This window comes from Oncorhynchus clarkii, chromosome 4, assembly GCF_045791955.1.
Source record: "Oncorhynchus clarkii lewisi isolate Uvic-CL-2024 chromosome 4, UVic_Ocla_1.0, whole genome shotgun sequence".
NCBI lineage: Eukaryota > Metazoa > Chordata > Actinopteri > Salmoniformes > Salmonidae > Oncorhynchus > Oncorhynchus clarkii.
This window is the reverse complement of record NC_092150.1, coordinates 66,528,903-66,813,401: the sequence shown is the minus strand read 5'-3', so window position 1 is coordinate 66,813,401 and position 284,499 is coordinate 66,528,903. Positions and strand designations below refer to the sequence as shown.

At 43.1% G+C, this 284,499-nt stretch overlaps 5 protein-coding genes and 1 long non-coding RNA gene across 7 annotated transcripts; 4 read left to right on the top strand and 2 right to left on the bottom strand.

The window, feature by feature from the left end:
* Positions 1-3,177: 3,177 nt before the first annotated feature.
* LOC139407791 (basic leucine zipper transcriptional factor ATF-like 3) lies at positions 3,178-4,523 on the top strand. The gene is made up of 3 exons (XM_071151657.1): positions 3,178-3,430; positions 3,650-3,760; positions 3,953-4,523. The coding sequence occupies exons 1-3, from the start codon at positions 3,356-3,358 to the stop codon at positions 4,136-4,138; spliced, it is 372 nt and encodes a 123-aa protein (XP_071007758.1). The 5' UTR covers positions 3,178-3,355; the 3' UTR covers positions 4,139-4,523.
* A 7,811-nt stretch (positions 4,524-12,334) lies between these two features.
* Positions 12,335-16,188, bottom strand: LOC139407131 (cyclic AMP-dependent transcription factor ATF-3-like). The gene is made up of 4 exons (XM_071150558.1): positions 16,051-16,188; positions 15,100-15,354; positions 14,714-14,821; positions 12,335-14,325 (listed from the first exon to the last, which is right to left on the bottom strand). The coding sequence occupies exons 2-4, from the start codon at positions 15,343-15,345 to the stop codon at positions 14,077-14,079; spliced, it is 603 nt and encodes a 200-aa protein (XP_071006659.1). The 5' UTR covers positions 15,346-15,354; positions 16,051-16,188; the 3' UTR covers positions 12,335-14,076.
* Positions 16,189-42,042: 25,854 nt separating this feature from the next.
* On the top strand, positions 42,043-44,304 carry LOC139407130 (uncharacterized). Its single transcript, XR_011634066.1, has 3 exons — positions 42,043-42,204; positions 42,594-42,674; positions 43,106-44,304. It is a non-coding gene; the product is annotated as an uncharacterized lncRNA (long non-coding RNA).
* Positions 44,305-51,516: 7,212 nt separating this feature from the next.
* LOC139407129 (androgen-induced gene 1 protein-like) lies at positions 51,517-114,392 on the bottom strand. Its single transcript, XM_071150557.1, has 6 exons — positions 114,165-114,392; positions 100,122-100,277; positions 77,425-77,526; positions 56,600-56,715; positions 53,289-53,452; positions 51,517-52,284 (listed from the first exon to the last, which is right to left on the bottom strand). Exons 1-6 carry the CDS (start codon positions 114,303-114,305, stop codon positions 52,250-52,252), a joined length of 714 nt encoding a protein of 237 aa, XP_071006658.1. The 5' UTR covers positions 114,306-114,392; the 3' UTR covers positions 51,517-52,249.
* A 16,897-nt stretch (positions 114,393-131,289) lies between these two features.
* Positions 131,290-230,497, top strand: LOC139407128 (transcription factor HIVEP2-like). 2 transcript variants are annotated; one of them, XM_071150554.1, is made up of 10 exons: positions 131,290-131,552; positions 140,771-140,836; positions 198,247-198,430; positions 211,492-211,561; positions 211,665-216,782; positions 218,622-218,773; positions 221,189-221,364; positions 221,639-221,740; positions 222,189-223,120; positions 228,960-230,497. In XM_071150554.1, the coding sequence occupies exons 5-10, from the start codon at positions 211,905-211,907 to the stop codon at positions 229,785-229,787; spliced, it is 7,068 nt and encodes a 2,355-aa protein (XP_071006655.1). In that variant the 5' UTR covers positions 131,290-131,552; positions 140,771-140,836; positions 198,247-198,430; positions 211,492-211,561; positions 211,665-211,904; the 3' UTR covers positions 229,788-230,497. The 2 variants fall into 2 exon arrangements, with proteins under 2 accessions (XP_071006655.1, XP_071006657.1); XM_071150556.1 differs by lacking the exon at positions 140,771-140,836.
* A 34,441-nt stretch (positions 230,498-264,938) lies between these two features.
* On the top strand, positions 264,939-277,240 carry LOC139407790 (endothelin-1-like). Its single transcript, XM_071151656.1, has 4 exons — positions 264,939-264,999; positions 274,476-274,644; positions 276,780-276,908; positions 277,017-277,240. Exons 1-4 carry the CDS (start codon positions 264,939-264,941, stop codon positions 277,123-277,125), a joined length of 468 nt encoding a protein of 155 aa, XP_071007757.1. The 3' UTR covers positions 277,126-277,240.
* Positions 277,241-284,499: the final 7,259 nt, after the last annotated feature.

Sequence of the window (284,499 nt, the reverse complement as noted above, 5' to 3'; positions counted from 1 at the left end):
AAAGTAGGGTGAATACGGAGGGTATGGGGTAACAAAAGACACACAACAGTGAGGCTAATGACTCTAGAGATGGGGGACGGGCCGATTAAATGGGGGGAAAGTATATGGGACTCCACCCAGAGGGGCAGGTCCCGGGTGGAAAGCCATGCTCTCTGCCTGAGCCGATAGCATGGAGCAGGGGTCCGGTGGCAATCCGCTTGTTGCCTATACCTGGAAGTGGTCTTCAACAGAGCGGCCCGGGCTCTCTTCCAGGTACGGCGGATGAACATCTGGGCAGAGGGATTGCTGACTTCCTCCTTTTGTTTGGGGAAGAGCGGAGGCTGATATCCCAAGGAACACCCAAAGGGCGAGAGACCAGTGGCAGAGCAAGGAAGGGTGTTGCAGGAGTACTCAACCCATACCAGTTGCTGACCCTAGGAAGTAGGGTTGGCGGCGACTAGGCAGCGAAGTCCTGGTTGGCTTGTTCCGACTGCCCTTGTTCCGACTGGCCGTTGGACTGGGGGTAGAATCCGGAGGACAGGCTGACCGACGACCAAATGAGCATGCAGAACACCTTCCAGAACTGGGACGAGAGACCATGTCCACCAGGAGACCGGTGCACCTTCCGGACCTGTTTCGCTATACCCCAGCTGAGTGCCGTCGCCAGGCACGAGGTGAGAAAGATGGTCTCGGGCTTTGGGTTGGTAGCCGTGGGGTTATAGCGGCGAGAAATAGCATCCGGCTTGACGTTCTTGGACCCCGGCCGGTCTGAGAGGGAAGAGTTGAACTGGGTAAAAAGTATGGCCCATCTCGCTTGCCTGGAGTTGAGGCGTTTGGCGGGGCGAAGATACTCCAGGTTTTTGTAGTTGTCCACAAAATGAAAGGATGTTCTGCCCCTTCTTGCCAGTGCCTCCATTCCTCCAACACCATCTTCACCTCGAGAAGCTCCCGATTCCCCACATCGTTGTTCCTCTCCATGGCATTGAGGCAGTGGGAGAAGAAGGCGCAGGGATGCAGCTTAAGGTCCAGGGCAGAACGTTGGGACCGGACAGCCCCCACTCCGACATCCGAAGCATTGGATGAGCTCATTGACAGGGCAGGAGCAACATCCAAGCCCCCAGGAAGACGTCTCGGGGCAGGTTGCGCCGACTTCAGACAATGGGCGTGGCAGATCAGACTCCAGCCCATGATTGCACCGTACACCAGTTGATGAGGGGATTGTGTCACTGGAGCCAGGAGTGGTGTTATGGGTAACCCAACCTATAGCTCGAAAGCCAGTGTGGCGTCCAAAAAGCTCTCATCGGCCCCAGAGTCAATGAGGACAGGAAGAGATTTGGACTGGTCTCCCCGCAGCAGAATGACATGAAAAGGGGTGCGAGTAAGAGAAGCAGAAAAGTTCTCCATACGGCCCGCCAGAGTACTCGCTCCTACCGGTGAGCCTGGTCTTTTACCGGGCAAGAGGACACAAAATGACCAAAAGTCCCGTAATACAGACAGCTCCTTGTGTTGGTCCTGTGTTGCCGTTCCGCTGGCGACAGCCCAGCTCTGCCTAGTTGCATAGGCTTGGAAACAGCATGATGAGGTAGGCTTTCTTGGAGCAATGTGAGGGGAAAGAGGAGGTCTGAAACTCGAAAATGAGGGCACACTGAGCTAAAACGCCCAACAGTTGCTCGGCTCTCCATTAAAGCGCTCCGGGTGAGGTAAACGGGGCTCCCAGGAAGGTGGAGAGGCTGGTGGGTTGGCACTGCTAACCCCCGAGTTACAGAGGGGCGGTAGGGTTACCAACCTGGCAGGCTGCCCCCTAGAGAACCCGCAGAACTGCTCCAGTAGCATGTCCAACGCCCGGTCATGGCGCTCAGCCAACATTGGGACCACCTCCATAAGACCCCGAAGCAATTCCTCGTGCCTACCAATTGAGGCTCCTTGGGAGGAGAGGCAGGTGGGCTCAGAGTCAGAAGAGGCAAGTGTCAAACCCAGAAGGGTGAGAAAAAGAGACTATGAAAAGCTGGAGCTGAGACAAAAACGCTGGTTGACATGACAAACAAGACAAACTGGCAACAGGGGGAGAGGCAATGCAAATAGTCTGGGTACCCATTTGATTAGCTGTTCAGGAGTCTTATGGCTTGAGGGTAGAAGCTATTTAGGAGCCTCTTGGACCTAGACTTGGCGCTCCGGTACCGCTTGTCGTGCGGTAGCAGAGAGAACAGTCTGTGACTAGGGTGGCTGGAGTCTTTGACAATTTTTAGGGCCATCCTCTGACACCGCCTGGTATAGAGGTCCTGGATGGCAGGAAGCTTGGCCCCGGAGATGTACTGGGCCATACGCACTACCCTCTGTAGTGCCTTGCGGTCGGAGGCCGCAGCTATGCTCCCATTACACCCTCTTCTATCCAACATAAGTGTATGTTTCATATATGACCACGGTTGAGAGTGACTGGTGACAGATGTGTCTGCTGTAAAGACTCTCCAGGTGGTGCATCAGAGGGCTAAGGGCCTGAGACAGGTGCTGAACATGCGTCCCACAGCCAAGTCCCTGGAGGTGTTTGGGGAGGTGTTCAGCAGCAGGCCCAACAGAGAGGACAAGACAGCTAGGAGGATCAGACCACCCATCAAGAGAGCCATAGAGCAGGCAGAGCTCAGGAACAACTATGCTCCTATTTGTGCAGGAACAACTATGTTCCTATTGTGATTGGAAGGATGCAATACTGTAGTATTTATCAACAGTGATGGGGTTTATGTTCGCAGAAGTCTGTGATACAATATCGCCCTCACGTGGTGGATAACGGGAACTGCATATGGTATGTACAATGCATACACCTCCATAGAATCACTTTTTAAAACAGTCCCCTTTTTTGCTAGGTTTATTATTTTTTTACAACATTTGTCACGGCGTTGAGGTCATCCTCAGTTGTAGGCTTATGAGAATATAAGAATACAGACAGATTGAACATATCATTTAAAAATGTTAAACTTTCTGAAACATTGTGGGAACGAGCATCTAGTCCTAAAATGTAAAGAAAATGTATAAAGCATGTTGATTTGAATAAAAAACCTAAATCTATTTCAAACATTTTAACAAGCACTTTTAAAAACAAATAAAGTATGTGCTGCTTTGCTCTTGTCCCAACGCTCAAAGGGCGTCACACACTATTTAGCACGTGATTTAAAATAAATATTGGCGCCTTCAATGAAGCGGCAAGTGCACTTTGAACAAGTGAAACTCTTTGTCACTTGCATGCAAATCCGTATCACTTTTGTAGACTCTATATCTTGGAACTTGCTATCTGAAATAAAACGTTCAAAGGCGACTTGTTTTTTTAAAATACATTTCATATTTTAAATAATCGATATAGGCTAAACTTATTATTGCGTCTGGGATGTCTGACTGCGATATTTCTAGCAGCTTTTTGCAAATCAATGATCAAAGCAGTTTTATGCTTCAAAGATGCGAGGTAAGTGTCAAATACACAAAAATTGTAGGCTTAAGTTGAATGGTTTATACAATTATTCCTTTGTTGATTTTTTTTGTCACTCTATCACTGTTGACAAATGGAATAGTAATCCGCGTCATTGTGTTGGATGACCACACAAAGATTAATCAGGGAGGGAGTAGCAGCGTTGTGTGATATTCTGACTGACATGCAATGTGGCATTCTGTACCTCTGCTGCAGAGCTCTGGTGATGAAGATGATGACTGGAGACATAAAAGAAGGGAAAATAACAGGGTGGCAGCACAGAAGAGCCGAAACAGACAGACACAGAGAGCAGATGAGCTGCATGAGGTGGGTCTGTACGTGCGTAACAGACTCCTTATCGTCACACAACTATCTTGGCATAGTCTAACCTTTTCTCTTATATGACAGGAATAACACAGCTATCAATGTCACACGTATTCTCTGAATCAAGTGGATTCAACTTGTATTCTACTCTACTAGTAAGATTATAAAGTAACTGAGCCCAGTTGTCCCGTACAGGCATATGAGTGTCTGGATCAGAAGAACAGGCTGCTGAAGAAGGAGGTACAGTTTCTGTCTGAGGAGCAAATGCGTCTGACTGAGGCCCTCAAGGCACATGAGCCTCTCTGTCTAATCAGGCACTGTGTTCCCACCCTGGGGTCAGGGCCCAGGGATGTAGGGGTCCTCTCCAGTCTGCCCAGATAGCCACCATACCATGCAAAGGTCACAGAGACAAACCAACATGGGAGACTTGTAAACAGAGTTAACAGGTCAGATCACGCATGTCCTCCTCTGTCCTTTGTACTCTCTGTGTCAATTAGATTTGTATAGCTTGAATCAAGTTGTAATCAAATAATTATAGGTTGAAGTAATGAGCTTTGTTTCAGATGTTCAAATTGCTTGTCCTGTTTAATTAAAATGTGTTGTATAATAAATTGCAAATACATTGCATATCCCTCTCCCATGAGACCATCTCCCTTTCAGTCTGATAAATGTGGTTACCACACCTTTAATCACTTGTGTTTTTGAACTTGTGTTCCGGTATCTGGGTTTGGCCATGTGGGAACTTCTCCTTTACTAGAAACAATAAACCATAAAACATTTTTTTTGGGGGGGGTTTCCTTATTCCCTACTCTAAAACAGGTTATACACTGGCTATTACTAATGTATTTATGAATTTCAACACTTAATTGATCAATTAGATAATCAAATCACTTAATCCAAATATCAGATGTAGAGTAATATTACACTATTTTGGTTAACTCATGTTATTACATTGTTGAGGTTACCCACTCTCTCTTCCCTATAATGTGGGTAAACACTCACTAACCTCACGTCTTCTCAAACACTTAAAAAAATGTGTGATGTTGAATAATGTTGCATTCTGGTCAACGTCAATGATCTACAGTACGTTATGGTCTATCTTGATCACATGACTGCAGGCTTCTCTCCAACGCTATTATGGATGGATGTACACATTCCCAGTAGTCTAGTATTTGGCAAGGCTGTTTCTAAGAAATGCAGGCTGACCAATGAGAGAAGCGAAAGTCTCTCCAGCCACACAGGCAGTGCTTTTCATGCCAGAGGAATCTATTGACTTCAGTGTACTGTATTTGAGGGAGATTGTGGTGATTATCACAAAGCCTTTTGTGTGGATCGCTCTTTTCAAAAATGGTTTATTTCCCACATTTACCCGAACCCGGGTCTGTAGTGACACCTGAAGCACTGCGATGCAGTGCCTCACCCATTAATTTCTACACCTTGTTACACACACTTCTTAGTCATTTTCTCTTCTAACTTTCAAATGAGCATAAACAACACTACTTTCAGTTCCATCCAGGAGATATTGGGGCATCATGTGGTATTTCACATAACATGCTCTTCTGTACGAATATTAGTTTACACATTCAGGTTAACATGACTTCACTTTCAGTATAAGTCAGCCTTACTGGAAAATCACATCCTTCACTTCCTTCTCCTTCATTTTTTTATTTAACTAGTTAAGAACAAATTCTTATTTTCAATGACGGCCTAGGAACAGTGGGTTCAGGGACAGAACGACAGATGACCTTGTCAGCTCGGGGGTTTGAACTTGCAACCTTCCGGTTATTAGTCCAACTCTCTAACCACTAGGCTACCCTGCCGCCCCATTGGCAGGTATACAATAGATACCCTACATTCATACTTTTAAAAAAAAATGATCGTCATTGTCTGTGTGTGGCTGTCAGATTTGGTTAACTAGTCATTTTACTGCACTCTATTGACTGAACTATGAGAGACAAATATTTAACATTTACATTATGATGCATTCCCTGTCCCTTGTTGTTCTTGTGTAAATGTATGGGGCATGAACTTTCAGAGGAACTGAAACATGTTTTTGTGGAATATACTGTGTACAATTTCCTGTACCTTCCCACTCAAGTTGAGAAGTTGTGGTGGAGGAAGACATTTTGTTTGCCAATGAATATTTTAGATGCGTAGCTCTGGCATATGGAATGCCCAGTGTGACATATCCTCAATCTTTATCCCAGTCTTGTCCCATCGCTGCAACTCAGGAGAGTACAGACTCGGGAGACACGAAGGTCGAGAGCCATGCGTCCTCCGACCCTGCCAAGCCGCATTGCTTCTTGACTGACACACTGCTCGCTTAACCCGGAAGCTAGCCTCACCAATGTGTTGGAGGAAACACTGTACAACCGGTGACCAAGTCAGCGTGCATACGCCCAGCAGGCCACAGGGGTTGCTAGAGCGCGATGGGACAAGGACATCCTGGCCAGCCAAACCATCCCCTAACCCGGATGACACTGGGCAAATGGGTCTCCCGGTCCCGGCCGGCTGCAACACAGCGTGGGATCGAACCCGGGTCTGTAGTGACACCTGAAGCACTGCGATGCAGTGCCTCACCCATTAATTTCTACACCTTGTTGCTTCTAAAAGAACAGAGGCACATATCCAGACTTTGCTGAAGCTGAACATCCATACAAAACCAAGCATGACATTGTCAAAAGCACCAACAGTGGTTGGCAGGCCTAGCTTTTTGGGGGCCTGAAGCAAAATTATATTGGGGAGCCCATCCACCTCAGGGGAAAAACATTTGAGTGGCCCCCCCTCTTGATGATGGAGAGAAAAAAAATAACATTTTAGAGTTTAATTCTGCCATGGAGCGCAGAGAAAATGTTGCACATTTATAGCAAGTTTGTTGCAATTCTACATGTTTGGCCATGGGGGTTTTGTTACTAATTTTATTACTAATGTAATGGATTTCTATTCATTTTGCCATGGGGCAGAGATAAAAATGATAATTTTTACAGCTAATTTCATGCAATTCTACACATTTTGCCATAGGGTGGAGAGAATTGTTTTTGCGGTCTACACATTTTGCCATGACTTATGCCATGCTAATATGTTATCTGAGTGAGAGTGACTAACAAAATCAATGGGACCCCTTGGAAGTACCCTTCATGCCTGGTCAATAATTCAGCCATGATTACAAGTTTAGATAGCTGACTAGACTAATTTAGCAATATGAAGCTGGCATGGGCTAATTGAGTGACCGTCAGTAGCTAGGTTTCCATCCAATTGGCGACAGATTTTAATGTGAATATTCAAACATCTGTATAAAAACACTATACACATTTTCCCACTAGAGATGTTTCCATCAAATTGACTTGTTTCAGGTAAAAGGCTGTGCGTGATGACAATAGTGCACATTAAAAAACAATTTGCGGTCAAATTCCCATGTACCGAATAAGTTAAATGAGTTTCCATTGCATTTTCAACTCTACTGAGTTGTTTGTGTTATATAGCGAGTTTTCCCACTTTGGTATTGGCACGTGTGCTCTAGCCAAGCATTGAAAATCATGTCACCAGAATAAGACCCTCAATATTTATTGGAAAGGAGTGTCAAGTTCATCAACCTTGAACTTTCACCATCTTGTGAAGTTCACAATTGATTTAATCTGAAGCCTAAGAAACTGCATGCTTTCCGGACAAGTCATAGTGGGGGTACCATACAACATGTCAAGATAATTTACATCCGACATGCACTTTACAGGCATAAAAAGGTGGAATGTAAACCTTAGTTAGTTACTGACATAACTGCTGAAGCACATTTTTAAATTGCACCTTGTGTATTCTACTATTCTAACGTTCAACAGTAAATTGAGACACTGACTGATTCCTAAAACTAAATGGGAGCGACCACTTATGCCTGGGGCTGACCCTGGTGGTTGGCATTAAGCTGGAATTAAAACACAATGACACAACTCTGCAGCAGTAGAACTAACATTTTACAAGGGACCTACAATTGCTGTTGAGTGCATGCTGTTCTCATATGAATTTATTGCATCAATTTTCCACATGAACTGAACATCATGATACTGTATGTCTGAGAAGCTTGCCTCATAGTACATTTCCTGTAAGGGCACAGCATGGTTTCTTGTCTTGCATCACCCAGAGCTTCATGACTCTCACCTGACCCTGACAGAGAGAGGTCAGTTTATCAACAAACTGACACAGCTCAGAGGAGAATGGATATCTGGATGGGGATTTATGATATAGATATTGATTTACAGCATCCATCAGTTCATGTGTGGATGCTTGTGGTTGTCCTGTACTACATAAGGAATACCAGAAAACTTTGGAGATGAATTCAAATGTCACGCCCATTTCATTATCTTGGAAGCAGGTCAGGATGTCAAGTAGGGCTCCCTATCATTGCATGAATTGCAATGTTGAGACAATTCACATTTCTGTAAGGGTTGCATAATTCCTGTTCTATATTTTGTAGAGCAACCCTGAGAGGCATTGCAAATGGTACTTGATGTAAATGTTTGATCATGTTTTATTATCTGTGGCATGAGAATGAGTTGAGTGCTGCAAGGCTGAAGGAACAGATATCATGATGGGATACAGTGCCTTCAGAAGGTATTCACACCCCTTGACTTTTCCACATTTTGTTGTATTACAGCCATCATTTTTAGTTTTTTTTTGTCACTGGGCTACACACAATACCACAATGTCAAAATGGAATTACTGTTTGTAGAAATATTTACAAATTAATTAAAAATGAAAAGCTGAAATGTCTTGAATCAATAAATATTCAAACCTTTTGTTATGGCAAGCCCTAAATAAGTTCAGAAGTACACATAGTAAGTTGATTGGACTCACTCTGTGTAATATTAGAGATTAACATGTTTTTACCTCATCTCTGTACCCCACGCATACAAAATCTGTAAGGAAGGTGACTTTAAAACTGACTTTAAAACAATTACAGAGTTTAATGGCTGTGATAGGAAGAAAACTGAGGATGGATCAACAACATTGTAGTTACTCCACAATACTAACCTAATTGACTGAATAAAAATAAGGAAGCATGTACAGAATAAAAATATTCCAAAACATGGATTCTGTTTGCAGCAATTTTCAAGCATAGTGGTGGCTGCATCATGTTATGGGTATGGTTGTAATCATTAAGGATTGGGGAGTTTTTCAGGATAAAAAATAAATGGAATGGAGCTAAGCACAGGCACAATCCTAGAGGAAAACCTGATTCAGTCTACTTTCCACCAGCCACTGGGAGATTAATTCACCTTTCAGCAGGACAATAACCTAAAGGCCAAATCTACACTGGAGTTGCTTACCAAGACGACAGTGAATGGTTGGCCAAGTTACAGTTTTGACTTAAATCTACTTGAAAGTTTATGGCAAGACCTGAACCAGTAGGCATATTCAATGATCAACAAACATTTTGACAGAGCTTGAAGAATTTTGAAATGAATACTGGGCAAATGTTTCACAATGCAGGTGTGGAAAGGTTTTAGAGACTTACTGTCACGTTCGTTATAAGGATCAGACCAAGGCGCAGCGTGGTATGCGTACATTCTTATTTATTTAAAGGATGAACACTGAACAAACTAACAAAATAACAAAACGTGAAGCTATACAAACAAGTGCTGACAGGCAACTACACATAGACAAGATTCCAACAAACACCAAAGGGAAATGGCTACCTAAATATGATCCCCAATCAGAGACAACAATCCACAGCTGTCTCTGATTGGGAACCATATCAGGCCAACATAGAATTACAAAAACCCCTAGACCTACAAAACCCTAGACATACAAAAACCCTAGACAATACAAAACTAGCGTACCCAACCTAGTCACACCCTGACCTAACCAAAATATAAAGAAAACAGATATCTCAGGTCAGGGCGTGACAGTAGCAAACCTGAACCTATAATGGAGGGTCCGGGTGGGCATCTACCCTCGGTGGCGGCTCCGGTTCCGGACGCAGCCCCCCCCTCTTTATGCTGATCCCTCCGCCTTTGTAGAACCGGACCATGGATCATCGCCGGAGGCTTTGGACTGCGGATCATCGCCAGATGCCCCGGACTGGGGACCATCGCCGGGGACTGTCGCCGGAGGTTCCGGACTGTGGACCGTCGGTGGAGGTTCCGGACTGTGGACCGTCAGTGGAGGTTCCGGACTGTGGACCGTCGGTGGAGGTTCCGGACTGTGGACCGTCGGTGGAGGTTCCGGACTGTGGACCGTCGTTGGAGGTTCCGGACTGTGGACCGTCGTTGGAGGTTCCGGACTGTGAAACATTGTTGGAGGTTCCGGACTGTGAAACTGTCGCCGGAAGCTCTGGACTGGGAACTGTCGCCGGAAGCTCTGGACTGTGGAGGCGCACTGGAGACCTGATGCGTGGGACCGGCACTGGTGGTACCGGGTTGAAGATACGCACCTCAGGGCGAGTGCGAGGAGCAGGCACAGGACGTACTGGACTGTGGAGGCGCACTGGAGGTCTGGTGCATGGGACCGGTACAGGTGGCACCGGGCTGAAGACACGCACCTTAGGGCGAGTGCGGGGAGCAGGCACACGACGTACTGGGCTGTGCAGAAGCACCGGAGACACAGTACGCAGAGACGGCGCAGGATATCCTGGTTCAAGGAGGTGTACTGGAGACCAGGAGCGCTGAGCCGGCACCATCCGTCCTGGCTGGATGCCCATTATAGCCAGGCAAATGCGAGGAGCTAGAATAGAGCGCACCTTGCTATGAATGCAAACTGGAGACACCATGCGCATCACTGCGTAACACAGTGTCTGATCAGTCACACGCTCCCCACGGTAAGCACAAGGAGTTGGCTCAGGTCTCCAACCTGACTCAGCCAATCTCCCCGTGTTCCCCCCAATTTATTTTATGGGGCTGCCTCTCGTGCTTGTCTCGTTGGTACAACTCCTCATAATATCGCCGTTCCGCTTTCGCTGCCTCCGATCTCCTCCTTAGGATGGATGATACTCCCCAGCCTGCGTCCAGGGTCCTGCTCCATCCAGGATCTCCTCCCAGGTCCATTCCTCCTGACCATGCTGCTTGGTCCATTTGTGGTGGGATCTTCTGTCACGTTCGTTATAAGGATCGAACCAGGGCGCAGCGTGGTATGCGTACATTCTTATTTATTTAAAGAACAAACACTGAACAAACTAACAAAATAACAAAACGAAACGCTATACAAACGAGTGCTGACAGGCAACTACACATAGACAAGATTCCAACAAACACCAAAGGGAAATGGCTACCTAAATATGATCCCCAATCAGAGACAACAATCAACAGCTGTCTCTGATTGGGAACCATATCAGGCCAACATAGAATTACATAAACCCCTAGACCTACAAAACCCTAGACATACAAAAACCCTAGACAATACAAAAACCTTTGACAATACAAAACTAGCGTACCCACCCTAGTCACACCCTGACCTAACCAAAATATAAAGAAAAGGTCAGGGTGGGCGTGACACTTACCCAGAAAAACTCACAACTGTCCTCACCGCCACAGGTGATTCTAACATATATTGTCTCAGGGGTTTGAATACTTATGTAAGAGATATATTAGTGTTTTATTTTTCATATAGTATTTTAACAAATTACAATGGAACATTACAGAGCATTTTGTGTAGATCGTTGACAAAAATGACAATTAAATTCCACTTTATAACACACTTTTTTTCTGAAGGCACTATACAGGATAATAACATACCTCAGCCTCTGCAAGAGAGAATGAAAACATCCTGTGTGGTGCTACACATATGAGAACATTACAGCACACAGACCTTTTCACCTCCCAACTTTCCCCAAATTCGAACTCTGGTGCCAAATAATGATCCAGTGCCTTTAATATGGTTAATCATTTGTTTAGATCATGATCCACTGTTCAGATTATGGAGATTTTCATCTCAGAGTGTGTTAAACTTCCTGTGTTTAGGGAAATGTGTCAGAGTAATCAGTTATCTAAGTATTATCCATGTTTCACAATCATGTTCTAGAGAAACACTGAAGAAGATTCTGTAGAAACACTACAGGAAAACCGCTGGACGGTCAGTAATTTGATCTACCGTAGCAGTCTGTGATAAGAATAAAGACGTCCCACAGTCTGGCTGCATTCTGGCTGTTATGAGTATTGAGTTACTCATGTGTAGTTATCAAAAACCACCATCAGAAAAATGGGATATTACTTTTTATGGAATATGGACCACAACGATGGGGTGGAGTGAGGGATACTTGTGTTCTGAGTGAAAGATTATGTCACAGCCTATCTCATCAGATAACACCCACTGAACTATACTGAGCAGGCCAGGCACAGGAGAACACACTCTTCCAGTCTCTCCCCTGCCTGGCCTGCCCTCAATAATATGAGTCTTCTGCAGGGAGACATGTCCTGGCTTGTCCTCAGATGAACGCCAACACAAATAATGTGCTGAGATGCTAAACATGTTCATGAATATTTGTTTTGCATCACAACTATGCAATGTCAATATACCAATGCCATTGAATACCATGCCATTGAAAAAGAAATGTTGTGAATCCTTCCCGAGAAACAATAGAAAACAAAAACATTTGAAGTATATATATATTTATTAACAAAGTATCAAAAACAGAAAAATCAAAAGACAGAATAGAATTGAGTACTTAATTGGTTTCATCTTGTGGTTTTACCGGACTTGATACAATGTGATATTTCTCATTACACGAATACTTTTAGTGAACAATGTTTAAGTGAGAGAAGAAAATGGAAGGTGAAACAGAAAAACAAGACAGGTATTGAAGAACATAAAACAGGCGTGTCATCCTTCAAATGAAGTATTTCAGTAGTAAGCCCCCAGCCATGACTAGCATGCCTGTTTGAACACGAAACACTGAACTACACAAAAACAAATAAAACACATGGACGCCTGCGTCTCTCACCGTCTTCCTCTCAACCGTTTACTCACAAACACACACAGATAAACAGTACCTTACCATAAACCACACATGTTATTTTGAGACATTACAGAATATAGAGACAAAAGCTACTATTGATCATAAAAATGTGTTGTTTGCGCAATGAGCCTACCAAGAGGAAGTGGCAGCACAACCAATGGGCTGAGGGGAGAGGGAAGGGGGTTGTTTGGCAGTGACTTGGTAATTGCAGCCAAACACTGAGGCAATTCATGTCATCTTCCAAGACTTCAAAGTGAAAACCTCAGACAAGCAGAGTGCTAAATAATTCCACTTAGATATCTAGCTACTTATACCTAGTGGTTCTATTTGATAAGTCCAGCTTCAATAACACAAACAAACACCTTTTTGAAGACAATAGGGAGGTGTAAATTGGTTTACATATATGTTATACAGTAAATACACACTTGTTTACATGTGAACAAAATGTAATAGGAAACACACAAGCATAACTTCAACATTTCAGAGAAAATACGACAGATCACTACAAAATCAGGGTCTAGTCAGAATACACCAGTTTACAGAAATGTAATGACTGATTTTCAAGAAAAGAGTTCCGGGTCTAACAGTGCCATTGTCTGTCAGTAAGTTAAATTAAATGCTATCTAAGTGAATCAACATTACATGCACTCCCTATATTGTCCTCTTATTAGAGGGTTCCTGTGATATGAACTACACCTGTATCGTCTGAGTTAGTGGTAGTAGTAGCAGCTTCAGAGGTTTTTGTTAGGCTAGTCAAGGGGGAAGAAAGTGAGCTATAGCCAGAGCTAATACAGAATATATTCAATAACAGCAAACACTTCATACCTACGTATGCGAAAAACGTTCAATATGACAGTAATAACACAGCTATCAATGTCGCACACAGTACACAGCCATTAATATCTCTCCACGTGTATTGTGTGCCATAAAGATAGCTTATACAAGTAGTATTTTTCCTCAACAAGCATATATCTCAACTGACCAGTGAAATCATGTGCCTTTACCACTTTGACATCATGCTTTAGTACAAAAATAGAGAATCAGTAATTTACCTCAAATAAAATTGTAAAAGATTTAAGGAAACAATAAATACATTAGATGTATTTCTATGTTTTAGTGCTTTAACATTCGCCCTATGTGCCGGAACAGCCCAAGCCACCCTAGGTGGAACACGGGGTGTCCGTCCTTGTGCTGTCCAGTCCTTCCTCTTATCACCAACCCAGCTGCAGTCACTATGTTGAGGAGCGGAACATGTAAAGCTCCTTTGCTTTGATGGCCTGAAAGAGCCTTCACTTGATGCAGGTACAGAGTGCAGTAGCCAGGGGAAGGTGAGTGCTTGAGTGTGTAAGTAGTACCCTACTACCCCAGAGTGGGTGGATCAGAGATGGCCACAAGCGGTTGACACTGAGGTGTGGTGGTGATCAAGCTGACCCATCTGCAGGGTTCCCTCTTTGATCTGCTGGATGAATAGGTTTCTCTCGTCCTCAGGGGTCTGGCCGTTCTGGGCCCGTACGATGCAGGTGGGCCGGTGGAGGTTCAACATGTAGACCAACTGCTGCTTCTGATTCTTCAGCTCCTCAATCTGGGCCTTCAACTCACTGTTCACCAACTCTAGTTTCTCAGACTCCTGGAATAGTAGTTTGGTCAGATCCTGTTAACCATATTGGTACATCTTTTGAATACTCAATTATGTTTAGTGTAATTGAGTTTGTATGCAAATAATTACATTGAGCCCTTACATAAAAAAGGGGAACCTCTACAGTTCACTTAAATCATAAAAAAATTATGGGAGATTAAATAGAAAGTATCACTGAGGCACATTCATGAGGCTCTAACTTTATTTTAAAAACCTTTTGAATAAATAAAGATATTGCATAATATAACAAACACTGTGTCTACTTAATAAATCACAAAAGACCACTTGACAGTCAGTCTGGCAGCCTCTGGGTAAAATGTATAATCTCTCTCCATCCTAATAAGGCTGTACTGCCCTTTAAAATACATATTGAACGTACCTTTAGCAGACAATCCGTTTTTTCCTTCTTCTTATTCCTACATTTGGCAGCAGCTACTTTGTTTCTTTCTCGTCTTCTTTTCCTCCTCTCGCTTTCCTCCGGGGTCGCCTGATAAACACGCATTGGGAAAATGAACAACCTCGAATAACAGCACCAAACTAGTGTGGGCTAAAATGTGTCGGTAGACATGTAATTACAGTGTTCTGTATAGCTACGAATTAATTTACCACCGTCTCACACAATTCGGTGAAAACATAGGCCTATACAAAAAAAGGCCCCTATAAGAGTTATTACTATGTAGGAATTACTATTGGCTTTATGCGGGCCAACAAATAACCTTAAAAGGAGTAGATATTACAGTACGCGGCTAATGTCGACATCCTTACCAGTCTCTTGACACTTGTGGCTTCTGACGGTCTGTCTGAACTTGAGCTTGCACAGTCGCTCATGATATCCGTACTCAGTCCGTTGGACAGCCGCCTGTGCTGGATAGCGTAGCGCAACTCCTCCTTTACCAGGGGAGTGAAGTTGGTGAAGTCCTCGAGCGTGAGTGTTCCAGGTGGGGACAGGCAGGGCACAAAGGCTGACGCGCTGATCTCGGACAGGCTGAATCCCTGATGCTGAAGCATCATTATGAACAACTGAAACAAAAAGTGGTGCTCTGTCACATAACGCGTACTAAAATCGAAACAAAAGCAAGACAACAACCCTTGGACACTGGACTGAATAGAACGTCAGATAAGCAGCAACATCTTGACAAGTGAGCAAGACGATTAATAAAAGCTTATAGAAAAGGTGTATTCACGTCAAAAAATATAGTTTCTTGCTAATGTATACCATTGGAATATTTTATAGGCCTACAAAAGAACGCTAGCGTGTTCTCTGTTATGGGTGTGATACCTAAGAGGCTACGTCGCTACAAATCCACCAGACACAGCAGTTAAAGTTTTCTACATTGTAGCCCAACATGCCAACAATGTAACCCAACAATGTAACAATACCGGCAAATACATCCCTGTTAAACAATGTAACAATGCGTGTCACTTTTAAGGACAGTAAATGTAACATCTACCCAGTCGTCGGGTAAGTACAGTTAATTTATAATTCAAGTTTCAAAATAACTAATAAGACACATTTAAATAAACTCTAGTTTAATTCACAAAAACAAAAGTTACGTGTAGCCTAAGAATTGTGCATTTAAACCCGTTTTCTTTATGAATGGACATCGGTCCGTCTTAAACTATGCAACATTTCGGCTGTTGTGGGCACCCTAGGCGGATCTTCTGACACTTCGATCCAACACCGGAAGAAACTTCTTATTAAGAAAATAGACCTACCTGATTATGTTTTCAGTGAAGAAATTGTGTTAGACGTTGAAAGGCATTTATTCGGCTCCTGGGTGTGAGACTCTTCTGTTCTGTTAAGAAAGTTACAGTTGTCGACTGAGCGTTGCATCACCCCTTTTTATAGTGGACTCTTCGGCATTTACTAGTTGGTGGGCCGGTCGTGGTGACGTCATCCTATTTATAGCACTGTGGAAGCTTAGTTGCGATGATGCAATCCAGCAACCCTTTGTAGCACACCATAAAAGGGCAGGCTCAACCCCCTTTACTCACAAGGAATTTAAGTCGTAACATTTCATACTAATGAGCAAATACAGACGTAATAGTTGAATGATCCGAGGTGTTTTTTTGTCAAGTCTATGTAAAAAAAAAATGTTGTTAAAGGTATACCTTCAGCGAGGGGCTTGCCCATCTGAGATCCCTGTTAACATATCAGTCATATCATCTCTAGCATTCAGTGCAAGGGTATGTCTCGGCTACTAGCAAAAATAATAATAACAGTAATAATAATAATAAAACCTAGTTTATCAGGGAGCTTCCATGAAGTAGCATATTGCTTCTGAATTTAGCTTCTGAATGAAGTAAATGTACATTGAACTACAGTAATATTTTCAAAATAAGGATTTGCCTTTCAAGGTACTGTAATTTTTAAAATATTTGTTTGTGTGCTGTGTGTTGCTTTTGGATGTTATGTATTACTTATACCTAAATTACTTAGATCATTGAAATATTATAATTGTAGAGAGGTCATATCTGATGTTAATTACACGTTTATTACATAGTTATTAATTTAAGTGAATTACAAATCTTGAATGCTATGGGTGGCCAGGTGTCAGGACTTTATATATATATCATGCATGAGCTATGGTCTCAATCTTACAGAGGACAGTTAATTTAGGTCTCATGGAAAAACTGATATTTGGAGGACTTGATAACAGGCATAAAATCCCCACTATTCCATGGTATCTTTGTTTGATTCCAAAACAAGATTAAACTGATAGGAAACTGTGGCAAACCATGCTAGTGAGACTGAAGTAATATAGGGTTCACTGCTTTAATTTCATAGTTGGAAAATCTTTCAGTTGTGGGTACACATAGATCAGTTTTAGTTTCTCGGGCTAGTTAAACGTTTTACTTTATATATTTATATATAAGATATAAACTTCTAAGTCATACTTGCATTTCAAGAGGTTTCAATATTTTTGCGAGGGGGCAAGGTAAGTTTTAGTTTTATTGTGTTTTGTATGTCATAAACATAAAGTGAGGATGGATGAAGAGATTTTCAAAATTATATTTTAAAATATGAAATAGCTTTTGAAATCTTGATAATTGTTCATAGGTGGCTCACTTGAAAGTGTTTCACTATAGTTTTGCCTCTGTTCAAGCTGTGCTGGCCTCTGGGAGAATGGTGGTTGGGAGTGTGGAGTAAGCGAGTACTGCATTCCTCTAGTTGATGTGAAGTGCGGCTTTCTGATGATAGTCAGGTCAGCCAGTCTCTCCCCCCCTCCCCCCTTGCCTGATCCCAGCTATTACCTTTGTGTTCTGGAAACTTTAAATCCTATCCCCAATCGTTCCACCATTAATCATTGCTGACCCTTCTGCTGGCTGCTGGTTTCATTTGTTTCTGTACAGACACATTGTTACCAGGGAGCCATATCATAGTAAGTAGTGGAAAAAGTACCCAATTGTCATACATGAGTAAAAGTAAAGATACCTTAAGAGATAATTACTCAAGTATAAGTGAAAGTCACCCAGTAAATGACTAAAATGTCTAAAAGTATTTGTTTTTAAATATACTTAAGTATCAAAAGTAAATGTAATTGCTAAAATATACTCAAGTATTAAAAGTAAAAGTATAAATAATTTCATATTCCTTATATTAAGCAAACCAGATGGCACAATTGTCTTATGTTTTATTTAAGGATAGCCAGCTGCACTCTCCAACACTCAGACATAATTTACAAACGAAGCATTTGTGTTTAGTAAGTCTGCCAGATCAGAGGCAACAGGGATGACCAGGGATGTTCTCTTGATAAGTGTGTGAATTTGACAATTTTCCTCTCCTACTAGCCATTCAAAATGTAACGAGTACTTTTGGGTGTCAGGGAAAATGTATGGAGTAAAAAGTACATTATTGTATTTAGGAATGTAGTGGAGTAAAAGTAAAAGTTGTCAAAAATATAAATAGTAAAGTACAGATACCCCCAAAAACTCCTTAAGTAGTACTTTAAAGTATTTTTACATAAGTAATTTACACCACTGATCATAGTATTGGAAACATCCCTTTGTTGATTTTCCATATTGGAAGCTTTGTAGACATCATACAGTCATATAACCATGACTCCGAGGCATACCGTACTTGTAAAAGTTCATGTTAACTAGATGGCTTCCCCAAACGTGGATATTTACCTTAGGCTTAACATGTTTTGAATGTTAATTGTAGGCTAATTAAGCAATACATGTAAGGGTGTATACAAAAATAGTCAAAGTGTTCTAAGCACTGCAAGTGTCCTAAAAAAAAGCCATAAAGAGGATTTACAATTATTGCATAAAGTTGAGTGAAAATAAAAGAAAACATGAAAGGCAGCATGTTTAGGTTTAACCAACACCTCAAAGTACATTTGAAGAGTGATTCTTCATACCAAAATGTATTGATTTGATTTACTTTATCTGGTGATGAGATCATTGGGACCTTTATGTGTCATGGTTATTTGAGTGTTGTTGATATATGTTTTATACCCTCTCAGAAAGTTCAAGGCATATAAACAGTTACGCTGAGCCAAAGACCATGAGCAGTTTTCCAAACATACAACATCACCCAATGCATCTAGACAGCCTGGACTCCCAAGATATAATCACGTCATAGTATTTTACGTCTCACCATACGTATGCAGACAGGTGTTTCAAAGGTCTAGGGTCATGCCCGACCCTCAAAAAGATGTTGGGTCTGTGATACATCACATACTAACCCCACTTGCTATTTATACTGTATGATAAAATCTGGCTTGCTATATCATTTAATGACTCTCAATTGAATATGACAATAGAAAATATTGAATTAATGTTTTGTTCCTCATGGTTTATGAAGACATTTTACTTCCTTAAGTTATGTCCTCTTATTCATCAATTTAGAAGTTTCTGGAAAAGGCAGGATGTTTTGTCATTTTGCCACACTTTAGCCTCTTCTTGTTATGAGCTGTGACCACAGTTTGTGGACCGTATGAAAAGCAAGCAGGACTAGTCGGTCACAAAGTTTCATTAAGTGTGAAACACACAGGCATCTCTCCGGGCTGTTTCTGATTCCCTAAATCTCTTTAGCAAATGATGGAGAGAGGCTAAACATTAACTCACGTTGTGCAACTATAAATGTCCATCCATCATGACAAAGCAAATTGATTTACTAAACTTGTGTCCGTACAAGTTTATGGCTTGCTGGTTTACTTCCACAAAACGTTGATGTTTGTTACTTATTTAATTTAACTAGTCAAGTCAGTTAAGAACAAATTATTATTTACAATTGATGGCCTACCCCGGCCAAACCCTAACCGGGACGAAGCTGGGCCAATTGTGCGCAGTCCTACGGGACTCCCAATCATGGCCAGTTGTGATACAGCCTGGAATCAAACCAGGGTCTGTAGTGATGCCTCTAGCACTGAGGTGCAGTGCCTTAGACTGCTGTGCCACTAGGGAGCCTTGGGCAGATACATTGGGATACCAATCATTATGCTGTTGTGTCAAGCCACATTTTACAGGAGAGTTTGGAAAGTTTAGGTTGAGTAAGTTGATAAGTTGTTTTGCAAGATAACAAATCAATTACATACAGACTGTCATGATTTTGAAGAATTTTCATGTATTTTATTATAAATGTATATTCTATTCTGTTTGTTTATTCAATAGGGGTAATATGTAGACTATTTTGGCTATACATTTACATGTTTTGCCCTTAATTTTGTTTCATTATAGGATACTTTCACTATTTATTTTGTTGTGGCATCACTTTAACTTGTATTTCGTCATGTGACAGCTACAATAGACGTTTCAATGTTTATACTCCATAGTGATATACCCTACATAACATAACATGGCTCTCCCTACTTGAAAAAACGTCGATACTTGTTGATTCTGACAAGGAGCAGAATACGTAATCGTTTCCGGGAAGTGAAGTGGCCGACTCACCCTGCCTTTAGCATTATAGGCAACCAGCTGGAATGTGGGAAAACGAATCAGAGAAAAGGTAGAAATAATTTGAACTAGGTTCGAGGGGTAGGCAGTCAGGCTATACAAGAAGCACTTTCGATCTGAGTGAATCACCACCACATTCCCGTAAGCTGCAGAACATTAGTCATGAACTGCAATCCACCTGCACCGAGAAACGCTCCAATCTAAAAAAGTATGTAATATTACGGTTCGGCTATTCAGCATTAACATCGAAATACAAACATTTAACACAAATTGTAGGATCTCGTTTTTCGTGGATGTGTAGTTTATAGACATCTCCCACCATCATTAGTAGCCAGAATTCACTGATGCAGTCAGCCATGATTGTTTGGAACCTGTTTTGTGAACATTTGCTGAAGAAATAGGCAAACATAATCAACAACATAAAGATAAATTAATGAATTAGGAGCAATAGTAGTAGTACTAATATAAATAACAATAATACATGTATTACATAATAATATTTAAACAACCATTGAATATTATATTAATTATTATTAATGTTATTAGTCAACAATATTAAACCATAGCATTGTTGTAGGGCTAATGCCACCATATTTATTAAGAGGGGCTTCAGAAGTGTCTTCATTTAGTTTTTCTCCTTTATAGAATGTGTTGACATGCCTCATGGTCCCATCATGGCTGGTTAGTTGATAGTTATCTAGTGTTGCTGAGGCCATAACCCATGAGGTGTCTAAATGAGTATAGTGAACAGTGAGTGTCAGAGAATTCCCCAGATAATTTGATACATATAGTATGAGATCTAGGGAAACCCTAGCGGATATTCAGAGACATTGTTCAAGGCCTCAGTATTACGAGGCCCTAATTTAGGATGGCCTATAATATAAATATTAAAGGATGGTTAGCAGTAACTTCCCTCTGTTACAAAGGTCACTGAAATCAGGAACTAACATGTACTGCCCTTCATCGCAACCACTATTACAGCTAAAAGGATCCTGTGAGCAATGGCTGACAAAGGTGAGGGCAAAAATTAGTCTAGATGTAAATAGGCTCAGTGACACTCGGTGACGATGCACTTTCACAAAGCCAAAGTTGGCGAGATGAGCTCACAACGTTCAAGACGTTGACTGACACGGTAGCCTTTAAATAATCGTTTGTAGCTTTCTCAACACTGTACATTGGCATCGTGCATGGACAGCAGAAGTCATAGTTATTAATAAAGCAAGCCCCAGTTAAATCAGTACTACATCCTCTAGTGCGCTCACCCTTGAACGCAGCCCAGATCCCAGCCCTGTGTTTGTGTTTACCCGGCTGCAGCCATAGCAACACCCTCCCACTCAATGGACTTTCATCCTAGGCATGCAGACAGGCAGGGCAGGCAGCAGAGGGCAAGCCGCGACTAGGATTCCCAAGCCCTTCACAGGCCCTGACCTCATTTCCTTTTGCAGCTAGGCTCCCTGCATTGTATTATTTCAGTGTAATTTGTAGACTGGTTAACATGAACTTGGCAACACTTTCTTCACACGCAGCGCCAGTACTGTAGCTTGTTTACCTGGAAGCAGTGGATAAGTTGCAGAATCAGGGGTGAGAGCTAATGTCAGCTAAAAAGGCTGCACACCACCGTTTGGGGTGTCTTAGAAATGTCCTTGTGTTTGAAAGAAAAGCTAATTATTTGTCCATTAAAATAACATCAAATTGATCAGAAATACAGTGTAGACATTGTTAATGTTGTAAATGACTATTGTAGCTGGAAATGGCTGTTTTAATGGAATATCTACATAGGCGTACAGAAGCCCATTTTTAGCAACCATCCCTCCTATGTTCCAATGGCACGTTGTGTTAGCTAATCCAAGTTTATACTTTTAAAAGGCTAGACGCCTCACAAGTCCTCAACTGGTAGCTTCATTAAATAGTACCCGCAAAACATCAGTCTCCACGTCAACAGTGAACAGGCGACTCCGGGAAGCTGGCCTTCTAGGCAGAGTTCCTCTGTCCAGTGTCTGTGTCCTTTTGCCCATTTTCTTTTTATTGGCCAGTCTGAGATATGGCTTGTTCTTTGCAACTTTGCCTAGAAGGCCAGCATGCCAGAGTAGCCTCATCACTGTTGACGTTGTGACTGGTGTTTTGCAGGTACTATTTAACCTTGAGTGTAGGGGGCAGTATTTTGATGTTTGGATGAAAAACGTACCCAAATGAAACTGCCTATTTCTCGGGCCCAGAATCTAGAATATGCATATAATTGTCAGATTAGGATAGAAAACACTCTACAGTTTCCAAAACTGTCAAAATATTGTCTGTGAGTATAACAGAACTGATATTGCAGGCGAAAACCTGAGGAAAATCCAATCAGGAAGTGCTGTTTTTCCTGAAACCTCTCGGTTCTATTGCATGCCTTCAACCAGATTCCTTTTCCTATGGCTTCCACATGGTGTGAACAGTCTTTAGACAGTTTCAGGCTTTTATTCTGAGAAATGAGCGAGAAAGATCACACCGCGTCATTGGCTGAGTGCCAGCAGAGTGCCAGCAGAGTTTTGCATGCGTGAGCAGCTTGGAGCAGACATTTTCTCTCTCGCTCCTATTGATAAAGCTACGGTCCGGTTGAAATATTATCGATTATTTATTGTAAAAACAACCTGAGGATTGATTATAAAAAACATTTGACATGTTTCTACGAACTTTACGGATACTATTTGGAATTTGTCTGCCCCATCGTGACCGCTCGAGCCTGTGGATTTCTCAACATAACTCGCCAACCAAAATGGAGGTTTTTGGATTTAAAAATAATCTTTATGGAACAAAAGCAACATTTATTGTGTAACTGGGAGTCTCGTGAGTGCAAACATCCGAAGAACAAAGGTAGGCGATTAATTTTATTGCTTTTCTGACTTTCGTGACCAATCTACTTTGCTGCTAGCTGTTTGTAATGTTTTGTCTACTGAGAGCTATCCTCACATAAACGCTTGGATAGCTTTCGACAGAAAAGCTGAAAAGCTTTTTTGAAATCTGACAAGCCAGGTGGATTAACAAGCTAAGCTGTGTTTTTTTAAATTGCACTTGTGATTTCATGAAAATGAAATATTTTTAGTAATTAAATTTTAATTTGGCGCTCTGCAATTCAGCGGATGTTGACGAAAATGATCCCGCTAATGGGATGGGTGCGCCAAGAAGTTAATGAAGCTGCCAGTTGAGGCGTCTGTTTCTCAAACTAGACTCTCTAATGTACTTGTCCTCTTGCTCAGTTGTGCACCGGGGCCTCCCATTCCTCTTTCTATTGTGGTTAGAGCCAGTTTGCGCTGTTCTGTAAAGGGAGTAGTAGACAGCGTTGTATGAGATCTTCAGTTTCTTGGAAATTTCTCGCATGGAATTGCCATTATTTCTCTGAACAAGAATAGACTGACACGTTTCAGAAGAAGGTTCTTTGTTTCTGACCATTTTGAGCCTGTAATCGAACCCACAAATGCTGATGCTCCAGATACTCAACTAGTCCAAAGAAGGCCAGTTGTATTGCTTCTTTAATGAGAACAACAGTTTTCAGCTGTTCTAACATACTTCCAAAAGGGTTTTCTAATGATCAATTAGCCTTTTTAAATGATAAACTTGGGATTAGCTAACACAACGTGCCATTGGAACACAGGAGTGATGGTTGCTGATAATGGGCCTCTGTACGCCTATGTAGATATTCCATTTTTTTTTAAATCAGCCGTTTCCAGCTACAACAGTTATTTACAACATTAACAATGTCTACACTGTATTTCTTATCAATTTGATGTTATTTTAATGGGCAAAAAAAATGTATTTTTGTAAATTCTTTCAAAAACAAGGACATTTCTAAGTGACCCCAAACTTTTGAACGGTAGTGTACATGTATATGATGGTTTATGGACAGTATATGAATAGAAAAGGTGTGTACAGCAGTAGTTATATAGGATGAGCCTTGACTAGAATTCAGTATATACAGTTGAAGTTGGAAGTTTACATACACCTTAGCCAAATACGTTTAAACTCAGTTTTCAGTTAATCCTAGTAAAAATTCCCTGTCTTAGGTCAGTTAGGATCACCACTTTATTTTAAGAATGTGAAATGTCAGAATAATAGTAGAGAGAATTATTTATTTAAGCTTTTATTTCTTTCATCACATTCCCAGTAGGTCAGAAGTTTACATACACTCAATTAGTATTTGGTAACATTGCCTTTAAATTGTTTAACTTGGGTCAAACGTTTTGGGAAGCCTTCCACAAGCTTCCCACAATAAGTTGTGTGAATTTTAGCCATTCCTCCTGACAGAGCTGGTGTAACTGAGTCAGGTTTGTAGGCCTTCTTGCTTGCACACGCTTTTTCAGTTCTGCTCACAAATTTTCTATGGGATTGAGGTCAGGGCTTTGTGATGGCCACTCCAGTACCTTGACTTTGATGTCCTTAAGCAATTTTGCCACAACTTTGGAAGTATGGTTGTGGTCATTGTCCATCTGGAAGACCCATTTGCGACCAAGCTTTAACTTCCTGACTGATGTCTTGAGATGTTACTTCAATATATCCACATAATTTTTCTTCCTCATGAAGCCATCTATTTTGTGAAGTGCACCAGTCCCTCCTGCAGCAAAGCACTACCACAACATGATGCTGCCACCCCCGTGCTTCACGGTTGGGATGGTGTTCTTCGACTTGTAAGCTTCCCCCTTTTTCCTCCAAACATAACGATGGCTAAACAGTTCTATTTTTGTTTCATCAGAACAGAGGACATTTCTCCAAAAAGTACGATCTTTGTCCCCATGTCCAGTTGCAAACTGTAGTCTGGCTTATTTATGGCGGTTTTGGAGCAGTGGCTTCTTCCTTGCTGAGCGACCTTTCAGGTTATCTCGATATAGGACTCATTTTTACTGTGGATATAGATACTTTTGTACCTGTTTCCTCCAGCATCTTTACAAGGTCCTTTGCTGTTGTTCTGGGATTGATTTGCACTTTCCACACCAAGGTACTCTAGGAGACAGAACGTGTGTCTCCCTCCTGAGCGGTATGACGGCTGTGTGGTCCCATGGTGTTTATACTTGTATACTATTGTTTGTACAGATGAGCGTGGTACCTTCAGGCGTTTGGAAATTGCTCCCAAGATAGAACCAGACTTGTGGAGGTCTACAATTGTTTTTCTGAGGTCTTGGCTGATTTCCGCATGATGTCAAGCAAAGAGGCACCGAGTTTGAAGGTAGGCCTTGACATACATCCACAGGTACACCTTCAATTGACTCAAATTATGTCAATTAGCCTATCGGAAGCTTCTAAAGCCATGATATCATTTTCTGGAATTTTCCAAGCTGTTTAAAGGCACAGTCAAGTTAGTGTATGTAAAGTTCTGACCCACTGGCGTTGTGATACAGTGAATTATTAGTGAAGTAATCTGTCTGTAAACCAAGTAGATGTCCTAATCGACTTGTAAAAAACTATAGTTTGTTAACAAGAAATGTGTGGAGTGGTTGAAAAATTAGTTTTAATGACTCCAACCTATGTGTATTAAAACTTCCAACTTCAACTGTATATATACAGTGGGGCAAAAAAGTATTTAGTCATTCACTAATTGTGCAAGTTCTCCCACTTAAAAAGATGAGAGAGGCCTGTAATTTTCATCATAGGTACACTTCAACTATGACAGACAAAATGAGAAAAAAAATCCAGAAAATCATATTGTAGGATTTTTAATGAATTTATTTGCAAATTATGGTGGAAAATAAGTATTTGGTCAATAACAAAAGTTTATCTCAATACTTTGTTATATATCCTTTGTTGGCAATGACAGAGGTCAAACGTTTTCTGTAAGTCTTCACAAGGTTTTCACACACTGTTGCTGGTATTTTGGCCCATTCCTCCATGCAGATCCCCTCTCGAGCAGTGATGTTTTGGGGCTGTTGCTGGGCAACACGGACTTTCAACTCCCTCCAAAGATTTCCTATGGGGTTGAGATCTGGAGACTGGCTAGGCCACTCCAGGACCTTGAAATGCTTCTTACGCAGCAACTCCTTCGTTGCCCTTCGTGTGTTTGGGATCATTGTCATGCTGAAAGACCCAGCCACATTTCATCTTCAATGCCCTTGCTGATGGAAAGAGGTTTTCACTCAAAATCTCACGATACATGGCCCCATTCATTCTTTCCTTTACACGGATCAGTCGTCCTGGTCCCTTTGCAGAAAAGCAGCCCCAAAGCATGATGTTTCCACCCCCATGCTTCACAGTAGGTATGGTGTTCTTTGGATGCAACTCAGCATTCTTTGTCCTCTAAACATGACGATTTGAGTTTTTACCAAAAAGTTATATTTTGGTGTCATCTGACCATATGACATTCTCCCAATCTTCTTCTGGATCATCCAAATGCTCTCTAGCAAACTTCAGACGGGCCTGGACATGTACTGGCTTAAGCAGGGGGACACGTCTGGTACTGCAGGATTTGAGTCCCTGGCGGCGTAGTGTGTTACTGATGGTAGGCTTTGTTACTTTGGTCCCAGCTCTCTGTAGGTCATTCACTAGGTCCCCCCGTGTGGTTCTGGGATTTTTGCTCACCGTTTTTGTGATCATTTTGACCGCACGGGGTGAGATCTTGCGTGGAGCCCCAGATCGAGGGAGATTATCAGTGGTCTTGTATGTCTTCCATTTCCTAATAATTGCTCCCACAGTTGATTTCTTCAAACCAAGCTGTTTCTGGTGTCCTTTGACAGCTCTTTGGTCTTGGCCATAGTGGAGTTTGGAGTGTGACTGTTTGAGGTTGTGGACAGGTGTCTTTTATACTGATAAGTTCAAACAGGTGCCATTAATACAGGTAACGAGTGGAGGACAGAGGGGCCTCTTAAAGAAGAAGTTACAGGTCTGTGAGAGCCAGAAATCTTGCTTGTTTGTAGGTGACCAAATACTTATTTTCCACCATAATTTGCAAATAAATTCATTAAAAATCCTACAATGTGATTTTCAGGATTTTTTTTCTCATTTTGTCTGTCATAATTGAAGTGTACCTATGATGAAAATTACAGGCCTCTCTCATATTTTTAAGTGGGAGAACTTGCACAATTGGTGGGTGATTTGGGGTCACTTAGAAATGTCCTTGTTTAAAAAATATATATGTTTTGTCCATTAAAATAACATTAAATTGATCAGAAATACAGTATAATCATTGCTAATGTTGTAAATGACTATTGTAGCTGGAAACAGATGCTTTTTTAAGTGGAATGTCCACATAGGCGTACAGAGGCCCATTATCAGGAACCATCATTTCTGTGTTCCAAAGGCATGTTGTGTTAGCTAATCCAAGTTTATCATTTTAAGAGGCTAATTGATCATTAGAAAACCAGAAAACTGTTGTTTTGATTGAAGAAGCAATAAAATGGTCCTTCTTTGGACTAGTTGAGTATCTGGAGCATCAGCATTTGTGGGTTCGATTACAGGCTCAAATGGCAAACTGTCCCTAACCAGAATAGAGAGAGGAGTGGGAGGCCCCGGTGCACATAATGACAAGCATGAGGACAAGTATATTAGAGTGTCTAGTTTGAGAAACAGACGGCTCACAAGTCCTCAATTGGCAGCTTCATTAATTAGTACCTGAAAAACACCAGTCTCAACTTCAACAGTGAAGAGGCGACTCCGGCATGCTGACCTTCTAGGCAGAGTTGTAAAGAAAAAGCCATATCTCAGACTGGCCCAAAAGAAAGAAAAGATTAAGATGGGCAAAAGAACAGACACTGGACAGAGGAACTCTGCCTAGAAGGCCAGCATCCCGGAGTTGCCTCTTCACTGTTGACGTTGAGACTGGTGTTTTGCGGGTACCATTTAATGAAGCTGCCAGTGCTGACAATTTCATTGATGGAAGTTACAATCTATCTGCAATATTAAAGCTGATCTACCCCCTTAAAAAAATTATTTAAAAAAAGACCAGTGTAGTTCATTGTAGGAGAATATGCACTGCCGTGACGATAACCAGAGTCTGCATTTGATAGTGAGGTATTCCCGATCGGGAAACAAAAGGACTGTACTTCCTGTTCTTTACGACAATCACATTATGAATAGTTAATCATGAAACATACACCTCCGTCGTTCTATTTTCCGGAGAGTTCTTTCTTCCTGTCCGCATGATATACGGAGAATACCGATGGCTGTATGGACGGGGACAGTATATCCAGAGAGATACATATATCTAGAGTGTATCACTGATTTACTGGCATTAATTTCTAATGAATTGTTACAATAACTCATACTCTTTACAACTTGCCGAAGCGGCGTCATATGAGAACAGCCATGTGATTTTTTTTTGTAACTTCACTGTTTTGAAGTAGGGATCAAATGAATGCTCATTGTTCGAGCCTGCCATTATGGGGTCTTTAGCCAACAGGATTCCTCAGGTGAGGTGACATCAGCTTTCTAATCTGTAGTGTGACTGCAGCGTGCATCATCACAGCACTCTGTGAATAGTTAATGAGAACACTGGCCCGGGACCAATCAGGACTTAGGTCAGAGATTACTCCAGGGACTGGTTTAAGAAATCAATCACACACACACACACACAAAACACAGGGCCTGAGCAAATGGACTCTGCTTTGAACAGGCTGCTCCGTTAGCACGCTTACAGCCAACCCTCTGATAAGGGCTGCCAAAGACACATGGCTTGTAAACAAGTCTAGCACATGGTTTAGATTACATTGCTTTTAGATTAGTTTGAAATACTTCTCATTATTATTTATAAAGCTACGGTAGCCTACAGTTGAAGTTGGGAACCATTTCTCTCCCATCATGCTGTATGCCTATGTGATAAAGAGATAATAAATAGCCTATTTCACTTGAAACCACAGCCTCAGTAGAGGCTTGTGATACTGTGATAAGGGTTGTTATTGTTATGGGTTTGATAGGAAGAAAGGTGAGCCAAGTCTTTTGACAGGGAAGGTTCTGGTGATTCATTGCCAGTTGTGATGACTCGCCCTTAATTGCTGGAGAAGCAGACATTTAAGATTGAAGGATTAAGTTAAGTAGAACAGATATTCAAATGTAACCCACTAGTGACAAAACGCTAGAGATTGTGTTATAAACAATCTATTTTATTATTGGTTTGAATTGGGTCATAAAACATTCACATTTTTACTTATGTACTACACTAATTTCATTGCAGCATACACATCAATATCTACCAGTGGAGGCTCCTCAGAGGAGAAAGGGGAGGACCATCCTACTTAGTGAATTTCATAAAAAATATAAAACTGAACTAATTATTTTCACGTCACCAAATAACTGATTAAAACACTGTTTTGCAATGAAGGTACACTGCAGTGCATAAAGTGTGGTGAGTAGTTGACGCAGAGACAGAAAGACAATAGTTGAACAGTTAAAAAAAAAAGATATATATTTTCAAAAAAATGAAGGAGAAGCAGCAGAGAGAGAAAGAGATATCGGTGTATTTTTTCTTCTTCTTAGTTTACTTTTCACTTACTTAGGTAACGCAGCTAATTTTTCCTACTCAACAACCTGACTCAAACAGAGAGAAATGCTATTTATGTTACCAAGCTGGCTAAGGCTATCCAACACTAAAACTCTTCCAAGTCAAGGTAAGCTTTCCGTTTAATTAATGTATTGTCACCGGGGCCCGCCGGTGTAACTGCTAAACTGCTTGCTGTACATTGTACTGCGTGATTGTACAAATGGATTGGTTTGTGGGTTTACTAACATGTTAGTTCTAGTTTGTTGACTATATCGTTAATGTGGTGATAACGATGTAGGCTGTGTAGCTGTTAGGGTTTATGGTGTAAAGGTTTGGCTTGAAGAGGTTTTTGCGCCTGGACACAGTTGTGTTGTGCACTGAAGTCCACAAGCTTAGGGAAAATGTGATAGGAGGAGAGTGTGTAGATGCGAGAATGAATTATACAACTAGCAAAGTGATGATGCTGTATGTGGCTGCTATGAAAGTGAACTGTGTGTGCGGATGATCAAGGTTGTATTCATTTCACCGATTCTGTTGCAAAACGTATCTTAAACTGAACCAAACAGAATGAAACTGAAACTAATGATTACATTTCAGATAAGCAAGGTGCAGGCAAGCGAGTGCAATGCGATATTGAATGAGTCCCTGTCTGTCACCTTGATTACTCCAATTTGGCTCTTGATCTGTTATCCTATGTTGTAAACTGTCATTTGTTGGCTAAGTTGTAGCAACCTCATGATCGGTATAAGGCAAATTTGGGTATCATGTAGTAAGTAGTTGGCCTAAACCTATCGATGTTATATTGAGCTGGATGAATGGAAAATGAACAGTCATCCAATATGCTGTAATAGAAAAGGCGTTCCTAAAAAAACATTGTCCTCCCTAATTTTAAACGGAACAGACCGTCACTGATATCTACAATACAATACCAGAATGTATTAGTTTGTGTTATCTGTTAATAGCTACTGTTGTCCAGCCGTACTGTGTGTCAATGAATACAAGGTTTGAGTTCTTAACAAAGCCATACATTTTTTTTCTGAAAAAAACTAAAGGGACATGACTGACCAGCGAACCCATGTTAAACCGCAATCTTTCTAGAATATGCTCTGTAACAACATGCTATTGCAATAAGTTATGCAAACTAGTACTGTTACATTCTAATATATAAACCTGCTTAGTCATTCTCAGAGTAGGAAAGAGCAGGGAAAATGCCTGATGCAACATCTCTGAAATGTTTACCAGAAGTATCTCCCATAATGTTCCAGGATGTCTGCCTTCATGCCTTCAGCTTCTTGACCACACTCATGTGATAGGGGAATTTCCTGTTAGCTGGCAAGCACACAAGAAAGGGCACACTCACAACAAGTCACGTGATTGGAGGTGAGCTGTTTGTGAATGTGCTTTGTGGAAAACACCCTAACAATTACTCAGCACATGTAATTGCTTTATGTAACAAAGCATCCATTATGGACGTTTACACTACCCCTCTATTTGGGCACCAAAACTGCGTCCGTCAGTATGACTAAACCAGTTTCTCCCCATGCCACACAATTGGCAAAGGATTGCCATCACTTTTAGCATCACTTAGCCCATATTAACCATGGACTTGAGTACACACTGTCCTTTATTTAGCCTTGCGCCAGATCTCTGACTGGAAAGCTTTGTTCTGAAACTCTGGGAACCTTGACTAGGGCCATTAGAAAAGTGCCATAATGGCACCACCAGATCAGTCACAATCTTACACTCTTTTGTTCTTTAGGAATTCATTTTCTTTCATGTCTATGTTTCATAAACCGCCGGCTGTGTTGAGGACATAAATAGCACAATGTAAAACCACAGTCTAGTAGCAGTCTACTCTTCCAAATCACTAGACGCACTGATGAGTGGGTGTGTGACGAACATGCCTTCTTTCATTGCAACAGAAATAAAAGTCTTTGTTCATATTTTGTATTTAGTATCCCCATTAGCTGTTGCAGAAGCAGCAGTTACTCTTCCTGGGGTCCACACAAAACATGAAACATGACAAAATGCATAATACTAATAGACAAGAACAGTCACAGAATTTAAAATAAGAACAATACAGCTAAAAAAAGTCCTGTACTGCATACACCATATTCATAAACAGCATATACAGGTAACTGACAAAATAAAGGAAACACCAACATAGTGTCTTAATAGGGCATTTGGCCACCATGAACATGAACAGATTCAATGCCCCTTGGCATAGATTCTACAAGTGTCTGGAACTCTGTCGCAGGGAGGCCACATCATTTGACCTTGAGAAATGTTATCATTTGGTGTTTTGTTGATGGTGGTGGAAAACGCTGTCTTGGCGCCGCTCCAGAATCTCCCATAAGTGTTCAATTGGGTTGAGATCTGGTGACTGAGATGGCCATGGCATATGGTTTTCATGCTCAACAAACCATTCAGTGACCACTCGTGTGGATGGGGGCATTGTCATCCTATGGGGGCATAGCCATGGTAGCCAATATAATGGCCTGCCCAGCATTTTTATACATGAACCTAAGCATGATGGGCTGTTAATTGCTTAATCAACTCAGGAACCACACCTGTGTAGAAGCACCTGCTTTCAATATACTTTGTATGCCTCATTCACTCAAGTGTTTACATTATTTTGGCAGTTACCTGTACATACAGGTTTTTAGGTCATACAAGGTCAGTGGCGTTGTGCCGGGAGGCTTTGCCTCACTTGTTTTTTTAAGATAAATTTGCTACTTGCCTGAGTGATCCGAGTTGGAATTGAGTTCCATGCAACCATCGATTGATACAACACGGTGTGTTGATTTGGGTACGTTCTGGATTTGGGGACTGTGAAGAGTCCCCTGGTGGCAAGTCTGGTGGGGTAAGTGTTGGTTTTTAGAGCTGTATGTAAGTTGAATATACAAACAATTTGGAATTTTCAACACATTGATGTTACTTACAAGAAATAATGCAGTCAATCTCTCCTCTACTTTGAGTCAGGTGGGACTGACATGCCTTAGCCCTCTGTGTACAGTGAAGGGAAAGACATGCTGTTCTGGGCTTTCTTAGGTCCTTCTTTGCAGCTCCTGGCCATATAACCAGGCAATAGTCAAGATGTGACAAAAGCAGAGTCTGCAGGACTTGTTTGGTTGAATGTTATGTTAAAAATGCAGAGCACCTCTATCACAGACATACTTCTCCCCATCTTTACAACAATATCATCAATACACCTTGACTATGACAGTTTACAATCGAAGGTATCACCAAGAAGTTTAGTCTCCTCTACTTGCTCAACAGCCACATTATTCATTACCATATTCAGCTGAGGTCCAGTACTTAGGGAATAAGTTGTACCAAATACAATGCTTTTGGTTTTTAGTTATGACCAGGACTTGTTTATTCCTAGCAACCCATTCTACCTGACTGCAATGTTTTGTTTAGGGCTTCAGAGATTGTACTAGCTTGGGACGCTGACATGTACAGTGCCTTCAGAAAGCTGAAATGTCTTGAGTCAAAAAAAATTCAGCCCCTTTGTTATGGCTAGCCTAAATAAGTGCAGGAGTAAAAATGGGCTTAACAAATCACATAAGTTGCATGGACTCATTTTGTGTTCAATAATAGTGGTTGACATGATTTTTGAATGACTACCCCATCTCTATACATACAGATAATTGTAAGGTCCGTTATTTCAAGGGGGGGGGGGGGGTGAATACTTATCTAATCAAGATATAGTGTTTTATTTTTTCACAAATGTTTAACGTTATAATTTCTTCCACTTTGACAGAGTATTTTGTGTAGATCGTTAACGAAAAATTACAATTAAATCCATTGTATTCCCACTTTGTAACACAACAAAATGTGGAAAAAGTAAAGGGGTGTGAATACATCCAGAAGGCACTCTGTAGTGTTGAAACATCTGCATACATAGACACACAGGCTTTGTTTAAGGCCAGTGGTAGATCATTAACGAGGAAACATTAAAAAGGGCCAAGATAGCTCCCCTTTGGAATACCACGCTTGACATGTTTTACGTCAGAGAAGCTCCCATTAAAAGAAAACCCTCTGTGTTCTAATAGATAGATATCTGCCATATCTTGGATAGAGAGCTGTTGTAAAGCCATAACATGAGTTTTTCCAATAACAAATGACCGTCAATAATATCAACGGCTGCACTGAAATCTACACTACAGCTCACACAGTCTTATTATTACCAATGTCTTTCAGCCAGTCATCAGTCATTGGTGTGACATGTTTCACCTGATATGAACATAGTAGTAAGTAAAGAAATAGTATTTTATGATCTCTTAATTGTTTTTAGTATATCGTGGCAACTTAACATATTCTAAATACAACAAATACTTTACATCTAATAACACTTTACAATTTTGGGAAACAAAGGTAACAAGGTTGTGTTTACCATCAGTATTTTCTAGAACTCGTAAGAAATGGTGATGTTTCAAAAACAAGTACACAAAATATTGAATGTTATAGGTCACTTTTGAGCTTTAACTTTATAAATCATGGTGGGAGATACTTTACAAATGTAAAGAAATAAGACCAAGAAAGTTAATCAAATGTGTTTGTCCCAAAAGCATTTGATAGAGATGTAGCCTACTTGATCCATCATACATGTTAATTGGCAGGGGCAGTATTGACGCAATGGGAGTCCAGTATAGTGTTAGTCCTTATCTTATGTGCTGCCCTCTGCTGCTGAGCAGAGAAACTTCTAAAGAGACGACAGTATGACCCTGAAGTAAAGTGGTCCATAAAATAGTTACCTACATTTATATTAGGAAACACAAATCAAAAGACACTGGATATATTAAATCGTGGTATTTTATAATTTTTAATGTCAATGCTACAGTACTTACATTTTCTGTTGTTATTCAGAATGTTATGTTACAAAGAGGAAATAGACAGGCCTACATTCTCACTTCAAGTTCCCAAACAAACCTCAAGGTTAACATTAAGGCCCACCCCCATTCCCTGACAGAAATATGAGAACATTTCCAATTTCCATGATTTAATAAGAAAAAACATTGACATTTCAAAGACAAAGACAAAGTAGACGAAGTCAATAGTGCAGTGAAGTACTGAACATTGTTGAACAGAAAGTAAACCTAGAGGTTGAATGGGGAATTGCAGTCGATGGCACAGCACTGGATATTTTAAAAATCCTTCTTTAACCCGTCTCGTCCAATTCATCTACACTAATTGAAGTGGATTTAACTAGTGACATCAATATGGGATCATAGATTTCACCTGGATTCACCTGGTCAGTCTTATGGAAAGACAAGGTGTTTCTAATATTTTGTACACTGATTCCTCAACAACAGTGATAGAATGGAAAAACTAAGACTAATCTGTTTAGACTCAAACTGACACTTGATTCACTTTATGCTTAAAGTTGCAATCCATAGCAGTGAAAATGCCGAGTTCATTTGCGATATTGGTCTATGGATAGAAGTGCCCTTTAATATTTTAAGTAGAAATTGTGCATAAATATTGCATTTTAAAAATAATAGGCGTGCCAAAATTCAGCATTGTAACATCTCCCTTTGTCTCAGGTCAGTGCGACAGCCATCTGCACTGATCTGACGTGAGACAATGATGGACATGTCAAAATGCTGATATATAGAATTAAGTTATTTGTAATTTGAAAAAAAAAATATAAAAAAAAAAATAAAACCTGATGTTTTGTGGTGGAAAACAGCAAGGGTCAAGCATAACATGTCAACCCTGTTAGCCATAGATACAGGCTAGAAATATTTTACGCTTGAATTCAATTGCCCTTTCCTGCTGCACACAAGCTTCCATTACCCCGCCACAAGGGGATTTATGGCTGATTTAAGATGAAGTCACTTTATTTGGCACTTGCTATGGTTTTTATTTTTATCTGTTGATGTTGTAAAATAATTAAGAATGTGTGCCCTTTATTGAAGAATGTTAAAATTAGGTGAAATACTGTAAAACTGGGGCTTTTTTTCTCTAAAAGTTTCTCGTAACTTTTACACTACTCAAAAAGGTACCTAATTGGTGGAACACATATTACAACAAAGACTTCAAACACCAACAAAAATCCCTCGGACATCATTGCACGAGCGATAGAACAGCAGAGTATGTACGTAGATTTTTTTTTTACACAACAATGCTGGGTGCTCATTTCCTCAAAACAAAAACAACAAATGCTCCTGGGGCAGTCCGTGGCTCCTTTGGCAGATTTCAGCTTTAATGTACCAAACCAACAGCTATGTAAAGTGGGATAAGGCTTTCAGGATTTTCTTCATAATGACACAGGAAAATGACCTGATTCATGGTGGGTTGTCTGGCTGACTTTTTAAGCCTTGGGAGAACAGATCAGTAAAGGACAAAAACTCAGGTTCTTAAGATTTAACCTTTATTTAACTAGGCAAGTCAGTTAAGAACAAATTCTTATTTACAATGACGGCTGAGCAAGGTAGTTAATAGTGGGTTAAGGGCAGAACAACAGAAGATGCAGTGGGTCTTTGACCTTGAAGTGTCCAGGTAAAGAAGGCAGCAGTTTAGAACCCTACAGTCCACAATGGAACACAGTTCTCCCACCAAGGACAGGGAACAGTAACTTTCCAAGGACCCGATCCTCTTGAGTTTTGTGACTTGGTACAGAGAATAAGTGCATTTCTTCCTCCATCTGTGATGTCCAGTGTCATGCAGACATACAGAGAAGGCCAAGAAGTCCAGGTCTACCAGTAAAATGTCCACTCCTTCATTTCTGCAGTTCATGGGAGGTGCTGAATGTAGGCTTAATATGTAACTAGGAATTGAAGCTGCCCCATAGGGTACAAGACATTAAAGCTTAAAGGCGTACCATTCAATTCTTGCTGACAGAATTGTCCATGTATAAGTAGCCACAAATGATATTGAGCTGAACATGGTGTAAAACAATCAACATACCAACACACTGTACACAGCCACGACACTTCGGGTGAAACCTGGGGGTGATTACCATATGACAGATTAAATCACTTTAGTTATTGATTCAAATGAATTCATGTTGAAGAATAATAACACTGATAATCTTCAGGTCCTCCCATATTTAAAGTTTATTTGCTGGTCTAAAAGAGAAACAGATGATGTCATTAATAAACTAATAATTTTGCTGAGCTATCAAGTCATGACCGCGTGCGTACATGCTCTTCAGCAGTGCTGTGAGGTTCTGAGTTCAGATTATGTAAAATGGCTTCTCTTAATTAAGGTAGGGAGCATTGACAACACTATACATTTTAAAAAATCAACAGGGTTTCAAAATGCACAAATATGAATCAACACAGCAGTATCGCAATCATTTGACATGATTGTTGCAGGAGATTTCAGGGCCTGTTACTGTTAATAGACTGAAGGTGAGATGACTATCTGTAGCCTACCTGTCATGTTGCACGTTCTCTGGTTACTCTCGAAGTGGAACTGACGTCAGGCTTGAGCGATATACTCTGATGCCTCACGCTCCTGTATATCTCAGATTTTCTTTTGGGCATATTTACCAAGAAAGTACACACCTGGAACAGATAGGCAGGATGTAGCTAGCTAGAACGACTGCACCAACATTTGCTAACGTTACGGCCATCAGTTAGTTAGATTTATGCTGATTATATTTCATGCAAATTATTTTTTAACTATTTAGATACAACTTAGCTTCATAAATGCATAATAGTCATAGTTGACATAAAATACATCTGATCAAACCCAGACAGGTAAACATTCCTGGCTAGCAGTTAACGTTAAATCCGACAAAAGTCCCTGAGAAAATACATTTCATTTTGTGGCGTTTCAGGAAATTCCAAGTAGATGAAAACATTGAGACGATTGCATATTTATAAAATACAATAAATAAAGCACCCAAGTGTGTTATTTTCCACAGCGCACATGACACGAAATTGATGGAGGTGTGGAGAGGCATACTGTATTGTCTATGTGGACACGCCTGGTGCCCAAATTGGTGACGCGTTTCACTCAGCGAGTCTAGTGGAGACGAACGGATCCGTCAGTTGTCTTGATGAGCCTCTCAGATAGCTACTGTACTTACATGTATTTTTTTAGCTAGTGTAATTTGTGTTTGTTCCTAGAAAATTCAACTACAATTTGAAACTTGTCTGCCAAAGTTGGAACTTGGGAGATTGTTCAGAATCATTCAGTTGTCCATATGTTTTGTACAAAAATAAACGTACGTGAATGCAGCAGTAGTAGGCCTACATTTTAAACTGAATAATAAATAAATAAAAATGACTGGTCAATTGTGTCAGAAAATAAATGATAAAAATGATCCACCCACAGGAGCCCGCTCTCAATGTTCAAAATACACCATAGAGCATAATTTAGCCATAGAGGATCAACAGCTTATAAAAAATAAATGTGGATTACGTTATCAGAAGCACATACAGGAAAGGCTATCTGGTAAAATTAAGGAAACACCGACATAGTGTTTTAGGGTGTTGCGCCACCACGAGCAGCCAGAACAGATTCAATGCGCCTTGGCATAGATTCTACAAGTGGATTTAAACCATTCCATCGAAATGCACCCCACACCATAACATATACTTTGTATCACTTGTTTACTCAAGTGTTTCCTTTATTTTGGCAGTTATCGGTATGCCTACAGTCGGGAAGGCCGCAGTACAGTTTGTTGCTTTGTGGCCATAGATATAATCGGATTATAAACTATATTGATTATATATATGGTTGGTTACGCTGTCGATTTGCCTTTTTCAGATTTCAAAATACAATCGCTGGAAGAATGCACTGTTTGGAAAGAGAAGACTAATCGGTCTGTAGAACCAGTATATAAAAACAATCCTCAATCCCAATTTGTAGCTAACAGAAGCACTGTTTATTTACCTTGCCACGACTAGTGCATCGACCATCACCGTGAGTAGCCTATGGCTTCATCGTTTGGTGAGTCAGTGTGCCAATGGAAATTGTATTTAGTAGCCTACAATATACTCTTTATATATTTCGTCCTTATATTGTACAATCTATGTGTCGCTTCATTGGCATGGTTTGTTTGTTTGAATTCATTACCAGATTGATCTACATTTGTTAGTAGCCACTCATTTTGGTCATTTGTGTGCCATTAAAAAATAAATCAGCTAATGTCTTCTGTCATACAAATGACGTAGAATTGAATTAAATGCGTGTTTAAAAGGCTGGGTGCCTATGGTTTCTTAATCTGGTCCCTGCCAACATTACAAAGAAATAATAACACGAGGAATAAATACACAATGAGTAACTATAATTTGGCAATATACACGGGGTACCAGTACCGAGGCAAAGTGCAGGGGTACTGGGTAATTGAGGTAGATATGTACAAGTAAGTGGTGACCAATTACAATTTACTTTTCCCTCACCCATCAAAATAAACATCACTTTATTTTACAAGTTGTTGCCGACTGAACAGATTTGTCTCCTCACTACTCTTTAAAACATAACAATGTTGTAATTGTATTATTATTAACAACAAATCAACACAAAAAGTACATGGGGGAACAAAAGTGTATGTATATATATATACACACATACAAAGGACAATTGGGCTAGGGGGTACAATATCACATTACACAAGGTCCTTATGGGACATACACACATAGTTCTAACAGCTGTTTTGTTGGTAGAGTATTTAATTGTCTTAAAATAGTTCAATTTATTTTTGCAAGGTAAGAAAATGTGTTTTGTTTGTACATTTACATTTGTGTATTTGAAATTTGGCCAAAAGAATAATGAAATTAATCTAATAAAATTATTTAAACTTATATCTATCATAAGAAAAGAATCCAAGCAGCACATCTCCCCATAATAGCGTAAAATAATCATAAATGTGTTCAATTATAAATCTACTGATGTCTTGCCACAAATTCCTTACATGAATACAATGACAAAAAAATTGCAAATGCTTCTGCTTGGTCATTACAGAAGCTACAATATTGAATTTTGATTTTTTTTTTTTTTTTTTACTTCTTCATATAGTGGTTGGCAGGATAATATTTATTTATAATTTAAGAAGAAACTTCCTTAATTGTGTTAAGTAGGTATGTGGCAACATCCAAACTTTTTCTACAACAGATATTATCAATAAAACCATTCCAGTAAGTTTCCTGTTGAAACAAGGCTCGTATAGCTCTATTTTAAATGGACTAAAACAAAAACAAGTCTTTCCTACTGATGAGTCAACAGGGTTAATTGTAGGTACGTTCTGAGGGTCAGGGCCCTGTTTCAGAAAGCGGGTTTTGTGAAAACTCAAGAGTTATTTGACTCAGAGTTGAAGGAAAGTCTGGGTTTTCGGTTTCACAAAGCCAGTTCAGTTTAACTCTGAGTCAGTTACTATGGCAACATACTCCGTGGAGCTAACCTGCTCGCTGGCAGGTTTTCAACTAGCCCCGAGTTTCTCCTCCTCTTTAGCTGAAGCCTGCAGACTTAAGGTGTCAGACATGGCGTGTCCTTTTCTTGAAGAGCCAGTTGAAATTGAAGCACAAATACTCCACAGAATTCTCAGTTGGGAGAGGGTGATCATGCCCCGCTTGGATGTTTTATCATTCACCGATTATGTTTGTGCAGAAAAACAGAAACGTTCAATCGATCATTTATCTGAACAATATTCTCAGCCCTCATATGACACATTGTGGACATGCTCTCAGTTCGGAATAAATTAATTTGTTGCACTTTGTTTTTTTGCCAACGGGAGTTCTATATAACATTGGTGACGCTGAGCATATTTCCAAGGCAACCGTCTGTTGGGCCGTCAGAAATGTGACTCTTGCACTGAAACGTTTACTGTACACTTTTGTGGCGTTCCCAAGTCACAGACTCACAAGACTCAAAGAAGAATACCACAGAATTACAGGTATCAGTCTAAGCAATAATTCATGTATTTTGTATGAAGCACTAAATCAGTTAATGAGCTTCCTCCAAAGATACCTTCATCAATAGGTCACCCACTGTTTTGACTGAGGGCCATCTCTTCAGCCTCTGTGAGTGGTGGTGGACCCCCACCCGTTTTTCAGCCCTCAGACTTTTTCTATTGGTTATAATTGAGGTCAAATTTGTCCAGTATTCACAAATTCAGAGACATGTATGTACAAAGGAATTTAGGTGTTACTTTCAAATACTGGCAGTGTTGGGATGGCTGAAAAACATACATTTTTTGCTTAGAAAATGTCACTAACTACTTAAATATATTATAGGTTTAATGTAGCCACTGAATGCTGTTAGGTAGGTAGGGTAGGCTTAACAACATCACAATTTCTTGTAATGAAATTATACTTTACCTGTTTCAAGTATATTTGTATATTTCATCTTCAGTGGCTGCCAAGTAAGTTGTGCCTGTTGGGTTGGACATGCAATAATACTGTACACGCACACATAAAATGTTGAATAAGTGGAACACGAGATAAAACTTCTTAAAATGAATACTCACGCATTGACTTGGTCAGCAATTTTCTGCTACGCCAACTCGCGTTCTTTTGCTGCTGCTACGGCATTTATTTATTTTTCTTAAATATATGCACATATTCTGCATACGCCTTCGTTAACATCTCAAACTCCACTGGGGAGAAGTAGGAGGTTCGAGACGTTTTCTCCTGTTGCCATGATGAATCATGTTATCTGCGTTCCATTGATGATGGCTCTTTATCTCCTCATGCACAAGTTAACCAAGCTTTGATTTAACTAATTGTTATCACCTGCTCTGTAACCGAAAACTCTGAGTTTGACAGCTCAGAGTTAGTCAACCCAGAGTTCAGGTTTAAACTCAGAGTTTGTTAAACTTGCTTTCTGAAACAGGGCCCGGGTCTTGACACGTTCCTCAATGATCAAGCAGCATCTAAAAGAATTGCAAAATTCCACAACTCACTCTCAGCTGCGCGATATACTTACATACGTCATCAATTTGGGCACCAGATGTGTCCGTATAGCCAAAGATAGGATCTTACTTATTCATTAATTTTCTCGAAATCTAAAGGAACATTTTAGATTCGAGCCAATGTCTTATGTAGTTGAACTTGTTATGACTCCAACCCTGTGAGAGTCACAAACTGACACGTTTTCATTTTCGTCAAAAACAACTTTATATAGAAAGAGTGCCTCTGAGTTGACGACCTGCATATGCGCAGTTCGACGCGAGACGACCCGATAACGTGTTTCTACGTATGAGTTTTGCTAGCCGAGGTCGCCTACAAGTGTGTCCAGGGATCTTCATAATGCACTGTCTTTGGTATAGCCTCTCCCTGGCTAGGTGGCTGGCTAGCTGCTAACTGTCAAACATGCATGTGTGAAGCAGAACACTAAGCAAAGCGACAACGATTCATCGGTGTTTCTGCGATCATCTGTAAATTACTGAGTGGTCCGTCCAATATTATCTTCCCCCTCAATGCACCCAAGCGCCATGAAATTGTTCCAGGCAGCGATGGTGTTATAAGGCTGTCGCTTGAGCATTCTGATAGTTCGTGTGTGTTTGTGGCATCTTCTAATTGATGTAGTTTCTCAGACTGTACATCTAACATGGGGATAGAGAATGTGGAAAAGTATGTCGTTTCTAGAAAATACTTTCAGCCATGTGTCTTCGACTTACAGAGATGGATGGCTAATGTCTTTGACATGCTAAGTTTGACATAGGCATATTGGCAGGACATTGCGCCGTTTGTGGTAGCTGTTTCGTTCCTCATATTTAGCGTTAACTTTTAGAGAAACAAAAAAAAAACATTTTCTTTTGCGTTTTCACTATGAAGAAGTAACACAAAAGGAACGAAACAGTGACGACTAAAGGCAGGACAGTCCCACCAGTAAATTATTACAACAACAAACTACTTGTAATGGTCTGCTAATAATAATCTCCACCTCCTTTACAGGTAAAATAAGCTTTGGATAATGGTTTGTTTAACTTTGCAATCATTGTTTTTTTGTCTTGACATAGATGCGAGTTTGGGAAACTCTGCTCTATGTGACTGGAGCCACGCATCAGGTGCCAGGTGTGCAGGAGCTCTTCGCCTGATCAGTATCCTTGACCTCATCAACCAGTAAACTTGAGTTTACCCATTGCGGTTTACCATAGCATAAATGATGCCAGGATGAGTTTGTTTGACAGATAGAAGGGTTATTACCTTGAGAATTCCTCTATAGTACATGTCTGAGAATAGGTCATTATCTGTTTTACTTTAACAGTGAGACAGATGGTGTATGGGTGTTTATAATGGCAGGTTTGGTGACTGTGGATCTGTTCTAGACATAATTCTGCTGATCTACCCCACACTGGGTCATCATTAAAAGTACAGTCTATAGTGTTTACAGCATTTTGGTAGAAATGCATCCCGTGTTCAAATACATCCTCATTAATGCAGCAGCCTTGATTTGAATAGTTGAATAGGATCATTCATATACTTTATTCATATATATACTCCTTAATTTTCAGTGTTTCTCATGTTTCAGAGCAGAAGAATCAGTGGAAATGCTGAAGACCTTTTTATAAACAGGAGAACCCAAATGGTAAGATCTGCTACTGTTATCTTGTAACATGTGTATCTTAAGTATTTCCACCTATAGTAGGCCTGCAACTTGGATTTTTCCCATTCGCTTTCAGCCCCCAAGCCCAAAACAAGGAAGGAGTGAGATACTGTTGCTATCCAGCAGGGGGCAATATTCGTTAAGTAATGAGGTGAGGAGCAGAGAACGAACATGAGGCAAAGGGAGTAGCTAACAAAGGGTTCTCCTGAAACAGACTTGGAACACAACCATGGGTCCTATGGATTTGTTTGTCTGACAAAGAAATCAAATGTACTTTTTCATCTTTTCACTTATTCGCTCAGCCTTTTGCATCAGCACTCATTTTTATTTTCATATTATTGACAGTGTTTTATACCCTTAGAGCATAGTTTGAATGGACAGTGGACACTATCCATGGCCTGTAAAGTGCCTTGCTGCTATAACAGCCTCTACTCTTCTGGGAAGGCTAGATGTTGGAACATTTCTGTGGGGACTTCCATTCAGACACAAGAGCATTAGTGAGTTCGCCTACTGATGTTGGGCGATTAGGCCTGGCTCGCAGTCAGCGTTCCAATTCACCCAAAGGTGTTCGATGGTGGTGAGGTCAGGGCTCTGTGCAGGCCAGTCAAGTTCCTCCACACCGATTTCGACAAACCATTTGTGTATGGACCTCGCTTTGTGCACAGGTTCATTGTTATGCTGTTAACAGGACAGGGCCTTCCTCAAACTGTTACCACAAAGTTGGAAGCACAGAATCGTCTAGAATGTCATTGTATGCTGTAGCGTTTCCCGCCACTGGAACTAGGGCCTAGCCCCAGACCATTATTCCTCCTCCACCAAACTTTATAGTTGGCACTATGCATTGGGGCACGAGGTGTTCACCTGGCATTCGCCAAACCCAGATTCATCCCTATATGCTGTCTTATCATTGTTGGTGATCAGGCCTGCCACTGTTGTGTCATTGGCAAAGGTAATGATGGTGTTGTGCCTGGCCGTGCAGTCATGAGTGAACAGGGAGTACAGGAGGGGACTAAGCACGCACCTCTGAGGGGCCCACGTGTTGAGGATCAGGGTGGCGGATGTGTTGTTACCTACCCTTACCACCTGGGGATGGCCCGTCAGGAAGTCCAGCTTTAAAAAAAAAAGATATATATATATATATATATATATATATATAAATATACTCTGATTTTATTGTAGGAACACAAAGAAAGTACAAATAATGTAAAATAAAAGAACAACAAAAAAGATCTGGCAGTTACAGTGCACGTCATATCTTCATCATCATATTAGTTACATTGACATCTTTGAATTAGACCTTTATCAAGTACGAAACCAATTTTTCCCAATATTGACCTCTCTCCTGTTGAGTTCTTAAAGCAAAGGTCATATGGTATGTGGTATATTTATTTTACAATATCTATCCATTGTGTCACTGTGGGAGGGTCTTTTTGTAGCCATTTCCTAGTGAAAGCCTTTTTACTGGCTGCCAGTAGGACCTTCAAGAGGTACTTTTCTCTATTGTGTAAGTCATCAGGTATTTCACCCAAGTACAAAGAAATGAATGTTTGTTCGATGTCAAATCCCATTATTTTTCCAATGTTTAGTTTGTAGAATGTTTCTTTGGTGATTGAATACCCAAGTAGAGATTTGTAAATGTTTTTTTGTTACTCCCCAAGTTGTATGCGTTACTGAATACTTGGATTAATTTGAGGTGCTCGAGGGTCAGTCACTTTTATCTCCCTTAAGAAATAGTGTCGGACTTGTAGGTATCTGTAAAAATCCTGTTTATCCAAGCCATGTTCTTTACTTTGGTCCTGGAAGTTATCTAGGTCCCCATTCCTTATAATTGTACTGAATGATGTGATGCCGTTCTGCGTCCATTGTTTAAATCTGCTGTCCGGGATGAAGCTGAGGTTGTATGCGGGCCAACTCAGCAGTTTGATCTCTCTGTCTAAATTATTTTGCTTAACTACCCTAAATCATGTCTTCAGAGAGAAATTTATCCACTGATTTTGTATATTGTATATTTCTATTACCATGTCCTTATTACCCATACAGTCAGTTTTGGGAATATCTGTCAAAGTAGTTTCTATGTCTTTCCATTTGGATTCATATTCTGAATTGCACCAACACACCAGAGGTCTCAATTGGGCTGACACATAATAATCTTGTAGGTTTGGTAAGGCCATACCCCCACTGTTGTTTGGTAATTGTAATGTTGTATATCTAATTCTTGGTCTCTTACTGTTCCAGATAAACCTTGATATCCGTTTATCCCATTCCCTAAACTGTTTAGGTGGGATTTGTATGGGCAGTGATTGGAACAAATACAGTAACCTTGGCAGGATGTTTATTTTGATTGTTTCAATTCTACTACTAAGATCTAAGGGAAGTGAATTCCACCTATAGGTCATCATATATGTTCTTGTTGATGTTATCGTAATTCATGCAATAAAGTTTGCGTGTATCTTTGGTAGATATGCTCCAATATATTTAATGGATGAAGAGGTCTAGTGGAAGTTATACCTGCTCTTCCTGTGGGGTATAATTATATACTAGGTTTTGGGTCTTGTGTATGTCAAGCACATACCCTGAATATGTTCCAAATGTTTGTAAAACATCCATCAGTCTAGGTACACTTGAGCCTGGGTCTTTAAGGAATAACAGAACGTCATCAGCATACATGCATATCTTGTGTTCACTGCCTCTTATTGTTATTCCCTCTAAGGTTGGGTCTTGTCTTATTGCCTGTGCTAATGGTTCGAGGTACAAGGAGAAGAGCGTGGGTGAAAGATTACAGCCTTGTCTTGCTCCTTGCTCTAATTTGATCGTTCGTGTCAAATGTCCATTTATCTTTATTATAGCAGTCGGACATGAATACAGTGTTTTGATGCACTGTATCACTTCTTTGTTGAAACCAAATCTTTCCATAACTTGGAATAGGTAATCCCATCCCACTGAATCAAATGCTTTTTCTGCATCTGGACTGATTAATATTGCACTTGTCTTATTCTGAGTAATGTGGTCCATGACATGTAGTGTTCTCCTTATATTGTCCTGTGTCTGCCTATTTTGTATGAAACCAGTTTGATCTCTGTCAATACATTCTGGGATTATGTTCTCCGTTCTGTTGGCTATTATTGATGCATATAGTTTATAATCTGTGTTAAGAATTGCGATAGGTCTATATGAACTGCATTCTTATCTTTACCCTCTTTTGGGATTACAGATATGATGGCCTCTCTCCATGACGGTGGGAGACCCCCCTCCCTCAGAGTCCAGTTAAAACAGGCCTTAAGTAGAGGTGTTAGTTATTCTCTGAATGTCTTGAACCATTCTGAAGGGAAGCCATCAGTGCCTGGAGACTTGTTGACTTTTTGTTGAGATGTTGCTTTCTTCATTTCTTCAGTAGTTATTTCTAGTCTATCATTTTGCTCTGTCCCAAATGGGGGGAGATCAATTGAGTTAAAAAAAATCTCTATTGTCTGTGCATCTGCCTTCTCTGGTTGCTTGTACAGATTTGTGTAATATGATACAAAAGCATTCTGTATTTCATCTAATTTGCATGTGATCTTCTTTGTTTTGGGATCTTTTATTTTGAAAATGATATTCTGTGCTTGTTGTTTCCTGAGTCTCCATGCTAGTCATTTGGTTGCCTTTGAGTCTGCTTCATAATATCGTTGTTTCAGGAACCTAAGCTTTTTCTCTACTTCTTCTCTATAAATCTGGTCAATTTCCTGTTTTACCTTTTGAATCTCTTGTAATATAAGAGGGACTTTGTATTGACTATGAGATCGTTTCCTGTAATTTCAGCAGTTTCTGTGCTTTAATCTTTTTCTTGAGAGATGTGACTATGATCTTTCCTCTAATAACTGCCTTAGCTGCATCCCACAATGTAGCAGGAGATACTTCCCCGTTATCATTATTCTCCAGATAATGTTCAATTCTGTCTTTATTGATTCCTTGAATGCTGGATCATTCAGCATGTTTGTATTAAGTCTACATATAGTATTTCTTGGTTTGCTATCAAGGTGTAGAGTAAGGTAAACTCCATTATGATCTGATAAGTCGCTCTGCCCGATCCTACAATCCTTAAGCCTGTGTCTATCTGCACTGTACATGAAAAAGTAGTCTAACCTGGAGTATTCAGTGTGGCGGGCTGAGTAAAAAGTATATTTCTTATCGGTCTTGTGGGTGTCACGCCATACATTGAGCAGTCCTAGATCCTGCAGTATCCTATTGATCTTTTTAGCAACTAGACTCATTTTCCTATTTTGATTTGTGCTGTCCAAGTTTGAGTTTAGAACTGTGTTAAAATCCCCTCCACAGATAAGAGTGCCAGAGGTTTCTGTGGCAATTAAACCAAACACCTTCCTGTAGAAGATCATGTCACTCCCCGGGGGCACGTATACATTAAATAAATGTAACTTCCTTGTTATCCAGTATAAATCTACCCTCCTTGTCTTTTATTTCTGACATAAACTCAAAATTAACTGAATTTGGGATCAAGATTGCAGCTCCCCTTCTACCCATTTTGTAAGAAGAAAAAAAAAGTGTTCCTATATCCCATTTTCTTGAGTTTCTCGTGTTCAGGTGTGGATAAGTGAGTTTCCTGACAGAATAGTATGTCACCGCCCTCCCGTTTCATCTTTGCTATTACCTTACTTCTCTTGATGTCACTCCCCAGTCCGTTTACATTGAGACTTATGACCTTAAATTACCGATGGTGCATCGATATAAATAAAAAAGACCTGTAGTCACAAACAAGACCTGGTGGAACCGAAAATAATAAGGGCGCCTATTTCGTCGCTTATACACATCGGTTAATTACAAGTGAAACTATATCGGTCATGCTTGCATATCATGAATCCTCCCCCTGATATGCCCTTCTGTCGCCCCGTCAATGTGTCATTAATCCTTAGCTAATATATACGTTATTAATGTGACACTACTTAGTGTGTTCATAAAGAGTACATGCCCTTTGGCTACTCACCTTTGTTCAGCATTAGGGTTAAATAGGGGAGATATTTTACCTATTGCAATGTCAACCATAACAACCCAGTCTTAACAGCTCGTGGTAACTATTAATTCTGTTACATCTGATTCAGTCTCTTCCATCTTCCCGTTGGAAATGCCTGAGTCTCTCTCGGATGTAAACGTCCTCTCGCCGAGATGGTTTCCCTCTTTCTCCATGACCCTGCTTATCGACAACGATCCATGGGAGAGCCTGCTCGAGTCTTTCCACTGGTGATGTCACCTTTCTCCTGGCGGTATACTCCACTGGGAAGCCCCTTGTCTTCAGGTCCTCAGCCGCCTCGGCTGCATGCTCGTATGTAACCGGGCCGTTTTCCAGAAATACCCGCATTTTTGCCGGGAATGGTGTTTGGAAGCGAATACCCTTCTCTTTAAGTGCTTTCTTAATGGGGGTGTATTCTTTCCTTCTTTGCAGTATCTCTCCCGCGTAGTCATGATCAAAGAACACTCGTTGGCCTTGGAAGTTAACAGGCTTTTTCCAGGTTGCATGTAAGACTTTCTCTTCGCCTGAGAATTTTAGGAACCGTACTACTATGGATCTTGGTGGGGCGCCGCTGGGGGGTTTTGAGGCCAGAGCTCGGTGTGCTCTCTCGAATCCCAGGTCAGGGTCGTCTTCAAGTATGTCCTTGAATAGACCCTCCACGAATTGGGCATAGTCTTTTTCTGCGCCCTCTACTACTTTATAAAGTCTAATGTTGTTTCGACGTGAGAAACCTTCGAGTTTTGTCACTTTTGCCTGTAGTACCTGTTGGCTTTTCAGTGACTGTTCAACTTTTTTTATGACTGCAAAGTTCCATGTGTCCGTTTCCCCAATGCGCTGTTCTGAGTCCCCCATTCTTGTAGATATGCTGTGAAGTTCTAATTTGTTTTCTTCATGTTTCTGGTTAATGTCCTTCTTGAACTCATTTAGTTATTTTCTTACATCTTCTCGAAGTTCCTCTCGTAAGCCTGTGAGCGCCTCGCCCAATTCCTCCTTCATCACCTCACGAAACTAGGGTTATTTTGCTGCTGCTATCTTATTTGCGCTAGCGTTAGCCATCTCGGGTTCATCGACGATTATATCTTCTTCTGTCTTGTTATGGGTAGCTCCGCTACCTTTTCCTATTTTTCCATTTTGTGTAAGTTATTATAATGCTCAGAGTAAATACTTGAATTTAGGTGGGGAAATACCCAACTGATGTGCAGTACGAAAAACTCGGCAGCCATTTCCTAAGTTGCGTCACCGGAAGCCCCCAGCCACGCCGCTTAGTGATGAGCTTTGAGGGCACTATGGTGTTGAATGCTGAGCTGTAGTCAAGGAATAGCATTCTAGCATTCGGATGTTGCCTGTAATCCATGGCTTCTGGTTTGGGTATGTACGTACAGTCACTGTAGGGACGATGTCATCAATGCACTTATTGATGAAGCCAGTGACTGATGTGGTGTACTCCTCAATGCTTTTGGATGAATCCCGGAACATATTCCAGTCTGTACTAGCAAAACAGTCCTGTAGCTTAGCATCTGCTTCATATGACCACTTTTTTTATTGACCGAGTCACTGTGTATGAATTTTAGAGTGCTTTCTTTTCTCCAGCTCCATCCCTCAGGTTTTTAGATAGTTTTTTTCTACAAACAGTGATTAGGCCCTTACATGCTGTCATGTTATTGATCTTAATCACGTAATAATAACCTCTCTCCAGTTCCCTCTGGTTTTGTGTGTTATGGTTCATTTCTACATAAAGGTTTTAAATGTTTGATGCTTGCAGTAGTGGCGTGTTAGATGAGAGATGTCATGCCCTTCGCTACATTCTGACCATACAACCCCCCCTGAAGGTCACTCATGTAGAGCTCTGCTGCTACGGCCAAAGAACCACTCAGGATCCCTGCCTAAGACTGGCTCAGTACACATGCTCAGCCGCCTGCCCCCACACATCCGGCAGAGAAACACAAACACACACACACACACACCTTGCCAAAGGATTTGTACTCCATATTTTCTGTGCTTGGAGGGTGAAGGGGTTGAGTGCCACCACAGTGAGTACTTGGAGCCACTATGCAGGGCTATATTTGGGCCTCCATCTTGTGCCCGCTGAATGAGCTGCTTGGTGTCACTCTATGATTTTCCACCCACTGGGGCCTGGAGAACAGAAAGGCTGCATTTAAACTGCTTTTACTTCCACTAATGTCAGTACGCGTTGAGCGGTGATGTTATTTGTGCTCAGACTCTGGCATTTCCGCCTGCAAGTTTGTAGTTATCATACTTTTGATTGGCTGTGACTAAGCCTTGCAATGTTGCTCAAGCTTCTCCTGCTTACCAAACACCGTTTACTTCCCAATTACTATGCTAATGTATGCCAGCAAAAAATCCTTCAAAATGCATTCAATTTGTCACCTCCACATGGGGGACCGGCAGTGTTAATGAGAAGACTATGAAGTGTCGTTCTCTCGTTATCAAGCTGACAGAGAGCCTGCGACGGTGCACACACTCCACCATGACAAAAATGTATACAAACAACTTACCCGGCAAAGATGTCATTATCTATCAGGATGAAAAACCACAGTTGTCAAGAGCACCTATTTCTGTTTCACTACAAACGACTGTGTTTGCAGAGGAATGGATGAGAAGGGTTTAATTTTTCCATATAATTGAGCTGACGGCTACTATTACGGGAGCTGGCTGGTTGCAAACTTTTAGAGGTTTTGTTTTCTAAGAAGTGGGGATAGCTAGAGAGGAGATGCAGTATAGTACACGGTTGTGTTTTGCAGTTTTGGCTCTACGTTTAAAACATTTTATAGGGTTGTAATACAATGACAGCCTGTTTAAAAATGATAAATAGCAGCTGAGATCATATCACTGTCAAAACAAACTTACAGCCACTCATAAAGAATTTATCCCATTTATCTATTATGCTACTGTGGTATACTTTCATTTATAGGCTAACATATTATTTCATGAGACCTTCTGAGGTCTGTCTCCCAGAGTTACTAGCGCCTTGGAATAGCTGTGATGTGAATGAAAAGGCATATTATGGGTACATTTCTTTTGTATTGAGCTTCTGGTTATTTAGTCTGTCGAGCTAACCCATTTTCTTATGGGCTGGAATGTGTGTTTCTCGTTAAGAGCTTGTCCAGCACTGCACAAAGGAATTGTTATGTTAGGGCAGAGTCTGTGTCTAAAGAAGACAGACAGAAATGCCAGAGAAAATATAGGCCAAACATTAAATCACAAGTGTGGTGATTTTTTCTTTTTAATTGAAGAGAAGAGCTGTAGTGAGACTCTGACTGACACACACACACACACACACACACACACACACGACACATCTGACTCGCTCTAAATAACTTAACACCTTTTTATTGAAAGACCATACACACTTCAAGAGTCAAACGCTGTCATCCCTTTTTTACAAAAACATAAAAACAAGAAAGGGGTACTTTTGATGTTATTTTCTGGCTGTCCTAGAAAATAACATTCTATGGTACAGCTGTTAGACACTACACAACCAGGAAAAGGCTGTCATTCATGCCACTCTGTAGGAGAGATGCCCTCGCTAGAAAGCTCTCCAGTGAAAAGGGAGAAAAAGAAGAGAAAGCTAATCCTGATACATGGCTTTTGCTAACTCTGCCGGAGTGCCTAAGCATCTTAAGATTAATATCACACCCATAGCAATAAGTTCATTCCATTTAATGCAGTATACTCGGTGTTCAGATAATACTTGAGTCATAGAGATGGATAAACAGGATGATTAAATAGTAAATACTAATACGTGAGTAAATGTAATGTCATCGTAATACCTCCTAGTCCATAGCAAAGTGGTGAATTCATATCCCACCTTGTCATTGACGGGAAACAGGCATCTCAGGTCTTAGCTACAGTCCAACAACTTCAAGAGGAGAACTCAGCACTTTAAAAGCCCAAAAGGTTATTTTCAAAAGAGAAAAAAATCTGATCATATTCTCACATATTTTTTAAATAATTGATTTACATAGAGGTTGTTATTATGCTGTCCGGGTTGGGATTGGGCCTGTCTTTGCAGCGACCCACAACGCAGTGTTCCTACTCCGCAATGGCCTTCAGTCAGCTTTAGCCTTGTCTGTGTCTATAACACCTGGAAGACAGATATGAATATCAATGCAAGGTTTTCTCTTGTTAATCATGCATAACTTGAATCAGTGGTGTTGAGGGGGAATATGAAGTTGTGTAAGACAAAGAACAGGAATACTAAAGAGTTTGTACGTTTTCAGAGACCATCATTTCTAATACGGCTCTGTAGTCACTCCATCCAAAATGAAATGCCAAATTGAACATTCATAGCAGACCAATTGGCCTCATATACTGTAGCTATCATTAAATGTCCCATTTGGGTATATTGAGGTTATGTTGGAGCGGTGAGATGGGAATATGAGCTCTGAGGGAAGGAGCTGTGGGAGAGAGAAATGAATTAAATCACAGCAGGACTAGACCAGGGAGAGGAGGGAGGGGATTGGAAAGAAAGGAGGGAGAAAGAGGAAGAAGGGACTGACAAACAAAAGGGAGAGAGGAGAGAACGGGCGGAGGAGAAGGAACGAAAGGAGAAGAGGAAACGGGAGGGGTGAAGATGAATTAGAAAGGAAAGAGAGATGTGGGAGGAGTGAGCAGATTGTAGGACGTGGAAGGGTGTGAGAGGAAACAGAAGGGTAGTGTTGATTTGTGGGTCAGTGTTAAACAGGTGGGAGGAGGAGGGATGGAGGGATTTGTCTGCTAGCTGCAGTCAGTCTGCTTTTCGACTCTTCTCTCCTATCCCATCTGTAGCGCTGCAGATAGCTCTCCTCCCACGGACCTCCCAGCCCGCACTTTAAATGCAAATAGGTACAGGAATGTGTGTGTGTGTGTGTGTGTGTGTAAGCTCAACGGTGTACTTGTGTTTGCGTGTGTGTGTGTTAGTGTGTGTACACATTTTTGAACTCGTTTGCACTCGTGGGTGAGTGCTGGTGTGTGATTGAGAGCACCACTAGAGGCTCTGAAACCACAAGGATTCATGCTAGTAGAGGCCCTTAGCATGTTATCCCGCTCCACACTGTGGAACACACACACACACAGAGGGAGCAGCTGCCAGACGTGCTGAGGGCTTACATTTGGAGCCGTCCCAGATGTAGCTGTTGAGGACCTCTCCCAGGACGTAGTAGATGTTAATCAGGACAGTGAGGCAGGAGAAGAAGGCCACCTTCGCCAGGGGACTGATCTGCTCCAACAGGGGGTAAACCCACACGCCGGTCACATGATGCACCCAGCACATCCTGACAGAGGGAGGGAGGTAAGGGGTGAGATGATAGAGGACAGAGATATATATATATATATAAGGAAAGAGAGTAGAGAGTTTGTTTATATTATAAACCGGGTGGTTTGAGACTTGAATGCTGGTTGTGTTGAAAGCCGTGGTATATCAGACAGTATACCACGGGTATGACCAAAAATGGCTTGTTTAGTGTTCTAATTATGTTGGTAACCAGTTTATAATAGCAATAAGGCACCTCAGGGGTTTGTGGGATATGGCCAATATACCACGGCTAATGGCTGTATCCAGGCACTCCGTGTTGCGTTGTGCATAAGAACAGCCCTTAGCCACACCTTATTGCTCAATTATACCCACTTGTCTGTATTTGTATTTACTATGGATCCCCATTAGCTGCTGTCTTCTTGGGGTCCAGCAAAATGAAGGCAGTTATACAATTTTAAAAATATTACAATACATTCACAATTTTCACAACAAACTGTGTGCCCTCAGGCCCCTACTCCACCACTACCGCATATCTACACTACAAAATCCATGTGTATAGTGTGTATGTTATCGTGTGTATGCAATAGAGGCTCAAAGATGGCCAAAGTGGAGATCCTTTGTAGCTGTAGTACATCCACTCTCCGTGTCCCTTTGTCTGTCTGCCTACTATAGTATCCAGCCACTTCCTTTTCATAAAGTTAGGAGTCTGGTCATTTGAGTGTGAGACAGACCGCTGTCTTACTGTAGGAATCCAGAGACTCATTTTTTTTATAGTGAGATGATTCTAAAAACATACCGGCCCTAAATTATGCTGAACCACTGAAATGAATGTAACATACACTGAGTATACAAAACATTAAGGACATCTGCTCTTTCCATGACAGACTGACCAGGTGAATCCAGGTGGTCGTGGTGCAACTCAATATTAGGAAGGTGTTCCTAATGTTTGGTATACTCATTGTACACTTTTGAACATAAAGTGCTACTGATACATAACAGTAGCAGAGGACATTGGAAGTACCATCTGTGGAGAGAGAGAGACTGCCAGCCAGGGGATGTCTCAGGGAGAGAGTGTAATATTTACTGTACATTTTTTGTTTTTCACTTTTGTTTATTATCTATTTCACTTTGAATAAAGTCACTTAAATTGACATTTAATTGAGAGAGCGAGAGAGAGAGAGATTGCCATGGGAGGTCTCGGGGGGAGAGAGAGAGACTGCCAGGGGAGATCTCAGGGAGGGAGAGAGGGAGTCTGACTGACTGACTTCCAGGGGAGATCTCAGGGAGAGAGAGAGACTTCCAGGGGAGATCTCGGGGAGAGAGAGACTGCCAGGGGAGATCTCAGGGAGAGAGAGAGAGACTGCCAGGGGAGATCTCAGGGAGAGAGAGAGACTTCCAGGGGAGATCTCAGGGAGAGAGAGTCACTGCCACGGGAGGTCTCAGGGAGAGCGAAAGAGTGTAATGTTTACTGTATATTTTTTGTTCATTTCACTTTTGTTTATCATCTATTTCACTTGCAATAAAGCTACTTAAATCGACATTTAATTGAGAGAGAGAGACAGTGAGAGAGAAACTGCCAGGGGAGGTCTCAGAGAGAGAGCATACAGTACTGGACAAGGGCACATTAGTGACAGGTGACAGTAGTGTGTCAGCTGGTCCACTCACAGCCTCTCCTTAGCTCACTGATTCCAAAGCTATCACTCAGGGTGAGACTGGACTGGCCCTTACCCTGGCCCTAGGCTGCTCCACAATACAGGTGATCTCACTAATATCAAGTGATTAGACTACTTTAGACCCCATGGAGAAGCTGTGAGTATGGTCAATTATGTAAATGCTTCAATTAGCTGAATTCAACAATTGGGCAATTAATTGAATGGGAATATTAGGTCTTCCGTTTGCACATGTGGGGGCAAACAAGGTTGTTCATCTAACAGTTACATCCGTTGTTACATCCGTTGACCTCTCCCCTCATTTATGATGTACTGTATGCTTCTTTCGTAAGCCACAATATATATATTTTTCCGACTGACTCCATGGATTCAGGGGAAAATCCCAATGTTCCTTTTAGTAACATAGCATTTCCTCAGTTTCCTGATTTTAGAAAATCCTAATTATTGAGCCTACCTGTGTCTGTATTATTGATGGTGTCTGACAGACTAACAAAACAGTACACAGATCAGATCGTCTGCCACTGAAGCATAACTCGTCCTACTTTAGGCTTGACATCTTTCTCTATCTCTCTTTCACTCCCTCCCCCTCTCTCTCCCTCCCCCTCTCTCTCCCTCCCCTCTCTCTCTCTGTAACTCCATAGCTGGGTAATCCCCGTGTAAGGCAGACTATGGATTTACCCAGCTCCAGCACTTTCCCTCTCCTGCTGAGGGAAGCGAGACAGATTCTCTGACCCTGTGAGACGTGTGGGGATATAATCCTCTTCATTTTAGCCAGGGATTAATACAGAGAGAGGTGGGGGCCTTGACACTTCTAGTGGGACTCCTACATTTCAGGTGATTCTGGAAACCCTTTCTCCATGCTGTCGGCCCTGGTTAGCTGCAGTAGAGGGCTCCTCCAGCTCCCAGCCTCTCCTGTTCTCCCCTCTTCCGTGAGCATTAAATCTGCCGTGCCGTGTCAGGATTAGGGTCTGGTTCTCTGGTTCAGTAGAATGTTTTGTCACAAGGCAGGCCTCTCTCCCAGACCAGAGACAGATCTCTCTCTCTCTCTCTCTCTCTCTCTCTCTCTCTCTCTCTCTCTCTCTCTCTCTCTCTCTCTCGACTGATAGAGGAAGGTTAGAGGCTGTTTTATCTGCAGGAGATTTGCGAGAGACTGTGTGTCATCATGCTGGGAGAGGGCCATCCATCATGAGGGTGTGGAGGGACAGAGCCATGAGAAACAGGTGTTGAAGTGGAGCTAGCTGCCAGAGCCATGGGCCTGGAGAGGAAAGGTAGCCAGCTAGCCTGATAACATGCTCACTGGGGAGGGGCGGGCCTGCTGGTCTTCACTATGCAGTGTTTATAAAGTGATGTTTCTCTGTTCTGTACAGTATGTTCTTGTATTTAAAAACCAAAGTTAAGTGGAAACGGACAATAACATCTTATGGTCTCTTATCAATTAGCAACAACAACAAAAAAGAGTCCAGCCTACCATTGTGGGATGAAATGGGGGCTCTTACCATAGAACATATCCCACAGCGAAGCTGCACACAGCTATCAGTCCACAAGGCCTGCTGGGATACTGGTGGTGCGTGGTCCTCATCTCAATGATGATGAAGGGGAGGACGGTGGTGTGCTGGAGCAGAGAACACAGAGAGAAAGAACTCTCGTTAGCCACGTACAGACAGCTAGCTACTATAAGCGACACGCCGCCTGTCTCACCTCAGGCTCAGTGACAACGATAGAGACATGACACATTAGTAACACACATAATGGCTTTGAGAGAGAGAGAGAGAGAGAGAGAGAGAGAGAGAGTGATGTTATGATGAGGTACTCAGGCAGACATACTGTAGATGGGCTCATGTAAACAGTGGGAGTCTAGAAGCTCTGTCAGTCTGGGACACGGAGTGCAGGGTCATAAGAGGGTAATGAAGTTTTTTTCTAGAGCCATGTGTGGGAGACATTAAACAGATGACGTGCTCTGCTCTCCAGAGTGAGTGTCTTATGATTAAAATCCCCACTGCTCCCCTCTTGTGTTCTCTCGCTGACACACCTCACTTTTGTCAAGAGTTCAGTAATCTTGCTTGCTTTGGCTCGCGATGTGGCACCTGTTTTCCAACGTGCTGAAAGGATCCAATCTTTTTTTAGAGTCTGCCTGCGTCTCCAGCGTGGCACAGATGTGTTTGCAGAGGAGTGGGGGCCCCGGGGCCTACAGCAGACAACATGAACTATTAACACCCTTTAATATTTATTGTGCGGGTCGTGCTGCTATTTCTCACCATGTTATTTCACCTAGCTGAACCAGCAGACCACTTGGGCCCGGTAGAACCCACCCTGTCCCGCCTACCACACACAGAGCAGCGGAACGCGACAGCTCCCTGGCGAACGGCTCAAATTAATCAACGTGCTCACGACTCACCTGCTGTTCTTATAGACCACCTGCGCTCTGTCAGGAATAGAACCGTTACCATACACCCCTGTGTGTGTCCGCGTCCGTGTCTAGGTGTCTGCGCACAGCTGAGTAGAAATAGGAGTGCTGGGTTTGAAAGCACATCGTAACAGGATCAGGCTCGGTAACAGGCTAATATCTACAGGGCAGTATACTAAAGTTAACCTTGTTTCTAGTCTGTTTCTGCTTCAGCCAATTATTCAATCATTGTCGTACCAAATAAGTTGGTATCAAGCAGAAACAGACTGAAAACCACACTGGCATTGACAAAGGCACAGGTTGGGTGGCCGTGAAGGAAATGTTCTATGTGACTAATTGCAAATGGCAGCTAATGACAGTCTCTCTAGAGCTGTGGTAACCATCTGGTGGAGATGTGGAGGGTCACAGTGCGGAGACCTCCCTCTTGCGCTAATTGAAATATGAATCAGCTCCCTGAACATACACTTCCACTGAGTGGGCTAGAAGTGGCCTGGGTTCATAATACAGTATTACCATGTGGTTCATCCAAAAATGAAATAGTTTTATGTTAATGTAAATGGTAATGGCTCGGCCCATATAACCATGTGGTGAGAATGTAATTCACTGTGCTTTGGTCAGCGGCATGTGGGCAGCCTTTATGCTGGGACGTTAAAACAAAGCTTACAGTGCTCCAATGGTACTTATCTCATAAAAAGATAATTGGAGGACCCTGTCTGGCCTCTCCATGTATGTATTACTTACACCCGTCACTAGATGGCAGCCTTCTTACATTCAGACCAACAGAAAAGTCTCCTCCCACACCTGTCTAGCCTCAGTTGACCCAATGTACACCACATCACATCAGTGGCTATAAATGAGCCATGTTCCAATCTAACCTGTTATTTAAATACCTGACATGTTGGCTTGACGCATCTCTGCCGAGAAACAGTGGTTTTTACCCTCAACTCCTCATTAATGTGCTAGTAAGTGTTATTCAGTGGTATTTATTACACATCTTACTGGCCTCTCACCACACTACAGCAGAACAGAACCTATTCTACCATGTCATGGTCACACAAATGAAGCTTTCTAATCACTCTATTGAATTGCACTCACGACACACACACACACACACACACACACACACACACACACACACAGTCCCAGTGAGTATCCCCATGCCATAATGGTTGTAATGCTGTAATCGTGTGTTCCTTATTACGACCTCAGTCACAATGACAAGTATTTCCTCACAGCTGGCCTCTCTCTGTCTCTGTGTCTCTCTGTGTCTCTCTCTGTCTCTGTCTGCCTCTCTCTGTCTCTTTCTGTCTCTCTCTGTCTCTATCTGCCTCTCTGCCTCTGTCTGCCTCTCTCTCCCTGTCTGCCTCTCTCTGTCTCTGTCTGCCTCTCTCAGTTTCTGTCTGCATCTCTCTGTCTCTGTCTGTCTCTCTCTGTCTGTCTCTGTCTCTCTCTGTCTGTCTCTCTGTCTCTGTCTGCCTCTCTCTGTCTCTGTCTGCCTCTGTCTGTCTGCCTCTCTCTGTCTGTCTCTCTGCCTCTCTCTGTCTGCCTCTCTCTGTCTGTCTCTCTGTCTCTGTCTGTCTGTCTCTCTGTCTCTGTCTGCCTCTCTCTGTCTCTGTCTGTCTCTCTCTATCTGCCTCTCTGCCTCTGTCTGCCTCTCTCTCCCTGTCTGCCTCTCTCTGTCTTTGTCTGCCTCTCTCTGTCTGTCTGTCTCTCTGTCTCTGTCTGTCTCTCTGTCTCTGTCTGTCTCTCTGTCTCTGTCTGTCTCTCTCTGTCTGTCTCTGTCTGCCTCTCTCTGTCTCTGCCTGCCTCTCTCTGTCTCTGTCTGCCTCTCTCTGTCTCTGTCTGCCTCTGTCTGTCTGCCTCTCTCTGTCTGTCTCTCTGCCTCCCTCTGTCTCTGTCTGCCTCTCTCTGTCTCTGTCTGCCTCTCTCTGTCTCTGTCTGCCTCTCTCTGTCTCTGTCTGCCTCTCTCTGTCTCTGTCTGCCTCTCTCTGTCTGTCTCTCTGTCTCTGTCTGTCTGTCTCTCTGTCTCAGTCTGTCTTCTCTGTCTCTGTCTGCCTCCCTCTGTCTCTGTCTGCCTCTCTCTGTCTCTGTCTGCCTCTCTCTGTCTGTCTCTCTGTCTCTGTCTGTCTTCTCTGTCTCACTCCTGTTCACTCTTTGACCATAATGACATAATCTATCTACAGTGCCTTGCGAAAGTATTCGGCCCCCTTGAACTTTGCGACCTTTTGCCACATTTCAGGCTTTAAACATAAAGATATAAAACTGTATTTTTTTGTGAAGAATCAACAACAAGTGGGACACAATCATGAAGTGGAACGACATTTATTGGATATTTCAAACTTTTTTAACAAATCAAAAACTGAAAACTTGGGCGTGCAAAATTATTCAGCCCCTTTACTTTCAGTGCAGCAAACTCTCTCCAGAAGTTCAGTGAGGATCTCTGAATGATCCAATGTTGACCTAAATGACTAATGATGATAAATACAATCCACCTGTGTGTAATCAAGTCTCCGTATAAATGCACCTGCACTGTGATAGTCTCAGAGGTCCGTCAAAAGCGCAGAGAGCATAATGAAGAACAAGGAACACACCAGGCAGGTCCGAGATACTGTTGTGAAGAAGTTTAAAGCCGGATTTGGATACAAAAAGATTTCCCAAGCTTTAAACATCCCAAGGAGCACTGTGCAAGCGATAATATTGAAATGGAAGGAGTATCAGACCACTGCAAATCTACCAAGACCTGGCCGTCCCTCTAAACTTTCAGCTCATACAAGGAGAAGACTGATCAGAGATGCAGCCAAGAGGCCCATGATCACTCTGGATGAACTGCAGAGATCTACAGCTGAGGTGGGAGACTCTGTCCATAGGACAACAATCAGTCGTATATTGCACAAATCTGGCCTTTATGGAAGAGTGGCAAGAAGAAAGCCATTTCTTAAAGATATCCATAAAAAGTGTTGTTTAAAGTTTGCCACAAGCCACCTGGGAGACACACCAAACATGTGGAAGAAGGTGCTCTGGTCAGATGAAACCAAAATTGAACTTTTTGGCAACAATGCAAGACGTTATGTTTGGCGTAAAAGCAACACAGCTCATCACCCTGAACACACCATCCCCACTGTCAAACATGGTGGTGGCAGCATCATGGTTTGGGCCTGCTTTTCTTCAGCAGGGACAGGGAAGATGGTTAAAATTGATGGGAAGATGGATGGAGCCAAATACAGGACCATTCTGGAAGAAAACCTGATGGAGTCTGCAAAAGACCTGAGACTGGGACGGAGATTTGTCTTCCAACAAGACAATGATCCAAAACATAAAGCAAAATCTACAATGGAATGGTTCAAAAATAAACATATCCAGGTGTTAGAATGGCCAAGTAAACGTCCAGACCTGAATCCAATCGAGAATCTGTGGAAAGAACTGAAAACTGCTGTTCACAAATGCTCTCCATCCAACCTCACTGAGCTCGAGCTGTTTTGCAAGGAGGAATGGGAAAAAATGTCAGTCTCTCGATGTGCAAAACTGATAAAGACATACCCCAAGTGACTTACAGCTGTAATCGCAGCAAAAGGTGGCGCTACAAAGTATTAACTTAAGGGGGCTGAATAATTTTGCACGCCCAATTTTTCAGTTTTTGATTTGTTAAAAAAGTTTGAAATATCCAATAAATGTCGTTCCACTTCATGATTGTGTCCCACTTGTTGTTGATTCTTCACAAAAAAATACAGTTTTATATCTTTATGTTTGAAGCCTGAAATGTGGCAAAAGGTCGCAAAGTTCAAGGGGGCCGAATACTTTCGCAAGGCACTGTATATATCCGTGTCAGACCATCGGACACATGCTGTATTTGTCACATTTCAAAGTTAATCTATGTTACACTTACCTTTCTAGATTACCTCCATTTTCTTAGTGAGACAACTGGGGACATCTGTATTCATTTACATAAACTACAATCTGTTTGTAATTTGTTGTTGGTACGATAACAAGATTAAGACAAACTGACTGTTGATCTTGGAGATGAACAATAGAATTTCATACGCCTTAAATCTTTCAACCAGCCACATTTCTGGGAAGAGTGTTAGGCAAGCAACGTTCCAGTGACCTAAACCGCCAACCGTTGACTGTTAGGAAGAAACTAGAGATTGAGAGTTGAAGGCACCTCGTTAGCCCACCTAAAGCTAACGTGTCGCTGTTAAAGCCTGGGAGTGAGCCATGACACTCGGCAGATCTATGCAGCTGCCTCAGGTGCAAATAATAATGGTAAGAAGTCCCTCATCTCCTCAGAGACATTACGTCCTCCCTGTCAGGAGACAGAGAAGAGCTCTTCCACTGATCTACTCTACTCTCCTGGATCTGAAAGTGCTCTTGCCTGCTGTTTTATCTATCTGTCTTTCCCTCACTTGTTTTCAATCTCTCAATCTCCTCTTTCTCTAATAGAAAAAAAACGTAGATATTGACACTCTTTTTCAGACAAAAAAAAAAGTTGAGGCAAGAATAACCTCTAGATTTACAGTATGGGTTTACTTGAGCACTAATGGCTATCACCTACGGGCCAATCAGGATTAGGTGGAGTGATCCAGGGGAAAGAGTTTGGTTAGCACTGCTGAGAAGAGTTCTCCCACAACAGACTCAGGCCAGTGAAGGAACCGGGCTTTGACACAAGATCCAAGAACAACCCTCCCTGCCAGTGCTCACACGTAATCTCCTTTGACTTGCCACATGAAAACCTTGTCCATGATGAGCTTTGCTCTCATGCTCCCTGACAATGCTTCTTCATTCATGCAATGGAGAGGTCTATGATTTCCATTGAACATGTTGCTTGGCAGATGCCCTGGTCCACAGCGAAGATACCCTGGAAGCTACTCAGGCTCTCCGTTTCCCCACAGAGCAATTAGGGTCAAATTCACAGCTGTAGCCTGGTTGGGATTTGAACCCGACACCCTGCGGTCAGGAGTGCGAGACCTCAGCTACTGGTGCTTCTATTTTCATTGTTGTCTGCTACTGCTATCCAAGTGCTGGGGGAGTATTTTGAAGACCTCTGAGTGTATGTTATGCAAAGCATCGTAATTACCATAACCACACACAATGGACAGCCAGAGAACAAATAAATAGACAATAAGAGAGAGCATTTCTAAACCCACAACGTCTCTGGCCTTTCCATTTGTGTCAGACTGATTTAGTTACATAACAGACTGTCCATGCACAAATGAACTGGTTCCAGTGGTCTTTGTGGCAATGACTGTAAGTGACAAAGGGGACATACGTAGGCGTACATACGTATGCACAAACACTGGGGATTCGGTGGCTTTTCTTAACCCCCCCCCCCCCCCCATGTTGAGTTACCCTGCAGTAGGTTACTAACACTGTGAGGTGAGAGCGACCCTCTCCTCCACCTCCTCTGTCACATATGGAGCATATGGAGCATGAATTATTGGCTGGGCTCTCAGTTCCCTTTCTAATCAGGGCCAATAAAGACGCCGGACATGCTTAAGTAATTTCTCCCTGTGCACATAGTGTCATGAGCTATCCCCCTTGTCCCCTCCCTCCCAGGCCAGGCCACATGTGTGTGTGTGCTGCCATCAGGGCATTGTGGGATTGTTTACGACAGTTATTTTGCAGTGGCAGGATGGGATGCCTGCTGGACTGGTGGAGGGCTCCCAGAGGGTATAGGGTGACAGAAAGAGTACTCCCTCACAAGGAGTCCCTCACAAGAGCTGCTCCACGCCACACTCTGAGCAGCTCCCAGTCAACAGAGGGCTCACATGTCCCCATAGCCCCTATTTCCCTGTCAGCAAGCAACCCCCCCATCATGTTTTATTTTAGACTTGTTTTTTCGCCCCCCTCCCACATTAATCTAACGTGGCAGTCTCTCTCTCTCTCTCTCTCTGACCACCAGATTGAGGAGCTCTCAGATGCTTGTGGTTAAGACTGGATGCCAGCACTGTCTGTGGAAAATCCCCTCTTACAAAACAAGCGCAATTCACTCAAGCGGTCCAGGGCTAAAACAGGATAGGCCATGTCAAAAAACAAACAAATAGAAAGAGCAGAGAGGAGCGGGTTCACGTTGCTCCGAAAATGGCAAGTAGTAGATGAGAAATTCATGTTTTAGTGAGTCTCATTATGCGTTGAGGAGCCAGTGTTCAGTATCACACCTCACCTGCTGCCACATGATCACAGATGTTTGGAAATTTACTCTGCAAAAGCAGAGACACACTCAAGGAGTTTGTAATTTGAACAAAATAACAAATTGTGTTTTTCTAACCAACTTACTCACGCAGTAAGCTTTACACCGGCTTTGGGAACAATGGGCAAAAAAAGCAAGCTGTGAAACGGCCATCGTTCACTGGGTCGAGATTAGTAAATATTTCCCAGTTGTCAAGGATGAGCTAGTGAGCCAGCTATGCACCCGTTTTAATGACAGGGTTTGGACGGGGGAACTTAACCTAGTAACTTTTCCAGGCTCAATGTGGCCGGCGACTCAATCATGATATTGTACACCCCTGCGCCTCCGACTGCCCTGAAATATTAGCGTCCAGAAAAATGGACCTGCAATTATCGATATTTTTTAAGTAATCCCCCAGCAGTCTGCAAACCAGAAGGAAATAGCAGAGCAGAGAACACTTCAAACGGGAAAGGATTGTTTTCCTGGCAGAGAATCAATACCATTGAACACTCATTTTTTTTTCTCTCTCTCACTCTTTCTTTCTGTTTTTCTCTCACTCACTCACTCACTCACTCACTCACTCACTCACTCACTCACTCACTCACTCACTCACTCACTCACTCACTCACTCCCTCCCCCTCTGGCTTGTTGGAGAAGCTGGGTTTGTTCTCTCCGGCTAACGGAATCTGTCTCTCTCAGACACCGTGCACATCTGTTCTCCCACTTCACACACAACTGGCCCAGGCAGCAAGGTAGAATCAGATTCTTTTCAGCTAAATCTCCCGTCAAAATGTTCCCCCACGGTAAGCATCTGCACGGCAGGGAGGGCTCTGAGAGCACTACATTAAAATGTTTAACAATGAGTTGCCTCTCTGTTTTCACTTAAATAAGGTCAGTCAGGAGCGAGTCAGAGCTGCGGCTTTAAGAAAGGCCTTCATTTCTGCTGAGTCTGCAGATGTCCATAGCCCTCATCATCTTGTTAGAAAGTAAAAAAAACAAACATCAAACGCAGACTCAAATATCAATGATCTTTTCTGCAGTGCTGTTCTTTAACCCTCCGACACTGGAAGAGGTGTCTCTGATGACGGGGAGCAGCTTCGTGCCCCTACAGGCCCCTTCAGCTCACCACCACTGTGTGTATGTGTCTGTGGCTCCAGAGGCAGTAGCCAGGCCAGCGGGTGATGAGAGCTGGGTTAGAGCGGGCCCACGGCCCTCCCGGAGAGGAGCTGTCAGCTGGACACCTGTCGACCATGGATACCTGCCACCTCCCTGCCTCAGCACTCTAACATGCAGCCTGGGATAGTGCTGGCATTCACAGGGCCTCTTCCAAAAATACCCAGCACGGCTAAACACAAACCCCAATGTTATCTTATCTTGTGTATGAGAATGCTAAGAGTGGACCTCGTTCATTATAATGGCCCCTCTGTGATATCAAATGTTATGTCACATGCGCAGAATACAACTGGTGTGAAATAAATGCAACTTTACCGTGAAATGCTTGGTTACGAGCCCTTCCCAACAATGCAGAAGATAAAGATACAAATATAATAGTAACACAAGAGCAATTACAGTGCCTTGCGAAAGTATTCGGCCCCCTTGAACTTTGCAACCGTTTTCCATATTTCAGGCTTCAAACATAAAGATATAAAACTGTATTTTTTTTGTGAAGAATCAACAACAAGTGGGACACAATCATGAAGTGGAACGACATTTATTGGATATTTCAAACTTTTTTAACAAATCAAAACCTGAAAAATTGGGCGTGCTAAATTATTCAGCCCCCTTAAGTTAATACTTTGTAGCGCCACCTTTTGCTGCGATTACAGCTGTAAGTCGCTTGGGGTATGTCTCTATCAGTTTTGCACATCGAGAGACTGACATTTTTTCCCATTCCTCCTTGCAAAACAGCTCGAGCTCAGTGAGGTTGGATGGAGAGCATTTGTGAACAGCAGTTTTCAGTTCTTTCCACAGATTTTCGATTGGATTCAGGTCTGGACTTTGACTTGGCCATTCTAACACCTGGATATGTTTATTTTTGAACCATTCCATTGTAGATTTTGCTTTATGTTTTGGATCATTGTCTTGTTGGAAGACAAATCTCCGTCCCAGTCTCAGGTCTTTTGCAGACTCCATCAGGTTTTCTTCCAGAATGGTCCTGTATTTGGCTCCATCCATCTTCCCATCAATTTCAACCATCTTCCCTGTCCCTGCTGAAGAAAAGCAGGCCCAAACCATGATGCTGCCACCACCATGTTTGACAGTGGGGATGGTGTGTTCAGTGTGATGAGCTGTGTTGCTTTTACGCCAAACATAACGTTTTGCATTGTTGACAAAAAGTTCAATTTTGGTTTCATCTGACCAGAGCACCTTCTTCCACATGTTTGGTGTGTCTCCTAGGTGGCTTGTGGCAAACTTTAAACAACACTTTTTATGGATATCTTTAAGAAATGGCTTTCTTCTTGCCACTCTTCCATAAAGGCCAGATTTGTGCAATATACGACTGATTGTTGTCCTATGGACAGAGTCTCCCACCTCAGCTGTACATCTCTGCAGTTCATCCAGAGTGATCATGGGCCTCTTGGCTGCATCTCTGATCAGTCATCTCCTTGTATGAGCTGAAAGTTTAGAGGGACGGCCAGGTCTTGGTAGATTTGCAGTGGTCTGATACTCCTTCCATTTCAATATTATCGCTTGCACAGTGCTCCTTGGGATGTTTAAAGCTTGAGAAATATTTTTGTATCCAAATCCGGCTTTAAACTTCTTCACAACAGTATCTCGGACCTGCCTGGTGTGTTCCTTGTTCTTCATGATGCTCTCTGCGCTTTTAACGGACCTCTGAGACTATCACAGTGCAGGTGCATTTATACGGAGACTTGATTACACACAGGTGGATTGTATTTATCATCATTAGTAATTTAGGTCAACATTGGATCATTCAGAGATCCTCACTGAACTTCTGGAGAGAGTTTGCTGCACTGAAAGTAAAAGGGCTGAATAATTTTGCACGGCCAATTTTTCAGTTTTTGATTTGTTAAAAAAGTTTGAAATATCCAATAAATGTCGTTCCACTTCATGATTGTGTCCCACTTGTTGTTGATTCTTCACAAAAAAATACAGTTTTATATCTTTATGTTTGAAGCCTGAAATGTGGCAAAAGGTCGCAAAGTTCAAGGGGGCCGAATACTTTCGCAAGGCACTGTATATACACAAGAATGGAGCTATATTCAGGGAGTACTATTACCAGATAAATGTGCAGGGGTACGAGGTATTTGAGGTAGATATGTACATGCAGGCAAGGCAAATTGACTAAATAATAAGAGTAAAATAAAGAACAGGGTAGCAGCAGCATATGATGAGTGTAAAAGTGTGTGAGTGTGCATGTGTGTATGTGTGTTTCTGTTGTGTAGGTCTGTGTGTGTGTGTGTGTGCATACAGTTGAAGCCGGAAGCCGTCTTGTTAACAAACTATAGTTTTGGCAAGTCAGTTAGGACATCTACTTTGTGCGTGACACAAGTAATTTTTTCCAACAATTGTTTACAGATCAATTATTTAACTTAATAATTCACTGTATCACAATTCCAGTGGGTCAGAAGTTGACATACACTAAGTTGACTGTGCCATTAAACAGCTTGAAAAATTCCAGAAAATTATGGTTTAGAAGCATCTGATAGACTAATTGACATCATTTGAGTCAATTGGAGGTGTACCTGTGGATGTATTTGAAGGCCTACCTTCAATCTCAGTGCCTCTTTACTTGACATCATTGGAAAATCAAAAGAAATCAGCCAAGACCTCAGAAAAAAAATTGTAGACTTCCACATGCCTGGTTCATCCTTGGGAGCAATTTCCAAACGCCTGAAGGTACCATGTTCATCTGTACAAACAATAGTATGCAAGTATAAACACTATGGGACCACGCAGCCGTTATACCGCTCAGGAAGGAGACGCGTTCTGTCTCCTAGAGATGAACGTAATTTGGTGCGAAAAGTGCAAATCAATCCCAGAACAGCAGCAAAGGACCTTGTGAAGATGCTGGAGGAAACAGGTACAACAGTATCTATATCCACAGTAAAACGAGTCCTATATCGACACAACCTGAAAGGCCGATCATCAAGGAAGAGGCCACTGCTCCAAAACCGCCATAAAAAAAAACAGACTATGGATTGCAACTGCTCATGGGGACAAAGATCGTACTTTTTGGAGGAATGTCCTCTGGTCTGATGAAACAAAAATAGAACTGTTTGGCCATAATGACCATCGTTATGTTTGGAGGAAAAAGGGGGATGCTTGCAAGCCGAAGAACACCATCCCAACCTTGAAGCACGGAGGTGGCAACATCATGTTGTGGGGGTGCTTTGCTGCAGGAGGGACTGGTGCACTTCACAAAATAGATGGTACCATGAGGAAGGAAAATTATGTGGATATATTGAAGCAACATCTCAAGACATCAGTCAGGAAGTTAAAGCTTGGTCACAAATGGGTCTTCCAAATGGACAATGACCCCAAGCATACTTCCAAAGTTGTGGCAAAATAGCTTAAGGACAACAAAGTCAAGGTATTGGAGTGGCCATCACAAAGCCCTGACCTCAACCCTATAGAACATTTGTCGGAAGAACTGAAAAAGTATGTGCGAGCAAGGAGGCCTACAAACCTGACTCAGTTACACCAGCTCTGTCAGGAGAAATGGGCCAAAATTCACCCAACTTATTGTGGGAAGCTTGTGGAAGGCTACCTGAAATGTTTGACCCAAGTTAAACAATTTAAAGGCAATGCTACCAAATACTAATTGAGTGTATGTAAACTTCTGACCCACTGGGAATGTGATGAAAGAAATAAAAGCTGAAATAAATAATTCTCTCTACTATTATTCTGACATTTCACATTCTTAAAATAAAGTGGTGATCCTAACTGACCTAAGACAGGGAATTTTTTACTAGGAATAAATGTCAGGAATTGTGAAAAACTGAGTTTAAATGTATTTGGCTAAGGTGTATGTAAACTTCTGACTTCAACTGTATGTAGTGAATGTGTGTGGGTTTTGTGTGGGAGTGTCAATGTAGTGTGTGTGAGTGAGTGTGTGTGTATATGGTTTGTATATATATCCTAGGGAAATGTCAGTGCAGGTAGTTCGGGTAACATTATTTGACTTTTTAGCAGTCTTAGAGGGGTAGAAGCTGTCTCTGAGCCTCTTGGTCCGAAAGCCCCATGCTCTGGTACCATTTGCCGGATGATAGCAGAGTGAACAGTCTATGGCTTGGGTAGCTGGAGTCTTTGGCAATTTTTCGGGACATCTTCTGACATCGCCTGATATAGAGGTCCTGGAGGGCAGGGAGTCGGCCCCAGTGATGTACTGGGATGTCTGCACCACCCCCTGTAGCGCTTTGCGGTCAAGGGTGGTACATTTGCCATACCAAGCAGTGACGCAGCCAGTCAAGATGCTCTCGATGGTGCAGCTGTAGAACTTTCTGAGGATCCGAGGGCCCATGCAATACAAATATTCCGCCTCCTGAAGGGGAAGAGGCACTGCTGTGCCCTCTTCACGACTGTGCGGGTGTGTGTGGATCTTGTAATTTCCTTGATGTGGACGCCAAGGAATTAGAAGCTCTCGACCCACTCCACAGCAGCCCCGTCAATGTGGATGGGGGGGGGGGGGGGGGGGGGGGGGCGTGCTCTCCCCTCTTTCTCCTGAAGTCCACGATCAGCTCATTTGTCTTACTGACGATGAGGGAGAGGTTGTTGTCCTATCACATTACATATGGAATGACTGTCATACTTTCAAATCAGCTTATTAGCTACATTTGAATGATTGTAGTATCAGATGGACCTCTAATTGTGACATCACACTGTTGTCTGATGGGCTATATTAAAAATCTGCTCCATGCATCGAACAACAACACATGCTCGTCTGTGTGACTGACTACTATCCTGACACGTGCTGTGCGGATTTGCGGTTCACCTGCTATTTTTACAAGTCTGTTGTGATGCGCAACTCTTTTAGCGTAACGTAACTATAGCAGACAGAGAACGCTCTCAAAACCGCCTGACGCCCGGTGAATTTGGCCGCTCCCTGGTTCGCTCATCTGCGCTCAGAAACCCGTTTCTGGAATCCTGAACCGAACAAATTTCAGCAGATGTGAAAACCTTTGAGCGACGGCCAACATCTCCTAAACCAAATAAGCAAGTCTAAGTTGACGGGGAGAGGCTCACTGCTGAGTAGCTAATGATGCCAGGTTATTTTGTTCTTCTGCACTCCTCCACAACACTCCCACCATCCCCTCCCTCTGTTTTCCCTCCAACGTCTGTGTGTGATATAAAGAACAGTTCATGGCAGGCCCACAAGGTTTCCGTGAAAAATGTTACACCGTGTTTTAATACGCTCCTCTTGGTTTTACGGGTCTTCCCAGGACGAAGCTCTAAACAGGAAGATTTTCTCGAGAGGCATTGTTTTCCTCCAGCTTGAGAAGTCGGGCTTAACCTAATGTACATTTCAGGCGGGGTGTGTGTCTGTGTGAAGGGGTGGGAGTTTAGGGGTGGAGGGAGGAGATAGGCAGGAAGCATTAGCTGGCGTTTTTATGACACAGAGGTACAAAAATGCACCTCTTGGGAGAATCTTGACAGATATTGTCAGAGGCATGAGAAACAGTACGCAGAGACTTTTGATATGATGACTACAGAGCAGAGGTTAAAGATGTCCTGTGTCATACAAATTAAACAAGCAACAATATCTCCTTCCTTATCCACTGAAAATGATGGCATTTGACTTCCCCTCAACATCTAATTACATTGAAGCATAATCAGTGTGGAGAAATGAAAGCTAGGGCCGTTTGGTTATCCCACTGGGGATTGGATTGCTGTGTAATGTCTCCCATTAGGAAGGAGAGAAGAGGATGATTGCATTGTACGACAGATAGGAGCCAGATGTCTCACAGGATGTATAAATCTGAAGCATCCGTTTAGAACATCTTCTCACCACCAAATATGGTGATGAGAGGAAGTCCAGTGGCGGGAAGTGGGAGGAGATGGAGCTAGATGAAACTTGGCTGACTCTCTGCTTATTCTCTCATCAATTAAATATTAAATCTCAATGCAGTTTTCTGTTCCCAAAACCTAAAATATGTTACGAACAGAGCTCCGTTTTTTAGACTTCACTTGACCCTTTGTACAAGTTTTAAAAATTGTATTGTTTAGGAGTGCAAGGGCGTTTTGAGTTATTGCACACGTGGCATTTAGAGTAGGCATTCCCTAACGGAAATATGCAAATACATGTTAGAATGCCCCAATGGAATCTCGCTAGCTGGTGCTTGGCTCTGCCCACCTGCTTGCTTGTCATGCCCAGTATGCTTCATTTGTTCCCATTGGAAACAATGCAATGATATATCTTGAGTTAGTTACCAGTATCTTTGATTGTACTATTTATGGGAGCAGAACACTGGGCTCTGCTGGCAGTCTTGATGTGATTATCTCATGTTATGACAGGTTGTCCTGGATGAAAATGCCTGGCACCAGTGTTAGGGCTTCCCTGGGCTAGAGTGGGCACGCTGTGTAGTGATGATGTGCCTAACTCTTGATGCCAGCTGAGGCCATGAACTTTGACCTAACCCTGAGGACAGGACAGGCCAGTTGGGAGAGGCCTGTACTGGGATGGAGGGATTAAATAGGAAGGGAAAAGGGGTGAAGGAAGGCCACCCTCTAGAATAGTAGAGTTATCGATCACAGGCTAGATAGCACCTCTGGCCTTGTGTTGTCAACGATGCCTCTTACCATTCTCAATGATTTGTTGTGACCTGACTGTCTTTACTGGGCGTTAATCACAATGAAACTGGCCCATTCTGCTCTCTGGAAGAACCTGGGGGAGCTGATTCCTAAAATAACGTATGCCTGCCTTTCTCTTATTCTTCACTCGTCTTCTCCTCCCTCTGCCATCCCAGCCCCGACTGAGCATGTCTTACGTAAGACTGGGTTACACTATGTCCTTCGTGAGATACTGAACACCTGCCAGTAATAACATACAGATCCCATCTGTCACTTTCCAGATTTTCTAAAAGGCTGCAGGTAGTAAGCGTGTAAAAGTGAACACTTACATGACTGTATAATGGCAGACAGAGAAATCATGAACAAGCAGTGGAAAATGAAGCAAGGTACAGCGAGTGTGGTTTTGGGTTTGGTTGTTACATACATGCTCAGTCAGGTTATGGGACAGTGTTATGCACTCTCAAGTACCCTGGTATGTCTAATGAAGCGCAATGATTATACCCAGCTACCTTTAATACCTCTACGGTTCCTACTACTAGACTGCAATCCAGAGACATACACCGCTGTGCTGCTATCTCGTCACACCTAACATCTTATATTACAACGCCCCACAAAATAGTTATCTACATTATGACACTACATGGAGAATTCTGTGGGACTGCCCTGAGTGATGGGCCTAGTCATCAGATAACGCAAGGAACACTAGGCCCTATAACAAGTCGAAATGATATATGTCAAGGTACAAATGTCGGAGGACCCACAATTGCCTTTATACCTGCAATAAAAAAATGTGTCATATCAGCTAATAAACTTTGATTCATGTGCCAGGCAGCTATGGACAATGCCCACCAGAGGGCAATCTTATTTCAGCTGCCTCTGTCTTACCTGGACTGTAACAGTGAGGTGTTTTATCAGTCCAAGACAGAGGAAGCACCACAGAGTTCCGAACATGACTGAATGATTTAGGTGGGAGGTGCAGTACTGTAACAATGGGGGAAGTCTGGTTAACAGTGGGCTACGCCTAGCTACGTCTTTCTCATTATGAATGGGGTGTTCGCCTCATCTGTGTTTGCGTTCTTGAGGTTGCACCTAAAACAGCTTGGGATCCAAGTGTGCATACGGTACGTAATGTGAAGTCTACAAGAGTTCTGAAAAACAGTCGACTTAACACAAACACTTCTGTTTCTCGTAGTAAAAGTGTCTTCTCTTTGGTCTGGGTAATAGCATTGGTTGAAGTTACACTACATAAACTACTGCAGTTTAAAGATCATTCATAGGACTTCCTACACTCCTGCCCAAATCCATGTAACGCACCCAGAAAGGTCACATCTCTGTTAGAGATGCAAAAAGCACAAAGGATGTTGTGGTCCTGTGATAAACTGACACCGTTCTGGGATTATGTGCTGTATGTGCTGTCATTTCATTGTGTCTAGGAATTTATATCCATCCATCTCCACAATTATGTCTGTTGGGAAATGTAAATATTGGTGAACAATATCAGAGTAAGTTTTGTGATCTAAGTCTAATTGCTGCAAAAATAACAAAGTGGAGGACTGAACTATCTAGTGATGCCGCTGGGTTTTGTCAGTTATGAAGTTAAACAAAAACCAGAGGTATTTGACAAAATGTGGAAACCGTATGTTGATCACCTTGGGGAATGTGTTGTATAGTGGCCATTTTGTTTGTGTGTTGTGTTGTTTGTGGGGCGCCGTGGAAAAACAATAAAAAACACATTGTCAAAAAAATGTAAATAAAACTAAAAAGAAAAGAACTTGAAAGCTGTCTGGGACTGTATGTAGCTCCTTAGGTGTTGGTAAACCAAACATGTCATTATCAACAATGTGGACACCATTAGAGTGCATTGGAAGCCTGAATCATCCTAGCACTATATTGGAAGGGATGTTGATCGGTCGTAGCCCTACTAAGAGAGACCTCTACTTTCACAAGAGTTACAGTAGGGACTGTTAAGTCTTACTTTAAATGGATATCTCCTCTGTCCCAGTCTTAAATTCCAAAGTCACAGCAGGGGCTTACAGTTAGAGACAATCTTCTCCTCTGCGAAAGGCCTATTCCACATTTGTCTGTGGGCACTGCTATTTTCCACTCTTAACGACTGCCTGCAAATCCAGCACAAGGAATTGGACTGAAACGCCGCAAATAGTTCAGAGACAGTTTAAGAGGCAGTCTACAGAGTTTACAGCCTCTTCAGTCCAATCACTGTACTAACTTCGAAACTAATGAGAGACAGTCAGGGAGAAAAATCGCATTAGATAGATAAACAGACGGGAATGAGGAGGGGATATTGAAAATGCACGTATAACTACATTGTTGGTACAACCATGTGTGACAAACTCTTTCAAATAATCCAAATGCATTTCCACTGGCACATGACAAAGGAACATAGAGAGGGAACACACGCAGAGTTAAAGAGGAGGGACATGAATAGTTGATGTTGGGCGAATCAGAGAGCTGCTCTTATGAAAAGGGTGCTGTGGTGTATCACATTGTCTCTCCGGCTTTACACTTGGCAGCGCAACTAAAGGCCTGGCCAACATAGGGGGTGTTTACCAGGGATAATCATTCATAAAGGCCCCAGTGCACAATGAGGTCCATCTCAAGGCACAGTGTCATTTAAATGTCCCCTGAAGCGACCTGCTGAATTAAATATAAGGTGGCCCAGACAGAGCGAGAGATGGATAAAGGCTTCCTTCTAATTCCACAGGGGCCGAACAAGAATACCTTCAAACTTGCAACTTGTCGGTTTCTCTCTCAATCTTATCTATTGTTTAGTCAGTTTCTGTCTCTCTCATTGTTGTTTTTGAGAACCGGGACATTGGTATCGAGTTCCATCCCTACACGTATCCCTCTGGGGAAATGTGAGATGTTTACTTCCGTGTTGACGCGCGTTGAGCTGCTTTGAACCTGGGCTGTGGGAGATGGCTGGCATTAACATTACAGTAGAGACAGAGAGGCCCTCTGTGACAGCCCTCTTTCGGCAGCCCACTAATTACATAGTGGAGATGTGGATTATTGTCAAAGTGAGTTTGACGCAGGTAAACTGCCTCCTGATGGTTCGGTGGAACTCTCGCAGTGAACGCGCGACACCGAACTCTTCAAGTGGCGATGAAATGACTCTGCCCTAATTGTCACAGCCACATTAAGGGAGTCCTGTTAAGCTTGTCAAACATGCAGCACCGGGTTTGACAACATCAAAACGTGTGCTGAGGAAAACTGTCCCATCTATTCCCACTTTGGTTGCAAATGCTCCGGAATTCACACTGGTTTATTTTCTCTGCCTTTGTGTAAATTCTTGAAGGCAAATCTCTTGACGGCAGATCTGCACTTTCCATGGCACACTTTTCAAGTCACGTCTCGCTTTACTTTGTGAACTTGAAATGAATATTCAGGGAGGGATATTCTGCATAAATGAACAGAACGTTACTAGGTTATTCAGTGGGATATCATTTTGACAGTACTACACGCTGTACCAACAGCATCGTAATCAGACCACTCCTTACAGAGTCTATAAAACATTTCTGTCTTCTCTTTGTGCATTCCCTGAATAAACGTTATCTCTACGGCTGTGTGCAGCAGTGCACTGTGTCAGGGACTGTGTCCGGATGGTCTGTCGTATCTCCCACCCAGAGAGAAAGGTGAGACCGGGTTTCTATCAACACCTCGCTCCCTGTGTGCACCAAGGCTTCATTGTGTGGTAGACAGGGTGCAAAATACCTCCCGACCGCCTTCCTTTGCTATGTTAGATCCCACCGCCTGCCGGTGTATTTGAATCTTCAAAACAGCCGCCACGTGATAAGCAGTGTGAGGAGGAGATATATATATACATATACCGTTCAAAAGTTTGGGGTCACTTAGAAATGTCCTTGTTTTTGAAAGAAAAGCAAAAAAAATTGTCCATTTAAAATAACATCAAATTCATCAGAAATACAGTGTAGACATTGTTAATGTTGTAAACGACTATGTTCCGACTATGTCCCTCAACGTCAACAGTGAAGAGGTGACTCCGGGATGCTGGCCTTCTAGGCAGAGTTGCAAGGAAAAAGCCATATCTCAGACTGGCCAATAAAAATAAAAGATTAAGATGGGCAAAAGAACACAGACACTGGACAGAGGAACTCTGCCTAGAAGGCCAGCATCCCGGAGTCGCCTCTTCACTGTTGACGTTGAGACTGGTGTGAAGATGGTGTGGTGTGAAGAGATATATATATATATATATATATATATATATATATATATATATATATACACACACACACAGTGTATATACAGGGCTGAACCAGGCCACACTCTCTTGCTCTGTAGTGAACTGTAATAGCACTCACAGGCCAGGCTGCCAAACAGTAACAGGGTTCGGTCACTCTCTCCTCATACCGAGGGGAGCTGGAGACAGTTGCCGTGGCAGCGGGGGTAAACAAACAAATGCGGTACCATGAAATGCAGGAAAATAGTTACTGTGGAGTAATAACTCTGCTGCTGCAGTCGTCACCCGTCCGGTGCTCAGCACTCACATACTGTATCTGGAGGCTTTGCATATCATTAATTGTTTTCAGCTGTTGGACCCGTTGTGGGTTTTCCCTGGGGTCAGCCTTTAGTAAAATAGTTAGCAGGACTGGAGGCCAGATCACCTTCTGTGAGTGTCTGTTCTGGGTTAAACTCATGTTGGTCCACATGATTGTTGAGGCGCGGGGTAACATCTCGTCCTGACTTAAAGAGTCTGTATTTAATCGGAGCATTTGGGACTTGAATTGACCGTAGCAACACAGACTCCAACACACACAACAAACAACACTCCCGGCACGCGCTGAAGTGGATATGGGTCGGGGTAATACGCTTGAGGAAATTAGACCGGCATTTTTGCATAGCGCCGCTGGAAAATGATCGGATTTATCTCTCACGTGAATGGAAAGATCGCATATCCATAGTTACAATCAAAACAAGGCTTTATTCCACGGTTTGACTGCCAAATCTATGCTGATATTCTGTAGTATGGCCCATTAAACACCAATTAATATCATCATACATAATGCCTTGGACATTTACATACACCCAAATTGCTTACACATAATTTCCCACAGTCTTTGTGAACAGTTATTGTTATGTAGCAACCAGTCTGTGTACTATTATTGGTTGCTAGCAGTGACAGACTACTACAGTATGTCACATCCGTCAAGATATCCATTGAGGCTTCTTTATACACTGTCTATGGACACAGCTGGAGCTCGACTCTTGATGCAGGATTGGGATGTGATTGTGGAGCCAAAAGACATGCAGCACGGGCGCAGGGACGCACGAATGCACACACACACACACACACACACACACACACACACACACACACACACACACACACACACACACACACACCGAACGAACACATCCATCAATCACCAGTGTAACCAGCTAGAATAACAAGCCTTTCATCTAATTGTGGCAGCCGGAGGGCTTCGGTTCCACCTGATAGATATCACTAGTTACACAACCTCTTCCCATTGTTTTGACTGCTGACGTCAACATGACCATAGAGAAGATTATTGGGGGGAACAAGATGTGCCTCACTACTGTGTCTGCTATTATGGGAAGCGTTTAGGCACCATTAGCTGCCCATTGTCCACTGTGACTGATGTGTTTGGGGCTCCAGATATGCTTTCAAATGTCTATTTATTTACTGAGTGGGCTCTTAAATAGAGTGGGGAAAATGGAAAAAAGCTCTATGGTCTATAATACATACCTCTACTTGATAACATGTTTGTAAATTATAATGATAAATAACAAATATTACCACAGAGAAGTGTGATGGGTGAAATAACATTTATCTTTGGGACTAAATAACATTTGTCTTTTGGACCCAAATGTTGAGCAAAAATGAAGGATTTTTAAAAATCGTATTCTAGCTACCTAAACACCCTGTACTAACCACGCTAAATAATCAACAGTGTAACGCTATGACAGGTCTCGGAACAGTATAGTAAACAGACAGTACTCACCATGCCATGGTTGAGCCACTGGGGTATGAAGTTGTCCAGAAGTCTGGGGTACACCAGGTCTCTGTCATACAAGTATAGGGCCCAGAACATGGTCACCACAAACTGCAGAGAGACAAGGACACAGAGACATAGTGAGGACATAGTGAGGACATAGGAGACATAGCGAGGACATAGGAGACATAGTGAGGACATGGGAGACCTAGTGAGGACATAGGAAACATAGCGAAGACATAGGAGACATAGCGAGGACATAGTGAGTATATAGGATTCATAGTGAGGATATAGGATTCAAGGTGAGGATATAAGAGACTGTGAGGATATAGGCTATATAGTGAGGACATTGGAGACATAGTGAGGACATAGAGACAGTGAGGACATAGAGAGACATAGTAAGGACATAGAGAGACATAGTAAGGACATAGAGAGACGTAGTAAGGACATAGAGTGACATAGTGAGGACAAAGAGAGTAGAGACAGTGATGACATCAGTTACATGAAAAGAAGATTAACTATCAAACAATCATGAATCACAAAGATAAACAATCAAACAGATAATCCACATAGAGAAGATAAAATGTTTATGTAAGACAGCAATAGAGCTTACATTTCTCAGAAAACCCATTCATCAAAAAGTCATGTTTAGGATTAATTCAAAGTTAGATTTCACTGCACTTCACATAAGCATATTGGTTGACGTGGAAATACTATGATTGAATATTGAAACAATGCGTGGCGAGTCTATAAATATGTGACACACATACCATTACACACCTAAATGTACAGCACCCTGAGCCATGTCATGGCTCACACCATCCAGCTAGGCACTGTCATACAGTATATCACCCTATATCCCAGTGGGCAAAACCTGGTTGAAAAGATGTCAAAATTATTATATTTTAAGAAATCTTATTTTGGTCGCAAACTGGTTGAAAAAAAAAACTGTAATTTTTACTGACCACCATATGACAAGTGGATCATAATTGTGACCACTATATGATGGGCTATATTACAGTGCCTTCAGGAAGTATTCACACTCCTTGACTTTTTTTGTTGTGTTACAGCCTGAATTTTTATGTTGTGTCAATGACTTACACACAATACCCCATAATGTCAAAGTGGAATTATGGTAAATACAAATTTTAAAAAGGAAAGCTGAAATGTATTGAGTCAATAATTATTCAACCCCTTTGTTATGGCAAGCCTAAATAAGTTCAGGAGTACACAGCTTCTTAACAAGTCACATAATACCTCATCTCTGTAGCCCACACATACAATTATCTATAAATTCAGCCGAGCAGTGAATTTCAAACACAGATTCTACCACAAAGACCAGGGAGGTTTTCCAATGCTTCGCAAAGAAGGGCACCGGTTGGTAGATGGATAAAAAAAGCATGGTGGTTATTAATTACACTTTGGATGGTGTATCAATACACCCAGTAACTACAAAGATATGGCGTCCTTCCTAACTCAGAGGAAGGAGAGGAAGGAAACTGCTCAGGGATTTCACCATGAGGCCAATGGTGACATTAAAACAGTCAGTTTTATACTATCACAGCCATTCAACTCTGAGTATGAATCAACAACATTGTAAGTTACTCCACAATACTAACCTAAATGACAGAGTGAACAGAAGGAAGCCTGTACAGAATGAACATATTCATTATGTTTGTAATATTCAATGTTTGTAATAAGGCACTGAAGTAAAGCTGCAAAGAATGTGGCAAAGAAATACATTTTATGTCCTGAATACAAAGCGTTACGTTTGTGGAAAATCACATCACTGAGTACCACTCTTCATATTTTCAAGCCTGGTGGTGACTGCATCATGTTATGAGTATACTTGTCATCGGCAAAGACGAGACGGAATAGTACAGGCAAAATCCTAGAGGAAAACCTGGTTCAGTCTGCTTTCCAACAGACACGGAGAGACAAATTCACCTTTCAGCAGGACAATAACCTAAAACACGAAGCCAAATATACACTGGAGTTGCTTACCAAGATGACATTGAGTGTTCCTGAGTGGCCTAGTAGCAGTTTTGACATAAATTGTTTTGAAAATCTATGGCAACTTGACAGAGCTTGAAGAAAATAATGTGCAAACATTGTACAATCCAGATGTGCAAAGCTCTTAGCCTTACCCAGGGGTGTGAATACTTATGTAAATGAGGTATTTTTGTATTTAATTTTCAATCAATTTGCGAACATTTCTATCAACATGTTTTCACTTTGTCATTAACAGGGTATTGTGCGTAGATATGTGAGGATTTGAACAAAAATGTGGAAAAGTCAAGAGGTATGAATACTTTCTGAAGGCACTGTATATACTGGTCATAGTTAAGACATCATAACCTGAATGACCACCTGATTACCTACTGTAACACGTATTGCAGAGGATGAAGTTTGATATTGAATACATGGTTCATTACATTTCTATTTGTTTCTATAGGCACCAATTAATGTTTCAATATGCAACATATTCTTACATTTAAAATATATCAAGCAATGGCAAAAACGAATATACATCAAAACATTTTGCACATCTTAGTTTAGTTTAGTTTATTTTTTATTTTTACAGGGACAGTGCACATTAATCAACGTTTCAGTAAAAGTGCCGGTTTTAGCCAGCCGGCTAATTTTCAACCGCAGTCCCTGGGCAGGTTATTAAAAACAATTACAATATGGACAATAGCAGCATAGAACAAGCAAGACATAGCAACATAGGACAAGCAAGACATAGCATACAGACAGAGCAACATAGGACAAGCAAGACGTAGCATACAGACAGAGCAACATAAAACAAAAAGCAGCAAGACAAAATTCATAAAAGCAACAAAGCTTACTGCTTATCTGCATACAATAATTGTTTCATAATTCACCCACAGACATTACATGCATAGAAAGACTGGGACACAGTGTATAAAGGCTCATTGTTTTTATTTTATTCATGATTAATAAGAGTGGTGTGATGGGGTAGATCCTCATGAAGGACCTCTGAGCACAGAAGACGATCTGGAGCGTAGTGGCCGCCTTGAAGAGTCGTGTGATGTGTCAGATCTGCAATGAACAGAATCAGTGCTATCAGAAAACTAGAAAATAACATTCCTGAAGAAACTTTGTACTCAGCTGACTAAATGTATTTCCATGGTACGAGTTAAAGACATTTGTGGCAGTTATAGATTAGAGGTGTCTTCAAAAAAGAGCAACTTGTACAAAACATTAGGAACATCTGCTCTTTCCATGACATAGCCTAACCAGATGAATCCATCTGAAAGCAATGATCCCTTATTGATAACACCTGTTAAATCCACTTCAATCAGTGTAGATGAAGGGGAGGAGAAAGATTAAAGGAGGATGTTTAAGCCTTAAGACAATTGAGAAATGGATTGTGCATGTGTGCTATTCCGAGGGTGAATGGGCAAGACAAAAGATTGAAGTGCCTCTGAATGTGATGTAAAGTTGTGATGCTCTGACTAAAGGGAAGCACAGCCGAGAGCTGCCCAGTGACACAAGCCTACCAGACGGGCTAAACTACTTCTATGCTCGCTTCGAGGCAAATAACACTAAAACATGCATGATAGCACCAGCTGTTCCAGAAGACTGTGTGATCACACTCTCCACAGCCGATGTGAGTAATACCTTTAAACAGGTCAACATTCACAAGGCCGCAGGGCCAGACGGATTACCAGGACGTGTACTCCGAGCATGCGCTGACCAACTGGCAAGTGTCTTCACTGACATTTTCAACCTCTCCCTGTCCGAGTCTGTAATACCAACATGTTTTAAGCAGACCACAATAGTGCCTGTGCCCAAGAACACTAAGGTAACCTGCCTAAATGACTACCGACCCATAGCTCTTACGTCTGTAGCCATGAAGTGCTTTGAAAGGCTGGTCATGGCTCACATCAACACCATTATACCAGAAACCCTAGACCCACTCCAATTTGCATACCGCGCCAACAGATCCACAGATGATGCAATCTCTATTGCACTCCACAGTGCCCTTTCCCACCTGGACAAAAGGAACACCTATGTGAGAATGCTATTCATTCACTACAGCTCAGCATTCAATACCATAGTTCCCTCAAAGCTCATCAATAAACTAAGGACCCTGGGACTAAACACCTCCCTCTGCAACTAGATCCTGGACTTCCTGATGATTTGGCATGGGTCCTCAAATCCTCAAAAGGTTCTACAGCTGCACCATCGAGAGCATCCTGACTAGTTGCATCACTGCCTGGTATGGAAACTGCTTGGCCTCTGACCGCAAGGCACTACAGAGGGTAGTGCGAACGGCCCAGTACATCACTGGGGCCAAGCTTCCTGCCATCCAGGACCTCTATATCAGGCAGTATCAGAGGAAGGCCCTAAAAATGGTCAAAGACTCCAGCCACCCTAGTCATAGACTGTTCTCTCTTCTACCGCACGGCAAGCGGTACCGGAGCGCCAAGTCTAGGTTCCAAGAGGCTTCTAAACAGCTTCTACTCCCAAGCCATAAGACTCCTGAACACCTAATCAAATGGCTACCCATACTATTTGCATTGCTGCTACTCTCTGTTGTTATCATCTATGCATAGTCACTTTAATAACTCTACCTACATGTACATATTACCTCAACTAACCGGGGCCCCACAGGGGTTGCAACTCAATATATTAGAAGGTGTTCCTAATATTTTGTATACTCATGGTACATACTTTGTGTCCTCCTCCACCACGACAGTCAGGGGCACATTTTAGGACTTTCCAGAGGGCCCGTAACACAACCTCCTGAGTGTTCTGACTTTTCATGACACTTACTGTAAGCATAAAAAGATAAGAAAATAAATGAACGATTTGGCATAATGTGGGCATGCAGGATATGACAGAACAGTAATACACAGTAAAACTATCTTCAACAGTCAGAATCTACAAAAAATGTTTCATTAACATTGGTTTCCAGCCAACCTTTTTATGCAAGTAAAGTACAAGTTGGAAAAAAATACTGTATCATTTACATACTGTAAGTATTCACACCCCTGAGTCAATACTTTGTAGAAGCACCTTTTGTAGCGATTACAGATGTGAGTCTTTCTGGGTATGTCTGTAAGAGATTTTCACACCTGGATTGTGAAACATTTGCCCATTATTCTTTTCAAAATTCTTCAAGCTCTGTCAAATTGGTTGTTGATCATTGCTATACAACCATTTTAAGGTCTTGCCACAGATTTTCAAGTAGATTTAACTGAAAATTGTAACTCGGACACTCAGTAACGTTCACAGTCTTCTTGGTAAGCAACTCCATTGTAGATTTGGCCTTGTGTTTTAGGTTATTGTTCTGCTGAAAGGCGAATTCATTCATCTCCCAGTGTCTGGTGGAAAGCAGACTGAACCAGGTTTTCCTCTAGGATTTTTCCTGTGCTTAGCTCCATTCCGTTTATTTTTTTATCCTGAAAAACTCCCCAGTCCTTAAAGATTACAAGCATACCCAAAACATGAAGCAGTCACCACTATTCTTGAAAATATGTAGAATGGTAATCAGTAATGTGTTGTATTTGCCCCAAACATAACTCTTGTATTCAGGACAAAAAGTTAATTGCTTTGCCACATTTTTTTGCAGTATTACTTTAGTGCCATATTGCAATCAGGATGCATTGTTTTGGAATATTTTTTATTCTGTACAGGCTTCCTTCTTTTCACTCTGTCATTTAGGTTAGTATTGTGGAGTAACTACAATGTTGTTCCATCCTCAGTTTTCTCCTGTCACAGCCATTAAACTCTGTACCTGTCATGGTGAAATCCCTGAGTGGTTTCCTTCCTCTCCGACAACTTGAGTTAGGAAGGATGCCTGTATCTTTGTAGTGCCTGGGTGTATTTATACACCATCCAAAGTTTAATTAATAACTTCACCATGCTCAAAGGGATATTCATTTTTTTTTTTACCCATCTACCAATAGGTGCAATTATTTGCAAGGCATTGGAGAACTTCCCTGGTCTCTGGTTAAATCTGTATTTGAAATTCACTGCTCGATTGAGGGACCTTACAGATAATTCTGTGTGTGAGGTACAGAGGTGAGGTAGTCATTCAAAAATAATTTTAAGCACTATTTTTGCCCACAGTGAATCCATGCAACATATTATTCTTGTTAAGCACATTTTTACTCCTGAACTCATTTAGGCTTGCTATATCAGCTTTTCATTTGTAAAACTTTTGAAAAAAAAAATTATACTTTGACATTATGGGGTGTAGTGTTTGTAGGCCAGTGCAAAAACTACATCTACATTTAATCAATTTTAAATTCAGGCTGTAACACAACAAAATGTGGAAAAAGTCAAGGGGTGTGAATACTTTCTGAAGGCACTGTAGTTAGCCTGCCCACATTGTATCTGCCAGCTGTTGGCTTGAGTGCACATGCCAAGACTAAAGTGGGCACATTCACGATATAACGCAACATTTGTTGTGACAAAACCATCAGTAGAGTTGAAAATGCAACGGAAACCCATTACTATGTCATCACACACAGCCATTCATCACCAAAAAGTCAATTTGGTGGAAACTCAACTCTGTTTGGAAAATGTGCATATTGTTTTTATGTGTATTTGTGAATATTCACATGAAAATCTGATGTAAATCTAGCTAGCTGTTGTTTATGTCAAATATCTCAACTGCTCATATTTACTTACCAACTACAATGAAGAGCACACACTAGTGGTAGCAAAGGCATGCTTGCTCCTCTGGCCCTTATATTGAAGTGGAACATTAATTCATTGGTCATCATCTGAAACATTTTAAGAAAAAGGATTGAAAAATGTAACAGTAGTTGGATAATATCTCTAAATGTTTTAAGAATGAGGAAGAGAGAAATGGTAGAAACTTTACATGACTCACCAAGGGAGGTAGGTATCTCTTGAATCAGAACAACGGTTTTGCACCTGAAAAAAAAAAGTGAGTTAAAATAGGATTATATATGCTTTACAAACTTCTATTATTAGAAGTGGTGCTATTCCAATTTGATCTACTGACAGCAATTTGGATCTACTTACTCAGGCAATCATGGGCAGCTGAATAGCATGTCTCTTGGGGAATCCAGTCTCAGTGATTTAATGAAAAAATGTTAACGATCATCAGCATAGCTAGTACAAACCTAGCTCTTACAAAGCTGATTAGTAGGAATCAATACACATTGAATATCACAGTATCAAATAGACAAAAACAACATTTTCCACACAAAACTGTCAATGACTATGGATTTAAAGACGGGTTGGTCTGCTCTCTCCTATCCCTGGGATGTAGTAGAATAGGTCACTGGTAACTGAGTGTGTGGCCAAGCACTGGTGTAGAAGCCGTGCATCACGTCATTGACATGTTTCAGGAACTTTAAAGACCGAGACAAATCATGATCAACCATTGCCTAAGGTCTTCACTAAGTTAGACTTAGCCTAGCAAGTACATTGACTATGTTGCCCCTCAGCAATCTGGCAGTCAGGCAGACAGATGGAGAGCGAGAGATAGGCTATTTAAATGGCTTAGTCAGTAGGCTGGGTAACTTCTGTACTTCTTTCCTTTGTTACCACCTCTACCCTTCCATCCAAGCTGGACCCCACTGGGAGCAGACGTTAATCCAACGTCTATCTCTCGCTGGTTCAACGTAATTTCATTTCAAAGATGTGGAAACAACATTGATTCAACTAGTGTGTGCCCAGTGGGAAGATTCCTGCAAAAAAAGAGAATCAAGAATTGAAAAAGGCAGTTGACAGGTGCAACATGTGAATGAGTGTTGAGGGGGAGCAGGTATAGCAAAATGTATCATATTGTCAAATACAAAATACACAAAAATACAAGGATCTCTGATGAATCAAGATTTTTTTTAAATCCATATGGGGGGGGGTTCACATTTCAAGAATTAGACTAGCTTGCAATGTCTCACACACACAATCAATGTTTCTTATATGTGTACTCATCAACCATCTCGCTCTTTCTCTCTCTCTCTCACACACACACACACAGCTAGCATGTCACAATGTTGACATGACAACTATATTTTCTATAAGGTATTGTGATCATCATCATCTCTCTCACTCACACACACACTATCTCACACAGAGAACACACACACACTCTCTCACACAGAGAACACACACACACGCACATGTACTGTCATTAACTAAACATTTATCAAAATGAAAACTTACCATGTCAACGGAGGGTTAGCCAGAGAGATAACGTTAGTTAGCTAAAGTTAGCTAGCTAGCGAACCTTTCCTTGACGTTCTTTTCCCCAACAAACCACCGCTTTACTTACAGCAGTAAAACAAGAATGCCGGAGAACAGGGACTACCACTTAGCAGTCAAATATATATATTTTTGGTGTACATTGAGAAACTGTCATTCTTTTCCAGCTGTGTTGTTGTGTAGCCTACCCGGTGCTCTGTCCCAACGGCTTTATGGAATGCTGAAGCAAGCAGGCTGCCTGCTGCCCGGAGAGATCTATTGCTGCACATGAAGCACAGATTCCAATCCAAGTTTCAGCTGGAACTGATATGCCTACCTCTTTATTTAGCCACTGAAATTAAAATACAATTACTGCCTGCATTATGTTAATTGCTTAAAAGCTTTAAGGGAAAATATTACAGTCATATTTTCAGGATCAAATTCAGGTGCAATCATGTTTGACTAATTAGTGATTAAAATAAATGCGATAAAAATTGGATTTTGTCAATCCTGGTAAATTGTAGTAGGATATTGAAAAAAATAGGCCTGTGTGTTATTTGTTAAATTCAGATCTTTTTTTGTTAGTCATAATAGAACATCAAAATGGCATACAGTGGAACAGAAGAACATGTGCAGCACAATAAACAGTGCAATTAGCTAACACAGACAAAAGATGACCATAGAAGCCAACACACACAGCAAGTTAGCAGATAATGTTTGTAAAGTTATTATTGTGCACGTATATCTTATATACTGGTAACCTAGAAACAATGTTATGGAAAGGAATGAGCACTTTTTAATTGGGTGGACTGTAAAACAAAAGCTGCCATAGCCTTTAGTAAAAGCAAAAGCATTTATAGGATTCAATATTATCTAAATTAGGGACCATCTCTGATAGCTACAGGACCGCAGAGACTGACACAAATTTTATGACCTAGAAAATTCGATGACTTGGAGGTGAAATATATATATTTTTTAATATTTTTTTTATATTGGTATTTCATCCCTTGCCGAATAAAAACCTTAAATGGCCCTACTCCTGAAAAAGTTAATCGGGCCGGGTAAACTGAAATGGGCTCGGCTGGAGTACCATTAGCCGGAGCCCAGAGTGATATGATTCGGCCTGACGCGGGAAAAGCTCATCCGTACGAAGTCCCCCCCAAGTCCATGCCGAGTCCTTCAAGTCTCAAATGGAATAGGCACGAGCCCAACATGTTGACTGGGTCCAGTATGCCATGAGACCTTAACCCGCTTTGGTGCGCTCTGCCAGCTGTCGTTTGCCAAATGTTTTAAGCTGAATCATGCAAACCCTGCTGAAAAAGAACATTTACTCCAATTTCAATCATTTTAATGGTTCTAGTGTCTTATATCCAATGGGTGAATGATCCCAAACACTACAGTATGTACAGTGCATTAAGAAAGTATTTAGACCCCTTGACTTTTCACATTTTGTTACATTAAAGCCTTATTCTAAAATGTATTAAATTAAACACCCCATAAATGACAAAACAGTTTTTTTTTTATATTTTTGCTAAAATATTTAAAAATAAAAAACATATACCTTATTTATAAAAGTATTCAGACCATTTGCTACTAGACTCAAAATTGAGCTCAGGTACATCCTGTTTCCATTGATTATCCTTGAGATGTTTCTACAACTTACATCGAGTCCACCTGTGGTTAATTCAATTGATTGGACATGATTTGGAAAGGCACAAACTTGTCTATATAAGGTTCCACAGTTGACAGTGCATGTCAGAGCAAAAACCAAGCCATGAGGTCGAAGGAATTGTCCATAGAGCTCCGAGACATGATTGTGTCGAGGCACAGATCTGGGGAAGGGTACCAAAAAATGTTTGCTGCATTGAAGGTCCCCAAGAACACAGTGGCCTCCATCATTCTAAAATAGAATACGTTTGGAACCACCAAGACTCTTCCTAGAGCTGGCCGCCCGGCCAAACTGAGTAATCGGGGAGAAGGGCCTTGGCCAGAGTTCTTCCGTGGAGATGAACCTTCCAGAAGGACAACCATCTCTGCAGTACTCCACCAATCAGGCCTTTATTGTAGTGTGGAAGGACAGAAGCCACTCCTCAGTTAAAGGCACATGACTACCCGCTTGGAGTTTGCCAAAAGGCACCTAAAGACTCTCAGTCCATGAGAAACAAGATTCTCTGGTCTGATGAAACCAAGGTTGAACTCTTTGGCCTGAATACCAAGCGTCACGTCTGGAAGAAACCTGGCACAATCCCTTCGGTGAAGCATGGTGGTGGTAGCGTCATGCTGTGGGGATGTTTTGCAGCAGCAGGGAGACTAGTCAGGATTGAGGGAAAGATGAACGGAGCAAAGTACAGAGAGAGATCCTTGATGAAAACCTGCTCCAGAGCACTCAGGTCCTCAGTTGGGGCTAAGGTTCACCTTCCAACAGGACAGCAACCCCTTGCTCACACCCAAGGCAATGCAGGAGTGGCTTTGGGACAAGTCTCTTAATGTCCTTGTGTGGCCCAGCCAGAGCCCGGACTTGAACCCGGTCAAACATCTGGAGAGACCTGGAGAGAAATGGATCTGGAGAGAAATGGCTATGGAGAGAAATGGTTGTGCAGCAATGCTACCCATCCATCCTGGCAGAGCTTGAGAGGATCTGCTGAGAAGAATGGGAGAAACTCCCCAAATACAGGTGTGCCAAGCATCATACCCAAGAAGACTCGAGGTTGTAATCGCTGCCAAAGGTATTTCAACAAAGTACTGAGTAAAGGGTCTGAATACTTATGTAAATGTGATATTTCGGGAGGGGGGGGGGGGTTATACATTTAGCTAAAATTTCTGAAAAACAGTTTTAGCTTTTCCATTATGTGTAGATTGGTGAGGGAAAACATCAATTTAATCCATTTTAGAATAAGGCTGTAACGTAACAAAATGCAGAAAAAGTCAAGGGGTCTGAATACTTTCCGAATGCACTGTGCATATTTATATAGATTGGTGTCTATTAATTGAGTAGCATTAAGATAACTGATCAGTTGTTCAATCAGATTTCAATGAAGAACAATATTTCAACCAAAATAAGATTTATTTTTCATGACGTCAAAAAGACATCATGGAAAAGAGGTCTTAATCTGGTTGTGATCGAGTTATAGACGTCCCGACCAGATTTCAACCAGAAAAATATGTCTTTATCAGGTCGTATGCCCACTTGGATGTATATCACAGAGAGCCGGAGAAGCTTTTGGCCCAGGGGGTCAAATAACCATGAATGTTTACATGCTGCCCATGTTATCCCAAGATAATATAGGTCAAGCTATCCACAAAAGAGATATGCATAATAGCTATGAGTGTAACAAAAATACAAATCTAAATACATTATATTTTCAGTCAAATACAGTATGTTCATAATTTGACAGGCAATGTAATGGTCTATTGGGGTTTTCCAGACCATTTTCCGCCCTTGTTTTATGCCCTCTGGACACGCCATTCACCTCAGGTCATCATATACCCAGGAAATCCACTGGTTCTGTGGCCTGGCTCTTCTCTTGTCTCTCCCTGAGGTTTCCTGCTTGGTCTGGGTTGAGCTTGACCCTGCTGCCCCCACAGTCTGCCCCTCTAAGGACCTGTGCTGGAGCATAAAGATGTCAGCCTCTGACCTGAGCACTAGCTATCTCCTTCATCCAGGTTGCCTGGCACTCTCCGACTAACACCGAGGCGAGCTAGCAATAAAGCCTGCCATGCCGGGTGAGGCGAAGCGAAGCGACAGTTCTGGGGCTAATGTTTTAATATCAGCATACCATAATTAATCCCTAAGAGGTGACTTCTTCGCCGCTCCTTGTCTCTTATCCCGACGCTTCTCCACCAGCCCTGTATGCCTCCTGTAAGAAGGACAGCAGTAAGCTTGTGAGGAGATCAAATGCACAGCAAAAACAAGCATGTTACTGTCGAGTGTACAGGCTTTGAAAAGGGGTATTTGAAGTTCCAGCTCTGTGGAGTGGAGCAGCTTCCTCGATGAAAGAATTCCAGTTCTGCCTGTAATCCTTCTGATCCAGACAGTTGTAACTGCTCCCGACCCTACCAAACTACCCAACCTATTTGCATTAATCGACCTCGATTAGGGATTTGACAGAATCCTGTTTTGCTTTGTACTCGCATTATTTAGCTGGATCTACGATTTCCCGTAAGTCTTTTGCCACTGTGGCCAAATAAACAGGCTGAACTACAAGGCCACTGCCTGCTGAATGGAGAGCATTGACTCTGAGGGAGCAGCTTATTACAGACCCTCGAAAGTGAGAAACAGAATTTCTTATTTCCTCTCCGAGGTGCAGAGTGTGAGTAAATGGATTCAGTCTGACACAGGTAGTTTATTTAGACATTTCACATTTCCACACCCTCAGCCTTTTTAGCTGCATGGGCACCATGTCGTCGGGTCCGTAGGGAAACCACACCTGGCCCCGTAAGGGGCCTCTAGGCCTGTCCAGGAGCCAAACCATCCACAGCCCAGCCGAGGGGGATGGAATTACCTGGGCTGCCATCTGCGCCTCAGATGGATGCATGTGAAATGTCCCCGCTATTGTACCCTGATGGCACACACTCCTCTTTCATCATCATGTGGAGAGGTGGGAAGAATGGAGGGGTGCGCTAGACCCTGCCAGGGATACATTCACACCTGACCAATGCAGGGAGAATACACACACACACACACACAAACCAGAGCAGCATGCAGACTACAGATACACACATATTACCATTCTCCAAGCATCAACGCTAATGAGCGCTCATTTCCCGGCATTAGCTGCGGTGCACATGACATCCATTGTGTGGTGTGTAAACTGAACTGTGTGGCCAACTCTCAGACAGGGACTGGTGCCAAGTGGCTCATCATACACTGCACTGATCTGTGACGGTGACGATAAAAGGGTTCTTCAGCTGTCCCCATAGGTGAACCCTATGAAGAACCCTTTTTGGTTCCAGGTATAACCCTTTACACAGAGGTACGTGTTTTTTCTAAGAGTGTAGCAACTGGTCCATAGTTTCTAGGAGGATATGTAAGGAGCAGCGCTTCGTCTCGCTCTCTCCGCTCTGCTGCTCTGATGACTCATGACTTACAGCCTACCTACGCAGAAGAACACAGGTCACAGCACACATCACATGATCTCTGGTAAGCAGGGCCTGTGATGTATATAACACGCATGTCCCTATTTCAGTATACAATGCCTTCGGAAAGTATTCAGACCCCTTGACTTTCCCCACATTTTGTCACGTTACAGCCTTATTCTAAAATCAATTACATATGTTCCTCATCAATCTACACACAATATCCCATATTTACTAAGTGAAAAGAGGTTTATACATTTTTGCAAATGTATTAAAATAAAAAACAGATACCTTATTGACATTAGTATTCAGACCCTTTTCTATGAAACTCAAAATTGAGCTCAGGTGCATTCTGTTTCCATTCATCATCCTTCAGATGTTTCAACAACTTGCATGGAGTCCACCTGTGGTAAATTCAATTGATTGGACATTATTTGGATAGGCATAAACTTGTCTATGTAAGGTCCCACAGTTGACAGTGCATGTCAGAGCAAACACCAAACCATGAGGTCAAAGGAATTGTCTGTAGAGCTTCAAGACAGCATTGTGTCGAGGCACAGATCTGGGGAAGGGTACCAAAAAATAGCTGCTGCATTGTAGGTCCCCAAAAACACAGTGGTCTCCATCATTCTTAAAGAAGAAGTTTGGAACCACCAAGACTCTTCCTAGAGCTGGCCGCCTGGCCAAACTGAGCAATCGGGAGAGAAAAGCCTTTGTCAGGGAGGTGACCAAGAACCCAATGGTAAATCTGAGCTCTAGAATTCTCCTGTGGAGATGGATGAACCTTCCAGAAGGACAACCATCTCTGCAGCACTCCACCAATCAGGCCTTTATTGTAGTGTGGCCAGACAGAAGCCACTCCTCAGTTAAAGGCACATGACTGCCCGCTTGGAGTTTGCCAAAAGGCACCTAAAGACTCTCAGACCATGAGAAACAAGATTCTCTGGTCTGATGAAATCAAAGATGAACGGAGCAAAGTACAGAGAGATCCTTGATGAAAATCTGCTTCAGAGCACTCAGGTCCTCAGACTGAGGTGAAGGCTCACCTTCCAACAGGACAACAACCCTAAGCACACAGCCAAGGCAACACAGGAGTGGCTTCGGGACAGGTCTCTTAATGTCCTTGAGTGGCCCAGCCAGAGCGCGGACTTGAACCCTATCGAACATCTCTGGAGAGACTTGAAAATAGCTGTGCAGCAATGCTCCACATCCAACCTGACAGAGCTTGAGAAGATCTGCAGAGAACAATGGAAGAAAATCCTCAAGTACAGGTGTGCCAAGCTTGTAGCGTCATACCCAAGAAGACTCAAGGCTTCAACAAAGTACTGAGTAAAGGGTCTGAATACTTATGTACATTTTATATTACATTTTTTTCTTATTTATATTTCAGCAAAAATGTCTAAACCTGTTTTTTGCTTTGTCGATATGGGGTAGTGTGTGTAAATTGATGAGGGAGGAAAACAATTGAATCCATTTTAGAATAAGGCTGTAACGTAACAAAATGTGGAAACAGTCAAGATGTCTGAATACTTTCCGAAGGCACTGTAGGTCATGGTAAAAAATAGATATCATGATGATGACACGACATGCAATGTTCTTCCTTATTACACAGTTACTAAGCCAAAGTTAGTACAAATTAATTTATTTCCCTCTCTTTTGGCTTGAGGCCTGGAAGAAAAACTGTATACTAGCAACCAGTACCTTTCCACTATAATTCAAATATTTACCCAGTACTTTATAAATTCACATCCCTGTATGAACCCCTCAGCACCTGCTGCCTGGGCATCCTGGCCCCTCACCACCACCACCTCACTATATAAAACTAAAACATCACCTCTCCCTGCTAACAGGAAAAGAGGCAGCAGCAAAGAACCAATTTAAATATTTTCCAAGTAATTATCAGATGGCCATCACGGACACAAGGGCATATAAAAGTAAGACAAACATGCAGTGTTTCCTTTTTCTCCCAGGGCTCAGCCCTCTGGTCCTGCTACTACTCGCTGCCCGTTGCCTCCAAGGCCACGGCATGACACCCAGCCAGATAGATGACTTGGCATTTGCAAAGCAAATTGGCCGTGCTGAATCCAAGACAATGTGTGTCGGTGTCCCTACTAGGCTTATGCAAAGGCCCTCCCAGAGGACAGTGCAGTCCAGGATAGGCCACAGGCAGCGGTATGCAGCAGGGAAAGAATGCTGACAGTGTCCACTAACTCAGACGGAAGGCTAGCTAGGGGACTTTTCCTTTCCGCCAGCCTTGCTGTTTCACCTGCGAGGTGTGAGACAACCCTAGATTTGTCTGACCTACATATAGACTAAAGACTAGCATTTGTCTGGCGAGGTAGGAGGAAAACAGACACTTGTTTATAGGTTATTAGGTCTGGAGCGGTTGAGTTTCGGTTCTATTTCTCATATACAGGTAACTGCCAACATAATGGAAACATTTGAGTAAATGAGGGATACAAAGTATATTGAAAACAGGTGTGGTTCCTGAGTTAATTAAGCAATTAACATCCCATCATGCTTAGGATCATGTATAAAAATGCTGGGCAAGCCATTATTTTGGACATTATTTTGGCTACCATACTATTCCCCCATAGGATGACAATTCCCCCACCCACAGGGCACGAATGGTCAATGAATTGTTTGATGAGCATGAAAACGATGTAAACCATATGCCATGGCCGTCTCAGTCACCAGATCTCAACCCAATTGAACACTTATGTGAGATTTTGGAGAGGTGCTCCAAATGATGGAATTTCTCGTGGAAGAATGGGGGTGCCGCACTAGGCTGCGGTTGCGTTCTGTGTACTGCATGCATTCAATATTTTTAACTTGTGCATTGTTTTACGATGCAGTAGTACAAACAGAAGTACTGTACAGTCGAACTAGCTAGCTTTTAGCTAGTTGAAAAGCGAAGCATATGTGTCAATTACGGAAAATGCGAGATATGGCATAAACCATCGGTAACCGCTCAACTATATGTACACCCGACCCTAATCCGAAAATATAGAAAATGCGCTGTAGGCTAGTCAGACGACAGAATGATTTTTTGACAGGGGGTGCAGGATTTTTTTGATTTACAGTGCATTTGGAAAGTATTCAGATCACTTGACTTTTTCTACATTTTGTTATGTTACAGACTTATTATTTTTTCCTCCTTTTTTTCACTGCACAGCTTTTTTCAGGTCTCTCCAGAGATGTTCAAGTCCGGGCTCTGGCTAGGCCAATCAAGGACATTCAGAGACTTGTCCCAAAACCCCTCCTGCGTTTTCTTGGCTGTGTGCTTAGGGTTGTTGTGCTGCTGGAAGGTGAACCTTTGCCCCAGTCTGAGGTCCTGAGCCCATGGAGCAGGTTTTCATCAAAGATCTAGCTGTACTTTGCTCCGTTCATCTTTCCCTCGATCCTGACTAGTCTCCCAGTCTCTGACGCTTGGCATTCAGGACAAATAGTTCAATCTTGGTTTCATCACACCAGAGAATCTTGTTTCTCATGGTCTGAGAGTCTTTTAGGTGCCTTTTGGCAAACTCAAAGCGGGCTGTCATGTGCCTTTCACTGAGGAGTGGCCACTCTACCATAAAGGCCTGATTGGTGGAGTGCTGCAGAGATGGTTGTCCTTCTTTAAGGTTTTCCCACCTCCACTGAGGAACTCTGGAGCTCTGTCAGAGTGACCATCAGGTTCTTGGTTACCTCCCCGATTGCTCAGTTTGGCCGGGCGGCCAGCTCTAGGAAGAGTCTTCAAATTTCTTCCATTTAAGATGGATGGAGACCACTGTGTTCTTGGGGACCTTCAATAGTACAGACATTTTTTGGTACCCTGGCCCAGATCTGTGCCTCAACACAATCCTGTCTCGGAGCTCTACGGATAACTCCTTCGACCTCATGGCTTGGTTTTTGCTATGACATGCACTGTCAACTGTGGGACCTTTATATATACAGGTGTGTGCATTTCCAAATTATGTCCAATCAATTTAAATTACCACAGGTGGACTCCAATCAACTTGTAGAAACATCTCAAGGATGATCAATGGACACGGGATGCACCTGAGCTCAATTTCGAGTCTCATAGCAAAGGGTCTGAATACTTATGTAAATATGGTATTTCTGTTTTTTTATTTTTAATACATTTGCAAATATTTCTAAAAATCTATTTTTGCTTAGTCATTGTGGGGTATTGTGTGTAGATTGATGAGGGAAAATAATAACGTAATCTATTTTTTACAAGGCTGTAACATAACAAGATTTGGAAAAAGGGAAGGGGTCTGAATACTTTCCAAATGCACTGTAGATAGCATATGTTTCTGCTTATAATTTCCGACATTTTAGTATGGCTATTTGTTAGTCAACTTGTCTATACTGTAATTAGATACATGCAGCTTCTCTTCCGTCATATGTTGTCCTAGAAACGATATAAACCTTTGCTCACCACAATGTCATAAATCGATAGAATGAATGCTTCAATTAAGTTCTGTCAACTCTTCTTCTTTCGCAAAAAAAAATGCAATAACTCTTAAAAAGAAAAACCTGGAAAGATTTTCTGTGCAAAATTTCCAAATTACATGTTTGACCAGTTGTCTATGGTGCATGTACTATGTAGGTACCTGAGCTGAGCCATACAGGAGACTAGGCATCTACTGTACCACCCCACTACCAGATTAGAGGGGGCAATGTAGCCTGTTTTTTGTCTCCCCACTTTGGTTTTGAAATTACCATCACCCACTAATTAACTATTCATTTTTGCAGATTAAGTGTTTGAGCTAGTAATGTACAGGGGAGTAGTGCTGCCCTCACTTTTTTCAATTTGAGAATACACGGAGCTGATAAAACTATTTCTGGAAAATGAATTATAAATTATATTTAATTACCACTAAAACTCCATGAAAAACGATAGAATGACAAACCAAATAAATATGTATAGCAGCCTAGAGGTGAATGGTGGTTTCTCCCCTGTCTTCTCTCTGGTGGTGGTGAGAATGAGGAAAAACTATAGGCTGTGTGTGTGCACTGCGGAGGCCCGTCGGCTTGACCATTTTGGCCAATCAGAACGTTGAAAAAAATAAATAATTCACTGTGTGTCTGCCTTGATGTTCACAAAAGCGGAACCCTCTTGCACAGTGGAACCCAGAACAATATGCGACCACTTGGTTACAGTGGTACCATTCTGCCGAGGACACCCAAACCAGATTGGCCACTGTAAAGCCGGACCCTGTCTGGAAGTTGCTGTAGCCCTGCTTTGGATCTTTAACCTATATTGACTATTGGCTGAGATGCAGGGCCTGTTCTAGCTTAGTACAGTGCCTTGCGAAAGTATTCGGCCCCCTTGAACTTTGCAACCTTTTGCCACATTTCAGGCTTCAAACATAAAGATATAAAACTGTATTTTTTTGTGAAGAATCAACAACAAGTGGGACACAATCATGAAGTGGAAAGACATTTATTGGATATTTCAAACTCTTTTAACAAATCAAAAACTGAAAAATTGGGCGTGCAAAATTATTCAGCCCCCTTAAGTTAATACTTTGTAGCGCCACCCTTTGCTGCGATTACAGCTGTAAGTCGCTTGGGGTATGTCTCTATCAGTTTTGCACATCGAGAGACTGAAATTTTTTCCCATTCCTCCTTGCAAAACAGCTCGAGCTCAGTGAGGTTGGATGGAGAGCATTTGTGAACAGCAGTTTTCAGTTCTTTCCACAGATTCTCGATTGGATTCAGGTCTGGACTTTGACTTGGCCATTCTAACACCTGGATATGTTTATTTTTGAACCATTCCATTGTAGATTTGGCTTTATGTTTTGCATCATTGTCTTGTTGGAAGACAAATCTCCGTCCCAGTCTCAGGTCTTTTGCAGACTCCATCAGGTTTTCTTTCAGAATGGTCCTGTATTTGGCTCCATCCATCTTCCCATCAATTTTAACCATCTTCCCTGTCCCTGCTGAAGAAAAGCAGGCCCAAACCATGATGCTGCCACCACCATGTTTGACAGTGGGGATGGTGTGTTCAGCTGTGTTGCTTTTACGCCAAACATAACGTTTTGCATTGTTGCCAAAAAGTTACATTTTGGTTTCATCTGACCAGAGCACCTTCTTCCACATGTTTGGTGTGTCTCCCAGGTGGCTTGTGGAAAACTTTAAACAACACTTTTTATGGATATCTTTAAGAATTGGCTTTCTTCTTGCCACTCTTCCATAAAGGCCAGATTTGTGCAATATACGACTGATTGTTGTCCTATGGACAGAGTCTCCCACCTCAGCTGTAGATCTCTGCAGTTCATCCAGAGTGATCATGGGCCTCTTGGCTGCATCTCTGATCAGTCTTCTCCTTGTATGAGCTGAAAGTTTAGAGGGACGGCCAGGTCTTGGTAGATTTGCAGTGGTCTGATACTCCTTCCATTTCAATATTATCGCTTGCACAGTGCTCATTGGGATATTTAAAGCTTGGGAAATCTTTTTGTATCCAAATCCGGCTTTAAACTTCTTCACAACAGTATCTCGGACCTGCCTGGTGTGTTCCTTGTTCTTCATGATGCTCTCTGCGCTTTTAACGGACCTCTGAGACTATCACAGTGCAGGTGCATTTATACGGAGACTTGATTACACACAGGTGGATTGTTTTTATCATCATTAGTCATTTAGGTCAACATTGGATCATTCAGAGATCCTCACTGAACTTCTGGAGAGAGTTTGCTGCACTGAAAGTAAAGGGGCTGAATAATTTTGCACGCCCAATTTTTCAGTTTTTGATTTGTTAAAAAAGTTTGAAATATCCAATAAATGTCGTTCCACTTCATGATTGTGTCCCACTTGTTGTTCATTCTTCACAAAAAAATACAGTTTTATATCTTTATGTTTGAAGCCTGAAATGTGGGAAAAGGTCGCAAAGTTCAAGGGGGCCGAATACTTTCGCAAGGCACTGTATGTCAGTCAGGAATGTGAATTGTAAATTGGTCCAAGTTGGAGGTAACAATGCATTAAGCTTCTAGTTTATTGAGATGCATGAATACGCCACACCAACATTTTGATTTTATGGCTGTTTCATAATGAATTTCCTGTAATTCTACGTAGTAATGGTTCATGTTCACTACTTGGTCAATTTATTTGATAGCATGTTTAATCTATGCAAATAAATTCTATGAAGTGATAGTTCACCTCTGTTTTATTCTGTAATAGGATATATTGTAACCATGGGTTTAAGCTAATCAAATCAAAGTTTATTTATGATGCCGTGTGTAAGGTACACAATACAATGAAAATGCCAACACACAATAAAGCTCTCCTCGCAAACAGTGTAATGATATTAAGCTATATGTATTTGTATTTACATTAGGCTATAGCCTACAAATAGCTATACCATATAGTCACAGGCCTATTAGGCTATAGGCCTACTGCAAATTATTGTTGTTCCTGAACCAAATGGCAGCGCTATCCTTCAGCACCACAAGTTGGTTCAACTTCTTTAACATCATTACGCAATCCTGCCGCTGTCCTTCAGCACCCCGAAGGGCGCTCCAATCGCTTAAAATAACACTCATCAAGATCTGTTGCCTACGCCTAATAGTCCTTCTCATCTCTTAGTAATAATAATAATAATAATAGTAATATTTTATTATTATTAATAACAGAAGATCATCACTTCTCACAATGGTGCTCATTTAGTAAAGTTAGATCAAAGCTGAATCAATGTCTTGCAAGATCACATAATGATGAATTCGCATTTTACATAACAGAACCAGATATCATACCATAGCATAGGCCTTCAACGTTTACTGTTCCACCAAAAACACCTCTTCATTTCTAATGAGATTTCAGGATGGTTAGCTGAAGCTGAATAGTCAGACAAAAAAATATAATGTGCCAAAACTGTGCCACTAGACAGGACATATGGTTGGATTGAAACAAAATACAAGGAAGGCTAATAGTTTGTTAACATCATTTGCTCTAATTCGCTCATGAAACAGTAATTCAAGAAGATCTAAATACATGAAACTGATTGAGATCAATCAAATTATTAACATGGGATGCAGTTTGGAAGTAAAATGTAAAACTTGTCAAATGTGAAGAATTATAATTTACGATGGACAGTGATGATGGCCTATTTTGAAAGTAGGTAGCCTATGCCTAACTTGGTGTTTGAGGGTATTACAAATATAACATTTTCTTGAGACAATATGGGTGGGCACATGCAGACCTTGCTATCGAAGGAGCATATGCATTTTCTATAATGATAGGCTATTAAATTGGCTACATCTGTCGGTACAAACTTTGAGGAAAAATGCTCTTCCTCATCTAAAAAAAATAGCACTACAACACTGGTAATATATCAATAATTATTGTTTACAAATGAGCTATGACATAGTCAGGCACAACTTTGGATTTCACCCCCATCTCAATGGTTTTGACCGTTTAGAAGTATTTACAGAGATGTCCTCTTCTTTCAATTCGGCCATACAGTGCCCCTCGCAAAAGTGGTTGCTTGTTATGAAATGATTCACTTTACCGTATATATCTAAAAATGAACATATACAACGATTGTTTAAAGCAAAACTACCAAAACTATTGCTGAACTTGGGCAATCAAAATAACAGCTATTGTAAGCCCTGTTCAGCAGGTAGGCTATTGCCAGATGAGAGTTGTCTCTGGTAGTTTACTTTAATTGTGGTAAAACACCATTTTCAATGGCTCATAGATAACAACAAACTAGCAAATGACTTAGGTTGTCATACAACTAATAAAGCCTAATACCACACAAGCCATTTTAGCATTTGAATACTGAAGGTGCCGCGCAAATGGGCAAGATCAGGAACAGGCCGCCTACCTCACATTGGTCAGCCCGTGAAGCTGGGCACAGTGCGAAATTTGACTAGGCTCCTGATATTGCCTGGTGTTGTTAGGCACGCAAAATTACTTGTAGATCAGCACAGTTACATGCATTTCAACACTGAAACAGAAGAAGCATCATTTGTCACAAAAGATTAGGTATTTTTAGAAAGAATGTAATATGAAGCAAAAAAAACTGAACTGGTGATTAGTAAGGTTTGAGTTGGTGACATGCATCTTAAACAATTGAATTGGGTGAATCGTTACGTCGCTAATTCGGGTGCATCTGTTTGTTCAAATATCTTAATTTTTTTAAATCTTAATTTTACCCATGAATAATGCTTGAAAAGGCAATGAGAATGGAAGCATCTGTTTGTTGTGGATCTGTGGTTTCAAGCATCTAGACAGTCAGAGTAAGAAACGCAGTTATTTACAATGTAGAACATTCACAGAGTGTTTTTTGCTCATTTCTCCTTGAACTAACTTTCAGATTTTGTGCTATATCCTAGTCCCAGATCTGTGTGTGCTATACACCAATGGTCGTTGAGTTGGCGATATACCACAAACAGATCTGAGAGCAGACTCCAATGCCCTAGGCCTTGCGTTGTTTTGTGACTACTACTTACCACTCCAACAGGGAAGGCCAGCACGGCCATCATCCAGTCCCTCAGGCCAATGAGCTTCCTAAGCTGCCTCTCCTGCTCCTGGCTCTCACTTCCCTTGGTCAGCAGGCTGGACAGGTCTGTCAGCACACACACGCCAAAGAACACTGCCTGGATAACCTAGAACAGGGGAGGAGAAGACATATGTAGATCACATCATGTGTACTTCCAGACAGATCAGCCACACACAGAGTACATAGTAGTTAGTGTTTTTTTTAAAGTATAGCAGCTCCAGGAGTTGTCACAGAAAAGCATTTTCTGCACATTTTAAAGGGATTCACCGGTACTTTAGTATACTTTTTAGCCAGTAATTCTGAAAGTAGCGCCCACGAGCCAAAAGTAGTTCTCGAAAATTATAGATATGTGCACCACGCCATTTCTCTCCCTCTCGCTCTACTGTGTGTGCATCTAGCTAGCTGTACCTCAAATGGCAAGGGGCTGAAGCTCATTGGCTAGAAATAATTTCTAAAAGCTGGCCCACGTGGGGGGAAACAGTTGCTTTCAAACTAAGGATTTTGTGGATAATTGTCACGTAGGTATGAATGAGTCGGGAGACAGACACAGGAATGCGTAATATTTTTTTTTATTAAGCCCACATTACGGTGTGTCGTGCAAAGGCACGGGGACGCAGAGCAAACAAACACATAACAGAACACAGGGTAGAAACCGAAAACAAAAGAGCAAGGAGTACCTCGAATAAATAACACTAGCGCACAATGATTAACCGACGAGACACGTAATCTGCGCAATCCACAAAGGCATGAAAGCCAAAACACACAGCATAGGTACTCACACGCACCAACGGACAGTGTAACAATAATGGACAGCCCAATGGAAACCAAACGCCACACTTATACAGGTACTAATCAGTGGGAATAGGGGGCAGGTGTGCATAATGAAAGTTCCAGAGGGATCTGCACCAGCAGCGCAACGACACCGGCCTCGAGGACGATCACAGGAATGCAGTGTGGGTCGATCAGGACCAGATGCAGCTGCCGGAGTTGCGTCGTCATCGTGATGGGCCAGTTGCGGCTGCCAAAGTTGCGACGGCGTCGGACGGACCGGTTGTGGCGGCGTCAGACGGGCCAGTTGGGGCGAAGTCGGAAGAACCAGTTGCAGCTGCCGAAGTCCCATAAGTGCCGGACGGACCAGTCTCAGGGTCATCGGAGGGGCCATTCCTGCTGTCTCCTTTTAAGGTCCATTATTCTGTCACGTTGGCATGAAGGATCGGGAGACAGAAGCAGGAATGCGTAAAAAGGTTTATTATTACACCCAAAATTAGGGCGAGCCGTGTAAAGACACAGGGACAAAAAACAAACAAACATGTACACAAAACACAGGGTTGAAACCCAAACAAAAGAGCGAGGAATACCTCGAATAAATAACACAAACGCACAAAGATTAACACACGGGACGAGACCCGTAATCATCTGCGCAATCCACAATGGCACGAAAGTCAAACCACACAGCACAGGTACTCACACAACCAACGGACATAATAAAAATAATCGACAGCACCATGGTGAACAAAAGGCATATATATACAAATACAATCAGTGGGAATAGGGGCCAGGTGTGCGCAATTAAAGTTCGGTAGGGATCCGTGACACTAATTGAGGTAAAACGGTAATTCTGCTCATAAATTATGCATGTATGAAATACACATTGACACATCCCGTCCAAAGCATAAGGTTTAAAAAATGTTTACAAGTTGCCAAAGTACCAAAGCATGTCTTTAAAGCTGCAATATGTAACCTGACCAAATTCACATAGAAATCTGAGTTATAGATGTGTCATTCTCATTGAAAGCAAGTCTAAGAAGTGGTAGATCTGTTCAATGTGCTCTATTTCTATGCTTCCCGTTCTTAAGTTTTGTTTTTGAGTCTTTTACTTTCAGTTTTGTACACCAGCTTCAAACAGCTGAAAGAAAATACTATATTTTTGGTGTAATGAAAATATATTTCACAGCGGTTTAGATGGTACAATGATTCTCTACACGATCCATTGCTTGTTTTGTCACAAACTGAAATTAGGCAAACTATTCGAATTTTAGCAACCAGGAAATGGTTGATAATTTTTTCACAAAATCAGTAGTTCCTCATTTCTCAAGAGCACAGTAGCTTCAAATATTTACATCACATTATATTCATGAAAAACATAGTAATCCTTAAAAATATATCTACAATACATTAATACAGTGATCTCCAAAAGAGTTGGGAGAGTGATAATTTGTTTTGCCTCTGTACTCCAGCACTTCAAATTTGAAATTATACAATGACTATGTGGTTAAAGTGCAGACTGTCAGCTTTAATTTGAGTGTATTTTCACCCATATCAGGTGAACTGTACATAAATTACAACACTTTTTGCACATAGTCCCCACATTTTAGAGGAACAAAAGTATTGGGACAAATGAACTTATATGTGTATTAAAGTAGTAGAAAATTAAGTATTTGGTCACATATTCATAGCATGCAATGACTACATAAAGCTTGTGACTCTACAAACTTGTTGGATGCATTTGCTGTTTGTTTTAGTTGTGTTTCAGGTTATGTTGTGAATGGTAAATAATGTATTGTATAATTTTGGGGTTACTTTTATTGTAAATAAGAATAGAATATGTTTCTAAACACTTCTACATTCATGTGGATGCGGCAATGATTATAGATAATCGTGAATGAATTGTGAATAATGATGGGCGAGAAAGTTACAGACGCACAAATATCATACCCCAAGACATGCTAACCTCTCACCATTACAATAACAGGGCAGGTTAGCAGTTTTGGGAGGGGGTATGATACTTGTGCATCTGTAGTCATTGTGTGCTATGAATATGGGACCAAACACTTAACTTTTTACTACTTTAATACACATACACAAGTACATTTTCCCAATTATTTTGGTCCCCTAAACTGGGGGACTTGTCACGACTCCCGCCGAAGTTGGCTCCCCCGCCTGTTCGGGTGGTGCTCGGTGGTCGTTGTCACCGGCATACTAGCTGCCACCAATCCCTTTTTCTTTTCGGTTAGTTTTGTCTCATTTGTTACACCTGTTCCTATTTTGTGTGTGCTTGATTTTCTTCCCTATTTAGCGTATGGAAACCGCCCCTTTGTTGTGTGTTATTATTTTGATGTTCACGTTGTATCGTTGGTGTTGTTAGTGCTCTGGACCTTGTTACCCGTTGTTTTGGGTTGGTCAGTGTTTGCGCCCTGTGTGTTGGGCATTTCATTTTGGTGCCGTATTAAAGTGAACTTTTCCCCTGGACCTCTCTGCTCTCTGCGCCTGATTCCTCGCTACACACCTAGCCAGCCGTGACAGAATCCCGCACCTGTTAATATGGAATCAGCAGGAGCAGCCACACCTCCTCTCCCATCGATGGAGGAGAGGGTCCTCCATCACACCACCGTTCTTCACCGGATTGGGTCCGCCATGGATCAAATGATGGAGAGGATGGACCGACCCCCACCAGCACCACCTAGCCCTGCTTCAGCATCCGGCTCCGGGGCCCTGCGTCTGGCGCTCCCCAGGGAGTATGATGGGACGGCGGCTGGGTGTCAGGGGTTCCTCCTCCAACTGGAATTATACCTAGCTACCGTCCGTCCGACTCCCTCAGGGGAGAAGAGCGTGAGCTTCCTCGTCTCCTGTTTGACGGGGCGAGTCCTGGAGTGGGCCAATGCAGTGTGGAATGGCCCAGACTCGGCGAGAGATCACTACCCCGGCTGTGAACGGCTGTTCCACCTGCGACAGGAGACGAGGAGCGCGCAGGACTTTGCCCTGGAGTTCTGGACCTTGGCCGCAGGAGCTGGGTGGAACGACAGGGCCTTGATGGATCACTTCCGTTGTAGCCTCAGGGAGGACGTCCGCAGGGAGCTAGTGTGTCGGGACACTACTCTCTCATTGGATGAACTGATGGACATGTCCATTCGTCTGGACAACCTGCTGGCAGCCCGCAGGTGTCCGGAACGGGCCTTGTTGATTCCACCCCCAGGCCCTCCTGCTCCCATCCCCATGGAGTTAGGGGGGACTGCATCGAGGGGGACCGGAGGATGAGTTTCCTCCTGCACCAGTTGTAGTCGGCGAGGACACACGGCCGACCGGTGCTGGAGGAGCTCGTCTGGGAGTCGGGAGGGCAGGCGGAGCACTACTCGTTCACCCCAGGTGAGTCTGCATCAGACTCACCCAGAGCTTCCTGTCGGCCATATGTTTGTGCTAACCTCTTTCCCTGGGTTTTCTCCCTCTCTACAGCATAAGGCGCTAGTCGATTCAGGCGCAGCTGGGAACTTTATGGATCATGGGCTCGCACTAAGGCTAGGGATTCCCTTGGTGTCGTTAGACCAACCTTTCCCCGTGCACTCCTTAGATAGCCGACCATTAGGGTCAGGGCTGGTCAGGGAGGCCACGGTGCCACTGGACATGGTAACTCAGGGGGGTCATAAGGAACGGATTAGTCTATTCCTTATTGATTCACCTGCGTTTCTAGTGGTGCTGGGAATTCCGTGGCTAGCTCATCACAACCCGGTGATTTCATGGAGACAGGGGGCTCTTCGAGGGTGGACAGAGGAGTGTACAGGCAGGTGTATAGGAGCTTCCATAGGTGCGACTACGGTGGAGTGTCCAGACCAGGTTTCCACCGTGCGCATACCCTCTGAATATGCCGATTTGGCTATCGCCTTATGTAAGAAGAAGGTGACCCAATTACCACCCCATCGTCGAGGGGACTGCGCGATAAACCTCCTGGAGAACGCTGCACTTCCTAGGAGTCACGTGTACCCATTGTCCCAGGAGGAGACAGTGGCTATGGAGACATACAGTGCCTTGCGAAAGTATTCGGCCCCCTTGAACTTTGCGAACTTTTGCCACATTGCAGGCTTCAAACATAAAGATATAAAACTGTATTTTTTGTGAAGAATCAACAACAAGTGGGACACAATCATGAAGTGGAACGACATTTATTGGATATTTCAAACTTTTTTAACAAATCAAAAACTGAAAAATTGGGCGTGCTGTGTTGCTTCTACGCCAAACATAACGTTTTGCATTGTTGCCAAAAAGTTCAATTTTGGTTTCATCTGACCAGAGCACCTTCTTCCACATGTTTGGTGTGTCTCCCAGGTGGCTTGTGGCAAACTTTAAACTACACGTTTTATGGATATCTTTAAGAAATGGCTTTCTTCTTGCCACTCTTCCATAAAGGTCAGATTTGTGCAATATACGACTGATTGTTGTCCTATGGACAGAGTCTCCCACCTCAGCTGTAGATCTCTGCAGTTCATCCAGAGTGATCATGGGCCTCTTGGCTGCATCTCTGATCAGTCTTCTCCTTGTATGAGCTGAAAGTTTAGAGGGACGGCCAGGTCTTGGTAGATTTGCAGTGGTCTGATACTCCTTCCATTTCAATATTATCGCTTGCACAGTGCTCCTTGTGATGTTTAAAGCTTGGGAAATCTTTTTGTATCCAAATCCGGCTTTAAACTTCTTCACAACAGTATCTCGGACCTGCCTGGTGTGTTCCTTGTTCTTCATGATGCTCTCTGCGCTTTTAACGGACCTCTGAGACTATCACAGTGCAGGTGCATTTATACGGAGACTTGATTACACACAGGTGGATTGCATTTATCATCATTAGTAATTTAGGTCAACATTGGATCATTCAGAGATCCTCACTGAACTTCTGGAGAGAGTTTGCTGCACTGAAAGTAAAGGGGCTGAATAATTTTGCACGGATACATTTTTCAGTTTTTGATTTGTTAAAAAAGTTTGAAATATCCAATAAATGTCGTTCCACTTCATGATTGTGTCCCACTTGTTGTTGATTCTTCACAAAAAAATACAGTTTTATATCTTTATGTTTGAAGCCTGAAATGTGGCAAAAGGTCGCAAAGTTCAAGGGGGCCGAATACTTTCGCAAGGCACTGTATGTCACTGAATCTCTGGGGCAGGGGTACATTCGGCCCTCCACGTCACCCGTCTCCTCTAGCTTCTTTTTTGTGATGAAGGAGGGAGGTCTGCGTCCGTGCATTGATTATAGAGGTCTTAATTCAATCACAGTAGTTACCCACTACCTCTCATCGCTACGGCGGTGCAATCATTTCACGGGGCGCGTTTCTTCACAAAACTGGACCTGAGGAGTGCGTATAACCTGGTGCATATCCAGGGAGGAGATGAGTGGAAAACCGCATGAGTACCTCGTCATGCCATATAGATTGAAGAATGCTCCAGCCGTCTTCCAATCTTTCATAGACGAAATTCTCAGAGAACTGCACGGGCAGGGAGTGGTAGTGTACATCGATGACATCTTGATCTATTATGCCACACGCGCCGTGCACGTGTCTCTGGTGCGTAAGGTACTTGTGCGACTGCTGGAGCATGACCTGTATGTCAAGGCTGAGAAATGGGTGTTCTCCAAACAAGCCGTTGTGATGGTGATGGAGTGTGACCGCGTTACAGCTGTGCGTAAATGGCCGACTCCGACCACGGTAAAAGAGGTGCAGCGGTTTTTAGGGTTTGCCAATTACTACCGGAGGTTTATCTGGGGTTTTGGTCAGGTGGATGCTCCCATTGCCTCACTGCTGAAGGGAGGACCGGCGCGCTTGCGCTTGTCAGCAGAGGTGGGCAGAGCTTTCAGTCATCTGAAGGAGCTGTTCACCAATGCGCCAGTGTTGGCTCATCCGGACCCCTCTTTAGCGTTCATAGTGGAGGTGGATGCGTCCGAGGCAGGGGTCGGGGACGTGCTGTCCCAGCGCTCAGGCGCACCACCAAAGCTCCGCCCTTGTGCTTTTTTTCCGAAGAAGCTCGGCCCGGCGGAGCAAAACTATAACGTGGGGGACCGGGAGTTAGCTATAGTCAAGGCTCTGAAGGTGTGGAGGCATTGGCTTGAGGGGGCTAAGCACCCTTTTCTCATCTGGACTGACCTTCGTAATCTCGAGTATATCTGGGTAGCGAGGAGAATGAATCCACGTCAGGCTAGATGGGCCTTGTACTTTACCCGGTTCTGCTTCACCATCTCATACCGGCCAGGCTCCCAGAACACTAAAGCCGACGCGCTGTCCTGCCTATATGATACCGAGGAGCGGTCCATCGAGCCGACCCTCATCATTCCACCTTCACGTCTCATGGCACCGGTGGTATGGGAGGTGGACGCGGAGATAGAGAGGGCATTACGGTTGGAGCCTGCCCCCCCTCAGTGTCCAGCGGGGGCTCAGTACGTGCCGCGGGGTGTCCGTGACAGGCTGATTCGTTGGGCTCCTCGGGTCATCCTGGCATCTTAGGGGGAGATACTGGTGACCCACGTTGGCGAAGGAAGTGAGGTTTTATGTCTCCACCTGCTCAGTGTGCGCTCAGAGCAAGGCTCCTCGACACCTTCCTAGAGGAAAGTTACAGCCCCTCCCCGTTCCACAACGGCCGTGGTCACACTTGTCGGTGGACTTCCTCACCGACCTTCCCCTGTCCCAGGGAAGTACCGCGATCCTGGTCGTTGTGGATCGGTTTTCTAAGTCCTGCCGTCTCATCCCGTTGCCCGGTTTCCCTATGGCCCTGCAGACTGCGGAGGCTCTGTTTACCCATGTCTTCCGGCACTATGGGGTGCCTGAGGACATCGTCTCTGATCGGGGTCCCCAGTTCACGTTCAAAGTTTGGAGATAGTTTATGGAGAGGCTGGGGGTCTCGGTCAGCTTGACCTCAGGTTTCCACCCCGAGAGTAATGGGCAGGTGGAGCGAGTAAACCAGGATGTGGGCAGGTTTCTGCAGTCGTATTGCCGGGACCAGCCAGGGGAGTGGGCGAGGTATGTTCCTTGGGCAGAGCTTGCTCAGAACTCCATTCGCCACTCCTCAACTAACATGTCTCCCTTCCAGTGTGTGTTGGGCTACCAGCCAGTCCTGGCCCCATGGCATCAGAGCCAGACCGAAGCTCCTGCGGTGGAGGAATGGCTGTAGCGCTCAAAGGACACCTGGAAAGCCGTCCAGGAATTGCTGAGACTGGCTGGGGAACGGCAGAAGAAGAGAGCTGACCAGTGAGGCCCCCGTGAGGCCCCCGTGTCTGGCTCTCGACCCGAAACCTGTCCCTCCGCCTGCCCTGCCGGAAGCTGGGGCCGCAGTGTGTGGGGCCATTTAAAGTCCTGAGGAGGATAAACGAAGTGTGTTATAGGTTACAACTACCTGCTTATTATCGTATTAACCCCTCGTTTCATGTGTCTCTCCTCAGGTGGCTGGTCCCCTACAAGAAGGTGAGGTGCCTGAGGTCCCTCCGCCCCCTCTGGACATCAGTATGTAGCATTCTGGACTTGAGACGCCGGGTGAGGGGCCTACAGTACCTCGTGGACTGGGAGGGGTACGGTCCGGAGGAGAGGTGCTGGGTACCGGTGTGGGACTCTTTTTGGACCCTTCCACTGCCTCGCCCTCCGGGCCGCCCTCGAAGCCTGCGAGTGTCGCGCGTCGGGGGGGGGGGGGGTACTGTCATGACTCCCACCGAAGTTGGCTCCCCCGCCTGTTCGGGTGGTGCTCGGCGGTCGTCACCAATCCCTTTTTCTTTTCGGGTAGTTTTGTCTCATTTGTTACACCTGTTCCTATTTTGTGTGTGCTTGATTTTCTTCCCTATTTAGCGTATGGAAACCGCCCCTTTGTTGTGTGTTATTATTTTGATGTTCACGTTGTATCGTTGGTGTTGTTAGTGCTCTGGACCTTGTTACCCGTTGTTTTGGGTTGGTCAGTGTTTGCGCCCTGCGTGTTGGGCATTTCATTTTGGTGCCGTATTAAAGTGCACTTTTCCCCTGGACCTCTCTGCTCTCTGCGCCTGATTCCTCGCTACACATCTAGCCAGCCGTGACAGGCCTATACACAAAAGGTGAATTTCCTAACGGTTCACCTCACCCGATATGGATGAAAATACCCTCAAAAGAAAGCTGACAGTCTGCACTTTAACCTCATAGTCATTGTATCATTTCATATCCAAAGTGCTGAAGTATAGAGCCAAAACAACAACAAATGTGTCACTGTCCCAAAACTTTTGGAGCTCAATGTACAGAATGTATATCACAAAGGAGTTCAATTGAGGTGTTCTCTAAAATACGATGAATATTCATGTTAAGTATAGAGATAAATACAAAAAATGGAGATAGATACATTCATAGAGGGTATTTTGTATTTAAATAAGCATTATATAACAACTGAACAATTGCATAAACCCCATCCTGTCAATGTCTATCCCCTTAAGCTAGCATATGTCATTTTCTGTGAGTCTAAGAGCAGTCTGTGGCAGTGGTGGAGATTATTAATGCATTAAATTAAGAGCAAGAGAACATAACAGGGTGTCTTTATCTCCACAGCAAAAATCCAACAGACTGGAAAGTGTGACTTTAATTCTCATTAATTCACTGTTTAATTTAGGATTCCAGGAACCCACATCTTTTTGGTCAGAAAATTGCCTCGCAAAACTTGGTTTGAGGACAGGGTAGTGCCCAGCAACGGCATTAGTATGACCCCTAGCTAACACGCAAGACAGGTATTTAATTTCTCAGAAGTTCTTAGTTGTCTTTATATCTTCTACTTCGTTTTTTGCCTCCGTAACAGCATGTTAGCCTGAGGCTATTCTAAAAACGAATGCCTTCCAGGTCTCTTTCACTAAGATCAAATGCAACGGGTTTGAAAAACAGAGCTCTCACAGGGAATGAATGCCAATTGCTAAGTATAAAACCCTTTACTAGCTCTACGGGCTCTTTTCCCTACCCTGTATCGCAGGCCCTTAGGTGCAACCACAGTAATTCCTGGACTGGAGCGCAAGTCATAAAGTGTTGCTCCACACAACTCAAATGTATACAGCTGGGCCAGAGGGAATCTGGGAAGGAGAAAATGGACGCTGCATGAACAAGTGTGAGACAGTTTATCTTTACAACAGCTATAGGAGTTATGACGCACGTACAATACAATAATTACAAGCCTGAACATATCCAGTGTGTATTAACTATATTACATTAGAGAAGACCATTAAGGAAACATCAGTTAGCCATTTATAGAACAATGGGAAGTAATGTAATGTATATAGGAACCTAATTACCTCCACAGTTAGCAGAGGCTGACAGGAGAGTACAGTAGTGCATCATTCCTTAGTTAACGTAGACATTAGGTACTGTCCTACACTCCCCCTATCCCTCTTTACACGTGCTGTGTAGCGTGCTGGCCAGAGGCAGAGAGGGAGAACTGGACTGGATACTCCAGGGACGGGGACACACTTCACATGTACTAAAAAGCCAGACAGAATATCTCTCTGTCCACACCTGCCCCACTTTAAGCATCACCTGACACTCTGACTCTGTGGGGCAAGGCAGGGGGTTCTGCACTGTCACCGCAGTTATCGAATGCTACTTACAGTGCCTTGCGAAAGTATTCGGCCCCCTTGAACTTTGCGACCTTTTGCCACATTTCAGGCTTCAAACATAAAGATATAAAACTGTATTTTTTTGTGAAGAATCAACAACAAGTGGGACACAATCATGAAGTGGAACGACATTTATTGGATATTTCAAACTTTTCTAACAAATCAAAAACTGAAAAATTGGGCGTGCAAAATTATTCAGCCCCCTTAAGTTAATACTTTGTAGCGCCACCTTTTGCTGCGATTACAGCTGTAAGTCGCTTGGGGTATGTCTCTATCAGTTTTGCACATCGAGAGACTGAAATTTTTTCCCATTCCTCCTTGCAAAACAGCTCGAGCTCAGTGAGGTTGGATGGAGAGCATTTGTGAACAGCAGTTTTCAGTTCTTTCCACAGATTTTCGATTGGATTCAGGTCTGGACTTTTACTTGGCCATTCTAACACCTGGATATGTTTATTTTTGAACCATTCCATTGTAGATTTTGCTTTATGTTTTGGATCATTGTCTTGTTGGAAGACAAATCTCCGTCCCAGTCTCAGGTCTTTTGCAGACTCCATCAGGTTTTCTTTCAGAATGGTCCTGTATTTGGCTCCATCCATCTTCCCATCAATTTTAACCATCTTCCCTGTCCCTGCTGAAGAAAAGCAGGCCCAAACCATGATGCTGCCACCACCATGTTTGACAGTGGGGATGGTGTGTTCAGCTGTGTTGCTTTTACGCCAAACATAACGTTTTGCATTGTTGCCAAAAAGTTCAATTTTGGTTTCATCTGACCAGAGCACCTTCTTCCACATGTTTGGTGTGTCTCCCAGGTGGCTTGTGGCAAACTTTAAACAACACTTTTTATGGATATCTTTAAGAAATGGCTTTCTTCTTGTCCCTCTTCCATAAAGGTCAGATTTGTGCAATATACGACTGATTGTTGTCCTATGGACAGAGTCTCCCACCTCAGCTGTAGATCTCTGCAGTTCATCCAGAGTGATCATGGGCCTCTTGGCTACATCTCTGATCAGTCTTCTCCTTGTATGAGCTGAAAGTTTAGAGGGACGGCCAGGTCTTGGTAGATTTGCAGTGGTCTGATACTCCTTCCATTTCAATATTATCGCTTGCACAGTGCTCCTTGGGATGTTTAAAGCTTGGGAAATCTTTTTGTATCCAAATCCGGCTTTAAACTTCTTCACAACAGTATCTCGGACCTGCCTGGTGTGTTCCTTGTTCTTCATGATGCTCTCTGCGCTTTTAACGGACCTCTGAGACTATCACAGTGCAGGTGCATTTATACGGAGACTTGATTACACACAGGTGGATTGTATTTATCATCATTAGTCATTTAGGTCAACATTGGATCATTCAGAGATCCTCACTGAACTTCTGGAGAGAGTTTGCTGCACTGAAAGTAAAGGGGCTGAATAATTTTGCACGCCCAATTTTTCAGTTTTTGATTTGTTAAAAAAGTTTGAAATATCCAATAAATGTCGTTCCACTTCATGATTGTGTCCCACTTGTTGTTGATTCTTCACAAAAAAATAGTTTTATATCTTTATGTTTGAAGCCTGAAATGTGGCAAAAGGTCGCAAAGTTCAAGGGGGCCGAATACTTTCGCAAGGCACTGTATGTGCGTGATACTACTTATGTGTGTGCATGTGATTCATAACATAGAGTAGATGACACTTGCTCTATACGGTTACTTACTTGGCTTAAAACTGATAAGTTTAACGAACAACGTGGAAGTGAGAGAACAATTTAAACCAAAGGTATGACCCAAACAGACGTTCAGTTTCACAATCTGTCTGCTAGGCGCCTCACTTTTTTTCCGACGGAGGCACTATGTTAAACCGGAGCGAGACTTTTCAGATCATTTGATTCCTCCAAACACAGGGGTTAGAGGTTTCGCTCTGTCTATTGATTGATGTGGACAAAGGCCAGCTGTCACTGGTGGTATAACCCCACGTGACAGCCCTGTGTTCTCCTCCTAATGTATCCCCCTGATGGGAACTTAAATCTGACCCAAACACTCAATAATGGATGACTGAGTCCCAATGAAAATCTATCTACAGGTTAAAATCACAGCAAGGTAAGTGAAGTGTTACAGAATTAGTGTTGACAGATCCATGGATGACAGGCCTACAGCTTGTCTCTAGAGTTTCCCATTCCCCCTTGGAAAGGTCTGGTTCGTTGCACAACAGCCTGCGAGCGAGTGGCATGTCTTATTGTGGATAGAGATTGTGCTGTGATGACATGTTTTTTGTTGTCTGTTCCAATAACTTCTATATATAGCAACCACTCTAACAGGTAAGATGACTCAATCATGATGAACATTTAGAATAAGAAATGCTTAAAGCAATTGTAATCCTTACCAATAACCAAACCAGTTATTCAAAAGGCCTGTACATACTGTAGCTGTTTCATGTCAAAGTCAATATATTTCCACCTCTGAGTCACTTCATGTTAGATTATTTTCGTCATGGCAATTTTGTATGAGCTAAAACAAGTATTCCCGAGAAGAAGAAAAAAAACATATTGATGCCAGAATGAGAGGATCAAATTATAATGGGAAGAGACATTGTACAATTTAATTACAGTAAATAGGAAGCAAAAAAGAGGAGCCAATTGAAGGACTATTCCTGGAATTTGCATATTGACTTCATATTGTCATTTTTCTTATTACTGTAGGATCACGATTAAAGATGGAATATTGAACGCACGAAAGTCTCTCTCTCTCTCTCACACACACACACACACACACACACACACACACACGCTCTCTCTCTCTCTCACAAACACATACTCTCTCACACACGCACGCACATACTTTGTTGTGTCAGGATTTATGACAGGCAAAATCAATAGCTGTTGTAATGCACAATAACAAAACATTTTATTGCTGTTATAGCATTTAACACTATTGCCATAAAAATAGTTCAGCAGTGGGCTTCTAATGTGGAAAACATGAGTCATTGGTAAAAAAATTGACTGGCCCAATAAAAGTGTGTGTGTGTGTGTGTGTGTGTGTGTGTGTGTGTGTGTGTGTGTGTGTGTGTGTGTGTGTGCAGTAGTAGTAAAGCTGAAAATTACAATTAATTTCAGAAAACAAAAGTACAACCGCTCAAACAAAAAAAAGACAAGCAAGACAGAAAGAGAGATAAAGAAAACATCCTGGGTGTTTCCATACAACATGTTTTACTACCCAAACCACATTCTGTTAAAATGACGGCTGTGTGATAATGTAACAGGGGAATAATTTGAGCTCGGGACCTTGTTATCTTAATAACATCATCTCGGTTACCCACGGGGCACGGCTGGCTGCTTAATTGTGATTCATGATATGATTACAATGTTGCAACAGAAGGCAAACCGTTTGCGCGCATCAGCAGCAGCCGAGAAGAGAGGGGCACTTTTTAGTGGGTGTGAGCTTTTTATGTCTAACACGTGCCCAAAAATGTGAGGAATCCGTATTAACGCTGGAAAAAACAAAACATATTGTAGCGGACATCATAATAAGACATATTAGGCCCGTTTCGCAACCGAGGGTGGGCGGTATCAACAACTGGAGGTAGGTCACTGACCGTCTGTAGCATACCATACTATGACGTGCTACCATTTCTGACCAGGAGCCGTTCTAGAGAACAATATTACACTTACCAGGTCTATGAATGTTAAAAACTTCCAGCTACCGCCGTATGTTTGATGCGCGGGCATGTCAATGGCTTTATAATTGCAGAGGATGGAGAAATAGGACAGGAGGATGGCTACCCTTAGCACCTGAGATGGGATGAGCGCCATGTTTTTTTCCCCTGTTTCCTTGTCTCGTCTCCTGCTTTATCCTCCTGACAGAGCGACGCTGCTATGGGTCTCGCACAGAGCATGGGGGTCGTTGCCTCGGAGAAGGGATGCAGACAGAGAGGAGGGTGCGTACGAGTTGTGCGCGCAGAGAGTGAGGGAAGGGAGGAGGGAGGAGGGGTGTTGCCATAGAAACAGAGACCTCAGCCTCTCATAGATGAGGAGAGGCCAGACCACCGCGTGATGCTCTGCATGCATAAAGAGGCTTCTTCAATGATGTCTTCATAGCCTAGTGAATGGTGTAGGCTAGCTAAGATGTGTACAATAATATTTTAACCAGAAATGTATTTTTTATTTGGGGGGTTAGTTTTAAGCAATAGAAGGCCTACCAGAATGTGGCAACACACAAAATCACCATTTATGACCTGACACCAGACTTCTTGAATAAGAAACAATATATTTCTTCTGACATAAATTTAGTTTCAGAACAGAGACAGTTACAGCTTTATGTTTGTAGTTCCAGCGGAGACATTCTAATACATTATACTTTGGCAGAGAGTTTACTATCACTAGAAGCGTTTTACAACTTTACTGTGGTCTCTAGGACACAACGCAACTCTCCTTCCATGGCCTTCAACTGCTCTTAAATGCAAGTAAAACTAAATGCATGCTAATCTAGAATCGGCTTCCTATTATGCAACAAAGCATCCTTCACTCATGCTGCCAAACATACCCTCGTAAAACTAACTATCCTACCGATCCTTGACTTCGGCAATCATTTACAAAATAGCCTCCAACACTCAACTCAGCAAATTGGATGCAGTCTATCACAGTGGTATCCGTTTTGTCACCAAAGCCCCGTATACTGCTCTCATTGGCTGGCCCTCGCTACATATTCGTCGCCAAACCCACTGGCTCCAGGTCATCTATAAGTCTTTGCTAAGTAAAGCCCCGCCTTATCTCAGCTCACTGGTCACCATAGCAGCACCCACCCGTAGCACGCGCTCCAGCAGGTATATTTCACTGGTCACCCCCAAAGCCAATTCCTCTTTTGGCCGCCTTTCCTTCCAGTTCTCTGCTGTCAATGACTGGAACAAACTGCAAAAATCCCTGAAGCTGGAGACTCATATCTCCCTCACTAACTTTAAGCACCAGCTGTCAGAGCAGCTCACAGATCACTGCACCTGAACATAGCCCATCTGTAAATAGCTCATCCAACTACCTCATCCCCATACTGTTATTTATTTTATTTATTTTGCTTCTTTGCACCCCAGTATCTCTACTTGCACAATCATATTCTGCACATACAGTGCCTTGCGAAAGTATTCGGCCCCCTTGAACTTTGCGACCTTTTGCCACATTTCAGGCTTCAAACATAAAGATATAAAACTGTATTTTTTTGTGAAGAATCAACAACAAGTGGGACACAATCATGAAGTGGAACGACATTTGTTGGATATTTCAAACTTTTTTAACAAATCAAAAACTGAAAAATTGGGCGTGCAAAATTATTCAGCCCCCTTAAGTTAATACTTTGTAGCGCCACCTTTTTCTGCGATTACAGCTGTAAGTCGCTTGGGGTATGTCTCTATCAGTTTTGCCACCACCATGTTTGACAGTGGGGATGGTGTGTTCAGGGTGATGAGCTGTGTTGCTTTTACGCCAAACATAACGTTTTGCATTGTTGCCAAAAAGTTCAATTTTGGTTTCATCTGACCAGAGCACCTTCTTCCACATGTTTGGTGTGTCTCCCAGGTGGCTTGTGGCAAACTTTAAACAACACTTTTTATGGATATCTTTAAGAAATGGCTTTCTTCTTGCCACTCTTCCATAAAGGCCAGATTTGTGCAATATACGACTGATTGTTGTCCTATGGACAGAGTCTCCCACCTCAGCTGTAGATCTCTGCAGTTCATCCAGAGTGATCATGGGCCTCTTGGCTGCATCTCTGATCAGTCTTCTCCTTGTATGAGCTGAAAGTTTAGAGGGACGGCCAGGTCTTGGTAGATTTGCAGTGGTCTGATACTCCTTCCATTTCAATATTATCGCTTGCACAGTGCTCCTTGGGATGTTTAAAGCTTGGGAAATCTTTTTGTATCCAAATCCGGCTTTAAACTTCTTCACAACAGTATCTCGGACCTGCCTGGTGTGTTCCTTGTTCTTCATGATGCTCTCTGCGCTTTTAACGGACCTCTGAGACTATCACAGTGCAGGTGCATTTATACGGAGACTTGATTACACACAGGTGGATTGTATTTATCATCATTAGTCATTTAGGTCAACATTGGATCATTCAGAGATCCTCACTGAACTTCTGGAGAGAGTTTGCTGCACTGAAAGTAAAGGGGCTGAATAATTTTGCACGCCCAAATTTTCAGTTTTTGATTTGTTAAAAAAGTTTGAAATATCCAATAAATGTCGTTCCACTTCATGATTGTGTCCCACTTGTTGTTGATTCTTCACAAAAAAATACAGTTTTATATCTTTATGTTTGAAGCCTGAAATGTGGCAAAAGGTCGCAAAGTTCAAGGGGGCCGAATACTTTCGCAAGGCACTGTATATCACCTGTGTTTAATTGCTATGTTGTAATTACTTTGCCACTACGGCTTATTTATTGCCTTACCTCCCTTATCCTACCTTATTTGCACCCACTGTATATAGACTTTTTCTATTGTATTATTGACTGTATGTTTGTTTATTCCATGTGTAACTCTGTGTTGTTTGTGTTGCACTGCTTTGCTTTATCTTGGCCAGGTCGCAGTTGTAAATGAGAACTTGTTCTCAACTAGCCTACCTGGTTAAATAAAGGTGAAATAAAAAAACTTAAAATGGTGTTCAGATTATATCTGTTTACAACTTTACTGGCAGTCTTCGGGATCCCAAGGCTCTTTATAAGTTTGATATTTGTGTTATACATACCGTCAGCGAGTTCTTATCTTTAATTGATGCTGTAAAACTACAGTACTTTAACCAAAGCAAAACACCATTTTGGGAGTGATGGAATCACCTGAGGAGGAACATCAAAGTGCTGCATGGATCTGTAAAGCTAAGAGAATAGGCCTGGGAACTATCAGGAGTGAATCAAGTGCATCAGATTAGACACCATTCTGGAACAGAAACACACCCAGGTTATTTCTCACTGACACGTTCATTGCGTCATACAGTATTACTGTAATCTATAATTGCCAGCTCCAGTCTCTAAGCTTTTTGAGCGATGTCAGGCGGCGGCAGACTAACTCTCCCCCCTGTTAAAATCAGTTTTATGTTGCGATAAGGCAGCCAAAGAGGTTTATTCTGTAAAAATCCCTGACTGGAGGCAGACAAATGGTTTCCAATCCCAGCTATTAAGAGGATAGAAAGCTGGGGATTACAGGTTCTGGCCTCGGTCCCTCCCAAAGTTAGCACAAGATTTGAAGGCTGACGAAGGGACTTGGGCAGGCAGAGATGGTATGGATGGGCTATCCTGGTATAACCCTAGTATAACCCTAGTGAGAGGCTTTGTGGGTATGCATTTGAGTCCTGCCTCATTCAGCAACGCAAAAGCTCCCAACTACCATAAATGCACAATTTCTACATTTTTGTTCCAGTACACTGAGTTACTCACACACATTCTGTCAGGTACATTCACTTCATGTAGAGTGTAGAACATTTTCTGAATTGCTCTGCAAGTGTTCTTGGCCTGCTGCAGAGTTGCAGGGGTCTGCTGGAGTGCAGACTCTTGACGGTTTGTGGTTAGCTGTTGGGTGTTTGCTTGAGAGTTTCCAGTGTCACTGTCTGCCTAAAGTGGGAGAACTGATTCACAGCAAGCTATTTCACACTCATCCAGCTTGCTGTGCACTCTCAGTACACTCGGTGGCTACAGTAGAAAATCAGCCTGCTCTTCACTGTGACGTATTGGCTAGTGAGAGGCTTGTGTAGCCTGTGCTGGGTGAACACAGCATGGGCTCCCTCCCTCTCAGGCTTGGATAGGATCTAGTGTAACCATTGGCATTTAAAGAAGTGGAACACTTCTGAGGAGTATTTTATGTTGGGCCTATAAAGGCCAGTGGGTTTAGCACAGACCAGTCAAGACTCCAAACTGTCCATCACATCCACATACTGTGGCCTTTCTATCATCCAGTTATTTCTCCTTGAATATGTTTTTCATTCTATGTTGACTGTAGATACCCAACCCACACGCGACATGAAACAGACTGGGATTACGCCATAGGTGTTGTGCAGCCTAAATGTGGCTGTCACAAATTCCCGTCGGGTTAACTGGGAGTTTCAGTCCTTAATCCACTCAACGTCTGTCCTCGTCCAAGCATCCGTCTTTAATGACTCCCCCTTGTCGCCGATAAATCTCCTCAAACAACACATGATAGGGTGTCCCTCTCACCCGAGTCCTCTTTCAGAAGATGGACACTTATCCCCCACTAGTTTAGCTGTATATGTAAGGTCAGGTTAATTATCTGGCAGCCAGGGTAAGGCTGCATCTTGACTGACGCTACAGCACATTAACCCTCCTCTCTTCTCCCACTATTTCACACAGATTTCAACACACACTTATAACATGCGAGAGACTGAGCTCTCTCTGTGAGCTGGCAGGCTGGCTAGCAGGCACGTCATGGCGAGGGCCTAGAAATAGGCCACCAAGCCTCATTAAGGCCCTAAATTCGTTTGCCTCGGTATAATGCCCATATACAAATGCTGGCATCCATGGGCCTGGGTGTTTGTGTCTGTTTGCAAACATCAAAGTCTGGCCAATCAATCTAATGAGGAGAATGAGGACACGCATCTGTTGTCTCTCGCCTCTCTCTTACCATTGTCCTCATTTCTGCAATTAGATGTCCCCATGCTAAAACCGCTGCTTTAATCCAGATTAGTAATGACAAATATTTATTTATCTATCTATTTAGCCGGGGGAAAATGCTTCCGGATTTAAACATCGGTGGCTTACATAATAACACATCTGGCAGTTAGCTGAGGAAACATGGGTGATAAGCTAGTCATCTAAGTGGAGTGGCTATAGTCCAGCCCAACGGGAAGCGTCTTCCATGTGGACTTGCTACACTGTTTGTTGGTTTATTACGGCATTACAATCCTGTAGGGTGGTAAGTGCTTTTTGATTTTGAGAGGGATTATGTTTTTTTATGGTTTTATCTATTGACTTTGATCATGGCTTTCATCTCTGCCTGTTTGTATTTTGCAACCTTTAGTGATATTAGTATCACTAACCTTGTGGCGGATTAGTGTTAAAGAGCACTGCCAAGGGTCTCCCTGCCTGCCTCGTGTTCTGATTAGAATGGATCATTTGATTAGATAAAGATGACATGAGACGAACGGCAGAGCAGAACCGCTAATTGTCCCAAAGCCTCTGACTAGCCTGGATGGGAGTGTTGCATGTTGTACATACTTCTGTCTACTTTCAGCATTGTTCTGATGACTGTGTTTAAAGGATGTGGCTTCTAAAGAAAGCTCACTGTATCGTATTCCTGGACCCATAGTTTTGCCACAATTTCCATGTTTATTTGTTTCTTTACAGAAGAATGTCAATGACCCCAGAGGAAAGGGTCTCAGCCATGTACCTGTTGTGGAGAATGGAGAGAGGCAACGACAGAGGACCGTGTCTATAGGCCAGGCTTTTGATGGTGATGTGTGAAGAGGCCGTAGGCTGCCGTTAGGAAGGTAAACGCGTGTTTGCGCACGACAATGGCTGAGAACACAAGAGCACCACAAAAAGAAAGTGTTGTTTGTACAAACACCAGGCAGTGAAAGCTTCAGAGACAAGCAAACAAAGGTGGCACGTATAATGTGCCACAAAGACACACTGACAGTTGAGGGTTGAATGGAAATAGCATTCTCATAACCTGCCTGTGACATCAAACCTTCTAGCGCGTGTGTCTGTATGACGACAGAAGCGTATCTGATTATCGAGCGATGCTGGACTGGGCTGGTTCTTTATCTGTTCAATTACTCGGCTGGGTTGTATGGCCTAATAGCCGCAACATCCTAATTTTAGCACGGCAAAGTTCCTAATAAAACCGGGGAATTGATCAAATGGAAAGAGAGATCACTCTGAGGGAAATATTATTCACAGCGACAGGGTGCATTTTGTCTGTCAAAATGCACTCTACAACCACGATATGACATTATAGCACGTTTACAAATTCCACCTGGATAATACAGGAAGAGGTCTCGTGAGCTAAATGTACACTGGTCACTGTTACTGGTTAAGAGCAGTCATCGCTGCCACCCGGAAGGGTCGACGGCAGTGCACACAACTTTACTATGCATAGATCAAAACCTTGCGGTATCATGCTTTACATGCTCACTGAGAGGATTGCAACGACGGGTGCCATGTTCAATTATTTTGTTTAGTATAAATCACAGAAATGACCTAAGTGGGTCCTATTGCCTAGACTGTTCTGGTTTCATAGCAGCCTGAACTGAAGCTCATAAACCATATGTGAAAAAACTGGTTAAAACCAGATATGAGAATATCTAATATTCACACTGTTCCTATAGAGCTGAAGGGTGTTTAACACCGTGTAGTGACAGACTATATATTATAATAAACTCAGTGTGTTGCAAATTGAGGTTAAACAATCCTAAATAGAAGGGGGGAAACTCTGACCAGGAACTATTTGACAGGAAAGGGAAATAATAGCAGGATCAGTGGCTGTGTACAGAGGCCTGTAATTGGGAGAATATTTTGACCCCGCTGAGCCCAGGAAAGCAGAACAAGCTGTCAAATGTGTGCCAAGTCCTGGGTGGAAAGCATCCCTCTGCCAGGCTGCAATTTCTTACCACTTTCTGTCAGTTTCCAACTTCAAACACACAAACATAGTCCCAGGGGTTTAAGAGGTGCTTGCAATAGCCCAGCTTTTTATCTCCCGCAAATGTTCCACTGTGGAAAACTTTGCGTCGGCACAAGAGCCCCAGTGTCCTGAGGTCGTGAAAAGCGAGATGTACCTAATTTCCGAGGAATAGGGGGTACACTGGCTCCCAGAACAGAAGCGGTGCCTCTGACCTCAGAACCTTGATGGGTACGTCAAATCTTCCCCCACTCAAACAAACAACGAGTATCGTCAAAAGTATAGAGTTTGATTAATAGGCCCGTTGATTCTTGGAGCGCTAGAACTTTCGGACCAGAAGTGAACAGCTATCAACCTCCAGCAAATTATGAGTCAATTTATTGTTTTATTTCCGGCGTTTTAAGTCGCGTCAGTAGAAATCAGGTCAGGCATACTTACACTGTTTGGGATTGCTCTAGTAACACATACTCTGTACCTCTTTTGAACTGAAGTCTACTGGAACTCTGTCATAGTCAGTATTCTAGTTGACCACCAGGGGTCTTTGTTTAGCTCCGTCTGGTACCATAGGGAAGAGAATACAGCTCCTCAGCTGAGAAGCTTTCAACAGGCTTTATATCAAACTACATAGAAATGTAGAGCACTCTCTTAAGTGTCATTACATGACTTAACACAATGAGGCACCGCCATACAACCAATAGGGTTGAATAAACAAACGTGTCAGACTCTTGGTAACATAGGTACAGTATTACCCCATTCGATAACAACAACTGTGGTAAGGGAAACTAAGTATGATGGGAATTAAATATTTCTCATATCTGTATGTGTCTGTCCTATCAGTGAGAAATTATGTGCCTACGTGCCTGTCACAGGTATGTCTGATGAAGCCTGGGTTGTTTGATCACCCGTCCGCTTGGCGCAGTTTTTACTGGCTGTTTTACAGCCTTGGCGCGGGAGATGAAAGCAGCTCTTCGTTGAGGATTCACCGGTGGATGCCTGTCATGCTGCGTTAGCTCCCTGCCTCATCACTCACACAAACGGACCTTTGTCATGTGTAACACATACATTTCCTTATGTCATTTCCTGGCAGCAAGAGAGAGAGGCGCTGACGCTGGGTTTCCAGTGAGTGGCGCAGTGCTAAGTGTTAGGGTTAATCAGAGGAGCTGAAGGCTGCACAATAGCAGAAGATTAGTGCTGGGTACAAATAGGTGTGGAGCCTGACAGGGGAGCGGCTATGCCAAGTGGGTAAGCACCGGCAATCCATCAGCTGTCAAGGCCTCATTGTCTCCCAGAGGCACTGGTTACAGCCATGGGACGTGCCTGAGGGGGGGAGAGAGTGTGTGTGTGCGTGCACGTGTGTGTGTGTATTACTCAGGCAGGATATGGGCTCCAGAGACTGTGTGCTTCAGGAAGTGGACTGTCTGATGACTGTGTACAAAATGCTGTGTTTGGACAGGCCTTCAATGGACAAGCTGTGACTTGGCTGTGTTCTGTCTCGGCCATTAGACAATGACAAAGCCTTTCTAGGGGCTTGTCTCAGGGTCTATCTGAGAAGGGATCAGTTGACAATAAGCATTATGTGTAGGAGCTCAAAGTACTGCATGTCAGGGATTCTCAAACCTTTTGAGTCCGGGGACCCCTTCATCCAGGACCCCCTCATAATTAGAACACAAGGCATGTGCGATGAAAATAGCCTACAGGAATTTTCACTATGACGTCTACAGTACATGGCTGGAGTCTCGAACCCGGGGAAAGAACAGTTCAAAGGCCCACCATCTGAGAGAACATTTTGCAGTTTTGAAGCCAATTTCCTGCAATTCTACACATTTTGCCTTGTGGCAAAGAGACAAACTTAGTCGTTTTAAAGCTAAAATTACATTGCATTTATGTTAAAAAAGAAGTGGCAGTTAGCCTAGCGGTTAAGAGCATTGGGCCAATAACTGAAACGTTGCTGGTTCGAATCCCGAGACAACTCTGTGAAAAATCATCCGATGTGCCCTTGAGCAAGGAACTTAACCCTAATTACTCCTGTTGCTAAATGACTAAAATGTAAATATAAAAATAGAAATAGGGGAATAATAAAATGTAAAATTGGTGGTGGAGTACTGTGTGATACCAATATCCCTGTGAGCCTGTAGATGGATAATATGACATTGTATTACACACTTTAAACGTATTCCAGAGATCAATTGGACAAAAGTTGTTTAATCGGGTTAGTAATATTCATTATAAAAATTACATGTAAAAATAAATCAAAATATCCCTCCGCTGACCCCACTTTGAGAACCCCTGCTGCATGTTACAGTAAAATAGTATCATCATTTGATGTGGTAATGGATCATAAACATGGATTTACAACTGAACATAATATTAAACATTCATAATAGGATCAGTCACCCTGTTGCAACAACATAGTTTGATTTACAGTGTGAAACAACTAGTAGCACCTGCTTGGCTCATGGCCCATTATGTTTCAGTGACTAAGTCAGAGTACAAAAAACTTGATCTGTGGGAATACCCTCAGGTGTCCTTGGATTAATAAGTCAAAATGTTAGACTCATGCAGATACTCGTACCAGCAGCCCTGATTTCACCATCTAGGAACACTGTGCCAATGATGCAAGATAACCCAGCAGAGAGATGCTGTTCTAACATGTCGTTTGAGGTCAAGAGCACAGGTTCTCTCTCTTGCTTCTCAAGAGGAAAAATAGCTTCTGTAAGTGGGTGCAGTAGCCAACCATGATCTTTTTTTGAATAACTGCATATGATTGTGTTATAAACATGATTACAAACACAGTCATGCATGCTAGGAGAGACTGAAAAGATTTGGCATGGGTCCTCAGATCCTCAAAAAGTTCTACAGCTGCACCATCGCCTGGTTGTATCACCGCCTGGTATGGCAACTGCTCGGCCTCCGACCGCAAGGCACTACAGAGGGTAGTGCGTACAGTCTAGTACATCACCGGGGCCAAGCATCCTGCCATCCAGGAGCTCTATACCAGGCGGTATCAGAGGAAGGCCCTAAAAAGTGTCAAAGACACCAGTCACCCTAGTCATAGACTGTTTTCTCTGCTACCACACGGCTAGCAGTACCGGAGCACCAAGTCTAGGTCCAAAAGGCTTCTTAACAGCTTCTACCCCCAAGCCAAAATACCCCTGAACAGCTAATCAACCCTAAGCTACCCCCCCCCCCCCCCCCCCCCATTCTAGGAAAGGCAGCTCTCTGTTTATTTTCTATGCGTAGTCACTTTAACTATACCTACATGTACATATTACCTTGACTAACCGGTACCCCCTGTATAGGGCCTTGCTACTGTTATTTTACTGCTGCTCTTTAATTATGTGCTACTTATTTTTTTACTTAACACATTTTTACTCAACCAACGATGCAGTTTTAAGAAAAATAAGTGTTAAGGGCTTGTAAGTAAGCATTTCACTGTAAGGTCTACCTACACCTGTTGTATTCGGCACATGTGACATATAATATTTGATTTGATTTGAGATACACTATATATACCAAAGTACAGTATGTGGAAACCCCTTCAAATGAGTGGATTCGGCTATTTCAGCCAAACCCGTTGCTGACAGGTGTATAATATCGAGCACACAGCCATGCAATCTCCATAGACAAACATTGGCAGTAGAATGGCCCGTACTGAAGAGCTCAGTGACTTTCAACGTGAAACCGTCATATAGGCTGCCATCTTTCCAACAAGTCAGTTCGTCAAATTTCTGCCCTGCTAGAACTGCCCCGGTCAAATGTAAGTGCTGTTATTGTGAAATGGAAACATCTAAGAGCAACAATGGCTCAGCCGCAAAGTGGTAGGCCACACAAGCTCACAGAACAGGACCACCGAGTGCTGAAGCGCTTGGCACTTAAAAATTGTCTGTCCTCGGTTGCAACACTCACTACCAAGTTCCAAACAGCCTCTGGAAGCAACGTCAGCACAATAATGTATGCAAATGCAAATGTAGAAGAGTGGGAAGGTAAGGCAATAAATAGGCCATAGAAGCAAAATAATTATAATTACAATTTAGCAACAAACACTGGAGTGATAGATGTGCAGATGATAATGTGCAAGTAGAGATACTGGGGTGCAAAAGAGCAAGAGGGTAAGTAATAATATGGGGATGTGTCACGTTCTGACCTTTATTTCCTTTGTTTTGTCATTATTTAGTATGGTCAGGGCGTGAGTTGGGGTGGGCAGTCTATGTTTCTTTTTCTATGATTTGGGGATTTCTATGTTTCGGCCTAGTATGGTTCTCAATCAGAGGCAGGTGTCATTAGTTGTCTCTGATTGAGAATCATACTTTGTGTAGCCTGGGTTTCACTGTTTGTTTGTGGGTGATTGTCTATGTCTAGTTGCATGTTAGCACTATGTTTCATTAGCAGTCACGTTCGTTTGTTGTTTTGTTAGCTTGTTCAGTTTACGTCGTGTTATTCGTCATTCAATAAAAGGAATGCATTCATACCACGCTGCGCTTTGGTCCGCCTTTCCATCCCAGGAAGAAAGCCGTGACAGAATCACCCACCACAACAGGACCAAGCGGCGTGGTGACAGGCAGCCGCAGCAGCGCAAGGAGGATTGGACATGGGAGGACGTTTTGGACGGCAAGGGTTGCTACACATGGGAGGAGATCCTGGCGGGAAAGGATCGCCTCCCATGGGAACAGGTGGAGGCAGCTAGGAGAGCAGAGGCAGCCGGAGAGAGGAACCGGCGATACGAGGGAACACAGCTGGCAAGGAAGCCCGAGAGGCAGCCCCAAAAATGTATTGGGGGGGGGGGGGGGGGGGGGAAACAGGAAGTATGGCAAAGCCAGGTAGGAGACCTGCGCCAACTTCCTGTGCTTACCGGAGGGCGAGAGAGACCGGGCAGGCACCGGGTTATGCGGTGGAGCGCACGGTGTCCCCAGTGCGAGTGCATAGCCCGATGTACCGAGCCGGCTCTACGCATTTGGTCTCCAGTGCGTCTCCTTGGGCCGGCATACATGGCACCAGCCTTACGCATGGTGTCCCTGGTCGCCTGCACAGACAGCCCAGTGAGGACTATTCCACCTCGCCTCACTGGCAGGGCGACCGGGAGCATTCAACCAGGTAAGGTTGGGCAGGCTCGGTGCTCAAGAGCTCCAGTGCGCCTGCACGGTCCGGTCTATCCAGGACCACCTCCCCGCACCAGGCTTCCTGTGCGTGTCCTCGGCCCAGTACCACCAGTGCCGGCACCACGCTCCAGGCCCACAGTGCGCTTCCTCTGTCCAGCGCTGCCAGAGCATTCTTCCTCTCCAGCGCTGCCGGAGTCTCCTGCCTGTCCGGCGACCTTTATTTCCTTTGTTTTGTCATTATTTAGTATGGTCAGGGCGTGAGTTGGGGTGGGCAGTCTATGTTTATTTTTCTATGATTTGGGGATTTCTATGTTTCGGCCTAGTATGGTTCTCAATCAGAGGCAGGTGTCATTAGTTGTCTCTGATTGAGAATCATACTTAGGTAGCCTGGGTTTCACTGTTTGTTTGTGGGTGATTGTCTATGTCTAGTTGCATGTTAGCACTATGTTTCATTAGCAGTCACGTTCGTTTGTTGTTTTGTTAGCTTGTTCAGTTTACATCGTGTTTTTCGTCATTCAATAAAAGGAATGCATTCATACCACGCTGCGCTTTGGTTCGCTTCATGCGACGATCATGACAGGATGAGATAGTTGGGTGTGCTATTTACAGATTGTCTGTGTACAGGTACAGTAAGCTGCTCTGACAAAGTTAGTGGGAGAAATAAGTCTCCAGCTTCAGTGATTTTTGCAATTTGTTCCAGTCATTGGCAGCAGAGAACTGGAAGGAAAGGCAGCCAAAGGAAGTGTTGGCTTTGGGGATGACCAGTGAAATATACCTGCTGGAGCGCGTGCTACTGGTGGGTGTTGCTATGGTGACCAGTGAGATGAGATAAGGCAAGGCTTTACTTAGCAAAGACTTGGAGCCAGTGGGTTTGGCGACAAATATGTAGTGAGGGCCAGCCAACGAGAGCATACAGGTCGCAGTGGTGGGTAGTATATGGGGCTTTAGTGACAAACCGGATGGCAATGTGATATAATACATCCAGTTTGCTGAGTAGAGTGTTGGAGGCTATTTTGTAAATGACATTGCCGAAGTCCAGGATCGGTAGGATAGTCAGTTTTACGAGGGTATGTTTGGCAGCATGAGTGAAGGAGGCTTTGTTGCGAAATAGGAAGCCGATTCTAGATTTAATTTTGGATTGGAGATGCTTAATGTGAGTCTGGAAGGAGAGTTTACAGTCTAACCAAACACCTAGGTATTTGTAGTTGTCCACATAAGTCAGAACCTTCCAGAGTAGTGATGCTAGTCAGGCGGGAGGGTACGGGTAGCAAACAGTTGAAGAGCATGCACTTAGTTTTACTAGTATTTAAGAGTAGTTGGAGGCCACGGAAGGAGTGTTGTATGGTGTTGAAGCTCGTTTGGAGGTTTGTTAGCACAGTGTCTAAAGAAGGGCCAGATGTATACAGAAGGGTGTTGTCTGCGTAGAGGTGGATCAGAGAATCACCAGCAGCAAGAGCAACATCATTGATATATACAGAGAAAAGAGTCGGCCCGAGAATTGATCCCTGTGGCACCCCCATAGAGACTGCAAGAGGTCCGGACAACAGATCCTCCGATTTGACACACTGAACTCTATCTGAGACGTAGTTGATGAACCAGGCAAGGCAGTCATTTGAGAAGCCATGGCTATTGTGTCTGCCGATAAGAATGCGGTGATTGACAGAGTCAAAATCCTTGACCAGGTCGATGAAGATGACTGCACAGTACTGTCTTTTATTGATGGCGGTTATGATATTGTTTAGGACCTTCAGCATGGCTGAGGTGCATCCTCAGGGGGGCTTGGGCATGTTGCTGCAGGGGGTGCTGAAATGTTGGCCTGGGTAGAGGTAGCCAGGTGGAAAGCATGACCAGCCGTATATTTTTTTTTCTTGAAATGATCGATTATCATAGATTTGTCAGTTGTGATAGTGTTTCCTAGCCTCAGTGCAGTGGCAGCTGGGAGTAGGTGCTCTTATTCTCCTTGGACTGTCCCAAAACCTTTTGGAATTAGTGCTACAGGATGCAAATTTCTGTTTGAAAAAGCTAGCCTTAGCTTTCCTAACTGACTGAGTATATTGCTTCCTGACTTCCCTGAAAGGTTGCATATCGCAGGGGCAATTTGATGCTCATGCAGAACGCCACAGGATGTTTTTGTGCTGGTCAAGGGCAGTCAAGTCTGGGGTGAACCAAGGGCTATATCTGTTCTTAGTTCTACATGCTTATTTAAGATGGTCAGGAAAGCACTTTTGAAGAGCAACCAGGCTCTTCAAAAATAGACGATCTGACTGCTACACCATTTTGGAACTCAAAAGCTTGCCGCCATTGGACTCTGGAGCAGTGGAAACGTCACAATTCACCATCTGGCAGTCCAACAGACGAATCTGGATTTGGCAGATGCCAGGAGAATGCTACGTGTGTGCCAACTGTAAAGTTTGGTGGAGGAGGAATAATGGTCTTGGGCTGTTTTTCATGGTTCAGGCTAGGCACGAACATTACAGCATACATTCTAGACGATTCCATGCTTCCAACTTTGTGGCAACAGTTTGGGGAAGGCACTTTCCTGTTTCAGCATGATAATACCCTCTGCACAAAGCGAGGTCCAAACATAAATGGTTTGTCGGGATCGGTGTGAAGAACTTAACTGGTCTGCACAGAGCCCTGACCTCAACCCCATCTAACACCTTTGGGATGAATTGGAATGCCAACTGCGAGCCAAGACTAATCGTCCAACATCAGTGCCCGACTTCACTAATACTCTTGTGGCTGAATGGAAGCAAGTTCCTGCAGCAATGTTCCAACATCTAGTGGAAAGCCTTCCCAGAAGAGTGGAGGCTGTTATAGCAGCAATGCCCATGATTTTGGAATGATGATGTTTGATGAGCAGGTGTCCACATACTTTTGGTCATGTTGTGTAGGTTAAGGTGGTTTAGTAGCAATGTTGGATATCTTTAAAATGTTATGTTGGATAACGTTTAGCTTTTTTTTAATGTATCCTTTATTTATGCACGTGTCCCATTCAAGTATAGGTATCTCTTACCAGGGAGCCCTTGCGGAAGTATGACAATATAACTCCAAGAAGTCCAGCCATGATTTAAAGACATCAGTTAGTTTAGGGCCATGGGAGCTGTTCTCCCTTGTGAATGGCTTTCTTAGAGATTAGAGAGAGGAGGTATCCATGGTGTTTCCATGGGGACTCCCAGGTCATAGCTGATCTGATGTGACCATCAGCTACCAGAGACAGTAAGCCACTCATGTTCTAGCTGATAATCCACTTAACTCTACACTGAGTGTACAAAACACCTTCCTAATATTGAGTTGCACCACCTTTTGCCCTCAGAACAGTCTCAATTCGTCAGGGTATGGACTCTCTACAAGGTGTCAAAAGCATTCCACAGGGATGCTGGCTCATGTTGACCTAAATGCTTCCCACAGTTGTCAAGTTGACTGGATGTCCTTGGGTGGAGGACCATTCTTTATACACACAGGAAACTGTTGAGCGTGAAAAAAACTGCAGCTTTGCAGTTCTTGACACACTCAAACCGGTGTGCCTGGCACCTACTACACTGAGTACACAAGACAGGCGCACCGGTTTGAGTGTGTCAAGAACTGCAATGCTGCAGTGTTTTTCACGCTCAACAGTTTCCTGTGTGTATCAAAGGCACCTAAATCATTTGTGTTGCCCATTCACCCTCTGAATGGCTGTTAGGAGTGTGTATTGTAGGTGAAGTCAGTTGCAGGAGAGCAGAGTATAGTGAACAGGCGCACTATTTATTCCGGTCCAAAATGACAGCACAAAGTAACATAGAATGTGCCCAAACACGGAACATAGACAAAAAGTGATGCGCGTAACAATATCCACAATTCCAAAATACACGTAACACAAACAATCTTACACAAAGACATGATGGGGAACAGAGGAATAAATACATATGGATTGATTGGGGAATGAAAACCAGGTGTGCAGGGAACAAGACAAAACAAATGGATACATGAAAAATGGAGCGCGATGGCTAGAAAGCCAGTGACGCCGACCGCCGTACGCCGCCCAAACAAGGAGAGGAGCCGACTTCGGCGGAAGTCGTGACAATGGCACACATACACAATCCATGTCTCAATTGTTTCAAGGTGTCTAAAAATCCTTCTTTAACCTGTCTCCTCCCCTTCATCTACACTGATTTGATGTGGATTTAACAAGTGACATCAATAAGGGATCATGTCTTTCACCTCGATTCACCTGGTCAGTCTGTGTCATGGAAAGAGCAAAAGAGTGTTCTTAATGTTTTGTACGCTCCGTGTATATACATACAATGCACACACACGCCAACACATACTGGAGGAGTTACTGGCTAGCTACAAGTGGGTAGCTTAGCTAACGAACTAACTACGTCGGTGACACATCGATGACCCACCAAAGGCAAACCCCATTTCTGTTAGAAAAGACAAAGAGGAGGAGTTGGACAGTTTTTTGTGCCCAAAGTCGACTGTTAAAGCTAATTTCCTGAAATTCTACACATTTTAACATTGCTTACGAAGTGTTCATATGCTATTTGGGGTGCACCCGAATTCCAATCTCAATTTTTTTATTTTTATAATTATTGGGGGGATCGATTTGTTCTTAATATTGGGGGGGACATGTAAGCGATTCCCTTGGCAATTTCGTCTTTAGCATATTGAACCATGAGAATAAAGAGAACGTTTACACTGTGGTACACAGTAATTGCACTATGGTATATTTATTAATAGGATATGCTAGAGACATATTTTCAAATTGGTCCTCGCATGAAATGTATCCTGTCTGTCTGTCTGTCTGTCTGTCTGTTTGCGTGTCACGTCCCTGGGTGCGCTGCTTAGGGAGTTCCCTTTGTACAGAGCACGGAGGAGAGGGGGACGGGGCCGGATTCTCCATGTCCCTGTCCCTCTACCACCTCACACTGCCTCGCTCCACCGCTTCTTCCTCTCTCTCCCTGGGTCGCGCTGGGGGATCCAATGACGTCACGCACCAAACACACTGTCACATTCTCCTTCTCTCTCGTTCTCTCTCTCTCATCTTTTCTATTCTGGGAAGTAGTTCCACAAATAAACCCTGTGTCTCCCGATCGCAAACTCACGCTTTAAACTTCGGCGTCTTCCTCAAAAACGGAAAAATCCTGTTGAAGAGCATTTTTTTACTGACAACTTTTCTTTATTTAGTGGCAGCATAAGGTTCGAGAATAGTCCTGCAGAAGTCGATCTTTGCTAATTTTGCTCGTTTTTGTGTTCTCGTGACGTTTTATCCGGCAATTAGCGAAGTGTCAAGAGCGTTGTCATAGGTTGTCATTTCTCTGGGATGTTAGGCTACCAGGACGTGGTGTTTTGCACGAAACTTTAAATGTGACACGGTAAGTGACTAAATATAAACTGTCAGTTGACTTCCAGTGTACAATTTCGTTATTTTGTAACGGAAAATCTATTGTCTTTGTTCCGTTTATTATAATAGCTATGTGGGGATGGGGAATACCCAGCGCTTGCGCGCAGATTAGGAATGTTGCGTAATATCCTAAGGAATTTGCACAGCCAATGCAGCGGGCAAACGGTTTGTAAACCGATTAAGATGGATTCATGGCAGTAAGCTTGTATTCTCTCTCCACGGAGTAGTCAAGACCATGCACCTTTCTCTGTCACCTATTTGTATATTATTGTCTGTTATGTGCGTGTTGACTGTCGTGGTCTGTAATTTGATGTAGCCTACATCCTATGTTTCTGTGTGCTTGAATGTGTGTGTGTCTGTGAGAGGTATGGTGGGTGGTACACTAGCCCGTTCGGGGAATGTTCCATGACGTGTTCGCCGTCAAAAACGGGGCCCATTAAGGGGGTTCTCAGGCGCCTGCTTTTTTTTATACCCACTTTCTGGTGAAAATAATATAATTTAATGTAAAACAAATAATAATAATAATAATTCGTAAGAGTTGACTTGTATTATCCATTACGTATGGATTACGAATGGGTTGTTTCTGCACCGGATTACCCAACTGCAGCATATGCACAGAGCTAGTGATGTTGAAAATTCAAATTTTCTCCTTAGCTTGTATTTTTTGTTTCATTGCCTAACAGTTATTTCCTCCCAACCATTTGGTCAACATGAATTTCTATTATATTATTTTCCTAATAGAAAGCACATTTTTCAATGGCTTTTTATAGAAAGATAGTTTAGAGAGATCTGTGCTCTTGCACATACAGTACCAGTCTTTAGGATGATACATTTTCATGTTTAACATCCTTCCTGGTTGTCCAATGTATGTTTGACTGATTGAACCCATGTCAATAATATTTACCTGCTGGGTCCTCAATCCATATTTCAGTCTGTCATCATGACAATGACAGGTGACTAAGTGATGTGTTTTTCATCATCAAAACAGAACTAACCATCAACATGTGATATGTTTTCCCATGAAACATTAATGGATGTGCTCAAAGGCTTTACATCCATGATAACAGTCTATTAACATGGTACCACAATTGAAGCCTACGTTACCCAGTGGCAGTTTTTGTCTGTTTCTCATACAGTACCTTCATTTAGATGTCCTACATTGCTTTAATGCAGATACAGCAATAACCTACTATCCCATCATTGTAATTCACCTTTGTTGAGCATGATCTGACTCTAAACGGATATCATTCAGGTTTGGCACCCACAGCCAAAGGCAGAGAGCAGTAGAGTGGCACTGTGGACAGTGGACAGTGGACAGCCAGTGGACAGCCATCAAACACTGGGCATGAATTCTAAAAGACCAACCTACATGCTGTACCATCTGTCCCACAGCGTTGTAGGAGAGGAGTGGGATATATTATGCCATACTGCACACATATTTCAGTGTGTCTTTCGTAGTACCAGCAACCTGATTGTGAGAGGAGGACGGTGAGGTTGTGAGCCTGGAATACAGAACGTAAGCAGTATGATATTGCTCAATTTCACCATGGTCACTTAGCAGTGGATGAAACCCTCTACTCATCTCTTTGTGTGTGGACGTTTTTGTATTGTGTCTCTGGTTAGGGAGCTGGTCTATTGTGAAGCTTTATTTCAGATCTACAGTACCTGCCACAATATACCGATAAGAGTCTTTCCTCTACTGACTGCACGGAGACACTGGACCATTTGACACCAGCAGGTTAATGATACAGTCAAATGTTCTGTGGTGGGGTAAATAAATAGTAGTCTAATGTCAATCTCTGCCTTTGAGCTACGGCCCTGAATACACACAGAACACGGAACACAGAACACAACACACAGCCTGGGAAGAGGAGATCTACTTTGCACCATTGTCGTTATGGAAGATTCCCTCTCACCACTTAGTTTCAAAGACCAAACCATGCAACACATTTAATGACTTGATTACCCAGAGAGGGAATCGAGTTGGGAACGGAAGACCATGGTATCTAAAACTTGCTGTTACTAGTGGTTCTGCATGTATTATCTATAGTGGTGGCTGTAGTGTATAGATCAGGAGACTGGGATGCTAGGATATTACTGAGCATGGATCCTAAGTATCTTTGCCTTCATGTCACCCTTCAGTGATGGGAAGATGACAGTGACTCTGTGTCTGGCCCCTTCTAAATCCTCTAAGCAATCTTTCTGTCTAACTCTCTAACCTTTGTTGTCACCCCCCGTCCCCTGTCCCCCGTCCCAATCCCCATGGGGGTTCCCACATAATCCCAAATAGGACTGTGATTTAGTGAATGACCTTTGCCTCCCTCCAGGTCTGAGGGCACACACTTTCTAGTAGGCTTAAAATGAAGATATGGCAAATAGGAGTGGCAATATTGTCCGCTATTATCCTTAGTAATTTTCCATCCAAGTTGTCAGACCCCGGTGACTTGTCATTGTTGATAGAAAACAATCATTTTTTCACCTCTTCCACACTCACTTTACAGAATAAAAAATGTCAATGCTTGTCTTTCATGATTTGACCAGATATACTTGGATGTGTAGTGTCAGCGTTTGTCGTTGGCATGTCATGCCTAAGTTTGCCATTAAAAAATTAATTAAGTATTTGGCAATAGTGGGTTTTGTGATGAATGTGCCATCTGTATCAAGGCACAAGGCGAGACCCAAATTCAGACACAGGAGGCAGATGGTTGGAGTCTTAGAATGTTTATTCATCTAAAAGGGTAGGCAAGAGAATGGTCGTGGACAGGCAAAAAGGTCAAAACCAGATCAGAGTGGCAGGCAAGCTCATGGTCAAGCAGGCGGGTACAAAGTCCAGAAACCGGCAAGGGTCAAAACTGGGAGGGCTAGAAAAAGGAGAATGCAAAAAGCAGGAGAATGGGCAAACCGCTGGTTGACTTAGAAACATACAAGACGAACTGGCACAGAGAGACAGGAAACACAGCGATAAATACACTGGGGAAAATAAGCAACACCTGGAGGGGGTGGAGACAAACACAAGGACAGGTGAAACAGATCAGGGCGTGACAATCTGTTTCAATGATTGAGCTGAGTTTTATTTTTTTCCCCAAAATGTCATTTAAGATGCTCCAAAGCTTTTTACTATCATTCTTTATATAATTTATCTTTGTTTCATAGTATAGTTTCTTCTTATTTTTATTCAGTTTAGTCATATGATTTTCTCAATTTGCAGTAGGTTTGCCAATCGGTTGTGCTTCCAGACTTGCCATACCTTTTGCCTCATGCTTCTCAACCATACAATTTTGGGTTTACTACCATTTTTATTGTTCAGAGATGTGGTGGGTACTCTCTTTGTTCACAGGACTTTATCCTGCTAACTGTTCCAAATGTCCGAACTGAATTTGGTAAAAGGGCTTTTATGTACTCTGCGCCATTGGCTTGGAACACCCTACAAAATACTTTTAAACTGGAAGAACTTGTCCCGATTGGTGTTTTTAAATCAAGATTTTGAGGCTGATTCCCTGACCTGTCAATGTTTTTAATTTGCTGTTTTATGATTGTGTTATACTCTTGTGAATTCTATGGTTTTTACTAGATTACTTGTAGTTTATCATGTTGTCTGTCTGTAATTGTGCAATGACTTTGTGCTGCCTATCTTGGCTTGGTCGCTCTTGAAAAAAATATTTCAAATCTCAATGAGCCCTTCCTTGTTTAAAAAAATTAATTACAAAAATTCAATTCCTCATCAATCCAAGGGGATTTAGCAGTTTTTACAGTCATTTTCTTAATGGGTGCATGCTTCTTAGTACCTGGAATACTAAGAATACCAAATGCAGGATCTGGTTGCTAGTCATTACACACCACAGACCAGCAAATATTCTTTACATCTTCAACATAAGAATCACTACAAATCTTATTGTATGACCTCTTTTACACTATATTAGGCCCAGCCTTTGGAACTTTAATGAGGACACAGAGGTCCAAGCACCAGGATGACCTTCAGACTAGTCGGCCCCTTTGATCTCAGTGTGGTATTGTGGATCCAAATCATATTCAAATGTATGAGATGGTCAGAGATGAGTCAAATGGTTAGAGATGGGTCATTGTGACCATGTAGTTGTAGCTGTTTATCCAGGGTATATTGCAATGGGTATGTAGGTCTGTGGTGTTGCTTGCATTACGCTAGAAATGTTTTCACGTCACAATACACTCAGACACCTGTGTCCTACATCTGACGCCATGGAAATGTCTGTAACTCTGAAAACAGCACAGGATCCTGACCTTGGCTTGAAATCTTCACAATCATGTGATCACAATAACAAAAACAGCATTGACACAGGTGACTCGATGTTCAGGTTCCCCCCTCTACAGTATCTTTATGTAAGGTGTGTGTGTGTGTGTGTGTGATAGTGTGTATTTATATAAACAGTGTTTTCCGTAAGTACATGGATTAGCCAGCCAAATATAAAAATTAACCACGGGCGGGAGAACAAGCCCTATTTCTGTGGCCTCTGGTACATTCGAATGCCTTGATTCCATATGAAATACCCATATTGGTAAAATGAGTTGTGTTATTGAGTAGAAAGACATTATTTTACAATTAAAATGACTGAAAATGTATGAATTCAGTATGCTAGTTGTTTTAGGCCTATATGATCAGGACTGTTAAACCTGTCTTCTCTTGAGATTAAAGTCATATTTATACTGAGCAATAAACTCAACATGTAGCAATTTCAAAGATTTAGTTACAGTTCATATAAGGAAATCAGTCAATTGAATTAAATAAATTAGGACCTAATCAATGGATTTCACATGACTGGGACTTGGTGAGGATGACCAGCACGCAGATGAACTTCTCAGAGATGTTTTCTGACAGTTTGTGCAAAAATTATTCAGTTGTGCAAACCCACAGTTTCATCAGCTGTCCGGGTGGCTGGTCTCAGACGATCCCGCAGGTGAAGGAGCTGAATGTTGAGGTCCTGGGCTGGCATGGTTACACGTGGCATGGTTGCAGTTGTGAGGCTGGTTGGACGTACTGCCAAATTCTCTAAAATGATGTTGGATGGAGCTTATGGTACAGAAATTAACATTCAATTATCTGGCAACAGCTCTGGTGGACATTCCTGCAGTCAGCATGCCTATTTCACGCTCCCTCAAAACTTGAGACATTTGTGGCATTGTGTTGTGTAACAAAACGGCACATTTCAGAGTGGCCTTTTATTTCCCCCAGCACAAGGTGCACATGTGCAATTATCATGCTGTTTAATCACCTTATTGACATTGGTTGGATTATCTTAATGTTGGAGAAATGCTCACTAACAAGGAGGTAAACAAATGTGTGCACAACATTTGAGAGAAATAAGCTTTTAATGTGTATGTTTTATTTCAGCTCATTTAACACGGGTCCAACACTTCACATGTTACATTTATATTTTGAATCAGCGTACATTGTTACTGCAATATATGAATTGCCACATTGATGCATGTTCTTCAAATAATGTATTGTATTGACTCTGCTGCTGTGGACACATAGTGTAAGAAAACCAATGTAATTTTGTAATTTGGGTGAACTATCCCTCTGACAGTTTGGCCTGTCAATCAATCACTGTCCGTGGGATTGTCAGGGGAGGGGGCCGGATGTTTATAAATCACAGAGTTAGGGTTTCAGATCTGTCAATTAGTCACTGTGGGTGGGACTTTGAGGGAAGACATTAGATTAGTAATACTGTCAGAAAAACTAGTCTAGTCTACTCATTAAATTTAATGTATTGTGTAAAAAACTGAATCTAATCTACTGTTTCAATTGAGTTTGTGGCAAAACCTAAGAAAAAAGGTTGTGAGAAACAACATGTGTAAATTCACATGGAGCTGACTGCGGCCAACTAGAGCGCACAAAAAATAACACAGTTACTGAGAGGCGGTGACAGACAGCAGACTAACAAATCTTCACTCGCTTAGTGACTGACAGGCGCCTGTCCTATCAATAGATCACTAGAAGATGTTTGGCTACCCAATGAGCAAGGGCTATTTTGTTTCAAGGTTCCGTTGGTCCCATAGTGACAAATTACATTGTTTTGATAGCAACGTTGCTATGTTAGAATCAGCTATATTTTTAATGTATTTTTTTATTTAACTACGCAAGTCAGTTAAGAACAAATTCTTATTTACAATGACTGCCTACCCTGGCCAAACACGGACGACGCTGGGCCGATTGTGCACTGCCCTATGGGACTCCCAATAACGGCCGGATGTGACACAGCCTGGATTCGAACCAGGGACTGTTGTGACACCTCTTGCACTGAGATGCAGTGGGTATGGGTAGCTACCGCAAGAGTTTGGACTTCTATCAATGTTAAGATGAGGGAAGTAGCTAGCTAGGACACTGGTAGAAAGTGTAATTCGTCACCCCGGAAATAGCTAGTTAATTTCCATTTGTTGACAAATAGTTTTCCATAACAGCTGGCTAGCTTCCTTAGCCTGAAGGAAGTCATTTGTAACTGTGGACTCCGTGCAAATTGAGTAGCATGATCACGGGCTACTCAATTCGCACAGGGTCCATTATTAGTGAGGACAGAAATCCAATCTCCTGTGGTAGCTACCCATAGTTGACGCTAACATAGCCACGTAGAGCAACGTAGCTATCAAAACAATGTCATTCGTCACTATGAGGCCAGCGGAACCTTGCTAACAAAGGATTCTGTGCATACTGGGTGGCCCGTACTCATTGGCTAGCCACTGATGCATGTCTTTCATTCTAGCGGGAGAAGGCTATACAGACTTTTCTGACTAGTGAATTTAAACTTTTAAATGAAAGTAAGCCTAGTTAATAAATGAGGTGGAAAAAGTAGCCGGCTGACAATGAGTCTGTTATCGGCTATTTAGCCGACCGCCGTCGATTATGGAAAACATTGTGTAAACCCCAGCAGTGTGTATGTGTTCCTCCTCACAGCTCTCAGGCCCCAGAGGTAAGGTGATAGGGCCACCTGTGACCGGGTCCCTGAGAGGGGCCCTTTGAATTATTCACCGGCACCGTGCTCCCTGCACCGTATACAGTTAATGGGCTGGCGCGGTTCAGTGGTTCACCCTGCTAAACACTCACCCTGCTCTGTGGTTTCCCCTATTAGCTGCACATGTACACCTGCAGAGCTAGGAGGCAGGGGAGGGGAGGGGAAGAAAGGGAGAGGAGGCGGGGGGGGTGGTATGTAGCGCTGACTACAGCTCCCTTGGAACAGCAGTGGAACAAGGAGGAAATGGCAGTGGTAACCAAGGCGACCCCCTCCCTCTCTCTTTCTCTCTACAAGGATGCTTTGTTGAGCCAACGCTGGGCTAACAGAATGTGCCTCCTGTTGCCCTCCTCGAGTGTCGTTTGGCCCATGTTTGCGTAGGGTCTGCCGGGCCGGGCTTCCGAAGAAAATTACCCTCAGATGGCTTGATATAAGTGGTGGAGGGAAATTGCAACAGTAGGAAGCTTGATAACATCTGCACCTGTGCTCCGTGGCTGTAGCCCAGTGCAAAACCATAGCAGGCTGTTCAAGGCTAATGGAAGAGAGTAGTCCTTCAAAAGAGAAAGACAGAATTGGTGAAAAAACATGTAATTTGTACGCCTACTAGTTTTATTCTCCCTCTTGTGTATCATGACACACTTTCCTTAAAAAGGAAAAGCCTGCATACATATACTTGTAGATTCTTGCCGTATTTGATTTCCTTAAATGAACGGGTTTTCTCTGAATAAAGTGTTGATTTACAGTGTAATTGGCCCTAGCTGGGAATCAGTGCAGACAGGCATAGTGTGGCCGGATGGGGCTATTCACAGCTGAGTAATGACACTCCTCCTCAGATGCTGTCATGGACCACATTGACTATTACCGCATAATGGATCAGTGTGACACACATGCACATGCACACCCACCCACACACAGGGCTATATGTCTTCTAAATGTGAACCCCTGTCAATGGAGCAGGACATGGCCACTTAGGAAACAGAGGGGCAGCAGTGCAGGCACATTCTGACAGAGAGTCAACACATGGAGTAGTCTTTGTGCTGTTGTCCTCCTGCTACTCCTCCTCCTCTGGGTGACTGAAAGGAGTGTATCTCCTACGCCGGCTGTGCCGATGCCCTGGAGGAGTGTGAACGCTGTGTGACATCCTCGCTAGTCACTCGCCCTGGCTGCACAACAGGAAACACTCATGGCCTCCTCCTTCCTGCTCTCAGAAAGAGGTAGCCTCTCTCCCTTTCCCCCGATTTCTTTCTTTTCTTTTGCTTTCTGCAGCAGTAAAACCAGCTGAGACCTACTTTTATGGCTGCACTCTGCCAGCCAGCAGCCACTGATGGTGTGTCACTGGCTCGATTTATTCCTCCTCCGCTCCCAGCCAGCCAATCAGACCACAGCTGCTTATGCTAAAGAAATATGATAATTTTTTTCTCCCGCTCTGCTCCCGCCTCTGAGCAGCGAGCAGTGCTAGAGGCAGAGAGAGAGTGAGCAGGCAAGCTAGAGAGAGAGAGAGAGAGAGAGAGAGAGAGACAGAGAGAGTGAGGGAGGGAGGGCTGCAGACAGTAGAAGGGAATAGTTCTTATTCTCAGAGCCGTGTGAACGACGCTCGTAGAGGCTTGTGCGACTTGGACTCTGTGGCTGTGATTTCTACCCCCCGCCCCTCTCCCCCAAGGCTCCCCATCGCTGAAGGGATGCAGAGGACACCGTGTCAGGTGGGCTGCTGTGAGGCTTGGCTCTGGAATACTGCTGAATAATGTCGGGAGAGAGATAGATATGAAGGAAGCGAGATAAAGAGAGAGAGAGAGAGAGAGAGTGATACAGAGAGAGAGAGGTCTTGTCAGTGTGTTTCGGTGCTGCTCTTGTCATCTGCCTCTCGTCAGCCAAGGAGGTGAGGTGACATCACAGTGACTATGTAGGACAGAGGACGGGGCACAGAGGACAGGGGTGAGAGCAGAGAGGGTCTCTCTCAGGGATGGTGGTAGAGGCTCCACCACACCACCTGAAGGAGAAAGAGGAGCGTAGCAGGCTGACAGGCACAGATACATAGAAGAAAAGTGTGGCGAGCAGGTTCACTGTTCACTTTGTGCAGAATATACATGAATACCAATTCACACTTTCACTGTGTTCGTCTGGGATTTGGGTGGTATTTGTGCATGGTCATGCACTTTTAGCCACTAGTCTTTATATTCTGACAGCCCGTTTCTCTCTCTCCCGATCACAGAGTGTGTGAAGAGGGTGTGTGCCTGGATAACTTTGCCAGGGAGAAGAAGTCTAACAAATCCCAGAGGTATGTTCCCATACTGTACTCTACTGACTGGACTGTACCGTTTTTCATCTGTATATCTCTGGTCAGCCATTTCCATCGTTCTTTACACAGGACAGGAGCTACATCATAGAAGGGACAGCTCGCTAGAGGTGTTAACGTGTGAATTTCTGTCTAAAAGTGAGAGATCTTTAACAGAACCAATGAAGCCGTTTTTCTTTTTCGCATAATACCCATCATTAGAGGGTAAAATGGCAGTCCCTTTGTCTGATAGACGGGTTTGAATGAGGTGTACTGTAGTTATTTTGTAGAATTATTCTCAATGTCACTGCTGAATACCATGGTAACCAAATGACTCCGTTAATAATCTTTTGCCAAGAGTATAATATCCTAAATTTAGAATGTTTTTTTTTTTGTGTGCGCTTTTTCACCCATTAACATATTAATGCCGCTAGACTAATTATGGTGCAATTATTTCCATGCAATGGGCTTGATAAAAGAAACAGTCGGCGTCAGATGATGTTGTTGACGCTGTTGACAACGTGCAGCAATGTAGCCTTTGAAGGTTTAAAGAGCGTCCTTCTGTCACTCGTGTCACCGTGTCATACCCTGTTCCTTTATACGTCTCTCTCTCTCTCTCTCTCTCTACTGCTTCCCTTTGTGCCTTGTTGCGGAGGTGGTGTGTATTCCAGCTGCAGCACAGTTCTTTGACTGACTGAGGCTCTCAGTGGGGCTGCAGATAGAAAAATACATGTAAAACACTGATAACCATCACACTCTGCTGAGTGTGTGTGTGTGTGTGTGTGTGTGTGTGTGTGTGTGTGTGGGTGCGCCCGCCCCACACGTCCGTCAGTGTTAGTGTGTGAATGTCAGCTTCTCGTCGTCCCCGACTCACACAGGAAGTGGGAGTGACAGTGTGGGGGTGCTTCAGTGCTACCTGTGGCTGCGAATCGGGGTGACAAGCCTGGCAGTGCCAGTGTAGGTGGGTAACGGGGGCACAGGCAGGGTGAAATGTCACTAATTGCACAACTTTGTGTGGCAAGCTGCTCAACAAGAGAAAAGAGAGACTTCTTCCCTTCCTGTTTGAAAAGGAGAGCTTTCCAGTTCTTGAAATGACTATGGTTTTATCGATACGTTATTAAATATTATATTGCAATAGAATTTGATACCGTTTATTACTTCAATATTTTTTCCTCATTATTTTGTACCATATAGTAAACTTTGGGTTAATAACTGTTTATTTTCCCTGCAGACACAATCCAATGGTATTAAGTGCTTAGTCGGTTAAAAGGAATTTATAATCTTGTTTCTCTCCGCCTTGGGATCTGTCATCATGCAATGTTTATGTTTCCGAGCTCTATTTTTCTAAGATGACAGGAGAGCACTGTAGTAGAGCCCTCCAGTTGTTGTTTCATCTGCTAATTGGAGATTCATGCAACCCCCTGGAAAACTGTGGGATCCAAAATGGCGTCCAGTGAGTCAGCTGAGCAGCAGGAGCTGTCAACAGCCGGGAGGGGTTAGACATCGGTTCGTCAAAGTTCAATATAGCGGATATTGGTGGTGCAACTGAAGCTTTTAGTGGAGTGGGACGTATGGTGTTTTGGGAGGGAAGACGTGGGAGAAGACGTCAGTCGTGAACAGTTTATGGAGGCTCTCTGTATTTAGGTCATGTTCTGTCCAATGGAAAATAGTTTCCATGGGTCTTCAGTGTAGACAGACAGACAGGGAAGTAGGATTTATACAGTCTTGCCTGCGGGTGTATAGCCATAACCCCTCCCTCCCACAGAGCACCAATGGACTCTCACACAGAAGTGGGGTGAGCTTAATGTGTTATAATTTATGAATAGTGGCTTGATACATGGTAACATTCATATTATTATTCCAAATTATTATCAATACCTATGTTCATTGTCCAGTGACTTCTTGTTTCCGAAGCAGTACGTTAACCAATAAGGTATATTTACTCATAGACGGTGCTTGCATTGTACAAGTGACAGTCGTGTCTCGCAGTACCTTCCTTCTGCTGTTATCCATAGCTTCATGTTCCCAGTGGAACTGCCTGCCATGCTTACAGGTCAACCATGGCCACTCTGGCCCTGCTGTCACCCCAGCCCAGCCAGCCATGCACCCAGGAGGCTCATGTGACGTAGTATTCAACAGGAAACACTCCCACCCCACATCCATGTCGACAAGAGTCTGTCTACTGTGAAGTTTAATCCCCGTAGGAGAGTGGCTACTGTAGCAGAAGGTCAGACTACCATGCGCTGGGTCAGATAAGGCTTCTCTGGTCTACTCTCTCCTTTGGTGTAGTAGTGAATGTGTGCCTGTCTCCATGTGCAGTGTCATACAGGCATACAGAGGTGGAGGTGGCTCAGCTCTGTGGCCAGTCACGCGATGCCCTTGAGTTCAGTGCTGTCACTGTTTGTCATGCGGCATCGGCCCAGCCAGCTCAACTCCCTCTGAAAGCAGCGGGGTTCTGTCAGCACCGCCATCTTCAGCCCTAAGCCCAGAGAAAGGTCAATGCTGCCAGGCGGGAGGATCGGACCAAGGTGCTGGGGCTCAGACACTCACACACCTGGCAGGAAGAGCTCGGACACAGAGAGAGATCTGCAGCTACGCTGGTCACCAGGGCTAAACTCAGCCCCATAATGAGCCGTCGGCTCCCTACTAGCTCAGATCAGCTCCCGTCTCCCTGAAGCAGACACATTTAGGTACATCATGATGAGTTGGTGGGATTTAACAATCCACACACGTAGACTTTCTAGGTAAGTAGGTGTGTGTAAGGCAAATAGGGTAAGACATGAGACCTCTGGCGCAGTTGGTGTGTGTGTGTGTGTGTGTGTGTGTGTGTGTGTGTGTGTGTGTGTGTGTGTGTGTGTGTGTGTGTGTGTGTGTGTATGTGTGTGTGTGTGTATGCCTGTGTGTGTGGTTATGCCTGTGTGTGTGGTTATGCCTGTGTGTGTGGTTATGCCTGTGTGTGTGGTTATGCCTGTGTGTGTGGAAGAGCTCCAGGCGTAGAAGTGTTGTCAAGCTGCCGTATCCCCTCTGACCGTATGGCCATGGGGAGTCCCAGCAGGAGAGGAGAGCAGGCAGCTTACCACAGCTATAACGTGCTAAAGCAAACCCAGGCACAGCAACACACTTATTGAATACTGGGCCCCCAAGCCCTCCCTGGCATCCACTGGACAGCCAAGCCTAGTAGGAATCTACCCGACACTATGACTGGGCTGTCTTTAGGGTTTCATTCTACAGCATCACTGCCATAAATCACCACCAAAGACCGAAACCAAAAACCTAAACATCGATCTCCCTCGTCATCCAAAATAAAAGGGTCCACTCCAACAGAAACACACAGCCATATTCATAAGTGGCCAAAGAAAATGGCCGGTCACTTTATGAACCACAGCAGGCATTCCGAAAGCTTGTCATGGACTGGGAAGCTGAGGGGGGAGGAAAATAGATGAGCGCTATTGGTCAGCCCGGCATTTGCTTTGATTCAAGCTGCCGGCGTGGTAGACAATTGATAGAAAAAGAGAGCCCTAAAGTAGAAAGACACATTCTGTTACTATGGGAACCCTCAGCACGCGGCTCAGCACGTCCTTGGCAGAATCAGATTGAGAGTGTAACAGTATGGACGTACGGGGCTGAACAAGGGAGAGGAGAGGAGGGGGGCGCTCAGCCTGTGAAACAGCTGTGGCCAAATATATTCACCCCCCGGGGGGGTTAAATATGGTTGCTAAGAATTAAGGAACACGTGATTGCCCTGTGTGCATACGACGTCCGCCTCTCATGTAGGTACTCACAACCCCAACACGTCAGTTAACTAGAAAGATAACCTCCCCCCTTTCTCCTTAGCCCTCCCTCCCTCTGACTGTCTCTCTCTCTCCTTCTACTTCTCTATTGATTGGATACATTAACAATTGATATCCAGGAGTCAGGAGCAGTGGCTAGACTGATGGCTGTGCTAATGTGAGGAGGTTGTTAGCTGGCTCCCGGCTGCTGCTGCTGACTAATTGTGTTGTCTGGGTTTCACCTTCATCAACACACGAGGGATAGGTGAGCAGTCGATATGTTGTAGCACAGCGCGAGCTGCTATTTTGCCTGTTCATGCTGGTGTACACAGGGGGCAGCAGCATGACAAAACGCTGCGTCTGCATCGGTGTGGACTTAGAACAAGAGCTCTGCTCGGCGTGTGTGCAGGAGTCTTGTCAGATCTGGAGCGGAGCTCACACACATCTATGGACATGTTCAGTTTCTAACACATGCACGTTCATAACCGTACAGAACCATGATCACGTAGACTCATATGCAGGGAATTGAATGGTGTGTGTACACATACACTTAAAAGTCACATTTATTCCCTAGCCACCACGTGAACACGATCTCTGCTTATAAGCAACTAGTCTCACACAACAACAAAAACGCTCCGCACATCGGTACATGTCCGTGAGTCCGTGACCCATTCACCCCTGTTCACCCACATGAACCCATTATTCTGAGTTGTATTGTGTTACCGTCGTTTTGTCCTTTCACTCTGTGTCCATGGGGAGGAAAATACATGCATGTCACCCACACACACACACACACACACACACACACACACACACACACACACACACACACACACACACACACACACACACACACACACACACACACACACACACACACACACACACAGTGATCCATTTCCCTTTGGTGTTGGGGGGATAGATAACAGAGCATTTTAATGGATGGATTGAAGCGTCGCTGAGTACCAGTTTGCTTGTTCCCATTTCATGCAGCTACCCAGAAGTCCTTGGGCAGGCCTTATGTCCTTAGTCAAAGCACATGGAAAGCAGTGTTTGGGGATGAGGAAACGTACGGCGCTGCGGCTCAGTACAGTAGAGGCATAGCGAAGCACGGTTTCATTTCCTCTTCCTCTTCACCGCACATGCAAATGATGCGCTCACAAACTCACGTCTGTGCAGCCATGCATACTTCCTGTTTAGGGAAGCTGCGGAAGCGTGCAGAGTTTGCGTCGGTCCGTCCTGATGAGAGAGATGGAGGGGGAGATCAAGTAGGGCTGGAGTGATTGCACCCACCAAGATACGCAGACCTGCCCCCTGCCTGCCCCTTACCTCCACTCTACCTCCCTTGTCTTCCCACACATGCTGAAGGGGGTCTTGATTAGGTACGGACTGGTACGACCTGAGTGTAACCTGTGGGTCCTGAAAAGCCCATACCATTGCTTACCTCAGTCTCCCAGCTATAGTGTTGATAGACAGTAAGCTGTATCACAACATTTACATGGACATTTTAGTCATTTAGCAGATGCTCTTATCTAGAGCGACTTACAGTAAGTGCATTCATCTTAAGATAGTACATTTTTCCTCAATAAAGTAGCTACCAGCAAAGTCTGTGCTAGAAGGGAAAAATGTAAAGTGCGAGTGTTAGTTCACAGAAGGCAAGGGTGAAGATGGATCTGACAAGCTATATCCTGTGTTACTATATCATTAGTGCAGTACACTACAGTTCTACCATAACCCACCACTACAGCCAGACCAGTCTAGGTGGTACGCACTGACTGGACCAAAGAGGGATGATGAGCTACAGTAGGCTGCAGAGCTGTGCTCTCCAACCCTTAAGCCCCCCTCTGTCTGTCTCCCTGGACCCCTGCCTGCCTGACTGCCTGCCTGCTGCATAGAGGACACTCCACAAAGGGATCCTCATCTCACACCTGTTCCTCCCTGCAACCGTGAGCTTGATCCCCCTGTCTCTCTCTCTCTCTCTCTCTCTCTCTCTCTCTCTCTCTCTCTCTCTCTCTCTCTCTCTCTCTCTCTCTCTCTCTCTCTCTCTCTCTCTCTCTCTCTCTCTCTCTCTCTCTCTCTCTCTCTCTCTCTCTCTCTCTCTCTCTCTCTCTCTCTCTCTCTCTCTCTCTCTCTCTCTCTCTCTCTCTCTCTCTCTCTTTTGCCATGGCAGAACAGGTGGCGGGCTCGCAGGAAGAACCAGTTGGTCTCCCCGGAGCCCGCAGCTGTGCCAGGCGGTGACTAAAGTGCTACTTCACTACGCCCACGCTCTCTAAAGAGCAAATGGCAGGAGTGTCACTCGTTAGCTCGCTCTGCTCGCTGAGTGCCGATGGAAGTCTGGGGACCGAGAGAGGGGGTGCGGGCAGGAGAAGGAGGAGATAGAAGCGGGGAGGGTGTTAAGGGGCGGTGGGGACTGAATGAGGTACATGATTTTCTAGGAGAGAGAGAGCTAGAGATTAGTCGTTTTTTCAACAAAAAAATCCCACTAATTTCAGGCACTTACACGTGAAAGAGGAGAGTGAAAAAAAACGTTTTTCCGCCCAGTGAGATTTGTATGAATGGTAAAGGTTTGCCATTGTCACCACTTCCTGCTTGTGTGTCCTGCTACTGGAAGGTTGTCATTTTATTCTCAGCATGACTGAACTCTCAGTCCTTTACATGGACACATGTGAATCTGTGTGTGCACGTGTTTGTGATTGCATGTGTCTCTGCGTGAGCCTGTGCGTGAGCCCTACAGGACAGTGCTGCCTGCTGAGGAGATGGATAGAGCCCCTCTGACATTGCCATATTTGCACTTCCTCTCTCTCCATCTCTTAATCTGGCCTGTCTGCCATTAGCGGACCCCTTGCTGTTCAGCCTCATTCAGATTGCCTTTCACTGCGTTAACCAGAGGAGGGAGAGAGGAGAGAGACGTGAAAGCCGGACAGACGGTGTCTCTTCTCTTTATTGACTCCAATGATGAGATGATGGGAAGATGACGATGATACTCATCCACTCTGCAGTCAGAGGCAGGAACCATGGATGCGTCACAGTATTTGATTAGCCACAGTTGGCCACTCAGCCTGAAGCACTCCTTACACCCTTACCTCACACAAGACCAATATGTTTGTTTTCATTTGGGGTGGGGGGGTGGGGGGAGTGAAAGGAGGTCAATAGCTAGGAAGATGTGACACTGAAAGTCGGAGCCTGGTTTAGCTCACATGGCAACATCACGTCAAACGCCTATAAAGTGCTGACGAAGTAGCAGGCCAGTGTACAAACCCAGGAGAAGCATCCCTCTGTGCACGCAAGTGTGTGTGTGTGTGTGTGTGTGTGTGTGTATATATGTGTGTGTACGTGCTCTCTCCACTATCCTCCAGCCTCCTTCTCTGGCTCTTATATAATACCCTCTTTAGCCCAGAGTGTATTGACATGTATGGGATGAGAGTGGCAGGGGATTGGACTTTTCTATTAGCCCTCAGGATTAGCTAGCGCTCGCTAGCTCCCAGCTTAGCTCCCAGCTCCCATCACAGGCAGCCAGGGCATTAAAGAGAGAAATCTCTGCATCACCAAAGTCGTCATGAATTTGTAAGGACCCCAGAAAAACATGTTTTGAATGCTGAATTTCAATACTGATGCTAGAACTTCAAGCAAACAGACAAACAAATTGACAAGAAACCTAAGTAGGCCAATATTATTGCCTTCCATTCGTCCATTTTTTTGCGATGGGTGCTTTTGATAAGTTATATGTATGATATGCGTGTCTTTGCATGTGATTATAGCTGACTCTCCCTCTTGCCTGGAGAGGTTGCCTTTTCCGCCTGTTTGTGTGTGTGTTGCCATCCATCACAGAGCTGGGCCCTTGATCACAGGGCTGGCAGTCTTCAGACGTCTTCAGCACTGAATCTACTGTGAAGCGCAGGGTCAGAGGTTCTGATGAATACAACCCCTCCCTCCCTCCCCCCCAAAGCCCTAGCGATCTGTCTGTAAACATTGATCCTCTTCCTCATCCTGTCAACGCGCAGCGACACCCCAAAGACAATATTTGCAAAGAGAAAATGGTTCCTTTTCTCTGTACGTGTCAGAATATATAGCTCCGCTCTGAAGCTCTTCTTTGTTTGTCCTCGATCCTTTTAACTGGCGAGGCGAAGAGGCATCTAAAACAGCGTTTTGATGTATATGTTTAAACGCTCTTTACTGTGTTCCCCTGTTTGACATAGTAAAAATAGTGGTGCTTTGTTGCCACCTGCAATACGATCAGCGCAGTCTGACTACTACGTGATGCAGCAACACTTTACAGACACAGATACTATTCCACTGACAGCTCCAGACAACGCCATCAGCCTGATATTCAACCTCTTTGTGAACATGAACTAGATGTGAACATGAAAGCCAGTCAGCTATTAGTGTATTCGGCGTCTGTGTGTTTTTAGCAGGCTTCGTTTGTCTAGTCTCGTTTACCATTTTGAAGTCGTTGGCACTTTGTTCAGTCTTGGTGGGCACCAGTCAGACAGGCATGCCACCACTCGTTTTCTGACATGTAGTGTATATTATCTTAGCTGTCAGACCCATACATGGGGGTTTATGTTGTTCAGTGTATTTATACAGTATGTTCCCTATCCTATATCTAAATAGGTTGATGGATGCCTAGCACAAGGGACAAATTGGAACAGTTGTGGAATCATCACTTCCTCCCACTCGACACCTGCTTTCAGAGCTGCATCCTGCTCCTCTCCAAGCAGACTGTGATTTTGGGCTGGGAAGAGGAGGCGTCGTCATTGCACACTCACTCTCTCACGCACGCACGCACGCACGCACTCACCCACACCCACAACACGAACACTCTCACATCTTATTTAGGTGGGCTGAGGAAGGGAAGTGTGAGCTGCCTCTGTGTCATGTCTCTAGTGCTGCCAGTGACCAACGCTGCATATGCTTTAGCATCCTGGCTGTGTCAACACCACGGTCTATGCACCACCTCTCCTCCTCCTCCTTCCTCTTCCCTCCTCTCCTGTCTCCTCCTTCTCTCCTCTCCTGTCTCCTCCTTCCCTCCTGTCTCCTCCTTCTCTCCTCTCCCCTCCTTGCTTCTCCTCTCCAGTCTGGGCCCACCGCACCACACAGCAGAATAAATCAGGGAATAAACACACCTATAGCACACCACAAAACACTTGGAGGGAAGATAAAGAGAATATTTGCGGAACCCCCAAATTAAAAATGGTGCCACCTCTCATTCGGAGCACGTCTCAAATAAAACATAGTCTTGCAAAGGCATAATCACTCAATCTACACCAGTGTGCGCACACCCTACCCCCTGGACACAGAAAGCAGATTGTGTGTGTGCAATTTCAAAACACTTCCAATGCAAGTGGCATACGTAGCTAGTAGTCCTGTAGGGGCTGTGTCTTGGCAGGCAGGTATGCACCGGTAGCCTAGTGGGAAGTTTCTCTTTTATCTGATTTCTGGCCATTTTCTCATCCCATCTGGCAGTTGGCAGATCCACAGAAGCTGACATTGTTGCTCCTCTCTTGAGTATCTAATTTAAGCATCCGATCTGTCAGAACTGCATTGGGAGCCTTCAATCTTCCATGCTGTGGCATGCTACATACTTCCCTCACAACTAACAACTCTTATCTGTATTGCAAGCCAGTTCGTACACAACACCGACTAAAGTGGACGTGCAATAATGAGGAGTAACGTGCTTTACAGTACAGCGCCCGGGCCCGCATGCATGGAATGGATAAGAAGAATGCCCTCCATCTCTCTGTGATGTGCTCCTCCATCCTCAGTTCACCCCTCTGCTCAGCATAGAATTACTAGCAAAGTCAGGGAGCTGTGTGTACAGTTAGTTCATCCATGAGAATACCTGTGTCTATACAGAATGAGAGTTAGAGACCTGGGCAACACTGGGCCGTATCACTCAGCGCTGACAGCTACAGGAGAATTGATAGTCCTGGGATCAGCTCTGTTCTAAGTCAATGAGGAGTAATTGGAGTTAAGTGAGCCCTGAGTATCCATACCTACTGGGCAGGATACTACAGGGGAGATGCTGTTCTATGTGTGAGAGGCCCCACTGAATTTACAAGCTGCCTTCCTGTAGAGCAAGAAGTTCATACAGTATATTGGTGTACTATGCAGTATGAATTAGGCCAATGTATTATTTTACTTGCTGCAAGAATGTACTTTTTTTTTGCATTTGAAATATTGCGATGCAAAAAGTACTGTAAAAGATTGTGCAGAAAGAGTTTAAAAATAAACAATGTTTTACGTCTTAAGGAGTGCATAAATATTATTTGGTGTTGAAAGGGAGTCCCTGTAGTTTCATTTGATAGCTTAGGTGTCTGATGTGCCACTGTATAGAAAGCTATAATTTAGGTGTTTTTTCTCTCCCAAGCAGAGATCCAAAAAGCTGCTCTGGCAAGTTTGTGGGATATATAAATATTGAAGCAGCAAATTCCGATGCTAGTCGAGACTGTAATCCTGTAAAAGATGGCTGCATATTTGCTCTGTCTTTTTTTAGGCAACATACATTTATGTGAGAGATTTTGGTCAGCCTCTCACACAGAGTAGCACTGCTGTTTAGCTACAGCCAGATGGGGGAGACCTTGTTAAGGATAGCGTTGAGAGACAAAAGGTAAGTGGGGGCGGATGCTTCCCCATCCGCCAGGTGAATTGAGCAGTGTTTAAAGCATCATTGTTCAGCGAGACCCCCCCAGAGAAGGATCTAGCCTGAGGCCTGGGTCCTTCTGCCTTCTTTAGTACTCCTCACAGATGCCAGATTTCCCCAGCCTCTCTCTCTCCCTCCCTCCCTCCCCTGCCTGCTCTTGTCTGCACACAAACTGCTCTTTGTTAGTCTCAGAATAATGTTTCCGCTCCGTATGCGCCCACTCATGACATCTCCTTAATTCCTTGAATGGATAAGGAAAACGATGGTGTGTGTTGGTGGCCTTGTGAGGTGATTAAACCACACTTGAGTGTAAGGCTGATATCACAATATGCATAGGTGACTAACTGTTGGCGATGTAGATGTTAGTATTGATAACTTATTAGGTTAGTCCTACAGAACAGCAGGGGAGGAGAGAAGGATCTGCTCCAGGATACAGATGAATCAGTGCGGCTGCCTGACTGGTGTTACCCATGTGGTCCGGTGTTTGCGGAGGACTCTATTAAAGCTAGTAATCTGCATAAACACACAGCGGATCTGAGGAAGGCCCAGCAGCAGGCAGAGACGCAGGGAGGCAGATTGATTTCCTCTGCTGGGACAGACCTGGGCTCTCCGCTGATGAAACCCGGGTCTGTCTGCTCTGTTTGACTGGGGACCTTATCTCTCTCTCTCTATCTCCACCCACCCGCATCCTCTCCTCCCTTCTCTCCCCCGCCTTGAGCCACTCTGTTGCGGTAGCTCCGGAGCCTCCCGCTGCTTCTCAGCCTCCTGTTTCTGGGATGGGCTCGGGGAAGGACCTAAAATTAGCAGCTCCCCCTGCTCTGTTTTCCTCGGCACGGACCGCTTAATTAGCTGTAGAACACAGCATTGCTTAGCTCAGACTTGTGCCAGGGATGCATTATATAAGCGTTATATCATTTGATGCATATTTTATGCTGAACAGTGCAGAGAGAGAGTGTTGCTTGATGGTGGTGCCCCGCTCGCAGACCTGCGCTGTTGAGTCAGATAAGAGGCAGAAGGTGAACTCTGCTCGCAGAATTTGACATGGAGAGAAGTTACTTTAACCAGTATTCAGAGGCAGCGTCTCAGAGGCTGGGGGTGCTAATGGTGTCTATAATACTACTGTATTCTCCACGGGCAGTGTAGTTAGTGTGGTATTGGTAGAGTGTATGAATGGAGGATGATTGGCGTACATGTAATCGTCCTGCTGTGAAGATAATGAGGTCACTTATTATTTTCAGTGTGTCTATTTGTAGCGCCGCTCATTCGTCGAAGACAAATGAATTGAAACAACAGAGGTGCAAAATGAACTTGCCTCCCATCTTATCCACGTTCACCATCTAGAACTACCTTCACTATATGAGTCAGCATGCGCGCTCGTTATACAGTAGTTATACAATATCCTATTAATACCCACTAAATTCACAGATAAAGTAGGTTTCGTAGTGGTGTAGTCCTCTATGGGTAAGCGATGTGATGTTTGTCTTCTCTGCTAGCTGACCTACAAGGACATTGCCAGACACAAAGTGTCCTGTGTAAAGGCCTGTCTTTGTTGATGGCTTTGAAGAGATCAAATACTCTTGATTTATTTATTACTAGTCGTTTTAAAAATATTTTTAATAAGTGTACATTGTGACCATGGTTACAGTATATGTGTTATTGTTGTACCATCTCGAATGTTCTTTCATTACAGTTGATGGGATGACCCTGGCCTTCAACAAAGCAATGGCATCCATTTAGCGCGACAATGTTGTGAAAAGTCACACCATTCTTTACACTAGCTAGGATTACACACGCACTACTGTTACATAAGAAATTGCAACATTCACACAGATCAAATCACAACACCAACAGAGGCATCCATAACATAACATGATATGAAGTCACAGGTACAGTTGAAGTCAGAAGTTGACATACACCTTGGCAAAATACATTTAAACTCAGTTTTTCACAATTCCTGACATTTAATCCTAGTAAAAATACCCTGTCCTAGGTCAGTTAGGATCCCCACTTTATTTCAAGAATGTGAAATGTCAGAATAATAGTAGAGAGAATTATTTATTTCAGCTTTTATTTCTTTCATCACATTCCCAGTGGGTCAGAAGTTTACATACTAGTATTTGGTAGCATTGCCTTTAAATTGTTTAACTTGGGTCAAACGTTTCAGGTAGCCTTCCACAAGCTTCCCACAATAAGTTGGGTAAATTTTGGCCCATTCCTCCTGACAGAGCTGGTGTAACTGAGTCAGGTTTGTAGGCCTCCTTGTTCGCACATACTTTTTTCAGTTCTGCCCACAAATGTTCTATGGGATTGAGGTCAGGGCCTTGTGATGGCCACTCCAATACCTTGACTTTTTTTGCCACATCATTAGAAGTATGCTTGGGGTCATTGTCCATTTGGAAGACCCATTTGCGATCAAGCTTTAACATCCTTGCTGATGTCTACGAGACATTGCTTCAATATATCCACATAATTTTTCTTCCTCATGCTGCCATCTATTTTGTGAAGTGCATCAGTCCCTCCTGCAGCAAATACCCTCACAACATGATGCTGCCACCCCCGTGCTTCACTGTTGGGATGGTGTTCTTCGGCTTGCAAGCCTCCCCCTTTTTCCTCCAAACATAACGATGGCCTAAACAGTTCTATTTTTGTTTCATCAGACCAGAGGACATTTCTCCAAAAAGTATGATCTTTGTCCCCATATGCAGTTGCAAACCGTAGTCTGGCTTTTTTATGGCGGTTTTGGAGCAGTGGCTTCTTCCTTGCTGAGTGGCCTTTCAGGTTATGGGCGATTATAGGACTCGTTTTACTGTGAATATAGATAATTTTGTACTTGTTTCCTCCAGCATCTTCACAAGGTCCTTTGCTGTTGTTCTGGGATTGATTTGCGCTTTTCGCACCAAGGTACGTTCATCTCTAGGAGACAGAACGCGTCTCCTTCCTGAGCGGTATGACGACTGCGTGGTCCCATGGTGTTTATACTTACATACTATTGTTTGTACAAATGAACGTGGTACCTTCAGGTATTTGGAAATTGCTCCCAAGGATGAACCAGACTTGTGGAGGTCTACCATTTTTTCTGAGGTCTTGGCTAATTTCTTTAGATTTTTCCATGGTGTCAAGCAAAGAGGCACTGAGTTTGAAGGTAGGCCTTGAAATACATCCACAGGTACACCTCCAATTGACTCAAATTATGTCTGTTATCCTATCAGAAGCTTCTAAAGCCATGACATCATTTTCTGGAATTTTCCAAGCTGTTTAAAGGCACAGTCAACTTAGTGTATGTTAACTTCTGACCCACTGGAATTGTGATACAGTGAAATAATCTGTCTGTAAACAATTGTTGGAAAAATTACTTGTGTCATGCACAAAGTAGATGTCCTAACTGACTTACCAAAACTATCGTTTTTTAACAAGAAATTTGTGGAGTGGTTTAAAAACAAGATTTAATGACTCCAACCTAAGTGTATGTAAACGTCCGACTTCAACTGTATATAGCTGCTCCCATAGTTTAATAGAACCCTATAAAACTTCCCATTAAGAGTATTGTTGTGTGTGCAAGCCAGGACAAGCTAACAAAGCTTGTTGATTTTTCGGTGAAATCCCTAAATAAATATGTGTCATGTTACTTCCCGAAACAAGACATGTTTACAACCGGGGCTAAGGGCCCAGTGACTCCCTTTCTTGGCAGCACCGTACACAGGGAGCGGGAAAAAGCATGCAGGTCCTCATTAGGAGTGAGTGTGGGAAACTAAAGTAAGGAAACAGGATCTCATCCAGGCTCGGCAAGTCGTTGGCAGTCTCCAAGGTGAGAAGGTTCCCACAGAGACTTCGTCATTGAGGATTTAGTTTGGTTGGAGGTTGATGCCATGTATTGGGATTCCATTACCTGACCAGTTACCAGACCAGTTGACTGTGTCTGCTTTCTTCAGCGTGGCACTCCATTTATGTTAGCTATAACAGCTCTGTTTACACATCCATCAGGCAGCCATGGAATCAATCACTGGGCTGGGAGCTAAGTGTTCCATTCAGTTGTATTCCAAACGGAACTAGATGGATCGACGGCACATGCATATGTGGTGTTTCGTTCTATCCATTTGGCACATGGGAATTCATTTCATACCGTTATTGGTCTTTCAGAATGAAATGATTGCCATTAGAATTGACCTGCTTGGTCATATGTGTGTGTGTGTGTGAGAGAGAGGGAAAGAACATTCAAGGGGCAGCCCATTGTAACTTCAGCCTGAGCCTATCAGCCTGCATGTCCTTCACCGCTCATCCACAAACAACCTCTCTGTGTTACTCTACCCCCCAGCCAGGCCATATAATGTAAATGACAGTCTGCCCAGGCAATAAAGATGAATGGTATGTCTGTGCTTTCGCTTGGTTGTCACTGCTGGAGGGAGTTGTTTTTCGAACGCAAGAGGTAAGATTATCATCTCAGTCGAAATATGTAAAGAGACGAGTCATTCTGATCATGTTCCTCTATAAATGTACTGTCTTCTAGAACACGCTTTCTTATTTGTGGTGTAGAGCATCGTGTATGAGGATTTAAACCCGTTTACTGGATATTCATGTCATTGAAATGCTTTCTTTTTTTTTATTACATCTGTCAATATTCAAGATGCCACTTACCACCCTCTCAGAGCCTCCTACTCAGTTCCTGTGTGCATGCCACAAATAGCTACAAATTGGCCGCCATTAAAACCTGTTAAAACCCAGATGATGTAAATTGTCTGTAAAACTGAAAGGTGTGATGCATCCCAATTAATATCATGTTTGATGAACATTTCATCCAGCCATCTGTGATGGAGGATTTGGGCTGACAATTGTCTTTCGTTGAAATAAAAAAAGTGGCACATCACAAAAATGTGATTATGAGGCGATAATGCTTTTTCCAGGGCAATTATTACAAATGATCATAATAACTGAATTGTTTATTAACTCCCATCCATGGTCTTTCATGAATCACAACATTATATGACCTATTAGTTGGCTGCAACATTTGGTTTTGATTCAAGTTTGAAAAACATGCATTTTCAGTGAGCCAGCCTGAACCCAGATATCTTTTGGTTGTTTTGTTGTTGAGGCTGGCTCTTAGTGAGTCACCTGCACTTCCGTGCATTGCTGCTTGGAGGGGTGCTGAGGGCCATCCGACCTCAGCAGGGGTGTTCTGTTTGGGAAGCCCCCGCATCAGCCAGCTGATCTGAGTTAGGGCCAAGTCTAAAATTGGTACTGCTTGTCTGGCTGATTTTGGCGTAAACTGACACTCTAGTGGGAGTAAGAAAAGGCCATGAGGGAGTGGAGGGGGTGAGCGGGGGGGCTCTCTGGGCTGTTCTGCCTGCTTTGCTTTACTGCCGGGGGCAAAAGGTGCCCCGGGCAACATAAGACCCTGTGGAATGACAGGGCCAGAGAGAGGGGCTCGGGAGAGACGTTCAGTTTTCGGTTTTCGCACCGAAAGGTTTTCATCGTCGGAATCGGGGACAGCTGTGGGATACCCACTCGGCTGACGGTGGAAAACACGCAGACAGGCAGGCGGGGTTGCGTTGTGTAACTACTAACCGGGTCCCTGATGGCTGGCTGAGAGCGAGTCACTGCCTTGCACTCCGATGAGCAATTGTGCCTTGGGTTGCATGAGAGCGTGTTTGTTTTGGAGGGGCTGCTGAGTGACTGTTTTCATGATCGCTTGCTCTCATTCTGTCAGGCTCCCTCACGCTCCCCCAAGGCTTGCTGGGGGGATCCACCTCCTGGCCAGGGAGCGTCAGGGGTCGCCAGGTCAAATATGACATTAGAGAGGCCAAGAACATGTGACACACTGTGTTTCTACTTCTCTCTCTCTGTCCCTACCTGGCTATAAGGAGAGAATGGAAAGTGATATATAAAGTGATTAAATGTGATGAACTCATTCGATATCTGCTTATTCAATATCTGCGTAAAGGAGCACATTTGTCAAGTTAAATGGGGAATGATGTGAGGGAAAATGTTCATTGAAAAATGAACAATGTGTTGTCTGGAGGTCGTACAACCTGCACTCAATACCATAACATTAGACATACAGTGCATTCGGAAAGTATTCAGACCCCTTGACTTTTTCCACATTTTGTTACATTACAGCCTTATTCTAAAATTGAATTTAAAAAAAAATTCTCATCAATCTACACACCCCATAATGACAAAACAAAATGTTTTGTTGTTGAATTTATAGCAAATTGGGAATTAAAATAAAATAATGAAATATGACATTTACTTCAGTATTCAGACCCATTACTCAGACATTGTCCCGAAGCCACTCCTGAATTTTCTTGGCTGTGTGCTTTGGGTTGTTGTCCTGTTGCAAGGTGAACCTTCGCCCCAGTCTAATGTCCTGAGCGCTATGGAGCAGGTTTTCATCAAGGCCTTTGCTCCGTTCATCTTCCCCTCGATCCAGACTAGTCTCCCAGTCCCTGCCGCTACAAAAACATCCCCACAGCATGATTCTGCCACCACCATGCTTCACCATAGGGATGGTGCCAGGCTTCCTCCAGATGCCAAAGAGTTCAATCTTGGTTTCATCAGATCAGAGAGTCTTGTTTCTCATGGTCTGTGTCCTTTAGGTGCTTTTTTGGAAAACTCCAAGTGGGCTGTCATGTGCCTTTTACTGAGGAGTGGCTTCCGTCTGGCCACTCTACAGTACCATAAAGGCCTGATTGGTGGAGGGCTGCAGAGATGGTTCTCCTATCCCCACAGAGGAACTTTGGAGTTCTGTCAGAGTGACAATCAGGTTCTTGGTCACCTGCCTGACCGAGGCCCATCTCCCCCGATTGCTCAGTTTGGCCGGGCGGCCAGCTCTAGGAATAGTCTTGGTGGTTCCAAACGTCTTCCATTGAAGAATGATGGAGGCCACTGTGTTCTTGGGGCCCTTCAATGCTGCAGATTTTATTTGGTACCTTTCCCCAGATCAGTGCCTCAGCACAGTCCTGTCTCTGACCTCTACGGACAATTCTTTCGAACTCATGGCCTGGTTTTTGCTATGACATGCACTGCAATGGTGGACCTTATATAGACAGATGTGTGTCTTTCCAAATCATGTCCAACCAATTGAATTTACCACAGGTGGACTCTAGTCAAGTTGGAGAAACATCTCAAGGATGATCAATGGAAACAGGATGCACCTGAGCTCAATTTCGAGTCTCATAGCAAAGGGTCTGAAAAATTACGTAAACAAGGAATTTTGTTTTCTTTGCTTTGTTTTTGTGGGGTATTGTGTGTAGATTGATGCTAAAAAAATAAAAAATAATTTAATCCATTTTAGAATAAGAATGTAACATAACAAAATGTGGAAAAAGGGAAGGGGTCTGAATACTTTCCAGATGCTCTGTATTGCTATTAAAAATGTAGTGTGTGTTGCATGCTGTGGGGAATTCCTGTATTCCTCTTCGTGAGCTCCAGGGGTGTTTAAGTGAAACCCACTGCTCAGCTTTAAACATAAGAATACAGAGAAAGTTCCAGTTGTCTGTTTTTTCCTTCTCTCTCTCAGTGTAGCTCTCATGGCCACTTTACATTAGGCACAGATATGCAATATGTGGCTGATGAAATGTATCATCTTTAAGAGGGCCATTGTTACTTTTTTTCTCTTCCTGTTTTATAGGAAGTTCAATATGATTCCAGGTCTCTGATCACGTGCGTTGAGGATAACTACTCCTGAAGGCAGAGGGATACGGCGTCGTATTGCCAACCTGCTTTTTGGGGGAAACGTATTATTTCATTTCCCGCCTCTCTGCCTGCTTTAAACAAGAGATCCGCGTCGCAGTGCCGTCAAAACTTCCAAAATAATATTATTTTCAGCTCCTCAAGTATGATGCAAGCATTTCATCAAGGTAGCTATGTTGGTTAATTATGCAAGTGTTAACAGGAAATCACTCTTCGAACAGGATATCAGCGTGTGTAAAATACTTCCAGCAATACTTGAGATGAAATATTGATGCTGTAAAGGAGGGGATGTAATGGAGGGGATGAAAGTCCTCAATTAACACTGTTTGTTTGCTCTTGTCCCAGAAAGAGGCTTACTGACTTTTTCTAGCATACATTTAGGTTATATTCTTTTTAGCCATTTTGTAGCCTTTTAAAAGGGTACACTCCACTCAGAGTTTTGGGACTAATGTTGTGCAGGGTCCTGGATGGAAAAGGTTGGAATCTGGCTAGACATTTTATGGCATAGAAACCCATAAGGCAATGCATTGACCTGAGGTGCTGCAAAATTATATTCAGCTGTGTTCATAGAATTCTCCACTTGAAGAACTCTACATGGTTCTCTAATACATGTACCTGGGGATCGGTTGCACATCTGAATGCATTCAACCGAAATGTGTCTTTGGCTTTTAACCCCACCCCTCTGAATCAGAGAAGTGCGGGGGGCTGCCTTAATCGACGTCCACGTCATCGGCGTCCGGGGAGCAGTTGTTGTTAGGGGTTAAGTGCCTTGCTGAAGGGCAGAAGGGAAGATTTTTCCACCTTGCCAGTTCAGGATTTGAACCAGTGACCTTTGGTTATTGGCCCAACGCTCTTAACCGCTAGTCTACCTGCCAAGAGACGAGAGGTGGTTGATTCTCTTATCAAGACACTGAGGTGATCTGTGTGGGCAACCCCCCCCCCCCACACACACACACACACACACACAGGATGAGTTGGGATGAAGGAGGATGGCCCCTGTGTATTGGACATCAGAACAGAGCAGCTTGGTTTGGTATTTTATACAGTTTTTGATTGAAGACAATCAAAATACAATATTCATAAAACACTATGAAAACATGTTGCTACTATACCATTCTGTTGCTTGGTATCCAGGGTATGTTGCGCGTTTATATGAGTATGTGCACTTTCCACAATAAGTAGGTTCATTATTTATACTCTGAGTATTTTGAAAATACGAAAGGGCCAACATGGTAGAGAGCTGTCCTAGTTTTACACGGTTACATAACCAACATGTTTCTCAAACGAAGACAGTCAACCAGTACAGGAGGATGGGGGGACTGTCTCTTTAAGATAAAGTCTGAGAAAGTCTGGAGCTTGTTAAACACTGCCGACTGTTTTCCTTAGCGACTACCTGTTTTTCTCTCCAACCATCTGTTCATATGTTGTGTGGTGTCGTGTTATTCTCTTTCGGTTGCCTACCACTGTAAATACACGTGCAGGGTAGAAATAACGAGGCATGTCGTTGTGAACTATGTGAAATTGGGTTCTATTGATCTTGTCTCATGCCTTCAACTATGCGTCTGGTACTGCTCACTGCTCAGGAGCACTCTGCTGTTAGTAAGAGGTGTACAGTGTGGACTATTGACTTCTGTTCACAGCAGGTGTTGGTTACGTTGAATTGCCCATACGTGGCTATGGTGTCAGGTCTCCCGGGAGTCCTTGGTGTGTGTGCGTATTAGGGCCAACTATTCCCAGTTGTCTCCTGCCCACACCGGTTCCTGATTCCCCATAGAGAGGTCAACAGAGGTTAAGTTATTTTTAGACCTGTAAATTGGATTCTCCAGTAAGGGCAAAGTAACAGTGGGCTTCTTATAGATGTGTACGTTTGTCTTGCATGACAGCACGGGTGTTATTAACCAATTTATCACCAGCACGGGACTGGTGTCTAACCTTGGTCGAGTTGGTCCACTTTAAACAAGTGCCATACGTGTTTGTTGTCATCCGCCAAGTGTTGAGGTGAATTCCTCTCCACAATGCCTGCTATTTTGGCCATGTGTGACCCTGAATGCATGCAATGCGGAGAATGTTACACGGTGACCCTCAAACTAGCCGCACCGCTGTCACTCGTGACATACCTGTGGATGACACAGAACCATAAACATGCACTAACATTCACACTACAGCTGCAAAGAGGGTTGTGGCTGTGGCTTTTCTCAACAGGGATTCTCTCCCCCCTCTCTCCCTCTCTCCTTTCGCACTTCCCTCCCCCCCCCCCCCCCCCCCCCCCTCCCCCACACACACTTTCTGTGATGCCTTGTCGCAGTGCTGACCTGTCCCAATGTCACTCTCCGTGGCCGATAATGTGGTGGTAGCCGCGCGTTGAAAGAGAAAGACAGGAGGAAATCATATCGTTGACCGGAGAGCAGAGGATGGGGCCAGAGATGGCACATCTCAGAGGATTTTACAGTATTGGCCTGGCGAGATATTTATAGAGGTGAGGAGTGGGATGGAGGAGGGGGAGAGGGGGAGTCACAGGAGGCAGAGGAAGCAAGCTGTCCGGGAGGGGTAGAGGGGAGAAGGTGGGGGGGGGGGGGGGGGGGTTACCATGTTGTTTTGGCCCCCTGGCCGGTACACACTCTCTGGGACAGGACAACCCCCGGGGCCTGCCGGGCTGCCCCGATAAGGCTGTGCTACTGTGTCATCACAACAGTAAAGAGTACAGCTGCACGATATGGGAATGTCATCTATTTGCTATTTTGTCTACCAAATATTGTGATTGCCATTGTACCTGCGATTTAGATCAAGACACTTGGGTGAACTGTTGGGATCATAGAAATAAAAATTAGTATTCTGATTCTACGGTTGGTGTTGTTTGACATGACAACGACAGGTACAGTAGAAGTTATGTGACAGGTTAGGAACCAAAGTGTTGATCAGAGCTTCTCAGAGGGATGCTTTTTACATTAAAATGTTACATTCGTGGCATTTAAAACAAATTGCAGCCTCTTGATTGCAAATTGCAGCGATATTGATATTGCACATGTCAATATTGCAATTTTGACTACAATTCCATTCATTATGCAGCCATTACTAAGAGAGAGCAGCATCCTGCAACAGCCATGCTCCTACCACTCCACCCCCTAACTGTTGCCTTTCACTTGACCCCTCTATTTGTGCTCATGCTCTTGCTTAGGAAAATGTCAACTTACTTTGTGAAAAAAGACTCGGGGTCCAGCAAAGAGAGAGAGACAGAGAGAGAAAAAAGAGTGAGAGAGAGAGCGAGAGTGTGTACAATCCGCTGCCTGGTCTTTGGGCCAGTGGAAGTGCCTCTAAATGTAGTCTGTTGTATAATCCCTCTGGGGGCCCTATTGCTATTTCTGTTCCTAAGTATGCGTCATGACTGACTGGGTATTTTCTCTGGTGACTAGCTTACATCAGTAGGTCTCCTAACAAGCATACACTCTCTCTCTACCAGTGAGTGGCTATTCTGATTGATGGGAGTTTGGCCCTGCAGTTTGGTTTTTCTATTGGTGACCACAGAGAATGGACAAAAGGACTTTCACCCCAGAGGAATGCTGTCGGTGACTGGAGATGTTGTGGGACTGGGGAGCTGATATAGCTAGGTTGGTAGACCAAATGTTTCTCCCTCTCTCCTTTTTATCTGTCTCTCCCGCTGGTGTTGCTGCTGAGAAGGTGATTTCCTTGTTGTCAGTGTGTTTTGTGAACTGAATGGGGGATGACAGTGGCTGTTGGATTGCCACCGGAGTGCTGATAGTGTTACGGACAGGGCAGGGGGGCCTTCTGCTCTGTGAGTTGTGTTACCCACTGTCTGCTGTGTGTTGTTGTAGCGATTCAGCCTTCACTTTGCTTGCCTGTGTGTGTGTGTGTGTATGACAGGTTGGGCCTGGTCTGGGCTGCAGGGGTTGTCACAGGGCTGTGTGTGTGTTCCTGCTCTGTGTTCCTTGTTTGCACAGCCTTGGCAGGCGTCTCCCAGACGGAGATAAGAGGGAAACAATGCCTGCCTGTTTACAATCCACCTTTTCTTACGTATCCCCCTTCCTCCCTCCGTCATTCCCCTGTCCTCTAGCTCTCGTCTCCAGGAGCTCTCCAGTGGGGCACTAGTTGTTTACTCTGTAGGAAGCATGGCTGTAGGACCCCCGGTCACTTCCCCCTGGGCTCCACTGATGAGCTTACACAGAGCTGTCAGTTTTCTCCATTAAGGAAAGGTCTTTCCTAGTGTGGCACTGCTACCCCCCCCCCCCCCCCCCCCTCCCCCCAAGCTGCCGTTGCATGCTTTGAATCAAACCTCCCTCCCTCCATCTGTATTCCCCAGGGAGAGGGACAATGTTGTCTAACAAGAACGGGTTCCTTTTACAGCCTAGCACCCAGAGCCACAGAATCGCTTGCGTGTCTGTCTGTCTCTCTCACTCTGTCTCTGTGTGTGTGTGTGTGTGTGTGTGTGTGTGTGTGTGTGTGTGTGTGTGTGTGTGTGTGTGTGTGTGTGTGTGTGTGTGTGTGTGTGTGTGTGTGTGTGTGTGTGTGTGTGTGTGTGTGTGTGTGACACCATACTGGAATAACTTGCTATGTGAGGGAATGTCCTGGTGATAAGGCAGGGAAACACCACACGTACACACACCTCTTGCCTCCCGCAGGTCTTACCCACATGCACATACACACAATTTCAAAGATGTTGCTTTCGGAAAAGCTCATCTTCCTGCCACTCTGCATGCTTAATCACACACACCACCCCAGCAACAGAAACCCCAACCCCAAACTCAGTCTCTCTTCCACACTCTTTCTAGCTCCTGTAGTCCAGGGGTGAAATTAGCACAACCTTGAAATGAACTTGAACAACATTCCCCTCTACTCCTCCCTCCCTCCTCTCCTTCTCTCTCTCCCTGCCCACCACAGTCAGCCAGATAGATTCCTTTTATGTACTCTCTCGCTTTTCTTTTTCTCACTCTGTCTGCCTTTCTGCGGAGAAGAGAACTGTAATACCCCTGTCTGATAACTGTGGAATGAGGATTCGTGCCTATGCCAAGTGTGCTAAACCATTTTACCATTCACAAATTCTCAGACGATTTAGAATGTGTGTCACTACTACTCGCAGTGCTTCAGGGCGTTTGCGGGGACATTTTTGCCCGGGCATGGCTGGGGGACACCCCCTCCCTCACTGTAGGCTCCTGTCTGGCCTCCTACTGCCTCTCAACTCATCTCAACCTTTTGAGAGCTTATGTCCTAACCCTAACTCCAGCAAGCTATGGGAGGGAAGACAAGGTGTGCTCATGCTAATGTTTGTCTAATGTCCTGGCTCTGTGCTGTGTGTGTAGTAGTGGATGCTATAGCGCTGTACTCCTGCATCCTGACAGGGTAGAGAGACTGAGCGTGGTACCGCGCTACTGCCTCATTGTTGCGGGGTGATGGGGCGTGTTGGTCAGTTGTCTCACTATCTGTATCTGTCGGTGGGGACCAATGCAACTACCCGACAAAGTTGGATTCCAATAGGCCTCAAAGGGCACGGGTAATGTTATGCAGGGCTACGTTAAGCAACCACCACTATGGTTGCAATGGAGCCACATCAAGAACAGCCTGATCCGGCCCCTGCTTTATCAGTTGCACTCTCTTGGCAGCGGGACAGGCCAGTAATTGTGTGCAGGTTTCGGTGCTGCATTCTTTGTTGCTTGTTTTCTGTTTGCGATTATTTGATTAGCCTCGAGCCTGTTTTTGAGTGTTCGCAAGCTATTTTTTGTGTGTGTGTGTGTGTGTGTGCGTGTGTGTGTGTGTGTGTGTGTGTGTGTGTCTGTAATAAAGGATAATAAGGCATTTCACCCTGGAGCCCAAACAGTGGGAAGGGGGTCTCCCAACTTTATTTTTCCATCTAACTTGGTGTTTACTGCTTGCCTCCAGTCCTGCTACTCCACTCCCACATCAATGACCATCGCTGTGCGGTATTCACATCCAGTATCCTACAGTATGTTCAACATTCTCAGTATTGGAGTAGGTTGGGATTTTTTTCTGCCCACGTACCTCACCCAAGGTCAGCCTAGCCTGGTAGCAGATATACATGTTTGCCCAAGCATATACAGATCTGTGACCAGGCTAGGAGCAGTTTTTGTCCATGACCTTTTCTCTGTCATTATCTCTGTTTTTCAGTCTCTTAGTCCCAGCTTTGATGCACCTGTTCTGACCTCGCCTTCTGGATGATAGCGGGGTGGACAGGCCATAACTCAGGTGGTTAATGTCCTGGAGGGCAGGCAGTGTGCCCCCGGTGATGCGTTGTGCAGGCCGCACCACCCTCTGGAGAGCCCTGTGGTTGGGGAGAAGGGCTGTCCTGTCCAGTGTCCTGTAGTGTACAGTAGGATCCAGGTGGATGGGCTCAGTGTCTTAACCTGAGACGTGTGATCCTCAGTGACCCTTTTTTCAAGGAGCGTTCAGCTGTCTGATTCAGAGGAGGAAGTACATCCACACGTCAGTACTTTAATCACTGCTCTCCTCTCTCACGGCCTTTCTTTCTTTCTCTCTCGCTTTCTGTCTTTTCCCTTCTCTCGTTCTCTGCTTCCATCCCACTCAAGTTCTCTCTTCCTTTCTTCCCCCCCCTCTCTCTCTCTCTCTCTCTCTCTCTCATCCTCTCTTTCGCTCTTGCTCTCTCTTTCACCCCCCCCCCCCCCCATGTCTCTCGCTCCCTTTGAAAAGTAAGTGTGTTCTAAGCAGGAGCTTGGCCCCAGTGACTGTGCATAGTACCAGTGGGGGTAATTGCCTAGCTCGGCCGTGCTCCTCTAGTATGGACATTTACCTCTATTGATGTGACCTTTATCTGGTCCCCGCTGTGTAGGCGGTAACATAACCACACAGCTAGAGTCACTCAAGCCAGCACGACTTCCTTTAAGGTTTGCATTGTCAAGCGCTAGCTGTTCAATACACTCTTCTGAATGGATGCTTCCACACAGCCGCTGTACAGAAAATTCCTTGATTGAATGGAAAAAGCCATTTCGGCCTCAGCAATCCTGGAAACACACACATAGGCATTATGATAATCATTGAATCCCCGAATTATTCTATATATAGGTCCATTGCGGCAAACATCTTTTCACTATTCTCCTTGAAGCTGCACAATGGGCTTGTCTCAGCAAAAAATGTATTGCTCACCTTCCTATGGAGGATTATGATTCATCTGTTCCTGTGAAGAACGTGGTAAGGACAGACAGACAGACCAGTAAGTTTAGCTGTGGAAATGTGTTTGGAGATGGGTGACTGTGTCCTGTTGGACTGTAATGTTTGTGTGTTTCGGTAAGTGTATCTCCTACTGTGAGAGTGCCTGTGCCGTGGTCTCTGACAGGGCGTGGCAGGTCTAAGCCCCTCATACCTTCTGTCATTCTGTCCGGCAGCTGCTGGTGCCAGGTCCATGGCAGAGAGAGAGAGAAAGAAAGAGAGAGAGAGAGGCCCGGGCAGCGGGCACTGCCAGGCGGGCAAGCTTTCCTCTCCCTGCCTCCTACCCATTTCCTACTCAGCAGGTATCAGGCAGGCTAACACAGCCCAGCCTCTGTTCTTCTGGCAAACATGTCTTGTGCTCAACAGTAAAGAGAAAACAATGGAGGTAGTGAGAGAAGGGCGAGAGAGTTGGGAGAGAGGGGAGTGAGAGGAGAGTGAGGGGCATCTATTTCTCAGTCAAAAACATATTGTACCTTTTGAAAATACAACAGCAGGCCCAGCATGCTTCATGTCCATTGTGTTCACAATCAGTATTCCTTTCCCACAGTTACCATGGGTTACTATTGCTTGTACTTCTAGGGCTAGCTTTGGCCACTTTTAGCATATCAGTGTATGTGGTCCGTGTGTCAGGTTAGATGGTGGGCTGGAGGTGCTGGTTCCTAGCCTGTATGGGAGGATTAGCACAGATGCTAATGCTAGTGTCAGTGGTTTGGCAGGGCAGAACGCCTCAGTGTCCAGGGTTAGCTGCTGGTGCTCTGTCATTACAGCCTGACTGCCAGCGCTGGAGGCCATGGCACCAGGCCTGGACAAACACGCACGGGTGCAAACAGGCAGGCAGGCAGGCACACACACGCAAACACACAAACAGAGGAAGTGGAAAGGCAGGGCCAGTGGGACTCTCACACAGATGGCCCACTGACACGGGACACAGCGCCCATGGCAGACTGAGAGGACATGCAGAGAGAGGGAGGTGAAAGAGAGGAGAGAAGGAAAGAGAGTTAATGAATGAGAGGCTCCATGTAGAGGTGAGACAGATATTGTGAGGCAGCCAGGAAACTGGGACCGGGTTCCATGGAGTAAACACTTCAACTCTAGGTGATACCACCTGTCCACCAGGCTTATTCCAGGCCACGTCCACTCTGACCACCTCACACCAACAGCGAGGGGACTGGAGGTAGAATGGAGCTCCAATGCAGGGGCTCAATGTGGCACAGCCAGGCTACTCAACAATGGCTAAAAATAGCTAGAAGGCTAACTGCTAGCAGGCTGGCCGTTTGGTTCCTTTCTATATTTTCTACCATTGAGCCTTTTGTTGAGAGGCTTTCTGAACTACAGTAGGATCAGCTTCAACTCTCGCAGACAATGTCCCTCTGAAATGATCCAGTCTCTGTCTGGCGCGGCTGGGAAGGTTTCCTGTCTGCAGCTCGCTCGTTCAGATTCACCAATCACCTCCCTCCCTTTCCCTCGCTTGTTCCCTTCCAGAAACGACTGCTGCTACACTGCTCATTAATGCTGGAAAAATCACCAGGCCAGTCCGCCTGCATTACTCATAGCACAGGTGGACCCAAACCCCCATAAAAATATCTGTGGACTTATGCATACAGATGTCTTCATTTGAATGATTCCCCCCTTATTTTCCTATAAACCAGATGGATGTAAGAGATTGCAAGTGTATATAGTATTATTATCGTTTTTCCATGTCTTTTGTTCTAGCATTTTTCCATATATACTCTTCTTTCCATGTTTGTAGGTCCAGAGTGATAGTGGAGGGAAATACCTAGTGCCTATTATTAATCATCATGTAGGTCTGCGGGGTTACAAGCCAACCTAGAGACATGTCTGTTGTGTGCAGCAGAGAGACAAAGGGAGGGAGGTAGGGAGGGATGGAGAGCTGGCAACCATTCAGCCAAATTGCTGTAGAGTGGGTGGCATTTTACACCCATGAATAATAACTGTAGGATTTAGCAGCTGAGACATGAGGATAGATGGAGGAAAACACACCAGCAAGAGGAGAGACAGAAACAGCAAATGTAGTGAGGGAGTGTGAATGAGTGGTGCACATGGTTACATAGAGGGAATGTGTGAGGAAGGAGAAGTATATGGAAATAGCACACTGCCCCCGGCCTTGCAGTAGCCCAGTGTACAGCAAAACAGCACAACACACTGGCATAACTGTTTGTTTGAACCACATGCTAACACAGTCAAGAGATCAGTTGTGATGACGACAGGTCCATAAAACAAGGCTGCTCAGGTTCAGCCCACCAGGCCCATGCTGTCGTCTGACACAAATAAAGGCTCTCCCTTGCTCGCTTTACTTACAGTGCCTTCGAAAACTGTTCACACCCCTTGACTTTTTCCACATTTACAATGAATTAAAATGTCATTTTTGGTCAACGATCTAACACAAAATACTATGTCAACGCGGAAGAAAAATTCTAACACAGCTTTGCACACCTGGACTGTACAATAAATAAACAGCCATTTTCAAGTCAAACTGTAACTAGGCCACTCAGGAACATTCAATTTCGTCTTGGTAAGCAACTCTAGTGTATATTTGGCCTTGTGTTTTAGGTTATTGTCCTGCTAAAAGGTGAAATTGTCTCCCTGTGGCTGTTGGAATGCAGACTGAACCAGGTTTTCCTCTAGGGTTTTGCCTGTGTTTAGTTCCAGCCCGTTTCTTTTTATCCTAAAAAACAGCCACTGTGGGTGTGCCGAGTAGTCGTAACGGATATGGGTATTTTCGGGTGCCAGCATGTGTCTTTCTCATGTCCGTCAATCATGTGCTAGGTTCTATGTGGTCTAAGTAACTCAACTGGCTGTTTGTAACGAGAAGGGCGGGCTGTACAGTTGATCCTGCTGCTCTGATTGGATAGAGTGAAGGTGTATTTCTCCGTCCACTTTCTTCATAATTTCCCCCGATCAATTTCCCTCGCATGTTTTCTGTCTGATCGTTTAGATTGCTGCTGCCTGCTACTATGATAAATCACATGGCGAGGACATTTGCGATCGAGCTATCAATGTGCATAATATCTAACACCCGGGGCAAGTTCATTTCTTTACCATATTTTTTGCAGTTTTACATTACTGCCCCATTGCAAACAGGATGCATTTTTTTGAATATTTTTATTCTGTACAGGCTTCCTTCTTTTCACTCTGTCATTTAGGTTAGTATTGTGGAGTAACTACAATGTTGTTGAGCCATCCTCAGTTTTCTCCTATCACAGCCATTAAACTCTGTAACTGTTTTAATGTCACCATTGGCCTCATAGTGAAATCCCTGAGTGGTTTCCTTCCTCTCCGGCAACTGAGTTAGGAAGGACGCCTGTATCTTTGTAGTGACTGGGTGTATTGATACACCATCCAAAAATGTGTAACTCATAACTTCACCATGCTCAAAAGGATATTCAATATATGATTTTTTTTTTTTTTTTTTACATTTACCCATCTACCAATAGGTGCCCTTCTTTGGGAGGCATTGGAAAACCTCCCTGGTATTCGACGTTGAATCTGTGTTTGAAATTCAATGCTCTTCTGAGGGAACTTACAGATAATTGTATGTGTGGGGTACAGAGATAAGGTAGTAATTCATGTTAAACACTATTATTGCACACAGTGAGTTCATGCAACTTATTATGTGACTTGTTAAGCACATTTTTACTCTTGAACTTATTTAGGCTTGCCATAACAAAGGGGTTGAATAATTATTGACTCAAGACATTTGAGCTTTTCAATTTTAATTAATTTCTAAACATTTCTAACTGGCAGCTTCGTTAAATAGTACCCGCAAAACACCAGTCTCAACGTCAACCGTGAAGAGGCGACTCCGTGATGCTGGCCTTCTAGGCAGTGTTATTTTTCCCATCTTAATCTTTTATTTTTATTGGCCAGTCTGAGATATGGTTTTTCTTTGCAACTCTGCCTAGAAGGCCAGCATCCCGGAGTCGCTTCTTCACTGTTGACGTTGAGACTGGTGTTTTGCAGGTACTATTTAATGAATCTGCCAGTTGAGGACTTGTGAGGCGTCTGTTTCTCAAACTAGACACTCTAATGTACTTGTCCTCTTGCTCAGTTGTGCACCGGGGCCTCCCACTCCTCTTTCTATTCTGGTTAGAGCCAGTTTGCGCTGTTCTGTAAAGGGAGTAGTACACAACGTTGTATGAGATCTTCAGTTTCTTGGCAATTTCTCGCATGGAATGGCCTTCATTTCTCAGAACAAGAATAGACTGAAGAGTTTCAGAAGAAGGTTCTTTGTTTCTGGCCATTTTGAGCCTGTAATCGAACCCACAAATGCTGTTGCTCCACATACTCAACTAGTCTAAAGTATGCCAGTTTTATTGCTTCTTTAATCAGAGCTAACACAACGTGCCATTGGAACACAGGAGTGATGGTTGCTGATAATGGGCCTCTGAATGCCTTTGTAGATAGTCCATCGAAAATCTGCCATTTCCAGCTACAATAGTCATTTACAACATTAACAATGTCTACATGGTATTTCTGATCAATTTGATGTTATTTTAATGGACAAAATATTTGCTTTTCTTTCAAAAACAAGGACATTTCTAAGTGACCACAAACGTTTGAAAGGTGCTTGTAATATTTCTACACAAATAGCGATACATTCAGGGCTGTTTGGTCTAGTAATGATACTGTAAATATTAGTTTTTTTTCACACAGCCTTGTGCTACTGGTTCTTTTGTAATCAACCAAACACAGGAGGATCTTCAGAGCAGGACAAAAGGAAGAGGGGAAGTGATACAATGTCATGGGATAAACCAGATATTGTGTCTCTGTCTGTCTGTGTCACCTGGTGAAACCTCTGAGCGTAGCCAACCCCACTAGGCTGTGGTGTAACTAAGTAAAACATACTTTTGAAGTAGAACCTAAGTAATTTTGGGGGGTATCTGTACTTTACTATTTATTTTTTTGACAACTTTTACTTTTACTCCACTACATTCATAAAGAAAATGTGTACTTTTTACTCCCATGCAATTCACGCACCTATCAATATAACATGGGGTCATCTGATGTCTCTGATCTGGCAGATTCACTTACCACTAATACTGCATTTTGTAAATGATGTCTGAGTGTTGGAATTTGCCCCTGGCTGTCTGTAAATACATGTTTTTAAAACACAGTGTAAGGAATTTAATGTATGGCATTTACTTTTTTACTTTTAGTCAAGTATGAAAAGTACTTTTTCCACCACTGTACTTAAATACATTTAAAACCAGATACTTTTAGACTTTTACTCAAGTAGTATTTTACTGGGTGACATTTACTTGAGTCATTTTCTATTAAGGTATCTTTACTTTGACTCAAGTATGACAATGTAATACTTTTTCAATCACTGCCAGCAGGATCAAAGGTCACCTGTGGAGAATAGAGCGGGGGAAAATCTGCTTTCTGGTTCTGCCTGATGCTCCCATTGGTGCAAGGGCCAAGTGTGTTAAGATATTCAGCCCGGAGAATTACGCAAACAGGGCACAAGCTCTGGAAACAGGCTAGAATTTCCTATGTTGTTTTTTTGACATGATAGGGAAAATAAGTAGTGTTATTACTACTGTAACTAATAACTCGTGATAATGTATTGTAAAGTACAGCACAGGTCAAATTCCAATGATGATACTAGTGTAACATTCATTCTGTATGGTATTCTCACACCCCAGACCGGTATGTCCTTTTTTGGTGTCATATTTTGTGCTGTAGTGGTAATGGAAGATGGCTGTGCATTTGACTTGTCTGGTCAGCCATTCATACATACAGTATGTGTTTAGGTTTTTACGGAATCTTTGATCAGGCTGTCTGGCAGCTATACCTACAAACCTTTTGACCGGAGTCTGACTTACGCACACTCACACACACACACACACACACACACACACACACACACACACACACACACACACACACACACACACACACACACACACACACACACACACACACACACACAGACAGAGAGTAGTGAGAGACTTCCCAGAGGTCCTCCAGCAGATGTGTGGCATTTGTGTCTGGCCCATGGAGATGGTGGAATGTGAAACCTCGTAACGCACCTCAGATTTTCCATTCCTGCTGCGTACACATCCCATTATCAATTTTATATGAAAGTAGGAAATTCCTTTAAAGCGCTAGCGCGATCTGGCTGCCGGTCCATCAGCTGAGGGGGCAATCCTGGCTGGGGGGCCTCAGGGCCCAAGGAGGAAGAGGACAGGGCTCCAGGGTGGCCCTTTCATGGCCACATTAATGGTGGTATTAAACACTGCTATACTACTTCACCTATTCTCTCTCTCTCTCTCTCTCTCTCTCTCTCTCTCTCGCTCTCCCCCCTAAAATAGACCTGATCTGGTCATTTGCATCTGAAATGGAATATAAATGGGCAAAAAATATATTTTGTGTCGGTGTGTGTAGCACGTGTTGAAACCTTTGGAAGATGTGATTGAAATTGTCCGGTTTTTCAAACTTATTTCACAGATTACCGCTGGCTGTAATTAAACAGAGGCTGAGGAATATGATCATGCAGTGGGGTGAGCTGAATAGGAGCTGTTGATAGAAAGTGCAGTATGGTTTTTGCAGCGTGAGCAAACTGTTCCTAACCAAGAGGAGTTTCTATCATTCAGTAATATTGCAGCCTGACTGTTGCCCACAGATGGACGGGCTTGAAGTTGTAACTTTTCCAAGAGCTGAAGTCAGTTAAGACAGCTGAACTTGTACCCTGACAATACAGACAGTGCTCCATTCAGCCTGACAATGCCTCACCTTTGTCGGGTCTCCCCTGAACTCTCCACAGACGACAGATTTCTGCCGGAGCGAAATAAACTTTCTCCAAAGAACAGAACAGAAGCCTATAACATTCCCTGGTTGTTTCTGACTGCCCTTTAAACTCACAGGAGCAGTGCTAGGTGATGAAAGAGGATGTTGACTAAGCTCACGTCAGTTTCCTGGTGCGTTGATGTGGCCCGAGGAGGCTGGAGACTGTTGGTTTCCTTTACCTGTGCGGTTAATCTTAATGTCGTAGAGGCTTTATTCTCTTTTCCTACTGTTTGTCAGTTTTGCCCTGTTTAGAGGTTGCGGACTATTTTAGCTGTATACCTTGCTTCTTCCTGGGACCTGGTAGAGTAGTAGAGTACAGTCGACTCGGGCCCAGAGTTGTCTCAGCTCCTGGCCTGGCCCACTAGAAGCCATGTTTTACCACCACAGCAGGGGCTTGGTAGTTATGTTCATATGAGAGCCCTTCGAGAGCTCTGTCACAGCGGTGGAGCTCTGTCACAGCGGTGGAGCTCTGTCACAGCGGTGGAGCTCTGTCACAGCGGTGGAGCTCTGTCACAGCGGTGGAGCTCTGTCACAGCGGTGGAGCTCTGTCACAGCGGTGGAGCTCTGTCACAGCGGTGGAGCTCTGAGAGAACACATCAGGCCCAATAAGACCACCGGTCCCAGATTCCAGATAGTGGGGAAAAGGACAAGGAAATATTTCTCCCCACTCCAGGTCGAGAAAAAAAAAACATTGCAGTTGATTATGTGGTTTGTTTACTCCTCTTTCTGATCCCCCTCTAGATATCTATACACCACACACACACACACACACACACACACACACACACACACATACACACACACACTGGATGATGGTTGTATGATTGGAGGGGAGGCAGTTGTGACTCCAGTGTGTGTCCCAGAAGAGCCAGTGTAGTGTGTGGTGTGTTGCCCTCCACCCCAGTCAGACAGCAGCTGCTAACGTTATGTAAGCAATGTGCTGCACTACTCTGCACTGCTCTATGCTGTCAGTATGCATTAACCCAGCCCAGCCCTGAGAGAGGTGGGGGATGTGGGGGTTGCCCAGAGCTCTTGTGTGTGTGTGGGAGCTTAGAGTTAAAATATCAAAAATGGTTGAATTTTATATATCTATATCTCAGAGGTTTATGTAATGTTTCCTGGCGACCTCCATCACTGACTGGTGGGAGGGAGGGAGGGAGGGAGGGAGGGGGAGAGAGAGAGAGAGCGAGAGAGAGAGAGAGAGAGAGAGAGGTAATATAGTAATAGTGTTGCAGAGAGAGAGAGGTAATACAGTAATAGTGTTGCAGAGAGAGAGAGAGGTAATATAGTAATAGTGTTGCAGAGAGAGAGAGGTAATATAGTAATAGTGTTGCAGAGAGAGAGAGAGGTAATATAGTAATAGTGTTGCAGAGAGAGAGAGAGGTAATATAGTAATAGTGTTGCAGAGAGAGAGAGGTAATATAGTAATAGTGTTGCAGAGAGAGAGAGGTAATATAGTAATAGTGTTGCAGAGAGAGAGAGAGAGGTAATATAGAGAGAGAGAGAGAGAGAGAGAGAGAGAGAGAGAGGTAATATAGTAATAGTGTTGCAGAGAGAGAGAGAGAGGTAATATAGTAATAGTGTTGCAGAGAGAGAGGTAGTATAGTAATAGTGTTGCAGAGAGAGAGAGGGGTAATATAGTAATAGTGTTGCAGAGAGAGAGAGGTAATATAGTAATAGTGTTGCAGAGAGAGAGAGGTAATATAGTAATAGTGTTGCAGAGAGAGAGAGGTAATATAGTAATAGTGTTGCAGAGAGAGAGAGAGGTAATATAGTAATAGTGTTGCAGAGAGAGAGAGAGGTAATATAGTAATAGTGTTGCAGAGAGAGAGAGAGGTAATATAGTAATAGTGTTGCAGAGAGAGAGAGAGGTAATATAGTAATAGTGTTGCAGAGAGAGAGAGGTAATATAGTAATAGTGTTGCAGAGAGAGAGAGAGGTAATATAGTAATAGTGTTGCAGAGAGAGAGAGAGGTAATATAGTAATAGTGTTGCAGAGAGAGAGAGAGGTAATATAGTAATAGTGTTGCAGAGAGAGAGGTAATATAGTAATAGTGTTGCAGAGAGAGAGAGAGAGAGTTAATATAGTAATAGTGTTGAGAGAGAGAGAGGAGAGTAATAGTGTTGCAGAGAGAGAGAGAGAGGTAATATAGTAATAGTGTTGCAGAGAGAGAGAGAGAGAGAGAGAGAGAGAGGTAATATAGTAATAGTGTTGCAGAGAGAGAGAGAGGTAATATAGTAATAGTGTTGCAGAGAGAGAGGTAGTATAGTAATAGTGTTGCAGAGAGAGAGAGAGGAGGTAATATAGTAATAGTGTTGCAGAGAGAGAGAGAGAGGTAATATAGTAATAGTGTTGCAGAGAGAGAGAGAGAGTAATATAGTAATAGTGTTGCAGAGAGAGAGAGAGTAATATAGGTAATATAGTAATAGTGTTGCAGAGAGATAGTGTTGTAATAGTGTTGCAGAGAGAGAGAGAGATGTAATATAGTAATAGTGTTGCAGAGAGAGAGAGAGAGAGGTAATATAGTAATAGAGAGAGAGAGAGTAATATAGTAATAGTGTTGCAGAGAGAGAGGTAATATAGTAATAGTGTTGCAGAGAGAGAGAGAGTAATAGTGTTGCAGAGAGAGAGAGGGGTAATATAGTAATAGTGTTGCAGAGAGAGAGAGAGAGAGTTAATATAGTAATAGTGTTGCAGAGAGAGAGAGGGGTAATATAGTAATAGTGTTGCAGAGAGAGAGAGAGAGGTAATATAGAAATAGTGTTGCAGAGAGAGAGAGAGAGAGGTAATATAGTAATAGTGTTGAGAGAGAGAGAGAGAGAGAGAGAGAGAGAGAGGTAATATAGTAATAGAGAGAGAGGTAATATAGTAATGGTGTTGCAGAGAGAGAGAGAGGTAATATAGTAATAGTGTTGCAGAGAGAGAGAGAGGTAATATAGTAATAGTGTTGCAGAGAGAGAGAGAGAGGTAATATAGTAATAGTGTTGCAGAGAGAGAGAGAGGTAATATAGTAATAGTGTTGCAGAGAGAGAGAGAGAGGTAATATAGTAATAGTGTTGCAGAGAGAGAGAGGTAATATAGTAATAGTGTTGCAGAGAGAGAGGTAATATAGTAATAGTGTTGCGAGAGAGAGAGTAAGAGTAATAGAGAGAGAGGTAATATAGTAATAGTGTTGCAGAGAGAGAGAGGTAATATAGTACTAGTGTTGCAGAGAGAGAGAGAGAGAGAGAGAGAGAGTAATAGTGTTGCAGAGAGAGAGAGTAGTATATAGTGTTGCAGAGAGAGAGAGAGGTAATATAGTAATAGTGTTGCAGAGAGAGAGAGGTAATATAGTAATAGTGTTGCAGAGAGAGAGAGAGGTAATATAGTAATAGTGTTGCAGAGAGAGAGAGAGAGTTAATATAGTAATAGTGTTGCAGAGAGAGAGAGAGAGAGAGGTAATATAGGTAATATAGTACTAGTGTTGCAGAGAGAGAGGTAATATAGTAATCGTGTTGCCGAGAGAGAGAGGTAATATAGTAATAGTGTTGAGAGAGAGGTAATATAGTAATAGTGTTGCAGAGAGAGAGAGAGAGAGGTAATATAGTAATAGTGTTGCAGAGAGAGAGAGGTAATACAGTAAGAGAGAGAGGTAATATAGTAATAGTGTTGCAGAGAGAGAGAGGTAATATAGTAATAGTGTTGCAGAGAGAGAGAGAGGTAATATAGTAATAGTGTTGCAGAGAGAGAGAGAGGTAATATAGTAATAGTGTTGCAGAGAGAGAGAGAGAGGTAATATAGTAATAGTGTTGCAGAGAGAGAGAGAGGTAATATAGTAATAGTGTTGCAGAGAGAGAGAGGTAATATAGTAATAGTGTTGCAGAGAGAGAGAGAGAGGTAATATAGTAATAGTGTTGCAGAGAGAGAGAGAGAGAGAGAGAGAGAGAGGTAATATAGTAATAGTGTTGCAGAGAGAGAGAGAGAGGTAATATAGTAATAGTGTTGCAGAGAGAGAGGTAATATAGTAATAGTGTTGCAGAGAGAGAGAGAGGTAATATAGTAATAGTGTTGCAGAGAGAGAGAGGTAATATAGTAATAGTGTTGCAGAGAGAGAGAGAGAGAGAGAGAGGTAATATAGTAATAGTGTTGCAGAGAGAGAGAGGTAATATAGTAATAGTGTTGCAGAGAGAGAGAGAGGTAATATAGTAATAGTGTTGCAGAGAGAGAGAGAGGTAATATAGTAATAGTGTTGCAGAGAGAGAGAGAGGTAATATAGTAATAGTGTTGCAGAGAGAGAGAGAGGTAATATAGTAATAGTGTTGCAGAGAGAGAGAGGTAATATAGTAATAGTGTTGCAGAGAGAGAGAGAGGTAATATAGTAATAGTGTTGCAGAGAGAGAGAGAGAGTTAATATAGTAATAGTGTTGCAGAGAGAGAGAGAGAGAGAGAGAGGTAATATAGTAATAGTGTTGCAGAGAGAGAGAGAGGTAATATAGTAATAGTGTTGCAGAGAGAGAGAGAGGTAATATAGTAATAGTGTTGCAGAGAGAGAGAGTAATATAGTAATAGTGTTGCAGAGAGAGAGAGGTAATATAGTAATAGTGTTGCAGAGAGAGAGAGAGAGAGAGAGAGAGAGAGAGGTAATATAGTAATAGTGTTGCAGAGAGAGAGAGAGAGGTAATATAGTAATAGTGTTGCAGAGAGAGAGGTAGTATAGTAATAGTGTTGCAGAGAGAGAGAGAGGTAATATAGTAATAGTGTTGCAGAGAGAGAGAGAGAGGTAATATAGAAATAGTGTTGCAGAGAGAGAGAGAGAGAGAGGTAATATAGTAATAGTGTTGCAGAGAGAGAGAGAGGTAATATAGTAATGGTGTTGCAGAGAGAGAGAGAGGTAATATAGTAATAGTGTTGCAGAGAGAGAGAGAGGTAATATAGTAATAGTGTTGCAGAGAGAGAGAGGTAATATAGTAATAGTGTTGCAGAGAGAGAGAGAGGTAATATAGTACTAGTGTTGCAGAGAGAGAGAGAGAGTTAATATAGTAATAGTGTTGCAGAGAGAGAGAGAGAGGTAATATAGTAATAGTGTTGCAGAGAGAGAGAGAGAGGTAATATAGTAATAGTGTTGCAGAGAGAGAGAGGTAATATAGTACTAGTGTTGCAGAGAGAGAGGTAATATAGTAATCGTGTTGCCGAGAGAGAGAGGTAATATAGTAATAGTGTTGCAGAGAGAGAGAGAGGTAATGCAGAGAGAGAGAGGTAATATAGTAATGGTGTTGCAGAGAGAGAGAGAGGTAATATAGTAATAGTGTTGCAGAGAGAGAGAGAGGTAGTAATAGTGTTGCAGAGAGAGAGAGGTAATATAGTACTAGTGTTGCAGAGAGAGAGAGAGAGGTAATATAGTAATCGTGTTGCAGAGAGAGAGAGTAATATAGTAATAGTGTAATATAGTATATAGTGTGTTGCAGAGAGAGAGAGAGATGTAATATAGTAATAGTGTTGCAGAGAGAGAGAGAGATGTAATATAGTAATAGTGTTGAGAGAGAGAGGTAATATAGTAATAGTGTTGAGAGAGAGAGAGGTAATATAGTAATAAAGAGAGAGAGAGAGGTAATATAGTAATAGTGTTGCAGAGAGAGAGAGAGAGGTAATATAGTAAGAGTGTTGCAGAGAGAGAGAGAGAGGTAATATAGTAATAGTGTTGCAGAGAGAGAGAGAGAGTTAATATAGTAATAGTGTTGCAGAGAGAGAGAGAGGTAATATAGTAATAGTGTTGCAGAGAGAGAGAGAGATGTAATATAGTAATAGTGTTGCAGAGAGAGAGAGAGAGGTAATATAGTAATAGTGTTGCAGAGAGAGAGGTAATATAGTAATAGTGTTGCAGAGAGAGAGGTAATATAGTAATAGTGTTGCAGAGAGAGAGAGAGGTAATATAGTAATAGTGTTGCAGAGAGAGAGAGAGAGAGTTAATATAGTAATAGTGTTGCAGAGAGAGAGAGGTAATATAGTAATAGTGTTGCAGAGAGAGAGAGGTAATATAGTAATGGTGTTGCAGAGAGAGAGAGAGGTAATATAGTAATAGTGTTGCAGAGAGAGAGAGAGGTAATATAGTACTAGTGTTGCAGAGAGAGAGAGAGAGGTAATATAGTAATAGTGTTGCAGAGAGAGAGAGGTAATATAGTAATAGTGTTGCAGAGAGAGAGAGAGGTAATATAGTACTAGTGTTGCAGAGAGAGAGAGAGAGTTAATATAGTAATAGTGTTGCAGAGAGAGAGAGAGAGGTAATATAGTAATAGTGTTGCAGAGAGAGAGAGAGAGGTAATATAGTAATAGTGTTGCAGAGAGAGAGAGGTAATATAGTACTAGTGTTGCAGAGAGAGAGGTAATATAGTAATCGTGTTGCCGAGAGAGAGAGGTAATATAGTAATAGTGTTGAGAGAGAGGTAATATAGTAATAGTGTTGCAGAGAGAGAGAGAGGTAATATAGTACTAGTGTTGCAGAGAGAGAGAGAGATGTAATATAGTAATAGTGTTGAGAGAGAGGTAATATAGTAATAGTGTTGCAAAGAGAGAGAGAGAGGTAATATAGTAATAGTGTTGCAGAGAGAGAGGTAATATAGTAAAAGAGAGAGAGAGAGGTAATATAGTAATAGTGTTGCAGAGAGAGAGAGGTAATATAGTAATAGTGTTGCAGAGAGAGAGAGGTAATATAGTAATGGTGTTGCAGAGAGAGAGAGAGGTAATATAGTAATAGTGTTGCAGAGAGAGAGAGAGATGTAATATAGTAATAGTGTTGAGAGAGAGGTAATATAGTAATAGTGTTGCAAAGAGAGAGAGAGAGGTAATATAGTAATAGTGTTGCAGAGAGAGAGAGAGAGGTAATATAGTAATAGTGTTGCAGAGAGAGAGAGAGAGAGGATAGTGTTGCAGAGAGAGAGAGAGAGGTAATATAGTAATAGTGTTGCAGAGAGAGAGAGTTGCAGAGAGAGAGAGAGAGGTAATAGTAATAGTGTTGCAGAGAGAGAGAGAGAGAGGTAATAGTAATAGTGTTGCAGAGAGAGAGTAATAGTGTAATATAGTAATAGAGAGATGTAATATAGTAATAGTGTTGCAGAGAGAGAGAGAGATGTAATATAGTAATAGTGTTGCAGAGAGAGAGAGAGATGTAATATAGTAATAGTGTTGCAGAGAGAGAGAGAGATGTAATATAGTAATAGTGTTGCAGAGAGAGAGAGAGGTAATATAGTAATAGTGTTGCAGAGAGAGAGGTAATATAGTAATAGTGTTGCAGAGAGAGAGGTAATATAGTAATAGTGTTGCAGAGAGAGAGAGAGAGAGGTAATATAGTAATAGTGTTGCAGAGAGAGAGAGAGGTAATATAGTAATAGTGTTGCAGAGAGAGAGAGAGAGAGTTAATATAGTAATAGTGTTGCAGAGAGAGAGAGGTAATATAGTAATAGTGTTGCAGAGAGAGAGAGAGGTAATATAGTAATAGTGTTGCAGAGAGAGAGAGAGAGGTAATTTAGTAATAGTGTTGCAGAGAGAGAGGTAATATAGTAATAGTGTTGCAGAGAGAGAGAGAGAGAGAGAGAGAGGTAATATAGTAATGGTGTTGCAGAGAGAGAGAGAGGTAATATAGTAATAGTGTTGCAGAGAGAGAGAGAGATGTAATATAGTAATAGTGTTGAGAGAGAGGTAATATAGTAATAGTGTTGCAAAGAGAGAGAGAGAGGTAATATAGTAATAGTGTTGCAGAGAGAGAGAGGTAATATAGTAATAGTGTTGCAGAGAGAGAGAGAGAGGTAATATAGTAATAGTGTTGCAGAGAGAGAGGTAATATAGTAATGGTGTTGCAGAGAGAGAGAGAGAGGTAATATAGTAATAGTGTTGCAGAGAGAGAGAGGTAATATAGTAATAGTGTTGCAGAGAGAGAGGTAATATAGTAATGGTGTTGCAGAGAGAGAGAGAGAGGTAATATAGTAATAGTGTTGCACAGAGAGAGAGAGAGGTAATATAGTAATAGTGTTGCAGAGAGAGAGAGAGAGTAATATAGTAATAGTGTTGCAGAGAGAGAGAGGTAATATAGTAATAGTGTTGCAGAGAGAGAGAGAGAGGTAATATAGTAATAGTGTTAGTAATAGTGTTGCAGAGAGAGAGAGAGAGGTAATATAGTAATAGTGTTGCAGAGAGAGAGGTAATATAGTAATGGTGTTGCAGAGAGAGAGAGAGAGGTAATATAGTAATAGTGTTGCAGAGAGAGAGAGGTAATATAGTAATAGTGTTGCAGAGAGAGAGGTAATATAGTAATGGTGTTGCAGAGAGAGAGAGAGAGGTAATATAGTAATAGTGTTGCACAGAGAGAGAGAGAGGTAATATAGTAATAGTGTTGCAGAGAGAGAGAGAGAGGTAATATAGTAATAGTGTTGCAGAGAGAGAGAGAGAGGTAATATAGTAATAGTGTTGCAGAGAGAGAGAGGTAATATAGTAATAGTGTTGCAGAGAGAGAGGTAATATAGTAATAGTGTTGCAGAGAGAGAGAGGTAATATAGTAATAGTGTTGCAGAGAGAGAGAGAGAGGTAATATTGTAATAGTGTTGCAGAGAGAGAGAGAGGTAATATAGTAATAGTGTTGCAGAGAGAGAGAGAGGTAATATATTAATTGTGTTGCAGAGAGAGAGAGAGAGGTAATATAGTAATAGTGTTGCAGAGAGAGAGAGAGGTAATATAGTAATAGTGCTGCAGTGGATGTCTTGTTTCTGAACTACCCCTGGCACATTTTTCACTCCTACTTCACTGGAGAATGAAGTGTATTTCCTCAGAGTTACAGGCCGAGCGCAGAGAGAGAAGCCCATCTTCTGACAATTTATATCTCACTTCGGAGAAATGCTATAAGCCACCTGCTTTCTAGAAAATGGCAGAATGGAAGGAGAGTACAGTGATACTGTATTTTATCTCACTCTGTAAGTGTTAACACACATCAGTTATTGATACAGGCATATTCACTTTTTGAGCTTTTAATATAGTACAGTATAGCCGCAGGCTTGGCGTAGGCTGTTGTGGATAAGTCCTGTTATCCCCAGTATGGGACTAGAGTAATACTCAGCCTGTGGGTTTTCCCTGTGTTTTCCGCTCCCTCCTCCCCTGTCCTCCTGATCCCAGCTGGACTGGAAAGTGTCCCAATGGTAGTGACAGGAAGTCCCATACAGGCAGGAACACCTATGCTGTTGTGAGGGTTGGTGTGGTTGCTTGGTTGGCAGCCCAGCCCAGTGCTCTGGGTCTCTCTGGGGCCCTGCTCCAACACAGGGTCTATTTGTGTGGCTCCCACCCCAGCCGTGTGGCTCCCGCCCCAGCCTCGTTAATCAGACCAGGGTCCTCCCTCCCCTCCCTTCTTATTGGAGCCCAAAGCTGTTTTCCTTCCCACTACCATTCATTACCAACACACATGTTGAAGGCCAATCAGGAGGGACCTGTCCTGCTCTCTCTAGCCGTGAGGGTAAAGGAACAGGAAACGTTAGCATGCTCCGTTACCGTGGGTGCCATACCGCTGAGCCATGCTATCTCGCAGGAGAACTACTGAAAAACAACTAATTATCCCCCAAATGTTCTTAATAAGGGAAAATTGGGTTTATCTTCTTACTTTACTGGATAAAAAAAGAGGCTACGATGTTTCCTGACCGTGAGTCTCTCTGTCGCTCTCTGACTGTCTCCGTGATGCAGTGGGAACCTTACATCAGAGGCCCCTTCTCGAAAATCAACTTGTCCACGGAGTGGATTCAACATCTTAGAACAGACATGGAAAAATAAGAGACACAATTGTCTTCTTTCCTTGGGCAGGGCCAAATGACTTGGAAAAATGTGCTGTCGAATAGGGTGACTGGAAGCGGAGTGAGAGGAGAACAAGTGGAATATGCTCTGTCACAACCCCTGTGTGTTTGTGTCTGTGTGTGTTTCTGTTTCTGTTTTCCACGGGTGATGTTTGGTCACGGAAAGAAAGAGAGCGAGATCAATCCAGCTCCTCCTCTCCCTCCCAGCGAAGGAACATGTTGTTGAGTGTCCCAGTAGGAATCTAACTTTCCTCCTCATGTGGAACCAAGTGTTTCCACTGCTTGCCAGTCAGAGAGTCAGTCAGTGTTTACTCCCTGAGTCCATGTCTCATAGACTGCTCCCTGTCAGGAAACCTGGGGTGGGCCCTCAAGGTGCGAGAGAGCGCTGGTATATGGTAAACATGAATGAAAATATTTTCTTTATTGTTTTCCTACTGCTTTGTCTTAAGCCCGTGTCCCGTCCTTCATGTTCTTCGTTGAGCGGAAGCTGTGTGTGACTCGCTCTCTCTCGCTGTCTCTCTCTGTCTCTCTCTGTCTCTCTCTGTCTCTCTCTCTCTCTCTCTCTCTCTCTCTCTCTCTCACTCTCTCTCTCTCTCTCTCTCTCTCTCTCTCTCTCTCTCTCTCTCTCTCTCTCTCTCACGCTCTCTCTCTGTCTCTCTCTCTCTCTCACGCTCTCTCTCTGTCTCTCTCTCTCTCTCTCTCTCTCTCTCACGCTCTTTCTCTTTCTCTCTCTCTCTCTCTCTCTCTGTCTCTCTCTCTCTCTCTCTCTCTCACGCTCTCTCACTCTCTCTCACGCTCTCTCTCTCTCTCACGCTCTCTCTCTCTCTTTCTCTTTCTCAGTAGTCTTGTTCTTTGTTGTCAGGGGAGTCAAGTTCACACCTCTCGTGACCACTTCCTTTAGCGTCAGCAGCTCGATTCCGGCTACACGCCTCTCTTTATCGCTCTCTCAATCTCACAGCTTTTGTTGCCATTCAACACAAAAAACAGTTGGGCGGGAATTTATGTCGGTGTTGTGTTAAAACACAGCCACATACACTACCGTTCAAAAGTGTGGGGTCACTTAGAAATGTTTTTGTTTTTGAAAAAAAAGCTTTTTTTCTGCCATTAAAATACCATTACATTCATCAGAAATACAGTGTAGACATGGTTAATGTTGTAAATTACTATTGTAGCTGGAAACAGCTGATTTTGAATGGAATATCTGCATAGGCGTACAGAGGCCCATTATCAGCAACATTCACTTCTGTTTTCCAGTGACACGTTGTGTTAGCTAATCCAAGTTTATCATTTTAAAAGGCTAATTGATCATTAGAAAACCCTTTTGCAATTATGTTAGTACAGCTGAAAACGTTTGAACTGATTAAAGAAACAATAAACCTGGCCTTCTTTAGACTAGATGAGTATCTGGAGCATCAGCATTTGTGAGTTCGATTACAGGCTCAAAATGGCCAGAAACAAATAACTTTCTTCTGAAACTCGTCAGTCTATTCTTGTTGCGAGAAATTGCCAAGAAACTGAAGATCTCGTACAACTCTGTTTACTACTCCCTTCACAGAACAGCGCTAACTGGCTCTAACCAGAATAGAAAGAGGAGTCGGAAGCTCCGATGCACAACTGAGCAAGAGGACAAGTACATTAGTGTCTAGTTTGAGAAACAGACAGCAGACAGCTTCATTAAATAGTACCCGCAAAACACCAGTCTTTTGCAGCTAAAAATCCAGCCACCCAAGTCATAGACTGTTCTCTCTGCTACGGCACGGCAAGTGGTACCGGAGCGCCAAGTCTAGGTCCAAGAGGCTTCTAAACAGCTTCTACACCCACGCCATAAGACTCCTGAACAGCTAATCAAATGGCTACCCAAACTATGTGCAAACCTCACGCTGCTACTACTCTCTGTTATTATCTATGCATAGCCACTTTAACAACCCTACCTGCATGTACATAATTGTCTCAATTACCTTGACACCGGTGCCCCCGCACATTGACACTGTACTGGTACCTCCTGTATATTTCCCCTATATTGTTATTTACTGCTGCTCTTTAATTATTTGTTTTTCATATCTCTTACGTTTTTTTAAACTTTTTTTTTTTTTAGGTATTTTCTTAAAACTGCATTGTGGGTTAAGGGCTTGTAAGTAAGCATTTCACTGTTTGGCGCATGTGACAAATAAATTTGATTTGATATTCCATAAAAAGTGACCCCAAACTTTTGAACGGTGGTGTATATGGCTACATTCGGGCATTGAAATAATGGCTGGGAACACAAATAAAATAAACCATCAGAACAAAACAGCAATACAGTCTTGAATCCACAGGGACGGTAGAATCATTTAAGTGTGGAACTTTTGTTGCTGAACAGACACAGTATATTACTCATGGCTTTTCTCGGAGTCTCAGCAGTTCCTCGACGCTCCAAGGCCACTTGCGCGGTGTATCAAAAAGGTGTCCTTCGCCACCACACTTCCAAATCCACTCAGACAAGTCTACAGACAGATCATTTTAGATATGCAGGCAGAAATACCATCTTTTTTTTCCTCTTTGGAGTTTCTCCCCACATCCCTCCCTTCTCTCTACATAAAATCCTTATTATGGAAGCATCCGGAATATTGTTGCAGCTGCTCTGTTGAGAAATGTTCTTAGACTTATTTCCATCAGCAGCTTTACGCCTTCAACTGTGAATACCCAGCTGGGATCTGGTGCCTTATTAACATAAACAGGGAAGACACTCAATGGATAGTAATGAATGGATTAATTCTATTGGGACAGGGTTACAAAACCACCTAATGTTTAGTGTACATACTGCATCTTATTCAATAAAGTAACAGTCAATGAAGCCAGTTTTAAGCGATTCAGTTATCTCCATCATGCCGAGTTTAAGAATATAGTTTGCAGTGTCTCTAAAGTCACCCACATTATGGGTCAGTATAACGTGAAATGTAACATCAGTTAACATCATCCAGCTCCTACGGTAAGCCTACGTTACAGTTGTCAGTCAACGAGGTATCACAAACCTACTGTGGCTTAAATCAGGTTAATGAACTTGCTCTTCCTTATTCTACTTTGCCAGGGTTAGAGAGAACAGTGTACTGTACACACTGTACTGTATGAATGGTTGGTGAAGAAAGACACGAGTGTAATGCAGTTGTTACAGTATAGCCACATGGTAACTGTTCATTCATGTAATAATAATAGAGGGCTCTGCGTTTTTCTTAATAAGCACTGACCCAGGATAAACCTCTGGGCCCTAATTAGAGGCCAATTCTATTGTAGGCTATAACCAAGGCTCAGTTTTTTTTTCTTCTCTCGCTTGTCGTCACATGGTCAGGAGAAATCAGGTCTCTAATCACAACTCCACCTGGATTCCCATCAAGTTCTGTCGAGGTCGAATTAATAGAAGAAGCCATTTTGAATCAAATCACATTTTATTGGTCACACGCACCGAATACAACGGATGTAGGTAGACCTCACAGTGAAATGCTTACTTACAAGCACTTAACCAACAATGCAGTTTTAAGAAGAATAGGTGTTAAAGTATTTACTCAAATAAACTGATGTGAAAAAGAAAAAAAAAGAAGCAAATAGAAAAATAACAAATAATTAAAGAGCAAAAGTAAAATAACAGTAGCGAGGCTATAGTGGGTACCGGTACAGAGTTCCAGCCTGACACATTGTCTGCAGTCAGTCAGTCAGTCAGTAGTGTGAGGTAGTGTTCCCTCTGGTCTCCCCAGTCTGTTGGACAGAATTCCTGTGCTGACCGCCACAGCTGTGAGCCCCCCCCCCCCCCCCCCCCCCTCCCCCCAGCTACTTCAACCAGGTGCTCAAAGAAACCCTCTTGTCCCACCGACCGACACATTCCTCCAGCTTAGGGTCATAATCACATTAAATGACTAAGTCCACTTGATACAAGGCTCTTACTGGACTGAATAACATTTGTTGTCTAAAAAACTGTGACTGGAGCAGAAGTGTTTCCCCTATGGCATGTTTGTTTAGAAGCTGTCTGTCAGTTGATATGAGTAGATAGAGGCACATCAGCAGGCCTTCCTCTTCTTACTTGGCCTGGCCTCCTCCTCACTGTGGCTGTGAAGAACGGATAGCGGAGAGCAGTGGATGTCTCTCTCGGGGACGTTGCTGTGTACGGTGTTGTGTCTGTGGAGGTGTGACTGCTGGTTGTTATCAGCCTGGAGTGGTTTAACAACACTTGGCCGTGGCTGAGTGTGACCCTGTTGTCCTGTCGATGTACTGTATCTGACTGTGTGTGTCCTCCTTTCTCCTATCTGCTTATCACTGAGATTCTCTCCTTTCTCCTCCTCCTTTGCTCTTTCTTTCGCTCCCTCGTTTGCCCTCTCTCTCCCCTCTCTCTTTCTCTCTCACCCTCCCCTCTCCCCCCTCTCTCTAAACTTGCCAAGTGCTATCATGAAAGAGAGGACCACAATGACTTCATTCTCGAAGATTCTTAATCAAGTGCATAATGTGTATGTGTACCTTGCTTTTAAATGATCAAATAAACTGAACTCTCTCTCTCTGCATTGGCTGCAGTGACACTGGCCTTCTCTATAATTAATTCAGGCCTGGCAACCAGCTTTGTAAAGTGGGTCACTAAGCACTACTCCTGTGCTTAGTTTAGCTTGAATATGAATGGATATTGAGGCTCACTCAGGCATTGTTATTGTCACGCGTACGGGGCCATCTTCCTCCCAGTGCGGCTGTTAAAGAGACAGACACCGCCGCTAAAATATAGACGCTCTGTCTGAAGTGGCTTTTTGAAAAAACCCAGCAGAAAGACTGACAGACAGACAGGGAGATATTCTTGGCTCTGGGTAACATCCCCATTTCCCTCTTCCAATTAGCTCTTTATTAGGAGTGTGGACAGGGCAGGCAGCCTGCTTTCCAATGACAACATTATAATAGGGGGCCCCAGAGGATGGCCCTGGTCCCTGCAGCATCAGGCTTGCACAAGACGCTCCAATTCCCTACAGTCACTCTCTAATCCCCTGGGCGGGGAGACAGGGACTCTGGTAAGGGCACTACTTTATCTCGAGGAAGCCTTTTACTGCCTATCACACCCGCCGTTATACCGAGATTAGCTGGGAAAGACTGTGCAGACACAGCAGTTTCTGTATCGAAGTCCATAATGAATAGGACAGCCAAGGCTAGAGCATCAGCCTACTACCCGCATCTAACGCCACTGTGGTGAGTCTGCAGTCAACCTGAAGCCTTGGCTTGATACCTGAATAAGGTAAAAAAAGCCGGAAAACTGATGTGGGATGTCATTTTTTATGTTTTCCTCACCCGCTGACAAATGACATCATACTTTTCAAACTGTTTGGGATGTGTTTATATTATCAGACCTTTTGTCATAAACAAACCATTTCTGACTCATAATCAATGACCCTGATTATTTATTATTTTGTTTTGCCTTAAGTTTTAAGGCATCTGAAATTCCAAGTTAAAACCCTGTTTTAAGCTGCTGATAATGTCACATCATGATTGCAGTGTTAAAACGGTGTTGAACTCACCTTTCAGGCGGCTCTAAAAGTGTGTCCTCTCAACACCTTGAGTGAAAGGCTTTGGTGTGGGCACACCTTTGTTTATCATAGTCCCTAGGTGTTGTCAGGCAGCCTCTTGAGCAGGCCACTGGACAGAATGAACACAATGCTTTGGAAGCCCCCCCCCCCCCCCCCCCCTTGACTAAGCTCTCCCTTTCAAGGAAGGTAATGCATGAAAGTCTGATCGTCTGATTGTGACCCTCCCATTTCACAATCCTCTGTCTGGGGGAGATTAGCTCCTCCGGGCCATGGGCCCGTCACCTGTAATCATTCCTGGAGGGGGTGCGGCAGTGTTGCGTCACACCGAGACTGAGTGCGTGTTTGTGTGTGTGTGTGAACGGAGTACTCTTCATTGATAACTGTGTCCGCTTTCAACAGGGTAGCCCAACCTACTTCCTGTACTGTGTGTCTCTTGTTTGGCCATACAGACATCCCCTACCAAAACCAGATACCTAGCTCTACCAAGGCCTTGGAATGATGACTGTAGGCAGTGAGGGATGTAGACTGCCTTTGTTTGATCAACATCCAGGGTTTCCACAAATAGGGTCGACAGGACAACCAGAGCCAGTTACCCTCTATACCCACCCTATGAAAAACGTGGTGTGTACAAAACAATGGTTGAAGATAGACCTCTTTCCCATGCCTTGGCAGTTTCGGGTTACACTTTGTTTCCTGCGGATTTCAGGGAATTTCATCAGAAGGCAGTTGGTTCATCAGAGCGCTGTGTGTGTTGGAGGGTATGGATGAGGAAGTGACTGTCGTACCAGGGGAGGACAAAGCTAGGGGCTATTGTTCAGCTCCCTGTAGTGAGAAAACAGCTGTGCCCTTAACCACACCACTGTGTAATGCAGTACACTGCGTTAACATGGGAGGGAAACAAGTTCTCTCTCACACTCCGGCTGGAGGAACAAGATTTATAGGAATAAGGTGGTCTGACTTGTTAATAATATATTGCCAGACATGCAGTATGTATGATGGAATTTAATTTGCATCATAAGGAACAGTCTTGTGGTGGCAGTTGATGTGTTCTGTGTAGGTAAAGATGGCTAGCGTCTGACTGGAGAAGCTGACGCCAACAATATGAAAATGTTCACCTTCTCTGGCTGCAAACCACTTATGATTGAGTGTTTATGTGTTGAAGTGCACAGAGTCCCCGGTCTCCTCAACCTCAGTGTCAATCAGCATGTTTCCAGTGGGACCCGATAAAACGGGGGACCGGCTCGTACAGGATATGGGTATGTGCTGCTGTTGTGCTGCCCGTCCCCGAGCCCATCAATTACACAGCCATAAAGCTCTCATTTCAGCCCAGAGAATTCCGCCCCAGCACACCAGAAATCCCACCAGATGCTCCTCGGTGCTCTTAAAAACCCCAAAGCTTCATAAAAAAAAAAGAGAGTGAGACAGACAGAAAAAAAAGTGCAGGGCGGGTGTGTATCGGGAGGCGAAACTAGTGGAAACTGGACAGACGGGGCCTTGATAGGTTTAACAGGCTGACTCAGAGGAGCGCAGGGCCAGATCCCACCTCATATAACAGGAGTAGGCTTGGCGGGGATGCCGGCTGCTATTGCTGCTGCTGCTGAGACTCACAGGCAGCCCAGGCTAGCTATCATGGCCTGGCTAGGTTGTGTTTCGGGGGGGGGGGGGGGGGCGGATGACACAGACAGACAGAGGGGGAGTGGGTACGTGGACTCACCCCTAACAGACCCCACTGAACCTGGTAACCTCACAGCCCCCCCCCATGATGATGTGAGAACGGGGCTCCACTCTAGAGAAGAGGGACAACGAGAGATCTAGTGAGGAGAGGGAGGTTGGGAACCCGATTCTCATTCCTTTATTTTGGACAAAGAGCCGTCAGCTCACCCCACCCACACCTCTGATGGCGTGACGCTGTCTGGGGCCTGTGTTAGTGTGAGTGTGTCGAAACATGACCCCCCCCCCCCCCCCATCACAGCCACAGAAAGACAGTGATTTAGAGACGTGATTTGGTTGAGAAAATGACACTGATTATCTGTTCCCGGATGCTGCGTGGACGTGCATGTCGCTCTCTCTTGCCCAGCAGTGAGCGCTGAGTTCACTGTGTGATTAATGCCCATTAAAGGCCATGCGGTTCCCATTTTGGTTCAGCCCAAATCCTGTCTCCCAACACGCTGATTACAGAGCAGCGGCCCAGTGGCCCAGCTCTCTCTGCTACACCTGCTGAAGTCTGGCTCCCGGACCCTGATTGTTTCCTGGGTCTGGTCTGCTTCTGGAGCCTCTCTGGGGTTTCACACAGTGGTGTTAGTTAGTGTAACCAGTATTGAGGCTTTGAACTATTGTTGGTGATTTGTTTAGGGGAAACTGTCTGTCTGAAGGCTATGGGATCTGAGGTTCTGTGAATGTATTAAGGCTGTTGAAAGGAAAGTGATGTGTTATTCTTTACTTTCAGGAATGCACACACACAAACACACACACACACACACACACACACACACACACACACACACACACAGGGGATATTGTATTGAAACCGCAGTCTTGACAAGACCTCAGAGTGGAGGAATCCATGTGTAGGCCTGGCCAACCAACCAGCTCCGAGATCAGACGTTTGTCTGTTGTCCAGCAGCACACAGAGAGATCCTTCTCTCCTTTTGACTTCACCGCAGAACAAACACCAGCGTCAAGCCCACTCAAATGAAAGATGGCTGCCGATGCCATCAGGAAATCCACTTAGGCCGATTTCCCGGCTCTTGTGAAGAGTAACACGACACTCGACCTCAGCTGTCAGGGGAGCGCTCAGGGCCCCCACTTGAAAGAAAGTGTGACGCTGATGTCATGACCGCAGCTATTCTCTGAATTCCACGCTGATGTACTACTCATTCTTCAGTGCTATGCTTTCCATCAGGCCTGACCTGTCAAGAACAGACTTGGGGATTGGAGTGGTGGACAGGAGGGAGGAGGGGAGGCGGGATGTGCAGCTGGAGAGGGGGAGAGAAAAACAACAGAACCCTCTGATGTGTTTTTGTGCTGGAGCGTGGAGCCCCTCTCTTTCTGTTCTCCCCTCATCACCTCTAACACAGGAACAGGGTTGAATCCTGCCCCCTTTTGGTCCATTGTGCCATTCTTCAAATGTACTTTTCAGTTTCCTCCCATAAATGTTTAAGTGTCCCCATTAAGTATACGGTAATTGCATTGTCTCTATGTAACGCCCCTGGCTACGAGACTAATTAAAGCAGAAACAGGAGTTTAGGCATATTTATTAAGACGACTTTGATTAATTATGGAAGACAGACGTGTGACTTTAAATGAGAGATATTAAGAGAGAGATGATCCTCATCCTCCAGCACCCAGACTAGTTTAGACGGCCGAAGGAGGGAGGGAGGGAGGGGGAAATGGGAGAGAGAGAAAGGGTGAGGGAGAGAAAGAGAAAGAGAGCGACAGAGAGAAAGAGGGTACTGAAACAGGACACGCTCACACAGGGGGCCTTGTTCCCCCAGCAGCATATTTGTAGGCAGTGTTTTTTTTTTTTTTTTTTGCGGGGCTCTGCTATTCTCTCCGAGTGAAAGGCGACGCGGCAGACATGTGAGGCCGTGACTGATGCCAGAGAAATGTGTCAGAGGGGCACGTGGCGAGGCGTGGGCGGTGGGCGCTTTGTCCCCCTGCCTCCCTGCCACTTCAGCCCATTATATGGCCTTAATTGGCCCTTCATTATGGGATCTCAGTCGTGTTAGGGAGGCCGGCTGCCCTGGTTGCCCTGGTGAATAGGACTTCGGCTGAAGCAACATGCTGTGGAGGGATGGCTGTTTCTGGGCTGGAGAGAAGGAGAATAGAGGAGAGAAAATGGAGAAGGGAGGGGAGAGAAAGAGAGAGGAGGAGAAAAGAGGAGGGTCGAGGGGGGAGTTTGTCGTCTAGGGCAGAGGAGGTGTCAGGCCGATGCAGGTGCACCTGACAGGGCGCTCGTCTGTTTCCATGGTTTCAGACCCGTTGGCAGGGGCAGGGATTAGGGTGAGGAGGGGGAGCAGAGCAGGAGGTGATGACAGGCCCGGTGGCCTGAGGGTACCCCACACTGTGATACATTTAGCTTCTTAATGCCACTTCCAATGATCCCACTAACTCTCCTGTATTACTACACATTACATTTTTATCAGCTGAATAATGTTGTGGGAGCAGGAGGGTCTTTTCATCTCCACCTAGCACCCAGTTCAGATCTCTTCAGTTTAAACAGAGACAATGGTTGTCAGGCACTGTTTTGTGAGGGAATTACTGTAAACATTGGCCTTGGTTGCTATAGATTAACACAATGCCATCCAGTGTTTGTTTTTTTTCAGGCTCTGCCTTCTTCAGTTTGTCACGTACGTTTTCCTGTCTTATACCTTAGCCAAACAATGCACTTTGTATCTTCTGTTGAGTAACAGCAGTACTTTAAATAGAACATGAAAGTGTTTAAGAATCAATCGAGGGATTACGTAAGAGGGCTGTTACGTTCAGAGTGCTGTTGTCTTTGTGGTGTATCCGTCCATGCCATGTGCCGACGCTATGCTGCTACAGTGCTGCTACACAGACGAGCGTGGCAGGATCTTTTGATGTTTCGGAGAAATAGAAAGAGGGATTAAGAAAGTACCATAATGTGTGTTGTATTAAATGCTCATGCCTTGTAATCCAATTGAGACTGAGACAATAATAATGAGTGTGGCTGTGACGGCTTTCCGACAGCACCTCTGCAGTAGGCAGGAGGGAGGATGAATTAGTGTACGGATAATGCTGGGGGTATTTTTGGACTGCGGAACGTACAGGATAAACATGGAACTTGTTTTGAGTGATTATCTCAGGAAGGCCAATGGATAGGAAAGTGTGTGTGGAACTGGAAGTTCTCTAATTCTAATAGAGGGACTGCTTTTTTTGTTTCCAATTTCCAGTCAGTGCTCCCTTTTTAGGAAAGAGGACATTTCATATTTCCTCAAACTGTTTTATGACTAATAATCAACAAATGCAGTTCAAATGCTTCAGAGTTTACTGGAGAACTTACTGTTATTTGCCACTTTGTTGTGGTGATGAGTATTTATTTGAGCCTCTCTACAGTATTTGTCATCTAAATTCCTCTTACGTGCTCCAGAAATGAGAATGGACCTCTCCCAGATTTATCCCAGCATTGAGTAATGGGTGCCATGGACGTGCGCGTCATTCACAAGCCCCGGTAGTGATTCTTAGAGATAAAAAAGAAGAGCTGTGATCGCCCACTAGAAGTCAATAATCACAGCGCTTATTCCAGCTTCTCTCAGAGGAACTCCTGCTCTCCGGCTGCCAACAGGCTGCCAACAGGCCCATATTGAAACAAATGGCCCACTTCTCCTCAAAAGAGGATTCATCTATGTTCTGTATAGCTACAACCCGTGGGTTTGGTATGTGGTGGAAATGTGCGGCTAGCTCAGACTTGGCAAGAGACTTGGCTTTTTGAAAAAAAGCTTTGTATTCTATCCTAACCTTCAGCGTTGAGAGAGACAAAATAGTTCCCGCCGGCTATTTCTGTAGTTATGTTATGGTGTTTTCAAACTGGATGGAAATGTAAAATGATTTGAGGGACCTTATCAAGCATGTTTTTATCAACGTTTTATGGAGGCAGGTATGGCCTTCATTTTGTAGTTCTAGCAGCAACCTTTGAGTAAGTTCTGTGGGCCAAATGCGATCAAATCAAAATTGTATTTTTCACATGCCGAATACAACAAACAGATGTAGACCTTACCGTGAAATGCTTACTTACAAGCCCTTAAACAACAATTGTTTATTTGATTTATTTTGTCCTTAATTTAACTAGGGAAGTCTGTTAAGAATAAATTATTATTTACAATGACGGCCTACCAAAAGGCAGTAGGCTTCCTTTATGGACAGGGGCTGGGAGAAGAAGAATAAGAAAAGAAAAAAAGATATATATAAATATAGGACAAAACACACATCACAACAAGAGAGACAACACTACATAAAGAGAGACCTAAGACAACAACATAGCAAGGCAGCAACACAGGACAACAACATGGTAGCTTTACAACATCACAACAGCATGGTAGCAACACAAAACATGGTACAAATATTATTGGGCACAGACAACAATGCAGTTAAAGAAATAGAGTGAAGACACTATTTAGTAAATAAACTAAAGTAAAATATAAAATTATAAGTAACACAATAAAATAACAATGAGGCTATATACAGGGGGTACCGATACCGAGTCAATGTGCAGGGGTACAGGTTTGTCGAGGTAATTTGTACATGTAGGTAGGGGTAAAGTGATTAATCAAAGATAAATAACAGCGAGTAGCAGCAGTGTAAAAACAAAGGGGGGGGGGGGGGGGGGGGTCAATGTAAATAGTCTGGTGGCCATTTGATTAATTGTTCAGCTTGGGGGTAGAAGCTGTTAATGAGCCTTATGGACCTAGACTTGGCGCTCCGGTACCACTTGCCGTGTGGTAGAAGAGGGAACAGTCTATGACTTGAGTGACTGGAGTTTTTGAAAAAAATGTGGGCCTTTTTCTGACACCGCCTGGTATATAGGTCCTCGATGGCAGGAAGCTTGGCCCCAGTGATGAACTGGGCCATATGCACTACCCTCTGTAGCGCTTTACTGTCGGATGCAGAGAAGTTGCCATACCAGGCGGTGATGCAACCGGTTCCTGTAGTCCACAATCAGCTTCTTTGTCTTGCTCACATTAAGGGAGAGGTTGTTGTCCTGGCATCACACTGCCAGGTCTCTGACCTCCCCCTATAGGCTGTCTCATCATTGTTGGTGATCAGGCCTACCACTGTTGTGTCGTCGGCAAACTTAATGATGGTGTTTGACCACGCAGTCGTAGGGGAACAGGGAGTACAGGAGGGGACTAAGCACGCACCCTTGAGGGACCCCCCTGTTGAAGATCAGCGTGGCAGATGTGTTGTTGCCTACCCTTACCACCTGGGGGCGGCCCGTCATGAAGTCCAGGATCCAGTTGCAGAGGGAGGTGTTTAGTCCCAGGGTCCTTAGCTTTGTTATGAGCTTTGTGGACACTATGGTGTTGAACGCTGAGCTGTAGTCAATGAACAGCATTCTCACATAGGTGATCCTTTTGTCTAGGTGGGAAAGGTCAGTGTGGAGTGCGATTGAGATTGCGTCATCTGTGGATCTGTTAGGGCGGTATGCAAATTGGAGTGGGTCTAGGGTTTCTGGGATGATGGTGTTGATGTGAGCAATGACCAGCCTTTCAAAACACTTCATGGCTACCGACGTGAGTGCTTACGGTGCAGTAGTCATTTAGGCAGGTTACCTTGGCTTTCTTGGGCACAGCGACTATGGTGATCTGTTTGAAACTTGTAGGTAGTACAGACTCAGTCAGGGAGAGGTTGAAAATGTCAGTGATGACACCAGTTGGTCATGCCATGACTGCATGTCCTGGTAATCCATCTGGCCCCGCGGCCTTGTGAATGTTGACCAGTTTAAAGGTCTTGCTCACATCGGCTAAGGAGAGCGCGATCACACAGTCATCCGGAACAGCTGGTGCTCTCATGCATGCTTCAATGTTGCTTGCCTCGAACCTAGCATAAAATGCATTTAGCTCATCTGGTAGGCTCGCGTTACTGGACAGCATGTGGTTGGGTTTTGCTTTGTAGTCTGTAATAGTTTGCAAGCCCTGCCATGTCAGAGCGTCAGAGCCGGTGTAGTAGGATTCAGTCTTAGTAAGGTATTTACGCGGCAGCTCGAGCCTTTAGCTCGGTGGGGATGTTGCCTGTAATCCATGGCTTCTGGTTGGGATATGTACGTACAGTCACTGTGGGGAGGACGTTGTCGATGCACTTATTGATAAAGCCGGTGACTGAGGTGGTATACTCCTCAATGCCATTGGATGAATCCCGGAACCTATTCCAGTCTGTGCTAGAAAAACAGGAGGGCGAGGGAGAGCTTTGTACACGTCTCTGTGTGTGGAGTAAAGGTGGTCTAGAGTTTGGAGCGCCACCTCTGGATGAACATTTTCTTATTTGCTTTTGGCCTTAACCAGCTCGTTGAGTGTGGTCTTAGTGGCAGCATCGGTTTGTGGTGGTAGATAGACGGCTACGAAAAATATACATGAAAACTCTCTTGGTAAATAGTGTGGTCTACAGTTTATCATGGGGTACTCTAACTCAGGCGAACAATATCTTGAGACTTCCGTAATATTAGACAACACGCACCTGCCGTTATTGACAAATAGACACACACACCCACCCCTAATCTTACCAGACGTAGTTGTTCTGTCCTGCCGATGCACAGAGAACTCAGCCAACTGTCACGCCCTGACCTTAGAGATCCTTATTATTTTCTATGTTTGGTTAGGTCAGGGTGTGACTCGGGTGGGAAAGTCTATGTTTTCTATTTCTTTGTTTTTGGCCGTGTGTGTGTGTGGTTCCCAATCAGAGGCAGCTGTCTATTGTTGTCTCTGATTGGGGATCATATATAAGTTGTACTTTTCCTTTTGGGTTTTGTGGGATCTTGTTTTCTGTTTAGTATCTGAGCCTGACAGAACTGTGCGCTTTCGTTTTTTTTGTTGTCTTTATTATTTTGTTTCGGTGTCATCAATAAAAATACGATGTAACGCCGACCACGCTGCGCCTTGGTCTCCTTCTACAAACGAGAGTCGTTACACCAACTGTATATTATCCGTGTCGTCGTCCTGACACTGCATTCAAACAGTTTGGGGCATTAGGCATATCAATCCGATTGGTAGAAGTACTGTCATTTTTGGACCTTGAATTACATTGTGTGAAAGAGAGGATAGTTTGTCTTTATTTTAGTTTCTGGTGGAATCCTGCGTTGGAGGGGAGCATGGCATTCAACATGGCTAGATGTAGGCTAGCTAGCCCATGCTCTTTTGTTGCTGAGAGAGTCATACTGCAGATTATGATGCAACTCCATGGAAATATTCTGGATTATCTTGCCTCAGAGTTCCCCTCCCCTGCAGCCCTAGGTCAGACAGAGTGGGGTAGTATTCTACCTTACTGGAGGGGGGGGGGGGCTCTCTACCCTCTGACCTGGAAAAGCTTACATAAACCACAGCATGCCTGGCCTGGTGGACCTCTGTCTGTCTGATTCTCAGAGAGATAGTGAGTAAGTGAGAGAGTATGGTCACAGATTACTGTGACCATACTGTACTGTATTTAATCAGGGTGGAGTCCTTCTTATTGTGAAACCACAGTGATATTCTTTCATGCAGCAGACCCAGCCAGTGGGCCCAGGGTCGGGGCCTTAGAACGGCCATGGAATTAAATAGGGGAGGCGGCATAAAGAAGAGAGGGGGGACAAAGAAGAGAGAGAGAGAAAGAAAGAAAAGGAGAGAGAAAGAGAGCGAGAGTGAGAGAGAGTGCCGCCTCTGCTATATGTCATTGACCTTGGCTCTCTGGGTCTCTATTAATGTAATATCTGTGATTTGTCAGCACGGCTGAGGAGGTTATGAATGGATCGAGCAGAGTTTCATGCTGGCGTTTTCACGGTGGATGATAAGTAAAAAATATCTAATTCTTTCTCACTGTCCGTTAGATTAACAACCAGCCTAATTATGACCACTCCTCTTTTACGCAGATAAGATTGGTCTAATTTGTCAGGTCGGAAAGGAGAGCATCAATTCGACCTCTCCTAACAGAGGGAGATATGTAGGGTAGAAAGAGACTGGGCATAGCTAGCTCTATTGAAAAGGCTTTTACAGGCAATGTAACCATTTTGCCTGTTCCTGTATGTGCACCATACTGTACCTTTCAGATCCTATGAATTATGATCTATCTCTATAAAACGTTTTGGCAGGAGTGCCGTTTACTATATGGAGTCAACCCAAAGCACTGAAACATTTAGTTAAATGAAAAAAGCAGATTGATAGAGCAATGCTAATTTTGGTTTGATTTATTGCTCCATTCAAAATCAGTCTATTGGATTTTTTTATGGCACGTTTCTATTGTTGTGGGAGGTGTCTAAATGGTCTTCTTCTTGTTGTTTCTTTCCAGTGGTCTGTGTCGTCTCCTCACCCCTACCAAGGGGTCATCCTGACCTCGGACCCCCCTCTTGCCCCCCTCCCACGAGCCTGACCCAGTGATCCCCCCCAACCCCCCCACCTTGCCCCAAAGCAGACTGAAGACCCCTAAACAGTGCCAGGCTCAATCACCACTCAAGTCCTCTGAGATCACGCAGGTGAGTGTACACACACACACACACACACACACACACACACACACACACACACATTCCACACAAGAGTCAGGAGTGCGTGCATTTAGGGTGGAAATAATTGGAGTGTTAGGAACAGACACCTTGTCTCAGTGAGCCTCACATCTGGAAAGGGGTGAGTGTTAGCTTTAGCTGCATGCTAGCAGATTGGATATAAAAGACAGGCCTGATGCTATCTGATCTATGGGTTGTGGTTGACTCTTGATAAAGGTGATAAAAATACTGTTCATTGATTTACTGGCTGTTCAATAGGTAAGTATAAATACTGAAGAATATCATGATTCAGCCTTGTTTTCGATTTCTAGCATTGGGACTTTGCAGTACCACCAGGAAGCAGATAGGATTGTGTTTGTTTATGCACAATTGATTATGGCTGTGTTTATCGGGTCAGTCGTGAGACGACCCTGCTGTTACAGGTCTAAAACATCCTCTCGATCTGTGACAGCCACACTCCCAACTGACTGGCCATGTAATGGTCTAAATGATTCTGTCACTTTTCATCACGCTCCATCTGTCATCCCTCCTCCAGCTCAAACCTCTCCTCTCACCGATGGAAGACCCTCTCTTTGCTCCCGTGTCGGGCTAACCTGAATCAACTCCAAATGTCTCCGTGGTGCAGCTAGCTATTTCTTCAGGGAAGGGACACCCATTTGACTACACACACCGTTTGTCCATTCACTCCCAAACACGTTGGCTGTGGAGCTGGTGACATTTGTGCTAGACATCCTTGATGTGTACGTTTCCAACAAGTCTGAACTATGGAGTATTAGCACTTTACTGGGTTTTCCATGGTAGGCGGTGTCAGTGGGTCCTGTCTGTTTACTCGCCGTAAGCGGGGGCTGTTAACCTTGGACAGTGACGAGAGTCGTTTATTTGGTCTAGGAGGGAGGCCCTGGTTGCACCATGCAGGCAGGGAAGCACATTGGTGGCAGATGTTTGAGCTTCTCCTCCTCCTCCTCCTCCTCCTCCTCCTCCTCCTCCTCCTCCAGTCCTACAGGATCACATCCTCCAGACGATCCCCTTCTTGTTTTGCCTTCCCCTTCTCTTTATAGAAACTGGATTCAAAATATTTGGAAGTTATGAGGTATACTGTTCCCCTGGAGTTCCCCAGCGCCGTAGTACAACACCCTGTTTGATACATTGGTTGTGTCCACATGGTGTGTGGTGTATATTAGGAATATAATACCCAAACTCTGAGCGCTGGGAGGGATCTGTGTGTGAGGGGGGGGGGGGGGTGGACATGGAGGGGTAGTGGATGCTGCCTTCCAGGCTTAGTTAAGCCTGTGTTAGTCCTCCATCCAAGATAGCCACAGCTGAGATGTCCGTACGGAAGCAGCCTTCTTTCCTACGGTTATGTGGTTTCAAAAGTTTTCTGTTGCTCTAAAGTTTAGCATGCCTCATGAAGTTCTAATGTCGGTGCAAAGACGGGGGGCTCGGTGTTGTAAGTGGGGGAACCAGTGAGAAAGACAATGAATCAGTACCTCTACAGCTGCTTCCTAAAATTTCTGCAAAATGTTGTGGAAAATGTAATGAAGGTAATTTTTCAAGCTTACCCGGTGGAAAATATGACCGTCTTTCCATAGACAATTAAAACCAACATGAAGCCCTTTTATTTCTTTCTTTTTATTCTCCCTCTCTTTCCTTCCATAGGGGGGATTTTATGTGTTTCATCCAGCGCTAAATGGAAACATGTACATTAAACGGCTACAGCTGTGGAGCACAAATAAACTCGGGATAGTTAGTTCTGCTGCTTAGCTGGAGAAATCCCATAACTGCACCTACTACAACATAAAGAGTAAGATCTGGGTCACATGGTTTATCCCACTGTGCACACAGCATGCATGTTTAGCCGTTACCACCTCCAGGAAATAATCATAAATCCAACCAGGAAGCATGCTGCTGCCGACTCTTATTTTGTTGCTCTTTCCAGCATTGCAGCAGGCAGCCTGTTGGAGCAGAGGGCTTGTACACAGACACAGGGAGATGGGTTTTTATCTATGCCGTTTTCAATTACTGAGGCCTGGTGTAATTACCCGGCTCTGTCCCACAGTCGGTCTGCCAGAGAGTCCCACAGTACCGCACTCCCCTCCCTCCCTCCCTCCCTGCCCTCAACCCTCAACCTAGCCTCCCCAGGTCCTTAGCATGGCGGCACTTACACCCTCTCCGCTTTGTCTGTGTCCGTCTGGCCACTTGTTTCTTTGGTAACTGTATATCAGGCTGGGGACACTGGCGGGGCCGCCAGAGTGTCAGTTGTATTAAGCATGACCTCATGTTGAAAGGATCTGTTTCTCCCTCTCTAAATGGCTTTCAGCCTGTGGGGCCCGGTCTTTTGGCTCAACACCCCAGGCGCTATGCTCAGACCACTGGAGTCTTCCTGCACCCCATGATGGGCCTCTCACTGAGAGAGGAGGAGAGAGAGAGGGACAGAGACTGAAAGACGGAGAAAGAAAGGGAGAGAGAGGGAGAGAGAGAATGAGAGTGTGTGCGTGCATGCGTGCCTGTGTGTGTGCGTGTGTGTGTGTGTGTGTGTGTCTCCACTCACACTCAGGCTCATGGACTGGCTTGTCTGGGGGAAATGATGTCACCCCCTGTTCCCCATCAACCCTGTCCAAAGTCCACAGACTGTTCTGGGCTAATTCATCTTCAAGATGAGGCGCTGGGCTGGTGGCATGGCCAAACAGGTCACACTGTACACATTCCCTTTAGCATCGTCTGTACTTATAACCAAGCAATACTTTTAAACATATTATGCTGGACTCTGAGTCTCCGGAGAGGGTTGATTATGAGCTGGATCTACTCTGTACTGGGCTTTTAAATTATTCTTTTTTAATTGTTTTTATTTAACCTTTATTTAACAGCCTTTACCCAACACCAACAGACAGCACTGCTCGTGTTCTCTGTAACTGGGCCTTTACCCAACACCAACAGACAGCACTACTCGTGTTCTCTGTAACTGGGTCTTTACCCAACACCAACAGACAGCACTGCTCCTGGTCTCTGTAACTAGGCCTTTACCCAACACCAACAGACAGCACTGCTGGTGTTCTCTGTAACTGGGCCTTTACCCAACACCAACAGACAGCACTGCTCGTGTTCTCTGTAACTGGGCCTTTACCCAACACCAACAGACAGCACTGCTCCTGGTCTCTGTAACTGGGCCTTTACCCAACACCAACAGACAGCACTGCTCGTGTTCTCTGTAACTGGGCCTTTACCCAACACCAACAGACAGCACTGCTCGTGTTCTCTGTAACTGGGCCTTTACCCAACACCAACAGACAGCACTGCTCGTGTTCTCTGTAACTGGGCCTTTACCCAACACCAACAGACAGCTCTGCTCCTGGTCTCTGTAACTGGGCCTTTACCCAACACCAACAGACAGCAGTGCTCGTGTTCTCTGTAACTGGGCCTTTACCCAACACCAACAGACAGCACTGCTCGTGTTCTCTGTAACTGGGCCTTTACCCAACACCAGCAGACAGCACTGCTCATGTTCTCTGTAACTGGGCCTTTACCCAACACCAACAGACAGCACTGCTCGTGTTCTCTGTAACTGGGCCTTTACCCAACACCAACAGACAGCACTGCTCGTGTTCTCTGTAACTGGGCCTTTACCCAACACCAACAGACAGCTCTGCTCCTGGTCTCTGTAACTGACTAATGTGGAGCCTGAATAACTGACTAATGACTAATGTGGAGCTGAAGATTTTCACTGTAGCCTGCAATCACACCTGAAACCCCTGAACCCGTGACTATTAAACACTCTGAATCTCTGAATGTGATTGTCTTCTTGGAGAGAGCCAGGGAGAAACCAGATCAGAAACTGATTAAGAGGATCTGGATGGACGCATCGATCAAAAGCTCATAAACAAATGAGTGAACAGCCAAACAGTGTCTCTGGGGCAACTGTCTGTGAGGCGATGTGTGTGCTGTTGGCCTGAGTGCCTGACTGTATACCTCCGCACAGCCGAGAGAGATTCTGTTTATTACCGCCGCTTGTAGGTTACGCCTCCCATAATGGCCCAGCATTCTTGGAAGAGCAGATAACATTCATCACAATCAGCAGGAACATCATCAGGCATGGGGCTGATACCCATGGCACGATCCAGTCAATATTTGTGACACAGCGATTTGTTAAGAGACAACCCAGTGCCCAGATTAGTCCATTTTTGTAACATCAATATGTTTATAATTTGATGGATTATGTTTCCCCATTCAATGCCAAATGTTTTTGCCGTATCTCATAACAACAAATGCAAATAAAAGTAATAAATTCCACCTGCCTATCAGCGAGAAATGTGTAACTACTGCCATTATTGCTTGTGCTATTGCATGGCTGTGCACAGTGAACGCCTCAGCTTAAAGTGTGGTTTGCTATGCCTAGTGAACGCCTCAGCTTAAAGTGTGGTTTGCTATGCCTAGTGAACGTCTCAGCTTAAGGTGTGGTTTGCTATGCCTAGTGAACGCCTCAGCTTAAGGTGTGGTTTGCTATGCCTAGTGAACGCCTCAGCTTAAAGTGTGGTTTGCTATGCCTAGTGAACGCCTCAGCTTAAGGTGTGGTTTGCTATGCCTAGTGAACGCCACAGCTTAAGGTGTGGTTTGCTATGCCTAGTGAACGCCTCGGCTTAAGGTGTGGTTTGCTATGCCTAGTGAACGCCTCAGCTTAAGGTGTGGTTTGCTATGCCTAGTGAACGCCTCAGCTTAAGGTGTGGTTTGCTATGCCTAGTGAACGCCTCAGCTTAAGGTGTGGTTTGCTATGCCCAGTGAACGCCTCAGCTTAAGGTGTGGTTTGCTATGCCTAGTGAACGCCTCAGCTTAAGGTGTGGTTTGCTATGCCTAGTGAACGCCTCAGCTTAAGGTGTGGTTTGCTATGCCTAGTGAACGCCTCAGCTTAAGGTGTGGTTTGCTATGCCTAGTGAACGCCTCAGCTTAAGGTGTGGTTTGCTATGCCTAGTGAACGCCTCGGCTTAAGGTGTGGTTTGCTATGCCTAGTGAACGCCTCAGCTTAAGGTGTGGTTTGCTATGCCTAGTGAACGCCTCAGCCTTAGGTGTGGTTTGCTATGCCTAGTGAACGCCTCGGCTTAAGGTGTGGTTTGCTATGCCTAGTGAACGCCTCAGCTTAAGGTGTGGTTTGCTATGCCTAGTGAACGCCTCAGCTTAAGGTGTGGTTTGCTATGCCTAGTGAACACCTCAGCTTAAGGTGTGGTTTGCTATGCCTAGTGAACGCCTCGGCTTAAGGTGTGGTTTGCTATGCCTAGTGAACGCCTCAGCTTAAGGTGTGGTTTGCTATGCCTAGTGAACGCCTCGGCTTAAGGTGTGGTTTGCTATGCCTAGTGAACGCCTCAGCTTAAGGTGTGGTTTGCTATGCCTAGTGAACGCCTCAGCTTAAGGTGTGGTTTGCTATGCCTAGTGAACGCCTCAGCTTAAGGTGTGGTTTGCTATGCCTAGTGAACGCCTCAGCTTAAGGTGTGGTTTGCTATGCCTAGTGAACGCCTCGGCTTAAGGTGTGGTTTGCCATGCCTAGTGAACGCCTCGGCTTAAGGTGTGGTTTGCTATGCCTAGTGAACGCCTCAGCTTAAGGTGTGGTTTGCTATGCCTAGTGAACGCCTCGGCTTAAGGTGTGGTTTGCTATGCCTAGTGAACGCCTCAGCTTAAGGTGTGGTTTGCTATGCCTAGTGAACGCCTCAGCTTAAGGTGTGGTTTGCTATGCCTAGTGAACGCCTCAGCTTAAGGTGTGGTTTGCTATGCCCAGTGAACGCCTCAGCTTAAGGTGTGGTTTGCTATGCCCAGTGAACGCCTCAGCTTAAAGTGTGGTTTGCTATGCCTAGTGAACGCCTCAGCTTAAAGTGTGGTTTGCTATGCCTAGTGAACGCCTCAGCTTAAGGTGTGGTTTGCTATGCCTAGTGAACGCCTCAGCTTAAGGTGTGGTTTGCTATGCCTAGTGAACGCCTCAGCTTAAAGTGTGGTTTGCTATGCCTAGTGAACGCCTCAGCTTAAAGTGTGGTTTGCTATGCCTAGTGAACGCCTCAGCTTAAGGTGTGGTTTGCTATGCCTAGTGAACGCCTCGGCTTAAGGTGTGGTTTGCTATGCCTAGTGAACGCCTCAGCTTAAGGTGTGGTTTGCTATGCCTAGTGAACGCCTCAGCTTAAGGTGTGGTTTGCTATGCCTAGTGAACGCCTCAGCCTAAGGTGTGGTTTGCTATGCCTAGTGAACACCCGTCTTCCCACTTGAGCTCTCACACCGACGGCGAGAAGAGGTGGCCGAGCAGAGCGACCGACCAACCGCCTAGCTGGGTTGTGCAACCAGCTCCTTTCATAATTTCAATTCATCAGCATGGTAACCCTGCTGCATGGCATTCAGGCTTGTTCTTCCCACACAGGAACTGTCACCCACACTCCTCACCTCACCCTGTCTCAATGAGGCTGTAGCCAAGGCCTCTCACCCACGCAGAGCCCAACTCTCTCTTTTCACTACTCACTACACACACACCCACCATGTTAAAAATACCACCTCCCATCTTATGCCTAGCTGTACCTCGTACTTTCTGCTTGAAATGTAGACCTGAGTATGACAGGATGTATGACAGGGTGTATGACTGGATGTATGACAGGATGTATGACAGGATATATGACTGGATGTATGACAGGATGTATGACAGGATGTATGACTGGATGTATGACAGGATGTATGACAGGATGTATGACAGGATGTATGACAGGATGTATGACTGGATGTATGACAGGATGTATGACAGGATGTATGACAGGATGTATGGCTGGATGTATGACTGGATGTATGACAGGATGTATGAAAGGATGTATGACAGGATGTATGACAGGATGTATGGCTGGATGTATGACTGGATGTATGACAGGATGTATGAAAGGATGTATGACTGTCAAGATACATGATTCTTGTCTGAATCATGTGCCTTGTAGTTTTACCAGTACTGGTCTTTACTTTTCTCATGTGTTGCTGGAGTTTGTCCCAAAACTAAATATCCATCCCATCATGCCATACGCATTGCACATACACTCACCATTCTATAAATGTGTATGATGCACTATACATTGTAATTTTAGTATTGCTCTGTGAGGGCACTGGCTCTGCTGACCACCTTGACCTGGTTTGAGCAATGGATGGTCTCTCTCTCTCTCCCCCCCTCTCTCAACCTGTTGCGTGTTGTCTCTCCACAGTCTCCAGACTGCAGTATCTCCCGGCTGCAGTCTCTCCCAGCTCCAGGCTGTGCTTCATCTTTGGGCTCCTAATGAGGAGTCAATATGACACTCCCGGGGGCTGACTTGCGAACGGACTGGGTGATGCATCCACAGAACCTGCTTACAGGGGATAAAATCACACCCCAAACCTGCCGGCTGTGCAAATGGTGAATCTCTCAGGCTGTCAAGACGCAAACTATTGGTGGTATAAGTCTGAAGATGAAAATAGTTATTTCTGGGATTTCAAAAGATTCAGGAATATTTTCTGTTTCATAGATTTTTTTTGTGGGGGTGTATATTTATTGCATATTATTTTGTTTTTATTCCATTCTATTCATATTTTACAATATGTGCATTTTTTATACACGATACAGACTGGAAAAGACAAACAAGCTACTTTTGTTGCCCATGTTACATTGAGAGGCACAGATGAACCTGCAACTGAATAGAGTAGAGAAGTGTGTCACGACTGCAGAATTAATACATTTCACTCAGTCCTTTCAATAATCCCCCAAAAATATGTTGTGTATTCTGTGCATGCAGTCCATTTGAGAACAGAGGGATTCTTCAACATTGCATTGTGAATAACTCCCTGACACAGTTCAGGTGAAAGGCGTGTTGATCCAGACGCCCCTAAAACACATAATACTTTATTGTAGGAGCTTTGCTTCAATCTATTTTCAGAGCCCTTTCAGATTTTCCCCTAGCTAGCCAGTTGATAAAGCCAGTTGGAGCTTTTAACATTGCCTCCATCCCAAATGAGCTGGAATAGCTGGAACAAAGACCCCAGCAAACTGACCCAGCTCCCCTCTCATTCCCACTGTAAGGGAAGACACAGAGAAAGGTATAAAACTTGTATGCAGATATGTGTGTGTTTCTAACAAACACAGATAAATAAACAAGGGTCTCGGTTGGGGGTCTCGTTAGGCCCCCTGAGGCTGAGGCACTGACCATGATGCACTTCTAGGCAGGATTTTGTTACCATAAACTCTGTAATTACTGAATGGAAACAATTAGCAATGATTTGAATTATTCAGAGTCTGCCCTGGAAAGTACAAGAAACTGTGCCGGTTTCCGTTCAGGGAAATAAGAAACGGCCTGTGTGTGTGTGTGTGTGTGTGTGTGTGTGTGTGTGTGTGTGTGTGTGTGTGTGTGTGTGTGTGTGTGTGTGCCTGCCTACATCGCTGCTGTGAACGTGATGTCACCAGGAGGACAAACAAAAGGGGTAACCGGAGCTTTGAAAACACACTGGCGGATGTGTCACGGTCAACCCCACAGACAGGCCACTGAATTAGGCCACTGTGCTGATCGAATGGCCCTGTGGTTTAGGAGATACCCAAAACACACAGGCGGCTTACCCATGCGACTGGCCTTTGTTTCTACAGGAATTACTCAGGTATAATTGCAGATGTCAATTTGCTTAGACCAACAGAACCATGTGTACTACCCTCTGTAATAGAGATGGAACTGAAACTAGATGAGGTTGATTTAATTACCTTCAGCTGTTTATTGGAGTAACTATGTAACACTGATAGGTCTAAAGCATCAGTCGATAATAGCAGTGTCAAAGACTATGACTCCAAATATTTAAAGAACATAGTTTGGCAACGGAGATATTTTCCAGGTCTGTTTTTAAAAAATGTATTCCAACAATTGTATTTATTTATTTCAAGTGCTCGTGTCCTGCAAATAACTTTTGGTTGGACAGTGAGAGATATGGCGTCATGGTTCATTTTTAACTTCAGATGTTGTTATTTTATGGGAAAAGAAAACGGGATTCACTCTATTCTTTATTTCAGTGTTGAAAGTGTTTTCAGTGTTCCAAGCACTTCAAATTGGTACGTGGCATCTTGGCTGTCCAAACGGTTTAAGGATAACTACACATCACTCATTGTCACACAAAATAACAAAACATTTTCTAATCCTCTCTCTTGAATCTGCCAGCCCAAAAACGCTTAAATACCTAATCCCTGCATTGGAAAGAGGATGCATTTTGATTGAGTGAAAGTGCCTCTTTAAGGTTTGCTCTTTCCCCAGTCACAATGGAGATGTGCGTCAGTGTGTAGGGCCTGGTACAGCCCCAGGCTACCAGCTTATCCCCCACTCCCCATAGATCTCCAGCCAGAAACCAGAACTAGGCCCGAGGTGGGCAGAGGCTCTCTATCAGCATAATGTTCTCCCCATGAAAAGAGAGCCCAAATAAAGAAGCTAACATGGCTTATACCCACACTTTATGTGTACCTCTGGGGAGGAGGGGGTTGATGGAGATATATGTACTGTAATGCTTGGGGGGGGGGAGTAACTTACTGTGGGGGGGCCGGTGTACTGTAAATAATGAAAATGTCCGCCTCATCATGGTCCATCAGTTTTTGGCGGTGGGGCCTCCTATCAGATGAACTACTGTTAGACTATGGAGATGTTACATAAAATGCTTGAATCATCCAGTGAAGTGTTTCTGTTTATATCTTTGAGAATGTGGTCCGTCTCTATAGAGCGAGGTGTCCCTAGCACACTCTGCCTCTGTGTGTCCCACGCACACTTCCTCCAGGTACTCCACTTAAAAATGATGCCAAAGAATATTCCCACCCACACTCAGTCAGAAAATAGGACGGCGTTTTAGTTAGGATGAAAACACTTTATATAACCCATTCAATAGTTTTTCTTTGACTTGAACAATGATAACCTTATGCAACACGGCAGAGAATAATTCATTAATGGTTTTGGGCAGATGCCTACTGAACTGTATGTCCTAAAAGAAAGATTTGAGAGAACTTCGGGCACCATGGCAGCGGATCTGTGCTGATAACAAGAGATACTAGACAGATGGATTCATGGAAGGAGATGCGCCCAAACATGGAGAGGGGGGGGGGGGGGGGGGAGAAGGGAAGAGGAGAGGGGTGCACCAACCAGCTTAGAAAGATGGCTCTTTTCCACTCAGTTTCTCTGGCTTCATAAGGCTCATCAGCTGACACTTTTTCACAAAATACGGAGTGTGTATTGTGTGAATAGGCTAGGATGAGTTATTATTCCTCTCAGAATGTTTCTCTCTGTAACTACGTTATCTTTACAAAGCTGACAATCGAGAACATTTCATGAGGTTGGTATGCAACACCTGTTGATACAGGTGTGTTGCAATTGATACTGCATTCTGTATCTTCCAATCTCTCTAAACATAGCAACATCTGGCTGTGTTTTCACATACACATTTGGCTTTGGGTTTAATTGAAACATGTACAGTTTTTTTTAACAGGATCGCAGGTGGTATTTATCGTTGGTCAATAAGAAAGGATATCTGGCCGGTACCAAACCTCCATCCAACCACTTATTCTGAGCGCCTATGGCTTTTTTCTGTTGTTTGCACACATTCTTTTTGTGTAACAGCACGGAAGAAAACAAAAACCGAAGAGAAGTTAATGTTTCAGGTGCTAAAAATACCAGTGTTTTCGACTGGGATATTTTTATCTCTCACATTGGCCTCAAGACACCCGCGTCACATAGCTTCCATGCTCCTACCCCAGTAGCGCCAGAGCAAAGGGGCCGTGTGTGTGTGTGTGTGTGTGTGTGTGTGTGTGTGTGTGTGTGTGTGTGTGTGTGTGTGTGTGTGTGTCGCAATCAGAGAGAAAAAATGAAGTCAAGAAATGCACGGCAGTGACTTACATGTTCAGCGTGTTAGTCTCAGACACTGGATTCATTCTATATTCAAGTGTTGGTGTGGTTTCTGTACGTTAGCACTCTGAAATAGAATCACAAACGAATGCAAGTTTATTTGTAGCTTCTGTGTTCACTAGGCATTGCAATATGTGTATGTATAGAAAGTAAACATCAGAGGCCAGCGAAAAGAAAAATGCTAGCGCTTGTAGTTCCTTTACGACTTGCCCTTTGGACGCCCACGCACATATGATGTCTTACGTCACTTCCATTTGGCCGGCTATTTGTACTTTTTTGTGTCTTTTTAGGAACTGCGTGGGCCTAGTTGTTACTGATGACTCACTGTAAGCATGAGGGGGTGGGTGGCCCAATCACAAACTACACTCATTCAAAATATTTTAACCTCAATCTAGTTTAGCACTGTACTCCTTGTACTGCATGCCACTGTACATGAGAATATACAGTTGAAGTTGGAAGTTTACATACACTTAGGTTGGAGTCATTAAAACTTGTTTTTCAACCTCTCCGTAAATTTCTTGTTAATAAACTATAGTTTTGGCAAGTCGGTTAGGACATTACTTTGTGCATGACACAAATAATTTTTCCAACAATTGTTTACAGACAGATTATTTCACTTATAATTCACTGTATCACAATTCCAGTGGGTCAGAAGTTTACATACACTAGTTGACTGTGCCTTTAAACAGCTTGGAAAATTCCAGAAAATGATGTCATGGCTTTAGAAGCTTCTGATAGGCTAATTGACATCATTTGAGTCAATTGGAGGTGTACCTGTGGATGTATTTCAAGGCCTACCTTCAAACTCAGTGCCTCTTTGTTTGACATCATGGGAAAATCAAAATAAATCATCCAAGACCCCAGGAAATAAAATTGTAGACCTCCACAAGTCTGGTTCATCCTTGGGAGCAATTTCCAAACGCCTGAAGGTACCACGTTCATCTGTACAAACAATAGTACGCAAGTATGAACACCATGGGACCACACAGCTGTCATACCGCTCAGGAAGGAGACGCCTACTGTCTCCTAGAGATGAACGTACTTTGGTGCGATAAGTGAATATCAATCCCAGAGCAACAGCAAAGGACCTTGTGAAGATGCTGGAGGAAACCGGTACAACAGTATCAATATCCGCAGTAAAACGAGTCCTATATCGACTGAAAGGCTGCTCGGCAAGGAAGAAGCCACTGCTCAAAACCACCATAAAAAAGCCAGACTACGGTTTGCAACTGCACATGGGAACAAAGATCGTACCCTTTGGAGCAATGTCCTGTGGTCTGATGAAACAAAAATAGAACTGTTTGGCCAAAATGACCATCGTTATATTTGGAGGAAAAAGGGGGAGGCTTGCAAGCCAAAGAACACCATCCCAACCATGAAGCACGGGGGTGGCAGCATCATGTTGTGGGGGTGCTTTGCTGCAGGAGGAAGGAAAATTATGTGGATATATTGAATCAACATCTCAAGACATCAGTCAGGAAGTTAAAGCTTGGTTGCAAATGGGTCTTCCAAATGGACAATGACCCCAAGCATACTTCCAAAGTTGTGGCAAAATGGCTTGAGGACAGCAAATTCAAGGTATTGGAGTGGCCATCACAAGGCCCTGACCTCAATCCTATAGAAAATGTGTGGGCAGAACTGAAAAAGGGTGTGCGAACAAGGAGGCCTACAAACCTGACTCAGTTACACAAGCTCTGTCAGGAGGAATGGGCCAAAATTCACCCAACTTATTTTGGGAAGCTTGTGGAAGGCTACCTGAAACATTTGACCCAAGTTAAACAATTTAAAGGCAATGCTACCAAATACTAATTCAGTGTGTGTGAACTTCTGACCCACTGGGAATGTGATGAAAGTAATTCTCTCTGCAATTATTCTGACATTTCACATTCTTAAAATAAAGTGTTGATCTTATTTGACCTATGACAGGGAATTTTTACAAGGATTAAATGTCAGGAATTGTGAAAAACTGAGTTTAAATGTATTTGGCAAAGTGTATGTAAGCTTTCGACTTCAACTGTAGATGACTGAAATGCGATTCATTTTTTGAAAATGGAGGAAAATCCTAGAGACATAAGTTATTAACTGACTTCACAGTAAATGCTTTGTTTCAATCATTGAATTGTTTCCATCTCCTCTCTCCAGGTCGTACATAAAGATTATCTTGGAAGTTGTAAAAGGAGGGATATCAACAAAAACTTTGTTTTTCAGACTGGTAAGTGTTCAGTAATAGATATTTTATACCGAATCATGATTTTTAAAACCACATTTTGTTTCACAGTACATGGAATTTATTCATGTTCTGTTTGAATTTTCAGATCACTCAAAGGTCTTGATACATTTAATAAACAAAAAGAAAATTTAAGGGCTGATGCAAGTTCGCAAGTTTACAGTATGCTTGACAGAAAGAAAGTGTTCTGATCCCCACTATAGAGGATCTTTGTGACTCAAATGTAGAACAACCCAAAACGACTTCAGCAATGGAAGGCCCCTTCATTTGAGAACTACAGCATCTGACATTTGACCTTTGAGAAACCCAAAGGAAGTATAGTTGGACAATGGAGCCACATGAATCAGCTTCTGGTCAAAAATCCACCAAGGAGCCACGGGAGAAGCTACAAAGGAAGTGGGTCTCCGAGCCCTCAGCTGTCACAAAAAGAAGCACTTTCGCTGACCCGGAGGGAAAAAGGCACTCGCATCGCGAAAGCCTGCAAAGTGGTGCCAGTGGCAGCAATATTACTGGCTCAGCACAAAAGTATGGCTCTGGGAAGATGTTATCAACTGCAATGGGTCAGCCGCATCAAGACAGTCAATACACACAGGCTTTCCCCCGTACTTACTCCTACCAGTTACCACAACAGTACCCACAGCAGCCCATGCAAGAGCGCTTCCTGTCCGGAGCCAAGCCACAGCCTGGTCTGGAGGCCCATGCCTGGCCTTTCGCTGGACAGCTCCCTTCCGACGACATATTCCCTGGACACTCCCGTGCCCATGGAGTTTTCTCTCGTCAGAAATCTCCCAGTTTACCCAGTTCTTTTGGCCAGTATTCCAAATCAGGGCCGGAGCTGCCAGAGGAGGGATACAAGAAGGAGCAGAAACCCAAGAAGCCAGGAAAGTACATCTGCCACTACTGTGGAAGGGCTTGTGCGAAACCCAGCGTGCTGAAGAAGCACATTCGTTCACACACTGGGGAACGCCCCTACCCTTGTGTCCCCTGCGGGTTCTCCTTTAAAACCAAGAGTAATTTGTACAAACACCGAAAATCTCATGCCCATGCCATCAAAGCAGGACTAGTCCCATTCTCCGAACTGGCAGCTTCACGCACAGACATGGATCAAGCATCCTCCGTGGGAGAGACAGATGTACACTCAGACGGTGAACAGAGCACGGACACCGACGAGGAGACGGCAGAGGTCTCTATGTTTATGGACAAAGTCAGCCCCATCCCCCAGATATCATTTGAAATGGACAAAAGCACAATGGAGAAGGGTGGGGAGCCGGCATATGCTGACTCAGCTGAGGAACTAGCTATGGCATCCATGAAAGTGCCTATCCTAATTGTTCCAAAACAAGGGATCCCACCAACAGTAATGGAGTGCCCCCCATTCATGGAACTCAAGGCTTCTCACATCAGCTCCCAGGTGAGCCGCGTGGATGACTCTCCTACTATAAAACAGAGACTGGCTCTGAAACTGACAGATAGGAAGGGATCACAGGACTCAGACCAGCAGTCCCAGCAGTCCCTGAACCTTCTGAGTCCACACAGCAAAGGCAGCACAGATTCCGGCTACTTCTCTCTTTCAGAGAGTGCGGAGCAACAGATCAGCCCTCCCAACACAAACGCAAAGTCCTACGAGGAGATCATGTTTGGTCGGACTTGGTATTACAAACCTAACTCTCCTAGATCTAGACAATCCATTGCAGTAGGCATGGCCACTGTTGGCCAAGACACTAACCTAGTCATGGGGAAGATATCTGAAGATCATATTTTCTTCCGTAATGATAACAGTGAAGCGCATCTACTAGCAGGTGTTGACCCTAAGCAGTATCCCACAAGCCCTTGCCAAAGCAACACAGGTCTATTAGAGGCTCCTGATTCAGGGCCACTCATTAGGAGTAACTCAATGCCAACATCATCCCCGACCAACCTCAACGTCCCACCTGGGATAAGAGTGAGCCACTCCTTCGACGAGATGATGACCTCTGATGATGTCTTCTACCCGGGTGCTGCCGGTCTGAGGAGGCTTAGGAGACAGGCAGCTTTTGAGCATTCAGCACATGAAGGGCATGGCGAATCTGAAACCTATGGACACATTCCCAAGAACACAGCCCCATTTGTGGTTTTAAAGCTAGGGGAGCGTAGTCCTGTGGTGCCAGAGCATACAGCATACAGCCCTTATGGTACTAAAGTGGGAATGACAGAGATTGCCACTCGTAAACGCAGGAAGGAAAAGAGTGTAGGGGACGAGGAGGATGGCCCAGGCCAGTATGACAGTAGTGGCTCAGTAGATATGGTTGGGGATTATGATTCAAAACAAGGTAGTCAAGTAGGTTCAAGGGCAACACCTACTGGGAAAGGATCCATAGGATCCATGTACAATGCACATAGCCAATCAGACAGTTTTGAAACATGCTGTAGTAGTATGTGCTCAGAGGATGTAGTGCTAGTCCCAGACTCTGACAGAAAGGCAACTGGCAACGTTATCTCTGTCATTCAGCACACAAACTCACTCAGTAGGCCAAACTCCTTCGAGAAGTCAGAGTCCTTCGAACACCCAGCCTACCTGCAAGACAAATCCTCTAGCCAATATTCAGAGCAGTCAGATACAGAAAACACAGAAGATGTGCAGAGCCCGGACTCTATCCTGAGGTCTGAGAGCATGGAGCAGCAGAGCGACAGTGATTTAGCTTCACCCAACCAGCCCTGTCACATGCCCCCCAAACTGGTGCGGCAGCCTAACATCCAAGTGCCTGAGATCAGGGTGACGGAGGAGCCAGATAAACCTGAGAAAGAGCCTGATGTACCGACCAAGGAGCCGGAGAAGCACGTTGAAGAATTCCAGTGGCCCCAGAGGAGTGAGACACTGTCCCAGCTCCCTACGGAGAAGTTGCCTCCTAAAAAGAAGCGTCTGCGTTTGGCAGACTTGGAGCACTCCTCTGGGGATTCCAGCTTTGAGTCCTGCACCAGCCTGTCCAGGAGCCCCAGCCAGGAAAGCAACCTGTCCCACAGCTCCAACTTCTCTATGTCCTTTGACAAGGAAGAAAACCTGAAGTCTGTGTCACCGACCAAGCAGGATGACTTTGGCAAGCAGTCTGAGTACAGTGGCAACTCTCTCACCATCCCCGGCCATCACCAGCAGAGGGAGATGCGACGATCCTCATCCGAACAGGCTCCCTGTGCTCTGGCCACCGAGATCCCAGAGATCCGTAGCAAGTCCTTTGACTATGGCAGTCTCTCAACATCATCCAGACAGGGAGAGATTTACTCCAGTGCATCAGCCATGAAAGAACGGAGAAGGGGCTACCTAGTAAGGCAGGCATCCCTTAGCGTTTACCCTGAGACAGTGGTGCATGAGCAAGGTGGTCTCGAAATGACCATCAAGCAAGAGCACTCAGACCATGGACCCTTATCTTGGCAGAGCCCCCCATCCTCTCAAGGTTCTCATGGTGCATCAGCCAGCGAAGTAGCAAGACCCAAGAGAGGGTCACCTTATCATCTTCTGCAACAGAGAATTAGTGAGGACAGCCAGGAAGACCCAACACTGTTCCAGAAGTCATCTTGTCTGCCAAGTCAACAGTCATCAGAGGTAGAGCATCCAAGTCATGAGCTCATGAGCCAGGAAGCCATGCAATACTCCTCACTCCAGAGCAGCTTGGCTTCACTGCCTTTCCTGCCATTTCAGCCCGGCCTGTTCTGGCATCCGGAGTCAACACAGAGACACAAGCAACATCTGGCTTTCCAGCCACACCAGTTACAGAAACTACATATCAGACAGCCTAGTATACCGCACATGCTCCAGAAATCCCACCCACCTCTTCATCAGCTACAGCAGATCCAGGAGCAGTGTGACATTAAGGCTGACGGTGCTATCAGTCAGAACTACCAGTATCCCTCCAGAGTCTCCCCCCAGGCCCAGCATTACAACTCTCCACCGTCTAAAGTGGCCCTCACCGAGAGTAAAATGCTCCTGCAACAGGTCCAGCCAATCTTCGCCACTCAGAATGCAGGATCACAGCCATCACTCCCAGGTATGCTAATCCCCGTTAGGATACAGACTCACGTGCCATCTTACGGAAGTGTTATGTACACAAGTGTTTCACAGCTCTTAGCTAACCACAGCCAGAGCGCTTATTCAGCAAGAGTCATATGCTCAGAGAATGCATCATCCAGTTCACTCACAGGCGGCAGTGTTTCAAAGCACGGAGTTTGCTTCAACTTATCTCAGATCCTTGGTCAGCCTGAGGGAGCTCCACGTTATCCACTCTGGAAAGTTCCAGATCTGAACACTGAACATGGGAGACTAAACACGGGAATTCCGCTGTCGTTGACATCGAGAACCATCTCCACCACGGATGCATCCTCCAGTATCGGGGGAAGCAAGCGGATGTTATCACCAGCCAGTAGCCTGGAACTCTTTATAGAGACCAAACAGCAGAAACGGGTCAAGGAGGAGAAGATGTACGGTCAGATTGTAAAAGAGCTGAGCGCTGTCGAGCTGAGTGCTTCGAAGGACAGCGTCAAGTTACCAAAGCATGCACCTCTAAAGAGTGAGGGTTCAATGGACGATCAGGAGAGGATGTCCTCCTCCCCACCAGCAGACTTCCCTTCCACCCAAATCCCAGTGCGTTCCAACGCACCTCACATACCCGATGTGCCACCAGCTGACAGCTTCACTCCCCCTCTGCAAATTGTGATGGACACCCCTGGTGGCAGAGAGTCCCCAGAGGAGCTGGATGTTGACGACTCCTTCACCCCAGAGTCTAGCTCCAGCCAACAGTCCATGGTCTCCTCCAGTGACACTCCAGAGGAGGCCAAGCCACCCATGGGCAGCAAGATCCCTGTCAACATGCTGGTGCAGCTGGCTGCCAATCAGAGTGGGGGCGCTGCTGGAAGCACTCTGCTGCTCACAGATCTGGCAGACGTTCAGCAGTTCTTTCAGTTCCCCAGTCTTCGCACGGCAACCAGTGTCAGTTGGTGCTTCTTGAATTACACCAAGCCAAACAACGCTCAGACGACTCCCCTGACTTCTGTCTACGGCTCCTGGTGCGTCAGCTCCTACAACCCCAACCCTCTCAGCCTCAGCACCAAGGCTACTCTGGCCCTGCTCCGATCCAAGCAGAGGAAGAACACAGAAACCTACACGATGGCTGCTATGTATCAACCCGGAACTGGAAAACTTGTGTCCTCACTTGCTTGGAAGCAGAAGTTTGAGCAGGTAATCAACACATCACATTTGCCTCTTGTTCACAATTTACTACATTTACATTTACTAAATAAGCATTACAGATTTCATAACTCACATGTAAGTTTTTGAAAGTTTGAAATCCCGTACAATATTATAAAGCAATCTTAGGTACAGTAAAATGTTATTTTGAGCCGACATTTCATTACATCTGCCATCAAGTGTTTTTGTCTGTTTGCGAGGATTTACAGTGCCTTGCGAAAGTATTTGGCCCCCTTGAACTTTGCGACCTTTTGCCACATTTCAGGCTTCAAACGTAAAGATATAAAACTGTATTGTTTTGTGAAGAATCAACAACAAGTGGGACACAATCATGAAGTGGAACGACATTTGTTGGATATTTCAAACTTTTTTAACAAATCAAAAACTGAAAAATTGGGCGTGCAAAATTATTCAGCCCCTTTACTTTCAGTGCAGCAAACTCTCTCCAGAAGTTCAGTGAGGATCTCTGAATGATCCAATGTTGACCTAAATGACTAATGATGATAAATACAATCCACCTGTGTGTAATCAAGTCTCCGTATAAATGCACCTGCACTGTGATAGTCTCAGAGGTCCGTTAAAAGCGCAGAGAACATCATGAAGAACAAGGAACACACCAGGCAGGTCCGAGATACTGTTGTGAATAAGTTTAAAGCCGGATTTGGATACAAAAAGATTTCCCAAGCTTTAAACATCCCAAGGAGCACTGTGCAAGCGATAATATTGAAATGGAAGGAGTATCAGACCACTGCAAATCTACCAAGACCTGGCCGTCCCTCTAAACTTTCAGCTCATACAAGGAGAAGACTGATCAGAGATGCAGCCAAGAGGCCCATGATCACTCTGGACGAACTGCAGAGATCTACAGCTGAGGTGGGAGACTCTGTCCATAGGACAACAATCAGTCGTATATTGCACAAATCTGGCCTTTATGGAAGAGTGGCAAGAAGAAAGCCATTTCTTAAAGATATCCATAAAAAGTGTCGTTTAAAGTTTGCCACAAGCCACCTGGGAGACACACCAAACATGTGGAAGAAGGTGCTCTGGTCAAAATTGAACTTTTTGGCAACAATGCAAAACGTTATGTTTGGCGTAAAAGCAACACAGCTGAACACACCATCCCCACTGTCAAACATGGTGGTGGCAGCATCATGGTTTGGGCCTGCTTTTCTTCAGCAGGGACAGGGAAGATGGTTAAAATTGATGGGAAGATGGATGGAGCCAAATACAGGACCATTCTGGAAGAACCTGATGGAGTCTGCAAAAGACCTGAGACTGGGACGGAGATTTGTCTTCCAACAAGACAATGATCCAAAACATAAAGCAAAATCTACAATGGAATGGTTCAAAAATAAACATATCCAGGTGTTAGAATGGCCAAGTCAAAGTCCAGACCTGAATCCAATCGAGAATCTGTGGAAAGAACTGAAAACTGCTGTTCACAAATGCTCTCCATCCAACCTCACTGAGCTCGAGCTGTTTTGCAAGGAGGAATGGGAAAAAATTTCAGTCTCTCGATGTGCAAAACTGATAGAGACATACCCCAAGCGACTTACAGCTGTAATCGCAGCAAAAGGTGGCGCTACAAAGTATTAACTTAAGGGGGCTGAATAATTTTGCACGCCCAATTTTTCAGTTTTTGAAATTTCCAATAAATGTCGTTCCACTTCATGATTGTGACCCACTTGTTGTTGATTCTTCACAAAAAAATACAGTTTTATATCTTTATGTTTGAAGCCTGAAATGTGGCAAAAGGTTGCAAAGTTCAAGGGGGCCGAATACTTTCGCAAGGCACTGTAACTTAGTGTAATGCATGTTTTCCATTTGCAGATGAAGCCAGAGCTCATGCAGCTAGATGTGAGCAAATATGGGAAGAAAATCAAGGGGCTGAGCTCCAGGGATCGAATCAAGGAGGACCATGGAGAGAAGGAGGCCTCCTCAAAGCAGGCTGAGCCCACTCGCATCAGAATCTTTGAAGGAGGGTATGTCAAGATGGCTGCCATTAGCCATTAAAATGTAATTGAAAGCCTTTTGATATCAGTGTGGAACCTTCTGGAGACGGCTGCTTAAAATGTTATATTGTTGTGACTTCTATACAAAATGTACAGGTCAGCACTTAAATATGAAATATTTTGTGGTTAAGTTGGATTTAATGCTTGGTGGCTGAAACCACTTCTTCATGGTCTATGTTATATGAGAATGATAAAACAATTACTGTGGTAACTGAAATGTAGCTTTTACATGATTTTGTCAAATTACTGTTTTTCATGGACTTAAAGGCTTTTTCCGCAGAAATAGGATGTATACACTGCATTAAGAATGTATTCATACGCCTTGCCTTTTTCCATATTTTGTTACGTTACAGCCTTATTCTAAAATCTAATTTAAATTAATTTTCTCATCAATTTACACACGACGGTGTTACACACAATGAGGTTTCACACAATTTACACATAATGACAAAGCAAAAACTGGTTTTTAGAAATGTTTGCAAATGTATTAAAATACTAAACTGAAATATCATATTTACATAAGTATTCAGACACTTTACTCAGTATTTTGTTGAAGCACCTTTGGCAGCGATTACAGCCTCGAGTCTTCTTGGGTATACAGTCTTGTATACAGACTGTACAGCAGTACAGTCTTGGCACATCTGTATTTGGGGAGTTTCTGCCATTCTTCCCTGCAGATCCTCTCAAGCTCTGTCAGGTTGGATGGGTAAAGTCGCTGCACAGATGTTTTCAGGTTTCTCCAGAGATGGGCGATCGGGTTCAAGTCCGGGCTCTGGCTGGACCACTCAAGGACATTCAGAGACTTGTCCTGGAGCCTGCGTTGTCTTGGCTGTGTGCTTATGGTCGTTGTCCTGTTGGAAGGTGAACCGTCACCCAAGTCTGTAGTCTTGAGCACTCTGGAGCAGGTTTTCATCAAAGATCTCTCGATACTTTGCTCCGTTCATCTTTCCCTCGATCCTGACTAGTCTCCCAGTCCCTGCCACTGAATAACATCCCCACAGAATGATGCTTCCACCACCGTACTTCACCGTAGGGATGGTGCCAGGTTTCCTCCAGATGTGACACTTGGCATTGAGGCCAAAAAGTTAAATATTGGTTTCATCAGATTAGAGAATATTGTTTCTCATGGTTTGAGAATATTTAGGTGCTTTTTGGCAAACTTAAAGCGGTCTGTCATGTGCCTTTTACTGAGGAGTGGCTTCCGTCTGGTCACTCTACCATAAAGGCCTGATTGGTGGAGTGCTGCAGATATGGTTGTCCTTCTGGAAGGTTCTCCCATCTCCACAGAGGAACTCTGGAGCTCTTTCAGAGTGACCATTGGGTTCACCTCCCTGACCAAGGTCCTTCTCCCCCGATTGCTCAGTTTGACTGGGCGGCCAGCTCTAGGAAGAGTCTTGGTGGTTCCAAACTTCTTCCATTTAAGAATGATGACGGCCACTGTGTTCTTGGGGACCTTCAATGCTGCAGACATTTTATTTGGTACCCTTCCCCAGATCTGTGCCTCAGCACAGTCCTGTCTCGCAGCTCCACGAAAATTCCTTTGATCTCATGGCTTGATTTTTGCTCTGATATGCACTGTCAACTGTGGGACCTCATATAGACAGGTGTGTGCCTTTCCAAATCATGTCCAATCAATTGGATTTACTACAGGTGAACTGCAATCAAGTTGTAGAAAAATCTCATGGATGGTCAATGGAAACAGGATGCACCTGAGCTCAATTTTTTCTGTTTTTATTTTCAATACATTTGCATAAATATCAAAAAACCTGTTTTCGCTTTGTCATTATGTGTAGATTAATGAGGAAAAATAAGGCTATAAAGTAGAAATGTGGAAAATGTCAAGGGGTCTGAATACTTTCCGAATGCACAGTATATATAAAGCAGAATGTATTTTTCAGATGGCTTTTAATTGTGGTTGAAAGGTGTTACTAGCATAGGCTACTGTTTTTATGGAAATACAGTAGAGCATAATTTTGTTGTTTAACTGCCATGGTATTATTGACTACTGTCCGTGAGGCTTCGGTTAACCTCTTTACTTTGGTTCAAGTGATAAATAGATTTCCAAATCATTTTTGAAATCATTTTATTTTTCAAATCACAATAACATACGGCGTCTTGAATATCCCTTTGAAGATATTACCATATACAGTTAGATTTTTTTCTTTATATAATTCAATTTCAGAATCGAGAACAGCTGTAAAAATGTCTGACCAATACCCAGTTGAATCTGGCACCGGAATTATTTTCTCTGAGCAGTTGCAGGCTAACTTTCCCAATGTAAAGTTAGCTGTTTGATGTATTTGATATTTGCTCCCTTAACACATGCTTCGATATACTCAAAACCCTCCAATAATGTTGAATAATCTGATCTTGTTATGATTTCAGGTACAAATCCAATGAAGACTATGTTTACGTGCGGGGCAGAGGAAGAGGGAAGTACATCTGTGAAGAGTGTGGGATCCGCTGTAAGAAGCCAAGCATGCTGAAGAAACATATCCGCACACACACCGATGTCCGGCCGTATGTCTGCAAGTTCTGCAACTTTGCTTTTAAAACCAAAGGTGGGTTTCCTTCTTCCATTTCATATAACCACATGTATGCAAATGTACACCTTTCTTCTCAAGCACTTTAACCTGATAGTTCAAACAAAAACAGTGATCACATTGGAAAAGGATTTATGTAGGACTAAACAGACTGCTGTCTGCATTGTGTTAGAAGGGTGGCAAGGTTCTCTCTCTCTCTGCTGCAGTGGAGTGTTGATGAGTGAATTGAAAGGCCAGGCGGCCTATGCTGCTTCCAGTAAGACATTTTAAAAGTCGTAAACTCTTGTTTCAGGAAACCTGACAAAACACATGAAGTCGAAAGCCCACATGAAGAAATGCTTGGAGCTCGGGGTGTCAGTGACATCTGTGGAGGATGCGGACGCCGAAGAAGCTGGTATGAATCAGACAGACTTACTGAGCATATTTTATACAGATGAGCCAATATTTGATAAATACTGGGCCCTGTATGTTGCACTGGTGCGGTTCTTGAGGAACAATTATTGTAATGAAAAACAGGAACCGCCTCTGTCAGGTTTATGTAAAATGACCAACTTTAAAGATACACAGTTCACATTTTCCCTGCTTGTATCCCATCATTTAGCATAAAGTGGGAAAGAACACCAGTGACCCATTCAATCCAAAATAAGTAAATTGCAGTTGCTGTAAAAGATTTGTAAACGCCTAAATAGAAAAGCACTACTGTGTTTGTATGTCTCATTTCCTTGTTAAGACTGCACTAAATTCTGTTTATTTGTCTTGCAGAACAAAGTAGGCTACTGTTATTGCATTTGCATAGGGTTTGACTGGATCAACGGTTGGATAAACCATATGTTTCTTTTTAGACAATGGCGAGGATGGCCAGAGGGAGTCTGGGAAGATGTCAGGCATCATGGCTGACCACCAGTTCTCAGACGCCGATGATTCTGATGGTGGCGAGGATGACGGGGATGAGGTGGACGACGATGAAGATGATGACGACGATTACGATGGCGAATCCACGCCGAAGACTCGCTCCAGAAGCACCAGCCCTCAGCCTTATGGCATACCATCTCTGTCCGTCACGGACTCTCAGGGCGCCTGCTCCTCAGACCTGCAGGGCCACTGCTCCAAACCACCCCTCTTCAGCTACTTCACCAGCCTGCCCAGCATCCAGATCACCCAGCTCATGGTGCCCAGTGAGGGTGCAGGCCAGGGCCAGATGGCAGAGTACCAGCAGCTGCTGCAGGGCGCCCTGGGGGAGGACTATAAGAGCAGGCTAGACGTACCCAGCTCCATGGACGAGGACTTTGGCCTTTCCCCAGCTCACAGCTCCTCATCATTCGACCTGTCCCTGTCTCGCCTCTCTTCCCCAGGCCTGGACTCCTCCCCTCTCCGAGAGCCGTCCCCCACCTCCACTTCACGCAAGTACCTCTTCCCCCGACGGGACCTGTCCCCCCATGGCCGCCTGTCACCCCACAGAGAGGTGTCCCCTCTCAGGCACCACTCCCCCAAGAGGGACATCTCCTTCAGAAGGGACCTCTCGCCCCGCAGGGACCTTTCCCCCAGGAGTCACATCTCACCCCTGTCCCACGCCGGACGCCCCATGTCACCGGGCAGAGAACTGGTGGGCAGGAGGGAGCTGTCTCCACGGAGTCGCCACCGGGGCATGATCAGACCTGTCTCCCCCAGGAGGGGCATGCACCATCACAGTGCCCCCTGGAGTCTGGGCCAGCACCTACACTCAGAGATGGTGCCAATGGGCCAGCGTAGCAGAAGCCACTCAGAGATGGAGACAGTAAGTGTTCCAGAATGTATTCAACTGTTCTATTTTATTATATAAACATTGCACATCAGCCTTCATGAACAGCTCCTTACTGGCATATTATACACTGAGCATACCAAACATTAGGAACAAATTAATAATATTGAGTTGCACCCCCCCACACCTTTCGCCCTCAGAACAGCCTCAGTTCGTAAGGGCATGGACTCCAGACAATTATGTCATGGCTTTAGAAGCTTCTGATAGGCTAATTGACATCATTTGAGTCAATTGGAGGTGTACCTGTGGATGTATTTCAAGGCCTACCTTCAAACTCAGTGTCTCTTTGCTTGACATCATGGGAAAATCAAAAGAAATCAGCCAAGACCTCAGAAAAAAATTTAGTTGCATTGAGTTGCACCCCCCCCACACCTTTCGCCCTCAGAACAGCCTCCGTTCGTCGGGGCATGGACTGTACAAGGTGTTGAAAGCGTTCCACAGGGACCTGTCCCCCCATGTTGACTCCAATGCTTCCCACAGTTGTGTGTTGGCTGGATGTCCTTTGGGTGGTGGACCATTCTTGATACACACGGGAAACTGTTGAGCATAAAAAAAAACAGCAGTGTTGCAGTTCTTGACACAAACCGGTGCTCCCATTCAAAGTGACTTGCATTTTTTATCTTGCCCATTCACTCTCTGAATGTCACACATATACAATCCATGTTTCAATTGTCTCAATACTTAAAAATCCTCCTTTAACCTGTCTCCTCCCCTTCATTAAAATGGATTTAACAAGTGACATCAATAAGAGATCAGAGCTTTCACCTGGATTCACCTGGTCAGTCTAGGTCATGGAATGACATCATTAAATAGTAACCGCAAAACACCAGTCTCAACGTCAACAGTGAAGAGGTGACTCCGGGATGCTGGCCTTTTAGGCAGAGTTGCAAAGAAAAAGCCATATCTCAGACGGGCCAATAAAAAAAAAAGATTTAAGATGGGCAAAAGAACACAGACACTGGACAGAGGAACTTTGACTATAAGGCCTTCATTTCTCAGAACAATAATAGACTGAAGAGTTTCAGAAGAAAGTCTTTGTTTCTGGCCATTTTGAGCCTGTAATCAAACCCACAAATGCTGTTGCTCCAGATACTCAACTAGTCTAAAGAAGGCCAGTTTTATTGCTTCTTAAATCAGAACAACAGTTTTCAGCTGTGCTAACATAATTGCAAAAGGTTTTTTTCTAATGATCAATTAGCCTTTTAAAATTATAAACTTGGATTCGCTAACACAACGTGCCATTGGAACACAGGAGTGATGGTTAATGATAATACGCCTATGTACAGTTGAAGTTAGAAGTTTACATACACTTATGTTGGAGTCATTAAAACTTGTTTTTCAACCACTCCACAAATTTCTTGTTGACAAACTATAGTTTTGGCAAGTCGGTTAGGACATCTACTGTGTGCATGACACAAGTAATGTTTCCAACAATTGTTTACAGACAGATTATTTCACTGTATCACAATTCCAGTGGGTCGGACGTTTACATACACTAAGTTGACTGTGCCTTTAAACAGCTTATTAAATTATGTCATGGCTTTAGAAGCTTCTGATAGGCTAATTGACATCATTTGAGTCAATTGGAGGTGTACCTGTGGATGTATTTCAAGGCCTACCTTCAAACTCAGTGCCTCTTTGCTTGACATCATGGGAAAATCAAAAGAAATCAGCCAAGACCAAGTCCGGTTCATCCTTGGGAGCAATTTCCAAACACCTGAAGGTACCATGTTCATCTGTACAAACGATAGTACCCAAGTATAAACACCATGTGACCACGCAGCCGTCATACCGCACAGGAAGGAGATGCATTTTGTCTCCTAGAGATGAACGTACTTTGGTGCGAAAAGTGCAAATCAATCCCATCTCCTGTGGTCTGATGAAACAAAATAGAACTGTTTGGCCATAATGACCATCGTTATGTTTGGAGGAAAAAGCCGAAGAACACCATCCCAACCGTGAAGCACGTGTGTGGCAGCAGCATCATTTTGTGGGTGTACTTTGCTGCAGGAGGGACTGGTGCACTTCACAAAATAGATGGCATCATGAGGGAGAAAAATTATGTGGATATATTGAGCAACATCTCAAGACATCAGTCAGGAAGTTAAAGCTTGGTTGCAAATGGGTCTTCCACATGGACAATGACCCCAAGCATACTTCCAAAGTGGTGGCAAAATGGCTTAACAAAGTCAAGTTATTGGAGTGACCATCACAAAGCCCTGACCTCACACCTATAGAAAATGTGTGGGCAGAATTGAAAAAGCGTGGGCAAGCAAGGAGGCCTACAAACCTGACTCAGTTACACCAGCTCTGTCAGGAGGAATGAGCAAAAATTCACCCAATTTATTGTGGGAAGCTTGTGGATGGCTACCCGAAACGTTTGACCCAAGTTAAACAATTTAAAGGCAATGCCTTCAAATACTAATTGAGTGTATGTAAACTTCTGACCCACTGGGAATGTGATGAAAGAAATAAAAGCTAAAATAAATAATTATCTCTACTATTATTCTGACGTTTCACATTTATTAAAATAAAGTGGGATCCTATCTGACCTATGACAGGGAATTATTTATAGGATTCAATGTCAGGAATTATGAAAACCTGAGTTGAAATGTATTTGGCTAAGGTTTATGTAAACTTCCGACTTCAACTGTAGATATTCCATAAAAAAATCAGCCGTTTCCAGCTACAATAGTCATTTACAACATTAACAATGTCTACACTGTATTTCAATTTGATGTTAATTTAATGGACAAAAAATTAGCTTTTCTTTCATAAACAAGGACATTTTTAAGTGACCACAAACTTTTGAATGGTAGTGTATATATACTGAAGAAAAATATAAATGCAACATGTGTTGGTCCCATGTTTCATGTGCTGAAATAAAAGATCCCCGAATCTTTCCATATGCACAACAATCTTATTTCTCGAATGTTGTGCACACATTTGTTTAATTCCCTGCTCGTGAACATTTCTCCTTTGTCAGACAATCCATCCATCTACAGGTGTGGCATATCAAGAAGCTGATTAAAACAGCATGATCATAACACAGGTGCACCTTGTGCTGGGGACAATAAAGGCCACTCTAAAATGTGCAGTTTTGTCACACAGCACAGTCCCACAGATGTCTCAAGTTTTGAGGGAGTGTGAAATAGGCATGTTGACTGCAGGAATGTCCACCTGAGCTGTTGCCAGAGAATTTAAGGTTAATTTCTCTACCATAAGCTGCCTCCAACGTCATTTTAGAGAATTTGACAGTACTTCCAACCGGCCTCAAAACCGCAGACCACGTGTAACCTCTCCAGCCTCAGACCTCCACATCCGGCTTCTTTACCTGTGGGATCGTCTGAGACCAGCCACCTGGATTACTGATGAAACTGAGGAGTATTTCTGTCTGTAATAAAGCCCTTTTGTGGGGAAAAACTCATTCTGATTTGCTGGGACTGGCTTCCCAGTGGGTGGGCCTGGCTCATAAATGCGTGGGCCTATGCCATCCCAGGTCCACCCATTGATGCGCCCCTGCCCAGTCATGTGAAATCCATAGATTGTGGCCTAATTTATTTATTTCAATTGACTGATTTCCTTATATGAACTGTAACAGAGTAAAATTGTTGAAATTGTTATATGTTGCGTTTATATTTTTGTTCAGTGTATTATTAGTGCCTGCTTTTATAGGATGATAAATGGAGAGTCTAACTTAAAGTTATAGTACAATGGAACCGTGCAGGCCCACTATAGAGTGCTCTTACAGTCTCTGCGGTCATTTCTATTTATATATGTGGCTAATTAAGAATCCCTGGGGAAAGGGGAAAAATGCAGTATTCTTGCACTGTGGAGTCATTCTTGACTTCTCCACACCATCTGGTTGGTTTCCGTGGTAGTGAGGGATAAAAAGATAAGCCAGCCGTAGCCATAATGTACTGTAAGCTTGGCTCATCACTCAGTGGTTAGTAACTGTTTTTTTTCTTTCTTAAGATTATTTTTTAAATCCGGACAGTTTAAATGAAGCGTGAAATGGAGCCTGCTTCAGCTGTATAATATATATATATATTTTTATATTCATATTTGACTTCTTTTTAGCTGGTAATAGTTTTGTCATATTTGAGCTGATTTTTCCTACCATCTCAAGATCCATTAAAATCCAAAGTAACACTTCATTTGGATAGTCCATCTGTAGAAGCTCTACAGATGATCAGTAACCTTTCAACTACATGTGTACTAACCCTAACCCTAGCCCTTATCCTAATGCTAAACTTAACCCTAACCTTAACCCTTACCCTAATCCATATTTTAAAACGAACCTTAACCATAACCAGCATTTGCTTATCAACCGATAGTTTGTTGATAGTATGAAGAAGCACAGGGCAGAGTTCTATTTCCAATGACATGCGATAGGCTATTTACATTGACTGTAAATAGATGTTGTTTCATGCGTTTGCCTATTTTCATACAGTGCATTCGGAAAGTATTCAGACCCATTGACTTTTTCCACATTTTGTCACATTACAGCCTTATTCTAAAATGGATTAAATTGTTTGTTTTTTTACCTCCTCAATCTACACACAATACACCTTATTGACAATGAATACTTACAGTACCAGTCAAAAGTTTGGACACACCTACTCATTCCAGTGTTTTTCTTTATTTTGGCCAATTCTACATTGTAGAATAATAGTGAAGACATCAAAACGATGAAATAAAACATATGGAATCATTTAGTAACCAAAAAAGTGTTAAACAAATCAAAATACATTTTATATTTGAAATTCTTCAAAGTATCCACCCTTTGCCTTGATGACAGCTTTGCACACTCTTGGCCCTTGAAACCTGTTTTTGCTTTGTCATTGTGGGGTATTGTGTGTAGATAGATGAGGATTTTTTTGTATTGAATCCATTTTTGAATAAGTCCGTAAGGTAACAAAATGTGGAAAGCCTGTTACTTGCGAGGCACATCATGGGCATTAAATTACTAGTTTTTTTTTTAAATCACTGAACTGATGGTTCGATTTTGTATCAGTTATTAAGAAATATATATTTTTTCAACATTAAAATGCACCATGCATTATGTGGGTTGAATGCTGTAACAGCACAAAATAAAACAATGAATAAAGTCCCATGATGGTAGTGACTGCCCATTACTGCCTATCACTTATTAACCATCATTTATTCACATGACTTCACTTTAATAAAGATTTCAAATGTTGCGTATGTTACGTTTATTTTATTTGATGACTTTATTATGTCTTTAAGTTAATCATTATTTGACTAATTCTCACCTTGCGAGCAAAACATTTTAGCGGCCCCCCTCATGACAGTGAAGAGAGACATTTTTTGTTTAAATGTTAATTTCTTGCAATTCTACATATTTTGCCACAGGGCGGAGAGAAGATTTTACAATTTTATAACTCATTTCATGCAATTCTACTTATTTTGCCATGGGGTGGAGAGAAAAATTACAATTTTTACAGCTAATTACCTGTAATTCTACACATTTTGCCATAGGTTGGAGGCAAATGTTGTCCGTTTTTTATATGATAACTGATGATCAATGGGACCCACCCCGTTTGGAACACTGACAAGTAATAATAATAATAAAAACATTATACAATAAAAATATGTTATTGGGGGATTGCTCAATCTGATTGGGTGGGCCTGGCTCCCCAGTGGGTGTGTCTGCGCCCACCAGTGCCTACGCCCCTGAATTAAATTGAGAAAATGCGTAGTACTTTCTGCATATTCTATAGTTGAAGATCCACAGACCCTATTTATCTTTGGCCACTATATTTTGTACTGAATTCATCTTGTATTGTTTCAGGATCAGAGGAAGGGTTCCCCTCCCCACAGCAGCCAGGAGTCCACACGGCCACACCAGGGCCTGTTCAGCCACCTCCCCCTGCACTCCCAGCAGCAGGTCCGCATCCCCTTCCCCATGATCCCTATCGGGGGCATCCAGATGGTGCACTCCGTGGCCACCTCCGTCACCGGCCTGGCCCACCCTGCCCGCCTCCCTCTGCAGAAGAGCACGTCCGAGGAGTCTAGCACCAGTGAAGTGTCCTTCCCGCTGGCCAGGGGGTCCACCAGGTCCACCGATTCGCCCCAGTGCCATGAAAGAATGGAGAGGACCCCAGTTCCTTCCTCCGGCCCGTCCTTACCCAGGTCAGGAAGTCGCCGGGACAGCGCAGACATGCCTGACATCAAGGACAATCAGCAGCAGGAGGAGAGCATACAGACATGTACCAAAGCTATCGCCTCTCTCCGCATCGCTACAGAACATGACACTCTGGAGAAAGGCGTGGTGGCGTGCTCTTTAGAGCCCCACCAGAGACGCCGCTCCCCGCTGCCTCACCCCTGCCATCCCCCTCACCCCATCCCTCAGGAGAGCGCCCCCAGCAGGATTCAGCACTTTAGTGGCCTAGAGGTTAGGCAGACCCCGGCCGGCCGCTCGGCCTCCCCTCTCCCCCTACCCTCCAGCTCCAGCTCAGAGACCTCCCTGCCGGCCACATCAAAGGGCCCGGCGGGTCCCACGGCAGGGCCAGGCCACCATGTTAAGGAGAGGTCACCAGGTCGACAGGGCCCAGGGGAAAGGGCAGCAAGCACAAAGAGAGGTAAAGATATATCAAAGGACTCCACAGAGAACAGGTGAACGATGTTTGAAAAGGGAGGGACGTGCAACGTAAAGACATCAACCCATACTATTGCACACACACAACACAAGAACACAGAGAGACAGACATTCAAACACACACACACGCAAACACAAGCAAATTAAGTAGATACTCTGCAGTTTCAATGTATGTGTATAGCATGCCTTTTATAACCTGGTTTGCTATTTTAACAATGTATTTCTTATTTAAAGTTTCAGAGAATATACATACAGTATATGTTAACTTATCCATGAGCCTGACCAAATTGCTTATGGACTCCAGTCTGGTACTTTTAAATGTACAAATGTGTGTGCCTTTTCTTTACTTTCTGCTTATATTCTTATAAGCATATTAAGCAGGAAGATATGTAAATATATAAAGTTTATCAGCTTTGTAATAAATGCAATTTCCCGTCTTTTTTGGACACTTGAGTCTGAATGATGTGAAGTATCAATATATGTAAGGTTGCACTAAAACATATTTTTATATGAGTGAAATGAAATGGCTTTTGTGTACAGCAGCAATTCTATAATACTATTTATTGTATCATGTTTTATAAATTGTACATTTTTCTTAATGTTGTGTATGCCTTTTCTATGTAAAGCATGGGTTTTGCTATGGCGTAATTAGAGCAAAAAATATGTACACTGTCAAATGGCTTTATATGTTAGTGAATACACTTTACTTGGAAGTATATACATATAATTAAATTTACCAGAATATATACCTATTGTATAAATATATATATATATATATATATATATATATATTCTATATATATATATATTATATATATATATAATATATATTCTATATATATATATAAAAATATATATATATATATATATATATATATATATATATATATATATATATATATATATATATATATATGCACTTACATTTTGGATTGACACCCACATACAGTATGGTAGTTAGTTCTAAATGCTTGTACCTTTTTCTCTCCTGCTGGATTGGCTACACTAGTTGTGATTTTGTCATTTTTTACAAAAAAGTAGAACTTATTATTTTTTTGTTCAACATGTGCACTTATGCATTTTCTTTCTTTTTGTTGTTGTTCATCGCTTACTGAAGTAGTAGTGAAATATTAAAGATAGTTTGATCTTCTGTGAATCATGTTGCTTGAAGTACTTGATTTAATGAGTAGTATGGGGATCATTCCAGCAGATGTAATATTGAATGCCCATGAATCTGTGTGTGTATATATATATATATATATATATATATATATATATATATATATATATATATATATATATGCAGTCATACACATTTATACATGGAAAGAGTTGATTCTGGGCAATGCCGTCAGTTCATCCCCAAAACATTTTCAAAGGCTTGTACACACAGATATCAAGAACTCTGAAGAAATGCACCTTATGTTCCCTACATTTTGGGGGTACAATCTCATAATATATACATTTTGGAACTGGGATTTGGAATCCCCAGTTGCTTGTAAAAAGCTGTGCAAATAAACAACCTAAATGAATGGGAGCATTCAGCCAGTCACTCTTATGTATATCTGTATTTTGTATGGTGTGTATAAGATCGGTGTATTTTACTCTTTGGACATTTTTGTCAGTAGTCCCTGGTATTCACTTAACTGTATTAACATGTCTTTAAAATCTAAGGTATCAAAGCACAAATCATTGTATAGGAAGAAAAGAGAAAAAAAAGGTAAACATACATAAAAAGGGTAACTTTGTGATGTTCAGTGGAAAGTACAATATCATGTAAGACCCCAGTTTTAATAATGAATCACAGTACAGGTGGGAAAAAAAGTTTTTTTTGTTAAAAAAATAAATAAATACGACTACAATAATATGCATGTCCTCGATGCTTTCATTCTTTGTCTCGCTCAAGTGCTTCATATGTACAGTGCCAGTCAAAAGTTTGGACACCTACATTACAGGGTTTTTACTTAATATTGAATATTTTCTACATTGTAGAATAATAGTGAGGACATCAGAACTATGAAATAACACAAATGGAACCATGTAGTAACCAAAAAAGTGTAAACAAATCAAAATATATTTTATATTTGAGATTCTTCAAAGTAGCCACCATTTGCATTGATGACTATAGTTCATTTGTGGAATTTATTTCCTTCTTAACTTAAGGTATAGGGGGCAGCATTTTCACTTTTGGATAAATAGCGTGCCCAATTTCAACTTCCTGCTACTCAAGCTAAGAATATATGCATATTATATATATGCATATTATTAGTAGATTTGGATAGAAAACACTCTGAAGTTTCTAAAACTGTTTGAATCATGTCTGTGAGTATAACAGAACTTATATAGCAGGCAAAACCCAGAGGACTAACCGTTCAGATTTTTTCTTTTTTAGGTCTCTGTCTGTTCAGGGGGTTCTCATTGGGAAGCGATATTTCTTAGGAACTTGTTTTCAGTTCCTACCGCTTCCACTGGATGTCACCAGTCTTTGGAATTTGGTTGAGGTTATTCCTTTGTGCAATGAAGAAGTATGGCCATCTAGAAACTGCGTAACACTGTTGAGAGTTGCGCAAGACTTGAAAAGTAGGTTGGTTTGTTGTCTTCCTGTATTGAACACAGATAGACCCGTCTTCAATTTGATCGATTATTAACGTTTAAAAATACCTAAAGTTGTATTACAAAAGTAGTTTGAAATGTTTTGGCAAAGTTTACAGGCAACTTTTGAAATATTTTGTAGTGACGTTGCGCAATTTAGAAGCTGTTTTTTTCTAGATCAAACGCGTCAAATAAATTTACATTTTGGATATATATGGATGGAATTAATCTAACAAAAGGACCAATTGTGATGTTTATGGGACATATTGGAGTGCCAACAAAAGAAGCTCGTCAAAAGTAAGGCATGTTTTATATTTTCTTTCTGTGTTTTGTGCAGCGCCTGCAGGGTTGAAATATGCTACCCTCTTTGTTTACTGTTGTGCTATCGTCAGATAATAGCTTCTCATGCTTTCGCCGAAAAGCCTTTTTAAAATCTGACATGTTGGCTGGATTCACAACGAGTGTAGCTTTAATTTAGTATCTTACATGTGTGATTTAATGAAAGTTAGATTTTTATATAATTTTATTTGAATTTGCCGCGCTGCATTTTCCTTGGCTTTTGGCCAAGTGGGATGCAAGCATCCCCTATACCATAAGAAGTTAATGCGTTTGAGCCAATCAGTTGTGTTGTGATAAGGTAGGGATGGTATACAGAAGATAGCCCTATTTGATAAAAGTCTCTATTATGGCAAGAACAGCTCAAATAAGCAAAGTGAAACGACAGTCCATCTTTACTTTAAGACATGAAGGTCAGTCAATCCTGAAAATGTTAAGAACTTTGAAAGTTTCAAGTGCAGCCGCAAAAACCTTCAAGCGCTATAATGAAACTGGCTTTCATGAGGAACGCCACAGGAAAGGAAGACCCAGAGTTACCTGTGCTGCAGCTTCACAAGAGTTCAAGTAACAGACACATCTCAACATCAACTGTTCAGAGCAGACTGCGTGAATCAGGCCTTCATGTTTGAATGGCTGCAAAGAAACCACTACTAAAAGACAACCAATAAGAATAATTGACTTGCTTGTGCCAAGAAACACGAGCAATGAACATTAGACTGGTGGAAATCTGTCCTTTGGTCTGATAAGTCCAAATTTGAGATTTTTGATTCCAACCACCATGTCTTTGTGAGACGCAGAGTACTGTAGGTGATCGGAGGATCTCTGCATGTGTGGTTCACGCCGTAAAGCATGGAGGAGGAGGTGTGATGGTGTGTGGGTGCTTTGCTGGTGACACTGTCAGTGATTTATTTAGAAGGCACACTTAACCAGCAAGTCTACCACAGAATTCTGCAGTGATAGAAAGACACCTCCATACTGTGTAAGGGCTATTTGACCAAGAAGGAGAGTGATGGAGTGCTGCATCAGATGACCTGGCCTCCACAATCACCCGACCTCAACCCAATTGAGATGGTTTGGGATGAGTTGGACTGCTGAGTGAAGGAAAAACAGCCAATGAGTGCTCAGCATATGTGGGAACTCCACTCAAGACTGTTGGGAAAGCATTCCTCATGAAGCTGGTTGAGAGACTGCCAAGAGTGTGCAAAGCTGTCATCAAGGCAAAGGGTGGCTGCTTTGAAGAATCTCAAATATAAAATATATTTTAATTTGTTTAACACTTTTTTGGTTACTACATGATTCCATATGTGTTATTTCATAGTTTTGATGTCTTCACTATTATTCTACAATGTAGAAAATAGTAAACATTTGTATGAGTAGGTGAGTCCAAACTTTTGACTGGTACTGTATGTGGACTTCATATTTGCAATATCATGTAGGCCAACACTACATTTCACACTTTACATTACCGTAGGCACAACAGGAGTCAATGCATACAAACCATGTACATGTATAGGGGCTGGATTCAAACCGTATCTCAGAAGATCCACATTAAAGTGTTAAAACCAAATGCATGCTTTTCAACCGTTCGCTGCCTGCACCCGTACGCCCGACTAGCATCACCACCCTGGATGGTTCCGACCTAGAATATGTGGACATCTATAAGTACCTAGGTGTCTGGCCAGACTGCAAACTCTCCTTCCAGACTCATATCAAACATCTCCAATCCAAAATCAAATCTAGAGTCGGCTTTCTATTTCACAACAAAGCCTCCTTCACTCACGCCGCAAAACTTACCCTAGTAAAACTGACTATCCTACCCATCCTCGACTTCGGCGATGTCATCTACAAAATAGCTTCCAATACTCTACTCAGCAAACTGGATGCAGTTTATCACAGTGCCATCCGTTTTGTTACTAAAGCACCTTATACCACCCAACACTGCGACCTGTATGCTCTAGTCGGCTGGCCCTCGCTACATGTTCGTCGCCAGACCCACTGGCTCCAGGTCATCTACAAGTCTATGCTAGGTAAAGCTCAGCCTTATCTCAGTTCACTGGTCAAAATGGCAACACGCGCTCCAGCAGGTGTATCACACTGATCATCCCTAAAGCCAAAACCTCATTTGGCCGCCTTTCTTTCCAGTTCTCTGCTGCCTGCGACTGGAACGAATTGCAATAAGCTCTGAAGTTGGAGACTTTTATCTCCCTCACCAACTTTAAACATCTGCTATCTGAGCAGCTAACCAATCGCTGCAGCTGTACATTGTCCACCGATATATAGCCCACCCAATTGACCTACCTCATCCCCATACTGTTTTTATTTTATTTACTTTTCTGCTCTTTTGCACACCAGTATCTCTACCTGCACATGTTCATCTGATCATTTATCACTCCAGTGTTAATCTGCTAAATTGTAATTATTCACTCCTATGGCCTATTTATTGCCTACCTCCTCATGCCTTTTGCACACAATGTATATAAATTCATTTTTTTCTACTATGTTATTGACTTGTTTATTGTTTATTGTTTACTCCATGTGTAACTCTGTGTTGTTGTCTGTTCACACTGCTATGCTTTATCTTGGCCAGGTCGCAGTTGCAAATGAGAACGTGTTCTCAACTAGCCTACCTGGTTAAATAAAGGTGTTCTCAACTAGCCTAGCTGGTTAAATAAAGGTGTTCTCAACTAGCCTACCTGGTTAAATAAAGGTGAAATAAAATAAATAAATAAATAAATAAAAATGTAAAGGTAATGTCCGATTGAGCCAACACATCGCGTTATGAATTGGATCTTCATCGCTATGGATTGAATAGAGCCCTAGGCCTTTGGATGGTATACACTTTATCAACTACCTCAGTTATACCTCTTATATAAAAGCTTAAAGATCTCATCTCCAGCTGCTCATTTTTGGCTATTACTGCGTGTAGTTACTTCCCTTTGGTTTAAATCCACTCTGACACAACTAGGTTGGTTATTCTCACTAATGTGCTTGTCTTTCAGATCACTTTGAAAGATACTTTGATCTTAGAGTATTTTAAACCTGATGAGTTTATATGTTTCTACTTTGAATGTCATCTGTTTACGTAAATTCACATGGGAATTCTCCCTTTAGATCTTCAGTAACTCAGAGACCTATTTTGGATTGTCAGATTGTCATCCTCATGAATACTGCATCTGACAACTTGTTCTTACAGTATGTCGGTATTCAGGTAGAATATACAATACAGCCAGCAAATGACTAGCCTATTGGTTATTTTGTATCCAGGCGTGTGGGTGCAGTGGCCTGGTGCTGTCACAGCTGTGAGTGAGCACGCTAGATGTATTATTTTCCTTGCATCTCCATCAGGGTGGCAGGCAGGCAGTCGGTTGAGTGTCCTCCCCTAGGACATGGCTGTGTCACCCAGACACCTGCCATCCGTCTGGCCTTGTCCTGTCTTTTCATGTCCAACCCTCTCTGATGAACGGCTACCACAGACAGATCAGGACTGCAGGACGTGCTGCTGGAGCCAGCCTCTGAATATTAAGCACAGCCCAGAGATTTCTCCTGGCCCTAAAGATAGCCTACCAACTCTCTATTGTTCTCTTACAGACATTTACAGTTGTCGTTGGTTTAAGGGTGAGGCACGTATAGTCAATAAACATTTTGATTTGTTTGAATAAAGGAGGAGTGGCCATCCCTATAATGCCACAATCACCCACTTCACACTTTGTACTGAGTGGCTATTGTGAAATGTTATAGAGCAAGAGCAACATTAGTTATGGGTTTAGAGGGCGTGCTGTAGCATGCCACTAAGGATATAGTTACTGTACATTACAGCTCTTGGATGTCATTGATCATAACCTATTGCTGAAAAAACATTTGCATCCTCTGCCTTATTATGGGCAGCCGGCTAGGGACATTATTGTTTTCTGTTTCTACAAATTACCTTCCACTGCTCTTGAATAAAGCCTGTGTCTATGTACGCTGACGACTCAACAGTATACACATTGGCTGCAACATTAAAATAAATAACTGAGAAATGTAACATAGAGCTCCAGTCAGTTTCAGAATGGGTAACTAGCTGGTGCTAAATATCTCTAAAACTAAAAGCATAATTTGTGGGACAAATCACTCACTCTATTATTGAATAATGTGGCTATTGAGCAAGATGAGGAGACTAAACTGCTTGGTGTAACCCTAGATAGCAAGCTGTCATGGTCAAAACATATAGACTCAATGGTTGCTAAAATGGGAAGAGGTCTGTCCATGATAGGGCGTTGCTCTGCCTTCTTGACATTTCAGTCGACCAGACAGGCCCAATTTTTTTGTCACCCGGACTACTGCCCAGCTGTGTGGTCATGTGCAGCAAAGAAGGACATAGATAAATTGCAGATGGACCAGAACAAAGAATTTATCGCACTTAGATGTACATGGGAAAGCGTCAGTAACATGCATGCCAGTCTCTCCTGGCTCAACGTTGAGGAGAGATCGACTGCATCACTGTTGGTCTTTGTGCGAGGTGTTGATGTGTTGAAGGCACCGATCTGTCTGTTGAACCAGTTGGCACACAGTTCGGACACTCATCGGTACAACACAAGACATGCAACCAGAGGTCTCGTCACAGTCCCCAGATCCAGAACAAAGGCTGGGAAACACACAGTATTAAATAGAGCCATGACTACATGGAACTCTCTGCCACCCCAGGTAACTCAAGCTAGCAATAAAAGCAGTTTTAAAAAACGGATAAAAGAACAACTTACTGCACAAAGGGGACTGGGAAGAGACACAGCCATTTTATATATATTGTATTGTAATTTGCGCTGTACTATGTATTAGACCTAGATATTGTGTGTATGTACTGATATGTCGGCTATGTGTGACGTTTTAAATTGATGCATTTCAGTCCTTGACTGATATTGTTCTGTAATATGTATGATGTCATGTTTTGTGTGGACCCCAGGAAGAATAGCTGATGCTTTTGCAGTGGCTAATGGGGATCCTAATAAACACCCACAATGACAGGAAATAATCTCTTTATGTTTTTGCTGTGCTGTGTATGCACTGTAATTGTGTATGATCAATGCATTATTTTTATTGAAGTGCCATCTTGGCCAGGTCGTAAATGATGAATGGGACTTTTCTGGATAAAGCAAATGCATGCTAGTTATAAATGATGACTCGTCAAGCCGTGCAGTTTGTTCAATGTGCAGTTAACAAGCTGTCTAAAAGCGGTCTTATTTTGCCAAATGAGTTACTTCTCTCATTTCAAATTGGTCATTTGGAATCACTAGGATGTAGTACTAGCATAATGGAAGACTGCAATTTGTCGTCAAGATTGAACTCACGTGTTCCAAGGAAGCAGTGAGTGTTTGGTTTGGGAGGTACCCTCACAGTGTGTGTGCCTGTTTTCCTCGAGAGGAATCTGTTTGGAGGAGGAAATAGTTGTCAATTTTTTGGTGTCAGGAAAATGTATCAATTAAAACCATAATGTTCTCTCTCATGTCCATATTTCCAGGATTGGGAAGGTTCATCTGAGCACTTGACAGGAAAAACTGGTGACGTTAACAAGCTCTGATGATATCCCTCAGACGGAAACCCACTTGCATGGGAAATCATTTCATGTAAATGATTTTTACTTAAAATTTGGGGCAGCAGGTAGCCTACTGTTGGACCAGTAACTGAAAGGTTGCTAGATTGAATCCCTGAGCTGACAAGGTAAAAATCTGCTGTTCTGCCCCTGAACAAGGCAGTTAACCCACTGTTCCTAGGCCGTCATTGTAAATTAGAATTTGTTCTTAACTGGCTTGCCTAGTTAAATAAAGGTTCAATAATTCAAATGTACTCTACCTATGCATGATGGCTTGACAAAAATTATATAGAGGAAGGTGTGTGCCAGGAACATTTGAATATGAACCAAAATTTGTGTTTACCAGAAAATTGTATTCTGTAAATGTCAATGAAATACACAGTAAGCATAAAGCGGTGTAGTGCACACAACAACCCATATGTCCTACATAAAGGCTGGGTAGACTGTACCCTAAGTAAAAGTCAGCACTGACCTAGAATATAATATATGAATGTAGATGCTTTTATTTTTGTATTTTTTTTGAATTTTTTTTGAGTCGAGCAGTCATTTTCATTTTTTATTTTTATTTTTTATTAACAAATATCCGCAAACAAAAGAGTAACAGTCACATGCAAACAAGCATACATACAAATTATTTAAATTGCCAGGAATCCAAAACAAAGAGATCATATTAATTAATAATACAACAAGTTCTAATTGCCTTTTTCCCCCTTCATTTTAGTTAAAGTAGTGCCATGTTGTTTAAATTCATTAATAAAGTGAAAAAAGCTAGGTTTTGAATTCGACCATTTGCATTTGTGAATATGAAACTTACCTAGTATTATAAGCAGTTGAATTAAATATACTACGACTCTAGGCTAAACTGCTTCAAGAACATTCGTTGTAGACATGTCATAGAGATATACTGCCACCTGTAGGTAAAACATAGTAGTACAGCTGTGTTGAAAGCCTGTTGAAATGTGAACTGTATGCATGTAGACGGATGACTGTTCTGCATTAGTCGGCACCTCTCATGTATTTAGTTTTATCCACTTACTTTACACTTTATGATTTTCATTTCATGAGACTTCGTCAAGCGTTTTAAATAATTTTTGCATCACTCCTAACTAGATTATAATCCCCCAAAATGACTGCAGTTTAATTACACATTTAAACAATGCATCCTTAATGTTGCTGTTCAAAACAGCCCAAGGCAAGACAATGTCTCAAGAGAAAAATCCCTCCCATGTCCCTGATAAGATAACAGCCACTGTACTTACATGAGCAGTCCTATTATATGTACAGTATTAATTCAGTCGGACTCTGGTTGGGATAAACTCTCTTTCTACAAAATAGGGAGGTGTTTTTATTGTCCAGGCTGGGTTTGGCTGCCTGCCGGATGGATGAAGTTCACTCTCTCTCTGGCCCCGAGATCCAGGCAAGCTAGCTTGGGGACTGGAGCCACATATGGTCGGCATGGGAACTCATAAACAGAACCAGATGTGAAGCAGATAACAACAGTCTCAGAGTCAGACTAATGTTATTGTTTACTGTAATCTCACATTGGTGGTGATTTGAGAGCCCAACGAAATTGATAAGCAATCAATATATGTAGACTAAGAGAGCAGTTTTGGGGGAATTATTGTAAAATCTGCAACATGTCCTAAAAAAGATTTGAACATGAAATGTATTTCATGGAGACATGGTTACACCACGTTTGCCGGCTTCTGTTTCCTAAAAATGTGGTCCCCTGCGTATGATTACTGCAGATAGATCATATCTTTGGTTCTACATGTACTTCCTCAGATCCTGGCTAATTTATATGGTCCATATCAGCTACCCAATGTTTCCTATATAGGATAAATATGTTTTAAATTTGTAACATATTTTTTTCACCTTTATATAACCAGGTAGGCAAGTTCTCATTTACAATTGCGACCTGGCCAAGATAAAGCAAAGCAGTTCGACACATACAACGACACAGAGTTACACATGGAGTAAAACAAACATACAGTGAATAATACAATAGAAAAATAAGTCTATATACAATGTGAGCAAATGAGGTGAGATAAGGGAGGTAAAGGCAATAACTAGGCCATGGTGGTGAAGTAAATACAATATAGCAAGTAAAACACTGGAATGGTAGATTTGCAGTGGAAGAATGTGCAAAGTAGAAATAAAAATAATGGGGTGCAAAGGAGCTAAATAAATAAATACAGTAGGGGAAGAGGTAGTTGTTTGGGCTAAATTATAGATGGACTATGTACAGGTGCAGTAATATGTGAGCTGCTCTGATAGCTGGTGCTCAAAGCTAGTGAGGGAGGTGGCGGGCAGGTGCAGGCAGCGATCGGTTGAAGAGCATGCATTTATTTTTACTTGTATTTAAGAGCAATTGGAGGCCACGGAAGGAGAGTTGTATGGCATTGAACTCGTCTGGAGGGTTGTTAACACAGTGTCCACAGAAGGAAAGCATGGCCAGCCGTAGAAAAATACTTATTGAAATTCTCAATTATAGTGGATTTATCGGTGGTGACAATGTTTCCTATCCTCAGTGCAGTGGGCAGCTGGGAGGAGGTGTTCTTATTCTCCATGGAGTGTCACAGAACTTTTTTGAGTTAGTGTTGCAAGAAGCAAATTTCTGCTTGAAAAAGCTAGCCTTGGCTTTTCTAACTGCATGTGTATATTGGTTTCTAACTTCCCTGAAAAGTTGCATATCATGGGGCTGTTTGATGCTAATGCAGAACGCCATAGGATGTTTTTGTGTTGGTTAAGGGCAGTCAGGTCTGGAGAGAACCAAGGGCTATATCTGTTTGTGGTTCTAAATTTCTTGAATGGGGCATGCTTATTTGAGATGGTGAGGAAGGCAAAAAAAAAACAGGCATCCTCTACTGACGGGATGAGGTCAATATCCTTCCAGGATACCCCGGCCAGGTCGATTCGCTTGGGCCTGCTCGCTGGAGTGTTTCAGGAAGCCTTTGACAGTGATGAATGGAGGTCGCTTGACCGCTGACCCATTACGGATGCAGGCAATGAGGCAGTGATCGCTGAGATCTTGGTTGAAAACAGCAGAGGTGTATTTAGAGGGCAAGTTGGTTAGGATGATATCTATGATGCTGTATGTTCCTCTGTAAATATGATGCTCTGTGATCCTCTGTAAATAGGATGCTGCATGTTCCTCTGTAAATAGGATGCTGTATGTTCCTCTGTATATGTCAATAATCAACTGACTGGCTATCTTGATGTTTATAGTATTGTCTCTGGTATGCAATCTAGTTTCCGCTCAGGTTATGGATGTGTCACTGCAACCTCTAAGCAATGTTGTGCTGCTATTTTTATTGACTTGGCCAAAGCTTTTGATACAGTAGTCCATTCCATTTATCTGGGCCAGCTAAGGAATATTGGTGTTCCTCTCAATGAGTGCAGTGTATAAAGTCAGAAAATATGCTGTCTCAGCCAGTGCCTGTCACCAAGGGAGTACCCCAAGTCTCAACCCTAGGCCCCACGCTCTTCTCAATTTACATCAACAACATAGCTTAGGCAGTAGGAAGCTCTCTCATCCATTTACAGTTGAAGTCGGAAGTACCTTCAGGTTTCATACACCTTAGCCAAATACACTTAAACTCAGTTTTTCACAATTCCTGACATTTAATCCTAGTAAAAAATCCCTGTCTTAGTTCAGTTAGGATCACCACTTTATTTTAAGAATGTGAAAAGTCAGAATAATAGTAGAGATAATGATTTATTTCAGCTTTTATTTCTTTCATCACATTCCCAGTGGGTCAGAGGTTTATATACACTCAATTAGTATTTGGTAATATTGCCTATTAATTGTTTAACTTGGGTCAAATGTTTCAGGTAGCCTTCCACAAGCTTCCCAAAATAAGTTGGGTGAATTTTGGCACATTCCTGGTGTAACTGAGTCAGGTTTGTAGGCCTCCTTGCTCGCTCACGCATTTTCAGTTCTGCCCACACATTTTCTACAGGATTGAGGTCAGGGCTTTGTGATGGCCACACCAATACCATGACTTTGTTGTCCTCAAGCCATTTTGCCACAATTTTGGAAGTATGATTGGGGTCATTGTCCATTTGGAAGACCCATTTGCGACCAAGTTTTAACTGATGTCTTGAGATGTTGCTTAAATATATCCACAGAATTTTCCTTCCTCATATGATGCCATCGGTTTTGTGAAGTGCACCAGTCCCTCCTGCAGTAAAGCACCCCCACAACATGATGCTGCCACCCCCGTGCTTCATGGTTGGGATGGTGTTCTTCTAAAGTTAAATCTAGACTTGGTCTCCTCTATCGTAATCACTCCACTTTCACCCCAGTGGCCAAACTAACCCTGATTCAGATGACCATCCTACCCATGCTAGATTACGTAGACATCATTTATAGATCAGCCGGTAAGGGTGCTCTCGAGCGGCTAGATGTTCTTTACCATTCGGCCATTAGATTTGCCACCAATGCTCCTTATAGGACTCATCACTGCACTCTATACCTCTCTGTAAACTGGTCACCTCTGTATATCCGTCGCAAGACCCACTGGTTGCTTATTTATAAAAGGCCTCACTCCCCCCTATCTTAGGCCTCACTTCCCCCTATCTGAGATATCTACTGCAGCCCTCCACATACAACACCCGTTCTGCCAGTCACATTCTGTTAAAGGTCCCCAAAGCACACACATGCCTGGGTCGCTCCTCATCTTTTCAGTTCGCTGTAGCTAGCGACTTGGAACGAGCTGAAACAAACACTCAAACAGGAGAGTTTTATCTAAATATCTTCATTCAAAGACTCAATCATGGACACTATTACTGACAGGTGTGGCTACTTTGCGTGATGTATTGTTGTCTCTACCTTCTTGCCCTTTGTGCTGTTGTCTGTGCTCAATAACATTTGTACCATGTTTAGTGCTGCTACCATGTTGTGTTGTTACCATGTTGTTGTCATGTTGTGTTGCTACCATGCTGTGTTGTCATGTGTTGCTGCCTTGTTATGTTGTTGTCTTAGGTCTCTCTTTATGTAGTGTTGTCTCTCTTGTCGTGATGTGTGTTTTGCCCTATATTTATGTTATTTATCTATTTTTTATCCCAGCCTCAGTCCACGCAGGGGGTCTTTGCCTTTTGGTAGGCCGTCATTGTAAATAAGAATTTGTTCTTAACTGACTTGCCTAGTTAAATAAAATAATAGCAATTATGTCATACATTACAGTTCAGGAACAATGTTCCTCTGTATATAGGATGCTGTATGTTCCTCTGTAAATAGTATGCTGTATGTTCCTCTGTAAATAGGATGCTGTATGTTCCTCTCTATGTAGGATACTGTATGTTCCGCTGTATATAGGATGCTGTATGTTCTTCTGTATATAGGATGCTGTATGTTCCTCTGTATATAGGATGCTGTATGTTCTTCTGTAAATAGGATGCTGAATGTTCCTCTGTATATAGGATGCTGTATGTTCCTCTGTATCTCAACATTATTCAAACCTTATACAAACCCTCACAGATTATTAATTTCGTACCTACCGGTGGATGATTCATTTCGTACCTACCAACTGTGTGTTTCGTCACGTGTTCCAGCACCTCGACCACACACAGCCGTTGACGATCACTCCTCGAAAAAAAATGCTCCCTGAGAGCAAGGTATATACGTAGATTCCAACTTCCATAATGTGAATATTTTAGGTTCATTTGGGTATGGGATGGAGATATTTAATGGTTCTTTGGGAGAAGGAGAGATGGTTTTTGGTCCCACTCGGTATTGTGGGACCCGGTTCTAGAGAAAATGCTGTGCGGTAATGAGTTAATTACTCTGTAATTAGGAAATGGTAGTACAGCGTAATGATGGGTTTGGAGTGATGGCCTCTCCCTTGGGCACAGGCTTGTAATGTTGAGTTTGTGCTCATCCTCTCCATACCCTGATATCCTCCAGTCACGCCAGATGACGTTCTCTCTCTCTGTCTCTGATAGTTACACCCCCCCCCCCCTCCCCCTCTTGGGCCTGGGAAGACTCCTTGGCTAGTACTTTGCCAGGCTGGCTTTTCACCATAACTCACCGCACTGACTAAGCACATGCAAAAGATATTTAAGGACAACAAGATGGCCTAGAATGCCTTGAGTTTGAGTCAGGCCCTTTAAATTGTGATTACAGCTGCCACCATTAGGAAGATTTATTTGGAAACATTGGGGGAAAGAACAACATCAATTCTGCCGTGATGGGCATGAGAAAGGGCAAGGGCATGCTGAACATACTGAGAGGTTACTTTTCCATCAGATGGAGGGAGGTTGTGGAGGACAGGGCTGTGTCTGCTCCACGCCGGGATGACCCTCTCTCCATTAATCCAGCCCTATAAATCAGTCATCAGCACCACACCATCACCATGCTGTCTGTGTCTCTCTCCCCCACAGCCACCGCTCCAGGTCACACATTAATGACACGGCTCTGAGGAAATCTGGGTAGTAAAACCTTTCCTTCTCTCCTGTGACAGGTCCATGCTGGGGGTGTTTATTTGGAAAATTGTGTTTAAAAGTGAAAAGGGTGTTGCAGAAAAACGTGCATTTAGCAGACATTCTTATTCAGGGAAACTTACAGGAGCAATTAGGGTTAAGTGCTTTGCTCAAGGGCACATTGACATTTTTTTTTAAAACCTAGATGGCTTGGAGATTCGAACCAGCGACCTTTCGGTTACTGGCCCAACGCTCTTAACCGCCTTTGCAAGACCTTATCTTCTACTCTTGTAGTCTGCTACAGTATTACGGGATGGGGTTCCTGGAGCTCTGTCAGTTGGGTCAGAAAGGAGGGAGGGGAGATCAGACCAGCGGTTAACCTCAAGAGAGGTGGCCAGAACACCCCACATCTCTGGAGATAGACATAACACACAGGAAACAACAGTGTCAACACATAGATGGGCAAGTAATATGAGCTGCCCAGAGCGGGATGGAGGGAAAGGAGGAGAGGGAGAGGTGGGAGGAATGGCGGTATGGATGGAGGAGGAGGAGGGGGGTGCAGGCAAGAGATGAAGCAGCGGGAAAGATGGAGCTCAGTGAGACAGAGAGGACATATGGTTGAAAAATCTGTTCCTCAGGCCACTTTTGGCCGAAGTATTTCCAGCGAGCGAAGGAGGAGGGAGGGGGGTGTTAGAGAGAAAGGGAAAAAGACATGGTAGGTCTCATGTCATTGACGTGTGTTTGGGCTGGGGTACAGGGTGGACTTGGCCCGCGTCTGTTTGTTTGTTATTCTTAGAGCCACGTTGTCGTCATCCGCTCCACGTTTCTGGCGTTTTAAAATGTCACACTGTTGCAAACTGTAGACCGTCAGCATACTGACTGAGGCCACCTCCAAACAATGATCTGATCTCAATGAGAGAACTGGATAAAACAAGAATGAGAGGGTGCAATACATTGTGAATGAGGAATGGCGCTACGATTATTAGCAATAACACAACATTTAAAACCATTTGCTTATTCTGACACATCAGTGAAACTGGGTGAAATAAAAACATTGTTTTATGCACAATATCATTTTGATGTACAGTACCAGTCAAAGGGTTGGACAGCTGCTCATTCAAGGATTTTACATATGGAATCATGTAGTAACCAAAAAAGTGTTAAACAAATCAAAATACATTTTATATTTGAGATTCTTCAAAGTAGCCACCCTTTGCTTGATGACAACTTTTCACACTCTTGGCATTCTCTCAATCATGAGGGGAATGCTTTTCCAACAGTCTTGAAGGAGTTCCCACATATGCTGAGCACTTGTTGGCTGCTTTTCCTTCACACTGCGGTCCAACTCATCCCAAACCATCTCAATTGGGTTGAGGTCGGGTGATTGTGGAGGCCAGGTCATCTGATGCAGCACTCCATCACTCTCCTTCTTGGTCAAAAGGAATGGCTATTTAATAGCCCTTACACAGCCTGGAGGTGTGTTTTGGGTCATTGTCCTGTTGAAAACAAATGATAGTCCCACTAAGTTCAAACCAGATGGGATGGCTTATTGACCATGCTGGTTAAGTGTGCCTTGAATTCTGAATAAATCATAGACAGTGTAAGCAGCAAAGCACTCGCACACCATCACACCTCCTCCTCCATGCTTCACGGTGGGAACCACACATGCAGAAATGATCCGTTCACCTACTCTGTCTCACAAAGACACAGCGGTTAGAACCAAAAATCTCAAATTTGGACTCATCAGACCAAAGGACAGATTTCCACCGGTCTAATGTCCATTGATGTGTTTCTTGGCACAAGCAAGTCTCTTCTTCTTATTGGTGTCCTTTAGTAAAGCTTTCTTTGCAGCAATTCGACCATGAAAGCCTGATTCATGAAGTCTCCTCCGAACATTTGATGTTGAGATGTGTCTGTTACTTGAACTCTTGTGAAGCTTTTATTTGGGCTGCAATCTGAGGTGCAGATAACTCTAATGAACTTATCCTCTGCAGCACAGGTAACTCTGGGTCTTCCTTTCCTGTGGCGGTCCTCAAGAGAGCCAGTTTCATAATAGCGCTTGATGGTTTTTACGAAGACACTTTGAAAGTTCTTGAAATGTTCCATATTGACTGAGCTTCATGTCTTAAAGTAATGATGGACTGCTTTGCTTATTTGAGCAGTTCTTGCCATAATATGGACTTTTACCAAATAGGGCTATCTTCTGTATACCATCCCTACCTTGTCACAACAAAACTGATTGGCTCAAAAGCATTAAGGAAGAAATTCCACAAATAAACTTTTAATAAGGCACACCTGTTAATTTCAATGCATTGCAGGTGACATGAAGCTGGTTGAGAGAATGCCAAGAGTGTGCAAAGCTGTCATCAAGGCAAAGGGTGGCTACTTTGAAGAATCTCAAATGTTTTGATCTGTTTAACTACTTGTTATTTCATAGTTTTGATGTCTTCACTGTTATTCTACAATGTAGGAAATAGTCAAAATAAAGAAAACCCCTTGAATGAGTAGATGTGTCTAAACCTTTGACTGGTACTGTACATTCTTACATGAACTCTATGGGCGAATGCTCATGGAAATGTTAAACGGCTTAATTGACATTTTGACTTAATTGATATTCCAAAGCCAAACCAACGACGGCAATTAGTGATTTTTTAATTGTATTCATTAAGGAAAAGTATCCTAAATGATCACCCGAATGACCAAATACGAGTATTTCTGTACATTTTTGGTGAATGATACAATTTAGCTTCAAAGCAATCGTCCAAGAACTCCCAAGTGCTCTCCATGAATCCAAACCTCTAAATATAGTCCGAAAAGTTGTAAAACATTTTAAGTAGCAATTGAGAAACGTGTGTTTTTCTGGTTGCGTAATTGCATGATTCTACAAAGAAACAACATCACCGATCCTTTGCTTAACATATGCTTAGTACTGTTATTGTACCCCATTCATAAACGGTGGATGTGGTAAGTTTACTATCTATCCAGAAAACATCTGGACAAAAATCTGTTGTGCATAGGTTCAAATAGGTTAATCCCATGACACCGCAGAGCATTCTGCTGTGCAGACGCCAGGCAAGCAAATCATTACAGACAGTGGATTCTTTGTTTCAGTATACACACAAGGTCTTTGTTGTTTTGTTGATCCTGAAAAAGAAAGTGTAAATATGCCATTGCTAAACCAATGCTTTTCATATCTATGAATCGTTTAAAAGTAATGTTTTTTTTAAATGTGTAGCTAACAAGATTGATCATGTTAGAGTTCAGTAAATCAAAACAGAAGTGTTCTAATGGTTATAACTTATGAGTAATGGCAAGCCTCTTCAGCTGACATTCAAAGATGTGTTTGTGTGACAGTCACCTAACTTGCTAAGAGTGCTCAACCAGACTAGATATGACCACGGATATGTGCTATGGCAATGTGGAGAATGCATATGTGCCAAAGTGTCATATGTGGACACCTCTTCAAATGAGTGGATTCAGCTATTTCAGCCACACTCTTTGTTGACAGGTGCATAAAATCGAGCACACAGCCATGCTGTAACGGCAGATTTCCTCCTCTTCGTCCACAAACCAAACTGTGAAGTGGTAGGCCACACAAGCACACAGAACGGGATCGCCAAGTGCTGAAACATGTAGCGAGTAAAAATCGTCTGTCCTCAGTTGCAACACTCACTACCGAGTTCCAAACGGCCTCTGGAAGCAACGTCAGCACAATAACTGTTTGTCAGGAGCTTCATGAAATAGGTTTCCATGGCCGAGCAGCCGCACACAAGCCTAAGATCTCCATGCGCAATGCCAAGCGTCAGCTGGTGTGGTGTAAAGCTCGCCGCCATTGGACTCTAAAGCAGTGGAAACGCATTCCCTAGAGTGATGAATCACTCTTCACAATTTGGCAGTCCTACAGATTAATCTGGGTTTGGTGGATGCCAGGAGAATGCTACCTGCATAGTGCATAGTGCCTATTGTAAAATTTGGTGGAGGAGGAATAATGGTCTGGGGCTGTTTTTCAGGGTTTGGGCTAGCCCCTTAGTTCCAGTGAAGGGAAATCTTAACGCTACAGCTAACAATGATATTGTAGATGATTCTGTGCTTCCACCTTTACGGCAACAATTTGGGGAAGGCCCTATCCTGTTTCAACATGACAATGCCCACGTGCACAAAGCGAGGTCAATACCGAAATTGTTTGTTGAGATCGGTGTGGAAGAACTTGACTGGCCTGCACAGAGCCCTGATCTCAACCCCATCTAACACCTTTGGGATGAATTGGAAAGCCGACTGCGAGCCAGGCCTAATCACCCAACATCAGTGACCGACCTCACTAACGTTCTTGTGGCATAATTGAAGCAAGTCCCTGCAGCAATGTTCCAACATCTAGTGGAAAGCCTTCCCAGAAGAGTGAGGCTGTTATTGCTGCAAAGGGGGGACAAACTCCATATTAATGCCCATGATTTTGGAATGAGATGTTTGACAAGCAGGTGTCCACATACTTTTGTCCATGTAGTGTACCTCTAACTTCCTTCATACTGGATGTAGAGACATAAAAATGGTATCCATGAGTTGATATGACACTTGGGGAAGTAGATAAAAGGCCCAAATCCCTAAGTATACATTTAAAAAAAGAAAAAGATGCAAAATAAGAACAGCTAAAATTTACTTCAAAAACAAGGATCAAATTCAGTGCTGGAAATGCAAGAGAGGCTTGGAGAGGACTGAATTCGATGATGGCCAGGGCACAGAAACCAAGCATTCAATGTGAAGACCCCCTCAATTTTGCAAAAGAACTGAACATATTTTACTCCAGATTTGATCAAACAAACGTCCTTGCAGCCAACATTATAATAAATTGTTTCAAGCAGATTTGACAAATGTGACATCAGTGAGGAGTGCCACACTATCTTTCAGGCAATGTGACAATAGAGGAGAGGGATGTCACTTCTGTGTTCCGAGGGGTCAACCCACGCAAATCTCCTGGACCAGACGGCCTAAAGGGGAAGGTCCTGAAGGAATGCGCTTGTTTCCATCTGACTGTTCCAGCTGTTTCTGAACACAAGCTTTGTCCCGGAGGCCTGGAAGGTGTCTACTATAATTCCTGTACCTAAGATAACATATACCAAATCTCTCAATGATTTTAGACCCATTGCCCTGACCGCACTACTCAGCAAGGGCAAGGAAAGACTAGTTATCAAATAACTAACTGTGCAAATGGACCCTCTTCAGTTTGCTTATCGGCAAACCGGGGTGTAGAAGATGCCTCACTGACTCTCCTGGACAAAGTCTACACCCATCTTCACAAAGCCAACACATATTTCAGGGTCTTACTCACCAGCCTTTAACACAGTGCAACCACACCTGCTACTAAAACGGCTTTGTGACCTAAATGTCACCTTGGGCCTGGTGCAGTGTATCCGAGAGTTCCTGAGGGAGCGACCCTAGAGTGTCAGTGTTAAAGGCACCCTATCTGATCACCTTGGTTGTGTCAATGACGGTGATTCTGATCTAACCATAAATTCATATATTGTGCCACTGGCCTGTGACGATCGAAGTTCAGTATGTAACCTAGTAGATTCACGTTAACTAGCTAGCTAACTTAGGTGGTCCATTGTTGCCTATGTGAGTAAGTTAGGCTAGCAAACATTTTAGCTAGGTAGCTTATGAAAACAAAAGCTAAAAGAGTACAGAGCCATAGACCGTTTTGCCAACATAAAAGAGAGGAGGACGACATTGGCGTTTAACTAGTCTACAAGTAGATCAGTCCCCCAAAAATGTTTTACTTATGCACACACACACACGCACAGACAGAAATCAGTCCCATGGATAGCCACATGACATTTAGCAACATTGATTGTAATAAATCATTTTTGGTATCTTTGTTTGGTTCAGAAATCAGTACCATGGACAGCCACATGATGTGGTGCTGGAGGAGTGGCTGCAGTTTTACAGGCTCCTAACCAATTGTGCTATTGTGTGTGTTTTTTTGAGTTATTTGTAACTTATTTTCTACATAATGTTTCTGCCACCGTCTCTTGTGACCAAAAAGAGCCTCTGGATATCAAGACAGAGATTACTCACCTCGTACTGGACCAAGATTTTTCTTTAAGGAGTCGGACGCAAAGGATTTAATTCAGACACCGGACAAGGCCCAAATCCCTGTCATTCACATAAAGAAGAGACAGAGATTTCGGGGACGTAGCTCGGGGTGCCTTGTAAGGATCCGACAGCGAGTGGGTAATCCACCTCTACCATCAGTCCTATTAGCCAACGTGCAATCATTGGATAAAAAACTGTATGAGCTCCGATCAAGACTAGCCTACCAACGGGACATTAAAAACGTAAATATCTTATGTTTCACAGAGTCGTGGCTGAACGACGACATGGATAACATACAGCTGGCCGGCTTTTCGGTGCATCGGCAAGATAGAATAGCTGCCTCCGGTAAGACAAGGGGTGGCGGTCTGTGTCTATTTGTCAATAACAGCTGTTGCACGAAATCTAATATTAAGGAAAACTTCGAATTTTCCTCATATGAGGTAGAGTATCTCATGATAAGTTGTAGACCACACTATATACCAAGAGAGTTTTCATCTATATTTTTCGCAGCTGTTTATTTACCACCACAAACCGATGATGGCACTGGGACCGTACTCAATGAGCTGTATACGGCCATAAGCAAACGGCCATAAGCAAATGCTCATCCAGAGGCGGCGCTCCCAGTGGCTGGGGCCTTTAATGCAGGGAAACTTAAATCAGTTTTACCTCTTTTCTAGCAGAATGTTATATGGGCAACCAGAGGAAAAAAACTCTAGACCAGCTTTACTCCACACACAGACACACGTACAAAGCTCTCCCTCGCCTTCCATTTGGCAAATCTGACTATAACTATATCTTCCCGATGCCTGCTTACAAACAAAAACTAAAGCAGGAAGTACCAGTGACGAGCTCAATATGGAAGTGGTCAGATGACACCGATGCTAAGGTACAGGACTCCTTGTCTAGCACAGACTGGAATATGTTTCAGGATTTTTCCGATGACATTGAGGAGTACACCACATCAGTCACTGGCTTCATCAATAAGTGCATCGATGAAGTCGTCCCCATAGTGACCGTACGTACCCCAACCAGAAACCATGAATTACAGGCAACATTCATACTGAGCTATAGGTTAGTGCTGCAGCTTTCATGGAGCGGGACTCTAACCTATAGACGCTTATAAGAAATCACGCTATGCCCTCCGACGAACCATCAAACAGGCAAAGCGTCAATACAGGACTAAGATTGAATTCTACAACACTGGGTCTGACGCTCGTCGGATGTGGCAGGGTTTGCAAACTATTACAGACTACAAAGGGAAGCACATCCACAAGCTGCCCATTGACACAAGCCTACCAACGAGCTAAATTACTTCTATACGCGCTTCGAGGCAAGCAACACATGAGAGAACCAGCTGTTCCGGACTACTGTGTGATCACGCTCTCCGTAACCGATGTTAGTAAGACCTTTAAACAGGTCAACATTCACAAGGCCGCGGAGCCAGATGAATTACCAGGACGTGTACTCCGAGCATGCACTGACCACTTGGCAAGTGTCTTCACTGACATTTCAACCTGTACCTGACCGAGTCTATAATACCAACATGTTTCAAGCAGACCACCATAGTCCCTGTGCTCAAGAACACCAAGGTAACCTGCCTAAATGACTACCGACCCTTAGCTCTCACGTCTATAGCCAAGTTCTTTGAAAAGCTGGTCATGGCTCACATCAACACCAATATCCTAGAAGCCCTAGACCCACTCAATTAGCATACCGTCCCAAAAGATCCACAGGTGACACAATCTCTATTGAACTGTAATCTTCCCTTTCCCACCTGGACAAAAGGAACACCTATGTGAGAATGCTATTCATTGACTACAGCTCAGCGTTCAACACCATCGTCCCCTCAAAGTTCATCACTAAGCTAAGAACCCTGGGACTAAACACCTCCCTCTGCAACTGGATCCTGGAATTCCTGACGGGCAGCCCCCAGGTGGTAAGGGTAGGTAACAACACATCCGACACATGATGTCTGATCCTCAACACGCGGGCCCCTCAGGGGTGTGTGCTCAGTCCCTTCCTGTACTCCCTGTTCACTCATGACTGCACGGCCAGGCACGACTCCAACACCATCATCATCAACTGATCACCGACAACGATGACAAAGCCTATAGGGAGGAGGTCAGAGACCTGACTGTGTGGTGCAAGGACAACAACCTCTCCCTCAACATGATCAAGACAAAGGAGATGATTGTGGACTACAGGAAAAGGAGAACCAAGCACGCCCCCATTCTCATCGACAGGGCTATAGTGGAGCAGGTTGAGAGCTTCAAGTTCCTTGACGTCCACATCACCAACAAACAAACATGGTCCAAGCACACCAAGACAGTTGTGAAGAGGGCACGGCAAAACCTATGGGGGATAGGTTTCAGTTTTTGTTTTGTTAAAAAAGTTTGAAATATCCAATAAATGTCACAGGAGACTGAAAAGACTTGGCACTGGTCCTCAGATCCTCAAAATGTTTTACAGCTGCACCTTCGAGAGCATCCTGCCTGGTATGGCAACTGCTCGGCCTCCAACAGCAAGGCACTACAGAGGGTAGTGCTTTATGGCCCATCACCAGGGCCATGCTTCCTGCCTTTTAGGAACTCTATACTAGGCGGTGTCAGCCCTAATCAGAGACTGTTCTCTCTGTTACCGCACGGCAAGCAGTATCGGAGTGCCAAGTCTAGGTCCAAGAGACTTCTAAACAGCTTCTACCCCCAAGTCATTAGACTCCTGAACAGCTAATCAAATGGCTACCCAGACTACTTGCATTGCCCCCCCCCCCCTTCTACGCTGCTGCTACTCTCTGTTATTATCTATGCCTAGTCACTTTTATAACTCTACCTACATGTACAGTGCCTTGCGAAAGTATTCGCCCCCCTTGAACTTTGCGACCTTTTGCCACATTTCAGGCTTCAAACATAAAGATATAAAACTGTATTTTTTTTGTGAAGAATCAACAACAAGTGGAGCACAATCATGAAGTGGAACGACATTTATTGGATATTTCAAACTTTTTTAACAAAACAAAAACTGAAAAATTGGGCGTGCAAAATTATTCAGCCCCTTTACTTTCAGTGCAGCAAACTCTCTCCAGAAGTTCAGTGAGGATCTCTGAATGATCCAATGTTGACCTAAATGACTAATGATGATAAATACAATCCACCTGTGTGTAATCAAGTCTCCGTATAAATGCACCTGCACTGTGATAGTCTCAGAGGTCCGTTAAAAGCGCAGAGAGCATCATGAAGAACAAGGAACACACCAGGCAGGTCCGAGATACTGTTGTGAAGAAGTTTAAAGCCGGATTTGGATACAAAAAGATTTCCCAAGCTTTAAACATCCCAAGGAGCACTGTGCAAGCGATAATATTGAAATGGAAGGAGTATCAGACCACTGCAAATCTACCAAGACCTGGCCGTCCCTCTAAACTTTCAGCTCATACAAGGAGAAGACTGATCAGAGATGCAGCCAAGAGGCTGAGAGATCTACAGCTGAGGTGGGAGACTCTGTCCATAGGACAACAATCAGTCGTTTATTGTACAAATCTGGCCTTTATGGAAGAGTGGCAAGAAGAGAGCCATTTCTTAAAGATATCCATAAAAAGTGTTGTTTAAAGTTTGCCACAAGCCACCTGGGAGACACACCAAACATGTGGAAGAAGGTGCTCTGGTCAGATGAAACCAAAATTGAACTTTTTGGCAACAATGCAAAACGTTATGTTTGGCGTAAAAGCAACACAGCTGAACACACCATCCCCACTGTCAAACATGATGGTGGCAGCATCATGGTTTGGGCCTGCTTTTCTTCAGCAGGGACAGGGAAGATGGTTAAAATTGATGGGAAGATGGATGGAGCCAAATACAGGACCATTCTGGAAGAAAACCTGATGGAGTCTGCAAAAGACCTGAGACTGGGACGGAGATTTGTCTTCCAACAAGACAATGATCCAAAACATAAAGCAAAATCTACAATGGAATGGTTAAAAAATAAACATATCCAGGTGTTAGAATGGCCAAGTCAAAGTCCAGACCTGAATCCAATCGAGAATCTGTGGAAAGAACTGAAAACTGCTGTTCACAAATGCTCTCCATCCAACCTCACTGAGCTCGAGCTGTTTTGCAAGGAGGAATGGGAAAAAATGTCAGTCTCTCGATGTGCAAAACTGATAGAGACATACCCCAAGCGACTTACAGCTGTAATCGCAGCAAAAGGTGGCGCTACAAAGTATTAACTTAAGGGGGCTGAATAATTTTGCACGCCCAATTTTTGATTTGTTAAAAAAGTTTGAAATATCCAATAAATGTCGTTCCACTTCATGATTGTGTCCCACTTGTTGTTGATTCTTCACAAAAAAATACAGTTTTATATCTTTATGTTTGAAGCCTGAAATGTGGCAAAAGGTCGCAAAGTTCAAGGGGGCCGAATACTTTCGCAAGGCACTGTACATATATTCTGAGCTATCTGCTTTCAAATACATCCAACAGGACGAGTTAAAAAGTGTGTTTTTACTCAAAAATGACTTTATTAAACAAAAAAACATTTACTGGCAATTCCACTCCTCTTTTCTCTCCAACCAGTGCTTTCCAGAGGAGATAATCAGTAGTAATCACATTTGATTTCTCTCCCTGCATGGCTTCCAAACCCCACAGTGGACCATGAGAAGCAGGATGTGGTGAGGCCCCTGTAGATATGGCCACTGAGACACATTAGAATGTGGTCTCTCCCCTAGTGCTTCGTCTGATTGTTGCAAGAAGAAGTGGCACTGGCTTTGGGAACTCCATTAGTCTGAATCCTTCAACATGAAGGGCCTGGTAGCTTCAAGTAGACAGATAGAGAGGCACATGAGCACATTTCAAGTCTAACTACACCATTTGTTGTTCTATAATCATCTGTTCACATTACATAGGAGACAGGGTAGTGTGTGGGTGTTGGAAAGGAAAGGAGCGCATTAGATCCTTAAAAAGGAAAATAATTTTAGTATAAACTAAATGTGAATAGTGTATAATCCTGGCTGAATCGCCGTACTGATCTCTATGTTGGACTAATCACTGATTATTTGTTATAGATATTAAAGGGACACTCCACTAACAAAAAACACTGAACCCCTCAAAAAAACATTTATTGCCATAATGGTCAGAGTTAGGTCAGCTTACACCAGTCTCACCTAAAGCAGCAACTGTAAGACTTGAAACCAAACACTGGCAAACCAGAATCACATGATTTCTAACAGGTCTTTAAAAATCATATGGCATGTGAAACAGTAACACCTGGAGAAAAAAAAAATTATGCACTTACAAATATTGTCAGCTAGGTGGAGTTGTCTGACTATTGGAATTGTCTCACTACATAAAGGAGCATTGCCATTTAATTCTAATGAGATGTATTTGAGCTTGAGCAGAGTCAGCACACTCTCAGCCTGGCCATGGATGGCTCTTCAAAGGGAGTCAGTAACAGCGCTGGGTTTTCTATCCAAGTTTCCACTATAGCAAGAAAGTAAAAGTGGCAAAAATCCCTGTTGGCCATTGGTTTTGAACTGCTCTTGAACTATTTATGTGGAACTGAACCCTTTTTGCATAAATGTACAAATCTCCATTAACAATAATTGTATGGTACTTTGAACTCTTCTCTATTTTGATGTGTTGTACAGTATGCCAACATTGTGGTGGTATGGAGGTGAGTATTTGGTAAATCCAGAAACAGAAGAGGAAGCAATTCATCCCGCTCCCTAATTTCTAGGAAACCATACTCAAGATTAATCATGTGACCAAATATTTAGGAAGAGGTCATCATTTCATGGAGTCTGTGAAGGAGGAAGCCACATGGAAAAAGTGATAAGCAGGTTAGGCCCAAAAAATAGATTTTCACAAAGTAAAAATAATGTATTGTGTTATAGGTTTCATGATGCTTGTATGTAAACCAAATTAGATAGTTTTAAGAATGTTTTATACATCAGTTGGGGTCTCTATAAGCTACAATATGAGGTCCTAAATGTACATATGAATCCTTGTAACTGTGAGGGCTAGTACAATATAATCCACATGGTTTCTTTTGGGTAAATTGTGCCATTTGGCCAGACGCAAAAGTTGAGCCAATGTAGTCAATGTACCCCATACAAATGATTACATTTTGTCAGTTTTATTTTTATAGTATTTTGAAAAATGCCTTTCTCAGTTGCCCCCCCCCCCCCCCCCCCCCCCCACATCGCCCAAGGCCACAATTGAAGTGTTTTCCTCCAAAGTGTCATGTAAGGTATTATCGCTGGGATATGAGGTTACCCCAGGGTCTGAGCCTATATTAAATGTTTTGTACAAGTGTTAGAAATGTGCCCTTATGCTCTATTTACCCCATACCCTTACTAAGTTATCCTGTTTGGGATAGGGGGCAGCATTTTCACGTTTGGATGAAAAGCGTGCCCAGAGTAAACTGCCTGCTACTCAGTCCCAGTTGCTAATATATGCATATTATTAGTAGGTTTGGATAGAAGACATTATGATGTTTCTAAAACTGTTTAAATGATGTCTGTGAGTATACCAGAACTCATATGGCAGGCAAAAACTTGAGAAAAATCCAACCAGGAAGTGGGAAATCTGAGGTTTGTAGTTTTTCAACGCTTGGCCTATTGAATATACAGTGTCTATGGGGTCAAATTGCACTTCCTAAGGCTTCCACTAGAAGTCAACAGTCTTTAGAAACTTGTTTCAGGCTTCTACTGTAAAGGAGGGGCTCATAAGGGCTCTTTGAGCCAGTGGTCTGGCAGAGTGCCACAAGCTAGCGAAGCTCGTTCACGTGAGAGGTAGCTCGCGTTCCATTGCTTTTCTACAGACAAAGGAATTCTCTGGTTGAAACATTATTGAAGATTTATGTTAAAAACACCCTAAAGATTGATTCTGTACATCGTTGGACATGTTTATACGGACTGTAACAGAACTTTTGGACTTTTCATCTGGACCTAGTGCTCGCGCCTCATGAAGATGGATTACTGGGCAGAAAGTGCTAACAACAAGAAGGAATTTGTTTAAAATCTGCAATAAATGTAACAGTCTTTTTGCTGTTACAGTAAATCTATTCAAATAAATGTAAGAACACAAGGGCATGCTAATTTAAAAGATGGCTAGTCATTATTAGCTTGGTTCTGTATGGAATGCAGGCACAGTATGGGAGACAGGCTAGTTCATCATCAATGATCCATTTCTTTATAATAAAAATATGGTGCTACCAAATTATGTTCTGGTGCCACCAACTGAAAAAAACGGATTGGATAAAGTTAGTGAAGAACCTTATATATGTTGATAGCTTTCAGAGTTCAATACAGGATTGTAACATTAGCTAGCTATCTATCTTACCTAGTCCCGCTAGGCTAGCAAGGTAGCTAACTTTAGGTTACCTCTAATCGAGAATCTTTAGAGGTAACTTTCTCAGATTTCATTGGAATGGATTCCTCATCAGTACAACCTGAAAATCCCTGATAATCTTTGGTCACCACAAGCATAATTATTGATAGCTGCAGCCCACTGGTAGGGGTAAATCTGTAGTATTTAGAACGGAAAATTACAACTTTTTTTGCGCTTGTTTGTAATTAGCACAGCCAGCCACAGAACACCACACAGGCATGATGACAAACATTAGTGAAAAACAAAAATCTTACCTAGAGAAGTTCTGAGATTACTTTGTGTTGTTTGTTTGAAGTAAACAACACCATCATCCAAGTTTGTGGGCACTTTGATTGCCGGCGCTATGAATGTGGTTCACCATGAGCAGAGGAATACACAGGAAGTCGATACATCCTGACTTACCAGTGAAATTAAAATGTACTCATTGCAGCTGGTGGTTTGGATCATTGTGATGTTTATGACAAAAACTTGATGTTGTTAATATAGTAATGACTATATGCTGTGTCAGACCCCCTCCTTTTTCGAACATTCTGTTAAAAATCGCGCAACATTTCAGCGTCCTGCTACTCATGCCAGGAATATAGTATATGCATATGATTAGTATGTGTGGATAGAAAACACTCTGAAGTTTCTAAAACTGGTTAAATCATGGCTGTGACTATAACAGAGCGTGTGTTTCATCGAAAAGCGCAAGAAAAACTGGTCACTGAAAACTGAAAAAAATATCCATGCGCCACTTGCATGAATTGTTTAAAGGACACCAAATTAAATAGTGCCACAGATGCAATTCCTACAGCTTCCACACGATGTCGCCAAAAATCCTTTGAGTCATGACCAATAGATCCTTCATTCCATCCAGCCTACAGCAATCGATTTTGGAAGAGAGAAAAATGGACATTGTTTTCTTGAGTAGCTGCTATTGAATACAGATCGCCCAGTGATCAATTTGATCGCTTATTAACGTTTACAAATGCCTAAAGTTGGGTTACAAAAGTAGGTTGAAGTGTTTTGTCAAAGAATATAGGCAACTTATATAATTTTAAAAAATGACGTTGCGTGTTGGAAGAGAGCTTTTTTCCTGAACCAGACAGGCCATACAAATGGATATTTTGGGCATACATGGACGGATTTAATCGGGAAAAAGACCCAATTGTGATGTTTATGGAACATATAGGAGTGCCAACAAAGAATATCATCAAAGGTAATGAATGTTTTATATTTTATTTCTGCGTTTTTGTGTAGCGCCGGCTACGCTAATTATTTTGTTTACGTCCACTTCAGGTATATTGGGGTGTTGCATGCTATCAGATAATAGCTTCTCATGCTTTCGCCGAAAAGCATTTTAAAAATCTGACTTGTTGGCTAGATTCACAACGAGTGTAGCTTTAATTCAATACCCTGCATGTGTATTTTAATGAACGTTTGAGTTTTAACGAGTACATTTAGCATTTAGCGTAGCGCATTTGCATTTCCAGGTGCCTAGTTGAGACGTCTGCGTCTCAAGTAGGATCAAGAAGTTAATATGAGGTTTTGGTGTTTGGCAGTGTTCAGCAGGGTTTTTTACCAGCGAAGTTCAGTAGTCAAAGTCTACGCCACTTTGTCGGTGATTGGTCAACAGTAGGGCTTCTTCAATTAAGTGTTCTCTTGAGAAATACTGCACCAAACATCTTAGTTTGATGTAACATTTTGTGACTAAACATCAAAATTAATTACAGATTTCTCGATTTATCTTAGATTTTTATCTTAGATTGATTCTGACTGTATCTTGTTGCTACGGCGTCTCAAGAGAGACAAGCGAATGTCTTTTTGAGGGAGAATGGGAGGCACAGACATTCATGTCGCCTAGCTGAGCTCTGCCTGGAGTAAACCAAACCTAGTATGGGGAGGCCTTTAGCCACAACAAGAGTGGGGTTGTGCCATTTTTTATATTCAGCATCACTCTGTCAATGAAAATATATTATTCTTTCTAACAAATATATCTACATATATTTCAGGATATGAATCCCTGGAAATTATCAGAATTCATGTAAATCATTACAGTTTTGAAAAGATAGCTTGTCCAAAAAAAGTGGTCTCTTGGCACAATGTATGAGATATGAGATAAGTTGAGCCGCGGAACAAGATAAGTTAAGCCACCTACAAATTTCTGCACTGAATGAAATATTTCCACTAACTTTTTAAAACCATGTCTATCTTTATTTCCAAAACACAATTCAACACAATCACAATCACGTTTTTTGTCTTTTAATAATTTTAAGCATCTTTTAGCACATATTTAACACCTAATAAACACTTTGTACTTTTTTTAGAATAGGCCAGGCCCTGTTGTTATCTCATATCCCAGCGATAATGCCTGGGAAGAAAACACTTTGCTCAACTTGCCATTAGCTCAACCACTGGCTTAACTTACCCCAAGGCAACCATTTTGACTACTTTAGCCCACACAGCTACAATGATGCACTTTCATGCTAGGGTTAGGACCTCAAATTGAAACGTATAGGGATGCCAACTGATGAACCCAATCTTAAAATGATCTTCTTTGGTGTAGATACAAGGATCATGAAACCTCAATAAATTGTTAACACAATAAATGAATTTGAATTGTTACAAATCATTTTTGGGACCTAACTTGTCCATGTGGTTTCTTCCTTTACAGACTCCATGAAATGATGATCTCTTCCTGTATATTTGGTAAAATTATACATTTTGTGTATGGTTTCCTAGAAACAAGGGTTGCTCAACTAATCCTAAATTTACTGTCCCTACTGGACAGAATGCATTATGGAGAAAATTGTGTGCCTGTCACATATTTCATAAAGTAAGTTGTTTATTTTTCATGATATTCTGTGATAGTGTGTTGCGCACGCAGGAACGTACACACACACACACGCAGGCACACAAGCACACAGGCACACACACCCATCTAACCTATACGCCTGGTAGACGTAAATCCAAGACACTCCAATTAGTATGATACAGTTTGTTACGTTTCATATAGTATGTATTCATTTGTGGCTGTCCATTATCCATTTTGTATGATATGTTACAAACTGTAATTCGTTCAATCTGTAACGAATTGCAATTTGTATAATATGTTACGAATTTGCAAAACATATATGTTGTGAATTCTAATTTGTTGTAACTTACGTTAGCTAGGTGGCTAACATTAGCTAGGCTATGGGTTAGGGTTAGGGTTAAGGTTAGGGTTAGGAGTTAGGTTAAAGGGTTAAGGTTATGCTTAGGGGAAGGGTTTGCTAACATGCTAAGTAGTTTCAAAGTAGCTAAAAAGTAGTAAATCGTTGCAAAATGGCTAGTTAGCTAAAATGCTAAAGTTGTTTGGGATGAGTTTCGAACACGCAACTTTGGGTTGCTAGACATTCACATTATACGCCCACCCATATGGTTAATGTTAGGGTTAGGTTAAATGGTTAAGGTTAGGGGAAGGGTTAGCTAGCATGCTAAGTATTTGCAAAGTAGAAAGCTGTTGCAAAGATGCTAATTAGCTAAAATGCTTAAGTCCGTGATGAGATTCGACTTGCAACCTTTGGGTTGCTAGAGGTTCACATTACAAGCCCACCCTATTTTCATTTGTGCCTTTCTGTAAACCTCTGTCTTATGTAATCATACCAAATGTAACATATCATACGAATTCAAGTTTCTCGGATTTACGTTTTCTATGTTACGTCTAGTCTATGAGACCATTTGCCTGGTCACTAAAGCACAGTATCTGTCTAAACTACTGGCACACTCTGCGATGGCTGTCCTGCCTTTGTGACATGTCACATATTTAAGTATTAGTCCTTCCCTTTGTAGATGACATTATTTATCAACTGTTTTCTGACATGATTCGCCTGTTTTATTTTCCTTTAATCGCTCTCCAATAGTGTCCTTTTGTGCTTTCTGATGTTAGTCCAGGCAGTTAATCTACATTCTTTGGGCCGTTTTGTCTAGTACTCTAGTGGTGACGCTCGTGTTTTCAGTCTATTCAGGAGATCATAGATTAACTTTCCACTGCAAATTTGAAAGGTTAGCAGTCTCTCTGCCCCTAGAGGAGGTAAGAAAGTGAAAATATTATATAATTAGCATTCATTTCCCTCAGCTGACCCTACCTTCCTAATCACACTTCAGGAACTGGCTCCTGTTATCTAAGTATGGATGCAGAAAGAATGAAGCTCCAGCTGTAGTATTGGTGCCAGGATAAATCAATTGGAACTGTCTGTATTGGGAACACACTTACTGCAAGTGTCCTTAGAATTAGATAAATGTAGTTATTGGCTTGTGGCTAGGGTTAGGGTTGAGCCAGGGTGAATCTTTGTGTTAGTATTAAGGTTAAGGTTATAAACCCTAGGGTTTAGCGGGGGTGTGGACATTTAGCTTGGCTTAGGGTTAGAATTATGGTTAGGATTTGGGTTGAGCCTGGGGTGTGGACATGAAGCTAGGGTTAGGGTTCATAATGCACATTGTGTAGCCCTGATAGGATAAGATATCATGGACATTTTCCAAATTTGGTGTGGTTGTGTGACTGACTGTGACTGTCCTGGAGTGACTGAACATGTGGTAAGTCTGATTGTGGTTGGAGGTCAATGGAGTAATTGTACTCAGGACATTTGAGAATGTCCTCCTAAACCCAAATCTGTAATTTACTAAATCACCCAATAATCATTCTTTACAGGTGTTTGTCATCAGCTGAGTGAAATGGGGGGGGGGGGGGGGGGGGTCATGCTGTTCTAATTGCTCTAATGATCATCCACAAGGTGCTCTTGTTTTTCCAGAAGTCAGTTAAGTCTGGATAATTGTAATAAGAAATTATAACGTTTTATCTGGACTTAAAACTTGAAGTCAAAGTTCTATTTGACATTTTACCAGATGGCCTTTGTGATTTTAACGATTCGGTCAAAAACATATTCAACAGAGGAGGAGAGAAAGACAAACACATCTCACAAAAAAAAATCTGCATTGTGTCAAACAAATTCTGAAATGATGAGAAATGGACCGTGAAGTCATGTCTCCTGAGCCAGTAGAAAGTGTAGCCAAGGGATCACACCTATGAGTCACAACACAAAATTGCCCCTCACCCATACCTCTTAAAAAAGAAATGAAATGACTGTTTCTGCCCCTCCTTTGATCAAAACATACCAGCAAGCTATGCCCTTTACTTTAGAGAGACTTGTAGGGTAAATTTAGTTTTTACATTCTGCACGCACTGTTGAGATATCCCTGCAGCGCTAACCCTGGGAGCCTAAGTGAGTGAGTGGCCATGTTTACTGACAGTTGATGACAACCTGTTCATTAAATCTTCCGCAGACTTTGCGGTAGAAAAGTTGGGCTGAAAAGTCTCTGAAGTTTTTTTGTCTCCCTTTTTCCCCTTCATCCATTCCCACCCCATCTCACCTCAAGTATCTAATTGCTGTAGCTAGGGGCACAGTGAGCAAAGATGTTGTTTTGTGTTTCGCCAAGCCTTTCATTATCTCTCCTGAATGCAAAACTAAGCCTAATCTCAACTAATGAGAAGTCTAAAACTCTGCTAAATGGGAGTGAGGGTAGGAAGAAATAGCCCCTGTGGTGGGACTCAGAATACTCCAGTATACCTACTGTGATCATGTTACAGGCCCCAATGAAGAGTGCACAGGGAAACTTTCACGCATTAAAGCATTAGGTTTCTCACTCACCTTCACAGTTTCTAGATATCACACACAACCTCCAACAACACAGACCACAACGATGATGTTAGTGCGTCTGGGCTTTGAACGGATCCAAATGTGATGTGCAAATGGTATAGCCAAAGGATGGAAAATAAATAAACACTCTAACAAACAAAAAGCACGGGTTAAAGAGAGGAATACGTGAGTACTGTAAACTATTTTGAAGGTAGCAAAACTTTACCTAATACAAGACCAATACAAGACCCTGGCTTAGAGCAATTAACAAAATGTCTGGCACACAGATGCGTTAATTGAGATGCTTCAATGGACTCTTTATTCTTTTAATTAAAATGTTGGTTTGCCACAATGGGTTTCCCTTGGTTTGGCTAAAAGACACGGTGCTAGACAGCTTCCCCATATGAAGTTGAGGATTTCCTCCAAAATACTTTTTTTTCTAGCTCCATGGACTTGTTCTTTAGACCTCTCTTTGCCAAACATATCCTCAAAATCCACTGCCTGCTGGGAATCTGACAACCAATTATTCCCCAGTTCCCTTCCCACTAAAACATCTGCTTTCCTTGTGCTCTGGTGCTGGATTCACCACAGTGCTCTATTCTAATCCCAACCGGCTTGGCCCTGTGACAACACCTTCAGCACACCTTTCGGTGTGTGGTCAGAAACAATCCACTCTCAAGGCAGCTCTCTCCTGCTGTATGTTATCAGTAACAGGCAGGCCTGTAGCACATAGCAGAGATGTACACTTAGTGTAGTGTATCGCTACACACACACACACACACACACACACACACACACACACACACACACACACACACACACACACACACACACACACACACACACACACACACACACACACACACACACAAGTGTAGGACTGTTGTCCATGTGTGGGACTGTGGGGGAGAGGAGAGGCAGAAGTAGTGACAGAAACTGAATCTGGGGAGGAGGAAGGGAGGGTGTGCTGGTGTCTGAGGTGCTGCTGCTCCAGACCAGTGCCTGGGACTGACTGTAGAACCTCTCCATGCTTCACTTCTCACTGGTCCCTGCTTCTGGAAATATTGTCACTACTATTTTTGAATTTGGATCTGTTTGTACTCACAGCTGTTTGGAACATTGGAACAGAATAATGGATCTCACCACTTTTTACTTCCTGACCACTACTTTGGTTTTGATACTGGAGCATGAAGGTAAAGACCTTTCTCCTACTTTTTTATTTTAGTTATGTTTTATTTAACTAGGCAAGTCAGTTATAAGAACAAATTCTTATTTACAACGATTATTGAGACCGTATGAGAAGCTTGCACGTTTTGTTTTAACTGGCATAAAGTGTGCTTTACTATCCTGCGGGGTATACTTGTTGCACCTGAGCTGTGGTTTAATAGAGATAACATGTAGTAGGTGATTGCGAGCGCTCACGTTGGTCATGCCTTTGAGCAGATGCCTGGGTCAACTCTCAGCTTTGACTGTGTGCTTTTATCCCTGTCTGTTTTGATATGTTATTCAAAGGAGCAGTGTGTTAAGTTGATTTAGTGAATCTACTTGGGAACAAAAAAAAGCCTATTTTATATCATTTTTACTACGGTTGTTATGAAGGAGATGTCTGCATCCCCTGCTCAAGAGCCACACTATTCTGTATGAGATTAGAAAGAAATTGTTTGCATAAAAATGACCTCTGACGTAATCTTTGCTGCTGATGCAATGTTGTGAGCTGATCTAATTAGTGTGCTGTTGTCGAATGAGGAGAGTGTTATATATAAAAGTATAAAAACATGGTCCTGCGTGGTTCGGTTGGTAGAGCATAGTGCCTGCAATGCCATGGTTGTGATTTCAATTCACACGGGGGCCCGGTGTGAACATGTATGCACTCACTACTGTAAGTCCCTCTGGATCAGAGCATCTGCTTAAAGACTAAAGTGTAAAAATAGGAAAAAACTCCAATGGATGAAATGTACATATACTTGAAACTACAGTATAAGCGAAGCAGCATCCCACTTTAGAATTGTATCATATATGTACATATAAAAGGGAGAAATGTGGAGATTCTGACCACCCAAAGGCCTTATCTATTCTTGAGGCCCGTGTTCTGGACCATAAGAGTTAGATGCCAGCTCACGTAAACCATAGTGTTCTGATTTGTTTTCCAACCTTGCACTTAAACTTCAAGGACACCTTAACACCTCCACATTCCAGTTGGCAACTCCTTCAATTTCCCTATAGCAATTTCCCAGGTTGTTGCTTTATCAATTTACCTGGTAAGATAAGGTCAAGTAAATTAATAAAATGGCTCACAGATAAACCGCCAATCACAACTTCCACATTTCTCATGACATAACATTTTACTTTAATCTAACATATCCTCAATAGGACTATGTTCATCAACCAAACAACATTTTATTGTGTGACCTGCTAGTATTGGTCTGCAGGACATTTTAAATGAGTGTGTTTTTGATACATGAAGAATCCTAAACCACTCTGCCGTTGTGGTAGCCAGACATCTGATGCTTATGAATCTGAGGGAAAAGTTCAATCCACCTAGCTACGTTCTCCTTGATCAAAGAAGGACAAAACTGATATGTTTAGGTCCGGACACAAATGAAGGTAAGATGTAACTATCTAGAGATACGTACTCTCTATAGATGTGTACTATTTCTATAGATATCTCGAGATTTGTAATATCAAAAGATACAATGCAACAGGTGTTCACAATGGGGCTGTTGCATTACATCATGCAGTACTTTTCAGGAATTTGGACAACTCATTCAGCCCAATATAAAAAAATATACTGTTATTCTGGTCTGAATATTTCTGTCATGTGTTGCTGACCATGTGTGCTGCACATTCCCTTAGGAACCACAGACCATAAGTCAGTTCTATAACAGAGATCCCCAGGCAACACCCCACCTCAGTGTAGAGGGCTTTAGCTGCAGGAAAAGGGATTCAGCTCTGGTGGTGGGCTGAATTGAATAAAATGGCTTACAGATAAGCTATCAATTACAACTTCTACATTTCTCATGACATGAAATTGATTTTTGTTGTTGTTTAATCTAACATATCTTAAATATGAGTAGACGTATCAACCAAACAAAATGTTATTGTGACTTGTTATTGGTCTGCAGGACATTCTAAATGAGTGTGTTTTTGATAAACTGCACATTGGTTATCCATGAAGAATCCTAAACCACGTAGTTGTGGCCAGCCAGACATCTGATGCTTATTATAAGGGGTTGATAAATAGCCTTTTTTATTTTCTTTTCTTTTTTAATCTGAGGGAAAAGTTCAAAATATCTAGCTATGTACTCCTAGATCAAATAAGGACAAAAGGTATACATTTAGGTCAGGACACAAACAAAAGTAAGGGTTAGCTATGTAGAGATAAGTACTCTACCTCGATATCTCTAAATCAGAAGATACAATGCAACAACTGTTCACACTGGGGCTGTTTTTACATCGTGCTTTCGAGGAATTTGGACTAGTCAACCAGCATAATATTACAAATATATTTACTGCTCTTTGGGTCTGAATATTTCTACATCATGTGTTGCTGCTGCAAATTCCCTTCAGAACCATAGAGCATACAGTTTTATAATGGAGACCCCCAGGCAACACCTCACTGGTTTAGAGGGTTTTAGCTGGAGGAAACAGGGATTCAGCTCTGGTGGTGGGCTGAGATTTAACCGCACCTCAGTGATCTGAACCAGGAAAAACATGTTCCATTAACGTCAATCCTAATTGTATGGAGAAGGAAACCATGTAGACTATTTATCAAGGTCAAGACTTTATTAAGGCAAATAAAACAATTAAAAATTAAAACACAAATTAAACATGGATTATTATTGTGGATTATTATTATGGATTTTATTAGATCATTTTTAAGAAGTATCTATGTCCTGTGTTATGGGTGTTGTTAAAGTACACTATGGTTTATTGTTTCTGATATATGATAATAAGAGTTCAACATTGGTTAGTTCAGCAATGTCTGGAATCCATACAAGCTATTATACACAGCAAAACTGTTGCTTGTGGTAACATGCCACCCATATATTGTATTGTACCATATACAGTGCATTCAGAAAGTATTCATACCCCTTGAATTATTCCACATGTTGTTGTGGGACAGTCTTCTACACACAATACCCCATAATGACAAAAAGAAAACTTGTTTTTAGATATGCTTGCACATTTATTGAAAATGAAACACAGATATACAGTTGAAGTCAGGAATTTACATACACCTTAGCCAAATACATTTAAAAACTCAGTTTTTCACAATTCCTGACATTTAATCCTCGTAAAAATTCCCTGTCTTAGGTCAGTTAGGATAACCACTTTATTTTAAGAACGTGAAATGTCTGAATAATAGGAAAGATAATTATTTATTTCAGCTTTAATTTCTTTCATCACATTCCCAGTGGGTCAGAAGTTTACATTCACTCAATTAACATTTGGTAGCATTGCCTTTAAATTGTTTAACTTGGGTCAAACGTTTCGGGTAGCCTTTCACAAGCTTCCCACAATAAGTTGGGGGAATTTTGGCCCATTCCTCCAGACAGAGCTGGTGTAACTGAGTCAGGTTTGTAGGCCTCCTTGCTTGCACACGCATTTTCAGTTCTGCCCACAAACTTTCTATGGGATTGAGGTCAGGGCTTTGTGTTGGCCACTCCAATACCTTGACTTTGTTGTCCTTAAGCCATTTTGCCACAACTTTGGAAGAATGCTTGGCGTCATTGTCCATTTGGAAGATCCATTTGCAACCAAGCTTTAACTTCCTGACTGATGTCTTGAGATGTTGCTTCAATATAATGGTCATTATGCCCAAACAGTTCTATTTTTGTTTCATCAGACCAGAGGACATTTCTCCAAAAAGTATGATCTTTGTCCCCATGTGCAGTTGCAAACCGTAGTCTGGATTTTTTATGGCAGTTTTGGAGCAGTGGTTTCTTCCTTGCTGAGCGGCCTTTCAGGTTATGTTGATATAGTACTTGTTTTACTGTGGATATAGATAGTTTTGTACCTAATTCCTCCAGCATCTTCACAAGGTCCTTTGCTGTTGTTCTGGGATTGATTTGCACTTTTTGCACCAAAGTGCGTTCATCTCTAGGAGACAGAACGCGTCTCCTTCCTGAGCGGTATGACGGCTGCGTAGTCCCATGGTGTTTATACTTGCATACTATTGTTTGTAAAGATGAACGTGGTACCTTCAGGCATTTGGAAATTGTTCCCAAGGATGAAGCAGACTTGTGAAGGTCTACAATGTTTTTTCTGAGGTCTTGGCTGATTTCTTTTGATTTTCCCATGATGTCAAGCAAAGAGGCACTAAGTTTGAAGGTAGGCCTTGAAATAAATCCACAGGTACACCTCCAATTGACTGAAATGATGTCAATTAGCCTATCAGAAGCTTCTAAAGCCATGACATCATGTTCTGGAATTTTCCAAGCTTTTTAAAGGCACAGTCAACTTAGTGTATGTAAACTTCTGACCAACTGGAATTGTGATACAGTGAATTATAAGTGAAATAATTTGTCTGTAAAAAAAATGTGGGAAAAATTACTTGTGTCATGCACAAAATAAATGTCCTAACCGATAAATGTCCTAAAACTATAGTTTGTTAACAAGACATTTGTGGAGTGGTTGAAAAACAAGTTTTAATGACTTCCGACTGCAACTGTATCTAATTTAAGTATTTTGTAGAAACATCTTTGGCAGTGATTACAGCTGTCAGTCTTTCTGGTTATGTCTCTAAGAGTTCTCCACACCTGGATTGTGCAACATTTGCTCATTGTTCTTTTCAAAATTCTTCAAGCTCTGTCAAATTGGTTTTTGATCATTGCTAGAGAACCATTTCCAGATCTTGTCATAGATGTTCAAGTAGATTTAAGTCAGAACTGCAACTCGGACACTCAGGAACATTTACTGTCTTCTTGGTAAGCAACGTCATTGTAGATTTGGCCTTGTGTGTTAGGTTATTGTCCTACTGAAAGGGGAATTCATCTCCCAATGTCTGGTGGAAAGCAGACTGAAGCAGGTTTTCCTCTCGGATTTTGCCTGTGCTCAGCTCCATTCTGTTTATTTTTCATCTTGGAAAATTCCCCAGTCCTTAACGATTACAAGAATACCCATAACATGATGCGGCCACCACTATGCTTGAAAATATGGAGGAAAATACTCAGTCATGTGTTATATTGGATTTTCACAAAAAATAACACTTTATATTCAGACCAACTCTGTCAGCTAGGTTAGTATTGTGGAGTAACTACAATGTTGTTGATCCATCCTCAGTTTTCTCCTATCACAGCCATTAAACTCTGTAACTGTTTTAAAGTCACTATTGACCTTACCTTGGTTTCCTTCCTCTCCAGCAACTGAGTTAGGAAGGACACCTGTATATTTGTAGTGACTGGGTGTATTGATACACCATCCAAAGTGTAATGAATAACTTCACCATGCTTAAATGGATATTCACTGTCTGCTTTTGTTTATTTTTTTACCCATCTACCAATAGGTGCCCTTCTTTGCGAGGCATTGGAAAACCTCCCTGGTCTTTGTGGTTAAATCTGTGTTTGAAAATCACTGGGATCTTGCAGATAATTGTACGTGTGGGGTACAGAGACTAATGATAGTAGTTATTAAAGACTCATGTTAAATACTAGTGGTGCGCAGGTCAGTGGAATTATGTTTTGACAGGGGGTTCAGGATATATCAATAAGATATGTTTCTGTTTAGAATTTAAGACAGTTTGGTAGGCTTGTTGTTTGTCAACTTGTTTATAAATAGATGCAGTTTCTCTTCAGTCATTATGTTGCCCTAGAAGACTAAATAAACCCATGCTCACCAATTATGTCATAAGTCGATAGAATGAATGCTTCAATCTAGCTGACATCAGTAAAGTTTTCTCTGTCATCTCTGCTTCTTTCGCGGAGCAAAGATGTTTAGGGACTGGGGAGAAAATGCAACAACAAACCAAAAAACTGGGAAGATTTTGTTCAGAAAATACAAATGACATCAGTTTTAATGGTTGGAAGGAAATATACTAACTAAAAATGTAATGTGTTGGTCCCATTTTTCATGAGCTGAAATAAAAGATCCCAGAAATTGTCCATACACACAAAAAGCCTTTTTCTCAAAAAAAGGTGAGCATTTCTCCTTTGCCAAAATAATCCATCCACCTGAAGATGTGACATATCAAGAAGCTGATTAAACAGGTGCATATTGTGCTGGGGACAATAAAAGGACACTCTAAAATGTGCGGTTTTGTTACACAACACAATGCTACACATCTCAAGTTTTGAGGGAGCGTGCAATTAGCATTCTGACTGCAGGAATGTCCAACAGAGCTGTTGCCAGAATGTTCATTTCTGTACCATAAGCCGCCTCTAAAGTTGTTTTAGAGAATTTGGTAGTACATCAAACCGGCCTCACAACTGCAGACCACGTGTAACCACACCAGCACAGGACCTCCACATTCGGCTTCTTCACCTGCGGGATCATCTGAAAAGGGGGAGTGGGGCGCTGAGGAGTATTTTTGTCTGTAATAATTACTTTTGTCGGGAAAAACTCATTTGGATTGGCTGGGCCTGGCTCCACAATGGGTGGACCTGGCTCCCAAGTGGGTGTGCCTATGCCGACCCAGGCCCACCCAAGGCCGGGCCCCTGCCAAGTCATGTGAAATCCATAGATTAGAGGCTAATGAATTGATTTCATTTGACAGATTTCCTTCTATGTACTGTAACTCAGCAAAATCGTTGAACTTTTTGCATGTTACGTTTATATTTTTGTTCAGTATGGAAAGCTGTGAAAACGACCCAACATGTTTCTGATCAGATTTCAGTTCTTCTTGGATGCATATTTTATGTGGTTGAAATACAATCAGCTTTTATGATGCTGATAAAGGTAGCACCTTTACAGGAGGCACGCAAGGTTTGTAGTGTAACATTTCTATAGAAAATGCCAATACAGTATAATCCATGGTCCAGGCGTCTGTTTGGCGCGGAGTCTGTAAGACCCCAACCTTTAATTTCCTTGCTAAAAGTCTAAAGCAAGAAATCCACCATTAAAACAGATCCCTGATCAAAAGATGATTTACCTTTAGCTATTTGCATCAGTCAAAGCTACTTACATAAATCATTGGACACCTGTATGATCAGAATTTCTGTTGGGGCATTTTGCCTGAGACTTGATGATAAAGAGCTGAAGAGGACCGCTTGGGTGTACAAGGGAAATCTGGTTTCCTTCAAGTGATAAAAAGTCAAACCCCAGCCGAATTATCAGAAGCTGCACTCGTGGCTTGCTCCAACAGACGCCTGAATGCACTGCATGAACTTGCAAGGAACATGCAGGGTACAATGCGGTTGGCCACTGATTCATTGGAGTGCTTTAAATCCAAATCCACATGGCATTTGGGATTCTCCACCACATGTGCTTTATAGCACATTTTATTAAACTATTGACCTTTACAGGGTGTAACAGTTTGATAAAATGTACAAAATAAAATATAAAGTGTATAAATATATTAGGATTAGATGGGGGAAACATAAGAACGTAGCTATGTGAAGACAGTGTCACTATCAGAAAAAAATCCCTGTCTATACTGGACATACAGTGGCAACCTAATCTAGACTTCATCTGGGCTATCAGACTGTAATAATACAGTTGAAGTGGGAAGTTTACATACACTTAGATTGGAGTCATTAAAACTCATTTTTCAACCACTCCACAAATTTCTTGTTAACAAACTATAGTTTTGGCAAGTCGGTTAGGACATCTACTTTGTGCATAACACAAGTAATTTTTCCAACAATTGTTTACAGACAGATTATTTCACATATAATTCACTGTATCACAATTCCAGTGGGTCAGAAGTTTACATACACTAAGTTGACTGTGCCTTTATACAGCTTGAAAATTCCAGAAAATGATACCATGGCTTTTTAGAAGCTTCTGATAGGCTAATTGACATCATTTCAGTCAATTGGAGGTGTACCTGTGGATGTATTTCAATGCCTTCCTTCAAACTCAGTGCCTCTTTGCTTGACATCATGGGAAAATCAAAAGAAATCAGCCAAGACCTCAGAAAAAAACATTGTAGACCTCCATAAGTCTGGGTCATCCTTGGGAGCAATTTCCAAACACCTGAAGGTACCACGTTCATCTGTACAAACAATAGTATGCAAGTATAAACACCATGGGACCACGCAGCCGTCATACGCAGCCGTCAGACGCGTTCTGTCTCCTAGAGATGAACGTACTTTGGTGCGAAAAGTGCAAATCAATCCCAGAACAACAGCAAAGGACCTTGTGAAGATGCTGGAGGAAATAGGTACAAAAGTATCTATATTCACAGTAAAACGAGTCCTATATCGACATAACCTGAAAGGCCGCTCAGCAAGGAAGAAACCACTGCTCCAAAACCGCCATAAAAAAGCCGGTTGGCAACTGCACATGGGGACAAAGTTCGTACTTTTGGAGAAATGTCCTCTGGTCTGATGAAACAAAAATGGAACTATTTGGCCATAATGACCATAGTTATGTTTGGAGGAGAAAGGGGGAGGCATGCAAGCCGAAGAAGACCATCCCAACCGTGAAGCACGGGGGTAGCCGCATGATGTTGTGGGGGATGCTTTGCTGCAGGAGGGACTGGTGCACTTCACAAAATAGAAGGTGTCATGAGGATGGAAAATTATGTGGATATATTGAAGCAACATCTCAAGACATCAGTCAGGAATTTAAAGCTTGGTCACAAATGCATCTTCCAAATGGACAAGCATACTTCCAAAGTTGTGGCAAAATGGCTTAATGACAGCAAAGTCAAGGTATTGGAGTGGCCATCACAAAGCCCTGAACTCAATCCTATAGAACATTTGTAGGCAGAACTGAAAAATGTGTGTGCAAACAAGGAGGCCTACAAACCTGACTCAGTTACACCAGCTCTGTCAGGAGGAGTGGGCCAAAATTCAACCAACTTATTGTGGGAAGCGTGTGGAAGGCTACCTGACACATTAAACAATTTGGCCAGTGGGTCAGAAGTTAAACAATTTAAAGGCAATGCTACCAAATACTAATTGAGTGTATGTAAACCTCTGACCCACTGGGAATGTGATGAAAGAAATAAAAGCTGAAATAAATAATTATCTCTACTATTATTCTGACATTTCACATTCTTCAAATAAAGTGGTGATCCTAACTGACCTAAAACAGGGAATTTTTACTAGGGTTAAATGTAAGGAATTATGAACAACAGAGTTGAAATGTATTTGGCTAAGGTGTATGTAAACTTCTGACTTCAACTATGTGTCTGACTGACATCAAACGTATAACCAGTGATGATCAGTGTCTTTCTGAGGGCTGGATAAAACGCTGTGTGTTGCCAGGTGTAGCCCAGTGGCAGTAAGATGGCCTATAGACTCTGAGAGGGCTGGAGGACACTCAATAAGTGAATTGTTTTATAGACTATTGGCCCTTATGAGAAGCACATAATAGGATTGATGTGTCACGATTATAACAGCATTAGCAGTGCCAAATGAGCTACAGTACACACTGTTCTTCAGAAACGAATACAAATGGATTGACCGCAATCTCACAATTCTGTACCCTATGTCCTTGTAAAAGGTTCATTAGCGTGTGTTATCTTGATATAACGCTTTATTCATGGGTTTTCTCATTGTCCCAGCATACTCAGACTCCACCTCCATCCCTGGGACTGGTTCAGAGGAGGGCCCCGTGAAGCTGCTTAACCACAGGCCCCATCGCCGGGAGAAGCGTTGTTCCTGTGAGAACCTGAAGGATAAAGAATGTGTGTACTTCTGCCACATCGGCATCGTCTGGGTAAACACTCCTGGGTGAGTCCATCGAGACACTCACACAGGAACATCACACAGCACAACTGGAATTCACCCCCTCATAAACATACCATAGCTAGAAAGATCCTGAAGGCACATCTCTGTGTTGTGAAATCAGAGATACAGCTATACATAGTTTTGGTGGATTGAAAAGGTGGAAATGCGTAACATTTGAATGATAAATTCTCATGCTGTATCAGATTTTTGTATTGCACCATGGTGTGTTGTGACAGCGCAATGAGAAGCCACAGTTTTTTTTTTTTTTTGCGTTTCATTATCACATCATGGTGTAAGGAGCTGGATGATTTGTGGTACTCTGTAAATCTCAAAATCACAAAGTGTCAAGGATTTAATTTAAAATAAGAGGCAGCTACTGTTTATCATCAACTCAGACTGTCTCTCAACTCTTTTCTGCTGAAGCTTCTTGTGTAACATAAATAAAGACATCTACTCACATTTTTCAAAAACACGTAGTGTAACTCTTCAACATTTACTACATGTAACAGTATAACCTTAGACCGTCCCCTCGCCCATACCCGGGCGCAAACCAGGGACCCTCTGCACACATCAACAACAGTCACCCTCGAAGCATCGTTACCCATCGCTCCACAAAAGCCCCGGCCTTTGCAGAGCAAGGGGAACCACTACTTCAAGGTCTCAGAGCAAGTGACTTCACCGATTGAAACGCTATTTAGCGCACACAGCTAACTAAGCTAGCCGTTTCACATCGGTTACATACAGTCAACCTACAATAAGATGGATCTGAACATACTTCCTGACCCAAATATCCCACATCCAATTAGTTGGAGCAGCGGTTAGGGCATCTGTCCTCTTGGTAATTCCTCGTTTCCTCAAAAGAGCTTTCATATGTGTTCTGGAAGTACCAGGTTTCTATAAGTTTGCCACTATGCTGTACTTCCCCATGGTTAGCCAAAAACAGCTACTAAAGACTAAGGCCTATACATTTTAGGTACTGTGCTAAGTTTAAACATGGAATCACAGTAGTAGCATGCAATTATGTAATCCCTTGTTGTTGCCATTATCATATCATTGGTAACACCACACATCCGCCTACCAAACATTATTAAAACAAAGGGGTGGATATCGGCAGTTAGGAACTGATATTACATTTCATATTAAAGTTCACAAATAACCATTCATTTCCAAAATTAGCATAGGGTCTTATGAAACTCATGTGTGGTTTCTATTAAATTCTGTTGACTCAAGCGATCTACTTCCAACGCCAACTCTAGCAACTACGACAGGTCATAGTTCCTAAAAATTTGAGGACATTTACTGGCAGTCATAGAGACAGGCATTCACCGTCCAAAAAACTACAACGGGGAGAAAGAGATGAGAAAATAAAGGGTCACCTTTCAACAGCTGCCAAAAACAGAGAATGGAATGCAGATGTGTTGCTGTTGCTGCTCTGACAGACTAACCGACCTACCGACTGACTGACCTACCGACCGACCTACGGACAGATAGATGGGTGCATGTGTGTGAGTGTGTACGTCAGCGTCCGAGGGATGAGTGCATGTGTGTGATGGTGTGTGGAGAACACAGGGAGGAGGTGACCCTGTTTGATGGGGATGCTTTGAGCCGTGCATGGCATCTGGAATCAGTTGACGGTGTGCATGGTCTTGTTAACATGTTCCAGGCATGAGATGGGCATCGAGCCATAATGGCGGGCAGGCAGACATGCTCTGGTTGGCATCAGGATAAAGGTTAATTCCCAGAGCAATGAAAGAGCAGCTTCAGGAGATATAAATGTGTTATTACAGACTGCCGTCCTCTCTGTGTCCTGTAAGGCAGGTTTAGTACATTATACCCTCGAGGCTCATTAGACACCCGTGTTTGCCCAGCTTTTCAGGGTCATGCGGTTGTATACAGCACATGGTATCTGCTTAATTGGTTCTGTAAAAGCATTTTGTGGGTGCCAATAGTGATAGGATATTGAGCTATTATGAGCGCTTCAAGATAAAATTCCAGACATCCTGTGCTGTGCTGTGATAAAATAAAACTAAACACTGAGGTCCCTTTGTAGGTTAAGAAACACATCCATTCAATTCATTGATATTGTTAATCCTTCCATGTACAAAATGTGCTCATCAGTCCCCTAACTCTGTCTCTAGTCAGATAGTGCCATATGGAGTGGGCTCTTTCCCTGTTCGACTGAGGAGAGAGGTGGGACGGTGCTTCTGCGCGGAGAGAAATGACTTGGAGTGTCGTCACTTCTGCTCTGCCTTGCGCACACTCAAAGAGTAAGTGTTCTTGATTCACATTTCAAGTGTGTTAATATCATTGCTATGCCATGTCAAGTGTTGGGAGGAAAGGAGTTTAAATTGTCATTGTTGTCCTAATTTCCATAGAGGTGAAAATGATTTGGTCAAGAGGAAGTTTGCAACAAAGTTTAAGAAGAGATATAAGGCTGGAATCTCGGATGAAAGGAACCAACAAACACTAATTCAAGAAACCTGAAAGGAGAGAATGGACATCACCCTCGTTCCATATGTCATCCACTTTCATTGGTCTCTTTTACAATACGATGCAAAAGAACATTGTACAATGGTGGCCTGTGTCTGAAATGTATTTATGAAATGATGCCGTAACTTTGCCTTCTTTTGTGAATATTTTTTTAATGATTTTATTGCTGTACATAAATATTTCCACTTTACAACATACAGTACATACATCATTTTGAAATCAGATATTGTTACATTAATGCAGAAATGATCAGTATTAAGAGAGTAAATGTAAATGTCTTGTATCTCTGTCAAAAGTATCTGTCATTTTAACATGTTTTGACCACTTACATCCACTGGACATGTTTTCTGTCATGAAGTTTGAAAGTGAAAGATGTACATGCCGTAGATGCAAAGCAATGCTGTTCGTTGTTCTTCACAGTGAGTTATATGCCAAGCCAGACAGGAAATAAGCTGTGTGATCTAGGACAGGTGGGTTATTGTACGATATAGCCAAAAGTAAAACATTTACAGTTGAAGTCAGAATTTTACAGACATTAGGTTGGTGTCATTAAAACTCATTTTTCAACCACTTTACAAATTTCTAGGATTAAATGTCAGGAATTGTGAAAAACTGAGTTTAAATGTATTTGACTAAGGTGTATGTAAACTTCCGACTTCAACTGTATATTGTTTCATAGATGATTTTATAGCTAACACATGACAACATACCCTAGATCCTTGCGGTTTTATTACACAGTACCTTAGTTGTCACAGTGATCTTCCATCAACCCCTTGAGTTTAGATCTGCCTGTGAAATGTTCCCTCTAGGCACAGCCTAAGAGGTGTGTGTGTGTGGTATGTACAGCATGCATGCCTTACAATGGAGTAACTCATTGGCTGAACGCCCTAGCCTGTCCAGCATTTATGGAGCAGAAGAAGAGTGGCTGTCATCCAATCATCATCCCTCTCCTTTCCTCTGCTCACCTTACAGTCAGGTCGAGCATTGCTTTGGGGATCAGAGATGGACCTTGTCCTCTCTGTGCTCCCTGCAGACCATTTCTCTGTCAGCCTGAAGAAGCCTGCAGGACCGCTGGATTGAACATGATCACACCCTCAGCCCTGTCTAGTCTTCTCCCACAATGCTGTGCTCACAGCTCACAGGAAGATAACTCTGTTCCGATGGATATTGGGCCATGGTGTCTCAATGCATGATTTGTGGCTTTATGCTACTGCAATTTCCTCAACTTTGCTCTCATATTGTTTACAGTGTTGTTTGCAATGTTTTGTTATAGATTACTGTGGTACATCCAACCGTCCCATGAGGATAATCAAGACAAATTCTACACACAACAGAATTTCTACCTAATATAAAGCAGACGCCTCTCGATTTTCTCTGAATGCACCATGATGATTCCTTTTCTTTTGAACAATTTCTTGGAAAAATAGAGGTATTGCATGAACAAAATTCACACATACTGTACCTTCAGAAACCGAACAAATGGAGAGGTGGAAACAAATGTCTCCTGTAGACAGTTCCCATCGGGCCATATATTACAGATGGGTCTTCAGGGTCAGATATATAGTGTGCCCAGGGAGCTTAAGTGAAACTAGAACTCACATCTGCTTCTTATAAGACCAAAATTGGCCAAAGCTTTTCCAATACGAGATTTCTTGGATATTCCACCGTTATAAATGCAAAGGCATTAATCATTTAAAATGCAACGATTTTAAGTTAATGTTACCTTAACAAAATACAATGCTTTATAAAATCACTTGCATATTATGCTGGCAGTGCCAGGGAGTTGTTTAGCAGGTGATGCCAGTTAAGGATGGACCCTTTTTTTCAATTTCTGCCTAAAATGACATGCACAAATCTAACTGCCTGTTGCTCAGGACCTGAAGCAAGGATATGCTTCAGGTCCTGAGACAGCAGGGGTTCAAACTGTAGAATCCAGTTCCTACATTTTAACATAAAAATTGATTTTATCAAACAAAACAAAGCTACCTTTTATCTCTGGGACCCTCAGGATGACAAATCAGAGCAAGATTACTGAATACATTATTTACCTTCAGAGGTGAATATATCAAACCAGATGCCGTGATAAAAGCATTTTGTTGTTGTGCACTCTGCTCAAACAATACCATGGTATTTTTTCACTGTAACAGCTACTGTAAATTGGACAGTGCAGTTAGATTAACAAAAATGTAAGCTTTCTGCCTGTATAAGATCAAATCAAATCAAATCAAATGTATTTATATAGCCCTTCGTACATCAGCTGATATCTCAAAGTGCTGTACAGAAACCCAGCCTAAAACCCCAAACAGCAAGCAATGCAGGTGTAGAAGCACGGTAGCTAGGAAAAACTCCCTAGAAAGGCCATCACCTAGGAAGAAACCTAGAGAGGAACAAGGCTATGTGGGGTGGCCAGTCCTCTTCTGGCTGTGCCGGGTGGAGATTATAACAGAACATGGCCAAGATGTTCAAATGTTCATAAATGACCAGCATGGTCCAATAATAATAAGGCAGAACAGTTGAAACTGGAGCAGCAGCACGGCCAGGTGGACTGGGGACAGCAAGGAGTCATCATGTCAGGGCTCAGGTCCTCCGAGAGAGAGAAAGAAAGAGAGAAAGAGAGAATTAGAGAGAGCACACTTAAATTCACACAGGACACCGAATAGGACAGGAGAAGTACTCCAGATAAAACAAACTGACCCTAGCCCCCCGACACATAAACTACTGCAGCATAAATACTGGAGGCTGAGACAGGAGGGGTCAGGAGACACTGTGGAAGGATATAAGGATATAATAAGACATGTCTATGTCCCGGAAAGTTGGCTGTTACTTACAACGTCAATCTAGTCACATTAGCGCACGTTAGCAACAACCATCCCGGTTTAGGGACACCGATCCCATAGAGGTGCTTCAGAGACTAAAGAGAAAGGACTACTCAGGACTTTAAATGCAGGCCTTAGATACAAAAAATACATTATAACGCAGTATTACAACCTATGCGTTGTTTGCTCTATAACCTGTCAATTCACATGCCTTGAGTAAAGCCAGAGTGTCTATCGATGCGGATGACTCAACACTATACATGTCAGCTACTACAGCAACTGAAATGATTGCAACACTTAACAAAGAGCTGCAGTCAGTTTCGGAATGGGTAGCAAGGAATAAGTTAGTCCTAAATATTTCCTAAACTAAAAGCATTGTATTTGGATCAAATCATTCACTAAACCCTAAACCCCCACTAGATCTCGTAATGAATAATGTGGAAATTGAGCAAGTTGAGGTGACTAAACTGCTTGGAGTAACCCTGGATAGTAAATTGGTGCGGCTGGCTTCCGGGTTGGATGCACGCTGTGTTAAGAAGCAGTGCGGCTTGGTTGGGTTGTGTATCGGAGGACGCATGACTTTCAACCTTCGTTTCTCCCGAGCCCGTACGGGAGTTGTAGCGATGAGACAAGATAGCAGCTACTAAAAACAATTGGATACCATGAAATTGGGGAGAAAAAGGGGTAAAAAAAACAAACAAAAAAACCCATATTGATATAACAGTAGCTAAGATGGGGAGAAGTCTTTACATAATAAAGCGCTGCTCTGCCTTCTTAACAACACTATCAACAAGGCAGGTTTGTCGCACCTAGACTACTGTTCAGTAGTGTGGTCATGTGCCACAAAGAGGGACTTAGAGGGAGAATTGCAGTTGGCTCAGAACAGGGCAGGACAGCTGGCCCTTAAAAGTACATGGAGAGCTAACATTAATGGCATGCATGTCAATCTCTCATGGCTCAAAGTGGAAGAGAGATTGACTTCATCATTACTTGTTTTTCTAAAAGGTGATGACAAACTGAACATACCGAGCTGTCTGTTTAAAATACTTGCGCACAGCTCGGACACCCATGCATACCCCACCACACATGCCACCAAATCAAATCAAATCAAATTTTATTTGTCACATACACATGGTTAGCAGATGTTAATGCGAGTGTAGCGAAATGCTTGTGCTTCTAGTTCCGACAATGCAGTAATAACAAGTAATCTAACTAACAATTCCAAAACTACTGTCTTGTACACAGTGTAAGGGGATAAAGAATATGTACATAAGGATATATGAATGAGTGATGGTACAGAGCAGCATAGGCAAGATACAGTAGATGGTATCGGGTACAGTATGTACAAATGAGATGAGTATGTAAACAAAGTGGCATAGTATAGTATAAAGTGGCTAGTGATACATGTATTACATAAGGATACCGTCGATGATATAGAGTACAGTATATACGTATGCATATGAGATGAATAATGTAGGGTAAGTAACATTTATATAAGGTAGCATTGTTTAAAGTGGCTAGTGATATATTTACATCATTTCCCATCAATTCCCATTATTAAAGTGGCTGGAGTTGAGTCAGTGTCAGTGTGTTGGCAGCAGCCACTCAGTGTTAGTGGTGGCTGTTTAACAGTCTGATGGCCTTGAGATAGAAGCTGTTTTTCAGTCTCTCGGTCCCAGCTTTGATGCACCTGTACTGACCTCGCCTTCTGGATGATAGCGGGGTGAACAGGCAGTGGCTCGGGTGGTTGATGTCCTTGATGATCTTTATGGCCTTCCTGTGACATCGGGTGGTGTAGGTGTCCTGGAGGGCAGGTAGTTTGCCCCCGGTGATGCGTTGTGCAGACCTCACTACCCTCTGGAGAGCCTTACGGTTGAGGGCGGTGCAGTTGCCATACCAGGCGGTGATACAGCCCGCCAGGATGCTCTCGATTGTGCATCTGTAGAAGTTTGTGAGTGCTTTTGGTGACAAGCCGAATTTCTTCAGCCTCCTGAGGTTGAAGAGGCGCTGCTGCGCCTTCTTCACGATGCTGTCTGTGTGAGTGGACCAATTCAGTTTGTCTGTGATGTGTATGCGTATGCCGAGGAACTTAAAACTTGCTACCCTCTCCACCACTGTTCCATCGATGTGGATAGGGGGGTGTTCCTTCTGCTGTTTCCTGAAGTCCACAATCATCTCCTTGGTTTTGTTGACGTTGAGTGTGAGGTTATTTTCCTGACATCACACTCCGAGGGCCCTCACCTCCTCCCTGTAGACCGTCTCGTCGTTGTTGGTAATCAAGTCTACCACTGTTGTGTCGTCCGCAAACTTGATGATTGAGTTGGAGGCGTGCGTGGCCACGCAGTCGTGGGTGAACAGGGAGTACAGGAGAGGGCTCAGAATGCACCCTTGTGGGTGCCTGTCATGGTGTGTTTTGACCATGATAGTTTGTTGGTGATGTGGACACCAAGGAACTTGAAGCTCTCAACCTGCCACACCACAGCCTAGTTGATGAGAATGGGGGCGTGCTCGGTCCTCTTTTCCTGTAGTCCACAATCATCTCCTTTGTCTTGATCACGTTGAGGGTGAGGTTGTTATCCTGGCATCACACGGACAGGTCTCTGACCTCCTCCTTATACAGTAGGCTGTCTCATCATTGTCAGGCCTACCACTGTTGTGTCATCTGCAAAATTAATGATGGTGTTCAATTCATGCCATGCAGTCATGAGTGAACAGGGAGTACAGGAAGGGACTGAGCATGCACCCCTGAGGGGTCCCCGTGTTGAGGATCAGTGGGGCAGATGTGTTGTTACCTACACCTTCTTGAGCCTTTTTGGTTAAGCTTTACCTACCTGCAGATTCATATTCCAGAATTTCATGCATAGTGGCTAGCTATGACAATCCATTTGTACTGTAGCTATAGGTTGGAATTAGGGTAAATTGTTTAGCTAACTAGCTAACTAAGTACATGTCTAAACAAAAGACTCGGCCTTCTATTGCATTCCATGTGTACATGTCTAGACAATAGTGACCCATCCACTTAGTTAGATTTGGCTGGGGGTGGTTATAGCATTTCTTTCACATGACCCTACAAGTGTCTGGGTAAGCATCATCTAATAATGATCAAATATTTTTATCTGGACACTTTTAAAGTCAGATTAGGGTATAGGCCAAGGACTAGATAAAGTGTATGTTTACTTAGTGTAGGCTACTACTTTCTCCACTTTTTGTCTCAAAATCTTTGGTTGTTTACTACAGTACTTTACTCACTCTATTTAGCACATGGCCTCACGTGCGAATCCTTAAGGAGATGGGTGGTTTCTAATGCTTAAGAGGGAGTGAACAATGCTAAATAGGTGTAGACAAAGAAGAGCTCTCCGATAGGTGTACCAAAACATTCAAGGCGCATTTTCTCAAAAGTGGGGTTTCAAGTTTATAAGCTTTCAAAGCAGAATTACTTTCCCATTGTTCCTCAACTGTAGTGTAGGATATATCATTTTGTAACTCTGAATCTCTACTTTTATCCAATGTAAGAAAACACCATTTCAAATGTTGCTACGTAAGACCGAATCGAGGCAGTGGGTCACAAATGCTTGCTGGATTCCCTTGCATTCAAAGCTAACAGCGGCAACAATGTCTCCTGTACTCTTTTGACCAGACAGAATCAGATAAATGGGCTACACATACAGAGACAGAGGGGCACTGTTTCGTTCGCTCTGATGTTTTTCAGGGGAGATACAGTTGAAATCGCAAGGTTACATACACCTAGGTTGGAGTCATTAAAACTCGTCTTTCAACCACTCCACAAATTTCTTGTTAAACTATAGTTTTGGCAAGTCTGTTAGGACATCTACTTTGTGCATGTGTAGCGTGGTTCGTTCTGCATTGTGTACTGTTAATTAGGACACTGCCACGACTGGAGGTCTGCTGGTTGAATTATTTTTATTTGCCCTGCACACAAAGAGAACACACAATATTTTAGCCCTTGGCGCAGTCATAGCTATCAGGCACCTGCGCAAGCACATGGACACTCACTCAAACACTGTCCCAAGTACTCACAAGTTACAATAGATACCCTAGTTAGCGAGTTCAGTGAAACTTGTTAACAAAAATCTTTATATTGTCCACATTGTAACAAACTTATGGCTGCATAACAGCACATTGTGTAACATTACCATGGTTTTAAATTGAACAATTTCGGAGCCAAGGTCAGGCAAAAGAGGGGATACGGAAATACAGATAACCCGCGATGGGCCAAACCAAAATATATAAAACTTTTACAATCATGTGTATGTACAATATTGATATGAAAAAGTGTTTGTACACCAAAGAATAACATTAGCTATGCAGCTGTAATTAAAACATTTTTAAACACACTGAATTATTATCAAATTATTAACATCCCCTCTTGACCTGGTCTATTTGAATTGGTCCTTGTGTGCAACTTGATGCATAATATAGGGGAACAACATCACACTGCTACTACACATGACACAAGTAATCTTTCCAACAATTGTTTACAGACAGATTATTTCAATTATAATTCACTGTATCACAATTCCAGTGGGTCAGA

Coding starts and splice junctions, on each gene's coding strand:
- LOC139407791 (XM_071151657.1), top strand. CDS start 3,356: ATGTCTGACTGCGATATTTCTAGCAGCTTTTTGCAAATCAATGATCAA. Junction 3,431..3,649: donor TTATGCTTCAAAGATGCGAG/GTAAGTGTCAAA, acceptor CCTCTGCTGCAG/AGCTCTGGTGATGAAGATGA. Junction 3,761..3,952: donor GAGCAGATGAGCTGCATGAG/GTGGGTCTGTAC, acceptor TGTCCCGTACAG/GCATATGAGTGTCTGGATCA.
- LOC139407131 (XM_071150558.1), bottom strand. CDS start 15,345: ATGATGCTTCAGCATCAGGGATTCAGCCTGTCCGAGATCAGCGCGTCA. Junction 14,822..15,099: donor CCACAAGTGTCAAGAGACTG/GTAAGGATGTCG, acceptor CGTGTTTATCAG/GCGACCCCGGAGGAAAGCGA. Junction 14,326..14,713: donor AAACGGATTGTCTGCTAAAG/GTACGTTCAATA, acceptor CTACTATTCCAG/GAGTCTGAGAAACTAGAGTT.
- LOC139407129 (XM_071150557.1), bottom strand. CDS start 114,305: ATGGCGCTCATCCCATCTCAGGTGCTAAGGGTAGCCATCCTCCTGTCC. Junction 100,278..114,164: donor TTTTAACATTCATAGACCTG/GTAAGTGTAATA, acceptor CCCCTGTTCTAG/GTTATCCAGGCAGTGTTCTT. Junction 56,716..77,424: donor AGTGGCTCAACCATGGCATG/GTGAGTACTGTC, acceptor TCTCTGCTCCAG/CACACCACCGTCCTCCCCTT.
- LOC139407128 (XM_071150556.1), top strand. CDS start 211,905: ATGGAGCCACATGAATCAGCTTCTGGTCAAAAATCCACCAAGGAGCCA. Junction 218,774..221,188: donor ATCAGAATCTTTGAAGGAGG/GTATGTCAAGAT, acceptor TTATGATTTCAG/GTACAAATCCAATGAAGACT. Junction 221,365..221,638: donor CTTTGCTTTTAAAACCAAAG/GTGGGTTTCCTT, acceptor CTCTTGTTTCAG/GAAACCTGACAAAACACATG.
- LOC139407790 (XM_071151656.1), top strand. CDS start 264,939: ATGGATCTCACCACTTTTTACTTCCTGACCACTACTTTGGTTTTGATA. Junction 265,000..274,475: donor TTTGATACTGGAGCATGAAG/GTAAAGACCTTT, acceptor TCATTGTCCCAG/CATACTCAGACTCCACCTCC. Junction 276,909..277,016: donor GCCTTGCGCACACTCAAAGA/GTAAGTGTTCTT, acceptor TAATTTCCATAG/AGGTGAAAATGATTTGGTCA.